Raw genomic sequence first — 288,358 nt, 5'->3', positions numbered from 1 at the left:
GGTTGGCCTCTGCTTCTGTTTGCATTTGGCTACTTCATTTTCTACTCCATGCAGTCTCTCTCCGTGCATGACAGGGTGGCCTTGGACAATCCAGCTTGTCACCCTTACTGTTTGCATGCTAAGTAGAAAATGCAGTCATTCTCCTCCTCCCACTGTGAAGTTCTAGGGAAGAATTCTGATTGACCCAGTTTGGTTGATATGTGCACTGCAGTCAAAAGTAACTACCCAGGCGCATGTGGTCCCACAACTGGCTCAGCCTGAGTCGTATGTTCAAGTGTATGCCTGGGAAGGTAGAGGACAGGGGTGCAATGATCACTATCCATACCAGGAACATGTAAAGAAGAGAAGATCACACCAAAAGGAAAGGAAATATTGTAGCTCCAAAAAAGGAAGGTGGCAAAGATGAATGGGCAGAAATGGGAACTACCACATTCTTCTATGATAACTTAGATACAAGCAGCAATGCCCCCTATGGAATGTGCCAAAAGGGCACACCTCTAAGGGTGGGGGGCAGGGAGGGGCGCAGACACTTCAATCCAGGGCAAGCCTGACTTCGGTCAGTTCTAACAGTTATCCAGACTCCTTGAAATGGTTTCCCCAGGTTGATCTCCACCCACTCCTCAGTAGAATACACAGATCCCCCGGGACAAGTCGTGTGATTATAGTGATATTCTACTGCCTTCTTCTCATTACTCTTCCAGGCTTGGGAGTGACCCTAAGTTGAGTTCACATGCTCCCTTCAGCACTAGCAAAACCACAATATTTACATAAGCCTCATATACATTATGATTAAATTATTATTAATTTTTTTTTTTTTTGTGGTTTTTTTGGCCAGGGCTAGGTTTGAACCCGCCACCTCTGGCATATGGGACCGGCACCCTACTCCTTGAGCCACAGGCATCGCCCTATTATTAATTTTTTTAATTGAATCATAGCTGTGTACATTGATATTATCATGGGGCATCATTCACTAGCTTCACAGACCGTTTGACACACTTTCATCACACTGGTTAACATAGCCTTCCTGGCATTCTCTCAGTTACTGTGCCAAGACACTTACATTCCACATTTACCAAGTTTCACATATACCCTTGTAAGATGCACTACTGGTGTAATCCCACCAATCCCCTTCCCTCTACCCACCTCCCCCCTCCCATATTATGATTAAATTATTAAATGCTTTGTACCAAATACTTTCTAATACCTCCACAGATTATTGTTTCTATAGTGTCATTTTATGTCACCTATTAATAAAAAGAAACACATTCTATTTTCTCTAACTCCCTCCAAATAAACCACAAATTGCAAATCTTGATAGCAGTATATAATCTAACCCCAAAATATTTTTGCAGTCTGGTCTTTTATTCTTTCATTCATGAGTTCCTTTTCATCCAAAATAGACTATCCCTATCCCTCTACTCTATCTCCCTATGCTCTATCTCTCTCCCTACTTGTCACTTTTCTGCCCCTCCTCATTCATTTACTAAATCAACATACATTGATTACTTATTTATGCATCAGATACTATGATAAGTACAATGCAAAGATGAAAACACGAACCCTATCTTCAAAGAGCTCACTCTAACTGTAGAAGGAATGTATATTATAAATAATTATAATTTTCTATAAACTATGTTGTAGGTGATGGATGAAGAGATTGCCAGACCAGCTAACTATATAGACAATGCAGGAAGCTTTCCTTTGAGTCTGATACTTAAGCTAGGACTTGAAAGACAAGTTTCCCAGGTGGAAGAGTAGCAGAGGGATGGAGAAGAACGTATGCAAAAGTCTAGTAATAGGAAGAGAGGTAGTTTGTTAGGAAAACACAAGCTTAGCAAAAGCTTAATTGACATTCCCTAAGACAACACTCAAGATTACACAATGCATTGGTAATGCACTGCATAAATAGGTATATTGGCTGATGAGCACGAAATGCTAAATGCTTATAGCTAATAGATGACTCTCCTGTTTACTCTTGAAATTGTATTGCCATTAGTTGGGTTTTACATTTATTTACCTCTTTTCCTAAATCATTGTACTTGTTATAATTGCATAATTGAATTAAGTGTTATATAAACCATGTTTTCTCAACCTTAATGCCAGTGCCCATTCTGGGCAATTCCTTGTTGGGGTCTATTGTGTGCTGTATAAGACACCTAGCAACATCCCCAGCCTCCCCAGTAGATGCCGGGGGCACCCTCCCCTGAGTTGTGACAACCAAAAATATGTCTCCAGACATTGCATTATTAAATGTTTCCTCAGGTACAACATTGGGCCCGATTATGAAGGGCCATGCACTTCATCTTTTGAGTACACAGTGAGAAATCACTGAATGTTTTTAGTGGTAGAGTAACATATGTGGTAATATATTTCTGAATATATTAGAAAAAGGTGAAACAAGGAGATCTGTTAAGGAGGCAGTTGTTTCAGATCAAGTAAGAAGTAATAGGGAATTGATGAATACAGTGGCGGTATATTCAGAAACAAATTGAAGAGAGATTTTGGGTGCAAACACATGCCTTTCACTCCACTTTTCTTCCTCTCTGTGCTCACCATTATATCCAACTCAACCTCAAGATGCATTTCAAATCTCATGTCCCCACATCAAGCCACTGGAAATGACATGACTTCCTCTGAACCTTGTAACTCATTGTTTGAGATTCTCTGAGGGCTTTTTGTGATATTATTAATTTCATGCCTACATAATAAACTAGATTTTGAATATAGATTATAAAATTCTAAAATACAAGATCATGTTTTGCTCATATATTTTTTCTGCTCAGTACCCAATAATATCAGATGACAAATATTATTTATTGAGTGAATTATGGAACTCTAGCTTAAATTACTTCAATAGATTTATAAGCATCCCTTGAATTTTTTTTAGCTGTAAGCATTGAGGAAGGAGGAGGGTCTGGGCTCAATTTAACCAGCACTGCATTCTTTATTGGTCTGTTTCCCACAGTTCCTATCTACTCACATCACTGGAGGAAGTTCATATTCATTATTCTTATAGCTTTTCTTACAAACTGCTCCTTGGAGAAACTCAGCAAAACAACACCCACATGCCTCCTCACAAAAAAAGAAAAAGTAACAAGACCCTAGATGGTATCAAATTATGTTCAATGATATTGAACTATATAAAACGAGATATGAATGAGTGTTAAGCAAGAACACCCATCTGGATTTTTTTCAAGGCAAATGTTTTTCCTTGCCCATATAAACCACTAAGAACACTAATCACTGTATTCTCTCAACCATATTATTCAGTTGCTCATCAATATCCCATTAGTTTACACTAATAAGTAACAAGAATTATTAATTAAGAATAAAGCTTTATTTGCATATTGGGAAATATTAGAGATGTTTTTCTAATGATAGAGATTGGGACAAATATGTAAAATCAAACTGAACCTCAGCTACATTATATATATGAATTGTCTTACTGTATCAATGGAAATGGTCAATTTCTTAATGTATCTTATGAGTTCCATATTCGACTGACAAAGCAGGAAGCACAAAAAAAGAACAAAAGTCAAACTGATATGTGTATCATGGAGTACTACACAGCCATAAAAAGAATGATGGACTAGTATCTTTTGTAGCAATCTGGATGGAATTGGAAACCATCTTCTATGTGAGTATCACAAGAATGGGGGAAAAAAACACCACATATACCTACTACTAAATTGGAACTGGGCAATAAATACTTGTATGCACAGTAAAAGTAAAACTCAATGGAAATCAAATAGGTGGTAGGGAAGAAAAGGTTAGGGTAAATTCATGCCTAACTGCACATGTTCTGGGTGAAAAACACACTTATAACTTTGTGGTGGCTTAGGCCTATAATTCTAGCACTCTGGGAGGCCAATGCAGGTAGATTACTTGAGCTCAGGAGTTGGAGACCAGCCTGAGCAAGAGTGAGACCCTGTCTCTAAAACTAGCAGGATATTGTGGTGGGCACCTGTAGTCCCAGCTACTTTGGAGGCTATGGAAAGAGGATTGCTTGAGCCCAAGACATAGCCCATGCTGTGAGCTATGATGCCATGACATTGTACCAAGGGTGACAAAGCGAGACTCTGTCATAAATAAATAAATACATAAAATGTACAAGTGCAAATTATGTAAATGTGTGTAGCCCTGTAATACTCTGAAATAAAAAAAAAAACTAATTTCAAAAAGAAACAAATGTCAAAGAAATCAAAGTCTTTACTTATAGATTCTTACAGGAAGGACCATGGAAACAGAGGCAACTCAAATCCGGTGTAGCATAGAGAATAGGGGTGGGTGGCTTTTCTGTTACACCTACTTTAAGCTCCTTTTCCTACTATTTCAATTTATGAAGCATCCTTAGGTTTTTGCATGTGTTTTCCCTGGTCCATACCAGGTAAGCCAGACACCATATCTTGAGATTTTGACAAAATTAATCCTTCTTGCATGATGCTTTTGTGCATGTTGCACAGTATGCCAACAGGACAAGATGATAGTGATGCTGAAAAAGCATTACAATTGAATATTAGGCATGCCATGTTTTTAAAGTCCCTTGACCATTTCCATCAACTTCACTTCTGTCCCCAACCTCCACCTTCCCTTCAGGTTCCTGCTTAGGTTGCTCTGCCTTCACCTTCCTCCTATGTTTCCTTTATGGAAGTCAAAAAAAGAAAAAGAAAAAGTCAGGTTGTCCTCATCAGTTTTTTTTCTTTGTTCCTGCCTTTTCTTTTTTCTTTCTTTCTTTTTTTTTTTTTTTGTTTTGTTTTGTTTTTTGCCGTCTTTGGTCAGGGGCGGGTTTGAACCTGCCACATCCAGTATTGAGGCTGGAGCCCTATTCCTTGAGCCACAGGCACGGCCCTTTCCTGCCTTTTCTTCTAGGCCCCAAGCAAGAACCTCTTTTTCCCACTCTGGAGGGTATTTTCCTAAATACAGATAGATACCTTTGGAAAATAATGTTCTAGTAACAGTTGTTAAGGTAATTATGTTCTTCTTAATCTTCTTTATAATTTAGTAACTAGTACAAAATGCCAAACTACTGAAAATCAAATATAAGAGTTCAGAACTGAGGGGAGAGAAGATTATACCAGTCTGGAAGGCAGGAATCACCAAAAAGAAATCCAAACAAAAAGGGCTCAGAGGAAGGACTTTACCTGATCAGAAAAGTAAAGGAAAAAAAAAAAAGAAAAGTAAAGGAAAGAGCATATGGTTTCAACACGCAAAAAAAGTACGTGAGGTGATGAATATGGTGTTTAGCATCATCCCATAAATATGTGATTAGTATGTCTTAGTAAAAATTAAAAATTAAAAACCTTCATGTTGTACACCATAAATATTTATAATTTTTAAAAATAAAAATGAAAATGTTCAAAAGAAAAGATACAATTTTAAAGATGGAGCAGAATAAAACCAAGAGCCAAAGAATTTAGATATCAATTTGAAAGAATAGTATCTACCTGTCATCATTTAATATTTACTTGGTAACATCAATATCAATAATAACATGTAATAATAAAATAAATACTTAAATTGACTATGTAATAGGTACTAGGTTCGTTTCTAGAGTTACAGAAATGAAGGAAGTACCATATTTCCTTGGTTCTTAGATGATGTTTCTCCTCCAACTTTAACATTTCTGAAATTAGAACTTATCTTAATCTTTCAGCTATATTCTTTTTCAGAAACAAATGTTATTGAATAGTATGCAGAATCATGAAAATATTGTAATTCTCTGCACTCAAAGAGTTTACTTGCAATTTCAAGGACATACCACTGAAAGCAATTGACGGAAAAATAGTATGACAAGAGTTATTTCAGGTAACTATATCTGCAAATGGTAGCTTAAGGTGAGTGGAGCTTAGTGGATGGTAACAATAGAGTTAAGTAGAACAGAAGTTGTAGAAGCCTGGACCCAAACTACAACATAGCAACAGAAGAGCAGAACCGGACATAAAAGATAAATATGTGTTACTTCAAAGAATGAATTAGTAGATATCACTAAATTTTGGATAAATTGAACAAAAAAGTGAGAAAATGTTCAAAAATATTGCCAAGTCTTCAAGCATGGCTGACCAGGAAGGTGATAAATAGTTCATCGAAAACTGCAGAGAATTTGGATTCAGGAGGTAGGACTTTAAGAATGAGTTTTGCTCAGAACTTACTGAATAACCAAATGGATAAATTCAGTAAGTAGTTGATAAAATATAATAGGCAACAAAGATGAAGAAATAAAAAATTTAAAGGTCATGGCTGTCTTTCAAAATTCCTTTTCACATTGCATTATCTTAACATAAAATTCTTTTTTTTTTTTTTTTGTAGAGACAGAGTCTCACTTTACCACCCTCGGTAGAGTGCCATGATGTCACAGGACTCACAGCAACCTCCAGCTCTTGGGCTTCCGCGATTCTCCTGCCTCAGCCTCCCGAGCAGCTGGGACTACAGGCACATATTCCTCCCTCCCTTTACCCTCTCTTTATGGTATATTCCCCCCTCCTTTTCCCCCCTTTTTATTGTATATTCCCCCCCCCCTTCTCAACTTGAATTGAGTTTTTCTCTTATCTGGGCATGTATTAAATTGCCTACTGGCTTCGTATTAGTACTCAGTACATTGGTTACTTACTTTTTCATTCTTGTGACATTTTACTAAGAAGAATGTGTTTCAACTTCAGCCAGGCTAATACAGAAGATGTAAACTCTCCATTGTTTTTAATGGCTGAATACTGTTCCATGGTATACATATACCACAGTTTATTAATCCATTCCTGGGTTGATGGACATTTAGATTATTTCCACATTTTGGCAACTATAAATTGAGCTGCAGTAAACAATCTGAAGCAAATGTCCTTATGATAAAATTATTTCTTTTCTTCTGGGTAGATGCCTAGTAATGAGATTATGGGATCAAATCGGGGGGGGGGGTCTAATTTGAGTTCTTTGAGACTTCTCCATACTACTTCACAAAGAGGCTATATTAGTTTGCAGTCCCACCAACAGTATAAAAGTGTTCCCTTCTCTCCCTATCCACACCAGCATCTGCAACTTTGATGTTAACTTGGTTAACACAAAATTTATAGAAAATCACTGTTACTTCCCTGTCTTAGTATTAAAATGATGTTTCTGGTATACTGCCCAGTTAGAGAAAATGTCTTTTTCCCTTGTAAAGAAAAAAACAAACATGTAACACTTCTGTACAATAGGACCAAATTATAGATAACCTAGTAATAGTAATAATTCACTGAACACTCAAAATGCCAGGCACTGGGATCAGTGTTTGGCAAAGAATGATGAACCAAGCTTTTGCCAAAACCACTGATTGGCACTTAGAAAAAGTAAGCGTTTTTTAAATAGGAGAATTTTATATGCCAAAACCAATGGGGCTAACCATACGCCATTTGTAACCATACACTTAGGCAATTTCATTAGCCTGGCAATAATAAACTGTCAGAAAGAGGTTTCTTTACAAGTGTATTGTAACAGGATAAAAACCATCATCGATCTGTAATACCAACATAACCATTTTTTATCAGGAAATTAATCTCAAAGTAGTAGACAGTTTATCGAAAGAGACCAAGCTAACCAAACTTAATAACTCAAATCCTAACATGAAAAATTGTCTGAATAAAGAGAAGTAAAGCTATTCCTCTACCATTTGGCTCTGCTTCCTAAACCTAATTATAACACTTTGGCTTTGAAATTTTTTGGAAGCCTACAATGTACATATAGATGTGCAAATTCTACCACTCAGCATACACTCATTAGATTAATCTTTTTGATAATTATAGAACCAAGGATTTTGGTAAGAAATGTTGAATAAATGCCAGAGAGAAAGCATGAATTGCCCGTATGGGATATGTTCCATGACACCTGGCCATATCTCTCTAAGTTCATCCCAGTTTGGGGAAGTTGAAGGATGTTCTTTTCCTTAATATTGATTTATTCTAGAACACAATAATTTATGTTATTAAGATAAAAGGAATTGAAATATTGAGGATAAGGCAAGTCCTCCAGTATTTAAACAATAGGACTTAATGTTAATTTACAGGAAATATAAAACTCATTATATCCTACTTCAATGGAGTTATTTTGTTGTTTATTTAGGAAGCAAACGTGCAAATAAGCTCTTTCTTCTTAACCATAGAAATTTATTGTCTCATAGTTCTGGGAGGCTATTAGTCCAGGATGAAGGTATGATCAGGGTTGCTTTCTGGTGAAGCCTCTCTTTCTAACTTGCAGACAGCTGCCTTGTGTGTCCTCACAGAGTGTCTGTTTTCTTCTCATAAACACACCAATACAAAAGAATTAGGGAATCACCCTTACGACTTTATTGAACCTTAATTATCTCCATATAGGTGATCTCCTCTATCTTTAAATACAGTCACACTGGGGGAAGGGTTTTGAGATATGAATTTGAGAGGTAGCAATTCATTTCATAGCAGCCTCCTTCTGCTGCCCATCCTTTCTTGAAATAAATGAAATCTCTTCAATTCAGTTGTTCCGTCTGACCAATTCTTTAATCATTTCCATTATTTATATCCTCTTTATATTACTCTCAACTTCCACATTTTTCACCTGTTGGACTAATACATATAGTCAAAGGCATATATAAAGGGTTTTCACAATACTTTACAGTTTCCAAAGTCCCTGCACACACAGACACACATACACAACATGCTCACATGCACACACATACTTGTCATTAGTTTTACAAAATAGAGCATACTCACCTTAACATTTAAATAAATCCAGGTTCCCATCCCATTTATTGCAAGAATGTTTTCTTTTCTCAGGGTTTCCCTTCTTGTGATTAACTCCAAAAGATGAATTCTTCTGCAATTTAAGAAGTCAAGCACTTGACTTCTTACGTAGAATCCTTGATGAGTCTTTGGATGAGGGCTGTTTTACCAGAAGACCTATGGAAAAAAAAGAAGAAGAATGAAAAAGTCAAGCAACTTAATTACAATCTCCTTAAGGAGTGACAGTAGAAAGTATGTTCAGATAGCTAGGAACTTTCCCTGCTTTCTGATATTGTAGAACAATACTGGTGATTTAGCAATAGATTCTCCAGGTTTGAGGAAGGAGAAGTCTCTGTTGACTATTATGATCAGGTTAATGCTACTATAGATTGGGTATCTCAACAAAGTTAGGAACTTAATAATTCCCACAGACATGTCCCTGATTCTCATCTGTAGTGCCAGGGTGTCTGGACCCAGAGTGGTCTTTACTACACAGGCCCAGTGTCACTCACTCACTCTCACCTCCCTCATCCAATTCTGAAAGTGGAGAAATTCCCACTCCCTTTTGTGTTCCAATGTCTGTCCCATTTCCTGTCTCAAGATGAGTGACGTTCATTTCCTACGAGAACCATACATTCTCAAACTAAAATTCTACTATGGCTAAGGGAAGCATCTATCCTTACTATTTATACTTAAGAAATAAGAAAACTTGGGTTCAAGGAAGTTAAACCACTTGTCCAAGGTCACAATACTGACAGCCTAGCTGGCCTCAAACTCAGGATTTCTGACACCCTCTACACTTTCCTCTCTACCATACTTCCTATCTCTGTTTTCATTGCGGAGTCCTGATGACTATTGATCCTTCTGGTAAAACCTGCCTCTTCTCAACAAAATCTATCTTTTTTCCTGTGATTTTTATCTGAATGTTTCAATAATACCTATTAGTTTGTCAAATGCCTGGTCATTATACCTACGTGGTATTACATTAATAAATGGCTCCTCTGCAAGCAGACACTGTTAATCTTATCTAGGTAAATGGTCAAATTGGAAATTTAAAATAAAAATAAACTTCTTAACAAAAGAAAATTACTTAGCAAGCTAATATGACAGTTTTTAAAACAGCCCACATTCAATGTCATTGAGTACATAGGTCTTCTGGTAAAACAGCCCTCATCCAAAGACTCATCAAGGATTCTACACAGTGAAACATAGAATTTCACTGATCTGAGGTCCATTCTTTTTACCTGTGAAGAGAGAAGATTTTTAATAATACATATTTGATCAGGAAAAGAGCCTACCCAACATTTCATGTAGGCAATATGAAATGTTTCTGCATGTGTTTGTGTTATGTCTCTGATTCGAATGACCCCAGATATCAACCCTAAGGAGTTACATTCCTTGAAGTTACAATAACCATCTTTTCCAAGGGGTCTAAGCAAAAGCATTTCTGATCTGATTTCTGAACTTTAAGTCAAAACACTAAGCAACTTTTGGCAATAACCCTACATGCTTTGGCTACAAATAGTTTTCACACAAATAGTATAAGTAAAAGCAAGTTGGTTAACATTATGATTTAGTCTTAGTAATGATTTATTATAAAAATAAATGGATATCTTCAGTATTTGGCATCTTGTTTGTAGTAAACTCTGGTGAATGTGTAGTCCTTTAATTATTTTGGTCTGTTTCTTCAGAATTCGGCAGAAGTCAGGGGAATAAGTACTTTGGTTTTTTTTTGTTTTTTTTTTTCATTTTTAATCGACTTTCAATAATTATTCCTCCTTTCAGTTGCTTTTAATATGGAAATTTGGAACATTAATGTCCAAAGAGCCACACTGTAAAAAGCACATTAAATACTTGTTTAATGGAAGGGTAGTCCAAACATCCCACCTGGCCAAAGACATCCACTGTCTTTTTATACCCACTCTGATATATTGTAGGTTTTCCCAGAACTTTTCTATGTACTTTTCTAATTTAATTATACAAAATAATATGCAAATGTACATATTGGTAACTTTTTTTTTTTTTTTTGTAGAGACAGAGTCTCACTTTATGGCCCTCGGTAGAGTGCCATGGCATCACACAGCTCACAGCAACCTCCAACTCCTGGGCTTAAGCGATTCTCTTGCCTCAGCCTCCCAAGTAGCTGGGACTACAGGCGCCTGCCACAATGCCCGGCTATTTTTTGGTTGCAGTTCAGCCGGGGTCGGGTTTGAACTGCCACCCTCAGTATATGGGGCCGGCGCCTTACCGACTGAGCCACAGGCGCCGCCCACATATTGGTAACTTTTTATAATTAGTTTAATATTATCCAACTGTTCCCAATAATATCAACTAGTTTATCAAAGTAGCTCTCTATTGCTAGATTAAAATAATTTCATCATGATTTTGTAGATGAAGAAATTGAAGGCTTAGAGAATTTAAGCTATGTGCCACTTGTCTAACATTTAGCAGATTAACTTCTTAATTTGTGTCCAGTTTTCAAAGCTTAATGCTAATTTCATCCACTTTTTTACATGACTTATTTCTTGTTGCAATGGTAGTATTCAGTAAAATATTACAATCTTGTGTCTATATTTTATTTAAGCCTGTGTGTGGTGTCCAGAAAAATCTAAAATATAATTCCAACTTTGAAATATAGGATTCTTCAACTAACAAGGCTAACTAGTCCATAAAAAGTGTATCTATTACCTGATTTAATTCAACTCAACTACATTTGACAGTATTTATTGAATACTTAGTATGTACTGTACTTAGCTCTGTACTAGGTACTGTTACTGTAATGTGAATATTGGAAACACAACGTTTTAAAAATTGAGACAACAGTGCTCGCTTCGGCAGCACATATACTAAAATTGGAACAATACAGAGAAGATTAGCATGGTCCCTGCACAAGGATGACATGCAAATTCATGAAGCGTTCCACATAAATGTAGAATATAAAAGTCTGAACACAATAATTAAGAAAATGCCATGAAAGCTATGTTAACCAATTCAATGAAAATATTTCAAACTGTATATAAAACCAGCACATTGTACCCATGATTGCATTATTGTACACAGTTATGATTTAATAAAAAAAAAAGATGGAGACTTTCTCTTTTACGTTTACATGGATGGAGCTGGAGCATATCCTACTTAGTAAAGCATCTCAAGAATGGAAGAAAAAATATTCAATGTACTTAGTACTATTATGAAACCAATTTACAATTACTCACACTTTCATATGAAGAATAGATTACAACTATGGCCCAAGATGAAGGAGGGAGAAGGGGGGCAGGGGATAGGAGGGGAGAGGTCAGACCAAGGGAGGGTGAAGGATGGGATCACACCTATGGTGCATAATGCAAGGATACATGTCAGATCTATTAGTATAGAGCATAAATGTCTTAACACAATAATTAAGTAAATGAGATGAGGCATATATTAACTATGTGAGGTAAGTGTTCCTAATTCTATATGAAATCAGCACATTGTACCCCATAAATGCGGTAATGTATACATGATCTATGTGTTTATGATTTAATAACAAAATAAAAACTCATTTTATAAAATTGAGACAACATAATTGAATTAGAGTGCCTCTTTTTTTTGAGACAGAGACTCACTGTGTTGCCTGAGCTAAAGTGCTGTGATGTCATAGTTCACAGCAACCTCAAACTCTGGGGCTCATGCCATCCTCCCATTTCAGTCTCTCAAATGGCTGGGACTACAGGTGTACATCATCACTGGCTCTTCTATTTTTAGTAGAGATGGGGTCTCATTCTTGCTCAGGCTGGTCTCAAACTCCTGAGCTCAAGCAATCCACCCACCTCAGCCTCCTAGAGTGACAGGATTACAGGTGTGAGCCACCGCACCCAGCCTGAAATCACATTATGTGGATAATTAATATAATTTAAGAAGACAGCAGAAAAATATCTTCTGACTTCTGTGAAACATCAGACCTCATTAATTCAGAATTCAGTTCTAGAATTGACCAGTGGTTCTATGTGTAACATCTACAAAAAAAAAAAAAAAAGTTTGCTAAGTCCATTAATGGGTACAGAAAAATACCCACCTCATGAAAACATTTTTTAAGCAAACTTATGGTGGTATTGTATGTATGCATGATCTTACACATATGTGGAAGCTAAAAAACTTGATCTCATAAAAGTAGAGAGTAGAATGATGGTTAGCAGAGGCTGGGCTTTTAGTGAGGAGATTGTTGGAGAAATGTTGGTCAAAGGATACAAAATTTCACTTACATATGAGGAATAAGTTCAAGAGGTATTGTAAAACATAGTGATTATTGTTAATACCTTTTTTCTTGATGAATGCTAAGAAAGTGGATATAAAGTGCTATCACCACAAAAATTATAACTATGTGAGATAATGCTTTTGTTTGATTAGCTATGTTTTAATCATTTTATAATGCATATAGACTTCAAAATGTCATGTACATGGCAAATACACATATGTGCAATTTTAAAATGCAATTTAAAACATTTTTAAAAACTAGCTGAAGATAATAGACTTAATTGATGTAACTGAATGTTGTGGGCTTCTATTTTTAGCCACTTGTTTGCTGAGTTTTCACAAAAGAATAGCATTGCCTTCATTTCAAAGTAGCCTATATCAAAGCCTTTTAAACTCTTCCTCTTTGCTCTCTCCTCTTCTCCTTTTCTATCCTCTTCTCATCTTCTGTAGTGCAAAATCATGAGGGCTGATTTTGTTCCTCATACTTACTTACAAACACCATACTCCATATGAGGAATATTTGATTACTTAATTTACTCAACAAATGTACTTTGAGAATGGTTTATTCTGTGAGGCCATGGGGCAATACAAGGAATAGTAGGTGAAACACACACAAAGATAATCTTAATTCTGTTATAAGATATACTTTCTCATTGTCAGAGCAGCCCCCAAATGGAATTGACATCACAGTAAGGAGTCTTCCTTTATGGGATGAGATACTCAATTGTTAGATGGGAATGATGTAAGGAGAACTTCAGAAAAGTATTAATCTAAATGATTCTTGAAGTCAAAAATGTATAACATTCATGAGGATGATGACATGACTGTGAGGTGGGAAAGAAAGGAAAGGGAATAGAGGAATAAGAAATAATTTTATCATTCTTATTAATAAATAATTATACTCTGTGCTAACTGTGGTCTCCAAGAATAATGATGCTGAGAAATGGTGTTGTAGTAGTGAACCAGAATCAAACTTTGTTTAGTTTGAATAATTCTTTTTAAAATATTTGTCTAAGGGGCCAAGCATGGTGGCTCATGCCTATAATCCTAGCACTCTGGGAGGCCGAGATGGAAGGATTACCTAAGGTCAGGAATTTGAGATCAGTCTGAGCAAGAGTGAGACACCATCTTTACTAAAACTAGAAAAATTAGCAAGGTGTGGTGGCAGGCACCTATAGTTCCAGGTACTCAGGAGGCTAAGGCAGGAGGATTGCTTGAGCCCAGGAATTTAAGGCTACAGTGAGATATGATGATGCCATTGCACTCTAGCCAGGACAACAGAACCAGTCTGTCTCAAAAAAAAAAAAAAAAAGTGTTTAATGAATAGGAATTTTATTGCTCTAATTTGTATAATATTGTGGGGAGGGAAGGAAGATGGCAGCTTTCAACAGAGGCTTCTGTCCAGAGAGAGAGATGCTGGACAGAAGTAGACTCAGTGAAGCTAAAGGTAAAGGTGGGACACTGAGCATAGATAGAAAATAGAAAATGCACATCTTCTCTGCTGAGGCATGCTGCGATTCCAAGAAAGAGGATCCAAGAAAACAAATTCCAGGTATAAAACTCATCACCAAGAGGATGAGGGACCCCCACCCCCAGGTGGGAGGCTTGCTGTGAGCTCTCTGCAAGTGAGCAGGGAAAAAAAGACTTCTCATTTTACCCTATGGGAGAGAGCTGCTAAACATCAAGCCTCCTTTTCCAGGGAGGTCCAACTTGTGAGCTTAGGCATCATCCTGCCCAACATAAAATTGAATAATTATTTTCTCCACAGTTCTGGACACCCAGTCCACTTTTCCCCCATTGCCTGGTTGTCTGAAGGTCTACCCGCTGCAGGGCCCACTGTGTTTGGCAATTTCCTAAGAGGCCTGGGCATTGTGTGGGCCACTAGACAGCAGCACAAAAATAGTGACTCATGTGGAAGCAATGGGGTGTGAGGGAGAAAGGGATGCATGAGAGAGAGGGACCCTTGGTGACAGTGTGCAGTAGGCAGAGGCACAGACAGCCCTGTTCTGACTTTGGAGGGTGCACTTTCCTGGTCCCTTTCCTCAATAGAGGGGACAAGGCTCTAGCCCCTTGGGTTTGCCGGTGTCAGTGCATGGCAGACAGAGGCACAGACAATGCCTCTGTTCTGACTTTGGCAGGTGAACTTTCCAGAACCCCTTTCTCACTGGAGGGGACCATGCTCCAGCCCCTCAGGTTTGCAGGACAGAACTGCCTGTGGATTCCCACTGTCTAGCCACTGGAGACCCTCTGAACTCTCCCTGGTGAGCAGTGATTGTACTGCCCAGGAAAATCTAATTAGAACTCTCAAACTGAGCTGTTCACTAGGGGACCATCCAAAGTGCACAGTAGTTATTTTGTAGCAGGAAGGGGATTCTCTTCCTCCAGCTGTTATTGGTGGGGGATGGGACACTACAGTTGCCTGCATCTCTCCCTAGCTGAGATTTCAGCCTAATACCATGACTCATTAGGATTGGGTAGAGGCCGGCTAACTTCAAGACAGAACCAGCTTGAATCATCTCACTAAGCAGGTTCTCAAAGTCTCTGGTTGTAGCTCTAAAAGGACCACTATAAGGCTGTAGGGGAAAAGCCAAAATCACAAGTCCCAGCTCATTGGTAATGAGCTGGTTAGCTCCAGTTCCTGGAGCCCACATCCAATCTCACCCTACCAGTTTTAATTGCCAAATTGCAGAAAATACTCATGGGGCAGGGCCAGCAGAATAACTCTGGCAACATGAATAATCAGAGTAGATCGACTCCCCCAAGGAATGACAAAGGAGATACAACAGAAGGTGCTATTTATAGACAAATGGCTGGATTGTCAGAAATAGAATTCAGAATATGGATGGAAAATAAGGTGAATAGAATGGAGGAAATGATGGAAATAGAAATCCAAAGAATTGTTCAAAAGTTGTCTCAAGAAATTAACAAATTCAAAGACAAAGTCACCAATAATACAGATTTAATAAGAAAAAAATCTAGCAGAGTTCGAAGAAGTGAAAAAGTTATGTGAGGAGTTTGGAAATACAGTAGAGTTCCTCAGTAATAGAGTTGAGCAGGCAGAAGAAAGGATGTCAGAAATTGAAGACAAGTCTTTTGAACAATCCCAAGCATTCAAAGAGGCAGAAAAATGGAAAACAATTCCCTGAGAACATTCCCTGAGAGGGTTGTGGGATCATTGCAAAAGATCAAACATCCGAATTATAGGGATTCCTGAAGAAGAGGATGGTCCTAAAGGCACAAATGCTCTACCCAAGATATTATGGAGAAGAATTTCCCAAGCATTGCAAGAGATAAAGAAATTCAGACAGTAGATAGTTTCAGAACCCTCAATCCAAATAAAGCATCTCCTAGATGCATTGTAATTAACTTTGCTAAAGTTAATTAGGAGAAAATCCTGCAAGCAGCCAGATGTAAGAAAATCATTATCTACAAAGGGAGAAATATTAGGATGATTGCAGATCTTTTAGCCAAAACTTTTCAAGCTAGAAGAGGATAGTCATCGACCTTCAACCTGCTAAAAGAAAACAACTTTTACCCTAGGATTCTGTATTCAGCTAAACTGAGTTTAACTTGTGATGGAGAAATCAAATACTTTACTGACATACACGTGTTGAGGGAATTTGCCATAACCAGACCAGTTCTCCAGGAAATACTCCCACCCATTTTCCACAATGACCAGCATAATGGTCTACCACCAAAGTACACTCACCCAGAATTTACCAAATAAAATCTAAATTTCACAATGGTGAAAAGATTAAAAATATGCACTAAACCTTTGAAAAACATTATGGCCAAAACACTACCATAACTTTCAATTCTCTCAATTAGTGTGAATGGCTCAAAGTCTCCACTAAAGAGGCACAGGTTGGCTGACTGGATACAAAAATTCAGGCCAAGTATCTGTTGCTTACAAAAGACTCACCTTGGGGGAGAGAGACAAGATGCCAGACTGAAGCCAGCTTTCAGCAGAGGCTCCCATCCAGAGGGAACAATAAAGGCCAGAAATAACCCAATAAAGTGGAAGATAGGGAGCTGAGCTGAGAGAGAGGATCAATAGATGTGCATCACCCCTGCTGCGACAAGCTGGGACTCCAAGGAAACAAATTTCAGGTACAAAACCCATCCCAAAGAGGACAGGAATCCTTCCCCTTCTACCCCACAAGAGAGTGGCTTGAGGCAAGTAGAAAACAGAAGACCTTTTGTTTCACCAAAGGGGAGAGACAACTGAGGGCCGGGACTCCTTCTACAGAGAGATACCACTGCAAGCCCAGTGGTATCTACAGAGAGATACCACTGCAAGCCCAATCTCTTGCCTGGGCCAAAAGTTGATCTACTATTCTTCTTACCTTCCTGAACCCCCAATACACACACACCCTCTCCTGGAAATCTGGAAGACTACCCCTGCAAAATCCAGAGTGTTTGGCAGATTTTTGCTAAGGTGGGGCACCTCCTGGGCTGAGGGACACTGGCACTGAAACTAGAACTTTTATAGAGGTGGGGAGTCACAAGGGGAGAGAGACTTGCCCCATGTTAGAAAGAGCATAGCTCGGGTCCAGCACTACCAACCACTGGGGACTGTGGCCCGCCAGCTCCCCAGCTTGGCAGCCCTCTGTGGGCTGCTTGGTTCTTCTCTGGGCCCCTGCAACTGGTGGCAATGGCAATGACTCCCACCTGGCTCCTACAATCTGTGGCCCATGGCTGGCAACTCCCACCCAGCTCCTGTAACTGTGTGGCCCATGGCCAGAGACTCCACCCTCCTGCTGTCTGCCCAGCTCCTGAGACCCACACCGGTGGCACCACCCCCAAAAATGGCAGCACTGCCCCTGACAGTGGTGGCAGCTCAATGGTGCCTCCCACAGGGGTCAAATTGAGCCACCAGTGGACCCCCACTGCCTAGATGCTGAGGACCTTTTGAATGCTCCCACCTAATTTGTGTTTGTGTCCACTGGGACAATCAGTTTGGAACTTTTGACCTTGGCTGATCACCCAGGCATCCACCAAGGTTGTACCCTGGTTGTGTTGTTGTGGGAGTATGGGATTCTCCCCTTCCAGTTGTCACCTGTCGGGGGGGAGGGTCTTAGTTGCTTACATATCTCCACAGCTGATATTTCAGCCCAAAGCCACTTATTCACTAGTTTTGGACAGAGACTAGCTGAATACCAGTCAGTGCTATCTAGCCCCACCGTACCAAGGAGATGCCCAGAGTTTTAGGCAGTAATTCTGAATGAGACCTTGGCAAAGCTCTAAGGGAAAAGCCACAATCACCAGTCCCAGTTCTTTGGTAAAGAGCTGGTTAATGACAACTCCAGGAGCCCTCAATTCAATTTTGCCTTGCCAGCTTCTCTAGACAAATGGTGAAAAATTATCACGGGGTGGAATCAGCAGAAAAATTCTAGCAACATGAATAATCAGAGTAGATTGACTCCCCCAGGGAATGACAAAGGAGACACAACAACAGATCCCATTCATAAACAAATGGCTGAGATATCAGAAATCAAATTCAGAATTTGGATTGCAATAAGATTAACAGAATGGAGGTAAAGATGGAATTAGAAATGCAAGGAACAATTTGTTCTCAAGAAATTGTTGAGACAACTCAAAGTTGTCTCAAGAATTCAATGAATTCAAAGACAAAATGCAAAGATTTTGACACATTGAGGCAAGAACTTGCAACCCTCAAAGATCTGAGAAATACAGTAGAATTCCCTCAGTAACAGAATGGAACAGTCAGAAGAAAGGATCTCTGACATTGAAGACAAAGATTTTGAATGCTCCCAAATGATCAAAGAGGAAGAGAAATGGAGAGCAAAAATGAATCATTCCCTGAGAGAATTGTGGGACCACTCTAAAAGAGCAAACATTCACCTCATAGGAATCCCTGAAGGAGAAAAGGATGGTCTGAAAGGCACATATACTCTACTTCAAACTTGAGGAGAACCTCCCCAGTATGGCAAGAGATACTGAAATTCAGATAGAAGACAGTATCATAACCCCAGCATGACTCAACCCAAATAAATCATCTTCTAGACACATGTAATTAACTTCGCTAAAGTTAACATGAAGGAGAAAATCCTGCAAGCAGCCAGATGTAAGTAAATCATAACCTACAAGGGGAAGAATATTAGAATGACTGCAGATCTTTCTGCTGAAACTTTTCAAGCCAGAAGAGGGTGGTCATCAACCGTCAATCTCCTAAAACAAAACAATTTTCAGCCCAGGATCCTGTATTCAGCTAAATTGAGGAGAAGTTATTTATGACAGTGAAATTAAATACTTTAATCACATACACATATTGAAGAAATTTCTCATAACCAAACCAGCTCTTAAGGATATCCTCAGACCCATCCTCCATAATGACCAGCACAATGCTCTACCACCAAAATAAACTCACTCTGAAATTCTTGACCAAAACCCAATTTCCACAGTGGTGAAAAGATTCAAAATGTCCACTGGACTTTTGAAAAAAATGACACTCAAAATACTACCAGGCTTATCAATACTCTCAATTAATGTGAACAGCTTATACTGTCCTCTTAAGAGGCACATGTTGGCTGAATGGACACAAAAACTCAGGTCAGATATCTGCTGAATACAAGAATCTCATCTTACCTTAAAGGATAAATATAGACTCAGGGTGAAAGGATGGGCATCTTTAATCCAGGAAAATGGAAATCAGAAAAAAGCAGGGGTGGCAATTTTATTTGCACATACACTAGGTCTTAAATCAACAAAAGTAAGGAAAGACAAGGATGGTCACTTCATATTTGTTAAGAGAAACACTCAACATGATTAGAGGTCAATTATTAACATTTATGAACCCAACCAGAATGCTCCTCAATTTATAAGGGAGACCCTAAAAGACATGAGCAATTTAATATCTTCTACCACCATAATAGTTGGAGATTTTAACATCACGTTGGCAGTGTTGGATAAATCTTTCAATAAGAAACTAAGCAAATTAATTTTGGATTTAAACTTCACCATACAAGAATTGAATTTAGCAGACATCTACAGAACATTTTATCCTAACAAAACTTAATACACATTCTTCTCATCAGCCCATGAAACATCCTCCAAAATTGATCACATCTTAGGTTACAAGTTTAACTTCAGCAAATTTAAAAATATAGAAATTATTCCTTGTATTTTCACAGATCATCATGCAATAAAAGTTGAACTCACCAATAATAGGTGTCTGCATACTTATACAAAGACATGGAAACTAAATAACCTTATGCTGAATGATAGCTGGGTTATAGACAAAATTAAGAAGGAAATTGTCAAATTTTTGAAACAAAACAATAATGAAGACACAAATTATCAAAACCTGTGGGACACTGCAAAGGCAGTCCTATGAGGCAAATTTATAATATTGCAAGCCTTCGTCAAGAGAACAGAAAGAGAGAAAGTCAATAACTTAATAGGACATCTTAAGCAACTGGAAAAGGAAAATCTTTCCAACCCCAAACCCAGCAGAAGAAAAGAAATAACTAAAATTAGAGCAGAATTAAATGAAATTGAAAACAAAAGAATTATTCAAAACATCAATGAATCAAAAAGTTGGTTTTTGAAAAATTCAACAAAATTGATAAACCTTTGGCTGACCTAACCAAAAATTGAAAATTAAAGTCCATAGTATCATCAATCAGAAATGACAAAGGCGAAATAACAACAGATACCTCAGAAATTCAAAAACCCCTAATGAATACCACAAAAAAACTTTAATTTCAGAAATAGGAAATTCTGAAACAAATTGACCAATACTTAGAAGCATGCCAACATCCTAGAGTTAATCGTAAAGATTGGAAATGCTGAACAAATCTATATCAAGTATTGAAATAGATTCAACTATACAAAAATCTCCCAAAAAAGAAGAGTCTGGGACCGGATGGCTTCACATCAGAATTCTACCAAATCCTTAAAGAGGAAATAGTACTTATATTACTTAACCTTTTCCAAACATTGAAAAAGACAAAATACTTCCCAACACATTCTATGAAGCAAATATCACCCTGATTCCCAAACCAGGAAAAGACTCAACTAGAAAATAAAACTATAGACAAACATCTTTAATGAACATACATGCAAAAATATTCAATAAGATCCTAGCAAACAGAATCTAGCAACACATCAAACAAATTATACACCATGAATAAGTGGGTTTTATCACAGGGTCTCAAGGTTGGCTCAATATATGTAAATCTATAAATATAATACATCACATAAACAAAATAAAAAACAAAGACCATATTATTCTCTCAATTGATGCAGAAAAAGCTTTTGACAATATCCAGCATGCTTTCATGATCAGAACACTTAAGAAAATAGAAATATTTTTTGAGATTTTTAAAACATGACAATGGAGCTTTAATAGGAATTGCATTAAAATTATATATTGCTTTGGGTAGTATAGACATTTTAACAATGTTGATTCTTCCCAGCCATGAGCATGGCATGTTTTTCCATTTGTTAATATCTTCAGCTATTTCTTTTCTTAAAGTTTCATAGTTATCTTTGTAGAGATCTTTCACATCCTTTGTTAGGTATTCTCCCAAATATTTCATCTTCTTTGGCACTACTGTGAAAGGAATAGAGTCCTTGACTGCTTTTTCGGCTTGGTTATTGTTGGAAAGACATCTGTACCAGAATGTTTATTGCAGCCCAATTCATAATTGCCAAGTCATGGAAGAAGCCCAAGTGCCCATTGACCCATGAATGGACTAGAAAATTGTGGTACGTGTATACCATGTAATATTAGGCAGCCTTAAAGAAAGATGGCGACTTTACCTGTTTCATGTTTACATGGATGGAGCTGGAACATATTCTTCTTAGCAACATATCTCAGGAATGGAAGAAAAAGTATCCAATGTACTCAGCCCTACTATGAAGCTAAATTATAGCTTTCACATGAAGGCTATATAACCCAACTATAGCACAAGACTATGAGGAAAGAGCTAAGAAAGAGGAAGGGAGTGGGGAGGTTAAGGTGGAGGGATGGTAATGGGTGGGGCCACACCTACAGTGCATCTTAGAATGGGTACAGGTGAAACTTACTAAAGGTAGAATACAAATGTCTTCATACAATAACCAATAAAATGCCATGAAGGCTACATTGAACAGTTTGATGAGAATATTTCAGATTGTATATGAAACCAGCACATTGTACCCCTTGATTGCACTAATGTACACAGGTATGATTTAACCACAAAAAAAGAAAGAAAATAGATATATAAGGGACATTTCTTAGACTGATAGAGGCTATCTACAGCAAACCCACAGCCAATATCATTTTGAATGGAGTAAAATTGAAACCATTTCCACTCAGATCAGGAACCAGGCAAGGTTGCACATTGTCTCCACTGCTTTTTAACATTGTAATGAAAGTCTTAGCCATTGCAATCAGGCAAGAGAAGGTGATCAAGTTATACAAATAGAGTCAGAGGAGATCAAACTTTCACTCTTCACAGATGATATGATTTTATACCTGGAAAACCCCAGGGACTCAACCACAAAACTCTTAGAAGTGATCAAAGAATATAGTAATGTCTCAGAATACAAAATTAATACAAATCAGTAGCTTTTATATATACCTATAATATTCAAGCTGAAAAAACAGTCAAGGACTCTATTCCTTTACAGTTGTGCCAAAGAAGATGAAATACTTGGGAATTTACCTAACAAAAGACGTGAAAGATCTCTATAAAGAGAATTATGAAACTCTGAGAAAGAAATAGGTGAAGATGTTAACAAATGGAAAAACATACCATGCTCATGACTGGGAAGAATCAATATTGTTAAAATGTCCATATTACCCAAAGCAATATACAAATTTAAGGCAATCCCTATCAAAGCATCACACTGTCATACTTTGAAGATCTGGAAAAAATATTACTTCATTTTATATGAAACTAAAAAAAAAAAAAAAACCTTGAATAACCAAGACATTACTCAGAAATCAAAACAAAACAGGAGGAATCATGCTACCAGACTTCAAACTATACTATAAATCTATAGTGATCAAAACAGCATGGTACTGGCACAAAAATAGAGAGGTAGATGTGTGGAACAGAATTGTGAACCAAGAGATGAATCCAGACACTTATCATCATTTGGTCTTTGATAAGCCTATCAAAAAAATAATTTGGGGAAAGATTCCCTATTTAACAAATGGTGCTGGGAGAATTAGCTGGCAACTTGTAGAAGACTGAAAGACCCACACCTTTCACCATTAACAAAAACTAACTCTCACTGGATAAAAAATTTAAACTTAAGACATGAAACTATGAAAATTCTTGGAGAGAGTGCAGGAGAAACACTTGAAGAAATTGGCCTGAGAGAATACTTTATAAGGAGGACCCTCATAAAGTGGGGCAATTGAAGCAACACAAAAAATACATTGCTGGAATCTGATCAAACTAAAAAGCTTCTGCACAGTCAAGAAGACAGTAAGTAAAGGAAGCAGAGAGCCTTCAGAATGGGTGAGGATATTTGCAGGTTATGCTTCTGACAAAGGTTTGATAACTAGAATCCACAGAGAACTCAAACTTATTAATAAGATAAGAACAAGTAATTCCATTTCATTGTGGGCAAGGGACTTGAACAGAAGCTTCTCTGAAGATGATAGGAGCATGGCCTGCAGGCACATGAAAAAATGCTCATCATCTTTGATCATCAGAGAAGTGCAAACCAAAACCACTTTGAGATATCATCTAACTCCCGTAAGAATGGCTCACATAACACAACCCCAAAACTGCAGCTGTTGGCTTGGATGTGGAGAAAAGGGAAAACCTGTGTATTGCTGGTGGGAGTACAAGCTAATATGTCCCTTCGGAAAGAAATATGAATAATACTCAGGGATCTAAAAGTAGACCTCCCATTTGATCCTACAATTCCTCTATGAGGTGTATATCCAAAAGACCAAAAATCACTTTATAACAAAGATGTTTGCACCAAATTGCTCATTGCAGCTCAATTCATGAATGACAAGTCATGGAAGAAGTCCAAGTGCCCATCAACCCATGAATGCATTAATAAATTGTGGTATATGTATACCATGGAATATTATGCAGCCTTAAAAAAGATGGAGACTTTACATCTTTTACATTCACTTGGATGGAGCTAAAACATATCCTACTTAGTAAAGCATCTCAAGAATGGAAGAAAAACTATCCAATGTACTCAGTACTATTATGAACCCAATTTACAATCACTCACACTTTCATATGAAGAATAGATCGTAACTATGGCCCAAGATGAAGGAGAGAGGAAGAGGGGGTGGGAGGGGAGGGGAAGGTCAGATCAAGGGAGGGTGAAGGGTGGGATCACACCTATGGTGAATAATGCAAGGGTACATGTTGGATCTATTAGTATAGAGTATAAATGTCTTAACACAATAATTAAGTAAATGAGATGAGGTATATATATTTACTAGTGTGATGTAAGTGTTCCTAATTCTGTATGAAATCAGCACATTGTACCCCATAAATTCATTAATGTATGCATGAAAAAAAAAGTAGCTGAGCAAAAGAATATGTTTTATTAAGGTGAACTGTCATTAGTTGTGCAAGTTGTTACCACAGTAGTCCAATTCTACCTAAGCCACTGGATTTATTTATTTTCTCTTAAAAATACCAGTATAAGGAAAAGATTGAAGTCTCAGATATCTGAACTTGATGATAATTCCCAGTCATGATAAGCTAGGGAAAAAATTGTTTTCATATGTTTCAAATTCTCCTTATCTCACTTCATCGGTGATTGAGTATATTTATGGGGAAGTAGGAAATGCTACATATATGTAGCATAATAATATACATTTTTTGAGCAGCTTCGGAATAGCTTGGGTCCTTCTCCTTCTAATTATACTAAGTCAGCCAAATACTGACATAACTAGCAAAAGAAAATCAGAATAATTAGCAGTCTTTATGATTTATATCTCCTTTGAATGGATGGATATTTGTATTCCAAAAAAGAGTGGGTCTAAAGCTTTCAGTTTTGCTTATACTCTGATTTTGCCTCCTAGATACAATCTCTCTAGCCAGCAATCTCAGCATGTTTGCATCACATTGTGTAAAGAAAACGCCACAACGTGTCCTGAAACAAAAAGCTTTGGACCAAGGTATAAAGCAATTGGATTAGTGCCTGTTCATTCACCTAATGTTGTACCGTTAGCACCACCAGGTGCTCAGCTTCCTCATCTCATCCATAAAATAAAGTAGGACTACATAATTAAAAAAAAAAAAAACTCACCTTACCTCAATGGATAAAAAAAGACTTAGGGTGATAGGATGGACATCTATAATATAGGCAAATGGACATCAGAAAAAAGCAGGAGTTACAATCTTATTTGCAGATACAATAGTATTTAAACTAACAAAGATGAGGGGGGGGAAAGGATGGACACTACATATTTCTCAAGGGAAACACTCAACATGAAGAGATTTCAATAATTAACATTTACGTGCCTTGCCTGAATGCTTCTCCATTTATAAGCAAACCCTAAAGGAAATGAACAATTTGATATCTTCCTGCACTATAATAGTTGGAGATTTTAACACTCCATTGTCAGTTCTGGGTAGATCTTCCAAAAATAAACTAAACAAATAAATAATGGACTTAAACTTGACCCTAGAACAACTAAACTTCACAGACATTTACAGAATATTTCATCCTAATAAAATTGAATGTACATTCTTCTCATCAGCCCACAGATCATCATCCAAAATTGATCATATCTTAGAACACAAGTATAACCTCAATAAATTTTAAAAAATAGGAATTATTCCTTGTATCTTTTTGGACCACCACAGAATAAAAATTGAACTCAACAGCAACTGAAATCTTCATACTCAAACAACATCATGGAAACTAAATAACCTTAGGCTGAATGATACCTTTGTCAAAGACAAGATGAAGAAAGAAATCATCAGATTTTTGGAACAAAATGATAATAAAGACACAAATTATCAAATCCTGTGGGATACACCAAAGGCAGTCCTAAGAGGTAAATTTATAGTATCAGAAGCCTTCATCAAGAAAACAGAAAGAGAGAAAGTCAATAACCTAATGGATTATCTCACGCCACTAGAAAAGGAAGATCAATCCAGTCCCAAACCCAGCAACAAAATTAAAGCAGAATTAAATGAAATTAAAAGCAAAAGAAACATTCAGAAGATCAACAAAACAAAAAGTTGGTTCTTTGAAAATATTAATAAAATTAATAAACCTTTGGCTAGACTAACCAGAAACAGAAAATTAAAATCTCTAATAACATCAGTCAAAAATGATAAAGGGGAAATAACCACAGATACCACAGAAATTCAAAGAAGTCTCAATGAATACTACAAAAACTCTGTTCTCAGAAATATGAAAATGTGGAGGAAATGGACCAATACCTAGAAGGCTGCCATCTTCCTGAACTCAATAAGAAAGAATTAGAAATTTTGAATAAACCTATATTGAGCTCTGAAATTGCATCAATTATACAAAATCTCTCAAAAAAGAAAAGTCCGGAACTGGATGGTTTCAACATCAGAATTCTACCAAACATTTGAAGAGGAACTAGCACCTCTATTACATAATTTTTTTCAAAACACATAAAAGGAAGGAATCCTCCCAACACATTCTATGAAGCAAATATTGCTTTGATCCCCAAACCAGGAAAGGACTCAACAAAGAAAGAATACTATAGACCAATATCATTAATGAATATCGATGCAAAAATATTCAATAAGATCCTAATAAACAGAATTAAATGGTACATCAAAAAACTATACACCACAATCAAGTTGGTTTTATCCCAGGGTTACATGGTTGGTTCAACATACATAAATCTATAAATATAATACACCACATAAATAAACTAAAAAACAAAAACCATGTGATCTCTCAATTGATGCAGAAAAGGCTTTTGATAGTATCCAGCATCCTTTCATGATTAGAATACTTAAGAATATAGGCTTACATGGGACATTTCTTAAACTGATAGAGGCCATCTACAGCAAACCCACAGCCACTATCCTATTGGACAGAGGAAAATTGAAAACATTTCCACTCAAATCTGGAACTAGACAAGGATGCCCATTGTTACCACTGCTATTCAACATAGTACTGGAAATCCTAGCCATAGCAATCAGGCAAGAGAATGAAAGGGATTAAAGGTATTCAAATGGAGTCAGAGGAAGTCAAACTCTCACTCTTCACAAATGACATGATCTTGTACCTGGAAAACCACAGGGACTCAAATTACAAAGTGATCAAGGTATATAGCAGTGTCTTGGGATACAAAATAAATACTTATAAAAAATAAAATAAATACTTATAAATCAGTAAGTGTCATATATACTAACAATAGTCAACTAAAAATGTAGTCAAGGACTCTATTCCTGTTATAGTAGTGCCAAAGAAGATGAAATACCTTGGGGTTTATCTAACAAAGAATGTGAAAGATCTCTATGAAGAGAATTATAAAACCTGAGAATTATGAAACCCTAAGAAGAGAAATAGCAGAAGATATTAGTAAATGGAAAAACATACCATGCTTCTGGCTGGGAAGAATCAACATTGTTAAAATGTCCATACTACCCAAAGCAATCTACAGTTTTAATGCCATCCCTGTCAAGGCACCAATGTCGTAATTTAAAGAACTTGAAAAAATAGTACTTCATTTCATATGGAAGCAGAAAAAAATCTCAAATAGCCAATACATTACTTAGAAATAAAAACAAATCTGGAGGCATCACGTTAACAGACATCAGGTTATACGACAAATGTATAGTGATCAAAACAGCACATGGCTTGGCACCTGTAGCTCAGCGACTAAGGCACCAGCTACATACACCAGAGCTGGTGGGTTCAAACCCAATCTGGGCCTGCCAAACAATAATGAAAACTACAACCAAAAAATATCCAGGCATTGTGGTGGATGCCTGTAGTTCCAGCTACTTGGGAGGCTGAGGTAAGAGAACTGCTTAAGCCCAAGAGTTTGAGGTTGCTGTGAGCTGTGACACCACAGCACTCTACCCAGGGCCACAGCTTGAGACTCTGTCTCAAAAAGAAAAAAGAAAAACCAGCATAAACTGACACAAAAATAGAGATGTAGCTATATGGAATAGAATAGAAAATCTAGAGATGAACCCAGCCACGTATTGTCAGTTGATCTTTGATAAGCTTATAAAGAACATGCATTGGGAAAAAGAATTCCTATTTAATAAATGGTTCTGGGTGAACTGGCTGGCAACTTGTAGAATACTGAAACTGGACCCACACCTCTCACCACTAACAAAAATTGATTCTCACTGGATAAAAATTTAAATTTAAGACTTGAAACCTTAAAAATATTAGAAGAGAGTGCAGAGAAAATGCTTAAAGATATTGTCCTGGCAAGATATTTTATGAGGCAGACCCTCCCCTCCTTGGCAATTGAAGTAACATCAAAATTATATTACTGGAATTCGAACAAGCTAAAAAGCTTCTACACAACTAAGGGCACTGCAAGTAAAGCAAACAGACAGCCTTTGGAATGGGAGATATTTGCAGGTTATGATTCTGACAAAGGTCTGATAACTGGAATCTACAGAGAACTCAAATTAATTAATAAGAAAAGAGCAAACAATCCCATTTCTTTGTGGTCAAGGGACTTAAACAGAAACTTCTCTGAAGATGACAGGCGAATGGGCAATAAAGACATGAAAAATGTTCATCCCTAATGATCAGAGAAATGCAAATCAAAATCACTTTGAGATATCACCTAACTCCAGTAAGATTAGCCCACATCACGTAATCCCAAAATGGCAGATGTTGGCATGGATGTGAAGAGAAGGGAACACTTCTACACTACTGGTGGGATTGCAAACTAATCAGCCCCTTTGGAAAGAAGTATGGAGAATTCTCAAGGAACTAAAAGTTGACCTACCATTTGATCCTGCACTTCCATTAGTAGGTATCTACCCGGATAAACAAAAATCATTTTACAACAAAGACATTTGCACCATAATGTTTATTGAAGCCCAATTCATAATAGCCAAGCCGTAGGAGCAGCCCAAATACCTATCAACCCATGAATGGATTAACAAATTGTGGTATATATATATATATACTATGGAGTATAAAGCCATAAAAAGATGGAGATTTTACATCTTTTATGTTTACCTGGATGAAGCTGGAACACATTCTTCCTTGTAAAGGATCTCAAGAATGGGAAGAGAAATATCCCGTGTACTCAATACCATTATGAAACCAATATATAATCACATACACATTCATATAAATGATAAATCACTAATATAGTCCAGCAAGAAGGAGGGGAGGGGAGGTAGAGAGGAGAGGGAGGGCAAGTGGAGGGAGGAAGGAGAGCATTTGGTGGGATCTTGCCTAATGTGCACAATGCAAGGGTACATTTCAAAACAACTAAGAGTAAAAATGTCTTACCACAAAAAATAAGTAAGGGAGGTGATGGTTATGTAATCAGTTTGATTTAAGCATTCCACATTGTATATCAAATCATCACATTGTACCCCATAAATGTATACAGTTATGATTTCATAAAAACTTAAAGAAAAACATTGAATTTATGCACATGCTTTGGAGCTATCAAGTACAGATGCAAATCACTGCTAAGTGGCCTTATGCAAATTACTTAAATGTTTATATTCTCAGTTTCCTCATCTGCAAAATAGTCATAGTAGGTCATGGTGTCACTGTGATTATTTAATGAGAAGCGTTGAGCACACAGCCTGATATACAGCATGTATAATACTTAGCACCACTTCATAGAAGACACTTCATAAATGGTGTGCATTTTAAATATTTTAAGTTAATAAAAAACTATGTGCCACACATGGATTTCTTTAAGAAGGCTATTTCTTTTTCCTTGATCTTCTTTCATTTGAAAATTCTAATAATGAAATCATGGCTACATGTGGATCTATTTTACTACAATATTTCCATTGCAGAATAAGTCATTTATATGATGTTCTGTGTATTCATTAAGGATGCCTCATTCTTCTAGATTGATCAGTTTTCAAAAGATTTATTAATTTTTTATTTTAAAAAACCTAGAATCCTATTTTCTTCTAAGCAATCTCCATATGTCATTACATCAAAAATGAAATTTCCATAAACTCCAAACTTTTGCATTGCTAGATAGTCAGTAATGAAAAATGGACAATGTGTGTGTGGTTTCCACAACATTTTCATTTGTAATTAGAAAAATTTTAGAAAAAATAATCTTTGGAAAGAGTGCTATCCATTCTGATTATCAAGAAGTATTCCAAATTTACTGTCACTTTTTTTTTCTTCAAATTTAAGTTGATGGTGTTTATGTTTTAGGGCCTAGTTCTTCTCATTTTAGTTATTAAAATAAGATAGACACACATAAATTCAAAGCTTTACTCTTGGGCAAGTGTGAGTGCTACTAATGTCAAGTAACATGGTCCACTTTGTTGGAAGTGGAGGATAATTTATTTTTAGAATTAAAGATTTTTCTCCTGAAGATTTGACTTACATTGGTGGCAACTAGTAAATCCCCTAATGATTTTACTGAAGTGCAGAGACAGGAAGGCCCTGTGTGCCTCTCATTCACCAGCAGACATCCTCCCTTGCCTATCCCTTGATTCACCACTAATTTTTAGCCCAGGCCATTTTTTTTTCATTCCCATAAATCCAAATGACCCATAGACGTTTCCTATGAGATCTCATCTTGACTAATCACCACCTATGACTCAGCCCCCAGGAGTCCCACACAAGCCTGGGTGTGTGGCTAAATGGTTCAATAAATGAGAATTTCTAATGAGAAAACCTTATTAGTGGCAAATGCTCCATTGTAACATGCAGCTTTCACTCTGGGTCAGCAAGACACAAGTGTTTTTATTCATCACATATAAAAATCAGCCTGAATATTTGCAAGACTAGTGGGATAGGCTCCACTGTTTTTTTTTTTTTGCAGTTTCTGGCCAGGGCTGGGTTTGAACCCACCACCTCCCACCCCCTACTCCTTTGAGCCACAGGCACCGCCTCAGGCTCCACTTTTATAGAAATGATTCATATACTTCTGTCATCTTGGGCATGCATGTTACTCATCTGACTTTCTTGGAGCTGTTTCTCTAAATTAGCTCATTCATCAACACAGACATCCAGATCAAGATTTTTGTATTTTTTTAATAGACTTTCACACCTTACTAACAAGTTGGTCAGTGATATCAGCACAATTGACATGTGCCATGCTGGTTTGCACATTGAATAGATGAATCATAAATTTAATTCTCTATTTTTTCCTTTTAAAAAAACCAATAAATTATACCATAAATTTGCAATATATGCAGATTTGTATTGAAAAGTGATGCACATTTGAATTTCCCCAAAAGTATCTAAAAGTAGACACAAAAAATGACTTACTAGCATTGAAATTGTAGTTGACTTACTAGCATTGAATTGTAGCATTGAATTGTAGTTCACCTCAAAGGAACCACTAGAGTCAACTTCTAAACAGGGAATGACAAACTGACATTTACTGCAGTGCGCTCCAAAGCTGTTTCATATGAGAATGGGGTACACTGGCATGTAACATTCTTTTCACAGTTCGTTATATGACTTAAACCATAATAAGAACAAGATGGGATGTACAGCTATTTTGTGAGCAGAAAATTTATTCTCCAGAGGATACAGACTGGTTAGGATTTGTTGCTATTGTTTGGCTTTTTTTATGTAGAGAAAAAATATGATTGGATTCTAGATTGTATTTCTGTGATTGATTCTGTAATATGGTTTTGAGAATATTCCTTATGCTCAAATTAATGAGAAAAAATAGTGAGGCAAATGAGGCAGGCAGTATTCAACTTGCTGACAAAAAGCCTGTTACAAATTAATCCAATATCAGTAGCTCATAATCCTACATCTCTCAAATAAAGTATACTATAATAATAAATTATGATTCTATTTATTTTAAACATAAATACTTAAACTATAAATGAAAAATAATATGAAATGTGTTTTTTGCTCCTGATGTTCATACCACTTCCTCTCTAGAGATTTGCTAAAAAGTTTATCCAGGTAGGGCCAAAGAAAATATCCTAATCTTTTATGGATCTCTTTTTTTTTGTCACCTTAGTTTTTATGTGATCATCTTCTCATAGTAGACTAAAATAGAACAGCACATAACTCTTGTCCTTTTTTTTTCACATGATCAATATTCAGATTTGAAGTAAAAATTTTCTCCTGAAAATGTCCCCTAACTGGTGCAGACACACTGGCATTATGTACTTTCTGTAGCCCTGTTAGACATGTTTCCTGGCAGCAAAAGAGAAGATTTTTCTATTTAAATATTTATTCCTACTTGCATGTAGGTTATAACTGTGTAATAACTGTATTAACTGAGCTAGAAATTCCCACTGGAATGATCCAAGACATAATTTAATATGACTTCATGTATATATTTGACAGTAGCTCTAGTTTTTTTTTTTTATTATTGCCATCTATGTTTAAATAAACCAAATTTATTTCGTCACTTAATGAATGTAATCACAGCAATAAGTTTAAATAAAGTACATGGTAGATTATTCTTGCAAGCATTAATGTGTTTCCACGAGTCCAATCTATTATTATAAAAAAGGAAGGTGGGAGCTAAATGCCATAAAATAAATAGAAATATTCTCAAAGGCATAAAAACATGCATAAGACAGTACTAAATGTTCTTTGTGAGAATCCACCTTAGACCTTAGGTAGGGGAACTATAAAGAACTTCTAAGGTCCCATTCCACTCTAAATTGTACAATTCTTATTTCAGCTTTTAGTCCATTTAAAAAAATCTTGATTCAGCTTTGCCAGTTTCTTAAATTTATTCCCATCTTGCCATCTTCTACAAAGTTCAAAACTGGTTTATGGTCATCCAAAATGTTCTGTCAGAGAAAAGCAATTTCTGAAAAAGTTCCTAGAACCAAGGTCCTTAAAACTATGATTGGTTAATACCCGATAATGTCGACTGAGTTAGACTTCCTACTGTTTTATAAGCCTGAGTGGTACTGATCTGTCTATACTCTGCTCAGAATGACTAACTGATAGACCCTGGGATTGACATCCCCTAAAAAGCACTTTAGACAACAGAAGAACCCTGGTCCCTCTTGCAATCTTCTCACTTCACTCCTATATTAGCTTCTATCTGGTCTTTACCTGAATCCTTTAGCTTCATCTCTACTTCTCAGTACCATGCTTGCCCCTATAACTTGAAAATCGATTTGACTTCTTAAATTTTGCAGTCTTTCTCTGCAAGAGAGAGGAGTCAATTATGCTAACTAATGTTAGTGCTAGTCTGTGGAGCAAACGGATTGGATGAAGACAGACACAGTTTTCATCTTAAGCTATTTCCTCCTTGTCTCTAGAATATATCAACCATGCCTGCATCCCTTCAGACACTGTTTGTTCTGCCTCTATCCTAGTCCATTCACTCCACAGACTAGCACAGACATTAGTTAGCTTGACTGACTCCCCTTCCAGAGGCAGAACAATTCATTCTATTTCACATCTCTTGGTCTGTACAGAAGCTGTCTGTGCAACAGCTTCTTAATCATTTTCTTAACTTAAGGTTGTCTTTTATCAATGCATTTTCTGTAACTTTGCTAGTGCCATCCTAAAACATTTTAACATCTCATTAAAGTCTTTTAGAATTAATTCTTCATGATATAGCATATACAGAAGAACTCCAGAGTTGACCAGCTCCCTGAACTGACCACCTCTTTAAGTTGATCTAATTTTCATAGATGAGACATGTACCACACGCATGTGTCAGTACAGTGGGCCTCGCTCCTTATGTTGACCATCTTCATGTGTTAACTATTTTATTACAGTCCCTTGGGTGGTCAACTTACAGAGGTTCTACTGTAGTTCAAACTCCTAAGCTTATGACTTAACCTTACCCACCCAATTGTTCCCTGAAACTCCTTTCTTCCAGCCACAGCTGTTTCCTTGATGTCTTTAGAACATATCAAACATGGCTGCTTAAAATTCCTCTGAATTTTACCTAGCATTCCAGTCCTCGTTCAAGCTCACCTCCTTCATGAAACTTCTCATGCCTGGTCCACATTATTCTACCCTTACTCAAATACATCTATCAAAGTTTGGAGATTGCAAGAGTAGGTTGTCTGTACTATTCATTGTGCCACTTAACAAAATATAATTACCTTATGTGGTTATATATGGTTATCTAATATATAATGGGTATGTACAGTATTCTCATCACTATATTCCATGAAGACAAGTGCTATATAAATTCTTTAAACCATTTGTAATACTAGCAAACTAATACTTGCTGCAAAAAGAACCCAGTAATTAAAATTACTTTCAGGATTTTTGTTCTAGTTACTACATGGTTGAAGACAAAGAATGCACTCAGTTATCTCGCAAAATGTTTTGTATCCCTGTATAGCCTAAGGTGGCTTTTTATGAGAGCTGTAATTACGATTCTTATTTCCAAACAACCAGATGGACTAATAACTCAAGGCATCTGCTAAATTTCTCACTTTGCATGGTTTTTAATTTCCATGCGTAATTTGTTTTGATTCACACAAATTGCCTTCTTTTAAAGTATTTCTCACTTGAGCTCTGACCAAGAAGAAGAGCGGAATGATTAAGATTTAGGTTTAAATCTTAGCTCTACCAATTATGAGCTGCTTAGTCTTGAGGAAGTAGTTCGAATTCACTCTGATTTGATTTCTTAATCTGTAAAATGGAAATATTAATAATAAGTGAAATACCTTACACGTGTATTAGGTAGTGTTAAGGATGAAGCAGCTTACATTAAGCAGTCCCTACATATAGTAACATAAAATACACATTAGATCTTACTATTATTAATCATTTTTCTATAAGCAAAAAGTCAAACACAAAGAGACAATATATGAGCTATGATACAATTCTTTTTCTAGAACTGACATAGCTGTCTTCAATATTTTTCATAGTCTGATCCCATTTACAATTTTGGAGCAGACTAAAGATAATGAGCCTGATTCTTCCTTTAGACACAGACAGGAAAGGAAATGACTTCCCCTCACCTACGTGATTCTGAAGCACAGAGACAAAGGAAGCCGAGCCAAGATACAAGATGAAAGTGGAGATGGTTTTCTGCCATTCTCTGGAGGTTCTCCTCTCAGAAACGTATTCAAACTTAATCTGTAAAATGGAATATTAATGGTTTACAAACCATTGAGTAAAGCTACAGTATTTCTTATGCTTGCTATTTGATTTGATTTTGCTTTTTTCTAGCTAAACTGACCTGCTGGTTAACCAAATTTAATGAATTTAGCATAACTGACTAGTTGCTTTTGCCCTCAGTTCACTCAGCCATATATTAGGATGGCCATTGGTCAAGATGAAAATGTCTTTTAAAGCCAGTTTTAGCCAATGTTTTAACAATCAACTTATTCTTTATAACTCACCCCCCCAAAAAGAATTAATACTTCAATTTTTTTGAAATTGAATTACATTATTATTAATTACATACAGTAAAAAATACTGATTTGTCATGAAAATGTATATTGTTATCAGTGATAACATTTATCCATATGTATTTTAAGACATAGTGGAAATAAGACAGATAAAAATCTGTATAATACAAATAAAAATCTGAACAATAAATGTAAACACTGATATATTGAGAATGATAAATGCTGAGAAAGTTATTAAAGAAAAAGCTTATTCTAAATACATCCCAACTGGGCCGTTTATCTCACCCATGGCTTCTCTTTAGTATCTTCATCCCTTCCCCATTCTCCCTGAACCACATTTACTTATAGTTACTCACAAATCAGCAGGACTTCATTATTAATAATCAGTTTTACTTAGTCTAAATCAAAAATTTCAATGAACTTTTGGGAAGGACATCAATACCTAAATCCTGCAGTACAATATTTTCCTTTTCAAAATATATCTGAATTATAAGTTTAAGAAAAACTCTTATCAAGTAAGTCTAAAATATTGTATAATTTATACACATTTAGAGATTCTGGAATTGAGTTCACTTCATTTAACATTGACTTTACTAAATACTAAAAGGCCTATTTCTAGTACTAGCTCAGTCACTTGGTCAGCAAGTCGCCTAACCTCTCTGAATCTCATTTGTTTTTTTAAATATGTAAAATAAAATAGCTAAATTAAACAATTTTAAAATTCCCTTCTCAGTTTATTTTTATTTTTGTTTTATTTTATTTTGAGACAGAGTCTCACTCTCTTGCCCAGGCTGGAGTACTGAGGCATCATAGCTCACAGCAACCTCAAACTCCTGGGCTTAAGCAATCTGCTTGCCTCAACCTCCTAAGTAGCTGGGACTAAGAAGTTTGCCACAATGCCCAGCTACTTTTTCTATTAATGGTAGAGAGGGGGCTTCACTCTTGCTCAGGAGGGTCTGGAACTCCTGAGCTCAAGTAATCCACCCGCCTTGGCCTCATAGAGTTCTAAGTGTGCACCACCATGCCAAGCCCGCTTCCAAGTTTATATCCTTATCTTTCTCACGGGATATTTAAAATCTCCAACTCGTATAATAAGTTAGATCACATCTGTAAATTGAGATTGTTTCTCAACTATCATTTTGCCGTTAGCCTGATTGCAGAGTTTGACATGGGAAAAGAAAAATTCCACACAGATATGTTTTACCTGGGTAAACATTGCTCAAAATAAATAACACCTGACATAGCAACTTGAAAATTAAGAATATAATACCAGAATGGATAAATATTGACAAGATGCCATGAGTTCTTCAAAAGAAACTGTTACAAAACCTCACGTACAATTTATCATGTAGCTAAACGTTTATTTTCAATTACATACATTATAATTCAGACTTATTGCTAGGAACAGAAAAGGGGTGAGATTGGTGAGGTCAAGAATAGTAGTTAAGGCAATTCTCACATAGCTGAAATGTAGCCAGGAATATACCAGTGGTTGAGTGTTGTCTAGGAACACTGTGACATAAACTCAGTTGGATCATGGGCTCTGTCGGGAATTAGAGGAGAGCACGTGGCTTTGTTGTCTAATGCTGGAAGGAGTTCCCTGGATATGCTGAAGCAGAGAGTAGTTCCCGTAGAATGTTACTAATGGAAATAAGCAATATTTAAATTTGACAGAAATTGGGCTGCTTAGTGTAAAATCAGTCCATGGACTCAAAGAAAACTAGGCAGTGAATGTGAAGAACCTGAGGAAGTGGAGTGCATTCTGCTTCTTGCTGTTCCTTTCTCTTCTGAGTCCCTTGCCTAGATAAACCCTTGAGTTGTCAGAGTTACCCCCAAATGGTGGCACCATCCTAGAAACAATGGAGCAGCTGTACACCAAACCCGTTTATTCTGCCATTCTGTTTGTCCAAAGAGAATATGGGCAAACAAATCTGGAGAAATGGGGCCCAGCCATCTGTGTTTTAGGAAAGCCTTCCATGTGCCTTTGATCCACCCTAAAGATTGAAAACCACAATACGGAGATTTCACTGGTTCTTCCCCATCCCCACTCCAAGAGTACCAAGGCTTAAAGTCACTAAATACTAGATCCAATTTCTAATTTTAGTTAGTTCTATTTTACTGAATCAGCAAGATCTGACAATTTGATTTTTATCATTAAAATCCTCTAAACTACAACTATCAAAATCTAACCATTCTTTCCACATATCCATTGAATTGAATAGAATATTTCAATAAATATCTATTGACCTTAGCAACCCTTTCTTTCAAACAATCTCTGTTTATAAAGAAAAAGGCAGTATCAATAAATTTACTCTCTCATATTTATTTTAATTCATTTTATTTCATTTATTTGCAGAGATGAGATCATGCCATGCTACCCAGGCCAGTCTAGAACCCCTGGCCTCAAGCAATCCTCCTGCCTGGGCCTACTGAGGTGCTGGGATTATAGTCAAGAGCCATCATGCCCAGCCTCTTTCATATTTAGAAGAGCCCTAATAATGGGTCATTATAGATAAAAAAGGAAGGAAAAACTATGTGTGTTTTCTCCTTTGCTTAGCTAAAAGTAGAAATAACTTTTCAGAAATTATTACTCTCAGACAACCGACAAGAAAGCTATGTACAAAAACAAAGAAAATATTAGTTTTCCCCTATTGCATAAAGATTAAAGAGAATGAAACATTAGTAAGGAGAAGTATAGCTGTAAATAGATTAGCAATGTATTTCTGTCCTATTAACATCCTGGAGGTATGAAGTCTCCAGAGCTTACAGTGCAGTTTCAGGTGTCAGGAACTCAGGCCCTTTCCACTGTTGCCACACCACCTGTGGTTTTCACACTGTGGGAATTATGGCCCCAGATGGCTGCTGGACCATCAGCCACATCTATAGTCTGACCATCAGTTAAGAAGATAAGGGAAAGAGGACGTGTCCCCACTTAGAGAAAACATGCCAGAAACTGCATATGCCATTTCATTATAGATCCCATGACTAGAACTTAGTTATACTGACACATCAAGATGCAGTAGATTTGAGGAAGAAATCCTTTTTTTTTTTTTTATGTTAAATCTTTATTCTAAGCAGCCTGTGTCCAGCTAAAGGGAAGGAAGAAAAGGAAATGGCGATTGCAATTCCACCACAAATGATAACAAATGTTACCCAGTACTGACAAAAGTGTAGGGAAATCGGCTTTAAAAAAATTACTGATATTTTTCTGTTGCAGTTTGGCCGGGGCTGGGTCCGAACCTGCCACCCTCGGCATATGGGGCCGGCGCCCTACAGAAAAATAGCTGGGCGTTGTGGCACGCGCCTGTAGTCCCAGCTGCTCGGGAGGCTGAGGCAAGAGAATCACGTAATCCCAAGAGTTAGAGGTTGCTGTGAGCCGTGTGACGCCACGGCACTCTACCCGAGGGTGGTACAGTAAGACTCTGTCTCTACAAAAAAAAAAAAAGAAAAAAAAATAGCTGATATGCGTGTAAATTGGTAGGGAGTTTCTACAGACAACTTGACAATATGCCTCAAATACTTTAAACAGTCGCTAACCAGTGGATGTCAGGGACTTTTGGGGATTGGTTAGTGACTGTAAACATGATACTTACACTTTAGGTAAGTCATCCTTTAAAATAGAAGATATATCTATCTATCTATGTAGATAGATAGATATATATAAAGGGAATATATATATATATTATTCAGGGTTCAAACAAATACAGAGAAAAAGAGAACCAATAGGAGATATTAATTCATTAAAAATTATTATAAGTAATTGGCTCACACAATTATGGAAGCTGACAAGTCCCAAGGTCTGCAGTCCAAAGGCCTGAGAACGAGGAGAGTTTGTGGTATGAATTCCACTCCAAGTCCTTGTCTGGAGGCAGGGTAAGATCTATGTCCTAGTTGAAAGACAGGGAGGCAGAGAGAGCTAATTCTCTCTTGCTCAGCCTTTTGTTCTCTTAGGCCTTCAGTGTTTAGATAAACTCAGCCACATTGGGGAGGATTGGCCTGCTTTACTCAGTCTACACAGTCAAAGTTAATCCCATCCAGAAACACCCAGAAAAATGTTTAACCAAATATCTGAGCACTCTGTGTCCCAGTCAACACTCCATTCCCCCTCCCTACTGTTCCTGGCAACCACTATTCTGCTTTCTGTCTTTATGAATTTGACTACTCTAGGTAATTCACATAAATGTAATCATGCAATATTCATCTTTTCTTCTGGCTTATTTCACTTAGCATAATGTCTCAAGGTTTATTCATGTTATAACATGTGTAAGAATTTTCTTCTTTTTTAAGGCTAAATAATATTTCATGACACGTGTATATGCTACATTTGGCTTATCTATTCACCCATCAATGGACAGCTGAGTTGCTTCCACTCTTCGGCTATTGTGAATAATGCTGCTGTGAACATCTATACAGACTGTGGTGATTTTAAGACCATAGGTTTTGCTCTTACTACTACTTACTGCTGGGAGTCTATAAAATATAAAATAACGGAAGTTAGATCCTAATTAAATTATTGTATTAAGCATACCATATGTTCATTCTCTGTAATCATCAACCCGAAAGTAGCCATTTGTGGAGGTCTGACCTTGCTCACTCAGGCACATGGGGGCAATCACATCTGGACAGCATTTTATCAGAAATTTGTGTAAAGATGTATATATGTACATTGGATAAAATAAACTTCTACTTATGAAACCTTGTGAAAAGCTTTCTCAGGGAGAGCTACAGCTGATCCTAGAGACCATCTGAGCACAGAGGTCACATAGTATTAGAGCTGAAAGTGATTTTAATAATAAACTGGGACAATAGCTTATTTTAAAGGTAAAGATGCTGAATCTGAAGATATAAAATGAATTTCCCAAAGTCAATATACTTTTCATTAGTTCTGTGACTTCTAAATTATATTTGAATGATTTATACATATGAAAATTGACTATGATAAAGAATCTCTGAAATGCAAGAAACAATCTGAAGTTTATATTTCTGCAGAAACTTCTCATAGATTACAATGATTTCTTTAAAATTTTTAAAACTATTTTAAAATTTAAATATATTAAAATTGATCTTTTTATGTAGCGTTCTTATGTGTTTTAACATGTATATAGATTTGTGACCACCATGAGAACCACAATCAGGATACAGAAATGTTCTCTCACACCCCCAGACCTCTTTCATGCTTGCTCTCATAGTCAAACCACATGCCCATCCCTAGACCCTAATACTCAATGATCTTTTTTATGTCCTTGTAGTTTGCATTTTCCAGAAAGCCACATGAATAAACTCATAAATAAGCAGTATATTGAGACTTCCTTTTCACTCAGCATGACTTTGAGATACATCGTGTTGTCATGGCATTCCTTTTTATGTTGAGGAGTATTGCATTGTATGGAAGTGCCACAGTTCATCTACTCACCTGTTAAAGGGCATCTGGGTTGTTTCCCAGTTTGAAATGTTTATGAATAAAATTGCTATAAATATTTATGCACTGGTTTTTGTGTGAACATAAAACCATTTTTCTATGTTTTTGTGTGAATGTTTTCATTTTTCATATACTTATGAGTGAGAGTCCTACGTCATATAATTAACATATATTTAATTTCTTCCTTTCTTTTTTTTATTGTTGGATTCACTGAGGGTACAAAGAGCCAGTTTATAATAATTGCATTTGTCAGGCAAAGTCCCTCTTATAAATGTGTTCCTCTTATAAATGTGCTCCAAGAGGTGAGTCAAACACCATGATCCCCCATCCCCTCCCTCCTTCCCTCTTTCTGCTCCCCCATTCCCCCACCCACCACCACGTACTAGGTCATCAGTTGTCCTCATTTCAAAATTGAGTACATTGGATTCTTGCTTCTCTATTCTTGTGATGCTTTACTAAGAAGAATGTGTTCCACCTCCATCCAAGTTAGTTCGAAAAATATATAGTCTCCATCTTTTTTTTTTAGGGGCTGAATAATATTTCATGGTATACATATACCACAGCTTGTTAATCCATTCCTGTATTGGTGGACATTTAGGTTGTTTCCACATTTTGGTATTTAGTTTCTTTAAAAAACAAAACTAAGCCAGGCTCAATGGCTCATGCCTGTAATCTCAGCACTGTGGGATTCTGAGGCTGGCAGATTGCCTGAGTTCACAAGTTCAAGACCAGCCTGAGCTAGAGCAAGACCCCATCTCTAAAAATAGCTGGGCATTGTGGCAGGTGCTGGTAGTCCCAGCTATTCAGGAGGTTGAGGCAAGAGAATCGCTTGAGTTCAAGAGTCTGAAGTTGCTGTGAGCTATGATGCCATAGCACTCTATGAGGAGTGACAAAGTGAGACTTTGTCTCAAAAAAAAAAAAACCTACAAACTCTCTTCTAAGGTGGCTATACCATTTTGCATTCCCATCATCATGTATGAACATTCTAGTTGTTCTGCATCCACATTCTAGCACTTGGAATTATCAAGGTTTTCTTTTTAAGCCTTTCTAATAGGTGCACAGTGGCATGGTACAGTATGCCCCAAGAGTTGCTATACGTAGAGAAAATGGGAAATTGTAGTTAATTGTATCTTTATTTATAAAATATTAATTACAAAATTTTACACAGAGATTGCCAACACATGAAGACTATTGTAAATGTTTTGTAAATAAAGGCACATTTAGCTACAATTTCTCATTTTTCCTAAGTATGGTGACTTTGAGGAACACCCTGTGTTGTGGAATTGATTTGGATTATCATGCTAATGATATTGAGCATCTTTCATGTGTTTATTTTCCATCCAAATATCTTCTTTGAGGAAACGTCTATTCAAGTCTTTTGTTCATTTTCTGACTGGGTTGAGTGTTTTCTTATGGTTGAGTTTTGAGAGTTCTTAGTGTATTCTGGATATTTGATGTGTGATACACAAATTGTATCTTGCCTTTTTTAGTTCCTTTTACAGTGTCCTTCAGAAAGCAAAAGTTTTTAATTTTGTGTAGTCCAATTTATCAACATCTTCTTTTAGGGATCATGCATGTGGTACCATATCTAAGAATTGTTAGCCTATCTCAACATCATGACATTTTTCTGTTTTTTCTAAAAGTTTCATAGATTTTTAATGTATATTCAGATATGTAATCCTTTTTGAGTTAATTTTTGTATAAGGTAAGAGATTTAGGCCAAAGTTCAATTCTTTACCTATTAGCTGTGCAATTGTTTCAGCACCAACTGTTGAGTAATGCTCTTAGACCTGCGATAAAGGAAGATGAAAAATAATTAATTAAAAAGGTTATGCTAAAAAAAAAAAAAAGGTTATGCTTACTCCATTGAATTGCCTTTGTACCTTTGTTAAATAAATCAATCAGCCATATTTGTGTGGGTAAAATTCGAGATTCTCTACTCTGTTCCATTTACGATGTGTTTATCCACTTATTAATATGTTTTATTGATTACTGTAACTTTATAGTAGGACTTAATATTGGGTAATATGAGTCTTCTACTTTATTATTCTTTGTGAAATTATTTAAAGTATTCCAGTCTCTTTGATTTTCCATCTAAATTTTAAATCAGTTTGTCTAGATTTACAAAAATTCTGCTAGACGTCTTATTGGAAATACAGGTCAATTTGAGAAGAATGGACATCTTAACTTATTGAGTCTTCCAATCTATGAACACAATACATCTCTCCATTTATTTAGTTTTTAAAAAAAGACTTCATCAGTTTTTTTGGCATATAGATCCTACTTATCTTTTTAGATTTATACCTGGGTAGATCCTTTTCATAGGGCCATTATATTTGGTGTTGCCTTTTAATGTTGGTTGCCAGTTGTTCACTGCTAGGATATAGAAACACATTTGGTATTTTTATGTTGTCTCTATAACCTATAGCCTTTCTAATTTCATTTATTTATCCTAAGAGCTGTTATTATAGTTTTCCTGAGATTTTTTTATATAGACAATCATGTCATCTATAAATAGTCTTCCTACTTCATTTAAAATCTATACGCTTTGTTTCTTATACTTGTCTTATTGCACTCGCTAGAACTTTAAGTACAATGTCAAATAAAGGAGTAGAGATTAAGCATTCTTGCTTTTGTTAAAGAATTCAGTCTTTCACAATTAAGTTAGCTATGTATAAAGAATTCAGTCTTTCACAATTAAGTTAGCTATTTATAAAGAATTCAGTCTTTCACAATTAAGTTAGCCATAGGTGCTTTTTCTGAGGTTAAAAATGTTCTTTTCTAGTCTGAGTGTGCTGAATTTTTATAAAACTCATGAACATTGAATTTAAATTTTTTTAACATAAAACTCACAAACATTGACTTTTTCAAATACTTTTTCTGTATCAATTGATACAGAAAGATATGATCAATTGATATATTAGTCTGTTAATATAATAAAGTACATTTTTTTAACATAAAACTCACAAACATTGACTTTTTCAAATACCTTTTCTGTATAAATTCATACAAAAAGATATGATCAATTGATATATTAGTCTGTTAATATAATAAAGTACATTAATGGATTTTCAAACATTAAGCCAACTGTGCATTCCTGTCATTAACCCCATTTAGTTAGAGGGCATTTATGCCCCTTTTTCACACATTGCTGGATTTGATTCACTAATACTTCATGGAGTATTTTTGTGTATATGTTCATGTGGGATATTGCTCAATTTATTTTTTTCTTGTAATGTCTTTGCCAGATTTTGATATCAGGTTAGTGCTGACCACATAAAATGAGTTGGAAAGTATTCTCAATTCTTCTATTTTTCTGGAAGAGTTTGTGTAGAATTGACATTTATTCTTCTTAACACATTTGGAAGAATTCCAACCATCTGGACGTGGAGAGATTTGTGGGGGGAAGGGGATAGGGCTATTCAAATTATCTATTTCATTTTGAGTGAGTTGTGGTAGGTTGTGCTTTATGAAATTGGCTGATTTCAATTAAGCAGCAAAATTTATGTATGTAGAGTTGTTTGTAATATTTCCTTATTAATCTTTTGGTGTCTGCAGGGTCTGCAGTGATATGCCCTATTTCATTCTTGATCTAGATAATTTGAATTTTCTTTTTTTTGTTTGTTTTTAGTCTTGCAAATGTTTATCAATTTATTGACCTTTTAAAAAAACAGTTCTTTGTTTCATTGATTTCTCTATTGTTTCTCTGTTTTCAAGATAATTGATTTCTGTTCTCATCCTTACTACTTATATGCTCTACTTGTATTAGGGCTGTCTTGCAATTCTTTTTCCACTTTATTAAGATAAGAAGTTAGAAAATTAATTTGAGACTTTTCTTCTTTTCTATGGTAAGCATTTAGTGCTATGAATGTCTCTCTCAGCACTGCTTTAATGAATTCCATACATTTTGATACATTGTATTTTTATTTTCATGGAACTTGTATTTTAAAAATTTCCTTTAAGATATAGCAGTATGATAAACACTAGCTGCTAGGAATGTTTGATTTATACAATAAAAAAATTATTTATGATTTATACAATAAAAAATTATGTAAAACATAATAACAATAATTTATTGGTAATAGGATTATGTTTGCCTTAAAGAATAGTGTAATTGTTTTCATATAAATTGTGGAAATAAAAATGGGGTTTGTAAAACTTAATATTGACCAATATGAAATTGCACTGTTTGGCTTATTTAATACACAAAAACATTACTTTCCTATAAATCACTGGAATGATTTTTGTAATGATATGTATAATTCTTCTTTAATCATTGCTTCTCAATATCCCATTTTTAGGGGTAACAAAAGAAGAAAAAAAATCGAATGTAGATCAGAATCAGCAATATGTATCAGGACCAGATGAGGTCTCGTATGTCCTCTAAGTCTCCTAGATAAGAAAATAAATTATTATTTTTATTTTTTGATATTTTTATCATAAAAGTAAAAGAAAAGTGGGCAACATAAAACTAGCAGGATATTTGATATTGTATTTGAGAAGCTAATGCATTAATATTTGGTTCAATGGAAATAGTTGCAATTCTCAGTGTGTTCTCAAGGCACTCATCAAATATCTTGGCTCTTTAAAAATTTTTTTAATTTTTTAAATTTCAGATTAATATAAGGGTACATATGATTAGGTTACATTGTTGGTGTTTATTAGGTAAAGTCCAACTTGTAGTTGAGCCTTTCACCCGGGAAGTGTGCTGTATATACCTACTTGTACTAGTTAGATGAGAGCTTACCAAATGCCCTCCCTTCTCGCCTCTCCTTTCTCCTTCCTCCCCTCTTTCCTTCTTTCCCTTCCCCCCTTCCTAATTCAATTGTGTTTTTCTCTCCTGTAGGCATGTAGTTGTTCATCCACTAGTTTCATAATAGTGTTGAGTACATCAGATGCTTGCTTATCTATTCTTGTGATACCTTACTTAAGAATACATTCTCTAAATCCATCTAGGTAAATATAAAAGATGTAAAGTCTCCACCTTTCTTTATGGTTGAATAGTATTTCATGGTATACATATACTATAGTTTATTAATCCATCCTTGAATTTATGGGCACTTGGGTTGTTTCTACATCTTGGCAATTGTGAATTGGGCTGGTATAAACATTCTAGTGCAAATGTTCTTATGGTAAAATAATGTTTTTCTCCTGAGTAGATACCTAACGATGGGATTGCAGGATCAAATGGAAGGTCTACTTTTATTCCCTCCCCACAAAATCCTTTACTTTAAGACATGATGGAAAAAAATCTTACAGGTACACACGGAAAAAACAAAAAAATATGGAACGCTTCACAAATTTGCGTGTCATCCTTGCACAGGGGCCATTCTAATCTTCTCAGTATCATTCCAATTTTAGTATATGTGCTGCCGAAGTGAGCACTGGAAGGTCTACTTTTAGGTCTTTGAGGATTCTCCAAACTTCTTTCCAAAAAGGCTGTGTTAGTTTGCAATCTCACCAACAGTGTGTAAGTGTTCCCTTCTCTCAGCATCCATGCCAGCATCTGCAGCTCTGGGATTTTGTGATGTAGCTAGTCTTACTGGAGTTAAGTGATATCTTGGGGTGGTTTTGATTTGCAATTCTCTGATGATTAGGCATGATGAGCATTTTTCTATGTGTTTGTTGGCCAGTTGTCTGTCTTCTTGGGAGGAGGTTTTATTCATGTCTCCTGCCCAATAATAAATAGGATTTTTTTTGCTCTTTTCTTGCTGATTAGTTTCAGTTCTCTGTAGATTCTGGTTATTAGCCCTTTGTTAGATTCATAACATGTGAAAATCTCCCATTGTGAAGAAAATAAATTTTTACCGTCAGGGTAAAGGAAGATGATGCAGTTAGTGAAGACTTTTCAGCAAAAGATGCAGCAGATCGAGTTCAACTTTTCTACTGTGTCCAGAAAGTAAGGATATTGGAATGAGCATGAAAATAATGCCAAGGTCCCAGGTAAAAGCTACTTGCTCCATCTCCAGCTTGAGGTGATAATCTAGTGTATACTAAACAGAATAGCTTACAGAATCAACTAAATGAAAATCTGTTTCTTTAGCCCACAATGTGACATTAGGCAAAAAATTTTAACTTTGTAGAAAAGGAATGTTAATGCCTAACTCAGTGCTGTTGCAGAGATCTAATTATATTATAACACATGTTGAGCGTCTGGCACAAATTAAAGTCTAAGTATATGCTACTTTTTTTTTTTTTCGTTAGTCTCTATGGAAATAACTGCCCTAAAAGGCCTTGGAGTTAGTGGAGTGGTGTATGTCACTGGGCCAGGTGTGAATTTTGACCACAGTGCTGTGTTCAGACCCCGTTAGCCATGTGATCACTGGTAAAATATGTAACCTCTTGATACTTTAGTTTTCTTTTTGTTGTTGTCCTTGTTGTTTTGAGACAAAGTTTCACTCTGTCACTCTGGGTAGAGTGTGCTGTGGTGTCATAGCTCACAGCAACATCAAACTCCTGGGCTCAAGTTATCCTATTGTCTCAGCCTCCCTGAGTAGCTGGTGCCATCATGTCCAGCTAATTTTTCTATTTTTAGAAGAGATAGGGTCTTGCTCTTTCTCAGGCAAGAACTCCTGAGCTCAAGCCATGCACCCTCCTCTGCTTCCCAGAGTGCTAGGATTACAGGCAGGAGACAGCATGGTGGCTAATACTTCAGTTTTCTATGAAAGGATTTAACAATACTGCCTACTTCCTAGGGTTGTTGAGAAGATTAAATGAATCAATTTATGTCATGTACTTAGAACAATGCCTGGCGTGTAGCAAGCACTATATGTGTATATGTGCTATTTTATTAGTAGTATCAAAAAACTAATTAGAAAATTTTATTTTGAAAGGAATGGGACAAGAGGAGAGGGGAGGGGAGGGGAGGGAAGGGAAGGGAAGGGAAATACATTTAAAACATTCTTTTTTCTAAAAAGTTGAGAAGGATAGAAACATTGTGCCAGAGAAAATAGTTGCTTCATGAAATGTCTTTCATAATAAAAGCTTAGGGTATTTTTATTGTTTGGCTTTGAAGAATAAAAAGAGACAAAGAGGAAAGTCCAGAGAAAAAGGCTTTCAAAATCAATGTATGAGAATGTAGGTAAAATGGAGAAAAAAAGAGAAAGAAAAGCTGCTGAGCAGCAGTGTCACAGGCATTGCGGATTCCATTTCAGAGAAGAGAAACTGTGAGTGACAGATAAATCACTTCATTTACTTCTTAGGTCTTTGGAGGTAATCCCTGATGCAAAAGTATCTTTGAGGAGCTCCTTAGGGATTTTTCCCTTAATGGATGGATGTCTTCATAGCACACATTGAAATAATTGATTTTGCTTTTCCTCCTAAATGTATAACCTTGCGGCTTTCTTTTAAATAATTGTTGGCAACTGGCTCTGCATGACAGCTCTGAATACAAATACCACTGATGATGATTAATGGGTTGGGAATGTGAGATGCATTGTACTAAAAGGGTAACACATTATATCTATGCGATTGCTTCATCTCCCTGAGGATAGACAAAGTTCAAGAAATGTGAACATGGATGACTCACAAATCATGCTCTTTGGGGTTACCCAGAATTCATTTCTCTGTTTACACTAACCTTTTTCCCTTCCTCACTTATCACAGGTGCACTTTCTGAACAGGGTGTTCAGCCACTTAACTTTCACACTTTTATTTATTGCACTGTCTTCCCAAAGTCAAGGTACTTATAAAAACACTGAGGTAGAAACTCCTTTCAAATTTAGTTTCCAACATTTTTATCAGAATTCATATTTAGTAGTTCATGTTAGAAGGATACATGATGGGCGGCGCCTGTGGCTCAAGGAGTAGGGCGCCAGTCCCAGATGCCAGAAGTGGTGGGTTCAAACCCAGCCCCGGCCAAAAACCACAAAAAAAAAAAAAAAAAAAGAAGGATACATGACTGGAAGTTTCATTTTAAGTATTATTCTTTCATTTTTTATTGGTAATGTTGCCCATCAGTTTGTGCTGATATGAGTTTTGAGAAGCCTATACTTATTTGATATTTTCTAGTTAAAAGCTGTGTGAGAGGGCTGCACCTGAGATTCAGTGAGTAGGGCGTCAGCCCCGTATACCAACGGTTCAAATCTGGCCCCGACCAAAATGCAACAACAACAACAACAAAAATAGTCAGGCACTGTGGCAGGCACCTGTAGTCCCAGCTTGTCAGGAGGCTGAGGCAAGAGAATCAATTAAGCCCTGGAGTTGGAGGTTGCTGTGAACTGTGTGATGCCACAGCACTCTACCCAGGGTGATAAAGTGAGACTCTGTCTCTACCAAAAAAAAAAAAAGCTGTGTAAGAAAGTGTTTTCTGGCTAAAAACTACTTTTCAAAAGCCAGATGGATTCTTAAAACAGTTTTATGGCAATGGTAGTCCAATTGATATTATTTCTTAACAAATAAGATGTTCAACCGACGGTCATCCAAATGCTTCTTGAAACTTTTATTGCCTAAGAGCTCACTACCTAATAAGTTGGCTCTGGCTATTGTCTTTGAATATTTATTTAGATGGTTTATTTCTGATCTTGAGCTGAAATATTAACCCTGTAACCTCACAGTCCATACCTCTTTCACGTGACGATTCTTGGAATACATATCTGAAAACTAGCATTCCTTTCCCTTCCTGTTGTTTTCTGCTCCTTGTTTGAGCAAATTCAAATCTATTACACCATGCTGAAAGCATCAGCACATAATAAAGAGCATGTACTTTAGAGCCAGTCTACTTGAGTTCAAACCTTAACTCTATCATTTCCTTGCTACGAGGCCTTGGGCAAGTAACTTGATGTTCCAGGGCACCAAGTTCATCATTTATGAAGTAATGAACTAATTTATGTAAACCACATAGAAGAGTGGTTTACATAAATTAGTTTAAGCACTATACAAGTAGTTGAGGGTATTATGTTCAGCTATTTCTCTCAGCATTGTATCATCTGCAGGCTAAAATATGCTTTCTATGCATTAATCCAGGTCACTGCAGAAGTCCATCCAAATAGGATAGCAACAAGGACAGACCCACAGAATTCCTCTCAAGTTTAGTTCCAAGAGTAAGGTAGAAGTTTGCCTAATTTTCTGCCTGGAATGTAGGAAGAAACACCTTCAGAAAGTCATGGGGAGGTCTGAAGAGATAGCCGCACAGATCTAGCCATGAGAAGGCCAGAGATTATCCTCCCGATCCTCCTGAAGCTTCCATAACCTAAAGTGGTAGTGAAACATTTGGAAGTGCCAATGGGCTCTGAGTGGAAAGTGGGATTTAGGAGAGAGTGCACTAGAAAGGAAGATGACGTGCTTATGTGGGGCTCTGCAGTCTGCGCAGAGGGGTACGTATCAGTAAAATCCAGTATCAATAATGCTCAACTAAAATTTGGATTAGGATTTATCTGTGTCCCAGCAGATTGCAGAGTCAGGGACAGAGGGTGAGCTGCATTGCTGACTACACACCATACAACTGTCAGTGCTTCCAGAGCGCTACGATCACCCATGCCAAAGGCCAAGACAGAAGGATCACTTCCGGACCAAAAAACCAGCAAGGGGCACTATAGAAGTTAGAGTATAGACCCTCCAAATTATATTTCTTTTATGCTTCATTTTTTTCTGAACTGTTATGATTCCAAAAAACGTATACGCCTCATAATTAAAAACCTCACACATACATACTCTAATTTCTCCACCCCCATTTCTTTTTATGGTGCTCTTTTAACCCCTTAGCACTATAAAAGGATTCAAGGGAACTCCTACAATTGCATCAGAACTAAAGGCACAAATTATTTAACCACTGTAGATGAGGTAAAGTACACAAATATATCACATGATTGAGTTATGCCAACCTGCTTCAAAGCATTAAACAGTCCCTTTAAGCATTCCCTATGATTCCACTCCTTTTAGTGTAGTGTAAAGCACTGGCTCTCACATTTTGGGGTGTTATTCAAATATACTAGGCTGCAAGTAACAGAAAACCCCGTTTAAACTTATTTGAGTAATAAGAACATTTATTAGTTCACAGGGGAGGAAATCCAGAAGTAAACCAGGCTTCAGGATATTGTTGAACCCTGTGCTCTTCCATTCACAGTGTCAGATTCCTCCTCTCGTGGTTGCAGGCTGATTTCCAGGCTGGGCCACATTCTTCTTCAGACGTGTACTCAGAGAAAGAGCAGCTTTTTTTTCTCTCAACAACAGTGGGGTGGGGAGCTGGGTGATGGGTACAACAGGTTTATTTTTCTATTGTTTCTAAATTTGAATCAGCTACTGCAAAAGAGCATGGGGTTACCCTTAGATCAAGTACAATCTCCAAAGGCTGACATAAATTGCCCCAAATGTATTGCTGCTATACAATGTTAAGAGATGAGTATTGTATTGGCAGAACCAGAACCATAAGAATCAGACATTCTTGTTAAATCTGAAGACAGCAATGGACTCTGTTCCCAGGAAACACAAATACATACCAAATTTTGTTCACAGTTTTGGGGGGTATTAAAAGGAACTCCCAAAGCACACTTATAGCTCCCTGAGCAGTCCATGAACTCAAGGCTATATAAACCCAAGAAGACTATAAACTGATCATGGGGGGCAATCATTCTGACAGTTGCCTCTTTTTCTTCTCACTCTAAGCACAGGAATTGCCACAGGTCTTCTTTTGATCCCCAGAGAAACAAGGGCACCATGTATAAGCCAGGTTGCTCTTTGATCATCACCTGGTATATGAAGCCAGCTGCGGACACTGACACCTCCTCTGGGAGCCCCAGCTTCACCCTTTCTCCTTCCTTCATCACATACTCTTCTGCCAGCTCTCCACACACTCCACAGACCTCCATGTGTGGAGACCCATCCAGTGTTCAGCTCACATGGATTCTTCCATTCTCTTTGCCTTGGGCTCCTTCTTAAAAATTGCTCTCTTAGTTCCTGTACTCTGTATCAAAATATCCCATATTCTAAAGTACAAATTTACTTACTACGGTGTAGGCATGCTAGCATGCATTTTGCCTACATTAAATTGTTAAATCTTGACACTGACTTCATAGGGAAAATATCATTCACCTTGTTCTAGAATGAGGAAGTCACCGTATAGGAAGATTAGTTAGCAAAAGGCAGAACTGGCGTTTGAAACCAGACCTGTCTCCAGATAACAATAGTCTTTCCACAAGGAGTCTGCCACTCCCTAGATTTTCTGGGTTCTCCTTATCTTAGTTCTGCACATTACAAAAAAGACAACTTCTCAAAGAAGTCCTTGTCAATTACCTTTTACCAACTTAAAGACTTCAGATCACACATTTATATAAATCCATGAGGATACTAACTATTGATCCAGAGAGCTCAAGCTTCAATTCATAATTGCTGTATGGCAGGGAAGTATTCCATCCTTATTTTGTAATTGATGATCCCTAAAAAGGGAATTTTTCTTTCATCAATCCCAAAATCTCAATTTTTTTTCTTTTTCTTCACTGTTCCTGGGAAGGTTTTAATTTGACCCAATAATTAGAAATATTTGGTATGTGATTTTTTTTTTTATTGTTGGGGATTCATTGAGGGTACAATAAGCCAGGTTACACTGATTGTAATTGTTAGTCAAAGTCCCTCTTGCAATCATGTCTTGTCCCCATAAACGGTATGTGATTTTTAAGCAAAGGACATAATCATTTTCTACTTTCTTCTTAATTATAACTCTCTCTGAAACAGTCCTTTAGTTTTCCTGATCTTATTCATGTGACCGGTCATCTTCTGCACATTCCAGTCAGGGGAGTGGAATTACGAACAGAAACAATCTTTCTACAATGCTGGGACTGTGAAGACAGACAGAGCTCTTCCTTCTTTCTTTTTTTTTTTTTTTCTCAAACTTTTACTCAAGGTTTTAAGATTTTTTTTTTAAGCTTTTGTTTTTATTTTGTTCTAGTAACATATTTTCATTTTGTATGATGATCCCTTAATAAAATATTTGATAATTTCTTTTTGTTTAAAACTCTGTACATACAGTCACTGGCTATTTTATGCTATTAAATCCCTAAAGTGAGCAAAGCTACAGTATTTAGAAAGCCTGTCTGTTCTTTGGAGCTTTACAAGGAAGTCTTTTGTGCTTTTTGTGGCTTTATTTATAGTTTTTAATCTGAAGTCTTGTTTTACCTTTGCTAGACCTGCAAATAATCAGTGCCTTTATTTTATTTTCTTTATTTCAAATTAGTATGGGGGTACCTATTTTTAGATTACATAGTTCTCACTTCCAGGGTAAAGTTCCAGTAAAAGAGCCTCTCGCCCAGAGGGCACATTATACACCCTCACAATATGCACAGTAAGTGAGATCCCCCTACATGCCCTCCCTCCTCCTGCGAATCCTCCTCCCCCTCCTCTTTTCCTCCTTCCTAGAATTCTTCTTTCAAAGCCACTTGCTTTAAGTGACTATAATCACACTACAGTTCTGTGATGTTTATAACAAAATCAAATACCTCTGTCTCTTTGAGTCAGAAAATATCTTGCTACTTATGACATGTGCATAAACAACACCTAGAAAATTGAATGTGGTACATGTACATAGGGGTGAAATGGCAAACTGAAGTTTGGGTGTCTTTTACAGTCCTGGGACTAGATGCTGATGGAGTGACAAAGAACGTTACAGAGAAAAGGGGGCTTTGTAGATATATCGGAAAGGGCTGGGGTAATATCAAAAGTATTTATTAACTTTTAGGGCACAAAGCATCGGCCAGCTTAGCCCCAGCACAGGCCCTAGGGGCCTCCAGTCATGCCAATTGCCAGTTTAGATGCTAGAGAGTAGAACTAACTAGAGAGTCCTAAAGGAAGTGCCACAGTGGTGAAGACACACTCAGAAGCAGCAAGAGAATGGCTGTTTACTTACTGAATGGAAATATTCCAAAACAATAGCATCTTCCCTTCAACATGCAACTCTACTACATCTCAGTTGCACAAAAGAGAAGGATCAGTGACCAGACACACCCAGGTACCCAGGAGAGTCCCAGGTTATAGCTGTTATTCCAGTATTGTTAGCAATAGTTCTTCTTAGAGAATCATGTTTGCTTTTTTGTATATTAGGATGACCATATATCTTAACATGTCCTTGATTAGATAGTAAGTTATATGGTTACCCTAAGGCAAAATAAGATTCTCTTTGAAGCAACAACTCATAGATAAGGAAACACATTGGCATATAGAAGAAAAAAAATGGTAATACAAAGAAAACTTCCCCCACTAATCCTCCAATAAAGTGTATGCATATATGAATGCCAGTTTTTGGTGTAATCTAGAGTCAAGGACACAGCCAAAAAAGCCCAAGATAATACAGCTGCCAATGAATTCCACTGCCAAGTTTCCAAGAAAAGTAAGAGCCAGAGGAAAGCCAGAGACAGATATAGGGAAGGAAACTTGGCAAAGAGACACCTTCAGTCACAATAAGCAAAATAAAAGACAACTCAGAAGAATGGGCCAGCCCAGGCTGCCTTGTATAGCAGTGGAGCTTGTGCACCATCCAGCAACAACAAGGGTGTCATTCCATAGACTATGACATGAATGCCATTCTTTAGAATTGAGCGGTGCATAGTCGACACAGCACATGTGAGGACCTCAACGGTAGCATTGTTTCAGCTTCTGTGTGCCTCTACATTGACCTAATTTTTGATATACGCTTTTCATTAATTAAATTTCTTTTTTGATTTCTTAGAGTCTATAGGATCATTGAGATGATATGTTCAGAATGTTTATGGGGAATTATATGCAAACATTGTTATAGTATTAATTACTTGGTACCTGTGAAAAAGGGTAATCACCCCGTTCCATTGTCAAAGAAAAAGTATGTCATGGACTACATTATAAAAAGAAGATAAGTGGTGAATAAAGATTCATTAGGGTTTCTCCCACACAGTGGAATAATTCACTAAGTAAACACTCTTATCAATCCATGAGCTTTGTCACTTCCTCTGTATAATATTCTTTTTTGCTTGACAAGGAGAGCAATTAAAGACCATTGCACTTTATGCAGTGGATAAGGATAGTCATAGAGATTGCAATTATTACATTGCCAATAGCATTTAACGTACATTTTTTAAATCCTTAGAAAACTAATATATATTCCATCCAAATGTTCATATATTCCATCCAAATGTTCTCATAGACAGTAGGTACAAATAAAAATTCACATTTACATTAATACCCTCAAATTGCAATGTCATCAAGTTTCTACCTTCATTGTTAGAACTAAAAGGAGAAATAAAATGTTTCTCTTACAAAAGTGTCAGAGGTGACCAAAGTAAAATGTAAATTAGGGGTTCAAAATGATCTAAATGATATTTTGACGGTTGTTAGGGAGCTGAAAAAATTAATATAGTTTTATAGCAGCTAGTAACTCTTATAATCATATTTTGCAAATTCCTACCTTATGCTTCTTGTCCATGTCAGATCCTTCTTTGATGGTGTCCTAACCCTTCAGCTTACTATAATCCTATCCATTTCTCAAGGCCTCTTCCATATGGATATGGGGGAATTTTTCCATATCCTTCTAACAAAATGCAATGTCTCTATCTGTTACATCTACACCTCTTTCACGGTTTATACTAGACTCACTTTGTATTTGTGTGTTTATCTAATCATCTCTAATAATCTTCTTGAGAGCAGAAGCCATTTCTTATTCATATTTATTTCTTACTATAGTATTAAAGAAAGTATGTTAGAAATTACTTAAGATATATTTAATTAAATTACTCACTATAACTCTATACTCAGTATTCATAAAAGGGACTTTTATACTAATTCATAACAAAGTCTTTTCAGTAAAAATTCTTCTTAGAGTCTCCCGGTATCTTCCATAACACTTCTTAGAGTTTCCCACTGTCTCCCATAACAATCACACTTCTTAGAGTCGCCCACTATCTTCCACCAGAAATGTTGGATCCCTGTGGCTCCACAGGCTCTGGGGTTGGATTTTGTGTTCCTGAAGATAATAGTGCACTGTCAAAAGGCCAGATGTGTGTTTCCAGAGCAGAGACAGAAGAGACACAGAGAGGTGAAGATAAGGCATGGCCAAAGCACTTATTAAGCCTACTCTCTGGAGTGAACAAGATTTAGTTGATAACTTCCTCATCTGGAAGCTATCAACAACTGGGTGCTATTGAAAGGTTTGGACCAACTTTCACAGGGGTGAGCTGTAGCTCCCAAGTTCTCTATGTATTTCCAAAATCCAGGAAAATAAATATATCTCTAAGCTGCAGAATTTAGCAACTGTCATGAGGTGAACATTGTGTTGAGGCCCCTCAAGTTACCGATTCTGTCATTCTGTCTCCATACGACTACTAAAAGTTCTGTTGGGTCTTCTATCCTCAGGGTCTCTTCCAGGGGAAATTTGGAAGGAGGAAATCCATTTAAGAAACTATTGCACCATTTAGCAGCTTGGCTGACATGGACCCTCATGTGCCTCCCTGGGGCCCAAGCACTGGCCCATCTAGCAATCTAGGTCTCAAAAAAGCCATGCTACAGCCTCCACAAACAACAGACTAGGGCACTGAGGCACTTTAGGATGTAAATAAATCATATATAGATAATACTACTCAGAACCAAAGCCAAAGCACCCCTCACAAATGAGACCATATATATATATATATATACACACACACATATATATATATATATGTATATATGCAAAAAGGCTTTCCTTATGAAAGTCACTCCTTAAAATTGGAAAAAGCAACCATTATACCATATGGCAGTGGCTCTCAACCTTCCTAATGCTGTGACCCTTTAATACAGTTCATCATGTTGTGGTAACCCCCCAACCATAAAATTATTTTATTGCTACTTCATTATGGTCATTAACTTTATAGTTGGGGGTCACCACAACATGAGGAAGTGTATTAAAGGGTCACGGCATTCGGAAGGTTGAGAATCACTGCCATATGGACAGATACAAATGTGGGGGACACAAAAAAACATGCAAAACATGACACCTCCAAAATAACACAATAATGCTCCAATAACAGACCCCAAAGAAAAGGAAATGCCTCAAAATAAATTCAAAATAATGCTCTTAAGGAAACTCAGTGAGATACAAGAGAATATTGATAGATTGATTCAGTGAAAGCATAAAAACAATTCCCAATCTGAATGAGAAATTTAAAGAGATGGACACTATAAAAAAAGCACCAAACAGACATCTTAGAACTGAAGAATTCAATAAATAAATGAAAAATACAGTCAAGATCAACAATAGACTAGATCAAGTAGAAGAAAGAATTTCTGAAATGGAAGACAGTTCTTTTGAAATAGTCCAGGCAGGCCAAAGATAAACAAAAAAAAGAATAAAAGAGAACGAAGCAAGCTTGTAGGACACACGGGGCACTGTTAAATGAACAAACACAGGTGATCCTTGAATAACACAAGAGCTAGAGTAGTCAAAAATCCACATACAACTTTTGACTCCTTCAAAACTTAAGTACTAACAGCCAACTGTTGACTGAAAGCCTTATTAATAACATAAACAGTTGATTAACACATATTTTGTTTGTTTTATATATTGTATACTTGTATACTATATATATCGTATGCCGTATTCTCATAACAAAGCAAGCTAGAGAAAATAAAATAGTATTAAGAAAATCATAATGAAGAGATAATACATTTATAGTACTATATTATATTTATTTGATACTATAAGTTTACATTGTCTATTTATAAGATAAATCATCTGTGTGAAACATTGGTAACAGCAGGTCCAGACTTCAGTCTGTGGTGAGACTAAGGGTCTTAATAAAGTAGGGTATTTTTTTTCTCTTGTAGCATGAATGGATTGGAAGAATATTATTGTACAACAAGTCTAGGATGCCATAGGGACTTAGGCTCTTTTTCTCTTTCTATTCTGTCATCCTAATCGTATGTCTACTGTTTTTGTGTTAAAAACATGCGGCTTCATCCCACCACAAGCTTGCCCTAGGCAAGAAGAAAAGGGAAGAGCAAAAAGTCAATGCCATGCCAGACTGTCTCTTTTTAAAAAGCTTTCCTACAATCCTACCCGATGGATTCTTATATTTCGTCACCCAGACCTGGGTCTCTTGGCCATCTTTAGCTATTAAAAGACTTTGGACACTTGTATACTTAATTGGTCACATTGCCATCACTAATAATATTAGAATTTTGTCCAAAAGCATGTAGTTGGAAATGATTATTACATAGATAACTAGAAGTGATTGCCATGTGTTGTCATTAACCAGTAACAAAATGTAGAGAAAGAACTTAAGACTGGGAAAGAGAAAGTGTCTATACTAAACATTAATGTATGCTCTTGCCCACTTTTTAAGCTGTTACTGAAAACAGTGCTAACTTCTCAGAGCTAAGTGAGGACATGGCAATGAGACATATGTGTAAACAATGAATCCCTGAGCATATATATCATGACAGAGATTATTGACTTTTGCTCCATGGTGTTTACATCGAGTCAAATGATACCCAGGATAATGATTCCTATGACCAACATTCACTGAGTGATTCTCTACTAGGCACTGCACTAAACCTTTTACATGTGTCTCTAATTTAATTCTTTACAGCTTCATGAACAGATTCTGTTACTAACCCTATTTTATAGATTAAGAAACCACAGCTGTTAAGTAGCAGAGCCTGGAAGTGAACCCAGAATATCCAACTCCAGAGTCTGCATATGTAACCAGAGGAAATGGCAGGATATTTTAAAATTAGGAAAGGAAAATTAAGCATGACTATCCAAGATGCTTCAATAGCCAAGAGTGATGGCCAAGATATCTCCGGGGAGCATAGCCCATGTTCAGGATTAAGGAAGAGAAAGAAAAAACAAGGGTCTTAGGATAGAAGCTGGTGGTAAAGCTTGGAAATACAAGAGTGGTGCTAACTACTTCGAAGTGTAGGTACAACACACAATTCAGGCCTGTAGTCGCAACCCAGCTGAGCCATAGCCTAATCACTGAACCCGTATTCCCATATCTGAGAATAATTACCTCCCAGCGATGCCACGAGATGTGAACAACATATGCATCAAATGCCTGGCAGAGATCAATACTCACTGAAATGAGTCTTCTTCCCATCCTCTTTTGGCCTGGGTTGCTGGGCATGGGAGCAGACCCAGTAACAAACTACATGATTCGTCATTTGGTAAAGAGACTACCTAATCCTGATCACAAACAGCCTTTAGAGTGCACAGGCACTAATTCCTACAATGAAAAGGCAGTACTGACTGTGACAGGCAATGTGCTTGCTTAAGACAAAGGGGCCTATTAAGCCAGCACCATGTCTGACCTGTTGCCGGGGTTTAGACTCTACGTGCAGCCTGGCTTGCTGCCCATTGCTCCATGTAGCTGTGAATCAACATTGTGACAGAGAGGGCACTAGGTCAACTACATTCCATTAATGGATCAAAGGAGAGGGAATATGGAAGATAAACAGTCTAGGATGGACGCAAGCTTAGGTGGCAGAAATAGACACATAGGATTTTGAAATGTAAACCTGAAAAATCTAAAACTCCTAAGGAACTTGCACAGCCTGCTTGTCAAAATTAAATCTCCTAACCAAATGGTTCTCAATATTTTTCCCACCACAACTTAAGGAGGCTACCGGTTTCCAGTGGGGACTTTTGAGACTTGTAAAATCCCCTCCCATCTCAGTAAAGTAGCTCATTTTACTCTATAGTCCACAAACTTTAATGTCATAATTTTTATGAATTTTTAAATCAATCTAGAAAACTGATGACAAAAAATAACTTTGGTGGTGTAGGATGTAAAATTCTGACCTTGCTTGCTTTTTTCCCCCCAAAGACATTTTACATTCTCAAGGTATCTTCAGTGGTAATTCATAATGTATTCTCCTCAATTGTGTTTTCTTACCATTCATTGACTATGTCAAGTCCACAGAAGCAACTTTTTATTTTACTTTTTTTAAGTTTATTTTTTATTATTATTATTATTATTTTATTGTTAAATCATAGCTGTGTACATTAGTGCAATCGCCTGTACCCATTCTAAGATGCACCATAGATGTGGCCCCACGCATTACCCTCCCTCCACCAAAACCTCCCCCCTCCCTTCCCCTTCCTTGGCCTTTTCCCCATAGTCTTGTGCCATAGTTGGGTTATAGTCTTCATGTAAAAGCTATAATTTAGCTTCATAGTAGGGCTGAATACATTGGATACTTTTTCTTCCATTCCTGAGATACTTTGCTAAGAAGAATATGTTCCAGCTCCATCCATGTAAACATGAAAGAGGTAAAGTCTCCATCTTTCTTTAAGGTTGCATAGTATTCCATGGTATACATGTACCACAATTTGAGAAGCAACTTTTTAAAGAAGATATTTAGAGGACACTCATTCTACCTTTCATGAATATCAGCCATTTAGGTTGGGAAACTAAAGGTGGGGTTTATTTCATATGATAGACTGCAACGAGACCACAATTATGGTAGTAATCACAGGACTAGGAAAAAGTCTTGCTAGATAAAGAACTTAAATTCTCTATATGTCTGATACATAGACACAAAAGTTGGGAAATAACTTTGAAAAGAAGATGTATATGGTTACAGATGGGAATTGAGCATAATATTTTAACGTGTCTTCCAATATGGCTTGTTTGTTTCATTTTGTTTTCCATTAGGGTACAGATGGTGTTAAAAATTTTATTCGGGACTGTGTATAACTATAATTCCTCTAAATGTATGGTTGCCATAAGCGTGCATGAATGGCCATATGAATTTGTCTCTTGGAGAGGATTTCAATTTCATTATACGCAGTGTTGCAGTTATTATAATAAAATTGGGGGGTGCTGATCCAGCCTGGCTCTCTGGTGAGGCTATTATTTTGTAGGTGATTTAATGAATTGCATGCATATGTGACTAGTAGTATCTAAAGTGACTATTTTTATGCATAAATACATGTATGATGTGTTAATGAAGTACTGTACTCTCTTAATATTAGTTATTTATTTATTTGGAAATAATAGCAAATGACAAAAAGACTAAAGTGAATCCTTAATTACTTTATGTCTGGTAATTGATTGGGGGGGGGAAGCTTATTTCAAATCAAACAGCTAAACAAATAGATTTTGTCATTAGATGGGGCCCTTAATACCTGGGTGCCTAATAATTGAATCCCAAGCAAATAGGATATCTAGTAATTTTTTTTTTTTACTACATGACTTTTACAAAGTCCATTCTCCAACTCTTCATTTAAGCCAAGTCAAATAATATAAGCAATGTGCCTCCAATATATGAATTATATTTATCCAGAATGAATCTACATGTCTTTAGATCTATATTAATAAAAATAGAACCAAGTGTTGATTTAGAGGAATCACCAGTAAGTGATGCCCAGTATGTGATAAGAAAATAGTTCTTTTTATTCAAAATTCTATAAGCACTAGACATATGTGGTCTTTCAAGATTAAAAGAAAAAATAGCTAGGTGAGGGAAATTATATTCTCCTTTGTTTCTCTCTTAGGAGTTATCTTAGCCTGCAATCAATCCTTCAGAAAAATCTCTCACATCTTCATTTTTGTGCAATATGTTAACTAAGAAAAAAATGATAGTATATATCAGTCAAATGTAATACTTATTAAAACCTGATTATGAATGCAGAAGCTCATGGAAAGTCAGATTAATCTGAATAACATATTATTCCCTTTAGTTCACAGTCTATCATTTTACAAAGCCATGGTTAATAGAATGTCAAAAATAAAAAGTTCTGTTTAAATGAAAATGTATAACATACTCTGCATCTCATTTATATCTTACTGTGTTAAGCAGGTTAACATAGTCTGTGAATGTGATATAAAAAAAGATACTTCTTGGTTTTAAAAACATTAGGTATTCCTTTTAAACACCGAATTTCTGAAGGATTGCTATTATTTAAAATATTAGTTCCTATTTTATTGACTTACTAAGCATAATGAATTTAAAATTTAATAAAAGAATTCAAAAGGAATCCTTTGACAGATGTGATCTACGTGTTTTAAAAATCCCCATTTCTATTTCTATTCTCTTGGTTTTTAGAAAATAAAAAGTACATATGTGTCGTGGCTCATGCCTGTAATCCCAGCTATTTGGGAAGCTGAGGGAGGAAAACTGCTTGAGTTCAGGAGTTTGAGACCAGCCTGAGCAATATAACAAGACCTCATGTAGAAAAATATTTAAAAAAAAAATAATGAGCCAGTGTAGCAGCTCATGCCTGTAGTCCCAGCTACTCCAGGGGCTGAGGTGGGAGGACAAAGGCTGCAGAGAGCTGTCATCATGCCACTTCACTGCAGCCTGAGCAATAGAGAAAAACCCCACCTCAAAGAAAGGAAGGAAGGAAGGAAGGGGTATAATTATTATGCTGTTATTTGCTTATCCTAGTATAATATGTACCATTAGCTTGCTGCAGTCACTTGTCCAAACATTCTGACTTACCTAGAGATGGAAACCTAGTTTCTTGTCAAAAGGGTGGGGAGTGGTGTGGAGGTTTAAGTTTCTCAAAACCTCTGGTTTTAGTAGTCTCCTGATTCCTCTGAATCCTTAATCTCTATTTTCATTTCACTTCCTGAGATGCTGCCTTTCAAGCCTGAAGCTCTCCTCCTCCTGTTCTGCAAAATTCACTCAATCAGGCTGTGACTGTAGTGAACATAATGGAGTGTTTGGGAGGAAGCCAAGGAAGTTCTAATTCAGCATATATAGCAAACAACTTGAAATTATTTATTAGCGCTCTCTATTTTTAAAAGCATCTTTGCATTTAAACCACTGGGAAATCATATTTCTCATCTCTCGGTGGTTCCAGCTTCCCATCAAGTTGCTGACTAGCTTTATCTCCTCTGACTTCCCCACATCTTCCTAATAAGGCTACCCTCCCAGTTCCAAGGTGGTCTCATTTGCTTCTTTCACAGAACAGAACTAGGGCTATTCATCTAGTCCTAGCTTACAAAGGCATTGCTGCAATGGGGTCAGGGGCCCTAAAGGTTACTTCCCAAATCAAAAACATCCTGTAAGGTGCATTCCTGTTCAGCAAAGACAATTATTAATATTTCCCAGAGAACGATTTTGTAATCATCAGTATTTATTTCTTTCCCCTCCTACATTAGGTAGCAATTTGGAAATTAAGTTCTTAGAATACGTCTGTGAGATGAAAGGGAGAAGTGAATAGTGAAAATTTAGAAGCATTATCAAACTTTACACTTATAACAGAATCCAATCATCTGTTATGGGCAAGGAAACTAAGGCCTAGAGAAATTAGGAGCGCTGCTGGAGATTATACAGTACTTTCGAGCAGAAGTGGGATACATAAGGCTGATCCAGGGCTGTTTCCATGATCTCACAAAACTCAGTTTCCCAGAAGCCAAATAGCATTTCGACTCCGTACATTTAATTCTCAACTTTGTTGCCAGCAAATGTCCCACAGGCAAGGACACAGGCATACAGCGGGAGAAGCACGCAGCGACCGCATACCTAAATCTTATTATCTCATACACTCTGGTATGATCTCTAGTCATAATTTAGTGCTATGTTAACCATTTATGTATAATTAATTCTCTAATTTCTAGGCATGATGTTAACGTCATGGCAAGCAGTTTTCACATTCTTTTACTAAAATCCTTTGAATCATCCATCAGAGATAAAATACTACACTGAAGCTTTCTTGTTATGACCCGCAAAAAAAAAGTTAAATTCCTTATGTTCCTAGAAAAAGCAAAGATATGATAAAGACTGGGGCAGGAGATAGAGAGGAAGAAAGAGAAGTGGTTGCAGTAAACGAAGATGCAAATGAAAAATGATCAAAGTTAGTGACGTTGCTGACGTACACCAATGTTAATCTCACAAAAATATTTAACATTATTAGCCACTCGTAAAAATTAAATATCTTCTATAATAAATTAGGTTCCTAGCACCTTTGCTTTAAATCTCTGATAACAAATAGCTTTTTAAAAACATTATAAAAGTTAAGAAACTATGAGTAATAAACCTGAGCGATTTCACCAAAATGACTCACTGAAAGAAGCTTGCAAGATAAAGGGAGAAATGTATCCAAACCACTTCTGCTCTCAGAAAGGAAAAATGTCTCTTCAGAATTTAGACATGTAGTAACAAACGTGGCTGTAAACATTTGCCCAATCAACAAGACACAGAAAATGCTCCTGTGAGAACAGTAACCAGATCTTAGGGCTGTGGTCTTTGAAGTTTGAAACATTTCCCCAGAACTGTCAAAGTCTTCCTTCTCTCCCACCCTACTGGAAGATGACAAAAGTAAATTCTTGTTCATTCTCTCTTTCTGCTATCCTGCCAAAAATATGTACTTACTGATAAAGCCCACCAGTGAGTCATTACATACCATCACCCTAAGTTTTCTAGTATAAATGCCACTTTAAATGAGTCTCTTCTGTTTCATTAATGCTTAATGGACCTTTAAAAACAATGATGGTGCCAAATGATTCTCACCATATCATACTATTAAAATCCAGATGTTTCTGTATAGACAGAAGCAAAGGCACCAGGTTCTCATCCTCTATTCCCATTTCCTTAGTAAGTAGCTGAGCTGGGATTCATATGAAAGCAAAAATAGCAGAGTGTAATCATTCTTTTCATATTTCCCCTTTTCTCTATAGATTAATTCCATTTTATTTATTACTCTACTCTTTATTGATTAAGAGAAAAAGAAAGAAAGAGAAAAAGAGGAGAGGAGAGAAGAAAAGCAGGGGGAGTTCTGGTGGATTAAAATTTAGGTTGAAGATCTATTTTTATTTTTATTTTTTTATTTTTTTTTTGTAGAGACAGAGTCTCACTTTATGGCCCTCCGTAGAGTGCCGTGGCATCACACAGCTCACAGCAACCTCCAACTCCTGGGCTTAAGCGATTCTCTTGCCTCAGCCTCCCGAGTAGCTGGGACTACAGGCGCCCGCCACAACGCCCGGCTATTTTTTGGTTACAGTTCAGCCGAGGCCGGGTTTGAACCCGCCACCCTCGGTATATGGGGCCGGCACCTTACCGACTGAGCCACAGGCGCCGCCCCTCTATTTTTATTTTTAAATATCTGAACATGGAACAAACAATCCTAAATACATTAAAATGATAGACATTTTAATTCCCAGCATTTCATATTTAACTATCTCATGTGATCCTTTCCTGAAGTTCCAGTCTTTCCTAAAGCCTTCATCAAAAGCATTAAGTCATTTATCAGTCAATGAATGGAGTTGAATATGATTGCTACAAGTCCTAGTCCATGTCAAAGAACTCATGTGCAATGAAAATACTGCTGTGGTGGATTCTGTCTGTTGGTCCCTGTACCCAAAGGAATCTCTAATGCTCCTATACTTTTGAGATTCTACAGCAAGGAACTGGGACCTCAGCTTGCCTTGTGGAGGAGGCACTTTAGCTTCTGGAGGCCTCTGGCTGCCTCTTACTTTAAGGGTATGTAGTCTGGGACTGTTCATGGCTCCTCCAAACACATCCACTTTGAGTCTTCTGTAGAATCCCCAGTTCTGTCCCTGGATCATGCATCTGCTTCATGTGGGTAAATGGTCCTAGACAGGTGTTGTTTCCACTACCTCAGAAGATTTCAACCCTCAAATAAATCAAGCCCCAGAGGCAAGAATGATGACAAAGTTGACTAGGGCAGTATTCAGAAAGTAAGAGAAGTAATATGACTAAGAGAATACTCTAACAGTATTCCAGGCCTTGTCCTAGAAATGAATGCCTGTTCTACTTTGGTGTGAGGTCCCACTAGGAAATTTTGGGCATGTCAGAGTAGCCTTATGTCATTGTTTTCACAAGTCAGTACAGTGACAATGATCACTAGGGGCAGCAACAGCACCAACTCTCTCCCACGTCTCTATAGATGCTCTGTAGATGCTGCAATAGAGGACATCACAGATGTTACTAGCCAGAGTTCTAGACCCTGCACTTCCAAAGCAAAACTCAGGAAAATGAAGTATAAAATAACACAGAAACAGTCAAAAGGCATCAGTCACCAACACCTTTTTATTTCCCTGCTTTAAATATAACTCCAGTTTGCTCCCAGTACCCTTTCCTTTCCTGACCACGGACCTCATTCAGAACCTCTTTACCTCCCTGTTTTCCACTTTTAACAATCCTTTAAAATAGTAGATAGTAAGTAAAACAGGAATCAGAAAATGTAAGCACTGCTTCCTCTTGCCTTAGGGGTATGTAGTCTGGATCTTTTCAGGCTGTGCTAACAAATGGTAGCAGTGGCTAATAGCCCAAGTTTGGGCTTGCTCAGAAAGGCTTCCACAACTGTGCTATTTCCCAGGTGAATGCTCTGTTTCTGTCTCAGTAGAATGCCAGAATCAGATTCATAATATCTGGCTCTGTCACCTGTTACATCAATGTCCCTGTGAAAGGAAAAATCAACAAATGAGGGGGTTTGTCTCAGCAACTGTCCACTCCTGGAAATCTTACTTCACAACTGACTGCTTGCCACTTTAGCACATCATGCTTGATATGTTCAATATCGAATTTATAATTTTTATATTCTACTTCCTTATCTAAACAAACTAGTTCCCCTTATAGTCCTTCCTATGTGAAAGACTCTACTGAAAGGTTTAAACTACTGTGCCCAGAGAGGAAGCCACAGTGGAGACGTTCAGGCCAGGTTTATTGAAAGGGAGTGCAAAGATGGTGTCTGCCCTCTGGGGTAATAGAGACCACCTTTATATGGGGATTTGGGGGTGGGTGAATTCCACAGATTACCTATTAGGTTAGGGTCTTTTGGCACTAATTTCTTAGGGATGGGATAGCTAGATCCTTTGTGTTTTTGTCTTAGGGTGAGAGGAGGAGGAGGAAGAGGGGAAAGGCTGCATTAGGCCCCCCAACATCTACCTTCTACCTAAAAACCTGAGATTCTGGGCGGCATCTGTGGCTCAAAGGCGTAAGGCACCTGCCCCATATACCAGAGGTGGAGGGTTCAAACCCAGCCCCGGCCAAAAACTGCAAAACAAACAAACAAACAAAAAAACCTGAGGTTCTTCCTCAATTCATTCTTATTCCCTAAATCTAATCAGTCACTAGATCCACAAATATTTCTCCATTCAGTCCTGGCCTTCCAAGTCCACTGCCAATGCAATTCAGACTAATTGTCACTCCCCTTAAATCCAGATTGGCTGTCCCTGAATTTCAGTCTTGTTCTTACTCCAATGCATTCCTCCTGCCTGAGTTTTCTACAATAAAAACCTGATAATGTCACTCTTTCTTAGAACCTTTTAGTTATTTCTCAATGTTACAAAATCCTGACTCTTGACCTGTCTTAGACATTGCCCTTGCTAACTTTTCCAGAGGAGTCTCCAGTTTCACCTATCAAGTCAGCTGTAGTTGACTTCATTCAGCTCTGTGAACACCATTCATTACCATGTCTGTGACCTAGCCTATTTTGCCTCTGAAACTGAGATCATCTTTTCACTTTTTTCTTTTTAATTTTAGACAGCTGGAGTTTCAAACAGTGTTCTGTTTTTTTTTTTTTTAATTCCTTCTACTTGGTATTGTGACACCAGTTCATACCTCCAACATACCACTGATAATAATGGATTTGATTACATATTCGCCTCCTCCACCAGAATGTAAGCTGGACATGACTAAATTTTGTAAATGCAATACCTACCTTAGGCTTAGAGCACAGTTATGTTTCTTAGGCACTTAATAAATTTGAATACACTTGGTAGAAGGACTTATTGCATGAGAAGTATGCAAGGAAGGTTGAAAAAAATTACCTTCACCTCTCAGATTTTCATTTGAGGATACTAGCCCCTTCTATGTTTTTGAGAATCACATCTATTTATGCTTCCCAGACCCGTAATTTCAGAACTTTAGATCAAAATATTCACCTTTCTGGTACTTATTAGCTGAGTTAGTATCTCAAATTCAATATGTCCAAAATTAACTTAATTTCCCACATAATTTGTTGAACGCTTTCAGTTTATTCTATTTGTTAATGACATTATCATCCTTTGGGGACAGCCTTTAAATATGTCCCTGAGGCAACTTTCTTCTCTCTAAGATAAATCACTGTGTAGTCCTTTGGATTCTCCCTTTCTCAAAACTCGCTTTTGTCACTCTATCAGCTTACAGTCCCCTTCAAATTGTTTGTGACTCTCATTAGCACGCGTTTTTGACTTGCATGTTGTATTTCCATCTCTGTTCAACACTCATACTGCAAGATTTCTGTGGGATGGCTGCAGGTCCTAAGACTCTGAGCTTGGTATTAGCAGATAGCAGGTGCTCTACGCTTTGTAGAAAGGCGCAATGCATGTTAGGATGTTAGGTTTAAATTGCCTTGCGGGCACTGATCTTGTTTTACACTTTACTTCATATAACATAAATAGTATATAGTACAGAACACTGGAAACATAAAACATATATATTGAGACATGGTCTCACTCTGTCACCCACACCGCAGTGCAGTGGTGGGATCATAGCTCACATTGCATGTTATAGTAACTCGGAGTTGCCGCAACATTGGTTGTAGTTTTAATTAAGAAAGAAAAAAAAGCCCTAGACTCAGCTCCCAGTTCTTAGTTCAAACCATCCAGGATCCAGGTTTCCCACCCCTTCCAGTGGCCTGATGTGTCGCGGGGGAGGAGCAATGAGCAAGGCAGGCCTGAGGAGCTAGGAGAACACGGCTGGGGGAAGTCCCGGAAGTCACTGACCGGACCTAGCGGCCTCTCTAGCGGCATGGGTTTAGGCTTCTGTCCCAACAATAACAGGCGCGCGGGCAGTGCCGGGGCGCTGGGGGCCGGAGCTTGGGGGTGGGACCCGGATTGGGGGAGGTGGGTGGGACGCTTCCGAAGGCCGAAGGGGATTGGGGGAGGGCGATAAGGGGCGGGGGAGCTCGGGGAGCGGGTAAGCATGCTGATTGGGTAACGTGGAAGGAGACGGACAGAAGCTGACCGAGAATTGGCCGTGGCGGGCCAGGGGGCGTGGCCAGCACGCGCGAGAAGGAGAGCGAGGGAGCGGGCGGCGAACTCGCTTGCCAGCTAGCCAGAGCCGCGGGCGAGCGCGGGCGAGCGCGGCTAGCGGGACTCCGGGTGAGGAACGCGGCTCAGGAGGCGCGTCTCCCAGCTCTGCCGTGGCCACTCTTTGCGCTAGAGCACCCGGGTTCCTTCCCTCCCCTCCCCTGCTCTCCGGCCTGGGGTCTCGAGGCGGGGAGCGGAGGGAAGGGACGAAAGAGGAGGAGGCGAAAGCGGGGTGAGGGGCGGAGGGGTCCCGGCGCGAGGCGAGGCGCGCGCTGCCTCTCCCTCTCCCTTCGTAGCCGCCGCCGTCTCCCGGGCTGCCGCGGCCCCGGGGCGCCCGCACTATGCAGGCGGACTGCCGGCCGCCGCGATGGCGAGCGGGGCGGTGGTGAGAGACAGGCGCAGCCCGCAGGGTCCCCAAGTCCGGGCCGCGGCTGCCGCCCCCGCGCGGGCCGCGCTCCCCCTCTCCCGCTGCTGCTCCCCGCCTCCCTGCTCCAACTCCTCCTCCATGCCTCTGTTCCTCCTGCTCTTACTTGTCCTGCTGCTGCTGCTCGAGGACGCGGGAGCCCAGCAAGGTGAGTGGTTCTGCTACAGGGAGTGAGCGGCTAGGGAGCTTCCCTCGGGGCGTTGGGTCTCGGCGGTGGAACGAGTCTGTTAGACCCGCAGGGGCGGTGCGGTGCGCTTTCGGGCACGGCCGAGGAGTAAAGATGGACTGTGCCTGTCTGTCCCCCGAGTTGGCGCGGCTTTACTTTTTGGCAAGGGCATCCATTTCTCTGAAAAGAGGAACGTAAGACCTGGTATGAAAGCCTCATTGATGTTAGATCCTTCTGAGGAAAATTTTTGAAGGAAAAAAGAGAACCTTTGGTGATGCGACCCCTAAAGTTAAGCTACTTGGGTGGAGGGACACTATGGGAACGGAAGGACATTTGATAACATCTTAAACCTGTTAAAGGCAAGAAAATTATCATCCTTAGTGAAAGCGAATGGAGTAGATTCCGGTTGTCTGCTGAGTCTTGGGTTCAGAATGTGTTCTTTATATGAGGATAGTGGCAATGTGCTATGTTGCCCAAATGGACAGTTCTGCTTTAAAAGGGTAAATCTTTCCAGAAAGTGACAAAACTTTTTTTCCGTGTAAAATCCTTGAAAAACCTATCCCAGAAACCAGCAAAACTATTTATTGAATAATCATTATAATGGAAAGAGAAGGCAGAGCTGATTTTTCCCCCCTTTTAGCATTATTTTCCGGCAATGTGTCACAATTTTTGAATGAGTTTGGCATCAGTTATTGAACACATTTTCCATTGTATTTCCCATTTGATTGCGGTGAAAAGGATAAGAATTGGATTGTTACTTATTGCTGGAAAGAGTTTTTTTTTTTTCTTCCTTAATTGATCTCTCCCTTTAAGTCCAATTTACTGTTGCTGTCATGATTTTCAGGAAAGTATGCAATTATGGCCATAAGCCTGTCATTAAGAAGATGCTCAAACTTTGACAGGCATGTGTAATCTAAGGAAAAAAATGTGTTTGGTAAACTGACCTCTTTAAATCTAGGCTTATCTCTATACAGAGTAACTCAGAATTTAGATGATTAGCCCTTAGATTTTGGTTAGATCATTTTCTTAAATGAATGATTGAATATCACACTTAAGAGGGTATGAAGTCCTTCCTTTGAAGTTTCAGAGCCCATGCATGTATTCCCCTCTAGGTAGACACTTACTAGCCTTACTTTGTGGCAGACACAGACTAAGTATATTTATGTATATTAATTCATTTAATCCTCACCACAGTCAGCTGAGATAAGTATTGTTATCCTATTCCAAACATTAGGAAACCGAGACACAAATAATATAAAGTACCTTGCTTGGAAAGGTACACGACTAAATGAGTATTCTGTTTTTACTTATTTCTAGACCTAAAAGTGCTTATCTCGTGTTTTAAAAAAATCTTGGAACTCTGAAGAAATCAGTTACATGTTTCCCTCCCAAATGAGATGATCGCCTTGTTTTTAGAATTTCTCAAGGCTAGTCTAATCAGACAGGCAACATTACTTAATTTTTTAAGGTTTAATATCATTTATCAGAGAGTGTGTGTGTGTGTGTATGCTTTTCACAGTGGTGTCATAGACATCAACGTATAGTGACACAAATACAAATGATGCTGGTAATTAAAAAACTTGCTTTCTAGTTGTCTTCTAAATTGATTGGCAAACTTTTGTTAAATTGTTTAATATTTAATCTCTTTGTACCTCAGTTTCCTACATTGTGTATAAGAGAATGCATACCTATCTCATACTTTAATGTAAACAACATGATAGTATGCAAAGGGAAAGCGTAATATAGCATAATAAGGTAACTAATAGCTTATTAAGGTCAATTAAAAGCTAATTTGGTATATATCATCTAAAAACTCAAAAATTATGTGAGATTTGAATTCCCTAAGTATTTTAAAATTGTATGTTTTATCTAAAGGACCCTAATAAAGCTGGTGGTAGAATTCCTTTTAAATTATTTTTACCAGCCTAACAGATGTGTTTCAGGGTTTCCAGGTATTCTCTTACATAACCTGAAAAGAAGTAGAATTTCAAAATGAGAAGTGGTTCTTTAAAACACCTTTAGGATTTTTAATAACGGTGATGTCCACATGTTGTAGTAAGAGGTACAAGGCAGCGTTTTTACAGTATAAGAAGTCTTAGGAAAAAAGACTGAAAAGGAATAATAAAATGTTGACAATTGTTGTCTTTTGGTGATAGAATTGTGGGTAATTTCTTCTTTATTCTTTTCCAAGTTTTCTGCAATTGTCTTATAATCAGAATAAAAATAAATTGAAAATATAGATTTTTTTTCCTCTCAGCTGGCATAGGTAGAGGTGCATTTAATATGTCTTGAGGGAGAACTGTGCTTTAGTGTGTTTTTTTTTTTAATCTTTCTGACATCTGTTTGAAATAACAGAATGTTATCTTCATTCCATCCAATTAATGCCATACTTAGCTATTCCTCAGCAGATTTTCTGCTGACGGTGACTTTTTAAATTTGGCTCAGAATAAAATTTATCATTGGTTTGAAAATTTGTCATCTGTTCACAGAAGAGATGTTTTTTAACCAGTCTTATTTCACTAACAAATTTATAAATACATTCTGTTTATTTATATCTATATATTATGTTGATTTTTTTTAGATATGGCTTTTAAATACATAGTGTTTTAAGTTTGATGTTCTGTTCATTTTCAAAATGTTTCTTTTGTTGAAAAAAAATTTTTTTACTGTAAAATGTGTATCTCTCTAAAAAACTTAACATGGTGAAACTTAACGCCAATCGCGTATTTGCTATTGTAATAAATTTCCTTAATGGGAAATTGATAGTCCACATACTGTGATTGAATTTATGTCTTGGTTTACATTAGGACTGTAGAAATTTGAGTTACCCCATCTCAGGAGCTCAGCTTCCTCATTTATATCATGGAAGGCTTGCCTATATTCTGAGTTAGAATGTAATTTGAATTTGGTAGAATATCAGGGAATTAATTTTAAGCCTGATTTGTTTAGTTCTATTACTATGACATGTTTGTGAAGCTATTGATTTTTGCTTGCTAATTTAATCTGTGAAAAAAATCAGATTGGTTCTTTAAAAGAATGATTCATTTCCACAGTGCTATTTGGAACTAATCTGCGAAAAAAGTTTATTTGCTGTCAAGTAATACCTTTAATTGCTTTTGATGCAGGGAAATATTTTTTAAACAGTATTTGTGTGAATTTTCAGAAATGAAGAATGTATTTCCTTTTGCAAAGAACACTTGTAATTATTTCTATGTCAACATTAAGTTTATTTAGAATTTTCTATTGTCTTTTCTTGGTCTGATAAAACATAAGGGCTATTTTTTGTAGTTTTGTTCAAAGGCAAAAATCAAAGCATCCTTTTCTGCTGTATTTCTGATTAATTTTACACTTTGAAAATTAGAAACATAGCACACATTCCACGTGTGAATGATCAGATTTAAAATCCACATTTTGAAAATGGTAGAGGAAAAATCGACTGTAAAGTTATAGGTTAATGATATTTAGGTGGATTTCCTAATGTTACAAGCAAAAAGAAAACATTGTTTCCTTCTGGAGGTGTTGAATAAATTCCATTTGAACATCTGAGTTTCATTCTAAAAGACAAAAAGCATCTTAAAAAGGGTGACATTGGTGTAAGCAAAAATACCAGTATTGGAATAAAATGATGAATGAATGAACTGGCAAAAGTAAATAATCAGATCATGTATGATGAGAAAAGGCTAGATTTCTTTTTATTCCATATTAACATACCTACATAATCTTACATAGTTGTAATTTTAATAGCGTTGTATTCTATAGACAGCATGGTAAAATTGATTCATAGGTTAAGTTAGTATACATAAACATACTTACAAAACATAGTAAGACATAGTAAGACAAACATTTTAAAAAATGTAAAATTTTATGATCTATATGATTACAACCTAAACATTTTGCATGTTATTTATGTAATTTTTTTTTCACAGTCTGGTCTCTCCCACTCTGACTTAATCTCATGGAACACCCCTCACAATTTATGGTTCAGGTATAAGACTGAGTTACTTTTATTCCTCCAGTATGTGTGTTCATGCTATTTTGTCTTCTTCCCTGTACTGATTGATCTCTTTACATATGCCTTTTCCTCTGCTTGGAATGCCCTTACTTACTTTTTTTGTCTTGGTAAACTTTTAATCGTTCTTCAGAATCCTTCTTGGATATCATTCCTTTATGAAGCGTTTTCTGACTATCCATCCACACTCATCTCCACACTGTATTTTAAGTGTTCCTGTCAGTGGAGAGAGTTTTATTCATTTTCATATTTTTAATGCCATGGTGTCTGTTCAAATTATGTGAAATAAGAACCTCTTTTCTGGAATGAATTTCCTGCCCAGTGCACATTATTTAATGTCAGTCCCCTGGCACCTGCTTGTACTTCACACTTTTGTCCTTTGCCTAATCTCTACTGTTATTGGTCAGTTCAAGAACCTTACTGCCGACTTGCTCAGGGCCTGACCCCAGCCTTGCTCTTCCCAGATGGAAGACCCCTTTGCTGCTCTTCCTTTATTGGAGGGGAATCAAGCTGGAACTATGAATATGGACATTACTATTTCTTAGATAATTCCACTCCCCTCAGATAGGTGTCTTTTAATAACAATGACAATCTAAATAGTCAGCAAGTTGGGGGAACCCCTTTGTGCCTTCTCTTTCAAATTCTGACTTAAGTTGCCGCCACCTCCAGCATTATAAAAGTCCCCCTCCCCCTCCCCCACCCCCACCCAGTTTTACTTCTTTAGCTGCCTGTCTCCTTTCTCCTTGCCAGGTCATGTTCCTGGGGATCATTCAAGTAGCTTTGCTTATCTGGTATGGTAGGAAAGGAATAAGAAATGAAGGCTGGAAGGTGGTAGAGACCATGTTGTGGAGGACTTCCCATTGAAGGGCAGACTGAGGATTTGTAGCTGTGGTATCAGGCGTAACAGCAGCTGCAGGTGCCTCCTCTTTCACCCAGTCCCATTTGTATGTACACCTATGGTGTACTTGTCTCTTCCCAGCCAGGCACCCAGGTCCATCATCTCAACAATCTTCTTTCCCTGGTCCTTGACAATTTCCAAATTTGGGGCTGTGACAGTACCCACTGTCTGCTTTCTCTGGTTCTGGAGAGTTAGTGGAGAAAGTCACGTGGCCATCATTATTAAATCTGCTGCAAATGGAGACAAACTAATCAAATCTCAAAGGCTGATTACTGCTTAGCAGCAGCATTTTGGCCAACTCACTTGGTAGAGCTGAACTCCTGCCCTGTTCCTTCCTCATCCCTGCACATTGTGATTTTGCCTCCTGCCTCACCTTTCCTGCTTCCCGAAACCTTGTCCTCTTATACTTTGTCCAGAACAGACTTCATCAGGGAACGTGAGTTTTGTTTTATTATACTTTACACTTCTGTGATGCTTTTACTCTATCCGGAAACGTGCTCCACATGCCACTGGCTTTTACACATCTCTTTTTTCAATGATTTGCTTTCTAAGTACCTTTTATCTCTGCTTTTTTTAGTGACAAACTTTTAAAAAGTAGACATATGTGCTGTGCATTTTCTTAGTGTCTGCACACAATAGGTATTTGTTAACTGCACTCTAGCCTCAAGTGATCCTTTTGTGTCAGCCTCTTGAGGCGTAACACCTGGCTAGTTTTTCTAATTTTCAGAGAGATAAGAGACAAGGTTTCCTTCTTGTTCAGGTTGGTCTCAAACTCCTGACGCAAGTGGGCCTCCTGGAGTGCTAGGATTACAGATGTGAGCCCCTGCACTGGCCTAAATGATGAGTTTCTTTTTTTAACCCTTGCAATCTTGACTCTGCTCTGCAGAAACTGTCATTTAAACTGTTAGATTTTAGTTTGTTTTAGTTTTTGTTTAGTCTGAAACATCTGGTAGCTTTGTCTTTAGGCTTTGTTTTTTTGTTTTACCTTGTTGGTCTTTGAAAGATTTGAATTTAAATACTAGCTGTCTTGAATTTTGATATCCACCTACCACTCCAAATGTTTTAAAACATAAGAGGACTTATCTCTCTTTTTAGAATGTATTGAAGACTGGGATCAAATTTGGGTAGCCAGTGCATTTTTGTTCAATGGTTCAATATGTGAGTGAAAATTTTATTTCGCTTTTCTCCACTTTATATAGTTAAAATCTCGGTTTTCCAATGTTTGCTTTCTAATGAGACTCACTTTTCCATCCTTCTGCTTTTTATCCCCACCCTAATTGTTGTTCAGGGAAGTTCCTGCCCTGGCTCAGTGAGAGGAGTCTGACCATGCAGTGGAGGAGCGTGACAGTCAGACACGGCTGTTCACAGCTTGTCCTTAGCTGCCCTCTAACCACCCAAACCTTAATAACTGGTTTTGGCTCTTCCCTTTTGACCTTTGCTCTGTCTCTTCAGCTTTCTACCTATTGATAAGTTTGCAGTTTCTCTGATCTCCACCCTGTCGCATCATTTTCAGGTTCTTGGTTTATCTTTCCCTTCCTGACATGCCCTTGTTCCCAGTTACTTTTTGCATACAAGAAGCTAGCTTTTTTTGGTCTGGACGCCAGGCAGACATTCTTCTGCAAGGGTGGAGGAGAGTATTTTAGTTAGGACTCTTGAGATTATAGAGAACAAAAAGCCACCTCTGCTTAAGGTAGAAGAGGAAAGTATTCAGAGGCTTCTGAAGTAACTTACAGAGTCTTTGCTAGAACTAAATTAACCTAAACCAAGGGGAAGGCAGGAATGAAGCTGGACTTGAGGCCCAAGGATCCAACTTCATTTTCTTTTGCCACAGTCTCAGTTTCCTTACATGGAGGAATCATGCTGCTGGCAGTCCCCAAGCCTTGGCAGCTTTAACACTGGAGAGATTCTGGGATTTTTCCCTATTGTATAAGGTCCAGACATTGGAGGAAAGGATGAGTTGGCCTCACATTGGCTCAGTGTGAGTCAGTACCCACCCTTGGGCCAGTCAACTGGGCATGAAGTCATATAAAGACTGTTGGGAAATTGCAGAGCACTTCCCAGAAAAAGGATAAGGTAGGTACTAGATAGAGGCATCCTCTTCAAGAAAAAGGAGTGTTATATTTATAAAGAATATACTGTATTTTAAATAAGTTTTTATTGAACCCTTATAATTACTTTAGAAGACAGGTGGTGTCCATCCTCACCCCTGTACGGATGCATAGGCCCATAGAGACGCAGTGTCCAGGAACTTTAAAGTTTGCATGTCGAGAACTGACTGACTCCTGAGCTGTGTACTTTCTACTGTATCACTTGTCTACCATAATATATGGCTCGTTTTGGTTTATTTCTAAATTGAACAGCATGTAAGAGCCTCATCACATGTTTTATTTCTGATGAGATGTGCCTATAAAGGTGAATATAATACATTGTCTTTCTAACAGAAGTTTGTAGCTTAGTCTGGTAAACTGGCATAAATATGTGTAACTAAGTATATCAAGTATAATAAGGAGATTATTATAATAGAAGTAAGGAGAAAGAGCAGAGTGTCAGAAAGCTTTCACAAAGGAGATAACATTGAGTAGGTATTTGCTGGGTGGGTGAGAGGAGGGACAATGTTCCTGGCAGGGTGGAGCATTGTGTGCAGTGGCACAGAGATGAGTGTGTGGAGAGGAGTCAGGCATAGGTCACCTCCGACGCGAAGAGGTTGTGGGAAAATTCAGGAGATGAGATTGAAAGGGAGTCGGGGTCAGATTATAATGACTACATCCTTGCTGTCAAGTTGGAGCTTCATTGCATCATTAGTGGCAAAGAGTTGAAGACTTAAATAAGGGGCCCACATGGTCCAGTTAGTATTTAAGAAACATTGGCAAAAGGAAAGCAAATACCACATGTTCTCATTTATAAGTGGGAGCTAAACAAGGGGTATCTCAGTATGTGGTCATAAAGTGGCATAAAGGACATTGAAAACTAAGAAGGGGGTAGTGGAGGTAAGGAATAAAAAAATCTACCAAGCGGGTACAATGTACATTTTTTTGGTGGCGGTTACACAAAAAACCCTGACTTCAGCATGATACAGTTTGTTCTTGTAACAAAAAACACTAGTACTCCCTAAATGCATGAGGTGGGGGGCTGGGGGGGAGAAACACTGGTAGGAAGATGGACAGTGAATTAGAGGAAAGATATGAAGTTGGGAAGCCTATTAGAGAACTTTGCAAGGCTTGCCCTTGTTCAAAGGGACTAAATTTAGACATATTAAGGAGGTACAGAGTATAAAAGTTAATGAATGACCCAGTAAATTTGAGAGAGTAAGGGATCAGTTAAATGCCTTTTTCCCCCCCTTTCTGGAATCCTTTTCCCCCTCTCCACTTCTCTCATCCACCTGGACTTCTGCCTAGCTAACTGCTGTTTATCCCACACACACTGTAAAGCACCCATTACTTCCCAGCCATCCTCATCGTGCCTGGAATTCCTTCTCCTTCTGTATCTATCTTCCTATAGAGATAGGGGGCATGCCAGTTATTTTCGCTGTTGTCCCTGACATCTAGTACAGTGCCTATCACGTCGAAGCCATTCATTGAATTCCTTGGACTTGGGGAGTTTGAAATGCCATGGAACTTCTGAGCAGAAGTGCTTAGTAACAGGTTTGAGGATTAGAAGAGATATTGGAGACTTTGGAACTTTGTCCTTTTAGTGTTTAGTGCAGTCAAGAAGTAGGGGAGATTGTCAGGGAAGAATACAAAGAGGAGAAAAGACAGCAGCCAACAGTCAGTAGTAAGAAAGTTACAGTTACATCTGGCAGGTTGTAGTTAGAGAGTTAAAAGAACTAAGATGTGGAAAGAGAGTTTTGAGAAGGAGGGAGGGGAGAGAGGAAGGAAAGAAGGGAAGGAGGGAAGGAAGTGCTAGCAGTGCCAGATGATGTGTATATGGTCACAGGAGATGAGGATGGGAAAGTATCCACTGGCTTTGGCAGCTCAGAAACTGACGGCTTTAGTGAATGGTTTCATCGGATAGGAAGGTCTTTGCATTAATGTCCTAGGGCCGCTGTAACAAATTGCTACAAAATTTTCCTGCAGAAATTCATTGTCTCACAGTTACACCCAGAGCCAGAATTCTGACACTGGTGTCAGCAGGGCCATGATCTCTGCGAAAACTCTAGGGGAGGATTCTTCCTGGTCTCTTTGTAGCTTTTGATGGTTACAGTTCTTGGTGTTCCTTGGCTTCTAGAAGCATCACTCAGTCTCTGCCTCTGTGAATACATGCTGGTCCCCCTTTATCTGTGTCCAAATTTTTCCCCTCTTTTAAGGACACAGCAGTGGATTAGGGTCTACCCTAAATCCAGAATGACCTCATTTTAACTGGATTACATTGATGAAGACTCTGTTTTCAAATAAGGTCACATTCATAGGTCCTAGAAATTAGGATTTAAGGATGGAAGATAAAATTCAACATACAACAGTCTTGAATCTGAACCACAGTACCTTGATGTTAGAATGGGAGGCAAGGAAGTAAGATGTCAAATGTAGACAACCGAAAACGCCTCTTTGTAAACGAAAGGAAAAGTGAGAAATGAAATGGTAGATGGGAGGGTCACAAAGTTGGAAAGAGGTTCTTTTGTGTTAATTGTTGCTGTTATTGTTTAAAATTTCTTAAAGTACAGAGCCTAGGCCCCACTAAAGATCTATCTTATGGGGTATACTTTGCAGAAAGGGCAAAATCATAACTGTCATGCAGGTATAAAATGAACTTTTCAAATATGATGAGATTGCTAGGTTAGATGGGCAAAACTGATCATGGCCCACAGGATCATAAACTGTAACCTTTAGGTTATTTTTTCAACTACCTAGAAATTAATGCATCTCTAATAATGAATAGACTACACTTTAACACACAACCAAGACTGTGACCTTTAATTAATGTTAAATAGCAAGTCGAACTAATTATTTTGCCATATGATTTTCAGATGGCTTTTGCCATGTATGACATTTAAAGGATATGCTGTTCACTATTTTTTAAATCTATTTCCAAATTTCACATAACTTTTTTGATATACTTACTAGAATCTATGGAGGCAAAGATGGGAGCCTGAGAACTTTTAATTTAATAGCCCTTAGCTGATTCTGATGCTGATGGCATTTTGCGAGCCACCAAGGTAAGAGAACTGAGTGGCATTGAGTGCTCCATCTGAGGTTACGCGTTACTTTCGAATGAGGTCTATTCCCTGGGTTTTGGAATTTTTTTCCTCAGTAGTACTCAGCTCCTTGGCGAAGGCAGATTATTTGATCCAGGGAGGAGAGTTTGTCAGACAGATGCTCAAGAAGGACACAGTGAATAGGAAGTGATGGTACCAGGAAAACAGAGAGAGAGATTGTATGTGTGTATATGTGTGTGTGTGTCTGTGTGTGTTGTAGATGAGGTCTGAAGCCAGGATGAACTTAATATGGAGAGAAAAGAGAAATCAAGTTCACAGGAAGTCTGCAGTGGGTGTAAGAGAGCTGAAAATTCAGGGGGCTGTGACTGGAAGAGGGAAACATGAAAGTCTTAAGATTTCCAGTAATGGCAAGAATAAAGTCCAGGTTATGGTCTGAGTGAACCCTAAAGTGCACCGTGGACTCTGGGAGATAATGTTGTGTCAATGCAGGCTCATCAGTTAAAACAAATGAACCACTTTGGTCAGGAGCCTTACTAGTGGAGGAGGCTACGCATGTGGGCGCAAGGATGTATAGTATGACAAGTCTCTGTTCCACTTGGTTTTGCTGTGATTCCAAAACTTCTCAAAAAAATAAAATCAATTAAAAGTGGTAAATTTATTATTCATATTTTATCAGAAAAATATGTAGGGATGGAGAATCACATACCATGTGAGTAGCTGTATTGATTTTAGACAAAACCGACTTAAGAACAAGGAAAATTACCAAGGATAAAGAGGACGTTAAAAAATTAAGTGAAATGAAAGTAGCACCTTGAATTATCTATTTGACATTTGTAGTGATGTAGTGAGGTAAGAAACCTCACTGTTACAGGGCTAATAAAGTATTTCTGGTTAAAAAATTCACAGTGCTAAATAATACATTAAAAACTTTATAGCAGCCAAATAGGATATATTAGTTAACAGTTTTAACTTACTCCTTGAACACTTTCCTATTCCCTAAATACTCCATACTTTCTTTTTTATTTCGATGTAAGATCTCACAGATGTGCTGTAAGATGTGACAGAAGTGACACTTAAAGAAAGTACAGCCAAACTCATCGGAAAAGTTGAACCTTTTGTAGTTTGTAATTATTGTAATGAAAGTCACATTGGTCTATGTTTTTGGCATAGAGGTGTTCTGCATTTGTATTTGTATTTGCTGTTGTTAAAGGAAGTTTTTTCCAAAAAAAAATATATATATATATTATATATACATATATTATATATATATATATTTTTTTTTTTTTTAACAGAATCTTAACTGGGTCGCCCTGGGTAGAGTCCCATGGCATCATCATAGCAGACATCAACCTCAGACTGCTGGGCTTAAGCAGTCTGGACTTAAGCAGTCTTTTTGCCTCAGCCTCCTGTGTAGATGGGACTACAGGCACCTACTATAACACTTGGCTAGTTTTTCTTATTTTCGTAGAGACAGGGTCTTGCTCTTGCTCAGGCTGGTCTCAAACTCCTGAGCTCAAGTATTCCACCCACCTCAGCCTCAGAGAGTGCTAGGATTATGAGCGTGAGCCACCATGCCCAACCTGATAATATATATTATTCATTAGTAGCAATAGGACTGAAATCTGGAAGTAGTGCATGGTTATATGGAATCAGCATCACAAGCACATACTCCAAAACTGCTTTGATTTGGAGTTTAATTAGAATAGTCTAAAATGATTTTCTCTAGGGTAGGTAGTAAAAAAAAATTACTCAGTTCTTTTTCTGGAACAATATCAAAATGTATATCTGGCTTAACATATCTGACCTTACACTCCTTCAGAGGAAGTGAACACATGTTCTAGGAGGAATCCCCTAGATAAATCTACAGGCTAAAAAAGAGCAATAAGCTCAAATTCTAGTGTTTTTTCCTCCACTGAAATAAAATTCAGAAATTACATTAGCAGCTTTCTACTCTTTATGGTCTGTTATAGTCTGTTGGAGACCATCTGGGGAGGAGGAGCTGTCAGTAACCATGGCTGTGATAGAGCAGGAGAAGGAGAAAGGGTCTGTGAAGTTTTTGGTGAAAGTGTATAATTGATTGGTCCTATGGTACTCATTGTGGAAGTTGTGCTCTTTTTGTCAAGTCTGCCTTGTGAATTAATAGTTGATACAGCCTGATCACAAATCACTATTCTTCCCAGTGTGCAAAGCTAATCACAGAATTTGGGGATGATTATTCTTGGTCCTATTAGCTCTCTTTCCCTCTTAATGGTGAGAGTTCCTAATGGAGAAAAAAATTTTTGAAGTCTGTAGACTAGGAAATAGAACTTTTTTCCTCCTTTAATTTAAAGCATTCCATTTACATTTTAGAAAATTGGGCAGTAGGAACATCAAACTCTTTCGTGTAACTGCTGATCTCTGGGAGAAAACTATTCCCAGGGTTGTACCCTTAGTGAGTAGAACAGCATTACCCTATGGGCCAAATGAAACCCAGCCAAGAACTAAAGCAGATCTTTAGTCTGAGATTTCCTAGCCTTGGCTCTACCTCAGTGCTTTTCAACTTCAGTACTGTTCTCATTTAAAGGTCCATCATATTTTGTTCTATAGGCCTGTCTCGTGCACTGTAAGATGTTTTAGCAGCATTTCTGGCCTCTACCCTCTGGATGCCCTAAGCACCTCTCCCCCCTCCTGCTGTGACAACTCAAAATGTCTCCAGATCCTGCCAAATGGGAGATAAACTCACTCCTGTGGGATCCTTTTTTTTTTTCTTTTTTTCCTTCCTCTACTCCCTCCCCCATAAGATGATTTGATGATAAAGATTATTTTTCAGATTTTAGTTTTACTTTTAAATATCTAGTCATTTTAAGTATCTTAATAAAATAGACTTTATTTTTAAAGTCTAAAGATAACCTAGAACGATATTACTAATTTGGGAGTGAAAAGTGTGGACAAGGTCTTTCCTTGATTTGAGAATTCAGTATGACCTTTGGATGCCTACTACAGTGTTTTTCAGACTCCCGGTGGGAACCCATTAGCGGATCATGAAATAGTTTAGTAGGTCAGGAATATGCATCCATGAGTGTACAATGTCACACGGAAAATGTATTTCTTACTTTGGAAAAACAGAAAAATATATGAATATGTTTATGCCCAGCCTTCTCTTTTGAACTGGAATATTTTAAACATACACTCCATAGCAGTAGGTGCTTAGTTAAGCTGTTTATCTAGTCAGGTTAAACTTGTCAAATATTCTTTGAAATATGAAACATCCGAGTTTATTCACTACAGTAGATCGGAGATTTACTTTTAATTTTGGTTCCTGGTTATCATCTTGTTTGTGAGAGAAGGGAGCTCTGAACTCTATCACATATTTTAGAACATTCTTGGCATGTTACTTGCAGACTGTTAAGGCCCTCCCCCTTCACAAGATTCTGAAAAAGGACATCTCTATTTTAATTGTTTTTTTTTATCGGCATGTATGCAAAAGTCCTGTTTTTCATCAGTTAGTATTTTTAACTTTTGGAGAAATTATGCTTTATGGGAGAAAGGGAAACGTTTTGTTTATTTATTGAGAATCAAACATGATCATGAGCATAAGACATCTAAAAATTATTCCTAGCACTCTGTTTTTACTCTTTTTGTAAAATTCATTTTAAAATGACAACCTTAAGCCAAATAATAGCCTATGGAGAGTACCTTTAATGTGACAGTTTGCTATTACAAAGTTGTGGATCCAGCTGTTACTAGGAAATTCTTGACTTGCTGAAATCCATCAACACTTCCGATCATTTAAAAACCTGCCTTAAGAGAGGGAGGTTAGTGTTGCTCCCACCTAATGGGCACAATGTAAGGGTATATGGAATACCTCCTGGGAGTGGGACGCAGCTACAATGGGGATTTTACCTAACAAATGTAAACATTGTAACCTAATTGTTTGTACCCTCATTTTAATCTGAAAATCTTTAAAAATCTACCTTAGTTTCTATTTACTTTGAGTTATTTCTTTTATTCAGTGGCTTTTTTAAAGATTGAAACACTTCCAAGAAGCACATTTTCATCTCTCCAATAATAAGAGAACATTTCAAACTAGTTTCATAATGTTAGAAACTCCTCTTAGGATAGTTTTTTTTTTCTATAAGGAAAAAAATTAATGGTTGTTTACAAGTTATTTTACATTACAGTTCATTTATTTTTCACAGCAGAGTGAAAAACACACTATGTTTTTAATTTAGCTGATACCCAGAGATATTCAAGATATTTTTATGTTAATGTAAGGGGAAATTTGCATTGTTTTGGTGGATTGTGTAATATCCTAAGTATTATATTTGCAAAAGATCAGTGGGTATATTGCACAAAACCCCACATTTATTTCATTCTGCCTTTATATATCTTTATATCATTGCACTCCTATACCTAGCTCTTGTGTATGAATGAAAGCAGTATAAAAGATATCTAAAGTTTACTGTTCATTAAAAACTAAGCTTTGTATGAGAAATATTTGTTTAGGAAGCCATATTTCTGTTATTGACTTTTAAAAGTAGATTATGGAGTGATACTAATATGGATTTGAGAATAAATGTTTATCAGTGAAAGATTTGATTTTTAGTATTATAAGAATGTAGGTACAGAGTTCTTCCTTCACTAAAGTTAATTTTAAGGCTAGTTTGAAATTACAGTTTCATAGGTGAATGTACAGTTTTCTTATTCAATTAGTAAACATTTAGCAACTACTTGCTAGATACTGTGTGAAGTTCTTATTCCTAGGTTTTTAAAATACTTCATCTGTTCTAGTAAATGATAGGAACACTACATTGTCTTAGCAATAATACGTAAATAGATAATTCTGTTGCAGTCATCTGTGTCCATATTGAGATAAGCCCAGCAGTGTCACTTTTAATATAGCTTTTTGTGAAAGTATAGTACTATTCCGAAATGTGATTATAAATAATTCTTTTGAAGGAGAAAAGCTATTATTTTAATAGGATATATTCACCATCCTATTAAAACAGATTCATTTGAATCCCATCATTGCAAAATGCTAAAAAGTACAATTGAAGCAGCAGCTGAAAATTCTAAATTAACATTAATGCTTTTTTCTGGGTGTTCATTAAAAACAATACAAACTTTCATGAAACTATAATAATACTAGAGGAAAGCGCAGGGAAAACTCTTGAAGAAATCATCCTGGGCAAATATTTTATGAGGACCCCCACGCAATTGAAGCAGCATCAAAAATACACCCTTGGGACCTGATCAAAATAAAAAGCTTCTGCACAGCCAAGAGCACAGTAAGTAAAGCAGGCAGACAGCCCTCAGAATGGGAGAAGATTTTTACAGGTTATGTCTCTGATAAAGGTTTAATAACCAAAATCCACAGAGAACTCAAACTTATTAGCAAGAAAAGAACAAGTGATCCCATCTCAGGCTGGGCAAGGGACTTGAAGAGAAACTTCTCTGAAGAAGACAGGTGCACAGCCTACAGACATATGAAAAAATGCTCATCATCCTTAATCATCAGAGAAATGCAAATCAAAACTACTTTAAGATAGCATCTAACTCCAGTAAGATTAGCCTATATCACAAAACCCCAAAACCAGAGATGTTGGTGTGGATGTGGAGAAAAGGGAACACTTCTACACTGCTGGTGGGAATGCAAATTAATACATTGCTTTTGGAAAGATGTTTGGAGAACACTTAGAGATCTAAAAATAGACCTGCCATTCGATCCTACAATTCCTCTACTAGGTGTAAATATCCAGAAAACCAAAAATCACACTGTAACAAAGATATTTGTACCAGAATGTTTATTGCAGCCCAATTCGTAATTGCTAAGTCATGAAAGAAGCCCAAGTGCCCATCGACCCAGGAATGGATCAATAAATTGTGGTATATGTACACCATGGAATATTATGCAGCCTTAAAGAAAGATGGAGACTTTACCTCTTTCATGTTTACATGGATGGAGCTGGAACATATTCTTCTTAGCAAAGTGTCTCAAGAATAGAAGAAAAAGTATCCAATGTACTCAGCGCCACTATGAAACTAATTTATAGCTTTCATATGACCCAATTATAGCCCAAGAATATGGGGAAAGAGGGAATGGGGGGGAGGATGGGTGGAGGGAGGGTAATTTGTGGGACCACATCTACAGTGCATCTTAGGAGGGTACATGTGAAAGTTACTAAATGCAGAATATAAATGTCTTAACACAATAACTAAGAAAATGCCATGAAGGCTATGTTAACCAGTTTGATGAAAATATTTCAACTTGTCTATAAAACCAGCACATTGTACCCCATGACTGCATTAATGTACACAGCTATGATTTAATAAAAAGAAAAAAATAAAATAAACAGTACAAACTTTATAATAAAGGAAAAGATACAAATGTTTTATTTTTACAAACAATAATTAAGTTATCCGAGTTTCTGTATCCAGTTGCTGAAGAAATTTCTGGAGCAAATAATACCGTCAAGACATAAAGGTCATTTTTTCTAATCTTTAATAAGCTGTTAAATTGTTACTTTTTTCTTTGGGGAAGGGACTGCTAAAAGTGTCAAATTTCAATAGAATTTACAATTAAACTTCATTAAATATTCAAGAAGGAAAGCATTATGTCTATAGTATGGTCAGAAATCCGCATAGTCCTTAGTATAGATTAAGTAATTTTTAGAAATTATTCATCATCTCACAAAGATTTTAGGAGTTCATGATATTTATAAATAAATAGATGCTGATCACACATTTTTATATTTTATATTTATGTTTTGAACAATTACTATAAATTGATACTCTTAAACATGGAATTTGATGCTTTGTGTATACTATATTTAACTATTACTAAATTATGTTTACTTTTATTTGTTCAGAGTGGAAAAGAAAATTCTTTGAATGTATAAAATTATATGTGTAATCATTGATTATTTTGACCTAACTTGGTTTCTCTTGGGTCCTGTGAGTAGGTGTACCAGGAACTATGTTATCTGTTTCATCTTGTGTAAAGAAAGTATTGGTGTTATAAAATATCTGATGTCATACATATTTTAAAATCTTCACAAACAATCCTAAATTCTTGGGCTATAAGTTAAAGATGTAAGAACAGTTTATCATTCTTGTAACTTTTTTTACAGGTGACGGATGTGGACACACTGTACTAGGCCCTGAAAGTGGAACCCTTGCGTCCATAAACTACCCGCAGACATATCCCAACAGCACTGTTTGTGAATGGGAGATTCGTGTAAAGGTGGGAGAGAGAATTCGCGTCAAATTTGGTGACTTTGACATTGAAGATTCTGATTCTTGTCATTTTAATTACTTGAGAATTTATAATGGAATTGGAGTCAGCAGAACTGAAATAGGTAGGACATTTTTTGTATATATACTTGTGAATACATCATTGTCCCTCATTTGAAAACTGAAGAAATTTTTGATACTTAACATTGACTTTGTTGCATAAGGTGATATGTGAGAAATTCCTGAAAACGTGGAGATCTCAGATTTGAATCTTCTTTTGAGAAGAGAAGATACTTGTCTGTTTACCTTGTTCATTTACTTTTCTGTGATAATAAGCCTATCTTGGTACCTTTTCCCAAGATGTCACTCTACTAGTTCTAAGGAAGGAAGTTCATTATCTAATTATTTTTCTTTGATTATTTTACTTGAAGTTGAAAAATATGAGTATAATTCATACATAGGAGGTAGTTTAGCATGGTGATTAGGAACATGGGTTTTGGATGCAGATTTCCTAGGATTAAAGCCTTAATCCTAACTTTGCTATTAGCTTGTTGTGGGCCTGACCGCTCTGTATTCTCACTTGTAAAATAAGGAATGAATAGTATATGTAAAGTGCTTGGAATAGTACCTAGTATTTTAAGATATGCTTGGTAAATATTACATGCTATTGTTACTATTCTTGATTAAGAGCAGTGGTTATCAATAATAGCTGTGTTTTAGCCACATAAGGTTAAAAATACATACCTCGTTCCCCTCCTGGGCCAACTGAATCAGAATTGATTGAGTAAGACCTAGGGTTCAGTATTTTAATTGTCAGGAAAATCGTTGCAGTGAAAATTTAAAACCTTTGGCTTAGAGATCAGTTCCTTTCTCTTAAGCAAGAAAGGTGGAAAATTCTGTAAGGTTGTATGGGCGAACTAACATTATAAAATTAAGAGCTCTTGACTTCTGAGTTTATTTGGAAACATCTATTTGTACCAGTGTGTAAAATATCTTTCAGAACTATAATAGTTCTGGGTTCTAGTATTGGGTTCCAGTATAGTATCCTTTAAATATTGTTGCAGTATCCATCCTCGGACATTCTCTTGATCTGTTCCCAAATTCTTCATCTCTTCTTTATTTTTTGGCCTTTTAATCTACCAGAGGAAAAATTCCTGCCCTGTTTTCCTGGTTGCTGATTGATAACCTGTATTGTTTCTTAGTCAATTCTCGATTAGCGGTAGCTTAATCCCCACATGCATAGTTCCATGAGTACATTGTGTTAGATAAAATTTTAGGAACTCAAATCACCCAACGATGTAGAAACAGCTGGACAATAAATGCCTCCTGAGGATGAAGTAGAGAGTAGACTGTACCAACTGAGCACTCTTGAAACAACCGTGAAAAAAGGAGAACCACAATCTGGTCAAGCCTCTAGCATTTTACAGGAAATAAAGGAAATAGAGAAATACATTCCACTGGCTATAAGGACTAAATTAAGAGTATGAGAAATTCTGTAGAACAAATGACCTAGTTTCTTCCACATATATATAGGATTTTAAAAAAAGAAAGATGAGGAGGGGGAAAGAACTGTCCTACTTTGAGATATATCTTCCAGAAGTAGTGTATGGACTTTGGCTCTTGATTTAGGAAAACCAACTGAAAGAAGGTATTTTTAAGGTTGAGAGAGAAATTTTAAGAGGGATTATGCATTCAGCGATAGTAAAGAATGATTATTTTAGATATGGCAGTGTTATAATTGTTTTTTAGGTTCTTATTAAGAGACATTCTGAAGTTCAAATGAAATGTCTAGATTTATTTTTAAGCAGAGTAGAACCTCCATAGTTGACCACCTCCCTACACTGACCACCTCGTTAAGTGGACCTGTGTATAGACTAGACATGTACCACATGTACGTATCAGTAGAATAGTAGGCCTAGTTCCCTTTGCATGTTGCCCAGTTTGTTACATTCCCTTGGGTGGTCAGCTTACAGAGGTCCTGTATTTCAGAGAAAATAATTAGGGGGAGGAATAGGCAAAACTAGAATGGCACACTGGTGAAACTGAGTAATGGGCACGTGGGAATCGTTACACTCTGTTCTTTCTACTTTCATGTAGTTTTGAAAATTTCCATTATGAGAAGTTTCTTAAAAGTCAAGACAATTACATATTTCATGTAAATAAATCGTGGCACTGTTGCTGGAGAGGAAGAGTGACATGGGAAAAATTTTTATGAGGTTCTGGTCACAGCTTCAGGAGTTGCCGAGTCCTTTCTGCAGTCAGTGAACTTACTCAGACTTAAAAAAAAAAAAAGTCATATTTCATACCATTTGAAGATTAAATGAGATAATACATTGTTGTGTTTGGTATATAATGGATATTTAATAAGTTTTGACTGTTCTTCATTTCCATTGTTGTTGTCTTTTCCGTATTCTTTTCATGTGGGTGAATGAAAGCTGCAGAAAGGTCAGGGGGACTGAGTGTGATGGTTCCTGTTGGACAGTTCTGTATATGCTTGGGTCTACCTTTGGACTTTTCTGTTGGATTCCACTTCCACTGGTCTATCTATTCCCATACCAGAATCTTGCAGTTTTGTAAGGGTGTAAAGAGGCTTTCTAGTGTTTTAATGCCTGATAGAGATAGTTTCCCTTCAGAGATGTTCATTTTTAGTGTTTTCTTAATGTTTATTTATCCATCTGAAGTTTAGTATCAACTGGTCTAACTTCATAAAAAAGCTTGTTGGTATTTTTATTGGGACTGTGTTGTTTATAAATTAATTTTATTATAGCAAGTCATACCATGCAAAAACCAGAGCTGTTTTTTTTTGTGTGTGTTTGTTTGTTTGTTTTTTCCTGTTTGTTCAAATCTACTTTTGTTGTCTTTCTGGAGTGTTTTAAACTTATTCCATGTAGGATTTACACATTTTTTGTTAAATTTGTTGCTAAATAAGTTTAGGAACAAGTTTGTCTTCTTCCTTGCTATTATAAGTGAAGATGTTTTTATTTGTTTTTGTTTTGCCACTGTATTCTCTAACTGGTTCCTAATTATATGTAGACTAGATTTCAGTATGTTGAATTTATATTCTATTCTGAGTGTTTTTTTTTTTTAATCGTTTCAATTAGTTTTACCATTTGCTTCCTAGGGAGTTTCAGATACACAATCATCTGCAAATCGAGTTTTACTTCTATTTTTTCAATTCTCTTATTAAATTAATTTGGCTTCTACCTTCAGGACTGCGTTGAACCTCAGTGGAGAGTAGGCATCCTTTCCTGCTTTGTATTCTCTCTGGTGTTTCTCGTGCATCATAAGAACTCTTAATTTTTGCTTTCAAATGTTTTTACAGTGGTGAATATTATCTGCTCTTTTCAGTGTTTACACGACTTTGAGCATTTCTTATAGGGCAAATCTGGCATTAGCAAATTCCTTTTATATTTACTTGTGAGGGATGCTTTTTATTTCATCATCATTTATGAAACTTTGGTGGGATATACAATGCTTGCCTGACAGTTATGCTTGGGGAGGCTAAAAATGGGACCCCAACCCTTCTGGCTTGTAAGGTGTCCGTTGATGTTATTCTGATGGTTTTTTCCTTTTAAGTTTTTTGATGATGCTTTTGTCTCATTATTTGTAGGATTTTCTCCTTCATTTTAACTTTGGCCAGACTGATGACTGTGTGCCTTGCTGATGTCCTGTTTGCAGTGAATCTGCCAGAAGTTTGTTGATTCTTATATCTGGATGTCTGAATCTCTGGCAAGACCAGGGATGTTTCCTCCATTATTCCCTCAAATGGATTTACTGTGCTTTTTGCTTTTTCTTCTTTTCCTTTGGGGATATCCGTGGTTCTTATATTTGGGCGTTTTATACCATCCATATTTCTGGGAGATTTTGATATTTTCTTTGATTCTTTTTTCTTTCTTTTTTTTTTTTTTATTCATTGGGTTAATTTGAAAGCCTATGTTCAGGTTCTGAAATTCTTCTGATTGGTTTAGTTTGTTGACTTTTTACTATGTTCGGTGTTCTCCAACTGACTCATTTCCAGAATTCTTGTTTATTTAATTTTATCTATTTAGTGAATTTTTTATTCATGTCCTGAATTATAATACTACTACTAATAATATTATTAGTATTATTATTTTGGTTTCTTTGTGCTGGTCTTCAACTTTCTTATCAGTCCCATTTGAGCTTACTTGTGACCCATATTTTGAATTCCACATCTGATATTTCAAAATTTCCTTTTGGTTCTATTACTGGACGGCTAATGTTACCTTTAGGGTTCACACCAAGCCTGTTTTTTCATATTGCTAGAGTTGTGTTATGCCAGTTCCTTCTCATCTGGAATCTCTTCCTTTGGCTTCAAACAGATAGCTGCTCTTCTGTGCTGGGAGCTCTGCTGCTCAGTGTAGAGGAGAGAAGGAAAGGTACACTGCCTTTTGGCTCGTGCGGGTAGGTATCCACCGTGGTGTTGCTGTCTGTTTCTTTGGTTGGACTCAGTCCCCTGGGAGAGTGTTCAGGTATTAGCAGTGGTGGACTAGAATAGATAACCCCATTTCCAAGGCCCCTAGATGGCATGCTCAAGGCCTGGGGGGAATAGACCAAGATTGGCCTGGCAGACTTGCCCTTACTCCTCCCTGGGTTTAGGCACTGGCTGTGACAGTGAGGGGTGGAGTGATTTTTTTGTTGCAGAAGAATGCTCACGAGGGAGAAGGATGGGTGCACTGTAAGTCTGAGACACGAGGGGTGAGTTCCTCGTGACAACATTAGTAGAAGCAGGCAGCTGTGAGATGCACAAGTTACTCACATTTCCTTCTCCCGCCAATGGCAATAGTCTCTGTTCTCAGCGTAGGAGCTGGGTCCAGGTTCCCAGATCCTATACTGGACCTGCTTCAGCAGAAATGGTGGAGGCAGCTCAGCCTTCTATGTGCAGGGCTACCAGGCTGGCCATAGGCTGTAGCTTAAATGGTCCAGAGAGGAAGGTGTGGTTGTGGCACTGATTTGCCTCCAGGGAGGGTAGGCCCCCCCAGAAAAGATGGCTATAGGGGAAGATTGCTAGCCCTGCCCTTTCTCAGGACAGGTGGTAGCTTTTGTCCTTGGGGCACAAAGAAGTGCTTGTTGTGCTTTTTAGAGGTAGAGGAGTGAGCCCTAAGCTCCATGGTATACTAGGTATGATAGTCACTCTGTCAGAGGTGGGGCAGCTGGTCTGGAGTATCCCAGTTTAATCATCCCCTGTTGAGTCCCCACCCATCCTATACAGAAGCAGCCTTGGCTGCCTAGCAGCAGTGGATGGGGAAGGGAGGAGGAGAAGGCTCCCCCAGATGGTGGTTAGCTGGTGCTCTTGTCCCCTTTGTCCTAAGTGTCCCGTGGCATGCACATTTCTGTCTGCTGGAAATAGCTTGTCCTGAATGCCCAAACTCTGAGAGATTCACAGTTCCCTAGGGTCCACTGGTCCCCCAATCTGCTGTAGGCTGAGTGGGTGCTGGGGGACATTGGCTGTGGATTCAGGGGTATAAAGAACTTGGGCTGAGATTCACGGTCAGTACAGCTACAGAAACACTGCCCGATTGTGATGGGAGGGAAGCAAGCCACATCCTGCTTGCAGAACCCAAGTGCAGTGAGCAGAGTATTATTGGGGGTGTGCCCCTCCCCTGTAAGCCTAGATGTGGCTATACTGCAGCTTACCCACACCAAAAGCAAAGGCTGCTATGTCTGTAGCATTGGGCGGTTGGAGAGGGAAGGTTCCTGTCTCCATGTCCCTTCTAAGGCTGGCCAGCTTTACATTCCCAACATGGCACCTCAGGCCTATGATTAGAGAGGATGGGGCCTCTTCTAGGCAAACAAAATAGACAAGATGCTGGGTGGAGTGCCGTCCACTCATCTCTCAGTCTTTCTATGGCTTACAGGAGGGTGGTGGGAATTGTCCTAGGGAGCTTGGGCTCCCTTACCTTTCCTCAGCTGGGTAGGGCTGCAGCTACAGCAGCCCATACTCAGCCTGAGGTTGAGATCAGCGCGCTGCCCAGCCTTAGACTCCATACTAACACGCTGGTCTCTGGCTGGGGCCCCTTCTAGGCAGTGTGTGCAATTGTTTGGGATGGGGGATACCATCCACTCATAACTCGGTCCCTCAGCAGCCTATAGCAGGGCAGTGGGAGTTGTCCTAGTGTGTATAGGAGAACTTGGGGTCCTCTCTCCCTTCTTAGCTGGGCAGAGCTGCGCTAGTCAAAATTCAGCCCAAGGGCAGGTCGCCTGATCAGCTTCAAACTCCCAGATACCCTGGGTCTTAGGCCAGAGAGGTCAGGTTCCTTTTCAGGTAGGTTGTGCGAGTAGGTAGGAAACTATGGGGGACATAGTTTGCTCAAGGTTGGGTCCCACAGCAGCCAGCAGCAGGAAAGCCTAGTTTTTCTGCCTCTCCCTAGTTGAGGCAGGGGCTACAGCCACATCCAGCCCAAGGGTGGCACACAACTCAGTATCAAACTCTCAAAATGGCACCTTAGACCTGTAACCGAAAAGGCTGAGGTTGTACCCAGGCAGTCCACGTGGGCAAGACACTGGAAAATGCTGTCTGCCCATGTCTCAGTCTCAGTAGCAGCCCGCAGCCGGGGTGTGCAGGAGCACCTGGGCTCCTTGTCCCTCCTCAGAGCACACAGTGGCTGCAGGCAAACCCACAGTTCCCTGGTGTCTAGGTTCTCAGGTGGCACCTATCTCAGGGGGCTCTCAGATGCCTGTGGGATTGCATTTGAGTTCCCTTTCTGGAGCAGTGTCTTTGTACTATCTCAAAGCAGCTCTCTGTGTTAGGCCAGAGACCTGCGTGGATCAAGGGGGTTCTCTTGTTGCCAAGATTGTAAAAGCTTGTCTTGGAGATTGGAGCTCTGGGGGCTTTTGTTTTATTGTTTCACTGTGTCCAGGAGCTTCTTCCAGCTGTTAGCCAGGTGCTGGCCAGGAGGTTGCCTTGAACCCTCTCCTTATATCTATCAGCAGTTCTCAACCTGTGGGTTGCGACCCCTGTGTAACAATGAAAATACGTCCTGCATATCAGCTGTTTACATTACAATTCACAATAGTAGCAAAATTACAGTTATGAAGTAGCAATGAAAATAATTTTATGGTTAAAGGTCACCATAACACGAGGAACTGTATTAAAGGGTTGCAGCATTAGGAGGCATTAGGAAGGTTGAGAACCACTGTCTTATATACTATTGCTTCCCTTGGGAATCCTAGCATTCTCTCCTAGATCTGTTTGAAATGTAAGGATCTGTTTACTATTCTGGTTCCTGACTATGGAGGAGGCACATACTACCTGCTTAGTTGGCCATCTTGATCCCTCCTTCAAAAAGTTTTATTAAAAAATAGAAACGGGTGGCACCTGTGTCTCAAGGAGTAGGGTGCCAGCCCCATATACCAGGAGTGGTGGGTTCAAGCGCAGCCCTAGCCAAAACTGCAAAAAAAAAAAAAAAAATAGAAACAGGACTGAAGCTCTCTTCTGTCCAAATGTTTGTTGACTTTATAGAAGGTAACTTTTAAAGCCCGCAATTAAAACAGAAGCTCCACAAGAGAGAAGAAAAGCTTAGAAAAGCTTTGGTATTATTACTTGATGTATATTTTGGTTGACCTGGGTGGATATAAACTGGTACAATGACAAAAAACATTTTGGCAGTATGTACTAAAAATTTTACTGTCAGCATCTTTTGGATACTTAAGGATGGTGATAAAAACCTATATCCTCTTTTGTCCAAGTTGTATTTCTGAAAGATAATTTTGGAGGGGGCAACTACCATTATGATCAAAGAAATGCAAAATTTTAAAACTAAGTACGTGCCCTCCCTGAGTTTTGGATTAATAAAAAGTATAAAAATGTTGCTATGCTATATTGATATGGGTGTAGTAAAACTGGCACTTCTTACATCATTGGGGATGCATTGGTATGATTCACTTGGGTAGGAGTCTTGAAATTTATATTAAGAATCACTCCTAAGAAAATACTTCAAAAGACAGAAGTTGTGTTAGGAAGATGTTTATTATAATACTATTCACTATGTAGAAAAAGTAGAATCTAAATTTCCTATAATAAGGAATGGTTAAGTAAATTGAGGTGCATCCACTTATAACCAGTTTCTGGCTACGATTAATTGTGTATGAACATTCTATTACTTGTCTTTTAGTGTATCTAGAAGAGGAATTCCTAAACTATTAGGTTGCATATTTTCAGCTTTAGTAGGTAGGCCACAGTTTTTTGTGGTTTACCTGTTTATACACAACACCAGTATGTGAGAGTCCAGTTCCTGCTCTCTACTTTTGTCTGGGTTAACTGTTTTGGTATGAGTACTGATACCACATGATGCATATTTGCTTTGCATTTCCCTGATGACAGATGAAATTGTGCTCTTTTCATGTTTGTTTGAGTATTTTTGTGAAGTGTCTGTTTAAAGTGTTTCTACATTTTCTTTTTCTGGTGGGAAATATTTTTCTTACTCATGTATAGAAGTTCAGTATATATTCTGGCCATGGGTTCTTTGTAGGTATGCAGTAGAACCTTGATAGTTGACCACCTTCCTACACTGACCACCTCCTTAAGTTGACCTAATTTTCATAGTCTGGACACTCGCCACATGTACGTGTGAGTATAGTAGGCCTAGTTCCCCATCGTGACCAGTTGTTACAGTCCCTTAGGTCACTTTATAGAAGTTCTACTCTATGTCTTACAAATATCTTCTCCCTTTCTATGGACTAACATTTTATACTCTGATCTTTTAACAAATGGACATTAATTTTTATTTAATTTTATAATAGCTCACTTTTATTACCTTTTTTTCTTTTATGGTTAATACTTTTTGCGTTGTGTTTCGGAAATTGTTTTCCATTCCTTGGGTCATGAAGATGTTTTCAGGGTTTAAAGTCTTATTATGTGCTTTTTTTTTCTGATTTATTTTTATTTTTTATTTTTTTTTCTTATTATGCTCTTTTCTGCACATATTATTCTCAGTCCTTTCTGAATTGATTTTTGTTTATGATGTATGAGATAGAAGTCAGAGTGTCAAGGTACATTTCCCCATGTGGTCCTTATTCATTTAAAATATGCCAATACCAGATCTCCTATTTTTTTTTTTTTAAGAGAAATAGCCACCTTCCCTAAAATCAAAATGTACGATGACTTTATGATATTGTAGAAAAACATACTTTTAAGAGCAGTCACTATTACTATCTTTTAGAAGGAAAGACAAATTCATTCTTAGTTATATTATTAAATCCCTTTTTAACCTACGTGTCTGATTTTAAATATACATATATACCCATTTGTCTAATCATTTAAAAAGAAATTCGATCTATATCTTTTTCCTCATTATCCTCTGCAGGTGAGTCTTTGTTGAGATAGCTTAAGATTAAATCCAGCTGCAAACAGCAGCTTATTGTTCAGGAGAAATCATTATGGGAAGACATTTTAGTCATTCAAAAAGACTAAATAAGTCAGGGGGTTAATTTGTACAACTCCACCTTGCTCTGGCCCACCAAACACAAGGTAGTGATCATTGAAGCTTTTTTAAAGAAACTGTACTTGGTAACCGGTCTGTGAAGCTGGTGAATGATGCCCCATGATCATATCAATGTACACAGCTATGATTTAATAAAAAAAAAAAATAAACTGTACTGATGGACATTATTGAATAATAACTTCTACTCTAAATATTCTCCAGGGGCTATTATGGCTTCTTCTGTACATAGTGGCTTCAGCTACATTTGCCCTATCCATCCACACTTAGCTTTTTGAGGGCAAAACTGTTTATCTCATTTCATCACTGAATCCCCAGTCTCTGCCTAGCTTAGTGCCTAGATTTCATTCAATAAATGAATTCCTTTGAGAATTCTAAATTTTGTTTTTGAGACTGGAGATGCTCCTATACTAGATACTAAAAAACAATTCCTAAATCAGTTTGTAAATTAAAAGCAATGCTCTTCAGACTAGCTATATTTTATAGCAGAGATGGGCAGAGTTGTGCTTTCCTTCTAGTGAGTATGAGGTTATTAAGTATGAAACGTCTGATTTCCTTAAGTACTGAGTTGAGCAGTTGGTTTCTCTGACATTTCAATTTGACACTTATTGTTTTTTCTTTTAATTGAGTAGGTACATTTGTATTCTTCAAATGCAGATTTTGGCTTGTAATTATCTTTCAAAGGTTTTTTTAGAGCAATTTTTGTGAAAACATGGATAAGTTAAAAATTCATGTTATTTTTGAATATGAGTTCTGTTGTAGAACCAATGCAGCTCACACAGCCTGAAATATCAACAAAATGTTTGGGAAGGCTATTGCACACTACATTGATGGTTTGAGAAGTTCTGTTCTGGTGATGTTAGTCCTGAAAATGAGCCACACGGGCAACTTGAGACCAAGCTGAATAATGACGAGCTGAAAGCTGTAGCGGAAGTGAATCCTTCTCAGCGGAGGCATGAATTAGCACCAAGGTTTGATGTTGCTATTCTAACAATATTGGACCATTGGAAACAAACTGGCAAGATGAAGAAGCTGGATAATGAATTAAATGAGCATCAGAAGAGAAATTGTCTTAAAGCTTGCTTTTCTTTGCTGTCACGACATAAAGGGGAACATTTTCTACACTGTATTGTTACGTTTGATGAAAAATGGATTCTTTTTGACAATCACAAATGTTCAGCACAATGGCTGGATAAAGATGAAGGGGCAAAACACAGTCCAAAACTTAATATTCACCAGAACAAGCTAATGGTGTCTGTTTGGTAGTTCAGTGCCAGCATTATCCACACAGATTCATGGAACGTGGTCAGTCGATTACAACAGATGTCTACTGCAGCCAATTGAGTGAAATGATGAGGCTTGGGATGAAACAGCTGAGATTGGTCAACAGAGACAGGCCAATCATCTTACAAGACAAAAGTGTCATACAAACAACACTGCTTGAACTACAGAAGTTGGATTTGGAAACTCTCATCTACCATGTTCACCAGACCTTGCACCAGCTCCCTACCATTTCTTTCAGGCTTTGGACCCCTTCTTGCAAAGAAAAATATTCAAATCTCAGCAAGCTGTGGAAAATGCCTTTCACAGTTTCATCACCACTTGCTCTCCAGGCTCCTTTGCTGCTGGCATACACAAGCTACTGCTAAGATGGAAAAACTGTGTGGAAAGTTAAGGCACATACTCTGATTTATTGTACTGCCCCTTGTTTGAGATACAGAAAACTAAACTTTGATTCAAAATAGGACATTTCAGATTTAATGATATAATAACTCCCTACCCTCCATCTCATCTTTCTAAGTTGCAGGTTCCTAAGAGGAAGATTGTTTCATCACACACCTCTCAAGCTTCCTTTTCTCTGAGAACATAAATTGGGTTTCTTAAGTTTTGTAATATTAACTCTACTTCTGGTCTGTCGGAGTCATCATCTCTCCTATCCTTTGAATACAAAATATTTCTCGGTGCATCATCTCTCCTATCTTTTGAATACAGAATATTTCCATTTAACATTTTCCAGAGTTCACTCTTACTCCCATCTATAAAAAGTATAGTTGATGTGGACATAGCAAGAGTAATAAATGTTAAGGTCTGCGAACTCTCTACCTTCCAGTGGATACAAACTTACTGCCAACAGGGGCTAAATAGGTAAAATAAATTGCTGAAATAGACCAGGGATGAGAAGAACAATCGTGACAGCCATGGAAGTAATTGATAACTGAGCTTCAGGATTGGGAACACTGTGGAATGGTGGGGCTGTGGGCAAACTAAAGTGTGACTTTCTTTTTCAAAGGGGACAGTGCTACTTAGGAAAACAATTTGGAAAACTGGCCTACGCTTCCTTTTTTTCTTCTTACGATTTTTCAAGAGAAAGCAGAAATTCAGAATTTATGTGACATTTCCAGATTTTTTAAATGTGAGCACCTAATTGAAGCATTTTTGAAAGAACATATGGCCTTAAACTTTCTGGGCCAAGAGACCAAGTAAAATACTTCTGTGAGCTGATTCAAGTCCTGAGCTCTAGATTCCAACTTCTGCTCTGTATTATCATCAGATTTGATGGTCCCAAAGCAGGATAGTCTTACTATACACCAAGCAGGGGTGTCTAATCTTTCTTTTTTGCTGTTACACATTGGAAGAATAAGAGTTAATTTGGGGCCACACATTAAGACACAAACACTAATGAAAACTGATTAGCAAAAAAAAAGGTCTGTGCATGTTTTGTGACATCCGACACCACAGATAAGCAAAAAAACCATTGTCACAAAATCAGCATCTGGCCCACAGGCTGCAGGTGGACACCCATGTAAATTATCTGGTTGTATTAGTTTCCTTTTGCTTCCTAACAAGTGACCACAAACTTCAGCTTAAAACAACACAGTTATTATCTCAGTTTCTATGGGTCTGAATTCTGAGCAGAATGCTCTACTCATAGTCTCTTTTGGCTGAGATCAAGGTGTCAGCTGGGGATATGTTTCTCATCTGGGGCTAAGTGTTCTCCAGGTTTACTGACTGCTGGCAGAATTCACCTCCTTGCAGTTGTAAAACTGAGGTCCCTTTTTTCTAGGTAACTGTTGGCCAGGAACTGCTCTCAGTTTCTAGAGGCTGCCTGTGATGGCTCTGATAGGCAGTTCACAGCATAGATGTTTGCTTTTTTCTAGGCCAGCTGGCATGTGTCTCTCTAATTTTCAGTTTGGCAACTAATTGAGAAAACTGCTTTTTGTTTATTTATTATTTCAGTTTAATGAGAAAACTCCTTGTAAAGGGCCTACTGATCAGGTCATGGCTATGCAGAAAAGTCTTCCTTTTGCTGTATGTGTAACATACAAGTAATTAAAATTTTAAACAGACATGGAGTCCTGGTAAGAAAATACCCTAGAAATATAAAGAAATCACATATTAGAGGAAAATTTATAAGTAAGCACACACTGGAAAAGTTTAGTTTTATACAAGTTATCAGTTTCTTTTATCTCTAATACTGCTGGGAGAGGAGCAGTAAATTGGTACAGCCCTTCTGAAAAGGAGTTTAGTAGTAATATATTGGAGAGTGAATATGCATGAATAGATGAATAGACACAGGAACAGTACTCGGCTTATGTGTGTGTGTACATGCAGATACACATTTATGTTCAGTGACATAAATGCTATTATTGTTTGCATTTATCAGATGTAGAAAGCTGAGGCATAGAGAGATACCCTTGAAAGTGTTGTGAGTACTTACTGCTGTGTAGTTGGATTATGTAAGGATGAATGCCTTTTTCTGTTTATGTTCTTCTACATTTATATACTGTTTATAGACTTTTAAGCATTTGTAAACAGGGAAAAATGGTAATAAAGCTGCCTCAAAATAAAAACTCCCCTATATTGATGGGAGTAGTACACATTAACATAACTCTTTTGGAAAAAAAACATGACTCTAACTTCATTTCAGAGAATCATTTTAAATATGGAAAAAAATGTACATATGAGTAAGTCTATTCCATCATTATCTAAGATGGGAGAATTGGAAATTTCCACAGTAAAGGAAATAATTGCATAAATTATTCCTTGGATGGAATTATTTTAAGAGATTAATGTTCTAGCCTCTGTCACATTTTCCAGAGACCCTCACCTCCATCTCTGTTGGGATTTTCATGGGTCTTCGGTATTTTTCTCTTCTGAGTCTTCCCTAACTCACTGCTGTTCAGGTTTTCTCTGCATCCAAGCCCTATCCAGCATCCAGGAGATGTTGATGACCCATAAGATAGCTTGTTTTCTGGGCCTATACAGGGAGAAAATTTACTTGAGGTGCTCTCCTTTCTCAAATTATGTCAAGTCAGTCTGAATGAGAGACAGAAAAATTGAACTTAACTTGCCAAACTTTGGACTTTGGGAAAAAGTCTAAAACATGACGATATATAGAATAGAATGCATTTTTTATCTTTGTCATTCTGTTGATGTATAGGCCTGAGATTATCTCAGATAGAGCAAAGTAGTTTTTCTCTTCATCTTGCAATTTCTGACAAAATTATCACTCATGCGTAAATACGTTTCCCTTCTGAGTTTCTTTGTGCCCATTTGGAGACAGGTCCCATACATTCCCGGCCCCAGGCAGCTACTACTCAGCTTTCCCTTTTTTTTTTTCTTTCTGTCTTTCTTCCTTTCCTTCCCTTTCCATTTCCTTTTCCTCTTTCCTTTCCCCTTTCCTTTTTGCCTTTTCTAGAAATATATATAGCTTCTTCCACTTAGCAAAATGTTTTTGAGGTTCATCCATTTTGTTGCATATATCAGTAGTTTGTTCCTTTTTTTTTTTTTTTTTTTTTTGAGACAGTCTCGCTCTGTGGCCCTGGGTAGAGTTCTGTGGCATGATAGCTCACAGCAACCTCAGACTCCTGGGCTCAAGAGATCTTTTGCCTCAGCCTCCCAAGTAGCTGGGACTACAGGTACCTGCTACAAGTAACTCGACTAGTTTTTTCTGTTTTTAGTAGAGTTAGCTTTTTACTCTTGCTCAGGCTGGACTTGAACTCCTAAGCTCAAGCAATCCACCTGCCTCAGCCTCCTGAAGTGTTAGGATTATATTATGAGCCACCATGGCTGGCTTATTCCTTTTTATTGTCGAGTTGTTCCTTTGTATGGACATATACCACATTTTATTTATTCAATAACTAGCTGATGATAATTAGATAATTAGAAGTTGGTTGCTTAGGCTCTATGATAAGTATGTATGTTTTATAGAAACTACTGAACTGTTTTCCAAAAATGTCTGCCATTTTATATTCCTATCAGTAGTATATGAAGGTTCCAATTTGCCTATACTAAAAGTAGTATATAAAGGTTCCAATTTCTCTACATCCTTTCTAATACTTGCTTTATTGTCAGTTTTTTTTAATATTACCATTTATTGGACATATATGTGGGAGTTACTCTGATTTCTCTGGGGCCCATCCAGGGTAAAGCATGGAGGTGGGCCATCCCTGGGGCTCTTTATAAAGAACAAAGTGAAAGTAGCCTGAAGGCAGCCCAGATAGGGTGATGTCTTCAATACTATCCCTGCATAGAGAATGGTCAGGAGGGTGGGTTAAGTCTTTTGAACTCCTGATGAACAGTTAGATTAGGGAAGCTAGTTTGTCTACCTTTCTGACAGGCACTAAACTTGTTTTCTCCTCCCCTTTCAGGATGTGTTATTGCTATCATTGATAATTTATTACCTTATACTCAGCTTTCTTCTTTTTTTTTTTAATTTTTTTATTAGAAACAAAAACCTTGTAAAGGACGAACGAACATAAATACATTCAGAAAAGGAATCAGACAAGTGCTACATCGAAATATTAAGCAATAATAATAATAATGCAAAGAAAGTAACATTCACATTGTCAAATAAGAGTATGTCTATTATAGAATGCTTTGACTCTGAGGTTCAGTATAGAGTCATCAGTTAACTTCTTATTTTTTTTATATCAAAAAATAGACAACCAATATTTATAAATAAAAGTAAAAGATAATTTTAAAAAAGTCTTGTAGACAGTAGAAAAAGAAGAAATACATCAAATTCATTCTACTTGATCTGAGTACCCCTGATATTAAAGTTGGAGAATATATATTATTATAAAGGAGAAATTATAAACATATATCACTTACAAATGAGAACACAATATCCTAAATAACATATTAACATGTTGAGTTAAAAATTAATGCCTTATTCTTTTGCCCATCCTTCCAAGGGACTTGGGATTCCTTTTTTCCTATTTTTGAATTTTAACACCTTTGCTTCTTTTCACAAATACTTTGTTTTAAGAGATCAATAAAAAGTTTCTAAGCAATTAGAGCTCTGTTGCATTGCCTCAATCTGCCACTTGGTGCTTAAGACAATGTAAGCCTCTCCTGGCTTCTCAGACTTTATGCACTAAGTTAGTGTGAAGTTTCCTTCTTTCTTCAGCACTGTCTCTCTTGTCAGCCCCCAGACTGGGTCAGGGTCCTCCCTGGAACCCCTTCACATATATCTCATTGTAGTTTTAATATGCATTTCCCTAATGCTGAATGCTGTTGAGCATCTTTTTATGTGCTTACTTGTGATTGTGTACATTCTGTGTTGGGGTGTCTTATTCAAGTCATTTGCCTTTTTAAAAAAATAGTGATAAGAGTTCTAGTCATTATTTTATGAGTGATATGAGTTCTAGTCATTATTTTATGCTATCATTATATTATGCTGATATATCCAGTTTGGTATATTATTCTGATTCTGTTATGTACATTGCAAATAATATTGACTTCATGAAAGTTATACCAAATATCTGCTTTTCTTTCCTTCCTAGGCAAATACTGTGGTCTGGGGTTGCGAATGAACCATTCAATTGAATCAAAAAGCAATGAAATTACTGTGCTGTTTATGAGTGGAATCCATATCTCTGGACGAGGATTTTTGGCCTCATACTCAGTTCTAGATAAACAAGGTAATTTTCATCTTATGCAATGGTTCCCACTTTTTGCAATTTCCAACAATAAAAATTAAATTTTTTTGAGTACCTGTTATCTGAAATTGAAATAGAGCAGAAAGACTGAACAGTTAATAACACCTATATAAATTTGACAAAATTTGAGCAGTTTCAGAATTCTAAAACTAAAGTGTATTCACTTTTATATAAAGTCCATATATTAATTATATTAATACTTCCCTTTCCTAGAGGAAATGCTGATTTTTCACTTTTATAAAATTAGAACTGGAACTATAATAGCTTTTTTTTTTTTTTTTTTTTTGCAGTTTTTGGCCAGGGCTGAGTTCGAACCCACCACCCCCGGCATATGGGGCCAGCGCCCTACCCCTTTGAGCCACAGGCACCACCCGAACTATAATAGCTTTTTGAAAACTTAAGAATTAGGATGCCCCATGACTATATCAATGTACACAGCTATGATTTAATAAAAAAAAATTAAATTAAAAAATAATAATAAATAAAAAGAGGTACTGGAAAAAAATATAATTAGTGAAATGTATTAAAGCTTTATTGTCATAGTTTACCATTATATGCTGCTGTGTTAAAGACCATATTACCATTCTTTTCAAAGAATATAGTTTCATATCACCAGGCGTACCCTGATTAATGCTGAGATAGTACAAAATAAACAAGGGTTGTTTTCTGACTTGCTAATGTTTAGAGTTTGAAGGAAGAAAAAAACTAAAAGTAATTCTGTTAATTAGAACGAAATTGAAAATTTACCTGAATCTCCAAGGTAAAGTGTAAGACCTGTATGAAATCTCTCACGTATTTTGGCTGCTATGGCCTGTGTTCTTCTAACCTCTGCTATTTGGAATACTCTGGTAAGCAAGTTTAGGAAGTGTTGCTATTATAAGAATATATCAAAACAGTCATTTACATTAGAAAATAGGTAATTATTTTAATATTCAATAATGAATTAATGAAGTTGACCAATTACATTGAAAATTGGCTTTTATTTTGTATTATATAAATGAGAAAATTACCAGGATTTTCTGTGTATGAAGATCTTGGGCACCGAGAATGACTGAGGGCAAACCAAGCTGTTCCTTTTCAGCTGTGGGAAGTTTGAGATAAACACTATGGTAAAAGTTTCACATAGAACGCGATGGGAGAACTGTTCTGTGTAAAGAGGCATCTGCTTTCACTTATTAGTTTATAAGCTATAGAACAAGGTGTGAAGGCTAATAAAATTCCTTGGAATGAGAAAGTGAATTCATGTGGATGGAATAGTGGAAAGAAAAGAACTGGAAACATTATGCTAAACGAGCAATTAGTATTTTTGACAGAGCTGGGAAAACTTAAGTCAATGTGATGTTGTGGGAAGGACACTAGGGAGTGCTGGAATCAAAACCTGTCTCAGCTGCATGCAAGGCGGGTACCGGGTGACCGCTGGCCAGTCAGCGTCACCTCCCTGAGGTGCGTATGGGAGTGAGTTGGTTGTGAGGACCGAATCTAATAATACTTGTGTGGTGCCTGGAGGCACATGGCATAGCGGACACACAGGAGGATGGTTTTTCCCCTTCCATCATTGTCTGTGCACGCTTATATTTCCCTACTACTATCAGATGAGGTGATGATGGATTACCGTTTTTTCAGTTTTACTTCTTAAAAATCTTGGGCTGATAGGCGAAAGGATAGAAAATAATTAATTCGCTTCTTACTGTCCTTCAGTTTCTTAGTATTAAAATAAAGTTAATTTTTTTTATTTTGATTTTATATTTGCTCTATTCTCTCTTCATTCTTTATAGATTTGAACGTTTCTGGAAAATATTCTCTCTTTAAAAAAGGTTCTTACAGGCGGCACCTGTGGCTCAAAGGAGTAGGGCGCCGGCCCCATATGCCGGAGGTGGCGGGTTCAAACCTAGTCCTGGCCAAAAACTGCAAAAAAAAAAAAAAAAAGTTCTTACATTCATTATTTAAATTATGGGGCTTTTTGACCCATGGAAACCTGAATGTCCTGTATTAACGTTACTCTAGAATTGACAGTGATCTCAGGTAACAGAGTCAGTATGTTCTTATAAACCTCTGTTCCAAATTTCAAAAGGCTGTGTCACTATTTCAGATAAATTTTTGCTTCCATGGATAGGTTTTGATATATCTGCCTTAATTAGGAACTTTTTGATAGCAACCCTTTTCAAAATCATAATCATCTTGGGAAATCCTCATTTCACAGCCATCCCCTGAAGTCTTACTTAATTTTGCAGTTGTTTTATGTGAACTAGAGTGAATTGGTTAAACTCTATCCAGGAGAACACTGAGGGCTGGTTGCCTTTGGTAAAGATCCTCAGTGTGTTCCCTCCAGGAAATTTAGCTGCCACATTGAATTCCGTGAGTATTTTCAAGGAGCATAAGTACATGTCGCAGCTTAGAAGTCCAGTTGAAGATAATAGAGTATATGGGAATAAAAAGATTGTGAAAAATCTTGTTTAACAGCTACTTCATTTGTTAACACTCTCATGCAGATTTGTTAATGTTAGAGTACGAGTTATTGGTAGAGTCATGTTTTGGGGTAACAGACTAATTTTAATTACCTTATGCAAGAGCCCCTTGCAAAATTACACAAAAATTTGTAATGCTACTGACATTTTATTCTATAAAGTAGATTTAAAAACATAGCATTTAGGGTGGCGCCTGTGACTCAGTGAGTAGGGTGCCGGCCCCATATACCGAGGGTGGCGGGTTCAAACTCAGCCCCTGCTGAACTGCAACCAAAAAATAGCCTGGCGTTGTGGCGGGCGCCTGTAGTCCCAGCTGCTCGGGTGGCTGAGGCAGGAGAATCGCGGAAGCCCAAGAGCTGGAGGTTGCTGTGAGTCCTGTGAGAGTCATGGCACTCTACTGAGGGCGATAAAGTGAGACTCTGTCTCTACAAAAAAAAAAAAAAAAAAAAATAGCATTTATCATTGGACTTAAAAAGTAAAATGAGTGATGAGTGAACTAATTTCCTGTTTTTGAATCTGTATTCAGTGATGGTCAAGTTTCTAGGAAGAGCTCAACATTTCTAGGACAATTCTAGATGATGAATTTTTTTAGTTGTTCTAGTTATAGAATAATGAAATCTACATTTGCATGTCCTTCGAGGCAGCACTTATTTGCGTTGGGGCGGATGTGTACATGCATGATTGGAAAGTGGTAATCCTGGTTTACTTTTTGGAAAACACTAAATCACTTGAGAGGAAATGGTAAACTTCATTACTCAATTATTCTCAATTATTCTCAATTTCAGCAATTGAGAATTTTGTAAAGGTCAATCTAAAGTTCACCTTCATTTTTTGGAGAAAAACGGTAAATAGTTAAAAATTTGATGTGACATAAAATGACCCAGTGTGTAATAGATTATTAGTGTACTTTCTAAACAACGTATTCATTGCCTGATGCCCCTTGGAAGCTAATGACAATGTGCTTAAGACTTAATGAAAAGCTGAGGCTGTTAACAAGCTGTGGTATATGTATACCATGGAATACTCTTCAGCTATTAAAAAAAATGGAGGCTTTACATCCTTTGTATTAACCAGGATGGAAGTGGAAGACATTATTCTTAGTAAAGCATCACAAGAATGGAGAAGCATGAATCCTATGTACTCAATTTTGATAGGATGACAATTAAGGTTATGGGGGGGGAGGAAAGGCAGAAAGAGGGAGGGAGTGGGGTGGGACCTTGGTGTGTGTCACACTTTATGGGAGCAAGACATGATTGCAAGAGGGACTTTATCTAACAATTGCAATCAGTGTAACCTGGCTTATTGTACCCTCAATGAATCCCCAACAATAAAAAAAAAAAAAAAAGAAAAGCTGAGGCTGGAAAATATTCCCATTTAACAGGGTTATTTTTGCTATATGATGGATTATTTTCAGAATTAACACCAATAGTATAATAATTTTCTGATTGCAACATTTTTTGACAGTATTTTTGGCAAGTATTTTCTATTTCTTCCATCTTACATCAGATTACACTAATTTATAAATGAAACATAGGACTGAATGGAGAATTCCTTTTTTAATAGAGTCCAAATTTCTGTAACTGGTAATTTTTTTTCTTCATGGAATGTCTTTGGTTTTGAAAATAAAGTATGAATTTCTTAGTCTGCTGCCTGAATAACTATATGGTAATTTCATAAAATACCTTTTGTTCTCAGTAGTACACTTAGCTAGATTTCTATTTGTAATATTTCTTTTGTGTTCTAAGTTTTTGTTATTTTATTTGGCAAACATTTAAAAATGCGTATACCATTAAACTAATCTTAGTAATATTTTATTGATCTTAGTAAGCATCTTTTTTACATTGGTCTCTTTAGATATGCCCTTATTTACACACATGTGAAGGAGTTTTGGTGTGAGGAACACAAAGGCTTGACACAGAGTCTATGCCAGGGGACTGAGGAGCTCAGGGAAGAGTCCTCTCAAGCAAACCTCGGGTCCATCTATTATTTATTTATTATCATAAAACAGGAAGAAGTGTTTATCAGACACCAGCAGTGATAAGGGAGGATGTGGAGAAGATTATATAGAATGATCTCCACCTTTCTTTTTACGAAATCTCTGACCTTGAGTGCAATCTTTGCCTCTACCTTCAAGAGACCTTTGGAAGTGAGAGAATCTTTATTGCCACACCACACATGGACATTCTCTCTTGGAGGTCAGTTTTCTGTCCACCTGCATGTACACAACTAACACACCATTCTCGTGACTCTTCGGTCTCTCAAAGCAGAAAGCAAGTCTTTGCTCCAGGTCAGGAAACAATAGTCCCTACACAAAGTGAATATATGTAATGTTTGTGTGTTTCATATAATTAACATACAGAAAAATATTTGTATTTGTGCCAGTTTGTCAAACAAAGGTGCTAATGAGCAAAGTGTTGCCAATTTTGTAGAGAAAGAGAATTTAAAACAGAATTAGTCATTAGTCTGTTAAGCTGGTGTTAACTGAAAGAGGCAATTCGACTTCTAGGATAGCTTATTCTAAGCCTGTATATGAACAACCTGAAGAGCACCTTAATGATTTTAGTGTTTTCTTTGACTTTCATTCTTTTAGTACATCAGGAGTGCTATGAAGGGACAACATGATGTGTTTATGCTTTCTTGGCTTTATCCTTCACCACTGATCAATACTAATGTGTTTGATAGTGTCCTAGAAACTATGTAGATCACTATGTAGTTATTTTTTATTATATGTGAATTTAGTTATAGAAAGCATTTGAATTGAGATAGTTAACAATATGTAGCTTATAACCTATCTGACCACTTGGTTTGTTGTTTAGGCAACTGAGCCATGCCTGTATCACCCTTAAGAAGGCCTTAGTTATTTTCATCTAAGAAAATTTTCCCTGAGCTTGTACTGTGGACTCTGTTTCCATAGATGCCATTGTAGTATTTCTTAGAGAAATATAAGATTTGTAAAAAGAGAGATAGTATAGTATTTGGTACTTAATAAATGTTAGTTAACTCTGAATCACAATAAATTATGTGGTGCTATGTATGTAAATCTCTTTGAACAAAAATGCAGACAGCAGAAGTCAATACCAAATTCCTAGCATTGGAAATAAGGAATTAGTCCTAAGATTACATAATAATACAATTGAGAAAAATTAGCAGCAAGAACAGGCTTGTCCTACAGCCAGCAACACGTGAACAAAGTAGTTGTCCACCTATTTACAAGGCAAGGTTACTGACAAGGTGTGAATTACAAAAGCAGGACTACATGTTCCTAAAGGTTCTGGAAAATTGGGTACCTAAAGAAAAGTAGGGCAAATAAAGGAGAGAATTACAGTATACATTTTCTGGAGTCCTTTTGGGTTAGATTATACTGTTGAGACTAATGACACAGTAAGTGCTTCCTCTCTTCTGGGTCACACAAGGAAAAGGGAGAATGTCTGGCTTCCTCAGCAGGACCCCTGAGGGCATTCTGCTCACTACTACCCTCACTCGGAAGCATTTGTGTAGTAACATGTATGGTACAGTCTTCTGTATGTGTTCAGTGTTGCCTGACTTCTCTCTTTCTTTCCCCTTTCATTCTGGCCTTACTTGCCCCTTTCATTCGCCATGCACATTCCCACCCAGGGCCTTTCTTTGATGCCCACTGTCTGTTTTCAGATCCACATAGCTCACACCTCACTCACTCCCTTACTGATTTTAGAGTTTTATTCAAATGCCACCTTTACTGTGAGGTCTAACTCGACCACTTCACTTAAAATTGCCACTCCCTAGCCTTTCTGACTTTCTTACTCTCTGAATTTTCTAAAGCACTCATTATCTTCTAATGCACTACATATGGTTGTTAACTAATACTACGTATTATCTGTTTTCTCTTACTCTGCATTGGAGCACCTTCCTCATATGCAGTTTTTACCTGGTTCTTTGTTTTGTCTCTGGTGCCCTAGAATAACACCTAGTCATAATTGATGTTTACTAAATATTTGCTAACTGAATAAATGAATGAACTGCCTGCCTGGCTTTATCTCATGCATCAATGCAGATATGTAGCATATGAAAGTAAATTGTTATTCCTTCCAGGATAACTTCTTTTTATTTTTAAAATTTTTATAGCAGTTTTATTGACATATAATGCATGCACCATACAGTTCTTCTAAAGTATATAATTTATTAATTTTCCCATATAGTGGGAGTCATGCAATCATCACTGCAGTCTATTTTAGAACATTTTCATCACCCCCCCCCAAAAAAAACTCTACAGTTACTCCACATTTCTCAACTCCTGATCTCCGCCAGTCCTAGGTGACCACTAGTCTACTTTTTATCTGTATAGATTTGCCTATTCTGTACATTTCATATGAGTAGTTCACGTAGCATCTGGTACGTTGTGACTGGCTTCTTTCACTTAGCATGTTTTCAGATTTCATCCATGTTGTAGCACATTATCAGTACTTCATCTTTTTTATGGCCAAATAATACACCAGCACATGAATATACCACATTTTGTGTATCCATTCATCAACTCACAGACATTTGTGTACACGTTTGTATAAATGTTTGTGGGAGGTATGTTCTCAATTCTTTTGGATATAACCTAATAACAGAATGTCTGGTTCATCTGCTAATACTGTATTTAACTTTTTAAGAAACTACCACACAGTTTTTCAAAACAGCTGGACCATTTTACAATTCCACTAGCAGTGTATGAGGGTTTCAGATTCCCCGTAGCCTTGGCAATGCTTGCACCGATGTTTTTGATTCTCATAACCCTAGTGGGTGTACAGTGGTATCTCATTGTGATTTTGGTCTGCATTTCTCTGATGGATAAATGATGTTGAGCATCGTTTTATGTGTTCATTGGCCATTTATATATCTTCTTTGTCAGATCTTTTGCCCATTTTTTAGTTTGTATGTCTTTTTAATGTCATATAATGTTCTTTATGAGGATACTAGAGCCTTATGGAATATATGATTTGAAAATATTTTCTCCCATTCTGTGGCCTTTCTTTTTCGTTTTTTTTTTTTAACTTGAAAATTAAATTATTTTGTCTTTTGTTTATGGAGATATAATTCACACACCACAAAATACTCCCTTAGTTATACAATTCAGTAGTTTTCAGTATATTTACTGAAAAATTGTGATGATAGTAGTCAGCACTGCTGTCATGGAACCTGTTGTCATTTCCCTCCCCCCCCCCCCCCCCGCCACCCGCTGCCAACCCAGCAACCACAACTTGACTTTCTGTCTCTGTGGATTTGCCTGTTCTGGACATTTCACATACATGGAATCAAGTTTGTAGTCTTTTGCGTCTGGCTGCTTTCACTTAGCATAATGTTTTCAAGGTTTCGCCATGTTGTTGCATGTGTAATTACTTCATTCCTGTTTCTTTCTTTTTTTAATTTCAAAATATTATGAAGCAGAAATGTTTTGGCTATATGAATTATTTTTGTACAGTTTGAGTCAAAGTTATAAGGATGCCCCTTACCCATAGCGACTTTTTTTTTTAATTTAAATAATAATTTTATTTTTTTCCTTTATTTTCACATATACATGTGTTCATTAGGCTTCCACCTTTTGCCTTCACAAATTTTAAAAGGCTTAAAATTAACAACAATAACAATGTTTAAGATAGGGACCAGAAACAAAAACCTCGCAAAGAAAGAACGAAGAGAAATACATTCAGAAAAGAAATCAGGTGATTGCTGCAAAGAAGTATTAAGCAATAATAATAATAGTAATCCAAAGAAAGTAACATTCACATTGTCAAATAAGAGTATGTCTATCATAAAATGCTTTGACTCTGAGGTTCAGTATAGAGTCATCAATTAACTACTTCTTATTTTTTCCCCAAAGTATCAAAGAGAATAGACAACTAATATTTATAAATAAAGATAATTTCGAAAAATAGATCATGCCAAATCTTATAGACAATAGAAAAAGAAGAAATACTTCAAAATCATTCTACTTAATCTGGATACACCTGATATTAAAATTAGAAAAAATATATTATTATAAAGGGGAAATTACAAACATAATTCACTTATAAATGAGGATGCAGTATCCTGTATCCTAAACAACATATTAACAAGTTGAAGTAAAAATTAATGTTTAAGTAATGTACTTTAATTAAAATCAAATCCAGTTTACGTGAGAATTAGTCACTATTTTTTTTCTTTTCCTTATCCATTACCCATAGTGATTTTATTAAAAGTTTAATTGCATATATGTACATACCTGTTGCCTTTATAAAGACAGATTAGAATCTTAGCCAATGTTCATCATTAAAGGAAATACTAAATTTCCAAGAGAAGTTAGTGAAAATAATATTAATGTACCAGTAATTAACTTTGAATTTATACGGTACTTGAAAATAAATTTATTGCCCTTTTAAAGTTTCAAAAACAGAACATTTTCCATTATGACTTCTCTGCACTTGACTTTCCTATAACTGTAAAAAGAATGCTTCACTTACCTGACATTAGCAGTGATCCCCATGTTTCATATAAATGAATTTTCAAGGTGACTCAAGGGCCAACACTTTTATGGTAATTATATCACCACTTTTCTTCCCTTATTAAATAGATTACTGAAAGTGATTTTTAATCCTTTTTAGGGTCATCATGATTGAATGTATTTTCAGCTTAGCCCCACCCTTCATACTTCAGCTCTTTAAATTACTATTACTGTTAATTACTATTGCAGTTAATTTAATGAATCTTTGTCATTTAGTTAATGACTCCTACCAGTCATTTCCCTCATGATGTTATCTTCATTCATTTATACAAATACTTATTGGACACTCAACTGCATGCCAGTCACTGTTCTAGGCACCAGTGATGCAGTACTCATAGGCAAGCAAGTTACTGGTTACCTAATCATTTTGTAACTTTCAAATTGCAGAGTGCACCAGAAAGAAATAGTTACAAAGCACCCAGCTAGATAAAGGTGAATCTTTAGGAGGTTTTTTGCTGTATATACTTTTATAAAATGTCGTGATATAATATACATATAAATGGTTATTATTTATAAGTGTAGTTCTGTGGTATTAAGTGTATTTCACACTGCCATTGTAATGGCTACCACTAGTCCATCTCCAGAACTTTTTCATTACCTACTGAAACCATACCCAAAAAACACTAACTCCCTTTAGCTACCTCGATATGTTCATTTTGTTTTCCCTAATTAGTAATAGGAGGTATACTCTATATTCTATATCTGGATCCTCACCCTGTGTCTATGCTCTCACATCTGAAGAGAGAGTAGGATAGTCATTTTGAAATAATTTTGTGGTGTAAATAATTTAGAGCATGTAAGCTTGAAAATTTTAAATTTTTATTTTAAAAAATGATCTTTTTCTCTCTTAAGTACTGTTGGTGGGAATATAAATTGGCAAAGCTTTGTATTCCATTTATTTGTGAGTGAGTCTGATTTTTGCAAACTACTTAGACCTTTTTTCCTTTTCTTTTTTTGTTGACATGTGGTTTCACTCTGTTGGCCAAGGCTAGCAGTGGTATCCTCATAGCTCACTGCAGCCTCCAACTGCTGGGCTCAAGTGATCCTTCTACCTCAGCTCCCGAGTAGCTAGAGCTATAAGGCCCACACTATCATGCCCAGCTAATTTTTGTGTTTCTTGGAGAGACAGGGTCTCACTCTTGCTCAGGCTAATCTCAAGCTCCTAGCCTCCATCAGTCCTTCCCTCTTGGCCTCCCAAAGCTCTGGGATTACTGGCATGAGACACTGTACGTGGCAGCCCTTTTTCTTGATAGTGTCCTTTGAAATACAGTTTTTAATTTTGATAAACTTCAATTTATCTACTTGTAGTTTTTTTCTTAATACCTTTGATGTCATATTTAAGAAACTACTACAGGGCTTGGCACCTGTAGCTCACTGGTTAGGGTGCTGGCACGTCTGAACCTGGCCCAGGCCTGCTAAACAACAATGACAACTACACAAAAAAACAGCTGGGCATGTTGGCGGCACCTATAGTCCCAGCTACTTGGATGGCTGAGGCAGGAGAATCACTTAAGCCCAAGAGCTTGAGGTTGCTGTGAGCTGTGATGCTACGGCACTCTACTGAGGGCACCATAGTGAGACTCTGTCTCAAAAAAAAAAAAAGAAAGAAAGAAACAACTATGGGTAGTAGTACTGATTTACCCAAATAATACCTTCTAAAAGTTTATAGTTTTAGCTCTTAAGTTTAGATACAGTTTGAGTTAATTTTTTTATGTAGTGTAAGGTAAGGGTTCAATTTCATTCATTTGCCTGAAGATATCCACTTGTCTCAGCATCATTTGTTAAAAGACTATTCTTTCCCTCCATTGAATTGTCTTGGCACATTTGTTGAAAATCAGTTGTGTTTATTTCTTGACTCTCAGTTGTTCTATTTCATTGATTATAACTTCTTATACATTGGTATGAGAAGTGTCTAAGAGAGATGGCTTCTTTTGAGCTGTTTTCATTTTGCCCAGGCTGAGTTCTAATATATGTTTGGAGCATAGTAGTAATGGCAGTTTTCTGGAAGGCTGTTTATTGGGATAAAATTCTCAAGGGAGACACATTGTAAAGCTGATTAATTCCCTGCTTAATTTGGTGGGTTTTTTCTTTTCTTTTCTTTTCTCTTCTGCCTTTATGATGTTCATAAACCTTAAAACCTCAAAGCATGCATTCATGAATTTCTTTCTTTGTCTTGAGTCTTCTTGGCTCTCCTTGTAGCTGTCATTCTGAATTCTTAATTTCTTCCTAAAGAGCTCTTTTGAGCCCCCATAGAATTTGAGAGCAAGGTCAGTGAGTTGCACATTTGCATGGCATAATGTGAAGTTTCAGCACTGAGTGGACTTATAACTAAGGCCCTGTTCTGATCTAATATATCCATAGTTGACCAGTTTTCTGGCATGGGGCCTGCAGGTAATGGGGCCAGCTAGCAGTCATCTTAGGGTTTGAAAGCCATATGGGACCACACACTACCTTTCCATCCCAGGCTGTTAATCTTAGAAGTTCAATTTGTAATCTCAGAAGTTGGAAATTCTTTGGGTGGAGCAGGAAAGTGGAAAATCGATTCTAAATGATGCTGTGCAAAGATTGACAGGAATAACCAGACTATAGTAATTCAGTTTATCCCCTTTTCCCAGTTGGTCAGCTAGGTGGTAGTGAATCTCTATTCAGACATGTATCCTCTTAAACTTTTAAAACTTAATCATCGTTTAAATGCCTATGGTGTATAGATACTAATCTCTACAGTTGTTCCTAAAATACCACTTTCCTGTTAGTATAACACAATTATTATTCTTACTTTCAAGACATATTTCATTTGGATAATAAACATAAAACTTATTCATAATTGTAAAGTAGAGTGATTATTCTGTGCTTGTGGTGATAGCAATTAATAAATATTTACTTGTCATTAATTGTCCTCATTTTAAAATTGAGTACATAGGATTCATGCTTCTCCATTCTTGTGATGCTTTACTAAGAATAATGTCTTCCACTTCCGTCCAAGTTAATACAAAGGATGTAAAGTCTCCATTTTTTTTTAATGGCTGACTAGTATTCCATGGTGTACATACACCACAGCTTGTTAATCCATTCCTGTGTTGGTGGGCATTTAAGCTGTTTCCACATTTTGGCAATTGTAAATTGAGCTGCAATAAACAGTCTAGTGCAAGTGTCCTTATGATAAAAGGATTTTTTTCCTTCTGGGTAGATGCCCAGTAATGGGATTGCAGGATCAAATGGGAGGTCTAGCTTGAGTGCTTTGAGATTTCTCCATACTTCCTTCCAAAAAGGTTGTACTAGTTTGCAGTCCCACCAGCAATGTAAAGGTGTTCCCTTCTCTCCACATCCACGCCACCATCTGCAGTTTTGAGATTTTGTGATGTGGGCCATTCTCACTGGGGTTAGATAATGACAAGGTCATGGTGGGGGTGGGGGAAGGGGAGAGCAGAGAGAGAAAGAAGGAGGGAGGGGTGGAGAAAGGGAGAGGAGAGAGAGGGAAGGAGGGAGGGGGTGGGGCCTTGGTGTGTGCCACACCTTTTGGGGGCAAAACACGATTGCAACAGGGACTTTGCCTAACAAATGCGATCAGTGTAATCTGGTTTATTGTACCCTCAATGAATCCCCAACAATAAAAATAAATATTTACATACCATCAGTGATTTTGGCAGTATGCTGTCTGCTATCACCATTGGTATATTGGCCACCCTTGACACACATTCTTTAGCCAAACATTTATATGTGAAATCACTTATTTTTGTGGTTGTCTTCAGTTGTCTTCCAGGTTTTCCTCTTTAAAGGTTAGTAAATAATTGGACTTAGCCAGACATGCTAACAATCAGAAACTTGTATTCATCCACTAATTAAGTGTTCATTGAAAGCCTCCTATATACCACACACTGTGATTGCTGCTGGCAATACAAAGGTGAGGACAAACAGCCTTCCTCTCTGTTCAGGTCTAGGCATTATAGAATTGATGTTGTTTGAAGCTATATGATTACATCATCCAGTTGGTCTTACATAACACATAGTATTGTGAGAACAAATAATAGTCACCTGTTCATTAAAACACACAAAACTTAAGCACCTACTGTGTGCTAAAAAGTGGTTTGACTTGCAAAGGTGATGGACAGCTTCTGTGAGGAGTGACAGGTAGGATTAGGTCTTTGAGAAGAGTCATCTAGGCTAAGGGAGGGTGGGAAAGCCTTCCAGGCCAAGAGAGTAGCCTGTGCCGGGAGAGACCACAAGCAGGCTAGAGCGGTGAGAAGCCCTGTAGGTACACAGGAGCCTGGAGGGGTAGAAAGGGCCAGCCACTTAAAGACCCTGTGGACTTCATTGAGGGCTTAGCTCATCTCAAGAGTATCATGGAAGTTTGTGTGTGTGTGTATGTGCAGTTTTTGGCCGGGGTTGGGTTTGAACCCACCACCTCCGGCATATGGGGCCGGAGCCTTCCTCCTTTGAGCCATAGGTACCGCACACATGGAATTTTTTTTGACCAAAAGCCACCTTTTACATGGCCTGTCAACTAGGTCTTAATTAAAAGCAGATTCACTCTTATTCAGACTTACTGATTTCTAGGTAGAAAATGTTAACATTTAAAAGTTTGTTTTCTTCAGAGTAGTGCTTTTCCAAATTCAGTGTGCTTAAGGTATTACCTGGAAGACTTGTTAAAACATATTTTTGGGGCCCCCCACCACTATAAATCTGGACAGGGTACAAGGATTTGAATTTCTGCCAAGATCTCAGAAGATGCTGATGCTGCTAATCTGGTCTGTGGACCAGATTCTGAATAGTAGTTAGTTAGAGTGACAAAATTCACTCACTGTTTTTGGTCATTGTTTTCTTTGTATAAGTAACCAAGAAATATTTTTTTTCTTTGTGTTTTGGAAGCTGCATTTTACACAAGCCACTTAAGGCTATAATTTTTACTTATCTGTACATGTTCTATATTTATGCTGTGTGACTTCATGAGGTGATATGCTAGCAAACAGTATTGGGTACACATAGCTCCAGAAATCAAGAAACTTAAAATCAGAAAGAAATAGTGATTAATAAGAATTTGTAAAGTTTTTAGTACCACCTTGATAAACTGTTGAGATGTGGAAAATTAGAACAACACAATTTGGGGTCAAAGTGGCTCACATCTGTAATTCCAGCACTTTGGGAGGCTAATGCTGGAGGATCCTTAAGACCAGGAGTTTGAGACCTTCCTGGGCAAAATAGCAAGAACCTGTCTCTACCCAAAAGAAGAAAAAATTAGCTGGATATAGTGGCCACACCTGTAGTCCCAGCTACTCAGAAGGCTGAGGTGGAAGGATCACTTGAGCCCATTGTGATCAGGAATCTTGCCACTGTGTTCCCAACTATCAGAACAAAACTCTGTCTCTAAAAAAAAATAATAAAAATAAATTTTTAAAAAGAGAACAATACAATTTGAGATTCTGAAAGAGTAAGTCTGTGTATTAACTACATCAGTTTTTTATTTTATTTATTTATTTTTTTTTTTTAGATCTGATTACTTGTTTGGACACTGCATCCAATTTTGTGGAACCTGAGTTCAGGTATGAACATGTGTGTGCCTTTTTTCTTCCTTAAATGTTACTCTTCTTTCACTCTGCATCCCCATTTCGTAAACATGTAAAATTAATGCATATGATAAGATACATAATTTTTGTTCTAAGTCCTCAGTAAATTAATGCTTATGTAAAGCCACTGAGTGCTACTTTTAAATTTTGCTTTCACTGGGCAGTGCCTATGACTCAGTGAGTAGGGTGTTGGCCCCATATACCGAGGGTGGCAGGTCCAAAACCCGGTCCCGGCCAAACTGCAACAAAAAAATAGCTGGGCATTGTGGTGAGTGCCTGTAGCCCCAGCTACTTGAGAGGCTGAGTCAAGAGAATCGCCTAAGCCCAAGAGTTGGAGGTTACTGTGAGCTGTGATGTCATTGCACTCTCATTGTAGCATTAACATATTCTCCAAGATGAAAGTATAATTCTAGTATGTTTTAAAAGTAGAACTATAATTGCTTTTCAAAATCTGGTAAAACTTCTAATAAAAATAGAAAGGCTATAAATCCTTTCTCAAAAAAGAGGACAGTTTTGGCTTTTATGGAATTCTTCAGTTTTTTACCAAAGTAGCATTTCTGCTCCTGTTTGTCTGCATTGTGCCTTTGTCTCTTGCCTGGATTAGAATTAGCTTCTAATTGATTTCCCATTCTAACATTTTCTTCTTTATTCTGTCATTCACACTGCTGTCAAGTTCTTTTCTAAAATACATATCTGATCATTTCCCTGCTTAAAAATCTTGAGAAACTCCTTACTATGATTAAAAAGTTGTCCAGATTCCTTGGCCTAGTCTCCAGGGTCCTTCAAAAATACTCCACGGGCTATTTTCCATTCTCACCTTGTTTTCCCCATGCTAAAACTGCTCTGCATTGTTTAGTCTGAGATCTCAGAACTTTTACCTAGAATTGCTTTATTCCTCTCTGCTTAGCAAAATAAGTCTCATCTTTTAAGACCCAACCCACTAAACTCCCAATTCATTTACACTTCTTCCCTAAGAACCTTAGATTTTGTCTCTAAGATGGTTCTCTCTGTGTGTGAAGAGCACCCTCTTCAGCATTTGAGGGGGATTCTGGTCAGGTGGGGTAACCTTGGCTCAGGGGTATGGTAAACAGCTCTGCCCTCACTCCACCCTCCAGCTCCAGCGTCACCATCCAAATCCAGGCTCCTGTCACCCCCCTCCAGGGCTGCCACACCGTTCCTGACAGTGTCCCAGCTTCCATTCGTGATTCCTTACAATCTCTTCCCTTTAAAAACTATTAATTAGATTATGTATATAAGCTGTCAAGAAACCTTTACTGTCTCCCTGTTTTGGGTTAGGAATATATTCCAGACATTTCACCTCATAGCCCACAAGGCCTTGGCATGAGCTCGCCCCTGGCTTTCTGTACAGCTGAGCTTACCTTTCTTGTTGTGTTCGGCTTGCACTACCATCCTCACTCCCACACACTTCCCAGGCCTCCTGCCTCGTGGGCGTGCTCGTCCTTCTGATTGTGTGCACTTCCTACCTCTTTCCCATCTGTGAGCTCTCTGCTGAGACTTTACTTCCTCGGAGCTTGCTCCCTGAGTGACAGCACAGACTCTGGGACCCATCTGCCACCTGTCTGCTATGTAGCCTAGGTGTACATTTTCTCAGTTCTTTATCTATGAAAGGAGGACAGTAATAGTACCTTTCATGTAGGGTTCTTGCAGGGATTACCTGAAGGACTTTGGATGCTGTTTGGTAATTTTCTAAGTTTACTGAGTAATGATTCTACTTGTATTAAGTTAGGTTTCTCCCAGTTATTTCAGGGTGCCTTTTCTCCATAGCAGAATCAAAATCTAGTTCTTTATTTAAGTATTGGTTTAGTCTTCGTCCACCATTGGAATGTAAACTCAGTGAGGACAGGAGCCATATTTGGTTGACCTTTGTAAGCCCAGTACCTAGCATAGCCCAACATTGAATAGACAACATAACAGAAACATGTTGAGTGGATTGGGTGAGTGAATGGATAAATGAATGAAAATGCAGCTTAAATTTGATCAATAGATGGTTGGCAAAATATTTTATGGTTTATTCACAAAATAGGTTATAATATAGCTATTAAATATGATGAATTGGTCTTATAGTAGAAATGTTTTTTCTACTAGTGTTTACCATTCATTATAAAGTAAAACAATCAAAATAATATGTAGGCGGCACCCGTAGCTCAGTGGGTAGGGTGCCGGCCACATGCACCAAGGCTGGTGGGTTTTAACTGGCCTGGGACAGCTAAAAACAATATGTAGAATGGGAGATAAATTTCATAAATATGTGAATAAAGACATGTTACACTATGTAAATATATGGCTAGGAGGAGATCTAAAAGGGCTTTTTAGAAATGGTAGGTCTTTCAGAGTGATGAGATGATGATATTTACATTGAACGAAAAAACGTATATGTGATATTGGCGGGGAGGGGGGGCTGTTCCCCCCACCCAAGAAAGCATAGCATTATATAACATTTTACTTGTTTTCATTTTTTAGTAAGTACTGCCCAGCTGGTTGTCTGCTCCCTTTTGGTGAGATATCTGGAACAATTCCTCATGGATATAGAGATGTAAGTTAGATATAGACTTATTTTAAAGTTGTGATATAACTTTATTTTTTTGAGAACTCCAGAATAGCTAGACATATATCTAATATAATCTTTATCTTTCTGTTTTTCAGAAAGCAATTCTTATTAGTAATATATAACGTTTTATTCAATTTTTTTTCTGCTAAAAAACAATTGCATTACAGTACCAGTAATCTATATTTATGAGAAAACTGCCCAGGTCAACTGATTGCTTAAGGAAGTAGAACTGTCTTGTTTATGAATTACTGAGAAAAAATTTAAAACTAATCTTTTCTTTTTCCCTCCCTTAAGTCTTCGCCATTGTGCATGGCTGGTGTGCATGCAGGAGTAGTGTCAAACATTTTGGGTGGCCAAATCAGTGTTGTTATTAGTAAAGGTATCCCATACTATGAAAGTTCTTTGGCTAACAACATCACATCTGTGGTGTAAGTATACACGTGCTACTTTATGTATATGTATATACGCTATTTATAATGAACATGCTGAGTAGGGGTGGGCTAGAGACTACATAGATCTCAGCAATGTCACTGGCAGTGTGTTCATGAAATAACAGTGAGGCAATAAACACATCTGTGTGTGCTTGGCATCTGAGGACTTTGAGAGTACAGGCAATGTTATACTACCTTAGCTTGTCCTTCAAAAAGGTAGTCATTTGGAAGAGAAGAGTGATTTACTTTGTATTTCTGTCTTTCCTAAGTGTAGAAAATAGAAAAAGTCTAGAATGTAAGAGTCTAGAAGTTTGTTACCAAATCCTTACTGTTTTAAAGATCAGAAGACATAACTACTTTGCTCCTTATAGCCCATGTGATCTAAGATGCATTGAGTGTAATTACAATACTCTGAATATAAAATAAAAGTTGATGTAAAACATTTTGTCATAAGTATTATTATGAATCTTCCTCTCATTCCAAGAGAATATTATAAGAATATGTATTCATGGTATCTATAATGCCCTGTTTTACAAAATATACACCTGGCATCAAAAGCAGAAGCTGAAACATTATATATAAATGCAGCATTAGCAATCTGTTTTCATAAATCTTGCCTCTTAGATATGCTCACTCCTGCAGATAGTACTAAGCCTTATTGAACCAGCTTCTCTTCAGAGTTCCTAGGCCAATTTACATTCAGAAGACAAGAGGATGATCTATACTCAGGGCAGTATAGAGCAGGAGTCAGCAAACATTCTGTAAAGATTGAGCTAGCAAATATCTTGGGCTTTTCGGGCCACATGTCTCTGTTGCTAATTCTTTGTTTTGTTTTAATTACCGCTCTTTACCATGTAAAAATCATTTTTAGCTTGCTGGCCATACAAAACAGGCTATGAATGGACTATCATTCATCCCAGATGTCTTTTGATGATTAATATATAGAGTTCCATTTCTTTCCCCTGCTCTTCCTTAGAATGAATTTTTTTCTATGTGAATTCTTTCTTTCATACTTAAAAAAAACCTGGGTAGGTTGCATCCTCTCATACTAATTTGATTGGTGTGCTGATGGCAGGAGTGTACACTGATGATTTTATTTCTCCCAGTTCCTTGGAATTGTTTGACCTGCTTCATGGTAAACTATCCACTTGTCTCAACCCCTCCATGCTCGTCAGCTCACCCTTTCTGCCCATTCTGCCCAATGTCACGTTGTATTCCAATACAAAAGTTGTTCTTAGACATGTTGATTTCCTCTAAAAAAGTGCAGTCTTGGGCGGTACCTGTGGCTTAAAGGAGTAGGGCACCGGCCTCATATGCTAGAGGTGGTGGGTTCAAACCCAGCCCCCGCCAAAAAGTGCAGTCTTTCTATTAATAGCCAGCTTTTCTTCTGTAAGCAGGGGCTTAATTCTCTGAAAATTATACCTGTTAGTATACTTTTACCAAAAGTAGTTCCCTTAGACCAGTTCTGAGAATCAATTTCTTTGATGAAATAGTGAGAGATTGACAATGAACAATGAGTTAAAAAATTATGAAAAAGAAATAAGTATTAAAAGTTTATATGGGCACACTTGTACAATCATGTACAGAACTAGATACTTGTGGAGAAAATTGTTTATGCTGATTTCTGAAGTTATCCTACTTAGATAACTTCCTTAATCTAGGAACAATATCAGTTGTCAAATTTGTAGCCATCAAATCTTCTTAGTTCTTTAAACCGCTTTAAACAGTGAGGAGAAAAATCCAAATCAAAAGAAAAACTTTAACTGAGATTAATATGAAAAGTCATGTTGTGTATGTGAATATCACCAAAAAAACCTTTCTTTCTTTCAGGGGCCACTTATCTACAAGTCTTTTTACATTTAAGACAAGTGGTAAGCCTTTCATGGACTTTATGACTTTATTTTTTATATAATAGCTAGTATTTTTTGAACATTGTATGTTAGGCACTGTGTCATTTGCTGTTTTTTTTTTTTTTTTTTACTTTCTTACGTAGTTGTCATAATAACACTGTGAGATAAGGTACAATTATTATTGTACCTAATAATACAATGAATAAAAGAAACTGAAGGTTTTATATTAATAGGGAAATGATCATGTAAGCAAGGAAGCTGCCTTAGAAAAATGACTTTTGACCTTGTCTAAAGAAGTAATTAATTATTCAATCAGCAGGTATTTAGTGAGCACCACCTTTTATTTGGCATGCACTGTTGTGGTGCTAGTGATGTATCAGTGAGTAAAAAAAATACTCTTGGCTTCCTAGAGGTTATATTCTGGTAGAGACTGACAATAAATGATGAATAAATAAATTATTGTTCATAATATACCGTTTATGATAAAAGATGTAGAAAAATAAGGCAAGGAAAGAGGACAGGAAATGCAGAAGGATTGGTTTGAAGTTTTAAGTAGAGTCAGGGAAGGCCTCATAGAGATTGTGACGTGAGACCAAAAATCTGAAAGAAGTAAAGGAATGAGTTGTCCACTTCCCTGAGGAGTGTCCGGGGAAGAGCCTAGTGTATTTCCGTTAGGCTAGCAGTTATTGCTTGTGAATGAATATGTTTGTAGGTTTCCTAACGCTGCACAAAGACATGCCCAAGAAACACTTGCCAATTTTGAGATTTCTCTGTTATGGTGTATTATTAACACAGTTTATGTTACTTAGAGGTATTATAGAAAGTTTGCAGTGAGCAGGTCTATATAGATTTTAAATTTATATTTAGAAATTTACTTTCTCTGTTTCAGGTTGTTACGGAACCCTGGGAATGGAATCTGGCGTGATTGCCGATCCTCAGATAACAGCATCATCTGTGCTAGAGTGGACTGACCACACAGGGCAAGAGAACAGTTGGAAACCTGAGAAAGCTAGACTGAAAAAACCTGGGCCTCCTTGGGCTGCTCTCGCCACGGATGAGTATCAGTGGTTACAAGTAGATCTGAATAAGGAAAAGAAGATAACAGGTTAAAAGATAGAATTTTCTTGAATAATATTCTTTCATTTGGAAAACTGGTGACATTTTTACCATAAAAAATTAGGTCACTGAAAATTTAATTATTTTCAATAAAGTTTTCATTACTGGTGTTAATATTATTGGAGATAGTTTTATAAAGCATGATAGAGAGTTGATTGATATTTAATTAATAGCTTTTCTTTTTCATTGCAGTAAGACTTTTAATTAATAAACTGATCTTCAGACATCTGAAATAACCATCTCTTATAGCCATTAAGAGGAATTCATGTTAAAGGAACTCATTTTAAGAATAATAATTTTCCACATGTGCCGAGTATAAATGTAGAGAAATTTAGTAAATGGTCAGAATCATTGGTTGAGATTGGTTTAGATAACTTTCTCAAAAGATTTATTTTGCTTTGGTATTGTAAAAAATACCATTAATCAACTTTAATCTGTTTGTTCCCAGGAATTCGTGCTTTTTTGTTTGTTTGTTTTTGTTTGTTTTGGAGGCAGGGTTTTGCTCTGTTGCCTAGGCTGGAGTGCCAGGGTTATGGTCATAGCTCACTACAGCCTCAAACACCTGGGCTCACGTGATTCTACTATGTTAGCCTTCTGAGTAGCCTACCATACGTTCCACCACATCCAGCAAATTTTTGAAAACAATTTTTTGTAGACACAGGGTCTTAATATGTTGCCCAGACTAGTCTTGAACTCCTGACTCAGGTGTTCCTTTTGCCTTGGCCTCCCAAAGTGCTGAATTATAGTCATAGGTTACTATGCTCAGCCCCAGGCAGTCTTTCTTACTCAGTAGTTGAAATATATTCTACAATGATGAGAACACAAACTGCCAAAATAGAATAGTTTTTCCTTAGGTGTGCCCATAATTTCTCCTGTCTGTACAGGGGAACAAAGCCAAGGATTTACTATTATAATGAAAACCTGCACTTAGATATGGAAGTGAGCCATACACAGAAATGTTTGAACAGCACATACCAGGTGCTTATGCTTTGATACTGAACAAACTTGGGGATTCAGACTAATTCCATTAGTGTACTAATGAAAGTAACTCTTCATTCCCCAGGCATTGTAACCACTGGATCCACCATTGTGGAACACAATTACTATGTGTCTGCCTACAAAATTCTGTACAGTGATGATGGACAGAAATGGACCGTGTACAGAGAGCCTGGTGTGGAACAGGAGAAGGTAAAATAATTACCAAAGTATTTTTAAAAACATGTTTGCCAAAAGTCACGGAAATTCTGTATAGAAGAGACGCAAAAGGTAAATATCATTTCATCTTACAGCGCCCTCTCATGGTTATTCTAGGTAATGTTAGCTATTGGCCTTACTCTTAACTATGGTTAGAAAATTCTTAGTGGTTCTTAGGTCCCTTTTTGGTGATTTTAAGGGTATGTGCTTCCCTGACTTTTGTTACTTCATTTTTAACTGAATTGTTTAGGGCAAGTTAATAAGAAAGTCACAAATGGAACTTTTAATTTCTTATCTTTAAAAAGCTTTCTTTGTAGTTCACCAAATGATGAAGAGCCTTTGTTCTCAGATTTCCACTCTGTAGGCAAGAGGTAAAAAAGACAAAAAAGCTGAAACTATAATACTTTTTTTTTTATCATTTACTTTAAGCAGTTTGATTATGATGCAGATTTGTATAGTTTTCTTTATGTTTTTTCTGCTTGGGATTCTTTGAGCTTTTTGGATCTGTAGGTTGTGATTTACATCAATTTTAGAAAATTATAGTTTATTTTTTCTTCAAATATTTCCTCTCTCAATTCTATGTTTGTGAATGATGACCTTCAAAGATACCTTACACTTCACTGGTGCTCTGTTCAGGTTTTTGTTTTTTTTTTTTTTTTCAAAAACTCTTTCTTAGTTTGGCAAAGTTATTTTGTCTTCAAGTTCCCTAATATTTTGTTCTGTGGTGTCTAATCTGCTAATCATATCTATTATATGTTTTCCATGCCTCTTCTTCACAGGCTCATGCTCTTCTTAATCTCTGAAATGTATGGATCTTACAATAACTCTTCTAATGTCCTTATCTACTGATTTTATCATACATGTCCTATCTGGGTCTGTTTATGTTGATTGACATTATGGATCATATTTTATATGCCTGGTGATTTTTTTTTATTGGATGCCAGACATTGTGAATTTTACGTTATTTGACACTGGATTTATTATTATTATTCCCTTAAATGTTTTTGAGTTTTACTCTGGATGCCGTTAAGCTACTTGGAGACAGTTGGATCTTGTCAAGTCTTGCTTTTAGGCTTTGTTAGGCTGGGCCTTTAGCTTTCTAATTTTTTAGCACTACTGAGACAATACTGAACCCAGGGTCTCATTGTTATGAGGTTTGTCCCTTCTGTCTGTTGGCAGTGTGAGGCGTTCCTGAGAACTGACTCCTTCCTGTGGTTCTTTCACTGATCATAGGTCAGTTCTTCATGCAGCTAAAGATTTCAGAGAAAACCCCTTACCCATCCTCGAAGTCTCTGTATCTCTGTCTCAGTCTGTCTCTTTCCTCTACCTCTGTAGTTCTCTTCTAAACTCTGCCCGTCCAATTCTAGCTGTCTTCTGGTCTCTCAGTCTTCAAGTTCTGTCTCCTTGACTCAGTGAGACCACCAGGCTCTGCTTGGAATCTTTCTTCCTGCACTATGGCCTGGAAACTTGATCTAGATAGTACTGGGGCAATCAATAACAGAGCTCATATCATGTGTTTCCCTTCTGTCAGTGACTATTGCCCTTTGCTGCCTATTGTCCTGAATATATCCAGTTTTTAAGATACTTAAGGCTGAAGTTTAAGTCTAGTCCCTGTTACTGTTACAGACAGAAGTGCCCTCACATTAAATTATATGTAGTCCCTCATGTCTGTCCGTCTGTTCCCTTATCTACCCCCGACTCAAGGATCATTGTTCTATTCATTTTCACACCTTTTCAAAACCTGCACATGTGCATGAGCACATAGCAGTGGCATCGGGTTATTTTCAGAAAATGGAATATATATATATGTACACACATACATTTGCATGTTTATATATGGTTTTTATAATGTTTCACTTTATAATATTATGCCTTTTTTAAAATAAGAGATGGGGTCTTGCTCTGTTGCCCAGGCTGGAATACAGTAATATGATCATAGCTCACTGTAACTTCCTGGCCTCAAGCAGTCCTCCAGCCTTAGTCCTCCAAGTAGCTGGGACTACAGGCATATACCGCCATATTCAGTTAATTTTTTAAAGTTTTTCGTACAGGGCAGTGCCTATAGTTCAATGGGTAGGGTGCTGGCCACATACACCAAGGCCGGTGGGTTCGAACCTGCCCTGGGCCAGCTAAAAAAAACAACAGTGACAACAGCAATAACAACAACACAAAAATAGCCGGGCATTTTGGTGGGCGTCTGTTGTCCCAACTATTTGGGAGGCTGAGGCGAGAGAATCCTTAAGCCTAAGAGTTTGAGGTTGCTGTGAGCTGTGATGCCACAGCATTCTACCCAGGGCAACAGCTTGAGAATCTGTCTCCAAAAAAAAAAAAGTTTTCTTTGTATAGACAGTCTTTACTAAGTTGCACAGGCTGATCTGGAACTCCTGGCCTCAGGCAATCCTCCTGACTCCATCTCTCAAAATATTGGAATAACAGGCACGAGCCACTGTACCCAGCCTATCATGCCACGTTTATGTGTGATAATACCACAGGATTTAAGGTCTTGAGGTCAGGACTTGCACTTCCACTTTCATTTTATCCTCATGACACCGAGCAAATCTTTCTAAACATAGAGAGTCTCAATAAATGGTCATAAGTTGACAGTAGTGAATCTTTTTTACTCAATTTTAATGAAAATTGAAATAGTAACAGTTTTTATGTCCTAAAATGATGTTTCATAATTGTCCCTTTTCCACTTATATAAGAAGACTGCGAAGAATCAGCTTCATTTTATTTCACAGTAATATCTGTGGAAGTCATGGAAGCTTGCTAGTGTGGAGATTATTGTAACTTCAAACCTTTCAGAAAAGTAAAAGATGTTAAAATATCTTTAGAGGTTCTTATGTCATGTGAATTAGCCAAGAAGAAATAACCACAATATTTGGAAATAACTTAATTGAGAAGTTAAACATTTACTTTACTCTGACCTTAGCTAATAAAAAAGAAAATCACTTTGATTTCACTTGGTGTTCACTTTTTAATGTTGTTTTAAAACTACCTACTTGATTTAGCTTAGGGAAAAGGCAGGGCTCTTCTTAGCTTACTGGAGCACTATAGGTAAGTCAGAAGACCCAACCAGTTACTGCCCTATCATTGACTAGCTGTGCAGTCCACTAAATTCTCTCTGTCCTGGTTTCCTGTGCCCTGCCTGTCACACAGGGTTGTCATAAAGAACGTTAGAGTTAATTATGTGAAAATACTTTCTAAGTAATTCAGAGGTGTTCCAGTGTAAGATACTGTTCTTATTTACTTGAAATACTTGAGAGAGCAAGAGTGACTGAAAATTGTATTTTCACCTAAGGGTTACTTATATATTTGTTGTTGTTAAGTTATGATTATTAGATTAGCCATAGAAAAGTGTTACAAAGTCACTTTCCTGGTTCAGATAGCAACAAGGAATGAAAACTGTGATTTAAATATGGGAACTATCTTTATGCGGTTTATCCAGTAGGTGGAAGTATGTCTCTGTTATGTGTTCCTTAGTTGATGTTCATTTTCAGCCTACTTAAGAGAAAAGTTGTCAAAAGCACACAAGAACAAAATATTTCCTCAAAGGCTTCATTTGATCTGTTTTACTTTGAAAATAAAATTAATATATTTAAACTGTAACTCAATAAACTCACTGGATTTGAAACCTTTTCCTCAAATTGCCAAGTTAGCTCTCTTGTTAAATTCTCAAATCATTTTGGAATTGATTTCGTCTTAGATATTTTCATAAATTTTGACAAAGAATGTGCAGCTTCTTAATACTTTTTCTAAATTATGATTATTTTCTTAGAAATTACTTCTTACTGTCATGCTTTGCGATGTCATTTAAGCCCCGGAGGAAAAACAAAACATGGAGCAGTTTAACCCTGACTTCTGTTAAAGTACCAATTTTTTTGTTGTTTTTTAAAAGATATTTCAAGGAAACAAAGATTATCATCAAGATGTGCGTAATAACTTTTTGCCACCAATTATCGCACGTTTTATTAGAGTGAACCCTACTCAATGGCAACAGAAAATTGCCATGAAAGTGGAGCTGCTGGGATGTCAGTTTATTCCTAAAGGTAAAGAGACAATGGGTTTAACTCATGTTATTTTCACTGGATTGTTAATTTAAAAGGGTTTTGCTGATGAGTTTTTGTATTTAAACTCTTCATTATAACATCTTCTTAAAGGAATTTTTAAAAATATAAATAGTTACCCTATTAAAAAGAGACAAAGCAGAATAGTTTCCAAAATTACAAGTGGAAGAAGAAATAGAATTGTTCATGAGGTACTGTAGTAAAATCACTTGCCAAATTTACTTAGTCCTAATAATTTTAAATGAGGTCTTATGTTTTATGATATTTGTGTAACATAAGCACCGAAGATATAAAGAAAATTAAAAGTGGAAATAATTTCTCTCAACTTATTTATTGCTGTATCTCCCCAGCCTGTCACAGTGCCTGACATGTAATTGGCCCTCCATAGCTGAATTGAATAAACAATATATCAAATTGTGAGGACACTTTTATGACTTTGGAGTTGAATGTCATTTTTCTCCCTGTTATGCTCCTTCCTAAGAAGATTGTTTTTAGATGATTTTAATTATTTTAAAACTGAGCAATCCTTGTATATTTGTGCATCTAATATAGAATATAATATTTATCCTTCTAATATAGTTCCCTCTAAGATTTAAAATTATAGAATTCTGAAGAATTACATACTTTTGGAAATGTTGAAAATATTTTATATTACTATTTTTAACTCTTTTAAAAGTCAAAATGTATAAATCTAACTATTTTTCAAGGTCGTCCTCCAAAACTTACACAACCTCCACCTCCTCGGTATAGCAATGACCTCAAAAACACAACAGACCCTCCAAAAATAGCCAAAGGTATGCCTGTTTTTAATGTGAGAATTTGATATTCCCTGGATTTGTGCTACAACTTTCCATACATATATTAAATGCATTATAAAATAACTTTACCAAGTTGGTTTAGATGTAAAAGTAAAGTTTTTAAAACTTTTTTTAAGGTCGTGGCCCAAAATTTACTCAACCGCTTCAGCCTCGCAGTAGAAATGAATTTCCTGCACAGACAGAACAAACAACTGCTACTCCAGAAATCAAAAATACTACCGTAACTCCAAATGTAACCAAAGGTATGCAGAAGTAAAAATGAAAATCTATGACACAGTAGTGCTTTGTTTTGTTTTTAACTAAAGTTTTCATGGGCATTCCAACTTAAATCCTCAGTTTCTTTTCCTCCAATATATTTTTTAGGTATAGCAAGATAAAATTGATTTCCTACCATAGGTAAAAGACTACAGTGTTGATCTAAGTTCTGTTCTCTGGGCCCTGTAGGATTGTTCTTTAAATGTTTAGAAATAGTTACTGTGTTGTAGGCCTCCTCTTGTGACTTTTTTTCTTCTTACAGCCAAACACATTAAGTCTCAGGCTTAAAAATACAGTATTTCTAGAAATTTTTAGAAATATAATGACTAAAATCGTAGCAGCAAACTTGTTTTTTTCTCCTGATACTATATTAATTTGAGAGGGAACGTCTCTTTGTAGAGAGGGAACGTGATGGCAAAAGGAAAAAAACAAAAACAAATTGTCGTGGAAGCTAATAGTTTTTTTCAAAATATTCTGAGTTAACATATTCACAAAAAAGAACTTAGGTCTTTGTTTTTAAATTAATACAGTTATATTTTTCTCAGATTGTAAATATAATGTATTGGAATTTACGTTCAAACTTTCAGTGATAAATAAGGTATTAAAATACATAAAACATAGTTACGATACATAAAAGGTAGTAGTAGTTTTATTAGTTGAAAGGAATTTCAGTTGAATTAAAAAAAATGTCAGTGTCATAGTAGAGTAAGTGTCAGTGCTGGCAGATAGAAAAAGCAGACTCATTTTCAGGAAAGTGCAGAGGCAAGGTGTCTTACCCGGAAGATTTCTATCCGGAGTAACTTGTCTACATAGAACTTTAATCATTCTCTTTGGGGGTGAAAATTTGTCTGGATTCGTATAACTTTCTCTACCTTTCCACATGTCAATTTCTTTCCTATCTGCTGAAGTATTTACACAAAGGCCAATTTCTTTCTCATGTTGTGAGTAAAGCTAGAGAGACGCAGGAGTTCTCAGAGATAAAAGAGCAGCATCTCCCAGAGGTTACACTTATTAGAAGGCTTGTCTTTAGGCGGAACTCCAAACCACATGCCTGGATGGAAGAACAGACATCTGAAAGTATTGCTCATCTTAAAAGTCTGATTATAGAATCTCAAACCCTCAAAGCTAAAAGTGTCCTAGAACTTTTGGATCTCCGTCAGCTTAAAAAGAATATCAAAGAATGAGCTGGTCTTCTCAATTGCAGACCTCCTGTCTCCTTATCTTTGGGATGCTAGCTTGTAGCCTTTATTTTATGAACCTATACAAATGTTTTAAGCCCTCTGATTAAATCACACTGCATCCATCTAAGCTTGGTTATTCTGTCCATCTTCACTTTTCTGAATTCTGAGTGCTTTCTAGCATAAATCATGATTTCCGTTGTACGCTCTTCTCCATTTTTATACACAGGCTGAGAGTGATTTCATGGAGAAACGCATGTCGTGGTCAGATTTGTGACCCCCTACAGCTTCCAGATCCTCCCTCGGTGGGACCCTTGGCACCGGCTGGTGATCTTTCTGAATGTCCCTCGTGAGGTTTTCTGTCCTCAGTGATAGCATTTTTTAGTATTCCATTTTTTTCAAACCCTTGACCCAACTATCTTCACTCATTCTCAATTATCTCTCCAACTTTTCAAAGTAGGAGCCATTGGAAGGAATCTCCCCTTTTTTGGTGCCTATAGCTTTACGTATATCCTTTGTTCACTGTAGTGAATAGGGGCTTCCTATGCTGCCCAAGGCTGATCACTTTGCCTGTGCCTTGGTCCCTATTCATCAACTTCCCAGAAACCTGGTGTGGTTGAATTATCCTCTTCCTCGCCTCCATCACTAGCCTCTTTTTTTTTTGGATACAATTATAAGGAGTAAAGATGGTGCAGGTGAGACTCATCTCAGTATCTGGTTCTTGGACTCAAATAAATATCAGCAGTTGCACTGTTATCATCCTTGTGGCTAGTATGAGATTGAGGGAGAAAGGAAGAAACTAATACCCCAAATGACCTCTGCCAGACCATTTTCTATATCTGACCTGTCCATATACACATTTTCAATCAGCTTTCTACACTTAGCACCACATTGTTACCTTCTCCTATCTGCAGATATTTTGTTATTGCCTTGTGATACCATTTTCAGTTGCTGAGTTATATTCTACTAGAAGGAGGATGCCATGATTTATTTCTTCTCTCTTTTGGGGGCATTTGGGTTATCTCTAATTTTTCACTCTTACGCAGAAATAGGAGTAAATGTCTTTTAAGATGCATCTTTGAAGGTCTTAATTTTCCCAAGAATAAATTCTAGAGATGAAATTTTCTTGTAATTTTTTTTTTTTTTTTTTCAGTTTCTGGCCAGGGCCAGATTTGAACTCACCACCTCTAGTATATGGGGCCAGTGCCCTACTCCTTTGAGCCACAGGCACCTCCCACTTATAATATTTTTTAAACATATTACCTCCAAATGCCAGTCAGAAATATAGTACCAATTTATATTTTCATGAAAAAAATAAAACTTTTCTGGCATCCTCTTCAACAATTAATTGTCATTCTTTTAAATGTTTGCCATTTAATAAGCAAAAATGGTATCTTGATCTTGTTTTAACTTCTATTTCTTTGGTTACTAATGAGGCAAACGTGTTTAGTGGCTAGTTGTGTTTTTTAATGTATTAATGGTTCACCTCTACTGAGTTTTCTGTTATAATGCTAGGTTTTGATTTGTATAGTCCTATAATACAATTATTTATATTAACCTTTATTATATATGCAGAAAATATATTTTCCCAACTTATTATTTGTCTTTCTTTTTCTGGGGGGGGTGATTTAAAAACTTACGAAAATTTCAAACATATACAAAAGTGGAATGAATAGTGTGATGAGCTTTCATGTATCCATGAAAGCTCTGGCAGTTACCAGCATATGCTCAGTCTGTATAAATAATGCATATGTTATTTTCTGAAATAGAAAAATATTGAATGATGATGGCATTAACTCTTTGAATCTTTTCCCTGATGACGTCCGCCTTAGTGTTAATGTGGCTCTTTGGTTTTGTTTTCATAACTTCAGATGTAGCGCTGGCCGCAGTCCTCGTCCCTGTGCTAGTCATGGTCCTCACAACTCTCATTCTCATATCAGTGTGCGCTTGGCATTGGAGAAGCAGGTTGGTATATAGCTAGTTTGCCTAACTGCTCCATAAAACAATTTATGACATAGGCACTCAGTAATATTTACTGAAAGAATGACATTGTCATTCCTTTCTCCAAAGTATTTAGCAGGGTTGGCTGACAAAAATAAAGAACTATGTAATATGGTTTTGATGAGTTACTTATGAACTGATGAGGAGAATCATGAGAATTACCTGAAGTTTTTCTTTAGGAAAGGGGAATGCTCAATTTTGGCAGGTTTCACCTTAAAGGAGTTGAGGTTGACTGATTGGAGGAAGGTTATCTTAGTCTATTCAGGTTACAAGAAGAAAATACCAAAAATTGGTTGGTCTGTAAACAGTAGAAGTTGATTTCTCATTGTTCTGGAGGCTGAGAAGCCCAAGATCAAAGCACAGGTGGATTTGATGACTGATGAGGGCCTGCTTTCTATTTCATGGTGCCTCGTCCTCACATGGTGGAAGAGGCAAACAGTCTCCTTCCAGGCCTCTTTGCCACATATAAGGGCACTCATCCCATTCAGAAGGCTGTGCCTTCATGATCTAATCACTTCAAAGGCCCCACTTCCTAATAGCATCACCTTGGGTATTAGGATTTCAGTGTATGAAATTTGGAGAAACAGAAACATTCAAACTATTGCAGTAGAGATTGGACCAGCCTGGAGAGAATGGCTTGAGTAAAGGCCAGAGCTACGGAGTATGTGTAGCATGGAACAGTCCTGAGAGGTAACCATTGGAATGTCGTCTGGGCCTGGATCAAGGTGGGCTTTCTGGGAGAGATAAATTTAGGTTTTATCCTATAGATAGGGAATCACCGAGTGTTAAGTACATGAGTGGTATTATTAGATGATTATAGGAGAATGGTAGGAATTTTGAAGGGTGGATTGAAGAGGAGAGAGGTAGAAAGAGGCAATGAGATGAGTCAGGAAGCCATGGAGGCCAGGCAGGCACGTTACAGTGATTCTAGGGAAGGGAGAAGAGATGGGGGGGTGTTTCCCTCTGCCATCAGTAGGATGCATGACTAGTCTAAGGAAGAAAGAGGGATCCAGGGTGTTGTGAAGTTTCTGGTTTGTACAGTTAAATCAGTAGAGATGTCCTGAGTTGAGATAAGTGAGCAGGAAGGACAGGTTTGGTGGAGAAAAAGCAACTGATTTCATTTGTTCAGCCATTTGACAAGTATTTGAATATTTCGCTCCTACCCTGTGCCAAGTATTGAGCCGTGTCCTGGTGAGTTCAGTGATGAACCCCAAAGCTTACAGATCAGGAAAGTGACCACAAAATGTGTGCCAAGGGAGAAAGTTGGAGGATCCGAGACTCATGGTGTTGGGAAGGCTGTCTGAGCAGACCCAGCGAGTCAAGCGTTGAGGCCAGCAGGGAGGAGAAGAGGGTGGGCTTAGGGAAGTCCAGAGAGAGCAGTGCGTGAGGCATTCAGTGTAATGATGAGACCCACAGCAACAATAGAAAATTATAGAAAATTAAATGCTGCGTACAGGCATTATTCTAAATTCATGTGCTAATTCATTTAGTCCTCAAAACAGCCTAGGAAGCAAGTACTGTAATAAATGCAAAAGAAGAAAGTGAGACATAGCCTAATTAACTTGGTCCAAGTCACCAGGCTAGGACCTGGCAGAGGGGAGTTTTAGACCAGGTTTCGGGCTCCTGCTGCTATCCACTGCTGCCTCTCAATGTATCATGAACAAACAAATACAGTGTAACCCATTGTGGTTGAAGCACAGGGTGAAAGGATAAGGACTGGGAGGAGAGCTATTGAGGGGGCAAGGGTCAGGGCATGAGGTCAGTCAATATGGATGATGTGGAAGGGACCCTGTGGGTATTCAGACTCCCAAGAGGCAATTGGATATGTGCCTAGTGTTCAGGACACAAGATCTGAGCTGGAGAAATGAGGTTACTGTTAATACTAAGAATAGACTAGAAATTGTTGATGAGTGGCTTCATAGCAAGGAGTAAAGGAGCAGATGACATTGAGAGACTGTGGAAACTAGGAGGAGAGTAATAATAAAAAACAGCTGCCACTTATTAAATCCTTAGCCCATGGCAAGCACTGTATGTGTAATGATTAAGCAACCTGAAGTTTTGTCACTTGAAGTTAAGTATATAAAATCCTTTATAGTATAATCCTTGACTGATATTCATACAGTTAAATTTATTGTCCTAGCCATATAGGGCATCTAAATTCCATGCAGAAAAGATTATTTATTTATTTATTTTTAGAGAAAGGGTCTCACTCTGTTGCCTAGGTTGGAGTACAGTGGTGTGATCATAACTCACTGTAACCTCTTATTCCTGGGCTCAGGGATCCTCCTGCCTCAGCCTCCGAAAATGCTGGGATTATAAGCAGGAGCTCAGGAGTCAGAAGATAATTTTTTTAATCTTATGATAATTAGAAGAACCAACATATTTTATTACTGCTTTTCCATTCAAGTTTTTGATTAGCAGATTCAACAACGACCTTCTCTTCCTCAATTTTTTTAGTATACTTTACTTCAAAATAATGAAATAATATAAATATAGCCAGACTTTCAAACGAGGAAGCGTCTAACACAGTGATAAAAACATAATCTTATACTGAAGCAGACTGTTTCCTGGTAGGAAAAGTCCATGGTGTGGGCTCTTTATAAAAGCTACATTTGTGATCTCAAGCAAATCATATTCTGTGACACCTTGTTCTCATTGTAGAATAATGTCTGCTTTTTTTTTTTTTAGCTTGCAAAGCACTAATTTTAATTAAATTAGATTTACACCCTCAAATCAGAAAATGTTCTTTTGTTTGCTTGTTTGTTTTTCTTTTGGCAAATAATAATTTATAATGGATGAAAAGGAGATTTCTCCTAGGGCAGATGAGTCAGATTTCTGGAGAGAATGTTCTTCGCTGGAGACATGGCTCTCATCTACCCAGAGACTGCAGTGACTTGCTGGTCTGGAAGCTCGTGTTCCCTTCCCTCTGCCACTTGTCACTGTTAGTGGTAGATTAATCCTGGGGTGATTACCCACGGGTGATTGGGGGAATCAGGTCTGTGCAATTAAGGATATAAGACACATTAGACTTCTCTGGAGCAAAGGTTTATAGAAGAGAGGAAAGAAAAAAGAACAATGCTGAATAGAAAACCAAAAGTTACTTTTTAGGGGTATGAATTTTGTAAATTAATTTTCAAAATTTGTATTTGAAACCAATAGACCTATCATGATTTGCCCATAATAAGCCACATACCAGGGCTCATTTTTTGGTTTGTTTCAATTTTTTCATCTACAGATTTGGCTTTTTTAGTTTCTTTTATCCCTTTTGTGGAGGGACTAGGTGAGTAACAAGGTAAACCTATGTCAGAAGATAATTTAATTCATTGAGAGTTGAGAATTTATAACCCTCAGCAGTGGCAATTTTGAAAGTCAAATGAAATGGAGGGGCTCCCTTGGTAGATCAGCAAGTAAAGTGTGTTCTCTTGACTAATTATTAACTTTGGTGCTTGTTCTGCACTTTCAGAGATTTCTTACCAATGAATTAACTTTACTTGCTATTTTTCTATTTTTTTCCAGAAAGAAAAAAACCGAAGGCACCTATGACTTACCGTACTGGGACCGGGCAGGTAACCCATGTGATCTTTGTATGTGATTTCTGTCAGAGCAAATTTCTTCCCTTGCAGGTGGCAGTAGTGAAAGAGGAGAGTTGTTCTCAGGCCCACGTGAATCCCCAACACTTGTTAGAAAAGTGGCATTACGTTCTGTTCTCACGATTTTTACCTTCCCTTACTACAAAACCTCTTCTAGTTAATAAGTAATGCAATAGAAAGTGCAAATTTCTCATAACACAAGCTCTGTTCTTTCTCTTGTGGACTTCTCTGGTTTATCCTACGTGTCTGTTTCTCCTGAGGAGACCAGCTTTCTGTGTGGCCTGTGTGAACACTGAGCAGGAAACAGCTGTGGCCCCAGTAACATGGGGTGTGTGTGTCCTCTGCCATGCTGAGTTGTCATCTCTGAATTGGTTTAAATGACACCGGAGGCCACCTAATGGTCTCCCACTTCCTAGTTCTCACTACCAGTGACTCTTAGGAGCCAGGGAGAGTTTCTTGCTCAGACCAGGGCAGAAGAGGGCAGTGGTGAGGGCAGATCACCCTGTCCCAAGGTAGATCTTGAAATGTATTTTTTGAGAAAAACTTATAAAAACCACTGCAACAAGAGACACTGTGTCTGACTGCACTATCCTATATAATACCAATGATTTGCTTCCGCATATGCTTTCAATAGAGGTTTCTACCATATTCTGCTTTGCCCAGGATATTCTTCTACCAAAGCAGAAAGTCAGCTTGAATATGAAGTCTAGTTTGTAGAGCTGTTTGCTATAGAAATGACTTAAATGCAACAACGTTTCTCCTTTAATACTATCATTTGAGACATTTTTATGTAATGGTCTCTTTGGCTTGCAATCACAATGAAGGTTGGTGGAAAGGAATGAAGCAGTTTTTCCCAGCCAAATCAGTGGAACATGAGGAAACCCCAGTTCGCTACAGCAGTAGTGAAGTTAATCACTTGAGTCCAAGAGAAGTCACTACAGTGTTGCAAACTGACTCTGCAGGTAAATGTTTCAGACTTAGGTTACCCGCTAAAGGGAGAAACTGCATGCTGTAAAGTGCTTCAGAGATGACAGTTATCTTTGATCTTTTTCATATATAAGAGATGACCTGTTTTCTAAAGGTAGAACCACTTTTTAAAAAGATGACCTCGAAGGCCAGGTGTGGTGGCTCACGCCTATAATCCTAGCATTTTGGGAGACTGAAGTGGGAGGATCACATGAGACCAGGAGTTCCAGACCAGCCTGAGCAAGACTGAGACCCCGTCTCTACAAAAAATAGAAAAATTAGCCATGTGCAGTGATGCATGGCTATAGTTTCAGCTTCTGGGGAGGCTAAGGCAGGGGACTCATTTGAGCCCACCAGTTTGAGGTTGTAATGAGCTATGATGGATACCTTGTACTCTAGCAGGGGCAACAGAGACCCTGTCTCAAAAAATAAAGAAAAAAAGAACAGAGCTTGAGAGTCATTTCTGTGTCTTGGATATTCCTTCCATAAAATTGGGGCATTCATTTTTAAAGACACTGGGCATTTTGTATGTTGACTGAGGTTTTGTTTTGGTTTGGGGAGAGGGTACCAGGAAGATGAGAGCAGGGAAAGGAGTAGAGAGCCTTGTGGTACTTGTCCTGTTAGGCTAGTACTTACTCATTTTAAACATTTCCTAATATTTGAAAAAGAAAATCTCTGACTTCTGGGTATTTCTTTTCCAATGAAATAACCATAAATCTAAGGAACATGTACAAACATTTTTTATGTAAAATTACACAAATAGGCTTTCTGGCATATAAACTTATTACTATGAGATACTAGATAACATCTTTGATATTTATTTTTGAAGTTGGTTCTTACAAGAAGAAAATCCATAGGTTGGAGTTGATAGCAACAAAGTCCCAAAATGAAGTGTTTGCTTTTAGTATAATCTGTAGCTGGCACCTTAAATTATACAATCCCTGTGTTAGTAAAATAACTTTTCTGTTGTGTTTTGTGATGTCCACAGAGTATGCACAACCCCTTGTGGGAGGAATTGTTGGTACACTTCATCAGAGATCTACCTTTAAACCAGAAGAAGGAAAAGAAGCAGGCTACGCAGACCTAGATCCTTATAACTCACCGGTGCAGGAAGTTTATCATGCCTACGCTGAACCACTCCCCATTTCTGGGCCTGAGTATGCAACCCCAATTATCATGGACATGTCAGGGCACCCCACAGCTTCAGTTGGTCTGCCCTCCACATCCACTTTCAAAGCTACAGGGAACCAACCTCCCCCTTTGATGGGAACTTACAACACACTCCTCTCCAGGACTGACAGCTGCTCCTCAGCCCGGGCCCAGTATGATACCCCAAAAGGTGGGAAACCAGGTCCACCTGCCCCAGATGAGTTGGTGTACCAGGTGCCACAGAGCACGCAGGAAGCACTAGGAGCAGGAAGGGATGGGGAGTGTGATGTTTTTAAGTAAATCCTTTGAAGGTGATGCTGCTTGTCACAAAGCATCGTTTTAAAGCACATGGCCTTTTTTTAATTATTAGTGGTAGTTAATATATAGAATGTATTACATATCTGTCACTGAAGTGGTTGGGGAAAATGTGGTGACCAAGGTACAGGAAACTACTAATATTGCTTTAAAGGTATTAGTTACTGTGGCCCAGTTACTTGCCTGTTAAATTTCAAACATCCTATTTGTTACTACTGTAAAAAACATGATTTTTAATACAAAAAAAAAAAAAAACCTCCCTATAATGCACTTCAAAGAAATTAAAAATCACTGAGTATTTATTACCAATGCTGCAGGTACATTAATGAACTCAAGAGATGGCTCTCTAAGCCTGACTGGCAATAACGCATGGTACTGTTCTTGAAATATCTGATGGCTTGAAATTTTACTGTCTTTGTGAAAGGTGGGTACTATCATGATTGCTTTGTCTTCTATTCCTATATTCCTTCCTGATTTTTTAAAATAAGGAGTGTTATAAGCACTAATTATAAAGCAAGTTTAGATTACAGCCTTATACCCTTATCCATCTTTCCTTAGGAAGATTTATAGCTGAGAAAACTCTGACTTATAATGAACAGAGTGATTGTTCACTTTTTGACACTTCTAAGAGCTTTTACATTTCAGGGTACATGACCTGGTCTCATCCCTGTTTGTTTTGCCCTGGACCTTTGGTGGCCTGCCCCATTCTTGTGTTTATAAAATGCTGAGTTTCAGTGTCATGAATCCAAATCCTTTAATGTCTGTACTCTATACAGAAACAGGAACAACTTTACAATTTAAAAAGCTTAAAAGGAGATTTCCCCTACCCCAACTTTATTGGCAGTGGGATTTTTCCTAGGAGAGTTGTGAAAAGTCAAAGGCTTCTAAGTGAATGCTGTAAAAATGACTCACCTGTATTTATCACAGTTTAAAGCAAAATCATTCCTTCAGAAGTAATGTAAATTACCTTAAAAATCAAAAAAAGGTAACCCGAATTTATCTTTTTTTGTTTTTATACACACAAACACATATAAATTTTTCTTTAGTTTCAAGATATTTTATTACTTTCTAGACAAATAATTTTTTAGTTTCCCACAGTAAACCATTACACAGAATACAAACCTAACATATATTCTTCAGGACTGTGTGAGTGTGCCCTTTGAGTGGTAAGCAACATTAGTAGTCCTTTATGTCAGCCCTAAGGAACAGACATTATAACTTTCTTGCAAATGAATATCAATGCCTTGTTTTTGATACTTCTGACAACTTCCTTGTCATCACTTGTTCATGACCTGTCCAGAACTAGTTTTAGGTAGAGTAAAATAGAAATCATTTGTAATTTATTAGCATATAGTATAAAAAACATTTGTAAGTCTTTAGACTGTCAAGTGACATGAAAAGTTCACATTTTGATATGTTATGATAAAAACAAACATACTTTTCCATCAAGTTCCAGTCACTTCTGTTGGCCTTCGCCACCAGATTATGATGTTGACAGAATTCACTAAATTTGAGTAAATATGAACAGTATTCATTTTGCTTACTTCCACAAATATATCGGTATTCTAAAACATTGCTTCAATAAGAGAACCACTTATTTCTGCAGCCTTCTTGCCCTGTCCTTGTATGATTTTGATGGTTTTATTTTCATTTGCTTTTCCTTTTCCAGACAAACTTTGAGGCACAGTATCATTCACTGAAAAGCCAATACATAATTTTGTTTCAAGATATTGAAACAAAAAGCACAGATACTAATTAGACTTTTATTAAAACATATATGAATGTGTAAAGCACATGCACTAATAAGTCATCCCCTTTCAGGTGGGAAGAGAGTAAACCAGTTGCTTTATTTTTTTTATTCATTCTTAGTACACAGAGGATATACTTTTCTTCGAGTCACATGCCTGTTTGAAGCTTTAAAAGAGATGTTTTCAATAAGTGTTCTTTTTCTCAAAGAAGTTTGCTGTTTTTGTGTAATTGTGTGTACCGGATTGTTTTCTCTGGAGTTACACTTTTTGTTTGTTTGTTGAGAGGCAAGTGTTTTCTGAAATGTTATATATTTTAAGTTTCAATTCATACTGCTACACTGTGCTGTCCTTAAACTACCAATGAGTTTTATAAAAATCTAGTAGTAAACGTTGTATATTTTTCTTTCCAGATGAAGAGCTGAGCCTGATTCAAATGGTTTTTCTGGTTTGTACGTTTTTTTTGTTTGTTTTTTAGTTTGTTTTCATATTAGAGGTCTTCTAATTTGTTTTTGTTTTTTACTATAATTCTATGTCTGATATATATACAACTTTGGAGACAATCAAGTAACAACCGAAAATGTGAAAGTAACCATTTTTCACAGAATTCCCTTGAATGTTTATTCTTTGCTTGAAGCATTTAAAACATAAAGTCACTGGTTTATTGGATTAATTTTTTTTCTGTTATTGCAGTTATAGAAATAGAACCAGACGAGGCAAGTGTGGACATTATACGGTTCATAAAATTACACTGACTTGGCTGTTACTTGATCTTAGGAACCAGTGTAGTTAAAGATAAGATATTGTGAATTCTGATTTATATTTTATTAGACGCTGTAAATCTAGATGGATCCTGTTGTATGTGCCGGGGCTAGTCCGGTTATTTAAGTTCACATTTCATTATTTGCACTTTGCATTGAACAATGGGTTTATTTGCTGATGGTTTGAGTAGAGAATTTGTACAGAAATTAAAATGATGATGTTATGTATTCACTTGCCTCTCCCCTCTTCCCCCACCACCTTGGGAGTGGGAAGCAGACGCTCATCTAAATAAGAATATGGCCACAAAACTGTGGAAGGTAATAAAGCTTGAACTTCTTTGACTTGGCTTTACATTGTTACTTGGAGAACAAAAGGGCTATAGAAACATCATGTCAGATGGGACAGTTAGAAGAAGCCCGAAAATGTGGGATGTTGAAAGCTTTTCATACCATCTTAAGAGAGCTCAGTGAAGCTCTCTGTACAAATGTAATTATTACTTAATTAGCTCTGGCTTTTGGTTCTGAACTTGAAGTCCCTAAACTGCAAAATCTAATATGAGAATTAGATAGTTATTAAAGTACTTCTTATGTCAACTGTGGCACCAATTCTCATTTATTCCAACTTGTGACTAATTCCTTTTCCTTTTTATTTGTTTGGCACTGGGAAAAGTGGAAACAAAACATGTATTGAAATACATATTGGAAATAAAAATGGCTTCAACGTCACTGATAATTCTTCCAGAATGTACTTTTCTTACCTCGTCATGTACTGTAGTCACTCAGTATTTGTATATGTTGCTAGAGTTTAGATTGTATAAATAGTGAGATTTTAATGTGTTAATGTGTTTTTAATAAATTGTATATATGTCTTGCTCAGATTATTTGGCTTAAATAAAACAAACCTGAGGTTTGTAGCTTTTTCTCATACTACACAAAATGCCATATTCCTCAATTTTAACATCACCCAAATTTTGTGGCTAATATTATGGTATTTCCAACAACATTCAAAACTGCCACTATTGATTTTTCACTTTTTCTGTGGCCAGTACCATTCTTTTTGAAGCCTGATTTGCATCAAACTGAACGTCAGCGGCCAAGCTGCAGTCTGTGGCTGTGTGTGGTGTGAATACGTATGGATTCTAGCCTGGAACCTGCCTTTTCTGCATCAAAGTTATTAGAAGAATCCAGTGAAACTGTAGCACTGTGCAAACATACTCTGGCATTAGCAGAACACAGTCCATAATTAACGTCTGATCTGGGTTAAGTTGACTACTAGTGTTCTCCTCTTACACTGCTTCCAAGTATTTTATCTTTATTAATTTTTTTTTTTTTTTTTGCAGTTTTTGGCCAGAACCGGGTTTGAACCCACCACCTCCGGCATAGGGGGCTGGCGCCCTACCCCTTTGAGCCACAGGCGCCGCCCCCAAGTATTTTATTTATTTCTGTTTCTCAGCCTGATCTAGTATTTCTCCCTTTATACACTCTCTTTAGAGAGGTAGGTTGGTTGTCAGGAACACCTGTGTTTCCCAGTGACTATTTGTGGTGACTTCAACTTAACCTCTTCTGACATCTTTTACCTCCATCCTTCTTAAAACTTCAACTGTTCTCTTCCTTTTTCCTTCCTCTCTTCCCTCACACCTACAAATTGCCTTTGATTGTACTCATTAAAATGTGGGAAGGGACACTCACATTTGTGGGGCTGGCTTGCTTCATCCCATCTGGTGTGCTCTAGGTAGCCAGCAAAGCTTTCCACTTGAAGATCAGCTTTAATCATGTAAACATGGAGATTTTTCATGAAAATATCACTTATATCCAAAAAACAGTTTAATTATTTTGAAAGGTTTACTTGCTCTGTTGTTGTCTTTGCCTTTACTTAATTTACTTCAAGTAGAAAGCCTTTAAAATTTAATGAATAAATTAAGCCAGACAAAATATATTCAAGAATTTTGTCCTTCTTGAGTTTCCCCAGCTCAGCTTCTTTGGATATAAACTGTTATATTTAAAATAATGCAAAACCACCAGACTTCGGTTTTTTTAAGTATTTACTCATCCAGAATTTTATGTTTAGCCTATTTTTTTTTACCTTACCAAAAAAAAAAAAAAAAAAGAAGAAAAACACCATCTTCATTCTACTAAATTACTCATAATCATGATTTAGCTTATTGTGGGGGGAACAAAGCTTAATTAACCAGTATGAACTTAGATTTCCATAGCAAAGTGGTCCCTGTTTACCACATGAAGGCACAACCACGTGCCATTCCCACCAGCTGGGTTTACAGTAGCCAAATATACTTCTCAAAATGTCATTTTGTAGTTTAGAAATCATGAAATTGTGGTAAACTAAATTCCCTTACTCATTAGGAAGTCACATTCCTTCAAAAGTCTAAGATGAATGAACTATACAAAGGTGTTTTAAAACACCCAGAAAACTAGCTTATTTTAAAAAAACAATGCAATCAAAACTTATTTCCCTGATAACTAAACATTTCTTAGTTTTTATAAGTTAAATATATAGTATTCACAGAAGTTAAGCTGGTGGTTATAAATCACCAGGCAGCAAAAGACTTGTAATATACATAATTATATGACGCGTGCCTCCAACATATTTAAAAATATAAACTAAAAATTACAGTATAAAAATAAAACTAATACTGTAAGCATCATCTTCTGAGTGTGTGGGATCAATCTTGAGTCAAGTTGATTACAAAGTTTTTTTCTAGAATGTCCTTCAAAAAGAGCTGCTCTGCAGTCACATTATGGTATGCATTCTAAAAAGAAAGAAAAAGGAGGTTATCTGTCCTACTCTCAAAATATTAGCAGCAAGAGAATATTCTGTATATACAAAGTTGTAAATAAAAAACAGGAATGTCAATTAACAAGACACATGCACTTTTAACTTTTGTTACCTTTCTACCTTTTTCCTTGCTCATCATTGTATAAGAACTTTCCCTGGGCAGCGCCTGTGGCTCAGTCGGTAAGGCGCCGGCCCCATATACCGAGGGTGGCGGGTTCAAACCCGGCCCCAGCTGAACTGCAACCAAAAAATAGCCGGGCATTGTGGCGGGCGCCTGTAGTCCCAGCTACTCGGGAAGCTGAGGCAGGAGAATCGCTTAAGCCCAGGAGTTGGAGGTTGCTGTGAGCTGTGTGAGGCCACGGCACTCTACTGAGGGCCATAAAGTGAGACTCTCTCTCTACAAAAAAAAAAAGAACTTTCCCTAAAGCCCACTTTTTCCACTTAAACTCTCAAATAGGAGGTTCCTTCGGATCAACCCCTAGCATTCTGAATCATAGTGTAAATCTAGAGACCAAAACTTTTAAGTCCAAACACGTTCTCTTTATGAAAGCAGCACCTGGAGCTCATTTTTTTTTTTAATCCACCTGGAGATAAAGTATGATGCATGGTTCAGTTTAAGATGTGTTTTTTAAAAAATTATTCTGTTCTGTAGATAGATATTCTGATTTTCCTAGGGAAGTTGTTCTGTTCTTTAGGTTACTCTGAAATGACATAAATGCTATAGGAAAGATTAAGCTGGCTTCTCTCCATCCGTAATCTAAATGCTCCAGGCACCTAATTCTTGAACTATTCAAGTGTTTGTCTTGTCTCACATCGTGGGTGCAGGGAGTAAGGGTGGGGGACAGTATCGGGATGACTTAGGGGACTGATTTCATGAAATACAGCCATATATGTACTTTACATCAAATAATTCATATTTTAAGATTAAAAGTGTTAAGGTCAGGCACAGTGGCTCACACCTGTAATCCTAACACTCTGGGAGGGTGAGGGGCATGGATTGCTTGAGCTCAGGAGTTCAAGGCCAGCCTGAGCAAAAGCCAGACCCTGTGAAGTGAAGTGGCAGGTGCTTGTAGTCTCAGCTACAAGGAGGCAAGAGAATCACTTGAGCCCAAGAGTGAGGTTGCTGGTCAGGGGTCCTCAAACTACGGCCCGCAGGCCACATGAGGCGGTGTGATTGTGTTTGTTCCCGTTTTGTTTTTTTACTTCAAAATAAGATATGTGCAGTGTGCATAGGAATTTGTTCATAGTTTTGTTTTTTTTTAAACTATAGTCCGGCCCTCTAACGGTCTGAGGGATAGTGAACTGACCCCACGTTTAAAAAGTTTGAGGACCTCTGTGCCATGGCACTCTACCCTGGAGATTAGAGTGAGACTCTTATCTCAAAAAAAAAAAAAAAAAGGGTGCACAGATTTTAATCCACCACATGTGATACAGTATAAGTCTAAGAAAAATAGAAAACTCCCTCCCAATTAAAAAAATCCTCAGAATCAACTCTACCACTATTGATCTCTCCCCTTTCAAGAGAAGCATGATCTAATACAACCTCTTTGACCATGAAGGTTCTTTTATGGGGTTAAAATATTCTAGAGACTATCTCATCTACTTAATTGGACAAAAAAATTATCGTGACCACAGCAATGCTGTGTAATATCTCAAACACAAACACAGCAGGTTGTCTATACTCTTATAGAACATCTAAAGTAAGGGTTGGTCCCTATGTGGGTTTTGTTTTGTTTTGCTTTTAGTTTTTTTGTTTGTTTGTTTGTTTTTTCTTGAGACAGAGTCTCTGCTGCCCAGGCTAGAGTGCTGTGGCATCAGCCTAGCTCACAGTTACCTCAAACTCCTGGATTCAAGGGATCCTCCTGCCTCAACCTCTGTGGGTTTGATGACCCTTGGCAATAACGAGGTTCTCCCAAGGGTCTGCAATTCCCACAAATTGGGAATTGCTGCTATAGGTAAAATGATCTTGATTTGAGTCCTAGTTTCAACCCTTGGTCAAGCCCTCAACCTCTCAGAACCTCTCAGGAAAATGAGAAGGTGAGAAGAGAAAATGAGTTGTCCAATGCTCAGGATCAAAGATTATATCCAAGTACATTACCTTATTCATCAAAGACATGGTGGCATTCCCATAGTAGTGCAAAGGACTCTTGAGGTCAGAAAAGTTGTACTTAAACCCAGCTAGGTGAACTTCGTGACATATGTGAAATGCCAGTGTGATGGCAATGATTCCTGTCGTTGGGTGTTTGGGTTTCTGGTGGGGGGGAAATGAAAGTTTTTTAAAAATCCAAAGGAGCTATTTGTTTCCAAAGCATATTTGGTTGGCCTAATTTTATAAAATTAGAGATTTCTGAAAACTTCATCAGGAGAGAAATATTTAATTAAACCACCATGTTCTGAGGCTCAAGCCCCAAACACTATACATATATACCCCACCTCTGAAAAGAATATAAATGGCCAGCCCCTCACTAACATACAATATTTCACCCCATCTCTCTTCTCAACAATTTTGCTTCCATGCTTATCTACTGTCTTCTCTCATCATCTGTATTTCCTTCTATTAAGTCAATTCTCTTCAGCATACAAACATATCATCTAAAAAAATGAATGAAACAAACTTTGCTTGATCCTGTGTCGTCTCCCAATAATTGGTCCATTCCTCTGATCCCTGTTCTAGCAAAGCTCCATTAAAGATTTGTCTGCTTCTTCATGTCCCATGTTCTCTTTCACTCCCATTCGGCAGGCTTTCTTCCTCTTCCTTGTCAGTATTGCCAATGTGACCTCCATGATCCCAAACCAGGGTTTGGTATTTGGGCTTAACCTCTGCACAGCATCTGACATGGTTGGCCTTTCTTGAAATACAGCAGAGTCCTCATCTGGCTTCTAGGACATCATGTCCTAGCGGGACTAGTATAATCTAGTTACAACTATTTCTACTATCTCTAACTATGATCAGAGTTTTCCTATGCTTTGGGAATGAAAGAGATTATTTTTTTAAAGGGATACATCTCATCATACCTTATTTAGGAAAATAGGAGTTGAAAAGTCGCAAAACACAATGAGAAGCTGTCTTTTACTCTCAAAATTACTGAAGTCCAGTTTAAACTTCAAATATGTATGCTTTTTGACTAGAGAATTCCACTTCCAGGAATCTATCCTACAGTAATCAAGTGTGCAGTAATCAAGTGTCCTGTAAGTTCATATACTATTACATTATTTATAGAGGGGAAAAAAGTTGTATACATCCAAATGTCTGTAAATATGGGAATAATAGAGGGGAAAAAGAAAACAGAACAATATGGTATAATTATAATTATATTGAACAAACAAAAAGCGTATGTGTATGTGTTCATTAATACATGGAAGAACATAAAAGGTGGAAAAGATTGAGAGATGACATGGGTTACTATAGAGAGAAGAGATGAATAATTTACTTTTTTTGTTTTTATTCCTTTGTAAGCTATTTGATTTTAAGAATGTAACACCCCAGAATTTCTTAATCACTGTTTTTTTTTGTTTGTTTGTTTTTTTGCAGTTTTTGACTGGGGCTGGGTTTGAACCAACTGCCTCCAGTATATGGGGCTAGCACCCCACTCCTTTGAGCCACAGGTGCCACCCCTCTTAATCACGTTTTTTATCATGGTAAAGAAAAGATGCACAATGTATATATTTTTTGGATTTTCCCTGCTTTACAAAGAGGGAAACACATCATTTCAGCTGAGGTATTATTACGTTAAACAGTTACTCAAGCTTCAAATGAAAAATACCTCTCTGTCACTGTATGGGGTCTAGAAAGGATTGTTTTCTAGGGAATGTAGACAAGCAGGGCTACTACAATCAAAGTCAATAAGATTTCATTCAATTAAATAATTTGGAGTTTCAAGAACTTTCAATATCAATGTAACTACCATTACTTGAGAATTTAGTGCCTCGTTAACTTGAGAATGTTTCCCTCTGTCCACAGAAATATTTCTAGACTACCTTATTGTCCTTCTGCACCTTTCTTCTGGCTTTCTTAGGATATTTTTATCTAAATGCTTTGGACAGTTCTTTTTACTGAAAAGCCATACACTTGTCCTGAAGCCAGTCCTGCTCCTGGGAGCACAAGCCTACCCTTCAGCCCACCCAGTATGACTCATTGTCACAGAACACTGAAGATGAAGTTAGGAGGAGTCACCTACTTGGACATCACAAAGAAACCCCAGGAAGGCCCTGTAAAAGCAGGAAAACACCCTCCATTTAAGATTCTTTTCCTTGCAACCTGAAAAACTTTTAACAGTAAATACCCACAGATAATTAATTTTACTAACTCAGAGGTGGCCATGAGCCATGGTTCTCATAGAGTTTCAAAGAATTCCCATGACCATCCATCCTACTTCAGCCAGAGCTTTAGTTTGAAACAATGCCAACATATACACATACCTGATTTTTGGGAAACACTTTTGGAAAATGAAGCAGTTCATAGGCTGCTGTCCTAATAATGAAAGGATCTAGTATTCTGATTTGATAAGGTTTATAGATCAGGTTTAAGGCCGGTTTCTTCCAAAAACCATTGGTGTTCTGAAATAAAGTAACATAGAACATTATGGTTGTCTTTATTTTTAAGGAAAAAAACAAGGTAATCTGAAGAGAGTTCAATTTTGCCTACTTACTATTTTGTCACCAACCAACAATTCCAGCAGCCACCTTAAATCATGTGTCTTAAAAGCAGTAAGAATAGCCGTTGTATTAGGATCGTTGTGAATGGGATCTGAAAAAACAGATTCTGGATAAAAAAGTCGGAAGGTTGTCCTTCTTCCAACTTCCTCTTCATGTCCTAAAACAGGACCATTATTCATTCTGTGGGTAATGAAACACACAAGATTTCCATTACAAATCTCAGAGGCTTCAGGGTTGGACAAACACCAGCCATTTATCCTGTGCTCTGAAGCCACAAGACAATTCATAGGTCTTTTATACCTAATGGCCAAGGAGATAATTCCTTTTTAGGAAATAGCTACTTGATCAAAGGCAGAAGCATTCATTTGTATTTGAAAATTAATTGTGGAGTCAATGGTAATTTAGTCTCACTACCACGAAAACTGAAGAAATGGGAACACAGAACCACAAAATACCAGACTTAATAGAGATCTTAGAAGACAACTATACAACCTCCCTTGGATTTATAGAAAAGGACTCTGGGGTCCATAGAGCTAGAGTTACTTGCCCAAGGTCACACAGTCATGTAGGACATGGATGTGTATCCACGTGACTAACAGGGAAGAAAAATTTAAGTTGGTTTGAAGACTCATCAAAATTGTTCTGCTGTATAATAAAGCAGCAATATAAAATTGCTGTATTACAGTCAAGCACAACCAAATAAATATCTATGGCTGGAGTGAATTGAAGAACCACAAAGGATCTACTGTTGGTTTTGTGTATGCTCAAAGCCAAGGTTAGACATGCACTATTTATGCACACAGTATGAAGGCATGCAAATAAAAAGAGGAAGGCTTTGTTTCCAAAACAGTGTTCCCTAGGAGGATAAGTACTGTTTTACCCTTTGCCACTAACTCTGTGTAATATAAGATGGTCTTAGTAACACTTAAAATGACTTTCAAAATGTTGTACCGATGGTGTTTTCTCACATAGTCTTCTTGTGGTTTTAAATGACCAAATGTAAACAAACCGTAATTGCTTAAAAATTGTTTTCTGAGTACATTATGACAGCTTCCTTAAAATAGATAATAAACAGAAAACAAGATGATCTTTCTATGTAGAAACCCTAGGCAGCTTATAAGCCAGCAAAACACCCAACACTGCCAGGTCATCCCAATGCCTTGCCCCAGTGTGCTAGCTTTCCCATTCTTCAAGAGACTAATCACAACTACTCCTAACACACCCAATAATGACCTTACCAAAACTTTTCTCTGAGAAAATAGAGATAGAAAAGGCTCAGTGAGTAGGGCGCCAGCCCCATATGCTGAGGGTGGCGGGTTCAAACCCAGCCCCGGCCAAACTGCAACCAAAAAAAAAAAACAGCCGGGCGTTGTGGCGGGCGCCTGTAGTCCCAGCTGCTCGGGAGGCTGAGGCAAGAGAATCGCATAAGCCCAAGAGTTAAGAGGTTGCTGTGAGCCGTGTGACGCCACGGCACTCTACCCGAGGGCGGTACAGTGAGACTCTGTCTCTACAAAAAAAAAAAGAAAGAAAGGTCCTTGGTTTTCCGCTGCAACAGCTAAGGAACTCTTCTTTTTTTTTCCTCTTAACAATTTTTCATTAAATCATAACTGTGTACCTTAATGCATTTATGGGGTACAATGTGCTGATTTTATATACAATTTGGAATGCTTATATCAAACTGGTTAACAGAGCCTTCACCTCACTTAATTATTGTGTTAAGACATTTATACTCTACTCTTAATAGATTTGACATGTACCCTTGCAATATACACTATAGGTGAGGTCCTGCCGATTACCCTTCTCCGCCGATCCTCCCCCCTCCCCTCTCCTCACCCTCCTTTTCCCTCCTTCATCCTGGGCTATAATTGTGTTTTATCTTTCATATGAAAGTGCGGATGATTATATATTGATTTCATAATAGTACTGAGTACATTGGGAACTCTTGGTAGTTATAACTGTAATCCTGGCCCTCTTTTCCATTACAAAAGATTAATCACACTGTGCTCTGGAGCCCTGGACCCGTACCCAGCTCTTTTACGACCCAGCTTTCTTTTTCTACTCATTTCCTTCGGTTTACTGATATGCTCTAGCATCTCTTATCTGTACAAAAGAAAAGAAAAAACTCTCTCTTGATTGCATAACCATCTCCAGCTACCAGTCATTTCTCTATTCCCCTTCAGAGCAAAATTGTTAAAGGAGTGGCCTGTACTGGTTTCTCTCCTTCCTCATTTGTCACCCCCTCTTTAACCCATTCTAGATGGTTTCTTGCCACATAATGCCATTAAGGCTGCTTTTCTCAGGTTGCCAGTCCAATGGGCACCTCCTGGTCTTTATTGTGCATGACCTATCATCAGCACTGGGACATGGCTGATCCCTGCCTCTATCGTGAACTTCTTTGCACTCTTGACTTCTGGGATCACTTTCTCTTGATTTTCTTCCTACCTCACTAGTGGATCCTCTCCATCCCTTTTACACATTCCTCCTTCTGTGCTCAATTTCTAAGTGTTGAGTGCTCCGAAGCTCAATCCCTGGTCCACTTCTCTCTCTTAGTGTCTCCCTGGTAAATCTTAACCAGCCTATGGATTAAATACAGTTTATAGGCTACTTACTGTGAAGATTTTAACCTGTCTATCCAACTCCCAGTGTAAACCTATATGTATCTCAAATCTAACATGTTCATACAGAAATCTTGTTTCTCCTCTAATCTGCTCCTACCTCAGTCTTTCCCAAATCAATAAATGATACCACTCTCCAGCCAGTCTCTCATGCTGAAAATAGAGTAAGAGGTATCTTTCGTTCCTTTATTCGCATTTCTCCCCACATCTAACATAATAACAAATCCTGGTAAGTCTGCATCTAAAGCATATCTCCAATCTGCCCACTTATCTCTTTCTCTCCCATAACAATTGTGTTCCAAACCACGATCATCTCCTACCTGAATACAGCAACCTAACTGGCCATCCCCTTTCCACCCTTGTCTCTGACATTCTATCCACATGTTTCTCTTGGTTAAAAACCTTCAAAGGTTTCCTCTTTTCCGCTTAAAATCCAAGCTTCTAATCCTAGCTTATGAAGAAGCCCTACACAGCCTGCTCTTTGCTCATCTCTTCAGCTTCCAATTGTACCACTCTCCCCAGCCTGCTACTCCCCAGCCTGCTACCCTCCAGCCTCATGGGATCATTTTGTTTTGGTCAAGTTTTTATGCTGCTCAAACTCAGGATCATATCCTTCTGAGGACCGGCGAGAAACATTCTCTCTGCCTAGACTGCTCTTCCACAATCTTCATATGGCTGCTACTGTATAATCACTTAGGCCTAGTTTTAATGTCTCTTCAGAGTGGTCAGCCATTCTAAAGGAGCCTCTCAATCAGATCCTGTCATGTCATTTTTTGTCCATAAGGCATTTTAAAAATTACTGTTTTCCTCCCTTCATTAGAATATAAACTCCATACCATATAAAATAGTGTTTTTACCCACTGCTATTGCCCCATGGCTAGAAATGTGCCTGGTATGTGAAGGAGCCTTAATAAATATTTGCTAAGTAAGTGAAATTTAGGCTTACCTTTAGCCAACAACTGAAAAAGAAGGTTGTGTAATCAAATACATAAAAACTTTGATGCAACTCCCCTAGTTGTAGTAAAGTAGGAAATCATATTATTCTGAAACAATTCTAGATCGGCAAATAGGAAACATTTACCTTATTATTACATCATAGGAATCGATTTTTTCTCCTAATGTCTTATTCTTCAGAACTCCTCCATTACCAACCACCACACATTTCTTGCATGGCACACTGTGGGACAGATAGGTAAGTGAGAAGTTGAGCCATCTTTTATAAAGCTGGGTGATCTCTACAACTATTTATATGTTCAGGAACTGAATGCCAAATTCACTTGTTGCACAAATAGAAAAAGAACCAATTGTGACTTATAGGTCTAAAGATGTATTAAGAGTTATAAGATTCAATAAATAACATCCTACAGGAAGAATGTATCATAATTGTCAGCAACTATTAACTCTTACCAGCATATACACATTCTCTCATTTGGTTGTCTTAACCACCCCTTAAGATAAGTGAGACTGGTATCCTCATTACACAAATGAGAAAACGGGTTCAGAAAACTGTTATGTAACATTTCAAAGTCGTACTCCAAACTAGCATTTTGATCCAGACCTTTAGACTACAAAACACCCTTCCACAGAGGACTCTGCATGAGTGCTTTACTTTACATCCATATACATCTTTTGCCAGCATTAACCATTCCTCTCAGATTTTATCTCTGGCATTCTGTTGCCTAAATGTGGAGACAGACAGTTGGGAATCTGGCAGGAAGAGTGTTCTGTACCCTATCCATATGCACTTCAATCTCCTAAACATGAACTGGTCCTTAGAGCTTAACCAACACAAACTAAAAGTTCACTCCATGTTCCCAGCAAAGACTGTTAAAGGAGGACATAAAGGGAGACTTCTGTTGCCAGCTGGGATCAGCCTAGAACCATGGATTGTACACCACTGGCTGTCGACAAACATGGCCCTGACATTCTATGCACATGTTTCTCTTGCTTAAAAACCTTCAAAGGGGGCAGCACCTGTGGCTCAAGGAGTAGGGTGCTGGCCCCATATACCAGACGTGGCGGGTTCAAACCTGGCCCTGGCCAAAAAAAAAAAAGCCTTCAAAGGTTTCTGTACTCAACTTCTAAGTGTTGAGTGCTCCAAGGCTTGACATAGCCATGGAGCTAACATAGCCTTCACCTCACTTACTTAATTATTGTGTTAAGATATTTATACTCTACTCTGCTCTTTATACTATACTCTATTAAGTGGGGTAGATTTCTGTTCTTCTTATTGAATAGAACTTTATGACTTTGTTTTACCTCTTATGGTGACTCCCAGCTCTTGCCACCACCCAATCAAGCCTATAGAAGTGACAAAACAGACCAGGTCCTTCCCCTCTGGGGAACAAAACTACAGAATGGAAGGCTGTTTATGCTGTCCTTCCAGGGCCCTCATGACATCAAAAGTCTAAAGAGAAAATGGTTTCTCAAAGAACTGTGAAATCAGCAGGCCCATGGAACTCAATACCTCCAGGCTTTTAGTAAATTAGTGAGTAGAAAAACTGTATAAATGCTATAGAATATTTAAACATAGAGAATGCAGGAATACAGGAACTATTTAAAAAGAGCCTTGTCAGGTTAAGAAGAGACAATGTCAACATTCATACATGCATAATTTCACCTTTTCTTAGTAAAATTGTATAGCTTATTTAATTATTTCATAAGTTTTAACTCTTCAACATTTCAAAAATACTTTTTAACACATTTTACCTGGGGATTTTATCCCTGCAAATATTAAAGAGTCATGTCTAGATCAGTGTCTGTGACATCAGATAAGAACAGCTGCACAGGCTGGTGGGATTGGAAACAGGGGGATAGGATTGTCCAGGAGATGCTCCTTAATGCATATATTGCATGTCACAGCGTGTTTTACAGGTATTTGTTTAAATCTATTTGTACTAAACTAAGAAAATAACATTATCTCTAGATTCTTTAAGCAAATTTGACTTCAATCCATATTCCAGGGAGCCAATTTTATCAAAGTCTCTTTGTTCAGGGGCCATGTAGCATGGCTAATATGGGAGCCCCAGTGAATATTTAAAACCTTTCCTCTCAAGGTATGTCCATTATCTTCACCAGACCCAGCCCAGAAATGCTCTACAGCCCTCATAGTTTGCTTGGCCTTCACATAACTGTACCAATTTAATTCAGATCTGCGGCAAACCTCCTAAAGCTGGGTTCATCTCCCACTGGGAATACTAAGCAAGGCTGGGCACTGGAAAGCAAGGATAAGAACAGATAGGACTGAAGTAACAGCTGCTGCCATGAGATGGCCTGCATGGGAGTGGACGAAGAATATCTATACATGGTGCCTAGTCTAACCCTCCCCTTCTGATGAAAGCTGAAGTCCACTTCCTTATCCAGGGAAAGGCTGAGTTTTCCTGATTCCAGGTACCCCAGTGGCTCCAGCATCCATCCTGACCTGGGTTCCCCAGACTGCCTGACTCCAACTACACCAAACATGCAGGGGCAAGGGCCATAAGTACAGGCCATCAGCATATCCTCCTCCCACCCCAGATTTTTATCCTCAACAAAAGACTTCTGATCTACAAGCCAAACCTCTGATGTTGACACCTGAAAGAGGTAACTTAGTTCAGTCCTAGACACAGCTAGTTCTATGATGTTACACAATAAACTATCAAGTTGCACCTTATTGTTCACAGACATTTCCTCTCTCTCAGACTGGTTTACAGATAGTCATCAAGCCCAGATGTTGTGTACCTCAAAAAGAAATCATGGAAGAGCATCTACCAACTGTCATACCACAGAGACCACATCACCAATCCCCACTCAGGTTCAAGTTCCTGGCCTCTTCCCACTGACCCAACTGGCCCTTTCAGCCAAAAGAAAAGGGGAGTTGCAGGCAGATCTCTTCTGCAGGATGCTCAAGAATTAGCTACCAAGAGAGAGTTATTCCTTGTGCTCAGTCTCTCCTATTTACGGTCCCAGAAGGTTCAACGACTTGGAAAGAAATCATATAGACACTTCCTCAATCAAGAGAACTCCTATTCCAAAACTCATTATGATTCAGGTCACCATACTTTCATTTTCCCTTTCTTTATTTTCTTTCCTCTCTCCTTCCCTCCCCCTCGCTCTCCCTTTTTCCTTTTTTAAAAAATCTATTTGAGGTAGGAACCTGTGGCTCAGTGAGTAGGGAGGTAGGCCCCACGTATCGAGGGTGGTGGGTTCAAACCTGGCTGTGGCCAAACTGCAACAAAAAAAATAGCCGGGCATTGTGGTGGGTGCCTGTAGTCCCAGCTACTTAGGAGGTTGAGGCAAGAGAATTGCCTAGGCCCAAGAGCTGGAGGGTGCTGTGAGCTGTGATGCCACAGCACTCTACCAAGGGCGACAAAATGAGACTCTGTCTCTTAAAAAATAAATAAATAAATAAAAAATTTTAAATCTATTTGAGAGAATTACTGTGGAAAACTTCCCAAGTATTGCCAGAGAGCCAGTTATCCAGATACAAGATGGTCAATGAATGCTGGCAAGATTCATAGCAAATGGGACATCTCCAAAATAGACATTATTCAACCTGGGCAAAGTCAAAGTGAAAGAGAAAATTCTACAAGCAGTTAGACATAAGCAACCCATCAAGGTAACAGAAAACTGGAAACCTTACAAGCCTGAGGGAGTCCCATCTTCAGCTTTCTTAAACAAAAAACAAGTGGAAACCTTACAAACCTGAGGCAGTGGGCTCCCATTTTCAGCTTTCTTAAACAAAAAACACCACCAACTAAGTTTCACATTTGATAGAGAAATTAAGTCTTTTCAGACACACAAATGCTGAAGGAATTCACCAAGTCCAGACCAGCCCCACAATAGTACTCAGACCTGCACTATACATACATTAACATTAGATACCTACCTATGTAAAAAAGGCCAAAAGCTAAAAGTCAGAGCACAGTCACCACAAGAGGTAAAACAAAGCCATAAAGTTCTATTCAATAGGAAGAACAGAAATCTACCCCACTTATCAGTTCTTTCAATAAATGTGAATGGCTTGAATTCTCCACTCAAGAGACACAGGAAGGATGAATGGATAAAAAACTACAAGCCAACAAATTGCTGTCTCCAGAAAACACATCTAACCCACAAAGTAAGAAATAGAAACTAATATTTCATGCAAATGGAAATCAAAAGAAGCTGTTGTAATAGTTCTTATATAAGCTAACACAGACTTCAAATCAATAAAAGTAAAGGAAAACAAACAGGAACAATTTAACGAGAAGATGTAACAACTCAGTTTGTGCACCTAACACAGGTGTACCCAGATTCATAAAGCACATCCTACTTGATCTAAACAAAATAACAAACAGCAGCACCTTAATTATTGGGGATTTCAACACCCCTCTAACATAACAGGACAGATCCTCCAAGCAGAAAATAAACAATGAAACAGTGGACTTATAGAACTCTAGAACAAATGGGCCTAACAGACATTTACAGAACATTCTACCCCCAAACCACCAAATATATGTTCCTCTCATCAGCTCATGGAACATTCTTGAAGACTGATCACATCCTAGGCCACAAAACATGTCTCAACAAATTAAAAAAAAATAGAAATTATACCATGAATCTTCTAGAACACAATAGAATAAAATTAGAAATCAATTCTAATGGAAACACTCATCTACACAAAGTCATGGAAACTAAATAACCTACTGCTGAATGACAGTTATGTCAAGGAGGAAATTAAGATGGAAAACAAAAGATTCTTTGAACTAAATGATAAAAGGGACACAAATTATCAAAATCTGTGAGATTCAGCTAAAGCTGTCCTGACAGGAAAGTTCATAGCTATAAATGCCTACTCCTAAAAGACAGAAGATCACAAATCAACAATCTAATGAATCGTCTCAAGGAAGTGGAAAAGAAAGAATAAACCAATCCCCAAAAAGCAGAGGAAGAGAAATAACAAAGATTAGAGCATAACTAAATGAAAATGATAACACAAGAATTATATAAAAGATTAATGAAATAAAAAATTAGTTTTTTGAAAAGATAAATAAAATTAGCAGACTCCTTGCTAGATTAACCAGAAGCAGAAGAGCAAGATCTCTAATAATATTAGCTCAATCAAAAATTTAAGAAAAAATCATAGCCAATACCATGGAAATACAAAATATCACCTCTGAATATTATAAAAACTCTATGCATGTAGGGCAGCGCCTGTGGCTCAGTGAGTAGGTCACGGACCCCATATACAAGGGTGGCAGTTCGAACCCGGCCCAGCCAAACTGCAACAAAAAATAGCCAGGTGTTGTGGCAGGCACCTGTAGTCCCAGCTACTCAGGAGGCTGAGGCAAGAGAATTGCCTAAGCCCAAAAGCTGGAGGTTGCTGTAAGCTGTGATGTCACAGCACTCTACTGAGGGTGACAAAATGAGACTCTGTCTCTAAAAAAAACAAAACTAAACTATGCACATAAACTTGGAACTTGGAGGAAATGGACAAATTCCTAGAAACACATAGCGTCCCTAGACTCAGTCAAGAAGAAATAGATTTCCTGAACAGAACAGTATCAAATACTGAAATCCAAGCAGCAATAAAAAAAATCTTCCAACAAAAAAAGTTGCAGACCAGATGATTTTACATCTGCATTTTACCAGACCTATAAAAATCTGGTACCTATCCTGCAGAAATTATTCCATAATATTGAAAAGGAAGAAATCCTTCCCAACATGTTTTATAAAGCCAATATGACCTTGATACCAAAGCCAGGAAAGGACTTAACAACAACAACAAAAAAAACAACTACAAACCAATATCCCTTATGAAATAGCCATAAAAATTATCAGTAAAATCCTAGCAAACCAAATTCAGCTGCACATCAAAAAAATAATTCACCATGACCAAGTGGGCTTCATCCCAGAGATGCAAGGATTGTTCAACACATGCAAAATGTAATTCACCATAAAATAGAAGACTATATGATCCTCTCAATAGATGAATAAAAAGAATTTAACAAAATTCAGAATATTTATAATAACAACACTTAACAAAATTGGCTTAGATAGGACTTACCTCAAAATTATAAAAGCCATACACAACAAACCCACAGCCAACACCATACTAAACAGTGAAAAATTGATAGCATTCCCACTTAGAACTGGAACAAGACAAGGTTGTCCACCACTACCACCACTTCTATTCAACATAGTGCAGGAAGTCCTAGCCAGAGCAATCAGACAAAGGATGGAAATCAAAGGCATACAGATGGGGAAATAAGAAGTCAAACTATCACTCGTTGCTGACAATATGATTTTGTATCTAGAAAATGCCAAAGATTTAACCAAGAGACTCTTGGAATTGATAAATAAGTTCAGCAAAGTCTCAGGTTACAAAATTAATATACACAAATCATATTGTGTGGCTTTCATATACACCAAGAACAGGCAAGTTGCACACCAAATCAAAGACTCAAGACCCTACACAATAGCAACAAAAAAAGAAAAATAAAATTCCCAGCAATATATTTAACCAAGCAGATAAAAGACCTCTACAGAAATAACAATGAGTTTGTGAGGAAGGAAATTGCAGAGACATAAACATATAGAAAAATATGTCATTCTCATAGATTGGCAGAGTCAACATTGTTAAAATTTCTATACAAAGCAATCTACAGATTCAATGCAATCCCCATTAAAATACTAATGTCATTTTTTGTAGATCTAGGAAAAATAATTCTGTACTTCATATGGAGCCAGAAATTACTCCATATAGTCAAAGAAAACTTACACAAAAAGGACAAATAGAAAGGCATCACTTACTAGACTTCAAGCTATACTACAAGGCTGTAGTAACCAAAGCAGCATGGTACTTACACAAGGACAGAGACATACCAATGGATCAGAATAGAGAGCTTAGATATAAAACCATCCTCACATTGTCATCTGATCTTTGACAAAGATGACAAAAATATACACAGGGAAACAACATCCCTATTCAATAAATGATGTTGAGAAAATTGGATAGCCACATGTAGAAGACCCAAATAGGATACACATCTCTCACCAGTCACAAAAATTAACTCATAATGGATAACCAACCTAAACCTAACACATGAAACTATAATAATTGCAGAAGAAAAAACTCTTATAGACATCAGCCTAGGCAAAGAACTTATGCAGAAGATCCCCAGAAGCAATCACAACAACAACAAAAATAAATAAATGGGACTTGATCAAATTAAAAAGCTTCCACACAGCCAAGGAAACCATCAGTAGAGCAAATAAACAACCTACAGAATGGGAGAAAATATTTTCATGCTATACATCTAATAACCAGAATCTATAAAGATCTCAAGTAAATCAGCAAGGAAAAAAAAACTCCATTAAAAAGTGGGCAAGACATGAATAGAAACTTTTCAAAAGAAAATAGATTAATGGCAAACAAACATGAAAAAATGCTCAGCATCTCTAATCATCAGCAAAATGCAAATCAAAACCACGATGAGATATCATCTAATGCCAGTGAGAATGGCTTTTATCAGAAAGCTTCAAAATAAGCAATATTGGTATGGATGCAGAGAGATAAGACCACTCACACATACACTGTTGGTAGAACTGCAGACTACTACAACCTCTGTGGAAAGTAGTATGGAGATACCTCAAAGAACTGAAAGTATATCTACCATTCAATCCAGGGATCCCACTACTGGGTATTTACCCAATGGAAAAAAAGACATCCACACTTGAATGTTTACAGCAGCACAATTTACAATTGCAAAGATGTGGAAACAATCCAAGTGCCCATCAATAAATGAACAGATTAATCAAATGTGGTATATGTGTACCATGGAGTACTAGTCATCCATAATAAATGGGGAACTAATACTTTTTGTAACAACCTGGATGGAACTAGAGATCACTTTTGTAAGTGAAGTATCTCAAGAATGGAAAAATAAACACCATCTATACTCACTATTAAATTAGAACTAATCAACACTTATGTGCACATACGAAAATAATACTCATCAAAAATAGAGTGGGTGGAATGGGGAGGAGGGGCTGGGTAAATTCACATCTAGCAGGTACAATGCACACTATCCAGGTGATGGGCACATTTATAACTTGGACTCAAACAACACAAAAGCAATTCATTACCCAAAATGTTTGTGCCCCTATGATATTCTGAAATACTTCTTTAAAAGAAAGTAAAATATATATATATCAAAACAAATAAACCCCTCCTCTCCAAAAAAGAGGAAATTCACTTCTATTTTCTTTTCTGTAAGCTTTACAGGGAACAGACAGAAGTGGGGAAGGGCCTTTACTATAGAAAAAGCTTGACAATGCCTTTGAAAAGAAACCTTGTTAATGTAATTCCACTTTTCCTCCTTGTGAAGGATAATGCAAAGATCCACACACTTTCTGAGAATAACATATAACTCTAAACGCTCTTTTTAGGGTGTCCCTAGGACTACTCTGGCAGTAACATCTTATCTACAACTCATACTCACAGTTCCAGCATGGCTCTGGGAAATATGGAATGGTACAGATAATCCACCTGAACAACATTCCTCAAAACACATTGCTTCCCTCTCTCCCCAGCAGGCACCCCATACCATGAAAAGAGTGATTCATTTTCTCCTTGGCTTCATCCTCCTGGACTAGGCTCCTGGCTTCCTCTGCCTTCTTAGGTTTGAAATAATGACTTTCAGTGTCTTTTGGGTGACTGTATGATTTAATCATGTTTAATTAGCACAACTTCCATGCATAAATAGCTGCAGTGAGCTGTGAGTCCTTAAAGGAAAGGATGGTATCATTTATATCTCTGTATTTTCCTGTCTCAAACACTTCCTTATCCACAGGCTTTGCATTTTAGAAATCAGTTTGATTGTTACATTAAGTGTGTGGAGGTCATTTTCCTACTTTGTGTTTGGAGAAGCAGGTACCTGTTACTCCTTCCCCCACCTTGGAAACAAGTAGGGAAATGCACATGCCTTAAACTACTCACCCAGAAAATGAAATACTTCCAGAATGCCTGAATCTGTTAATGAAAAATCTGGAAAGCTGCAGAAACCGTAGTGGTAAGAGATTACATTTCCCCCAGGTGATAGGCATGTTTCTTATAAAGTCAGGCAAAGTCAGAAGAGTTATTACCATATATGGAGAGAAATGTCAACACAACCAGTATAGAGAAAGTAAACCTGAGTTGCCCATTTTTCATAATTTGTGGTATGTGCTTCTTTCCTGAGTGATTTTTTTTATTAAGTCTAAGTCTTTTGTACATAGATCATAAATACATTTATGCCCATTTCAGTGTGTTGATTATTTGTACAAATTGGAGTGCTTACATCATACTAATCAGCATAGCTTTCATCTCATTACCCAATTATAGCATTAGGACATTTGTGCTCTACACATGATAGAACCAACTTGTACTTGCAATGTGCTCCATAGTTGTGGTCCCCCTACTATCGCCTACTATCCCTCTCACTCCCTCCCCATCCCTCTCCTTCCCTCCTTCATCCTAGGCTAAAGTTGTGTTTCATTTTTCATATGCAAGTGTGAGTGATTATAAATTGGTTTCACAGTAGTACTGAGTACATTAGATACTTTTTTTCCATTCCTGAGATACTTTACTAAGAAGAATATTTTCCAGCTCCATCCATGTAAACATAAAGGAGGTAAAGTCTCCGTTTTTTTTACTGCTGCATAATATTCCATGGTATACATATACCACAATTTATTAATCCATTCATGGATCACTGGTTAAAGGACTTAAACTTAAGACATGAAACCATAAATATTCTTAGAGAGAGTGCAGGGGAAACGCTTGAGAAAATTAGCCTGGGAGAATACTTCATGAGGAAGACACCCCGTGCAATTGAAGCAACATCAAAAATACATTACTGGGATCTGATCAAATTAAAAAGCTTCTGTACTACCAAGAACACACTAAGTAAAGCAAGTAGACAGCCCTCAGAATGGGAGAGGATTTTTGCAAGTTATGCTACCGACAAAGGTCTAATAACCAGAATCCACAGAGAACTCAAACTTATTACTAAGCAAAAAACAAGTGATCCCATTTCATTGTGGGCAAGAGCATGAACAGAAGCTTCTCTGAAGAAGACAGGTGAACGGCCTACAGACACAACAAAAAATGCTCATCACCTTTAATCATCAGAGAAATGCAAACCAAAGCTACTCTGAGATACCATCTAACTCCAGTAAGAGTAGCCCACATCACAAAATCCCAAAACAACAGATGTTGGTGTAGAGGTGGAGAAAAGGGAACACTTCTGCACTGCTGGTGGGAATGCAAGCTAGTACGTTCCTTTTGGAAGGAAGTTTGGGCAACACTCAGGGATCTAAATGTAGACCTGCCATTTGATCCTGCAATTCCTCTTCTAGGTGTATATCCAAAGGACCAAAAATCATTTGGCAATAAAGATATTTGCACCAGATTGTTCATTGCAGCTCAATTCATTATTGCCAAGTCATGGAAGAAGCCCAAGTGCCCATAGACTCATGAATGGATTAATAGTCTTTTTTTTTTTGAGACAGAGTCTCACTATGTCACCCTGGATAGAATGCTGTGGTGTCACAGATCACAACCTCAAACTTTTGGCTTTAAGCGAGTCTCTTGTCTCAGCCTTCCAAGTAACTGGGACTATAGGCTCCCACCACAACGCCCAGCTATTTTTTTGTTGTAGCTGTCATTGTTGTTTGGCAGGCCCGTGCTGGGTTTGAACCGGCCAGCTCTGGTGTATGTAGCTGGAGCCCTAGCTGCTGAGCTACAGGCGCTGAGCTGTTTCCTGAGTGATTTTTGACATTTTTTCCCTTGCACAGAATCATGTACATGAAAAGACATCACTCCACCTTCAGTGTAATAGTCTATGGCAGATGCTCTTGGTCATATTCCCCATGACCATGACCCCATGTGCCTTGCTAGCAGGGCCCTGTTTTTGTAAGCCTATAAATGAGTTCATTTCTTCTGCCAATGTTTGGTATAGAGATAGCCATAGGACCCATCTCCGGCCAGTAAGATCTGAGACAAGTCTGTTAGATGCTTTTGGAGAAGACATTGCCCCAGCAAAAGAATGGTGTGAGCAGAACATTTCTTTTTACCCACCTCTTCCTTTCTGCTTAGACATTGACATGTGATGACAAAAAGTTAGAGCAGCTGTAACTCAGAGGAAAAGAGCTATAAAAAAAACTACCCCGGAGCGTTAACATCACTGAGCCACTCCAAATAGACGTGCAAGTTGTACATTGGCCAGTGTCAGGGAGAACCACTTGGATAACTGCGTGTATGAACTGGCACTCCCCGTGGGTGTGCAGTCAGGGGTCTATGCAGCCGTAAATGGCCCACCCTGCAAACTAGAACCACAGGTCTGCACACCAGAAATAACGTATCTACGCAATCTTAGAGATAATAAATGTTCACTTAGTTTAAATCACTCTTAATCAGGAGACTATTACTTGTAGCAAGAAAATCCTAAGTCATTGTGCAAGGGACATGGGTAGAGAACGCTGACTGCTAGTTCTGGCTGCCCACATGTCACTTCTCTGAACTTGCTTTAACAACCTGACCCTCTGATCTCAATTGGCCCTTTTTGTGATATAAGAGAATCACTAGGTTCATGAACGTTTGTATTTTCTGTTTAGATGTGACCATTTTCTCTGGTACAGGAATCAGCATTTCTATATCTTTACCCGACATCTAACCACAGAAGATGCTAGAAAACAGGTAGTAGAAGCTGCCCCTATGTCTTCACCATACACGGTTCGCTCTGTTGATACAGAATCACAACTTCCCCTCACCCTCAAGTGTTCCTCCTGGTTGAAAATGCTGCAATGAAACTCAGTAAATGTGGAATATAACTGTCTTAACACAATAACTAAGAACATGCCAGGGAGGCTTTGTCAACCAGTGTGATGAAAATGCGTCAAACTGTGCATAAAACCAGTATATGGTGCCCCATGATCGCATTAATGTACACAGCTATGATTTAATAATAAAAAAAAAAAAGAAAAAAGAAAAAAATGCTGCAATGGCTAGGTACAGTGACTCACACTTATAACCCAGCACTTGGTAAGGCTGAGGTGAGGGGATCACTGGAGGCCAGGAGTTTGAAACCAGGCTGGGCAACAGAGCAAGAACCTGTCTCTAAAAAAAAAAAAAAAAAGAAAAATTAGCTGGGCATAGGGGCATGTGTAGGAATGCAAAGCTGCAGTCAACTGTGATTGCCATCACTATCCTCCAGCCCAAGCAACAGAGGGAGACCTTGTTTCAAAAAAAGAAAAAGAAAGCTGAAGTGTAAAGAAGCCATGCAAAACAGGATGTCTAGAGTACAGATGCAGATGTTGATATTTCTTAATGAGTTAGGACACTCTTTATAATAAATATACCCCTAATGTCTAAGTCCTCTTTCTTAAAGTTTTTTAAGGACATGCTCCCACCCTGGCTGGTGGTTAATCTAACCCAGCGATACTGATGCTGACATAATGGATTCTGCTTGAGAGAGCAACCACGCAGCTTGTACAAATCGCCATCCATTTAGCAGGCAACTGCCTGAACACAGGTGCTCTGGTTAGGTAAGATATTTATGTGTAGTTACTGTATAACCACCCAAGCTGTGGGACTAAAGCACTCTTCATGGCATCTGGCATGCTTTCAGCATACAACGGTGGTGGTTGGGGATGGCGGGATTGTTTCTGCACTTAAAGTGCAAGCTAAGGCTTTGTGGTCTAGGGTTTCTGCTACTTCTGGCTGTGGGAGGATACACACATACTAAGGAAAACTCAGCAATCCTCAGGACCAGGGCGTAGGCTGGTGCTAAGGAGCTACATGAACAACAAGGAAGAATTAGGACCTTGGAATAGGGGCACATTTTAAGTTTTCTTTTCTGTGACACACTCTTTTCAAATATCCTCAATCTTCTATGAAGTTTGTGAAGCATGGTCATCTTGCATTGGCTGTGCTTTAGAGAACGAAGAGAGGACCCCGAGTCCATGAGAAATCCACAGCAGCAGCATGCAGAAGAGTTTCCCCGAGCTCAGCTGTTATAGTGCGGCGTTACCTTACTGACCGCCAAGCCCGGAAAGTGACCAGGCACAAAAACAGATGTGGACTAGAGAAGTGATGGAGAATACTGATAAAAACAGCTAGTTGTCTCTCTTTCTCTTCTTTCCTTTCTTTCTCTCTCTCTTTTCTTTCCTCCTCTCTCTTTCTCTTCCTCCTCCATCCCTCTCTCTCTTCCTTTATTTATTTTTTGATAATGGAACTCGAAAAAATATGGAATGCTTCACGAATTTGCGCATCATCCTTGCACAGGGGCCATGCCAATCTTCTCTGTATCATTCCAGTTTTAGTATATGTGCTGCTGAAGCGACTACTTTTTTTTTTTTTTTTAGAGACAGAGTCCCACTTTTGTCACCCTGAGTAGAGTGCCATGGTGTCACAGCTCACAGCAACCTGCAGCTCTTTGCCTTAGGCGATTCTCTTGCCTCAGCCTCCCGAGTAGCTGGGACTACAGGTGCCTGCCACAACACCCCGGCTATTTTTTTTGGTTGCGGTTTGGCCAGGGCCAGGTTCAAACCCGCCACTCTTGGTATTTGGGGCTGGTGCCCTACTCACTGAGCCACAGGCGCCACCCTGTTTTTTTTTTTTTTTTTGACAGAGTCTTGCTCTATCATGTTGGGTAAACGCTATGGCATCATAGCTCACGGCACCCTCACACTCTTGGGCTCAAGTGATCTTCTTGCCTCAGCCTCCCAACTAGCTGGGACTATGGGTGCCTGCCATAATGCCCAGCTAGCTTTCCTATTTTTAGTAGAGACTGGGTCTCACTTTGCTTAGGCTCCTTTTGAACTCCTGAGCTTAAGGTGATCCACCTGCCTTGGCCTTCCAGAATGAGAGGATTATAGGGTGAGCCATTGCACCCAGTCCATAGTTGTCTTTCAATAAGTGTGTTTCCTTTGTCCCTTAAAATTAGAATCATTGTTTGAAAGGTGAGCACACAGTCGCCTGGAATACAGGCTACATTTTCCTTCCAGCTAGGGGTGCCCTTGTCACTGAGTCATGTCCAGTGGAACGTACTCAAAGGTTGTTAGCAAATGTCTGACAACCAGTCCTGGGGGAGAAGGGGGAGAGTGTGAAGGAGGGGAGCCCTGATTTGCAGTGTTGCCAGTTCGCATGGTATAAATACTTTTGCCATGGCTAATTTCAAGTTTCTACTTTGATAGCACTGAATATGGAAGTGAATATGAAGAGTTGCAGCTCTTACAAGTGTTACTAACTGGGTCTAGCACATCATTGGATGTAATGAAGAGGAGGCCTGTCCTAAGGGTTGGGGTGTGCCCTTTGCCTGTTCCTCCTCACTGCCATCAGGAATGCAGATGTGACCGGTGCAACTCCAGCTTCATACTGGACTATGAGGAGGGAGTTATGTTTTGAGGAATGGCAGAGTCAACTGTGAGGAAAAGGAAAACTTTTATCAGATATTTTGAGTTTTCCCCTTCACAGTGAAATCTATACCAACTGATGGCCTCGCGCATGCTATCTAAGATATCTGAAAAAAATTAAGACTTATATCTAGTAGAATCTTAACGATTCAGATTTAAACAGTGTTGGGTCCCACCTGGGGTGCCACTTGTCAGGGCCTGGGAATGCTGTGTCTCCAGCCCCAACCCAGGGCCTTGTCGGAGCTGGGACACAAGGTTTCTGGCCCCGGCCCGCTCAACTGTCTGGACACAGGCCACTGCGCCAGCTTACTTGAGGTAGGTCTCATTCTGGTCTCGGGTGCCGAAGCACCTCAGAAGTTACAGTCAATATTAGTAGGGGCGAGCATCTCTGCAGCAATCTCAGCAGCAGTCTGTCTGTCTTAGATTTGAGCAGCAGCTGCTCCTGACGTTATTATAGAAATGATACACCACAGGTGTGGAGACTGCTATGCAATGATGTCAGTGTTCTCCTCACGTGCTCTTATGTGCTCTCATGCTGTTTAACAAGAGACCCATGATGTTAAATGATGTTAAATCCCTTCCCCAATCCCTTATCGCCAAGGTAATTCTTACTGGTGTCTCCTACAAATCAGCAATATCAACAGCAATAAAATGTCTGAACACTTCTGGAACGTTCGAAGAAGATAGAAAGAGAACAAAAGGTAGGGAAAAGATCTGTGCTTGGCTGCTGCACTCCAAAATATGCCAGGCATCTTCCAAAAGACTAAGCAAAGAGCAAGGCCAGCAGCTATATAAATATCAGTGAAGACGACAGAAAAGGGGAAAAAGGAACTTGAAAGAGGCTGGTCTCACCCCCTCCCTCTCTGACCAGTCAACAGAGAGGAAGCCAGCCTACTCCAGCAGGGCTCCCTCCTGGGACATGTGGAGCCTGCTTCAACTCCACAGGCTTAGGAAGACTCTCCCACTAAAGACAGATTTACTTTCTTTCTTTTTTGTTTTTTGGAGACAGGGTCTGAGTATGTTGCCTAGGCTAGGGTGCTGTGGCACCAGCATAGCTCATAGTAACCTCAAGTAATCCTCCTGCCTCAGCCACCTGAGTAACTGGGACTATAGGTTTGTGCCACCAAGCCCAGCTATTGTTTCTATATTTTGTACAGATGGGGGTCTCGCTCTATTGCCCGAGATGGTCTCAAACTCTTGGCCTCAAGTAATCCTCCTGTCTCAGCCTCCCAAAACACTGGGATTACAGGTGTTAGTCGCCAAGCCCGGCCTCAGGTGTGTTTTTTTCTTTGTGCTGTGTAACAGGCACTAGACAAATGTAGAATGATTTATTTAAAATATAGGTTAAATTCACACATGGATCCCTCCCAAAAGTTAAGTGCTATGCAAATAGAAGATAATAGTATAATAAATATAGTCTTATCTAGCTTCAAAATACTCTTTCTGAAATCTCCAGGGAACAGGTTTGCTCAAGTCAAGCAAGCAGTTCAGCAATATTGACAGAACATCTGTGATGCCACAAAACATGCACACTGCACTGACTGTGGGCTCTTGCAGGGACGGCCGCCATTCACTCTGTATCTGAAGAGTCTCTGGCTGTACGTTCCCTCCCCATCGCACTCCTCTGACTCTTGGCAACTTCAAAATAAAGAACTCTGTGTAGTCAGCATGATTTTCAATCCATCCTCACCAACCACACCTCACTTCTCTCCCGATATAAATAATACCAAGAAATAGACATAGGTTGATGGTGGGGAGTGGGGGTGCTCTTGATGACAAAGGGGGCAAAAGGCAGAGGACAGCAAGACGAAAGCAGCAAGAAGAGGAGGAAATAGGCTGGCTGAGGCACACACAAACGAACACCTGTGGAGAAGGGGTTTTCAAAGCACCTAAATTAAGCACAGCCTCGCTCTTCAGTAAAACTAGGCAAGACAAAACTTCTGATCACATACCCTCAAGAATCCTGACAGTAGCTCGCATTCAGAGGGCCAAGAATCCTTATAAATATTTGCAGATCCTTGCTGCAAATACTTAAGGAATAGCCATTATCACTCTTTACCCAGGTATCCTGGCACTAGAGTTAGAACTATCTGGGTTTCCCAGCTGTCACAAATCGTATACATGTCCCCAGCCTCACTCTCCCCACTTACAAAATCAGAGAACACTGACGCAAAGCATGTGCGCGAGAAGTCTGCCCAGAAATACATCCTACAAATAAGAGCTACATGGAATTTTAGGTTGGAAACAAATACAATTGCCGTTGATATGCATGAAACTGACAATCAGTTCGGTTGACAGCATAGTCTCAAATTATACAAACTGAAACGAACCAACACATATTATAAAATCCACACTTCAACAATCTAGGTCTCCAACACAGAAAAGTAAGATAAACTCAGACAAAATCTAACACTGCTTCTACAGCTCCACTCCGCAAACTCTGTTTCTGCTTTCACACCTCTGTTCACTACCCCCAACTTCTGGATCCCACAAGGAGCAAGAGAGGAAATTCTGTGATTTTCCTTTTAAATAGAGGCCTGACATCTGTGGACCACCTATATCACCACGCTGGCCCACCGGCCAACTTCTAAAGTGTAGTTTAAAATTTTGTGAAGTTAAGTCTACTTCTGTAAAATAAGCCTAACTGCCAAGAGGTCTATCTTTGGCAATTTAACTTCTCCAGGGTCAACTTGCCAACAAAATTTTCTAAGAACTAAATTACCTTTGTAGTCAGAAAATAACTACCTTAGAAAGTTGTTGGCTTCCTTGAAAATATAATCCTGATTTTAGAAAGGAAGAGTGCTGCTTCCAATAGCTAATATTCAACCTCCTTAAAAATGAAACAGAAAGCATCTTCATGAGTAGTTAAGAGGATGTCTGAGAAAAGTTGGGACAGTCCAGGAAGGAAGGCTGTGAGTTGATTAACAGGGTGTGTATGAATTAATTCTTAAGTAGGACAACTTAAAAAAGGTGACTGTGGGTTAAAAATGTCCTGTCTTGGGACCAGCACTGGATCATCTTCAAGACTGCAAACTTCTGAGCTAACCAGTTATGCAGCTTCTAAGTAAATTGTGGAGTTTGTTTACTTTAAGCATCAAAGAAATAACTAGTAGAAGATTCAGTTACATGCAAATATTTTTTTTTTTTTTTTTGTGGTTTTTGGCTGGGGCTGGCTTTGAACCCGCCACCTCCGGCATATGGGATCGGCGCCCTACTCCTTAAGCCACAGGTGCCGCCAAGTTACATGCAAACATTATGAAAATTTCCTGTAAAAACATTTTACATTTCTTGGGATATATATTTTGAGCCACCTTAGCTAAAGCTAAGCTAAGCTAAATGTAAGCAAGGAAATCAACTCACTTGTCAAACTCATCAAAGAGATCACAGCTCTGCAGTTTTGAAAGAGCAAGTCGAAAATATTCCGCTAGAAAACAAATGGAATATTATGAATAAAGGATAACATGGCTTTTTAGGTACATAGTAAGCCACCTTGCTCCCCCCCCCACACACACACACACAAACCCATTTCCAGCTAGTATGGCCACATGTGATTTATCCTGAAAAAGTAATGATATTCTGTGAAAAAGTAATGACACTTGTATACTGCCTTAAAAAGTTGAAAATTTGTTGTTGTTGTTGTTTTGTAGATATAGAGTCTCACTTTATCGCCCTTGGTAGAGTGCCCTGGCATCACATAGCTCACAGTAACCTCCAACTCCTGGACTTAGGCAATTCTCTTGCCTCAGCCTCCCAAGTAGCTGGGACTACAGGCGCCCACCACAATGCCCAGCAATTTTTTTGTTGCAATATGGCCAGGGCCGGGTTTGAACCCGCCACCCTCAGTATATGGGGCCAGTGCCAAACCCACTGAGCCACAGGTGCTGCCCTGGAAATTCGTATTTTAAAGTTCAATACCTTTCATCCCATCCCAAAGAAGCAATCAGCCAGCACTACTCAATAAGCAATTTAAAATGACAAGTGCTCTAAGGACACTTTCTAAAAACTATAGAAGAAAAATAAGATGCTTAATCTGAAAACCATCATTAAAGAGTTATCCAAAAATTAGCAATATCAGATGATTCTGAAACTGACATTAGAAGAGAAAAATCAATAGTAAATTCCAGTCAATTGTAGGCCTGTCACCTCTTGGGTTTTTAAGGTCTCTCAAAAATCTAGAACTTAAAGCTATATAAGGCCAATCACTTATCTATAAGAAGGGAAAGTGTTTCATCATCAGAAGATGGAATAATCTCTCTAAAATTTAACAAAAATAAAATAGCCACTGATTCAATTAAAAGCTTGCTTAAGGAGCTAAAACTTGGGGATGAAATGAAATAGAACTCAGAGGTACGAAGGTAAAATGGGGAGACAGGAAATAAGTTAATCCTCAGGGTTGTCCAAAGCTAATTATAAATAGGAATGAGGTAAGGCACCAGAAATCACATGAACCACATGGTGTCAGAACAAACGTAAAAAGCAGTTTCTCAACAACTAAAGCAAATCTGCTTTTTTTATCCTTTGCTTCTACACTGCCTCAAAAGGGTTAGAGATTTATATTTTAAAAGTCAGTTCCTTTTATCTCATCCCAATACTATATCCCTTAGGAATCATTAGGAAGCAGAAATATTAAAAGGCTTAAAAATCCTATAAACATGCTGTTCTCATCAAACACCACTCAAATTTAACAGGGCAGGGTAAAAATAATACTACTGACCTGATGTTCTTGTCCCATAGGGCAAATCAAACTTATCGCTACCATACAAGGAAGCAATCTTTTTAAAGTCAGCTGCACACAAAAAAGGGTGGAACTGATGAAACCTGGAAGGAAAGGATAGAGAATAATTTTGTCAAATTCTTATTATATTTGTAGACTTTAAAAATCACAACTGAAAATAACCATAATATATAATGTATATTGTTATACTGACTATATGAAAATGTACTATTTTTACATTAAAAATAATTTTAAACAGTATTTGAATGTTATATAAAATGGGATATAGGATGGACTTATACAACTGGACTGGAAACACTTTCCAAGCACTGGAACAAAATATGCTATAGCTCAGGGGATAAAGACAAAATTTAAAACCCAACCAACACCAAGTGATAAAATGATGGCCACATATAGGAAGAAAGCAATATAAGTATTGATGCTAAGCCATTTCTAAACTTAAAAGTACCCCATGTATGAAGTTGTATCAGCTATGATGAATATCTTGTCTGGGGTCGCTGGCTCATAAATCCAAAAGCTGAAATCCACATGTAAGCCTAATTCTAAGAAGGAAATGTCCTCTTTGTAATAGCTCTAGCTTCCAGAGCAAAGCTTCTCCAAATTGCTACTGGTTTTTCTGTATTTCTGAGAAAATATCCTCAAGCATATTTTAGGGTGCTCCCCTCAGAGAATATTGTTAAATGACAAATGCAAACCTACTTGTCACTTAGACTACAAACTCATATACCCGCTGAGCAATCTCTATATTTTAGCCCTTTTGAGTTTTCCTAGCCTACAATCCACATGCGGTTTATAAAAACAATTTTGTGAGTCATGATCAGCATATTTTAAAAAAGTGAATAGAATAGAACACTTGGAGCAATAAGGGTAAAAATCCTTTCCTTTTTCTTGGATTTTAAATACCTGTTTATCCTAGGTCCCAAAGTTAAATGTGTTTTTTACTATGAGTCATGGTCAAAAATAGTTCACAACTGCTCTCCCAGCTTTGCAGTGCTCCTAACAGAACACACACCCAGGGATAGACTATAATCAGCATAACATACTTATAATCTATGTTAAAAAGTTTGTATATGTACAGTTTTCCAGAGAGCTGATTGACTCTAAAGAGATGTATAATTCCACTGGGTTAGGAACCAGTAATGGAAAGGTACAGTAATATAATAAAAGAAAAAAGAAAATGTAAATAACGCTTAATAGACAAAATGCTGACCAGGGTGCCTATTTTTATACCATTAAAGATGCCTAGAACAGACTGTCATTTATTGCCCGTAAGTTAGAAGCATTCTGGCCAGCAATCTGTGCAAAGTTGAAGTGACACAGGAAAAGAACATTTGTAGTGGCAGAGTAACTTCTCTGCAAGTCCAGACCACCGCAGAGAACGATCAGCATTTTTATTCTATATAGATTCATCCTTATGGTATTCTACATAGTTCATCAAAAGTTACCTCTTTCATGTTTATATGGATGGAGCTGGAACATATTCTTCTTAGTAAAGTATCTCAAGAATGGAAGAAAAACTATCCAATGTACTCAGCCCTACTATGAAACTAATTTATAGCTTCCATATGAAGGCTATAACCCAGTTATAACCTAAGAATATGGGGAAAGGGGAGAGGGAGGGGAGGGAGGGTGATTGGTGGGATTACCCCTGCAGTGCATCTTACAAGGGTACATGTGAAACTTAGTAAATGTAGAATATAAATGTCTTAACACAATAACTAAGAAAATGCCAGGAAGGCTGTGTTAACCAGTGTGATGGAAGTATGTCAAATGGTCTATAAAACCAGTGTATGGTGCCCCATGATCGCATTAATGTACACAGCTATGATTTAATTAAAAAAGAAAAAAGTTAGTAAAAGTCAGGGAAGATTTCTAATCACAAAGTTTAACCTAGAGGCAGGGGAGAAGAAACCACAAAATAATAAGGGTGAAAAGTAACACGGGAACAACAAATGGTAAGAACAAAACCCTGAAGAACAGTTCACTTTTTTATGATCAAACACAAATAGACCTGTCTAGCCTCACCTGTGTGAAAAGAATACTGGTTTGATTGAGTTCTTCAAAGCCTTTTCTTAAAATACATGCAGAGCTCTGACTAAAAGCACAAAAAGAGACAGGATATTCAAGCTCATCCTTAAATATGGGGTGTTCACTTAATACTGCTAAGATTGTATAAAAATGGTAAACAAGTATGGAAAGTGATTACAAACACATATTGAACATTTTGTACGCCATGTTTTTTTTTTTTCCTTTTGTATATTTTTACCTCAGCAAAGAGGCAAAAGCTGGCTTTGATAAACAAGGCTGGATCTTGTTTCTCCGTTTCATTTCCACAGGTGGTACCCTATGAGACAAAAATAGTGTCAGTTAGAAACAGAACTGGGCAGCCTGCCCAAAGGGAAGCAAATGCCCTGGGAAACCGCTAGTGCCACCACTGAGAGGCTTCTCAGGCAGCAAATAAAAATCCTCCCCAAAGCCCCCGAGGTTTGACAGTACCTTCTCCAAGTCCTGCACACACTTGAGGGTTTGGAGAGATGAGGTGGAAAAGGCTGTGGTGATTAGCAACCAGAAGTAACTCAAGAGCAGTGATTCCAAGGACCTCAGAGAAGGGCCAGGATTATTACACTGCAGAAGCCACAGCCAGGCTCGCTTTCAGAAGCCCCAGAAAATATGAGAAACCAAACTCATCCCAAGTGCACACGGCCATCGAGGTCCTCCATGCCACCCCTGGGAACATATACCAGTAGTAAGCACCACAGACACACCTGACCACAGCAGGGTCCATAGACTCTTGATTCGTGAGCCCAGGGACTCCACAAATGACACTATTTAGAGCTGTATCTAGCTCTCCTCTATTCTTGGCACAGGTTAGGCCCTTGTGTGTTTCCTGAATGGAGTACTTGTCTCCACAATTTAAAAGGGTATTGTGAAACATGACAGAGCACAACAGGGAAAACAAATGAGGGGCAGGGGACAGGGTCCAGACTTAGCCAGAAAAGAGGAAAACTGAGTAATACTAAAGAACTTCCTAATGATCATAAATTCTGTAAAGATTAGTATAAAAAGAAAACTCATCAATTTTCTTCTATAAATAGCAGAATTCACACAGATAGAAACAGCCTAAACCCTTCAGAGATAGACACAATTTTCAATTTGGGGGATACAAAAACCCCACAGTTAAAGCTGCTAGGTTTCTCAACTATCAGGCTAGTAAAGACCTCATGTGGGAAAACTTCTTTTGTGAATACCATTAATGGCAATGATCCTTTGCTTTATAGCTAAGGAAGACCCATAAAAATGGTAGACTAGCATGTCAGACCATAAAAGCTGAATTATATTTGGAGAACAATGTGAGGTATAAGATATTGTTTGATGTTTAAGGTCATAAACATAGAAAACAAACTATTTTAGGACATTGTAAAGACAACGTTTAGGTGGCTTTTTTCTTTTTCTTTTTTGAGACAGAACCTCAAGCTCCCACCCTGGGTAGAGTGCCATGGCATCACAGCTCACAGCAACCTCCAATTCCTGGGCTTAAGCGATTCTCTTACCTCAGCCTCCCTAGTAGCTGGGACTACAGGTGCCTGCCACAATGCCTGGCTATTTTTTGGTTGGAGTTGTCATTGTTGTTTGGCGGGCTCAGGCTGGATTCAAACCCACCAGCTCTGGTGTATGTGGCTGGCACCTTAGCCACTTGAGCTACAGGCATTGAGTCAGGATGGCTTTTTTAAAAAAACAATTAGTAGTCAAACAATTTTTATGAAAGCAAATTCATTGCACAAACATTCATCTGAGGTCATTCCCTATGATACCTGCTATGACAGAAGTAATGTGATAGCTTAGGTCACCACTTAAAGCCAGATTACAAAAGACTAGCAGAATGTGGACCCCTTGCATGATCAGTTTTATTATTTTCCCTGTGACACATGATAGGATTTGGAGGACAGTAGCAATCTGCTAAGCTTTCTGCTTTCTCTTTGGTTTTTGTCTTCACCTACTGTGGGACAGAGAACGTGGCAGAGATGGAGGGACAGATCCCCGCAGTATTGTCCTCATTTCGTGTATAATCAGACTTCAAAATTCTCTAGCCTCATAGGTCCAAGGCCTAAAACTTAAGAACCAAATCCAGCCTGCTGGCACTGGGCATTTTTCCAGTGACCATTTGGCTAACTTCCCTTTACAATCAACAAGTAATGAAATTAAAAAAAGAATCATCATTTTTAAAAATCTAATAAGCACAAGCTAGAAACATGATCTAAGATCTACTACTGAAACACTGGCAAAAATACTGATTCTTTGTGTAGGACAGGAAGTTGTCATGTGGTTACTACACGTTCAGAATTTAAAGGTCATCAAAACGTTTTTTTTTCTTGGCCAAAGGACTGGCAATGGGGAGAAGGGTTAAAAAACTTACTATTGAGGCTTTCTCTGCAGCAAAACTATCTTTGCTCCTTCTAAATTTTACATGTGACATTTTAAGTCAAAGCTATTTCAAAAGATACATATACTCCATCTCATCATTCATCAGATATTTTTAAACAAAGGAAATCAGGTGTAGTGTCTATATATTTTATCAACAATCTCTTGTGCATGTACTTTAAATTCTAAAAGTCAAGTATCACTAAATCCGAGAATTACTCCATTAACCTAAGGAGAACTATTCTATAAAGAATGTTATGTCCCAAAGATTGTCAACACCACAGCTGTACTGCAGAGTCAATAAAAAGTAGGCTTTGCTTATGTTTTTAGATTATTAGAGATACAATCTTTGTATTGTAGGATATTGGGATATAAACCGAATTTATAAAGGAAAACTAGAAAATGTTACAGGTTTCTATCTCTTTTTTTTATTCAACCTTCTAATATTATTTGTGAGTTTGTGTAAAACATTAGCTTGAGAGTTATTTTTAAATAGCAAAACAAAACCTACCAATAGACATTTGCTCCCCATAATATACAGTGCAGCACATAGTAGAGGAAGACAGCACTCAGGAATATGGCCACGAGGTACCCTCTCATGGCTGGCCCACCTGAAAAACAAGGAGTGAAGTTCAAAGCAAAGGCAAAATGGTTATGCGGATGGATGTTCACAACTCAAATGTAAGCATTAGTGAATAAACATATAGAGAAGGAAAAACAGGGAAAAAAAGATACAAGCCCTTAGTTTAAAAAATACTAAGTGTGCTAAAAAGACAATTTTTTTTTCTGTCTCTCTTCTTATCAATCTGTACAACACGAGGCAATTTAGGCCAAAAAACAGTTTCATGGTTTCAAAGCTGGGGGCTTCCCTACCACTTTCTCATACTAGGTAAGAAAGAAAACAATTCCTTCGGAACAAAATTTTAATGCAATTTTTTTTTTTTTTTTTTTTGTAGAGACAGAGTCTCACTTTACCGTCCTCAGTAGAGTGCCATGACGTCAAAGGACTCACAGCAACCTCCAATTCCTGGGCTTACGTGATTCTCTTGCCTCAGCCTCCCGAGTAGCTGGGACTACAGGCGCCCGCCACAACGCCCAGCTATTTTTTTTGTTGTTGCAATTTGGCCAGGGCTGGGTTTGAACCTGCCACCCTCAGTATATGGGGCCGGTGCCCTACTCACTGAGCCATAGGCGCCGCCCTGGAACAAAATTTTATATGTCTATTCCAGATCCCAAACTTTTTTCAGAAATATTAAAAAGTATCTTTCTTCCTCTCAATAGAAAGTAAACATATTCCTTAAAGTGTAACTAAAGAATTTCATATCTTGGTTCTTGAAATGACTTCTAAACGTTATGCATTATAATTTTTAACACATCCTTTTTCGAACTTTGAAAAACCGAGAAAAAGAGTACTGAAAAATATTTCCCACATTGTCAATTTTGATTTTTCAACATCATAGCACAGGTACATTCAGATAATTACTTCTTGTATTAACCTGATAGTATTGTTTATTGCACATTTGCAGACAGACAAAAACCTGAACCCAATCCTCTAGAATGCAAATGCAAAAAAAAGAGTCTGTATAGAATATATATTTTTTAAACCTCTAAAACATGTTTGTTTAGTTTTCTCTTTGCTTCAAAGACAAAAATGAAAAGTTCCCACTTTCATATGTAATTAAATGAAAAAGACAAATTTAATATACAGCTTTATCATACATCTTCTATTTCAAAGCATGTGACTTTAAAGAGGTATATTATTTTTCTGGTTCATCTAAACAACTGCATGTCCCACTCCTCTCGCTCCTGTCCATATCTATTAACCTTAGTCAGGGGGGATGAGCATAGAACACATTAATCTGGTTGGAAACCTTTCCAAGTACTCTAACACTGCCTCCCTTTTAATGGTAAAAAAGTCCAAATAGAAATCTGAAACTACTCTCTTGCCTTCCTAAGTAGAATATACTAAACATAATTTAAGTTTTATTGATAGACTGGGGAAATTTTAACATATATCCTAACTGGCTGGGCTTTCTTAGAATTGAGACCTTTTGCAGCTCAGGAGTCTCTGGGCTATTTGGTGAAGTCCTAAACTGTAGTGATTATCTGGTTAAGATTGCTTCTGGACTGCTGGCAGCTGTTGCTTCTCACTGCTATTAAGAAAGCCACCACCCCCCACATGCAACTATTGTAAATAGAAATGAAGACTATGTCAGGAGAAAGCAAATAAACAAGTTAAATGAGCAACTTTTATTTACACATATTTCTAATCCCTGGGAAGAGTCAACACTGATTAGAAATCAGAAGACATGATTCACAGCCCAAGTCCACATAAGGCTTTGGGAGCCTCAGGTAAATCAGTTTACCTCTTCTGACCTGAATGTCCTCAAGTGAGATCACACCACCTCCCTTTTTGGGTTGTTAGACTGTCTGGAAGGCAATTTACCACAGGCCAAAATAATCACCAAACATCTTGCTTAAATGGTCAAATTAAACACTTAAGACTTCACTAAGCATAACATCATTTATGCAAATATCCAACAAGGATACCACTTATACCAATATCAGCAAATTTAAAAACATACATAGTATGTTTACATCTAAGATAAGACAGTGTATGGAGGTCTATAGAAAAAAATTCAGTATTTACCATTCAATTTGCTTATCTATCCCTCAAAATATACTCTTTGAGCTGCATATGTATTGTTTCACAGACTATGGAGGTGTGGGTTAACACAATTTTTGTTATTGTTTTGTTGTTTTTCACTTAACATGTGATTTAACTGAAAACAAAGAAGTGTTTTCTCTTCAGAAAGTAAACCGAATCCACTCTTGTACAGCCATTGCACACATCGCTGAAAAACAAAGAAGCTTAGCAACTCTCTTCAATTTCACAGGCAATTCAAAGATCCAATACGCAAGTTGCAAAGCAGACTGAGGCCAGACAGTGTATCACTGTGATAAACACGTATGGTTCCTCTCCTTGCCCGCAGGAAAAAGCTTCCATCACAAATAATCGAATTTTCTAATTATAATTCTATAAATGGAAGGATCATTTTGCTTCAAGCAAATGCGTTCAAAGAAACATCAGTTAAAATTACATGTAGGGTACCTGCTTTTAAAAAGACACAAGGTCTGACCGGGTGTGGTAGCTCATGCCAGTAATCCTAGCACTCTGTGAGGCTGAGACGGTTGGATTGTCTGAGCTCATGAGTTCGAGACCAGCCTGAGCCAGAGCAAGACCTCGTCTCTAAAAATAGCTGGGCATTGAGGTGGGTGCCTGTAGTCCCAGCTACTTGAGAGGCTGAGACAAGAGAATCACTTAAGCCCAAGAGTTTGAGGTTGCTGTGAGCTGTGACGCCACAGCACTCTACTAAGCGCAACATAGTGAGACTCCATCTCAAAAAACGAAAAAAGAAGAAAAGAAAAGAAAAAAGACATAAGGTTCTTCAATATAGCTTCAATTACCAACATGAACATGTTTCAAGTTCTTGATGTCAAAATCAAACATGACTGATGGAAGATGCCTCTAAAATAAGAATCCTTTACAAAGTTCCAGTCACAAAACAATCTAAAGTACATAAAGGTCAGCGAGGGATAGAAGGATCAATAGCAGAGAACAAATGTCCATTTCTTCTCATACTATGTATAAATAATCTACACATGCCAAACTAAGCTCAATCTTGATAACAGCATTTCCTTCTCTTTAATAATAAAAGTATATTTTATTTGGGTGGAGATCTAAAGTTTGTAATAAAAGGTTGTATGTCCATCAATTCATTCAAGGTGCAAAATAAGCTTGTTGTACAAGTTTTTGTTCTCTTGGTGAGTGAGGAAACTGAAGGATTCTAAGGTTGAGTTTTCTCGGGTCACACAGTTCAAGGGAAACAGAAACAGATGCATGGTCTCACCACTTCCCTCTCAGGGTTCTTTTCCTGGTGTCATCCTGTCTTTCAAGATAAAAGGCATGAGGGGAACCCAAAAAAGAGAATTCTAATCTAAAACTTCTTCATAGTGTCTTTTGCCGTCTTGAGTCCTGGAAGGGTAAATTAGGATTTTGGTGAAGGGCAGGGAGGCTCTAGGGCAGGTACAACACCAGTTGGGGCTTGTTAACATGCACATACCACAGTCTCTACTTGATCTGAGTCTCTGGGGCTCAAGAATATAAGTGTGTACAAATTTATTTGATTCTTATGCACACTAAATTTTGATAATCACTACTCTAGGATGTGCAACAGAGCCACGAGGGAAAAAAATTATTAGTGGATTTGCTGAAATACAGATACCATAACAAACGTGACAGCAATTATCCCAATGAGAACAGGTCCTGTCTGTCTTCTCTATCTTATCATTTCTAATACTTCTAACAACCTCTGGCACGTAGGAGATGCTAAATCAATAGCTGTTGAGTATAGTTTCAGATCTCATAACTAGATGCTTTGTACTAATTTTTTTTACCCTAAATGCCTAGCACATGACAAATGCTCAGTGGATAATGGCTGATAATCATTAAGAGGTCTGAGTGCTCTGCCCGTGTGCCAAGTCACGTAACAAATGCTTTTGGTATATGGTATATGTCATCCTGACAATCACGCTTGAAGGACAGAGTAAACTCACAATTTCCATTTTTCTGATGAGGAAACAAAGTCAGAAAAGCAGTAATTTTCCTGACCTGACAAATAGCAGAACCAGGTCTCAAAGCTGAATCTATCAAGCCAGAGCCCATGCATAATATGACCTCCCCCAGATGTGAGGTTTCACAAACGAGCACAGGCCCACGCTTATCGATACCATGCGAAACCTTACAGAGCGTTTCTCCAATTTGTCAATCCCATCAGCTCCTTATGCAGGGTCAATTCTAGGAACTGATGAAATGAAGAGAAAGTTTATAGTCTTTTTGATTCAAACTCTGTTGAGATAAAAGCCTATTACTCCCAACCCTGTTCTTCCCAATGCTGTTCCTCCCAGCCATACTAGTATTATTTATAAAAACAAACCCTATGGAAACATGTACATCCATTTAGCAAGCTTATTTTGCACCTAAAATGAATTGATGGACATATAATCTTTTATACAAACTTTATATCTCCAGATTTATTTTTTAGACTCTCCTAATGCTTTCTCAAACCAAAGGGAGCTTGCTTTTCCAACCAGCTAGGAAGAAAACATGTTCAGCGACAATTCTGGAAATACTATTCTACTCATTAGATACAAAAACCCTATGGGTATCTCAACCAATATTGTACAACACCAGTGAAAAAGCCCCGTGGTGTTCACTTTTCCAGATGCTGAACACAAAGAGACCCCACATGCCTGGCTCCTCTGTTCCCCATTTGTCTTGAGTTGGCTGCAGGCTCAGCTACCCAAACACTAGGACTGATGCTAGCCCAAGGAAAGGAAGCCCCAGGAGCTCTCGAGGAGCAGCTCACCCATTGGATCAGGCCCTATGGATCCCTTGGTTACCTTGGACATTTCATGCACTGGACCAGAGCCCTTGCTGCTGGGACCTTAAGTTATAGCCTAGCTTTCTAATGTCTGCTGTCTTCTCTCTCTTAGCCACCCCAGCAACTCTGTAGCCAAACTTTTACCTTTTTTAGTCCCTAAAATCCTAAACTATGCTCCCCATTGACTCTGTGGAGAGGCCTTTTGCTCCCTTCTTCCAGTGACCGATGTCCTACTCTTTCAGCAACCACATCTCCTCTCACACTCAGCATGCTGCCGTCCAGTACTCTATGCAAATTAGAGAACACCTGCGCTGTGTCCACACAGCCTGTGGGTGCCTAATGTCTAACATCTTAGCAGCAGCTAGACTTCAACATGACTTCCCGACTAGCCAGGTGGCTTTGTGCATAGCTCACCTCCATACCCTTCCAGGTGTTCCTCCTGGCGCCTGTGTCCGTTCAGCCCTTGGCCAGCCCCTGCTTCATCCATGTCTCCGCCAGCCCTCAGCTCACAGGGACACACACTCGAGACTGTGAAATACAGCCAAGAGATCTCATATCTGCCTTCCTTCCTCTTTGTCCTTATTGCTCCATTTGCAATTATTATCTGCGACCATATGCCCATGCGCACTAACTCAGAACAACTACCTCCCAGCTCTCGCCACCCATGAATGCCTAGGTCTTCTGGTCTGGTCTCGCAGGTGCCATAATCCTAAGCCTCCCAGACCTAGCCCATTGCCAAACATGCCAAGCCTTAATGGAGATACACAGGGACACATGCAACAGACGCAAAGGCCTCAGTGCTCTTCACCCCACCTGCTGCCCCTCGTTTAAGTTTAGTCCTTAATCTAATTAGATAGTCTGGGTGTGTGGGGGCAGCTTCATTTACAGACTGAGGTTATTGGGCACTTACCAGATGCCCAGCATAGAACTAGGCCCTTTTCCACTTAATGACGTAATCAGGGATACTATCTCCTCCATGCTAGAAATGTTTAATACCGAGGGCAGTAGCCAGAATTCAAACTGAGATCTGCCTAATTTCAAAGCCCACACTTTTAAATTGTGCTGAATGAACAACTCAAATTACTGTATTTTTAACTATAACAGTGTGAATTAATATGTTCACTTAACAATACCTTTTTTAAATGAAACAAGAGAGTAAGACCCATTAAATGTACACATTTAAAAGTATATTTACTTACAACATTATAACATTAAAAACTATTTGTCTCACAATTAAAGAGATAAATGTTAAAGAATCAGTATTCTGGTTGATGGGATTTTCTGCTTGAAAGACTGAAAAATTCTCAATAGGCCATAATTAAAGATAAAAAAGGCTAGCACATCCAGATTTAAACATTATTATACAATATTACATGTGAAGAGGCCAAATTTAAATCTGAATTTATGAACTACAGTTATTTAGTACAAATTAAGACAAGAACTCTGACATAACTGAGTAAATTAATAGAAAACTATAATTTGATTTATTCTCCCTTCCCCCCAAAAACCCAGATTTGTACAGTTTCAACAAATTGGATCAACTATACAAATCCTGACAGATTTCTAAGGGTATAACTGTTTCTTTTTTGCATGTCAGAAGGAGAACATAAATAACTTTCTTTCCCTTACTCCCCCAATTCTTCTACTAAGGCAATGATATGAAGCTGGTTCCTACATATACACATACACTTCTCAGTTTCTCGAAAAAGCCAGTGCTTTTGCTAAGATCTTTTCACTTAGTAAAATCTAAGCCCTCATTATCAAAGCAGATTACCAAATCTCCCCTGAAAATGGGATGTGCTCATCGCAAAGAATATAAAAAGGACAGAAATGACTATTCAGCAGAATTTCGCTTTTTAATAGCACAGCCGGACACACTAAAATCATTCAGCTAAAAGCAACTGAACTGCATACTAAAAATAAATGAACTGGAGTTCCTGTTTTCAAGATCTCTCCCTGTAGACTAAGCTCCATTGCAAATACACAAGGAAGCTTTTATGGGAATTTCTTATGTTCCTACTATTTTTTCATATTTTCTTCCGGGGCCTCTTTCTTCTCTCACAATGAAAATGTTCTCTACTTCTTTATATCAACATCCGACTGATATTAATCTCCAAGAAGAATTCCATATTGTTAACAGGTGATGACTGTGGTTGATTTTTTTTTTTTTTTTTTTTTTGGCCGGGGCAGGGTTTGAACCTGCCACCTCCGGCATATGGGACGGGCGCCCTACTGCTTGAGCCACAGGCGCTGCCCGACTGTGGTTGATTTTTAAAATTAGCTTTATTGAGATATTTTTGTGCAATCGAATTCACCATGTTTAAATCTACTATTAGATGAATTTTGGAAAATGTATAAAATTAGGTAACCACCACCAAAGACATGATATTAACATTTCCATCAAGCCCCAAAGTGCCTTAATTCCTCTTTACAGTAAATTCCTTTTGCCTACTTCCTGGCACCTAGCAAACTAATCTATCACTATAGTTTTGCTTTCTCTAAAGTTTTGTATAAATGGAATCATACAGTCTATATCTTATTTCTGGTAACTTCGGTGAACATATTGCTTTTAGAAAAAAACTGTCCCAACTGTTGCTCCTACTGGGAATTCATTCTTTCTTATTGCTAAGTAGTTATTACAAGAACTACTACAACACTGCTTGTTTATCAACTCACCAAATAATACACATTTCTTTGCCATTTTTGGTTATTATAAATAAAGCTGTGTTGAACATTCAAGTACAACTCTTTGAATGGATATACATTTTCAGGGGTCACACAGTAAATATATATTTAAGCTTATGTGAAAACTTTATATAGTGCATACCGATGCCTACCAGTTTTGAATAACACATTTACTTCAATCTCTCAGTGTAAAAGGAAAAAGTCCCTACCTATAGCAATTCAAATTACTGATGCTGACAAGGTAAGAGCCTCTTAATCAAGCATTTCATAACGCAGATGTATTTTTTTTTTTTTTTTGTGGTTTTTGGCCGGGGCTGGGTTTGAACCTGCCACCTCCGGCATATGGGACTGGCGCCCTACTCCTTGAGCCACAGGCGCCGCCCTACGCAGATGTATTTTACTTAAGGATATGAGGAATATTGCTTACAGTGTGGTGAGGGAACTAAGTTATACTATTCCTAAATTATTTTGATTATCTGTTGTAAGAAGTAAAGCAGAATATTTTAGACCCCTGCTACTCCAAGTGTGGTGCCCGGATCAACAGTATCAGCATCACTTGAGAATCTGGAAGAAATGCAGAATCTCATCCCCGCTCTTTGATCCGCCGAGTCAGGACCTGCATGTTGGCAAGAGCCCCAGGTGACCCGTGCGTTTGAGAATTGCTGCTGGAGAAGGTCAGGGAAAAGAGGAAGTGCATCCAACTGACAGGATCGGGGCTTCACAGAAAACGTAGCTCTTCAGCTCCATCTTTTAAAAGTCTTTGGAGTTTGACCTTTTGAATTTTCAATCAACAGAATTTTCTCTGAAGAATCTGGTCAGACATGCTTTGAAAGTAAGAGCAATTTCCTTTACCATCCTAGGGAACATTTATGGTACTCTGTAAATTCCCTGGACCTGTCCCTCCTGTGTTATATTCAGTCATATTCTTCCATCTATTTCCGGCATCACTATGATATTACTGCCATTTGTGAGAGAAAATAAGCAGGACTACTCCGTTCAGATTGCACCTATGGGACACAGACTTCATTCTGCATCTCTTTCAGATTCACCTACAAGTGCCAATCAAATCACCAGTCAACTGATTACAATATTTCCAATTATTGGAATTCATAACATGGGCCCACGAACTGCAGACCTGAGAGCAGGAAAGACCACAAGAGTTGAGGACATTCAGACAGAGAAAGGTCTTAGGTGCCATATTACAGGGGAGGCAGCCAGGATTTAGAAAAGTTAAAGCATTTGTCAAAAGTGATCTTTCCAGGTGGCGCCTGTGGCTCAAAGGAGTAGGGGGGCAGCCCCATATACCAGAGTGGAGGGTTCAAACCCAGCCCTGGCCAAAAACTGCAAAAAAAGAAAAAAACAAAAAGTGATCTTTCCAATAAGCAGAGTTTGTGGCACAGGAGAACATTTTTCCCTGGGTTCCACTCCAGCAAAACTGCTATCTCATTGTGGGTGCACAGTCATATTTACTTACTCAATGAGTAAGCAAACGAGTCAATAAGGAACTGAATTAATTAATATCTCTACCCACCCCCCACCTACACACACACACACACACACACACACGTCTTTGTTCTGTTCTAATGCTTTCTGATATGTATGGTTTTCAATTCTGAACCACCTCCCCGTGGGGGGCACCAAACTGGTCTGGGCCTCACACTGCTAACTTCTCTGCCTGTGCTTCTGGACTTCCTCTTCCTGCTCTGCCCACCTCAATACAGGTGTTCTCAAGCTGTTTATCTTAATCCTGTTTCCTAAACCCCTGTTCTCATTACTTCTCCACCTTAACTATTGGCAATGATCTATAATCTTTCTTCCCTTTAAACCAAACCATGTGCTTTACCTGGTATAAAATCTTCAAAGTGCAGCTCTCATCTTGTCACTTAGCCTAGCCTTTAAGACTTCTATAGTTTTGTCCTCCCACCTCACTTTCCATCATCTTCGTCATGCAATTTCTTCTTTGTAGGTAACAGCACAATTAGGTATTAAGATTGCTTCCTTTGCAACCAGACACCCCTGAGTTTGAGCCTCAGCACTTCCTCTAATTGTGTCACCAGGTGAATTTGCTTTACTTCTTTATACTTCAGTCTCCTCAGCTAAAAAATGGGAAATATTATAACAATACTACCTATAAGGAGCTACTATTATCTGAAGCACTTAGATAAGTATCTGACATACAGTAAGGTAATCTTGTTTTAGTTCTTCCTTTAAAAATAATAAAGCAGCTGGGCTTGGTGGCTCATGCCTGGAATCCTAGCACTCTAGGAAGCCAAGGCGGGAGGGTCCCTTGAGCTCATGAGTTCAAGACCAGCAAGAGCAAGAGTGAGACCTGTCTCTACTAAAAATAGATAAATTAGTGAGGCATAGTGGTGCAGCCTCAGGAGGCTGAGGCAAGAGGATGGCTTGAGCCCAAGTTGAGGTTGCCATGAGCTATGATGCCACAGCACTCTATGCAGGGCAACCAAGTGAGACTGTCTCCAAAAAAAAAAAAAAAAATCAATCTCTGCTTGACTTATTAAATACTACAATTAAAAACAATAAAATTAACAAAGCATTATCTGGCCACATACCAAGCTAAAAAACTAGCTTCATAATATCCTGGGTAAAGATCCAGCATAAAGAACTCATGATATCATGTGCTAATAATAGCCTCAAAAAATTAAGTTTATATTATTGTGCTAGCTATTTTTGCTGCACATTCATTTTAAAATTTTAATATATCTATAACAGGAAGCCTTACTCATCTGCTTCTGAATATAAAATGAAAGGATTTCAATATAGTAGTAATTCACTGGCAAAACTCATCTTGGAATTAGAGCCTATTCTGGTTATATAAACCACACCTTTTTATGATTCTCATGATAAAATTGCTCTTAGTATAAATAAACAACAAACAGAAAATCCACATTTGTAATCTTCCATCTTCTTGATGCCAGAAAGTGTAAATATTAACAGGAAAGTTAGCACTACATATAGTGTATGTCTTGAAGGAAAAAACATTAAGAACTCTATAAAAAAATCAGAGCTGACAAATAGGTTTCACCTTACACTCTCATATGAACCCATTATGATATTGAGAAGGATTCAGAATTGTGCCCTAGGCTTAGAAGCAAACAAAGTAGTGACTCAACAGTGTCTAAAACGGTAAGTTGTAAAACTGGAATTTGTGTTAGCCCTAAGCTAGAGAACGAAGGCAGAAGAATAAACATGTGTAACAGATGGCAATAAAATGGGTCAAAATTTTCTAAACATGTCTGTGATATCACTGGTCTAAATGGGTTAGATGTACAATTCTTTTAATCCTCAAAACTACCCTTTAAGAAAGGTGTTATTGTCGTCCCTATGTAAAGATAAAGATCCTAACGTACACAGAAGTTATAACTTTTAAGTGGCAGAGCTGGGACGCAAACCCAGGCACACACCAGAATCCATGTTCAGTAGGTTACTCTCAAAATGCTTTTATCTTCTTGATGCCAGAAAGTGTAAAGATTGACAGGAAAGGTAGCCCTGCAAATCACCAAGGCGATTACAGCCCACACTACATTAAATTAAGATGTGCTGGCAATAAGAAGCATGAAGATCTAACTTAGGCTCGTGCTACTCCAGAGTTCTGTAAGTGCAGTGATTCAGGACCAAGCTGATCAAGGGCACAGTCCTGAATCATCTTCGTATGAACAAGCAAGAGCTCATGAAATTCCCTAGGACTAAATCACAAAACCATTGTGAATGTACTTATTTGCCAGTACCACTAAAGCATAATGTTCTCAGTCAGTAACTGTCTTTCACAAAAAGATCCCCAAACAAGACTATAATGTAAAAAATTTGCTAATGGAATAATTATTCTTTGATGAACTATAATGAATCAGAAAGACCACATAACTTGGTGGATAAAACACATGGCTAATTCTGGGTGGGTAGATGAGCTCCAGAGCTTTCTCAAAACAGTTTTACATTGGTGTCAAATATTTCTGCATGGGGTTCCATGAATAGTAAAGAGAATAAGCAAAAATAATTGCAAGGTACTTTAGTGAAATTATTATTAATTGTTGCATTTAAAGACAGAGAAGGGACTAGAATTAACTTTACTGAGAAAACAAGGTCCAAAGAGGTCAAGCCCTTTACCCAAGGTTACACAACTTGTTCTTATGGTAGCACAACTTCTAGAGTATTTGTGATGAATGTAATTTTCTGATTTTAATTCAAGATTTTTCTTACTTTCCTTTTATATTTTGGCTTAGAACAGTCCCAATGAAGGCCCATTTAGATTGAGAATAAAAATAGTATTTAAAACCTCCATAGTCAACTTTGGGATATGCTGGAAAGTCACTAGTTATATTAACAGCCTCACGGATGTTCTGGCTACCTGAAAAACTAGTAAGAGAGAAAATAACAAGAAGGTGTATTCACAGAAGGAGAGGGAATTTTAATATCACCTACTGGAGATCAAAACATTGTATAAGAACATTTCAAGTGTTCGAACTTACATTTAAGGAATATGGGACAATGGTCTCCTTTGCTTACCTGCACTTTTAGGAATCTGTTCCCCAAAGGCCCTCTGTTCCTGAAGGTAGAGAGTGTGGTGAGCAGGGACTAGTAAGTTGAAGGCTCAGGAAACTGCTAAATTTGTGGGGCTTCTCTGCCAGAAATTATCCAAGACCAAGGGTTGTGAAGCTTCTTCACTGGCAAGTACTGAAATAAAACATAAAGATAGCGTACTTCTAAGAATGGCTCAGCTACCCAAGAAAAATTAAAGCCATTGAAAAAACAGTAGTCAATGAAAATATTATTTTAGTATTCTGATCTCCTAAAACCTCACTTTTTAAAAAAAATGCTTTACCGGATGATGGAATTGGCAAACACAAAAACAAAGCAAGACAACAACTCTAACAGCAAACCCAGCAGCCCATATTATATTACTGTCATTCACGACTAGTTTTCCAAAGAAAATAATAGCATATCCAGCTCAATTAACCTAAGAAAACTGGTAAAAAAAGAATGATCTGTCTTATTTTTCAGCTTCTCTCCACAGCACACACAGCTTTGTTGTTACGCGCAGAGGGGAGAGCAGGACCTACCGCTCTGAAAACCATCAAAAGAAGGGAGCAGAGGGAGAAAGAAGACTGGGGAGGAGGTTGAGAAGAATAAAAATATCTGTAAGAAAGTGAGGAAAAAGGAAGTGTGGGTGAATTATTGAGAAGAGCAACTAAGTTAAGAATATGCTGTGGACTACTTCCTCAAAAAAAATTGAAAAAAAAATTGAAAAAAAAGTCTCAAACTGCCTCTGCTGCTACGGCTTTCCTTACACAAGACTAACCTTGACGCACACACATGCACCCCAAACACTGCATGGCTTGAAGAGGCTCAAATATGCTATTCTGATATTTTGACTACTTAAAGACACTTGAAAAACAGCAGGTGCAAGAAGATCACTTTGACTATTGTGCTTTTTTCTCTTTTTTGAAAACAATTCTTTTTATTTTTGCATATTTCAATGTCAAGAATAAATTTATATAACTTTTTGATTCACAGTTTTTGATTTCAATAATATGGAATTTTATACTTAGACATTTCTTTTTATTCGCCTGTCGTGTTTCCATTTTGTATATCGTCTTTTGAAAAAAGCTTCAGACATTTTTAAGAAATGTTTATTTTGCAATAATTATGCATATTTTTGATTGCATAAGCCCTGACTGAAATATTTAAATTTTTTCTTATAATAACTTTCGATTCTTGAGTTCTAATTATTAATTCATCTCTCAGTTTGCAGTAATATCTTTGTATAAACTTCAGATTAACATAGGGGTATAAACGGCTAGGTTACGTTGTTTGCGTGTGCTAGGTAAAGTCCAAGTTGTAGTTAAGCCCTTCGCCCAGGAGGTGTGGCATATACCCACACATTGTACCCGTGTTGCCCCATATCTTAAAAGCAAAAATGAAATTCCCATATGAAAGATAATCTCCTTATACCAGAAAAAAGGCAACATCTTTAGCTTCAAGGACAAGAAGTTGAGACAGACCTTGTTAGGATAACTTTTAAGGCTCCCCATATAATTTAGTCACATTATCACAGTTCACTCTTCTTTGTTCAACCCAACATACAGGGTGGACATAAAGTTCATATGCAATTTAAAATAGTAGTAAATTGCACACAAACTTTATGGACACCTTGTACAAGTACAGACATACCTAAGAGAAAGCCTGGGTTCAGTTCCAAAGCACTACAACAAATCAAATATCATAATAAAGCAAGCATGCAAATTTTTTAGTTTTCCTGTGCAAGTAAAAGTTATGTTTACACTATACGGTAGTCTGTTAAGTGTGCGATGACATTGTCTAAAAAACAATAGACATACCTTAGTTAAATAAAACTATGTTGCTAAAAAATGCTAACAATCTCTGAGCCTTCAGCAACTTGCGAACTTTTTGCCTCAATATTGATGACCGCTTACTCATCAGGTTCCTGAAGGTTGCAGTGGCCAGGGCAATTTTTTAAAAAAAGACAATAATGAAGTCTGCCACATCAATTAACTTGGCCTTTCATGAAAGATTTCTCTGCAGCATGTGATGCTATTTGATAGCAATTTACCCACAGTAGACCTTTTCTCAAAATTAGAGCCAATCCTTTCAAATTGTGCTGTTGCTTTACCAACTACATTTATGTAATAGTCTAAATCCTTTGTTGTGACTGGGTGTTGTGGCTCACGCCTATAACCCTAGCACTCTTGGGGGTGAGGAGGGTGGAATTGCTTAAGCTCAGGAGTTCAAGACCAGCTTGAGCACGAGGGAGACCCTGTCTCTGCTAAAAAGAACAGAAAAACTAGCTGGGCATTGTAGCTGGTGTCTGTAGTCCCAGGGAGGCTGAGGCAAGAGGATTAATTGTTCAAGCCCAAGAGTTTGAGGTTGCTGTGAGCCATGATGCCATAGCACTCTACCCAGAGCGAAAGAGTGAGACTCAAAAAAAGTGAATAAATAAAATAAAAAATAAAAATAAATCCTTTGCTGTCATTTCCACAATGTTCACAGTATCTTCACCAAGAGTAGATTCCATTCCAAGAAACCACTTTCTTTGCTCATCCAGAAGAGGCAAATCCTCGTTCATTACAGCTTTATCATGAGATAGTAGCAATTCAGTCCCATCTTCGTGCTCCACTTCTAACTTTAGTTCTTTTGCTGTTTCTACCACACCCACAGTTCCTTCTTCCACTTAAGTCTTGAACATTTCAACGTCATCCATGAAGTCTGGCAATCAACTTCTCCCAAACTCCTCTTTTTAACGTGGGTATTTTAACCTCCTCCCACAAATCACGAATGTTCTTAATGGCATGTAGAATGGCAAATCCTTTCCAGGTTTTCAGTTTACTTTGCCAAGATCCACCAGAAGAATCATTAACTATGGCAGCTATAGCCGTACGAAATATATTTCTTAAATAAGAAGACTTGAAAGTTGAAATTAGTCTTTGATTCATGGGCTGCAGAATGAATGTTATGTTAGCAGGCATGAAAACATCACCATAGGAGCTTATGAGAAACTAGGTACTTTGTCAGTGGCCGGCACTATTCTGAAAGAATTCTTTTCTTTTTTTTTTTTCTGTAAGAAGTATGTCTCAACAACAGGCATAAAATATTCAGTAAACCATGCTATAAACAAAGGTGTTATCATCCAGGCTTTGTTCTGTTTATAGAGCATAGGCAGAGTAAATTTAGCACAATTCTTAGGGGTTTTTAAGATTTTTGTAATGATAAATGAGCATTGGCTTTCACTTAAAGTCAGCAAGTCCCTTAGTTCCTAACAAGTTGACATGTCTTTAATGCTTTGAAGCCCAGCATTGACTTATCCTTTCTCACCATTAAAGTCCTGGATGGAATCTTCTTACAATAGAAGGCTATTTTGTCCACATGAAAATATGTTGTTTAGTATAACCCCCTTCATCAGTTATCTCAGCTCCATCTTCTTCTTGATGCATTCTCCATCAGTAGGGCTGCTTCACTTTGCACCATTACAGAGATGGCCTAATTTCTCAAACGTCAGGAACAAACTTCTGCTAGCTTCCAACTTTTCTTCTACAGCTTCTCTCAGCCTTCATAGAATTGAACAGAGTTAGGGTCTTGCTCTCTATCAGTTTTTGGTTTAAAAGAATATTGTGGCTGGTTTGATCTTCTATCCAGAACACTAAAACATTCTCCATATCGGCAATAAGTGCATTTTACTTTCTAATCATTTGGAACAATTTCAAAGGTCTTCTCCAACCCTGATTTGGGGGCAGATAGTTGAGACTTTAAGTGGCTATTAGCAGAGGTTTTTGAGTCCACATGTCCAAATTTCCAAAAAATATACTGTATCCTATACCCCTAAGAGGACAGCAACAAGTAATTTTGAACCTTAAACAGGTGTTTCATTTCCATAAAAAAAAAAAAAGAAACAGGGCTATTATTCTGAGCTTAGAAATTAACTGAAATCAATTAACTGGGTAATAGGAGGAATGGCCTGGTAAAGGGGTGAAAGTGTTTTCTGTCTGTTTAAAACCCCTCCCACTCTTCTTGGGAATTAAAACCTGTATCCCTGCTCCTGGCCATTGGTCAAGAAGGGCAGGGGAGCGTCTTTTGTTCTTTGTGCCACAGGAGATACCCCAAGGAAATTGTCCAGAGGAGGTTACAAGATTTCCTTAGCCCAAAATGAGATTAAACAGAGTTCATGTGATTGCCCTGGCCAAATATAGAATTATTCAAAAGTATCCCCTATAAAAAAAAATTATCCCCTATAAAACCTCTGTATTTCTGCTCAAAAGGAGGACATTGGTATTTTCAGACCAGAAACTACCTTCTCATTTGCTGGCTAATTAATAATTTCCTCTTTCTTTCTCCTCAAATCACTTGTCCTCATTCCTCAGTTGTAGCCCCTTAAAAAAGTGCTGAGCTTTCAGTAACAGAATTTGGTGTCCCTGAGGGGACCCCACACACGCCAACAGAGTGACCCTGCAAGTGCTAGAAGAGGTGGGAAGCAGCCCTAGTCAAGCCATTAGAAGGAGAATCACCTTTTCAGGTAAGAGAGTGAGAGGTCATCCTAGCAGCTGCTGGAGTCTATTTAGCTCCAGAAAACTCCTGTCTCTCTTACCTGAATTAGACATGGCTCTGAACAGCTTTAATTTTGTTGAGAAGGAAATGGATCTGGAAGTGTTCAGAAAACCTCAGCCATTTCTGTGAGTGAGTTCCCCAGCATGCATGCTGAGGTTTTGAATCTTCTAGCCCTGTGGCAGAGAATTTATTTGGAGGTACCATTTGGGGCAGAAGTCACAAGGTTAAGTGGAATTAGGAAACCTGGTTTGAATTCAGAGTTCATTTGTAGTTCCCAGAGAAGGAGAGGCCTACACCATGATATAGGGAGGGTTTTGAGCCTTGTAGCCCTGTGGCAAAGCATTTGAGGCACTGTTTGAGGTACCATTTGGGATGGTGTTTGTCCCTTTGGATTCCCATTTGATTGATAGCCCATGGCATTTTAGATTGTATTGGGAATTCTCTATATTTCTTGTGTTTGATTACTTGTGAGTTTTCATACCTACTATATCTATAGATTATTGTGATACCAATTGTCTGGAGTGTGAGGAACAGTGGTAACTGGTGGTCCTTGGTTTATTCTGAGCTGGTGGTTCTTTTCTCAGGAATTTGTTGTATGGGTCATAATTTTGATTTCAAAGCTCTTTCTAAAGGGTCTTCTCCATTGCCTCTTCCTCCTAAAATTAATTTCAATCAGTCTTATGTGCTTTTGTAAAAGAGGAAAGCAAACTCTCGTTTGTAGATAAATAAGAGCCTGAGTTACATGTAAGAGGGTGGGAACGACTCAGTGATGAAACACTGTGGAGTTCCTCCACCCCACAATATAAACACCCCAGCCTGGCTATTTTTTTTTTAAAGAAGAATGGGAGAAACCCTTTAAAAATAAGGAAATACGAAGAGACCAACCCCTTTGGGCCCTGCAGTTGGTTTAAGGAGCCTCTACTTGCAAGTATTTGTATAAACAGGAAGCCTCAAAGGCATGCCAAGTTTTCTAGGATGGCCAGGTCTTGTGCACAAGGTTTTATTGAAGGCCAAATTACATTAAGAAAAATTCAGCACTCGAATGGTTGACCTGCCACTACAGAGTTAAAATGTTGACTCTGAAGTTCTGGGCTTCAGATAAACTCATTGTTTATGGCATACAGAATGATTTGCGGGCTGGCACATGTGGCCCACCACGGAGCAGGGCACAGCAAGGGGGAAGGAATGCCCACCACCACTGGCATCTTGGCACCATGGGAGGGGGCCAGGGAGGGCATTGCCCGAATTAATTGTTCAATCTCACACTCACTAGGTTATGACTTGGGATTGGGAATAGTCTCTCCTTACCCAGCAGGGAGCTAAATTTGGCCACAAGGCACCCATAACTGGGGTAAGGCAACCAGCATGAGTCCCTTGTAGTTGGTTAATATGGCCTTTAAAGTAGACTAAGCTCTCTATGCCAGCTGAGGATCTTTTGATAGTCATAAAGAAAGACCATTGTACCTGTGGGGTACAATCAGTGTGCTTTTTAGAAAAGGACATTAGAAAAAACCCTGCCCCAAATTACAAAAGGCTCTGGGTAACAAGACACTCTCAGGAAAGCAAATGGTTCCTTTACATCCAGGACTCAGATGATGAAGGAAGGGTCCTAGGGCCCCCACACCCACCCCACTAGTAGCTCCAACCCCAATATCCCCTTAGATGCCCCAAGGGCAAAGTGTCAGTGGGGACATGATTAGTGGACCTTTGTGAATAAGGGGGGCCCGGGGCTCCATGCTTCCCCACTGAAACCCCAGATGCAAATTGGCAGTGGGGATTCAATCGGTGCTAACACACATGGGCAGAAGCAGTTTGGAGAAAGCAGGGCCACCTACCTTCCCACCGTGGCCCAGGCCCTGGGACCAACCACCCACAGGCAGCTTTGTAGGTGGCAGCTGAGAACTCCCAGCAGTGGGCCCAGGGCCAGGACCAGGACAAGCAGTGGGGAGCACCGGGAGCTATTCTAAAAGCAGCAGAAGCTCACCTCTGAGGCCACTGCTAAGCTCCTGCTGGATGGGTGCCTGGGCCTAGTGAAGTGTGCGGGGGGGGTGGGGTGGGGGGGGTGTGTGTGACTGACGTCGTGGAGCAGTTCACTTTAAAGTTAAGGCCTCATGAGACCTGCACTTTGTTGCTGCATTTGCAAGAAGAAATCTACCAAAAGTGAGTAAGCCCTACAGGCCAACAGACCCCCAGAATGTGCAGAAAGAATTTAAAGTTTCCATAACAATGTGTGCAGATTTGTGTAGGATTTACATGCCATTAATGACCTTGTACAAATGATTATGAATGGTGGTCATATTTGAATGGCAGGATCCTGGGACTAGGGTGGCCTCTTGGTACTTCTGAACTATGTTGCCTCAGGGGTTTAAAAGGGCTCTCCAGCCCTGCAGTTTAACTGGCAGCTTGTGGAAGCTGCAACTGGACAGATTTGGAAACAGCAGGTTACTTACTTGGGATTTCAAATTAGCAAAGGAACCAGCAGCCTAATTTTAGACTGAAAGCAAGTCATCTTGAATCCTAAGGTGCCCAGAAATAAAAGGCAACTGCACAGGTTCCTAAAAATGGCAGGGTTCAATCGCGTCTGGATCCCAACGTTTGGACTAACAGCAAAGACTTCAGAGGGGGCCCCTGAAAATACAGATGTGGGGCCCCTGACCTGAACCCCAGAGGTCAAAATGCCTTTGAAAACAGAAGCAGAGTCTTATGACTGCCCCACTTAGTGGTTGCCTTAATAAAGATGTGGGAGGATATGTCACCGTAAGTGGCATACTTGTCAAACCCAGTGAACAATATTGTGAGAAGATGGCCTCCGAGCCCTGGGGCTGCAGCAGCCACTTGTGAGTTGAATCTTAACCTCGCCATCCTTTTACCAGCTGAAAGAAAATGAGCCTTTGCAGCATGACTGTTTAGACTGGGTTCTGCAGACCTTCTGTTCTAGCAGGATGGATGTGTCCTATCAGCCAATGCCTGTGCCAAACTGGGATCTTTTCACAGGTGGGAGCAATCTTATGGACAATGAAGGGCTGGGTGGATATACAGAGACAATGGCAGTTGCACTGCCACCTGGGACTTCAGCCCAGAAAGCTGAACTGATTGCATTAACCAGAACTCTTCAGGAAAAAAGGCTGGGTAGAGGCTTGTCCTACCGGAAGGGAGAGAGTCTGAAGTTACCAGCATCCTTCTGATGGGACTTGTTCAGAGATGGGCTCTTCCCAGGAGCTGCTGGCACGGGAGAGGGCCTTTGCTGAGTTCCCGAATACATATGCCAGCATGGAGTAGGAACAGGATTCAGAGGACACTGGGATGATGGACTTTAGTCCAGGGAAAAAGACCAAGCTGATGGAGAATGGCATGCTGGGGATGAACACTACTGGCAGACAGCTGCAGAAACAGCTCCACAGGTCAAGGCATCCCCATGTTTGGCTTCTTCATAGTGGCATTCATCAGGGGAATCTTTGCTTTCCGCTATCTGCAACTGTATCTACTGCACAATGTCCTGTGGTCGTCCATGAGCTTCTTCAAGTGGACCCCCCCAGTGGGAACTAGGTGAACTATTTCTCCAAGGCCAGATACCGTGAACTCAATGATCCTTCAGGTCATCAAGACATACACAGGCTCCTTTCTCCCACACAGAGTGATAACGGACCCTTTACATATCAGAGGTAACTCAGCAAGTAAGCAAAGCCTTACATCTAGAATGGAAATTGCATGCATCCTGGAATTGATGCAGGAAACCTACCTAAAGTGGAATAAGGTGTTCTACTTGTCCTGCCCCGGATATGGGCAGGACCTAGAGGCAGGCTTAAGGTGAGCCCCTTAGAAATAGTTTATGAGAGACCCCTCATAGCACTCTGAGGTGCCCACTCCAGTTAGAAGCAGAGGAATGAAAGGGACCCTATGAAGTGTCTCTGATAAGACATACCTCATTGAAATTGTCAGAAGTAAAAATCTTGGGTCCAACCTACCAGAGTAAAGAGGTGTCCCACAGAACAGGTGGACCCAGGCGCAAGTGGATAGGCCAGTCTCTAAACGATATAAAATATGTTTAAGGGGAGGGAAAAAGGAAAATGTTGATATTTTTTGCTAACCTTCCTTTTTACACAGCCTTGTATCTGACATTATGAGCAAAGGACCCACTTACTAGTCTTACTAGTGTCTTAGATACCAATGGTAAAAGAGAAAACAACCTCTTATAAGGTTTCTTCCCCTAGTTTGCCTTGTCATCCTGTCAATCCTCACAGTAGTATCTGTTGTGCATGCGCGGTCTTGCCTCCTAATCTATTGTATTCTTTATACAAACCTTCCATCAAAAACATCAGCCCAATTCAGCAGGAAGCAGTTTGACGACCGTGTTGTCCCTCCTCCCATAGATACTGACAGTGGGCAGTATGTAACAGGAGGAATGGCCTGAAAAAAGGGTAAAAATGTTTTCTGTCTGTCTAAAACCCCTTCCACCCCTTTGGGGAATTAAAACTGCATTCCTGCCTCAAGCCAGTGTTCAGGAGGGGTAGGAGAGTGTTCTTAGTTCTTTTATTATAGGAGACTCCTCAAAGGAATTGTCCAGGCAGAAATAAGGAGATCGTCTTAGCCAAAGATGGGATTAATCAAAACCCTCCCCTCCAAAATCTCTGTATTTCTACTCAGAAGGTACACATTGGTACTTTAAGACTGGAGTCTGCCAACCTTCTCATTTATTGGCAAATTAACTTCTCTTCCTTCTCCTCAAACCACTTGTCCTCATTTTCCTGATGTGGACTTGAAGACAAGTGCTGAACTTTCAGAAACAAATGTGCTCCAATGAATGAATGAATTTATTATTTCAGTGTACTACGATTAATGGAAATATAGGATTCAAGAAAACATGGCTGTTAATAGGTTTTCCCCAGAGATTTCTCTTAAAAAAGTCAGCACTTTTAACTTCTTTCAAGAACTTCTTTTGCATGTGCAACTTGGTTAAAATGTTTGAGGCAAAAGGCCTGGTTTTTGTTCTACCTCAGCTTTTGACATGACTTTCTCATTACACTTACTCATTTCTAGCTTCTGATTTAAAGTGAGAGATGTGAAACTCTTCTTTTCCTTGAACACTTTGATTTCATTGTAGGGTTGAATGGCCCAATTTCAATAATGTTGTTTCTCGTTATAGAGAGGCCCAAGGAAAGGGGGAATGGCTAGCCACTGTATAGGCGGAAAGCCTATAAAGAAGCCTTTAAATGGTTCCATTTTGTGAAGGCAAGTTTGAAGTCTTTTGTGAGTTAGAAAGGAAAAAACCCCTGGATAGAACGCCATGTGTGGTTAAAGGCCTGATCATGTAGAAGTTATTAAAGGCCTGGCTTCGTGGGGGCAGGCCTGCAGGCAGTTACCTGTATATCTCAGGAATTTCCAGACTACTGCCTAAAGATGAATGACTGCCTCCAGATGGTCTACTGAAGGTCAAGCATTCAAACAGCGTATTTCCCCAGAACCTTGTTTTGTGGTTTTATTTTTGATTACTTAGCATCAGAATAGTTTTAGATAATGTTAGTGAAGTGGTTATCAGTTAATCCGTAAGCACCAGGCAGTAAGAGGCCCAGGGCTAAGGTTTAAGTCATATGTTTATTGATTAAGTTATATGCCTACATAAGCTTTGGTGGAAGAAATAAAGTCTCTGTTTGCCTGAGCGAGCTTTCAGCCTTCCTTATTCCCTGACATTTCATCGCAGGCTTAATCTCTGCAGCACGGCCCATGCAAGAAACATTCACACAACACCAGTGGAGCAGTTGGAACACACACGTTTATCAATTAAGTTTGCTGTCCTACATGGGTGTGGTTCATGGTGCCATGAAATAATTACAATAGCAAAAATCAAAGATCACTGATCAAAGATCACCACTACAGATATAATAACAATGAAAAATTTGAAATGTTGTGAGAATTGCCAAAACGTTACAAAGAGACATGAAGTGAGCATGCTGGAAAATGGCAGTGATAGGCCTTGCTGGACACACGGTTGCCACAAACCTTCAGTGTGTAGAAAACAAAATGTGAAGCGCAACAAAGCTAAGCACAATAAAACAGGGTATGCCTGTAACTGGCTCTAATGCTTTTTTTGAGTCATTATCTTCTGATGTGGGCTCCTGTGGCATATAAAACTTATAATAAAACTTATAATGTATGCCTTTCTTCTGATTTTTTGTTTGTGTATGTATTTTTGAGAGACAGGGTCTCACTCTGTCCCCCGGGCTAGAATGCAGTAGTGTGGTGGCAACATCAATAGCTCACTGCAACCTCAAGCTCCTGGGCTCAAGCAATCCTCCTGCCTCAGTCTCCCTAACAGCTAAGTCTACAGACACCTGGGTGGGTTTACACACCTAACAAATTTTTCTACTTTTTGTGGAGACAGGGTCTCACTCTTGCTCTGCTGTTCTCAAACTCCTAGTCTCCAGCAATCCTCCTGCCTTGGCCTCCCAAAGTGCCAGGATTTAGAGGTGTGAGCCACCATGCCTGGCCTTTCCCATGTCAATCTATCTTCTGTCAATACAATTCTTAGACCCATCCTGGGACCAAAAGAGGATGGAGTGGAGTTTTTTCCTACCCTTACACTCTGTGGTATTAGTAGAAACTATTTGTTATTTAAAAATATTCTCAGAAAGAAAATTTTAAATGATGAATCTTTCATTTTAGCAGCCACTTATAAACTATACATTCCTTCAGTAGGGAAGTAATTTGATTATTGTGAAAATCATATAGTAACTTGAAAAAATCAATTTTGTCACATAAAAGATTGTTTTATTTGTTTACCACTAAGATTGTTTCTGTGTGTTTTATGTATATGAGCATGTGTGCACTGTGTGACATTAAGTCCTCAATGTGTGTTATCATTCTTGGAAACTGCAACTTTAAGCAAAATGATGTACAAAGAAAACGAATTTTTTTTCTCATCAACATTATAACAAAATGATATTTAATGACATTATTTGAGGACCTGCTGTAGGTCATTTTGGTTAAAATCAACAGTTCCCAAAACTGAAAAGCATTAGAGAAAAAAATCAGTTGATGTTCTGAGTCGTAGATGTCAGGGCATTTTTTCCCTTAAAGTACATACATTTTAAAATTTGCAAAGAAACAGGAAGCACTTATTTTCCTATATCTCTTTGTAAATTTCATTTTGACATGCCAGCTAAGTAGTTGACTCATTTAGAAATTAGAAAATAAGTCAGCAGTGCTGTTCAAAGGCTACTATTATAACAGAGAAGTCTTCACCAAGAGATGGAAGTTTAGAGATGAACCTAAAGACATTATGGATCATATTGTACCCTCAATGAATCCCCAACAATAAAAAAAAATAAATTAATTAAAAAAAAAAAAGAAATTATGGATCATGACAAATTTGTACCATAGAATTATTTTCCCAAAATATACAGAAAGAACAGTTCTTTGGTTTCTATCACCACTATTACTTGCTACCAATAAAAGATCAATCACAATTTTAAAGTTAGAAGAGTCCTTTAAGATAATTGAGTCTGAATAGCAAGCAATGCCATGCCAGGAACAGCTGGGGGGATGGGGATTTAGTTACACCAGGAGAAGCTTAAATCAAGGGAGGAAACAAGATAGTCCAGTCTCATGTTTGAGGAGCCTTCATGAAGAAGAGGAATTGCCCTGTTTCTGACGGCTACTGGACAGTTAAGCCAAGGCCAGGGAATGCAAAATTCAAGGAGTTAGGTTTGAGCTCAGTACTAAAAAGAACATGTTAATATTTAGAATGTCTAAAAATAACATAGGTTGCATTGCTGGGTAGTGGCTCACTCGTTAGCAAAGATATTTTATTCTAAGGACCACTTGTTAGGGAGTGCAGGGTAGAGCTTAACACATTTTAGTATATCCATCGGCATCACCGGAACATCTTGTTACGATGCTGATTCTGATTCAGCGGGTCTGGGGCAAGACCTGATTATCCATTCACATTTCCAGCAAGCTCCCCAGTGATACCAGTGCAGCTAGTCTGTGGCCCAATGCTTTCAGTGGTGAGAATGTAGGGTTACTTAATCCAGTTTCCCAAAGGGTGGTCATTGCACAGAGTCTTCAACTACTGATTTCGAAAGTCTTCTCCAGCCCTGATTTTGGGGCAGCCCATTCATAAGTAGGTTAAGTTGTTATTTTCAGAGTTCTGTGACTACACACATGCAAATTCGAATATACATCCTCTATCCCCAAGGTCACAGCAATAATTACTTCCACAATTCTGAAGAAAGAAATGTTTCACTTTCATAAAAGAAAAAAAAAGTGCTCTTATTCTGAGCTTAAAACCAAATAAGCCAAATACACTCTGATAAATGAGTAAATTTATTGGTTCAGTATTCTACAGTTAATGGAAATGTAGGATTCGGGAAAACATGGCTCTGAATAATTTTTCCCAGAAATTTCTCTTAAAAAATCATGCCTCTGGGCAGCGCCTGTGGCTCAAGGAGTAGGGCGCCGGGTCCCATATGCCGGAGGTGGCGGGTTCAAACCTATCTCCGGCCAAAAACCACAAAAAAAAAAAAAAATCATGCCTCTAAATGGGGTGGGAAAGTCTCCTAAGGGCTCTCATTTCCCAAACACCTACACAAATCATAAGCATTCCTTCAACACTTTGAAAACCCCTATATCTTGCTTGGTCATATTTTTCTCTGCTGCACAGTTTAATAAATTCGAGCTTTCAATTGGTATAAATTCTATGCAGTGCCTCTTCTAGAAAAATGTGTTGATATATGAATACGAAGCCCTTCCTCAAAATTGAAAGCATTTCTTATGTTTCTCTCCCAGAGTAAATAAACCTAACAGGGAAACATTTCCTCCCTCCCCTCTGACTCTAAAAGTCCTCCTTTTCATTCTAATCTCCTGATGGGAAGGCACGGTGGTTCAGCCTGCAATCCAAGGAGGCCAATGGAAGATGATTGTTTAGAAGTCAGAAGTTCAAGACCAGCCTGAGCAAGTGTGAGACCTGGTCTCTATGAAAAATAGAAAAAATTAGCTGGGTGCAGTGGCAGGTGCCTGCCTGTAGTCCCACTAATCTGGAGGTCAAGGCAGGAGGATTACTTCAGCCCAGGAGCCTGAGGATGCAGTGACCTATGATCACATCACTGCATTCTACCCAAGGTGAGAGCATACATCAACTTTTAATATTCTCATTTTGGAAACTGTCCTGCTTTCCACAGCAAATGAAAATATATGACAATTCTTATACCACTATCCATCAGATGATCTCCTAAAGCCAAATATGAATACAAATACCAGATGAATCTTAACTTAGAGACCTTATAATTCATTAGTACAAATATACCAATGCATACGGTGTATATAAATACATTGTGTGTGTGTATGTAAAATCATACAATACAAACTTCCTAAAACCAGCAGGTTAATCCTTCAGCCAAAGAGCATTTCAAATTCATTTCTTGATAAAATTAACTCAATGTTTTCACTTTCCAGAGAAAGTGTTGATTTATTCAGTGAAGAATTTCCCAATCTATGCCAGATTGTTCCAGGAACTGAGGATCCAGCAGTGAAAAAAGAAAAACAGTTTACAACCTACGGAGAGAGGCAGACATCAACAAGCAGTTTATAAGTGATTATCCGATTACAATCATGGGGAGCGAGGAACTGACCTAGGTAGGGAAGGACAGGAAGAGTCTCTGAAAGATAAAATGTAGTTAACCAGATGAAAGACCATTCCAGGCAGAGGCGACAGCAGCATTTGGAAAGACTCTGAGTTGAGAATGAAATGGTATACTGAAAGATCTAAGGCTGCTGATAGGTAGGGGTGGTGATGAAAATAAAAGCTGATCCCTACATTCCAGGCTTCATGTGCACAAACTGGTATAATCCCCATGACAGCACTGAGAAGGGCGCTATTATTCTCATTTCATAGATAAGGACACTGAGGTCTAGAGAAGTTAAAAGACCCACCCAAGGTCTCAAGATAAAGATTATCAAGACTGGTTTGGGCATAGGCAGTTTGCTGCTGGGATCTTCCTTCCTCATCTCTAGGCTACCACAGCTTCCCAGGAGCAGAAGCAACTTCGAGCTTTTCTCATGCTCAAAATTCATTTTCTTACTTTTCATTTTTTCACAGAATGACCTGGTGAAATAGTAGATGTATGAAACAATACCTTCAGTCTCATTCCCAGAATCTTGATAAGGTATGGTTCCTAGATGGAATCTACTTCATTAAAAAATTTTACAAAAAGGTGTTAACATTAAGTCCAAATACTAATTTAGTATATGCCCACAAGCCCATTAACCACAATAACCATATCTTCTCAGGGTCATTTTAAACTACATTTCTGATCCCTTTCCTATCCTTTCCTATCCCTTTCCTTCTCCCAGTGACAACCAGTATCATGAATTTGATGGATACCAGTCTACTTTTCATTCACGCACATATACAAACACATACAGTCATAAACAATATGTGGTATATGATGTTGTTTTAAGTAATGTTTAACATTTATATAACGAATACATAATATTTTGAAATTCATGTTTTTCACTCCATTCCTTTCGGTTTTGACATGCCTCCATTTGCTTCATAAAGGTCTAGTTCATTCTTTTTGAATACCGTAGAGTATTCCATCAACAAACTATATCACAAAGTTATCCATTTTCTGGAGTAGACATTATGATTGTTCTAAGAAAAGTATTTATCTAAATGTCATTTTCAAGCCAAATATCTTCTGCCAACCCTACAAATTGCTAGAAATACTTCAAAATTATAAATTCATGTTTAAATAGTTTTTTTCCCTAAAGCATAAACCTTTAGTAGTTCAAGTCATATAAAAATACTTAAATTATTACAATACTATTAATCTCAGAAAATGGAAACTAAACAGTATCTTATTTTATTTTATTTACTTATTTTTTGAGACAGCGTCTCATTCTGTTGCCCTAGATAGAATGCCGTATCATCAACCTAGCTCACAGCAACCTCAAACTTGGGCTCAAGCCTTCCAAGCAACTGAGATTATGGGTCCCCTGCCACAACACCTGGCTAGTTTTCTATTTTTACTAGAAATGGGGGTCTTGCTCTTGCTCAGGGTGGTCTTGAACCCCTGAGCTCAAGCAATCCACCCACCTTGGCCTCCCAGACTGCTAGGGTTACAGGTGCGAGCCACTGTGCCTGAAAATAAACTTCTAGTGAATGTGAATCTATAATAATCCTGTTGAAAATCAAATGCATTGAAAAGAAAGTAGATGCAGAAAATAGTCTTACAACCACTTTCTCTTCCTCATAACCACACACTGCCTGGGCAGAAAAATAAGTGCTCTGGAGAATGTAGATAAACAAACCAAAGGTCCTGTGGAATGATTTATTCTCTGTTCTGGCCAGACAATAATCTAAAGCACAGTCTGACAGAAAGGTTACTAATTTTTTTGTTTTAGAATAAAGGAATTATGAAGTGCCTACTGTGTGCCAAAGACAACGTTTGATAAAGTGGACAGTTAAACAGAGCAATAAAATATTTAGTACTTGATCTTGAAGTGGTTAGAACAATAAATGGTGTGACCATAAACAATGATATGTTTATATTAATGGCTATTTTTAGCTCAAGGACATTGTAACAAGGTTTATTATCAAATGTAAACTAAAGTCAACTTTACAAATAACTCATCTATGGGATTCCTAGATCTTTAACATTATTTCCTAGAAAGAACTATCTGACAAAACCTTAAAAGGTAGATCTTCAAAATATGTATAATTAATTTACTAATGATTGCATTCTTCACAGTATAAAACAATACAGTCTAGAAAATACAAAAGGAAAGTTGAAGATGGGCTTTTCTTTTCTGGGGGAGAAGGGAGAAGAAAAGCTTCTTCTAGCAGAAGTGTACAGCACTCCGAAAAAGGTAAATAAAAAACAAATCTGAGTTCCCAATGAAAGGAGTCATTCAAAGGACACTGGGGTCACAATGAAGTCTGAATGATTTTGGCATTCACAAATCAGAACATATTTTAGTATATTCCACAAGTCAAGATGATATATCTGCTAGATCCCTGGCTCAGCTTAAGAAATCCCTCTGGGCTTAGGAAAACCATCCCAAGGCTTCCAGAGGCAGGCCTGAATTCATCCCACCAGTAGCTGAGTGAGAAAACTGGCTAAGCAGATGGAGCAGCTCCATCCTATGTCCGTCCGTCTGTCCATCCATCCAAACATCCACGCATCCCAGATTTTTATTACCCATCTATTGTGTGCCATGGAATCTCAGGGTCCCAGGACTGTGTGAGCTGAGAGAGCACATACATCCTGAAGGTAAACCCCCGTAGCTACATTTTAAACACAGACAATTGAACATAACAAACATAACCTCTTGCCCCACCCCTGACCTCTTAACTATAGGTTCAAAGTGAACTATCTTATAATTTTTCAATTATATAAAGTGTGTATTATACAGAATATATAATTAGCCAAAAACTCTCTCCCCAAAGGGCAAAATGCTTCCTAAGTATAAATAGCCAAAAGCACAAGTTAAAAGAAGTTTAAGCAGAATAAGAAATGGCAACTAGACCAGAAACCAAAACTAAGACTATTTAAAACTTCTAAAAGTTTCTTCTGTTTGTGATTTTTTAAAATGTCCTCAAGACTTTTCTATGGTTATGAGCAGGAATCTGTGGCTTCTGAACAAAAAGGAAGGGGCAGTCGAGGAATCTAGGCAGTCCAGGCTGGGGACGTTCAACCAAAAGACAGTCTGTGCTAAGATTTAAAATAAATGCCACCAGTAGAGTCCCTAGGTCCCAAAGCAAAGGTACAAATGGAGAACCCAGGAACTGCCCTGAGTCTGTGGAGTTACCCTGGGAATTTCCTAACAGGGCTGTCCTGTGATTCCCCTGCCTCCAGAAACTCAGGCTGAAATAAAAATAGATAGTTGTAAGGCAGTCTAAAGCAAATCCTTTGCTAAAGAAGGCATATCCTGTGGTTTAATATGCTCTGCGTAGTTCCTCGTTACTAACTAAACCCTAATTGTTGGGCACCTTTTCGATCTGAAAACTTTTTATTTTCTCAGATAAGAATGGATCATTGACATGCCTAAATAGAGCAAAAGGAAGCCTTTATTTACAACATGCTACATTATTTGAAAAATAGAGAATTCCTGTAAAAAATAAAGTGTACTGATTTATCATTATTATTTTTTAATCAAAGATGACTCTGGACCAGAGGAGCTAGGGAAAACTGCACCAGAGTTCTGTCCCCAGTCTGGGGCTGAAGGGTGTAGTAGATACCAGCAGGAACCCAGATGAGGTACAAAAGGGAGGATCTGCAAGGCTTATTCTGGGGGCGTCTAAAAACCAAACCAATTCCATCTGAAAGTGCTAGTGAAAAGCAGAGTGAAACGAAGAAAAGCCACATAATATTACAGTAATGCATCCTCTGTCTTCCTCTGGGGCACATCACAGACAGGGCAAGGGTGAAGTTTAAAGAGGAACAGCCTGGACAGGCTACAGCCACCACTAAACTGAGCAATTCCAGGACCAGGGGCCAAGCAGGATCGGAGACTTCAGAGAAGTGGGTACCAGTCCCACCCCTCTGTAATAGGGTCCTAGGACTGTCGGAACAAAGCACCAAAAACTAGGTGGCTTAAAACTACAGAAATGTATTGTCTCACAGTTCCAGCCGCCAGAAGTCAAGGTGTTGGCAGGGCCATGCTTCCTCTCAGAACTGCAGGGAAGAACCTCCCTGGCCTCTTCCCAGCAGTGAGTGGTTTGCCAGCAATCGCAGCTTGTGGATGCATCACTGTAATTCTGTCCTCACATGTACGCCAGTGAGGTGACCTCATTTAATTTACCACATCAGCCATGACCCTATTTCCAAATCAGGTCACAATCTGAGGTGCTGTGGATTAGGACTTCAACGTACAAATGAACCTCTAAACCCTCTTTGGGGCACCCAGTGCTTCACCTCAATCAGAGGGACCCTGATGTTCCCGAGCCACCAGAATACCTGGGGGCCAATTAATGTTAAAGTGAAATAGAAAAAAATTAACTTATGGTGGCAAAAGTCAGAATAGTGGTTACATGTGAGGCGAGTATTAGTGCCTGAGTGAGAGGCACCTGGTGCCCTCCTGGAGAGCCAGTAATGCCTTATTTCTTCATCTGGAGGCAGCTTATCTGGTTGTGTTCACTGTGAGGAAATTTACTGAGCTACACCTACATGGTTTGTGCACTCCGCTCTCTGTCTATTTCCATAAAAACTTGACTTTAAAATACATTAGAGAAGATGAAGCTGTCCAAGAAATAGGGGTCTTGGCAGCCCAGGTAGAACCTCAGAGGGGGGTAATCTCTGGGAGAAATGGCACAGCCTGGAGCTGGCAGCTCAGCCCCACTGGCTTAGACACTTGAGCTGCGAGTTCACCTGTAAGGAGCAACTCCTAGGAAGCTGGTATTTGGATGAAAATACCAAAGTAATTCATTTATAAAAAGAAAAATGTAAGTGCCAAGGAGTCTGTATACCTAAACCAACAGATCAGTAACTTCTACAGGCAAATCCACAAGTAATAATTAAAAAGTTGTTTGGTAAGCACAGACTCATAGCAAGGCTCCGTTCTCCCCGCGCAGTGCTGCGAATATGCGGAGACATTCCACTCTGCCCTCTGTTTTTCCAGCCTCCTTGCAGACCTCTCCTCCACATTCCACTTTGAGGCTAAGGACAGTTCAAGTAAGTTCCAGTGTTTTTTCTCTCACATCTAATTCTTCTCTGGGAATTTAAACTGTTGGAATTAGAGTGTTTGGGGTCTTAATGCTTAATTTCCAAGGAAGAGAAAACACCACCAAAAGGCCGAGTTAAAAGCTCCTGAGCAACACTCAGACTTAGTAGAAAAATAGAAAACATATTTCTGAAGTAAAAACATAATATTTTTTAGAATTAAATATTAACATCAGATATTACATAAGCTGTGAATAACATATTGATATATCAGATCAGTGGAGGGAAGAGGGGAAAGAAGCCAAAACTTAACTGCAGTGTCAACAAAGAAATACAAATAGAATATCAATTGTGGAAAATGAGAAGCACTTGTATGAAATGTATAAGGGAGATACTGAAAGTTTCAAGGACACTGGATGTCTCTATCCTGGCAAAAGTCCATCTCCACTTATACAGAAGTCACAAATTGACATTTCACATGACTACCCTTTAAATGCTCATGTTATTAAAAACAAGTGCTCTATCAATTATGTGTTACCTTAACTAATGTTTTCATCATTTTCTTAGGAAAACAGTAATTGGAAGAGATGTATCACATGCCATGTGTAAACGCCAAACCCAACTTGAGAAGCAACATGCAGAATTTACCTGTTTATTTATTTATTTATTTATTTATTTTGCAGTTTTTTGGCCCGGGCTGGGTTTGAACCCGCCACCTCCAGCATATGGGGCCGGCGCCCTACCCCTTTGAGCCACAGGCACCGCCCAGAATTTACCTGTTTAAACTGTCTGTACAGACCTACCTCCGTCAGTGCACAGGGTTATAGGAAGACATAAATAGAGAGGGTGCAAAAAAATGTATACACATTTTAAGAAAGGAAAGCCTTTATTAAATTTATAATACTCTGCAGTTAAATAAATTGCTCAGCATGACTTGTACTCATCGTTTGGTATAGGTACATATTTAGTATTATAATTTTAATATAGTTTTCTCCTTTCTTAACCTGTGCATACATTTTTTTGCCCCCCTCTGGATATAAAAGTCTGATCCAGCTGACTCTTAATGAACTCACTGGCCTCATAACCTAAAATGCCGGACTTTGAATGTTGTGTTCTAATAACACCAAACTTTGCACAGTTCTCAATCCCTACTTGACACTCTTTCATCCCTCAGCGACTCTGTGCTGTTTCTGATGCCTGGAATGCTCTCCCTCCTCACACTCACTAGCACGCTCCCCGCTATAAATTAGAATCATCCGTTGGGATACTACTGTTTAAGGAATACTTCCCTTTCCACCTCCACCCTGTATTTGGGTAAGGATAGTGAGGAGACTAAGAAAGCAAGCATATGTAAAGATGTTTCAAAAATTGGGATAACTACAACGAGCCTATCTTTTAAACCATTAAAAAGAAAAAAAAAACTCAGACTAAACAATGTTAAACTTTTAAATGAACACTTAGAGAAAATAGCTTTTGTTCCCTATCCCTAGCTATTTTGAACATTTCACAGCTCTATTCAACCAACAGAGATATTCCTTCGCAACTCCAGTAAAAGCATGTGCACACACACACACACCTTACATCCCTTGCTATGCGTGCCCATAGACCTCTTTATAATAGCACAGTGCCTGGAACATGATAGGTACCTAAATACTTGTTGCTGTTCATCGAAAAATGATTAAAGAAATATAACAACATTGATAGATTCATATATTCCAAATGAAAGTCAGGTGCTAAGAGGAAACAAACTTAAGAAAAAAATCAGAGCTTTATAAAACTGATCAGAAAGCCTTTCTAGGGGAAGTTAATTTTTAACTATCTGAGGAAAAATAAAATTGTCATAATGGCTATAGGAATAGTGTCATAATGTCATGGCAGATAACGTTGATCGAATGTTTTATATTTGGCAGAAACTATGCTGAACTATTCATATGTGTTTACTTTTTATTATCATAATAACTATGATGTGGATATTATTTCAAATTTAAAGATAAGGAAAGTGAGGCTCAGAGAAGTTGGGCAACTTGATCAAAGTCATGCCATGATAAGTGATAAGCCATGAAGTTGGAAACAGAACATGGGCAACCTGGCTGAGGTGGGAGAGGTGGAGGGGAAGGAAAAAGGTACTGAGTGTCTCGGAACAGCCCAGACCAAAGCCGTGGGATGCCTGCATGGCTACGGGTCAAATGGGAGAGTAAACAAAAGTCAGAAACATGCAATGGTAGAAAACTTCAGAGACCATTACGAGAAATCCTCTGTATTTTTGAGCTGAAAAATTTTTTTCATAATAAAAACCATGCCTCAGGAATGTTATTATGAAAGGTATATATCCAGGAATATTGGTGGTTGTAGGTACAGAGCTCAGGTATATGATCTTCTTTAAAAACGTTATTATTTTATTTTATGATTCAAAAAGAAGAGCCCTATCTACTAAACTTGTAAAAACAATTTTTGGCAATAGGTAGGCCAGATTTGTCTGCAAAAAAAATTCAGTGCATGGAAAACATTTATAAGTACTTCATGATCAGAAAGCATACACATACCTCCTAACATCCTGTTTATCAAAAATCCGAACTTTATTTATTTTATTTTACTTTATTTTTTGAGACAGAGTCTCACTCTTTCACCCTGGGTAGAGTGCCATAGTGTTATAGCTCACAGCAACCTTCAATTCTTGGGCTCAGGCAATCCTCTTGCCTCAGCCTCAAGTAGCTGGGACTACAAGTGCCTGCCACATTGCCGAGCTAGTTTTTCCATTTTTAGTAGAGACGAAGTCTCACTCTTGCTCAGGCTGGTCTTGAACTCCTGAGCTCAGGCAATCCACCATCCTCGGCCTCCCAGGGTGCTAGGAATACAGTGTGAGCCACCCATGCCTAGCCAAAAATATAATTATTTATTATTTACTTGTTGTAAAGCAGCGAAAAATTAGCTAAATCACTTTTTCGTTTATCTGAAATACTGGCTACAAGTATCAGAAGTATTTTGACAGCAGTGTCTTTTCTTAGCTCACAGAATCATTTACATTTACAGCGGAAAGCTCCTTTAACTATCAAGCTCTATCAATTAAATAAAATTAAATTAATTTCTGTTGCTGAAAGGCAGCTAAAAATCCATTCATGCCCTACATGAAGGCCTGCATTATCATCTCACTGCTCTTGTCCAAATGTAACTGGAAAACTCATTTTCTAATTGTTAAATACAGTCAATTATCCATGAGGAGTGAGGGAATTAAAACAAAAATAAAATCTACGTCTTTTTATTCTTTGGCTTTATGCTGACCATGGAAAATGAACACATTCCTAATCTCTGCTTTTCCTACCCCTTAATACATTAAGAACTCTTACATATTAAAGTATTACACAAGATTTTAACAGAAGCATTTGAAACTTCTATGGATCTGGCCTAAATTTTAGCAATAGAATATTTCCCAAGATGAAAATTCCACCAAGAGTTCAGAAGCAGTGGGCTGATACTTCTGAGAAGTAAAATCTGATGAGACAGGAAGGGGACTCCACAGAACCAGCCCAGAGAAAAGGCTGTGTTTATAAAGCATCATGTTCTTATGGAACGGGAGGAAACAAATCTAAAAGGTAGGGCCTTTCCTGCAAAATCTTTAAATGTGAATACACTTCTTTTTAAATGTGAACCAAGAGGATGCCTTCTGAAGACATTCTTTGTTACAATGAATCTCTGACACCCTGAGTCTGAGCTGGAGCCTGCAGCTGAGCCCCTCTCGTGGGCCAGTGCCTGCCTCTCCCCCATCTGCTGAGCTTCTCCTGACTCCCTCCAATTCTGGCAATCTTGATGTGAGAGTATTTTTATTCCCCATGGCATTCGTTTGTGTTTTAAACTAGGTTAAGTGATACCTAATAGAAATCTAAGAAACGTCATAACAAGCAGTTGGAACTTAAACAATGAAATTTTGGCCTACTACAGTGCTTAAAAATAAATTCATGAAATCACCAACATAAAGATGTTGTACTGTTAAAGAGGGAAATAATTTTGTTATTCACATTCTTGCCACACTTATTCTTTTCAGTAATGTAACAAATAACCTCACAAGCCCCACCTAAATTATCATTAATTAGGAACTAGGAAATTTTACTACAAGTTTACCACACAGGAAAAAAAGGTGAGAATATCCATCTGGTGACATTTATTTATTTTTTTTTTTTTGGCCGGGGCTGGGTTTGAAACCGCCACCTCCAGCATATGGGACCAGCGCCCTACTCCTTGAGCCACAGGCGCCGCCCCCATCTGGTGACATTTATATACCAATCTCTTTTTTTTGTCAGCATAAGTATACTACAATAGTATTTTATAAAAAAACTTTTCTGAACCAAAAGTGTTTTCATTAATATTGGAGACACAAATCCACAGGGATGAATTCATTTTTTGCCTGTTTTCTCCAATGGATAAAGTTTTTTTTTTTTGAATTTTGGCCAGGGCTGGGTTTGAACCTGCCACCTCCGGCATATGGGGCCAGCACTCCACTCCTTTGAGCCACAGGTGCCACCCAGATGAAGTTTTTTGAGATGACAAATTGGTAATAATAATTATTAAGATAAATCATGATCAATGTAAAAATGTTACAACTGGGCTAAAATACAAACCCCAACTGAGGATAGTTCAATTTACAACTACCATTGTTTTTCACTTTCAGTACAGTAGTCAATAAATTATAGAAGATATTGAACATTTTATTATAAAACAGGCTATGGGTTAGATAATTTTACCCATCTGTAGGCTCATATAAGTTCAGAGCATGCTTAACATAGGCTAAGCTATGCTATGATGTTCAATGAGCTAGGCAGATTAAATGCATTTTAGACTTAATGATATTTTCAATTTACAATGGGTTTATCAAGATGTAATCTGAATGGGAGGAACATCTGTATTAACTTTGAAAGTCAATCAACGGAGACCGATGAAGTAATCTGACAAATGTGTGCTGAATTCATAAAAGGCTGGACGCTGTGCCAGGTGCAGAGGGCATGCAGGTGAATAAGACAAGGCTCCACCACTGCCTTCTCAAACAGAAATATGGTTCAGATTTTTTGGCACTACATTAAAAAAAAAAAAAAGCTGAAATTTACTTGTTAGGTAAGTATGTAAGTTAACGAATGAGCAAAAAACAAACAAACAAACACAAATGAGCTAAAGAATCTCAAAAATAATTTTCTCTAAAAATTGTGCTAAGCCTCCCCAGAAAGTAACATACTGGTCATGATGAGACATCCTGAAATTGAAGGATAGCTGATAAAATCCTGGGATCTTCTGTTCACTTCTAATAAACCAGCACTACTAGTTTAACAGTAATAATAAATCAAGATAATTTTAGTGCTACTCTAAGACTGCCAAGATCATATGTGAAGACCAATGGAAATTCTCAGGCATAGTATATATTTCTGTGACAAATATTATAAGAGTCTTGTACATTTCCACTGAAACTGTACTTTAAAGACAGCATGAACCTCCCAAGACAGATTGCATAGGCAGCAGTCCAGGAGAAAAGAAGCAGGAATTCAGGAAAAGGCAAGGCCTTTGGGTTATTCAAAATACTGCCTCTTGCAACAATAACTGTCTTGCAAAAGACATAAGTTTCATTTGATTTGACTAGATAATTAATTTAATTTTTAGTACGTAGTTTCAGATGTCAATATCAAAGATTACTTAGAAACACTAGATATTCAGTTTGAAGAGCAGTCGACTAGCAGGTTTAGTCGTAAGAACTTTGTGCCTGAAGGTGAAACTACCTGAGTATATGAGTATATTTCAGAGGATAAGAGGAGAACTGTGTAAGTTTCTCTGAGCCCTGCCTGTGTGTACGAATATACCTATGTCCGGGCCTACATAAAGGAGATGAAATCAGTGATGGACAATTAATGGGGAGAAGTAAAGCCAACGTCGAAAGTGGACATTTGTGTGTGTAAGAGAGAGAGAGATAGAGCACGTGTGTGTGCAAGACAGGAAAACCCACTGCTTAATGGGTGAAAATGTAGTCCCTAATCAAAAATCTTCAGAGGCATCCATTCTAATTCAAATATAATTCAAGGAATCAGTGCTACTGTAATCCTAGCACTGTGGGAGGCCAAGGTGGGCAGAATGCTTGAGCTCAGAAGTTCGAGACCAGCCTGAACAAGAGCAAGACCCTGTCTCTACTAAAAATAAAAAAATTAGCCAGGCATGGTGGCAGAAGCTTGTAGTCCCAGCTGCTAAGGAGGATAAGGCAGGAGGATCCCCTGAGCCCAGGAGTTTGAAGTTGCTGTGAGCCAGGCTGAGGCCAGGGCACTCTCTATCCTGGGCAATAGAGTGAGACTACATCTCAAACTTCTTCAGAGGCTTCACAGGCCTTCAAAGGCTTCACAAAATCTGCCTTCTATCTCCCTTGGTGACTGAATCTCCTTCCCCTCACCCCCTCTCACACTTTCCTTGAACTGCAGGTTGTCCCAACCACTCTCTTCTCACACTGCTCTTCTGTTTCTCAAACACCTCTAATTCATTTATGCCCAAGACCTTTACAGTTGCCTCTGCCTGGAAGGCTCCTCCTTCTGCTCTTCACCTGACAGGCTCCATCTCAGCTCAAATATCACCTCCACCGAGAAGCTTCCCAACTGCTCCAAAGTTGCTTCCTCTATCCCGTCTCTATCACTCTCCTATGTTGTATTGTCTTTTTAACACTCATTCTATCTGACATATGCTTTGTCATTTATTTATATCTTGTTTATTAACTGTTTCCCACAGCAACATAAGCTCTATAAGAGCAGGGGATTTGTCCGTCTTGTACAACACTGTACTGCTGCCTCCTGAGAACATCTCTTATTACATGGTGGATGCTTAGTAAATACTGGCTGACCATGAAGAAAGTCTCACTTTATGGATGACCATGCAGAAATATCCACTGTAAACCACTCTCTGCTCCCTTGTTTCCCCCAGCTCCCAGCAGTGACCATGCCCCGCAGCCAGACCAACCCCAGGGCTGCTTTCGTGCTTTCACAACTGCAGAGCAGCCCACCACCTTTGGAGAGAACCCCAGCCTCTTGGTCTTATTCTTAGCACCACCTAAAGATCTTTCTATTCCAAATTAGATAAAAAGTAAATAAATGTTTAAAGAACCCTTCAAAGCCCAGCATTAGATGCTACTGAACAAAATGATGCCATCTGCACACTTCATCTTGCACTAAGTGTATAAGAGAAGGAGGGGGAGAGAATAGAGGGCAAGAGAACCTTTTCACTCAGCTCTTCAGTGTTTATGATAAGAAAATGTACTAGCAGCTGGGTGCTTTTCTTCCCCTCTATCCCACTAGTCCAGGAAGAGGAAAGCCCCAGTCAGATACTGAAAAGTTATGGCAGTAAAAGGTAAGATGGCCATTCCCTTGGATAACCATAAGTTTTCCAGGAAAAAGAAATACGGACTTGGGGAAGAAAGCCTAACCGCACGTTCCTTATTCTCCTTCGCCCTCATAACCTGACTGCCAAAGCTCAGTCTTTCCGAGCCCAGCCACAGAGCAGTCAAGTTCCTTACCACATTTGAGACAGTACAGTTGATTGACCATCAGGAGAAAGAACCACTACCCCACAATAGTGAGGGGACTGAGTTTCTAAGTCGTTGATATAGAACCATGACGCGTTTCCTACTCAAATCTTACAATGCTTACATTTCATTACAGGCATCGAGCTCACTCCAAAGCAAACACAATTTTTAACCCAAAGGGTTAACTTGAAAACCGTCATGTGTACTATTATTCACTGAGGCTGGGACAAGCGGGACAGAGGTTCATTTCAACTGTAAGGGTTGGAATGTTACCCTGGGAAGACTTCTTCCAGGCAAGATACAGCTGATCCTTTAAGGGTGAGTAGAAAATATTTTCAGAAAGAAACTAACTTTTGGAATACAGCCTAGTGGAGATAGCATAAGCTCCTGGATGTGACAAGACACAGCACACCTAAATGGCATATCAAAGATGTAAACTGCCAAGTACACCTGTAATCTCAACACTATGGGAGGCTAAGACAGGAGATTGCTAGAGGCCAGGAGTTCAACACCAGCCGGGGCATTGTAACAAGTCTCTTTCTCTACAAAAAATTTAAAAATTAGTGGAGTGTGTTGGCATGTACCTGTAGTCTCAGCTACTCAGGAGGCCAAGGCAGGAAGATCTCTTGAGCCCAGGATTTCAAGGTTATAATGAGCAATGATTACACTATTGCACATCAGCCCAGTCAACGTAGTGAAGATCCTATCTCCAGAAATGTTTTTTCAATTTTAATTAAAAAGAGAAAGAGAGAGATGTGCAGAAGATAGAAAGTACCTGAAGTCTGAAATTGGCAAAAGGAAAATGGGACAAAATGCGTAGACATTCAAGAAGCCCAGACTGAGGGGTAATTGGAAAGATATATTCACACCAAGGTATATATACATTAAGTGTGTGCAACAGCCAAGGAGAGAGAAATACACAAGAAATAAAAGGATCTGTGCAGAATGTGTAAGAAGGAAGCTTCCTCAAGTGGAGCAAGGCAGAGGTAGCAACTTAACATAAGCCATTGTAACTAAACCTGAGGCAGTCTTGGTTTCTGTCTCATACGGTTGTTAGGAAGTTTACATAAAATAGTATACAAAAACACACCATAGATCAGAGTGGGTGAGTGCCACAAGTGAGCTCTACGCTTCCCTCACCTCCTCAATAAACATCACCTAGAAAGCATGTTGCACAGATCTCTGGTCCCCAAGCCCTGGATGGAGTCATAATTTCCGTGGCAGCCATCTGGTCGTCTGCACAGTTAGCAGATGATGCTTATCAGGGAAAAGTAGGAAATAGGGCATTATTCTCTTCTCCTCCCATAAGGTTCCAACACAAATGTCTCCAACAGAACAAAATGGCTGTGAAATCCAGTTCTCTGCCACTGAGTTCTGGATAATTTGATCAAAGCCAGGCTGATGTCTTTTTTTTTCATACCAAAAATTTTGTCTATTGAACTATTTGAACAGACTGATGTCTTTCAATGGCATTCTTCTGTCAATTTTGTCTATTCTTTTCTGAGCCTCAAATATTTCTATTGATTTGGCACATAAGAACAAATTGAATATCTCCAACAAATCCTACTAAAATCAAGTGAAAACTGTGGTCGCATTTTATCACCTCATTAAAACAAGATACAGTACAATCTGGGATTGCGGCATTCAGGGACTACAGCGTATGGTAAAAAAGAAAGTTATGCAGAGCAAGGAATGAGCATTCCCCCGCACACTCTACCATTGGGAACAGTGTGGGAAACCAGACCAGGGTAACCCTTTCTGGAAAAGTTCTCTCCCTACAAACCAATATTGCCATTATCTAAAGTGCGTCCGAAGCCGTTAGCTTCATTCAAACTCAGCAAACTAAACCACAATCTTAGGGTGTCTCTTTTGCAGATCTTGCTATGAAAAGCCGTTCTTGGTGAGAGGAAAAAGGAAGCAACCCAAACCAACTGACACCGTCAAATCACCGTGCTTGCCCACGGAAAATAACCTGGCAGCCTGACCACATTTCTGCAAATATTTAACATCTTCCCGTAACTAAAAATACAGTTTCACGGTCTGCAGCTAGGTGAGAAAGATTAGAAACCGCAAACTCCGATCCTCAGGCTAGTGTACCGAAGAGGCCAGCGGAAACACCAAGAGCGGTCACGGCCGGAAGGTCGGCGTGGACCGACCACACCAGACCAGGATTCCTGACCCTCTACCTAATCACAGCGCCCTGGCGGTCCCCTAAACGCCGGTGTGACGCGGGTGGCTTCTTATACTCTGATCCTCAACTGTGTTTCCCATCCCCACCCCCACAAACTGTTTTCAAACATTACCTTTGAACAGCGGCTTCCTCTCCCCAGCCTGTTCCTCTCCGCCCTCCCTTGCCGCCCCACTGAAAAGCCTAAAAGAGCATTTGGGGAGGGTTGTTTGGGTTTCTGGAACAGATTTTCTTTTAAGGCAAAATAGCAGCACATGACAAGGGGGCTTGAGATTGCTGGTAGGTCCGGAGCTAGCGGCGGCAAAAGGACAAGTTTTTTCTTCTTTATCCTGAAAATTAACGGCAGCCCAAACACTGCAATTTTCTCACCGCCTAACCCCCGCCCCCAAAATGCCTCGGTGCTTGCTTTGTTAGGTCTAGTTCTGTAGTGGAAAGAAAGGTTTCTCGAAAAAACTTTCTAAGGTAAAGGACCAGAACCTTCCAGACCCCTCGCCCCTCCTCGGGTATAGACCGTTGTACAAGACAACAATAGTGAGACAGGAACTGGTCACCCCCTGGGTTTCCCAGGCGCACGCCCTCGCCTGCGATTAGAGAAGAAAGGGTCGCGGAGCTCCTACAGTCCCCGTGAGCTCCAGGACCCCCGGGGCACTGTCCCAGCCCTGGTCTCAGCGCACCCCAACTAGCTCGCGGCTCCCAGCGCCCGGTGGCCTCATTTCACCGCCGCCCGCCACAGACCTGGGTGCTGGCAGGGAATGTGGAGGGACAGTCCGCGCACCGCGTCTCAACCCCCAACGCTCAGCCACAGAGGGTCTGGGCAGCACAGAGCTCAGGCGGCCCGGAGCCTGGTCAGGAACGCGTCCCCGCGACTCCATTCTCCCCAACCCGAGCTGTGCAGACCCGCAGCCAAGCCAGCCCGGAGAGTTACCCGCCGAGGCCCAGGCACGACGACCGCAGAGGCGCGCTGGGCTCCGCAGCCAGGGCCCGCTGCTCTCCGCCCGCCCGCGCCGCTCACTCCAGCTGGCTGCTGCCTCTTCGGTAGCGGCTGCTGCCTCTTCGGCGGCGACTGCCGCATCGGGCCGCCGAAGCCCACGACTAGCAGAAACTGGAGGAAGGTGGCGCGGGTCAGGCCCGATTCCTTCCCCCTGGACCTCGGCAGGGGAGCGGAGGGAGGCGTAGCGCCACCCGGAGTCCGAGGCACCCTCCAAGACGGCGCGCCGCCCGCTGCGCCCTGGTCCGGATCCCGGGCGGCTGCGCCCAGCGCCTCCCGAGCCGCCAGAAGCTCCTCCTGCCTGGTGACTGGCGCCAGTTGCGCGGTGGCCACAGGCGCCCCCAAACTCTCGGAGGAAGGTGCTACTGTGGAGGGATGCTGCGGAACCCAGGGCGGCGAGGCGGGAGCTCAGCCGATCCCCTACCTTCGGGCGGGGCGGACGCCAACGGCGCGCCCTTGCCTGGCGTCCGGGACAGGAAAATCACCGCGAAGGGAGGGCCGGGCAAAGGCAGCGGGTGGCTTCAGGACAAGGTAGGAGGATCGATTCCACAGCCAAGAAGACACTCCCATTCCGCCCTGGTTTGTTTGGAAAGCAGCAGGAGTGAAAAGTGAGGGGCGGCCGGCTACTCCCTTCCCGCTCGAGAGGCGGGCAGTGGAAGTAAACAGAGGCTTGGAGCCGCGAGGACTGCGGTGACACGCGGTGCAGCAGGCAGCTTGGTCCCTAGCAGAGGGGGAGGAGTGTTCAGAGAGCTCCCGAATTACCACCCGGCTCTCTGTCTTGTTAAGGACAAACGTGTTAGTGCTTTTGAAGAAGATATTACCTTAGGAAGAAAAACGAAGGTAGGATGTGCTCTTTTGTTTTCCTTTTATTGTTAATGTAACTGTAGGGAGAAGCCTACGATAATAATGTCCTCATACCTGGATGACTCCGAATGCAATCAGTGTTTGTCAAATAATTCACTGTCTAGCAACATTCAATTGGGGGCTCCAGCCTTTGGCCAACTGAGCAGCATAATCACGTGTGATCAAATGACTCCAGAGAGAAAACCTGTGGGCTAGCTTGGGTGTAATTCAAGGCTGGCGATGTGTCATACACTAGAACAAAGTTCTTGGTCTGTGATGTATTTGTCTTCATTGGAACAGTCCTACGAGGTAGCTCTTGTTGTTTTCCCAGCTTGCTAATCAAAAAACTGAAAAGGCTGACATAATTCCTATCCTTTGCCCTCTCTACAACTCACCTTTGAGAACACAGATTTTTTTTGTAATTTTAAATGTGACTTTTGGGACATCAGGGTAGTGAAAAAGTTTTAGAGATTTTGTCTTCCTGGCTAATTTGTCTTGAGGTTTACTTTGCTTTTGTGTTTTTCTCCTGAGTGCCTCATTATCTTTCTCTTGTTCCTGACCTTCAAAAATTCAACCTGTATTTCACCTTATCCACTCTGACCTTCCTAGATGTTTTAAATCCGCTAAGTGATGTGCGAAGGAGAGAGGCCATGTGCTGTTCTTAGATGACAATCTTGCTTCATATTCAGTAGTGGCCAGTTATGGGAACTGTTCACCTTCCCCTTCCCCCTCTTCCCTGGGCCTGTTGTGTGACCTTGGGGAAGTTAGTGGCTTAGTGTGCTTCCTTTTTGTTACTGTAAAGTGAGACAGTGCAACCTATTTTAAGAGAATGTCAAAAGAATTAAAACGGATGATGATATAAGGAATACTTGGCTCAATGCTTGCCACAAAAATCCTCAAATCAAGAAGTAATAAAATGTAGATAACTATCAGTCATTGTCCAACGTGAGTCAGCTACATCTGTGTATCATAACTGTTCCTCTCACCCATCCTGTAAGCCAGAATCATCTCATGATAGAAGCAAAGAAACAGAGTCAAGAGATTGAGGAAAGTGCCCAAGACCATACTGGCAGTATTGAAGCAGTGATTCAAGTGAAAGTATCTGGGACCAAAATCCATTTTCCTTCCAGGGTATCAATACTAAGTAACTCTCTGTGGTGGGGGCTTCTGCACTATTTATCTCTGTGGTCCCCAACACTCAGGCTGCAGACTGGTACCCGTCAGTGAGGAACAAGGCCTGTGAGGAACAAGGGCTGCACAGCATCTCTGCCTGAGCTTGGTCTCCTGTTCCCGTCCCACCCCCTAAAACCCTAACCCACCCCCACATCCCACCCCTTCTGCAGAAAAAATTGTCTTTCATGAAACCCAATCCCTGGTGCCAAAAAGGTTGGGGACTGCTGACTTAACACTAATTTTTAAGAACTAAGGATATATTATTGTATGGGCATATGATTGCTACTATATAAATATTTCAAATTCTTGTGGAAGCTGATAAAAGTATTAAACAAGGTGATTGAATTAAAGGTTTTTAGCGCTCTCTAAATTAGTATTTTTGATAATTGTTTTGGGCAAGATGTTTTTACAAGGTAAGTATATTTAACTCAGCCTTTTCGTAGAGGATTTATCCTAATAAGATGGGAGAAGACCCAGGAAGGAAGATAAGACTCTTGCAGTGGGCAAGGCTTTTCAAATGACCTGGAAGTCATGATATTTAGACAGTGTACACACAGGCTAGCCCTGTTTGCTAAGTCTCCTTTTCAGTCATGGGCAGTGCAATCTCTTCGAAATAAAATGATTATTGAGTCATGGGATATGGCCTCGGCACAGCCAGTGACAGAAGCCAAGTTCCCCACACTACCCTTTGGTGCCATTCAGCACTTGTAGCCTCACTTGGAATCAGTCCAAATAAAGGAGTATTTCTTCCTCATCCCCAGTGGACAGCCTGCCTTCTAAATTCCCAAGACGTGTTCCAAGTACAGCGTTTACTGGGATGATTTAGGGTAAGAACGTCTACTCTTTGACGGGCAGACCTACTCATAAAGACGTGCTTCTCACATTCCTCTTAGTAAAATATCACAAGAATGGAAAAGCAAGTATCCATGTACTCAATACTAATATGAAGCCAGTAGACGATCTAATACATGCTCACATAAGAGAAAAACTCAGTTCAAACTCAGGGAAGAAGGGAGGAGAGAAGGGGTTGGTGTGCTCCCACTTAATGGGCACAATGTAAGGGTAAATGGCACAACTCTTGAGTGTAGGGCACAACTACAAGAGGGACACTACCTGACAAATGCAAACATTGTAACCTAGTTGTTTGTATCCTCACATTAACCTGAAATTAAAAGAAAAGGAACATCACAAATGTCCACCAACAAAATACATAAATAAAAGATGTGCTTCTCAGCAAGACAATCATATCAGATAGTTAGTGAAACTCAGCACTGGAGATAACCTTAAGTGACAAGAGGCCACTTTCTTACAATATTCTCTTATAAGTTAATAATAAAAAAGAAGTTTCATTTTTAAAGAACATTTCTCAAAGGTTCAGTTGTTCATTTTTAATCACTATTTGCCTCAAGACTGAACTTAACCAAGCTAATCCTTTTTCCAAATCAAGGTAAAGATTCTGCCATATCAGTCTTCTGGCTGTGTTGGGGTGTTATCTCCTGTGAGCAACTGTTTAAAGAACATGTGCATCTCGGCAAATAAATGCCGCAATGCCTATGCAGTTTAAATCCTGACTTAGAGTGGAAAAACTATTACATTAACAAAAAGCAGTTTAGTTCCTTTAAGCAGAGCCCTACTTCTCCAACATCTCTACTTCAGAGCATTGAGTCAGATATATTATTTGCATATGTAAATATCCATTGTGATGATTTCCCAACTATTGATATTGTACAAAAAAGGAAGTCATGTCTGTAGAAGAAGCCTTTTTCCAACTTCATAAATCACAGTGATAAACTACCAGTCCTGTCAGGGCCTCAGATTTCTTAGAAGCTCTGAGTCCCAGGAACTGTTTTTACTCTCCTTCCACAGGCTGGAGGATGAGGGGAGGTGGGACTGGGGAGGAGCTCATTCCGAGCCCTGGAACATGTGTAACATCTGTATGGTACAGGAACAACTGCAATGGAAACCAGAATTAAGACAACTGGCAGAAAACAGTGGCAACATACTATATTTTTTAAAGAAGGCTGTCTATTCAGAATATATAAAAGACTCCTATGGATCAGTAAGAGAAATAATCTGTTTTAAAATGGAAAACAGAACAGCATCAACTATACAAAATCTCCCTAAAAAGAAAAGCCCAGGACCAGATGGCTTTATGTCAGAATTCTACCAAACCTTTAAAGAAGAACTAGTACCTATATTACTAAACATCTTCCAAAATATAGGAAAAGAAGGAATATTACCTAACATTCTACGAAGCAAACGTCACCTTGATCCCCAAAAAGGGAAAGACCCAACAAGAAAAGAAAATTATAGACCAATATCACTAATGAATATTGATGCTAAAATACTCAATAAGATCCTAACAAACAGAATCCAACAACACATCAAAAAAATTATACACAACGACCACGTGGGATTTATCCCAGGTTCTCAAGGCTGGTTCAATATACGTAAATCTATAAATGTAATTCAGCACATAAACAAACTAAAAAATAAGGACCATATGATTCTTTCAATTGATGCAGAAAAAGCTTTTGATAATATCCAGCATCCCTTAATGATCAGAACACTTAAGAAAACTGGTATAGAAAGGACATTTCTTAAACTAATAGAGGCCATCTACAGCAAACCTACAGCCAATATCGTATTGAATGGAGTTAAATTGAAATCATTTCCACTTAGATCAGGAACCAGGCAAGGTTGCCCATTGTCTCCATTGCTCTTTAACATTGTAATGGAAGTTTTAGCCATTGCAATTAGGGAAGAAAAGGTGATCAAGGGTATCCACATAGGGTCAGAAGAGATCAAACTTTCACTCTTCGCATAGGATATGATCGTATATCTGGAAAACACTAGGGATTCTACTACAAAACTTTTAGAAGTGATCAAGGAATACAGCAATGTCTCAAGCTACAAAATCAATGCCCATAAATCTGTAGCCTTTATATATTCCAACAATAACCAAGCCGAAAAAACAGTCAAGGACTCTATTCCTTTCACAGTAGTGCCAGGAAGATGAAATATTTGGGAGTATACCTAATAAAGGATGTGAAAGATCTCTACAAAAAGAACTATGAAACTTTAAGAAAAGAAATAGCTGAAGATGTTAACAAATGGAAAAACATACCATGCTCATGGCTGGGAAGAATCAACATTGTTAAAATGTCCATACTACCCAAAGCAATATATAATTTTAATGCAATTCCTATTAAAGCTCCATTGTCATATTTTAAAGATCTCGAAAAAATAATACTTCGTTTTATATGGAATCAGAAAAAAACCCGAATAGTCAAAACATTACTCAGCAATAAAAACACAGCAGGAGGGATCACGCTACCAGACCTGAGGCTGTACTATAAATCCATAGTGATCAAAACAACATGGTATTGGCACAAAAACAGAGAAGTAGATGTCTGGAACAGAATAGAGAACTAAGAGATGAATCCAGCTACTTACCATTATTTGATCTTTGACAAGCCAATTAAAAACATTCAGTGTGGAAAAGATTCCCTATTTAACAAATGGTGCTGGGTAAACTGGCTGGCAACCTGTAGAAGATTGAAACTAAACCCACACGATTTAAACTTAAGACATGAAACTATACAAATACTTGAAGAAAGTGAAGGGAAAACTCTTGAAGGAATCGGCCTGTGCGAATATTTTATGAGGAGGACTCCCAGGCAATTGAAGCAGGATCAAAAATACACTACTGGGACCTGATCAAACTAAAAATCTTCTGCATAGCCAAGAACATTGTAAGTAAAACAAGCAGACAGCCCTCAGAATGGGAGAAAATATTTGCAGGTTACACCTCCGATAAAGGTCTAATAACCAGAATCCACAGAGAACTCAAACATATTAGCAAGAAAAGAATATGTGATCCCATCTCAGGGTGGGCAATGGACTTGAAGAGAAACTTCTCTAAAGAAGACAGATGCACGATCTACAAACACATGAAAAAACGCTCATCATCCTTAATCATCAGAGAAATGCAAATCAAAACTACTTTGAGATATCACCTCAAGTAAGAGTAGCCCACATAACAAAATCCCCAAACCAGAGATGTTGACATGGATGTGGAGAAAAGGGCACACTTCTACACTGCTGGTGGGAATGCACACTAATACATTCCTTCTGTAAGGATGTTTGGAGAATACTTAGAGACCTAAAAATAGACCTGCCATTCGATCCTATAATTCCTTTACTAGGTTTATATGCCCAGAAGACCAAAAATCACAACATAACAAAGACATCTGAACCAGAATGTTTATTGCAGCCCGATTCATAATTGCTAAGTCATGGAAGAAGCCCAAGTGCCCGTGGACACACGAATGGACTAGCAAATTGTGGTACATGTATACCACGGAATATTATGCAGCCTTAAAGAAAGATGGAGACTTTACCTCTTTCATGTTTACATGGATGGAGCTGGAACATATTCTTCTTAGCAAAGTATCTCCGGAATGGAAGAAAAAATATCCAATGTACTCAGCCCTACTATGAAGCTAAATTATAGCTTTCACATGAAGGGTATAACCCAACTATAGCACAAGACTATGAGGAAAGGGCCAAGGAAGGGGAAGGGAGGGGGGAGGTCAGGGTGGAGGGAGAGTAATGGGTGGGGCCACACCTACGGTGCATCTTAGAATGGGTACAGGCAAAACTTAACTAAAGGCAGAATACAAATGTCTACATCCAATAACTGAGAAAATGCCATGAAGGCTACATTGAACAGTTTGATGAGAATATTTCAGATTGTATATGAAACCAGCACATTGTACCCCTTGATTGCACTAATGTACACAGCTATGATTTAACAATAAAAAAAAGAATATTTTATGAATAAAGGTCCATGTAGCTACAATTTCCCATTTTCCCTATGCATGACCATTTCAGAGGTAACTGTTGGGACACCCTGCAGAATGTGACAAGCTTCCCAGACGCCCTCTTCATGCCCTTTTCCAGTCACCATCCTTTTATATCATGAATCCTAAAACAATAAATTAATTTGTCTGGATGTGACTATACAAAATGTGTTCTCCTGTGTCAAGCTACTTATAGTCAACATTATGTTTGCATAATTTATCGATGGGAGCAGTAATTTATTATCATGACACTTCTAATATACAGAAATATAGATGTGAGATGTACATAGAATACACTAGATTCTGACATATAAAATATCACAATTATCTATCCTACTGCTAAAGAATATTTGTCTTGTTTTTAGTTTGAGGTGATTGTGTACAATGCTGCTATCAATACTTGGTTCAAATATAGATGTGAGATGTACATAGAATACACTAGATTCTGACATATAAAATATCACAATTATCTATCCTACTGCTAAAGAATATTTGTCTTGTTTTTAGTTTGAGGTGATTGTGTACAATGCTGCTATCAATACTTGGTTCAAATCTTTTGGTGCCCATATGTTTCATTACTATTGTGGAATAATAAGTGTGTAATTGCTGGGTCATATTTGCTATGCTTAATTTTAGGAGTTATTGCCAGTCTTTCAAATGCTATCTCCTATCAGTTGGGAATGTGAGAGTTCCAATTGTGCTACACATATGTACTGCTGACACTATCTTCAGGATTTGATGTTAAATTTCAGTGGATTTTGATGATTATACAGTGGTATATCATTGTGATTTTAATATTCATTTCACTGAGTCATTTTTTTGTGTTTACTCGCCCCTTGTAAATTGTCTCAGGAAATACCTGTTCATGTATTTTTCCCATTTAAAAAACTGGATTGTCTGTCTTTTTGTTATTATTTTGCAGCACTGTGTATGTATTTTTATTGTTAAATGTAAACATGTATAGCTTTTCATATCATTCTTTTAATTCTTTTTGGTGATCAGAAATTTCTCTGTAAATTCATGAAGACTGGATAAGTGAACTACATCAAAACAATACCATTTATAAATTGTATCAAAACATAAGCTACTTAGGAATGAGTCTAATGAAAGCTATAAAAGTCCTATTCTCAGAAATTGATAAGGCATTATTGAAAGAAATTTTAAAAGATCTAAATAAATGGAAGGATATGCCATGGCCATAGAATGGAAGCCTCGGTGTTGTTAAAGTAGTCAATTGCCCCCAACTGACACACAGATTCAATGCAATCTAAATTTTAAGATAAGTAAGTTTTACATGTGAAATTAAAATCAACTGACTTTAAAACTGTCGTGGAAATATGAACAGCCAAGAATACCCAGGGTCATCTAGAAGAATTGAAGTTGAAACTGTATATCAAAACTTATTAGAAAGCTAAAGTATTTAAGACAATACAGTATTGGCATAAGGACAGGCAAATATAGTAGTGGAATAAAATAGTGAGTTCAGAAATGATGCCACATAGATAGTCATTCTTATTTATGACAAGTCGGCACTGCAGAGCATCTGGGAAAGAAATGTCTTTTCAATAAATGGTGCTGGGTCAACTTGCTGTCCAAATGGGTACATTCTGTTCTGAATTCTCCTTTATTGCTATTTAACTGTGTATTTTAGCAGTCTTTCCATAATACCATGTGTAAATTTAACTCACTTTAAATAGCTGCATAATAGGCCTGGTATAAATATATCTCAATTTATTCAGCCATTCTTGTCTTGATGGATACTTAGCTTTTTTCCAGTTTATTTCTGTGGATGCTCATAGACATATATCTATAGTATAACACCATAGAAATAGAATGCTGAATCAAAGGGTGTCTATATTTAAAGTTGTTGACACATTTCTCCCCACAAAGGCCACCGCTAAGTATGCTCTTACCAAGAGCTTATGCAGGTGCCCAGAATGTAACATAAGCGACAGGTGTCCCATATTTGTTCCACTTTTACTGTTCATAACTCACAAAGGACTTCATAACAAATTTAATTACATTAACTGCCAAAAAGTTGGAAGGAAAGTAAGGCCGCCTCTGCAGAGGTTCAAGTAAGAGCTGACTGAGCAAACAGGATGCTCGTGATCTGCAGGCAAAAGTGGTCTTAGAATAGGAACAGTAAAAGCTCAGAAACATCCTTCTAGAAAAGAAGGAGCAGGTCCCAGGACCAGTGTCAGATTTGGGCTCTGTGGAGAAGGCAAACTCAAGAGGCAGTGTGCTGACTGGGGGTAAAGTCTTCTCAACTCCCACGCTGATTAAATTACACCCAATTGCCAAAGACTGATTAAATTGTCACGTCATCAAGGAATTCTGTAGTATTGACTATTTTGTGGTATTTAAATAAGTGGATCATCTGCTGGGATACAGAAAACTCATTAAAGCTTTTCACTGGAAAAAAAAATGGAAAACAGGCCATAAACAAGCAATCCACAGAAGAAATAATAATGTTCTCAAGCGTGTACAAAATGTCAGTGTCTTTTTAATATAATAACAATATTTAAGAAAAAGTAAACAAAAATGAGAAACGATTGGCCCAAACGAAAAAGATCAGTGAATTCCAGTTTTGTCAAAAAGTGTCAGATAACTATTTATGGAAGTGTAGAATGGTACTTCTTTTTTAGAGGGTAATTTGGTGATTGCTATTGAACTTACAAGGCTCTTTAGGATTTGAATTTCAAAATCCTAATTAAAGTTCCCTAACTTTCTTAGAAGATTTTTTGGCCTCAAGTCAACAAGCCACCTATCAGAGAGGGGAGAGGGAAAGGGATGTAAGATCACTTCACTGGCTCATAGCTACTCTGGTTACACCAGGAGGAATTCTTTTAGTTGCTGAGAAGCTTCCTACACACTCAGAGAAAGGAGGTATTACACCCTTCCCACCTGTCTGTGAAGCCTTTCTCTTTATTTCTACTTCAGAATTGTGACAGATCATTCTGTCAGAGTTGACAGGTAACTTTAGCCATTTGCTTGGTCCATTAATTATGCTTACTATTCTTAGTTTAAACCTTTGTCTGTCATCGTAGGTGGTGTACAGAGTCTGGCTCTCTTCGTGTGGGTGTTTATAAAAACATTTCTGAATGTTTGGTTTTCACTGTAAGCACCTGTTGACTTTGTAACTAAAATTTTTTTTCAAAACATTCTATACTTTAGGGATTTTTATATGCAATTGCTTACAGACATACCACATTGAGTTTTACTTGTCGGGGAAGTGGGAGTGTCAGTTGTTTTTCCAATGAGTCATTACCAAGGCTGCTGTTGTAAAGGTGTCTATGCACTGTTAGCATAGTGATGGTTATGGGACATTCATTATTCTCAGCCTCAGAATTACAAGAACTCATCTACTCCCAAAATTGCAAGGAATTCTCATATCATCATGAGGATACTTATAAGATAGTAGCTTTTCAACACACTGATGGCATACAAAGTTGGTGCTAGAGGCCTATACACACTCTGGTTTTGAAGATAACCAGAGGGGTACCAAAGAAGATGGGGGAAAACAGAAGGGCAAGGTGAGAGTTACATTTACTACATAACTTCCAGATGCTGGGTAGTTTCTTATAGATTATATTGTTTTGGTTTGACTTGTTTTGTTCGAGATAGTCTCATTTTGTTCTCTGGAACTAGAGTGCAGTGCCACCATCGTAGCTCACTGCAACCTCAAACTTCTGGATTTAAGCAGTCCTCCTGCCTCAGCTACTAAGTAGCTGGGATTATAGGTGCTTGCCACCATGGCACCAACGTAGTTTTATTATTATTATTGTAGCAATGGGGTCTCATCTTTTTGCTCATTTTGGTCTCTTGCTCAAACTCATGGCCTCAAGCAATCCTCCCACCTCAGCTTTCTGAATGCTGGGATTACAGGCATGAGCCATGTAATCCCAGAGAAGTTGCATGATTTGTCCAAGGTTCCAGAGCTAATATGTTTCAAAACTGAGATCTGAGCCCAGATTAACCTCCAAAACCCTCTTTTGATATCCATGACATAGTTAGTGCCTTTCTATTCAAGATACGAATAATACGAGAAAAAGTAATGGCTGTTATTATGAGTGTGACATTTAAGGAAAACACTCGTGACCATGGTAAATTGAATGAAAATCCTGGGAAGCCTTAATTAGCCCTTTGTGAATGGGTATCAAACTGTCAACTAAAATGAGATTGTACCACTTCCCAGTTCCCACTGTTCCAGTTCTGGTTCCTCAAAACTAGAATGTTTTTTCCAGGGTTGAGCAGAATGTGGATTACTAAAACCTTTCTGCAAGACCCTTGTCGTGAGTCCTCCTAGCCAATCAGGACTTTTTCACACCTGAACTCCCTTCTCTTTAGAGATGAGTAAGAATCTGTAGGACCCACAGGGTCTATTTCTGGGGAGAGGGGTGACAGGTAAGAGGTGGTAGTGCCCTGACAGTGTGAATGGAAAAAGCAACTATTATTTTTACTCTATTTTTTTCAATAAATTGCTTCACAAGGGAAAGATCCTATTTTTAAGGTAACTATAGTGGTAGAAGTGGCAGTTATAATGGTGTTAGGCTTATCACAGGGGAAAGAAGTTTAGCAGCTCCTTAGGAGTAGGCAAATCCAGTACTTCAGTTCTTCCCTTCTACTCTTTACTAGGAACTCTTTATCATACTGTAAGACCTTATAATATAAGAGAACCAGTATCAGTATTAAAGAGCCTTGAATACAAGGAACTACTTGCAATGGACCTAATGTGTTTCCCTAAAATTCGTATGTTGAAATCCTAACCCTGCCATGTGATGGTATTAGAAAGTGGAAACTTTAGGAAGTAATTAGGCCATGGGTGTAGATCCTTCATGAATAGGCTCATTGTCCTTATAAAAGGGAACTCAGAGGTCTCTTTCTAACCCTCTTTCTACCATGTGAGGATATAACAAGAAGACAGAAGAGAACCCTCACCAGAGTTCAGCCATGCTGGCACCCTGATCTCCCACTTTCAGCCTTCAGAACTAAGAAATAAACATCTATTTAGAAGCCACCCAGTCTCTAGTATTTAATACTTCGTTATAGCAGCCCAGACTCACTAAGACACTCCTTGTGAACATCTGAAGTAGAAGTTTTAAACTAGTACTGTTTTACTACAATTTTTGTTTGTTTTTATTGTATCTTCATATAAACATTTTGTTTCCTATACTCGAAATGCCATATTGATGACAAATCATATACATTAATGGCAATGCCTATGAGTTGTGATGAGTATGTTTACCGCATGGTGATATATTGACTACATAGACAGCTATCTGCAGCACTTCAAAAGCAGTAAATACTGATAACCTCAACCATCATCATCATCCTGTTATTATCCCATAAAAGGCAGGATCTTCTAATTCTCTGCCTACGGGACTAAAAAGAAATATGTATAATTTTGGTTTTGCTTAGAGAAAGAGATAGAAGCAGGTGGAATTTAACTGTATGCCACTTGTCAATTAATGCATTTTACCCAAATCAAATATAGTCCTAGACTTTGGATTCCCAAAATTTTGTGTAACTGATAAAAGTTTTTATTGGCTATACACTATGAAATGGAATATTTTGAATCTTCCTGGACCCATTAGAGCTAATAGTCCTACCACTGAGAATCTTTCAAGTAGACAAAATTCTAATCCATAGGTTAGTAAGCAATAAAATACCAATGCTAAATATTTGGAAGTTGTCCCTAAATTTTACTTAGCCCTGGGATAATGCATAAGTTCATTTGAACATAACTTCAGAAAATGTGCATGTCCTTTTTTCAGTTTAGTACCCCTCTCTCCTAACACGTCTGTATCTGAGATCTCTCAGGGGTTCTGACCACCCTTCACAGAGAGACTAGCTCTGACTACTTTCTTAAGTCTTAGCCTTGTACCTCCAACTGCTTGCTGAGCATTCAGTTCCATGTGTATTTATCGGCACCCACTGCAGGCAATGTACTGTAAGAAAGCAGAGTCAACACATTCACAACCAAACTCTTTAGTCTTCTAGACCACGCAGCTTTTCAATTTACTTATTTTTGTTAGTGACAATGCTTTTTTCTCCCATCTCCCCACTTGTGAAACCTCGTGTCATCTTAACATGTCCTTATTTTTCCCCATGTTACTTAAACTTTCTTCCTTCATGTCATTAACACACTCTGTATGCAATGAATGATTACATACCTCTTTATTACATGCTTTTTCTTTGCCAGGTACTGTTTGAGGTACTACGAGTGCAGTTGGCCATTGGGAAGCAACAGAAATTCTTGACCTTCTGGAACTTACAACCTGATGATGAAGGGTATCCAGAAAGTCCTCAGTGGTCATCTTGTTGATCCCTACCTCTCCATTTCACCTGTGCTTCCCCTGTCACATGTTTATCCCATCCCTGGGTCACCCCACCCGAGGTCTCATCACCTAGAACTGTGCTTTGCGTGATAATATCCTAGGGACCCACAAGCACAGTTTTATTTCTCAGTCTTGGGCTAATCTCCAAAGTCTTTCTCTGTTTAGGTTTCTTTTCTCTTTCTTTCTAGAAAAAACTTGCCTCTCCCACCATACCACCTTCACTCTCCAAAAGCAAAGCACAATAGTGAACTCTGTCTTCTCTGACTCAGTCCGTCTAGGATTTTATAACAAAATCAGCACAAAGCTAATTGTTCTCTAGATATCTTGTAACTTTTGTTTTTTATTCTGTAACAACAACAAAAAAAAATACTGAGCCAATAGAATCGAAAGCATAGTTATCTTTCTAAAAAGGAACAGGATAGATATTTACAGCTGGGGCATAGGAGGGAACATAAAGAGATTTCAGACAAATTCTTATTAACAGTCAGCTAGTAACACAAGGCAGAATATGGCAGCCACAAGTAAATGAAAGAGCTCCACAGACAAGAGGTTAGGTAAAGCAAAAAGGAAAGTCTGTTGAATGCTGAAGCGAGGCTTTGCATTCATTCTCACGGTTAACAGTAATAAACTTTGGTAGCTAGATATTATAGAGATAATATAAAGAGAGAAAAACCAGTCCAGAATAGAATAAAACTCAAATATAGGTCTGGATTGGTCCAAAGCCGTGGCACAGACATTCATTTGCTGAGTCAGAGGATGAGGGATCTAATGCTTTTGTTAGGAAATCCTTCAACTGCCTCTGACATACAAAGAAAATTGTAACTGAAAAGAACAGCTATAACTTAATTGCCAAGTTTCAAATTTTGATGAAATTTTAATAAAAAGTGAAACATTTATGTCATTAGTATTTAAAAAAAATTTTTCAGACTAACATTTGAATTTTCAATTACATTAACATTTCTTTCTTTCTCTCTCTCTCCTCCCTTCTTCCTCTCCTGTAGAAATTGTGGTCTTCTTTCCATCCTTAAAAATAAAGATCCAAAAAAAATAAATAAATAAAGATCCATCTGGGAATGTACTATTGAGTGAAAAACAGGGTTTGATGCAATGCCCTGTGGATTTTACTAGTTCTTCTCTTTGTAAATGTCATTTCAATGCTTGCTTTTGAAATCAAGTTGCCTTCCTCAGTTGTGTCCTATTGATAGATGCTAATCTGAGTTCTAAGAACAAAGGATTTTTTTTTTTTTTTGCAGTTTTTGGCCTGGGCCAGGCTTGAACCTGCCACCCCTGGTATATGGGAGCAGCACCCTACTGGCACTGAGCCACAGGCACTGCCCCCAGAACAAAGGATTTCTAAGCAAGCAAAATTGAATTCGAATTGCTCCCCCAAGACCATACACAATACATATTAGCATGATAAAAGATTATATAAAGACAGCAATAAAGAAAGGTGTTTAACTTTGTTTAAAGGTTAAGCAAATCTAAAGAAAACTTGTTTTGTGGGGACTCTGTTAGTCGGTATTCTATCATAATGTATCCGTCTGTATCTATAAAAGCCATTTAAAAGAAGACAACAACAACAACAACAACAACAAAAAAAAAAAACCTAAATTCCTACAGAGTTAGTTCTCTACATATCCAGTTAGAAAACCAAAGACTGGATCCTTTCAAGAAATCTACTATGACTATGAAAGATTGGAAAAGCATGTCACTTTTAAAATTTCAGATTAATATGAGGGTACAAATGACTAGGTTACATCGTTTGCATTTGTCAGGCAAAGTCCAAGTTGTGGTTTAGCCATTCAGCCAGGCGGTGTGCCACCTATCCTTTCATTGTGCCCATTAGGTGGGAGCACACTGATCCTCTTGACCCCTTCTGTCTTTCCCCACCTCTTTCCAATTTAATTGTTTTTCTCTTGTGTGGGCATGTAGTTGTTCATCTATTGGCTTTGTATTAGTATTGAATACATTGGATTCTTGCTCCCCCATTCTTAGGATACTTTACTAAGGAGACTGTTCTTCAACTCTATCCTGGTTAATACAAAGGATGTAAAGTCTTCATCTTTTATGGCTGAATAGTACTCCATCCATAGTTTATCCACTCATGAGTTTATGGGCCTTGGGATGATCCCACTTCTTGGTGATTGTGAATTGAGCTGTGATAAGCATTCTGGTGCACATATCCTTATAGTGAAATGATTTTTTTTTCCTTCTGAGTAGATACCTAGTGATGAGATTGGAGTATTAAAGCAAGGTTTACTTTTAGCTCTTTGAGAATTCTCCATCCTTCTTTCCAGAGAGACTATATTGTTTGCAATCCCACCAACAGCGTAAATGTGTTCCCTTCTTCCTATATCCACACCAGCATCTTCAACTTTGGGACTTTGTGATATGGGCTATTCTCACTGGGATTAGGTGATATCTCGGAGTGGCTTTCATTTGCATTTCTCTGATGATTAGAGACAATGAGCATTTTTCTTTGTGTTTCTTATCCATTCATCTGTCTTCTTCAGAGAAGGTTCTGTTCAGGTCTCTTGCCTGATAATGGAATTGTTTGCTCTTTTTTTGTTGATTAACTTGAGTTCTCTATAGATTCTGGTTGTCAGTCCTTTGTCAGATTTGTAGCATGCAATTATCTTTTCCCATTCTGAAGGTTGTCCGTTTGCCTTGATTGTTGTATCCTTAGCTGTGTAGAAGCTTTTTAGTTTAATTAAGTCCCATTTAGAAATATATTTAGAAGAAAATTGCATGGCAAACTTGCAGTAACAGGTTTACTACAAGTAAACGCATTACTGTATTGTTCTTGGAATCATGTATTATCAGCATTTCCTATTATTTTATAGTGTAAGTACAGTAGAACTTCCATGGTTGACCACCTCCTTATTGACCACCTCCTTAAGTTGACCTAATTTTCATAGACCAGACATATACCACATATACATATCAGTACAGTAGACCTAGTTCCTTATGTTGACCACCTCCATATGTTGACCAGTTTGTTACAGTCCCCTAGGGGGTCAATGTACAGAGGTTCTACTCTACTTAATATGACTAGTCATTATTTTATGCTCTGTGTTTCAGTTCAGACATGATAAAATAGATGCTGGCCCAAATTCACGTTAATGTCTGAAACGATTTTCTATGGTTTTGCCAGCTGGCTTTCCTTCATTTCTACAGAAGTATGTTGTGCAATCTAAATTATCTAACACCAAATACATTTGCAAAGACTTAATGCAACAAAAATTTCTTTGGCACCAGGCCATGCCTACTTATTTTCAGAAAAACTTTATATTATATCAGAATGTAAACTGAATATGGTAATGGAATTTGATTTGTACATCATGATTTAATTCATTTGTTCATTTACATGTTAATGAGAACCCATTATATGTCTAGCATAGTGGCATTCTAGACATTAGACAAACAAGAGTTCTAGATATTGGAGCTGCTCCCTTGAGAGGTGGTGTGGAGGAAATAAGCATTCAGAATACAGTATTAGAGACCGTACATGTGTCATGTGTTGGGCTAGGTCCACAGAATACAGTGGTGAACAGACATGTACTACTTGATGATGCTGGCAGACTAGCAGACAATGTCTTAGCCTATTTGGGCTGCCATAACAGAGTAAAGCAAACATTTACTTATAAATAACAAACATTTATTTCTCATAGTTCTAGAGATTGAGAAGTTCAAGATCAATATGCCAGTACATTTATTGTCTGGCAAAGGCTCATTTCCTTCTAGACAGCACCTTTGGTGTCTTCACATGGTAGGGGGGCCAAGGCAGCTCTCTGGGGCCTCTTTTATAAGGGAACTAATCCAGATTATGAGAGTACTGTCCTCATGACCCAATTGCCTCCTAAAGGCCTCACCTCTTAATAGTATTGCATTGGGGATTGGGTACCAACCCATGAACTTTGGGTGGAATATAGACATTCAAACCACAGCAGACATGTAAAGCAATACTATTTATCATAGTATGGTAACTATTAGACATAAATAGAATGTCGTAAAAACAAGAGGAAATAACTGGGCGGCGCCTGTGGCTCAGCGGGTAGGGAGCCGGCCCCACATGCCGAGGGTGGTGGGTTCAAACCCGGCCCCGGCCAAACTGCAACAACAACAAAAAAATAGCCGGGTGTTGTGGCGGGCGCCTGTAATCCCAGCTACTTGGGAGGCTGAGGCAAGAGAATCGCCTAAGCCTAGGAGTTGGAGGTTGCTGTGAGCTGTGTGACGCCACGGCACTCTACCAAGGGCGATAAAGTGAGACTCTGTCTCTACAAAAAAAAAAAAAAAAAAAAAAAAAAGAGGAAATAACTTCCTAAGAGCATCAGGAAATATGGAATTGATGATTTGCTTTATGCAGAAAATAATCTTTTTTTTCTTAAGGATTTTTCTTTACTTGCATTGTCATGTCTTTTTTTGCTTAAAATAAATCATGCATGTACTCAGATTTTTATAGAAGAAAATTCTACCCAAGGATTCTGAACCACTGAATTCTAAAATGACTTTGCTAAAAGGGAGTTTAATGCTCTGACACTCTGACCCAGATCACCTTAGATCACCTAAGATAGCCCCAGCCCTCCAACAAATTGCTGGCTTCTACCCCAGGGTTTCTGATTCTGCAAGTTTAGGGTGTGGCCTAAGGTTTTTTTTTTTTTTTTTTTTTGTGTGTTTAGTTTTCTTTTTTTTTTTTTTTTTTTTATTGTTGGGGATTCATTGAGGGTACAAAAAGCCAGGTTACACTGATTGCAATTGTTAGGTAAAGTCCCTCTTGCAATCATGTCTTGCCCCCATAAAGTGTGACACACACCAAGGCCCCACCCACCTCCCTCCTTCCCTCTTTCTGTTTCCCCCCCCATAACCATAATTGTCATTAATTGACCTCATATCAAAATTGAGTACATAGGATTCATGCTTCTCCATTCTTGTGATGCTTTACTAAGAATAATATCTTCCACGTCCATCCAGGTTAATACGAAGGATGTAAAGTCTCCATTTTTTTTAATGGCTGAATAGTATTCCATGGTATACATATACCACAGCTTGTTAATCCATTCCTGGGTTGGTGGGCATTTAGGCTGTTTCCACATTTTGGCGACTGTAAATTGAGCTGCAATAAACAGTCTAGTACAAGTGTCCTTATGATAAAAGGATTTCTTTCCTTCTGGGTAGATGCCCAGTAATGGGATTGCAGGATCAAATGGGAGGTCTAGCTTGAGTGCTTTGAGGATTCTCCATACTTCCTTCCAGAAAGGTTGTACTAGTTTGCAGTCCCACCAGCAGTGTAAAAGTGTTCCCTTCTCTCCACATCCACGCCAGCATCTGCAGTTTTGAGATTTTGTGATGTGGGCCATTCTCACTGGGGTTAGATGATATCTCAGGGTTGTTTTGATTTGCATTTCTCTAATATATAGAGATGATGAACATTTTTTCATGTGTTTGTTAGCCATTCGTCTGTCCTCTTTAGAGAAAGTTCTATTCATGTCTCTTGCCCATTGATATAAGGGATTGTTGGCTTTTTTCATGTGGATTAATTTGAGTTCTCTATAGATCCTAGTTATCAAGCTTTTGTCTGATTGAAAATATGCAAATATCCTTTCCCATTGTGTAGGTTGTCTCTTTGCTTTGGTTATTGTCTCCTTAGCTGTACAGAAGCTTTTCAGTTTAATGAAGTCCCATTTGTTTATTTTTGTTGTTGTTGCAATTGCCATGGCAGTCTTCTTCATGAAGTCTTTCCCCAGGCCAATATCTTCCAGTGTTTTTCCTATGCTTTCTTGGAGGGTTTTTATTGTTTCATGCCTTACGTTTAAGTCCTTTATCCATCTTGAATCAATTTTTGTGAGTGGGGAAAGGTGTGGGTCCAGTTTCAGTCTTTTACATGTAGACATCCAGTTCTCCCAACACCATTTATTGAATAGGGAGTCTTTCCCCCAAGGTATGTTCTTGTTTGGTTTATCAAAGATTAGGTGGTTGTAAGATGTTAGTTTCATTTCTTGGTGTTCCATTCGATTCCAAGTGTCTATGTCTCTGTTTTTGTGCCAGTACCATGCTGTCTTGAGCACTATGGCTTTGTAGTACAGACTAAAATCTGGTATGCTGATGCCCCCAGCTTTATTTTTATTACTAAGAACTGCCTTAGCTATACGGGGTTTTTTCCAGTTCCATACAAAACGCAGAATCATTTTTTCCAAATCTTGAAAGTATGATGTTGGTATTTTGATAGGAATGGCATTGAATAGGTAGATTGCTTTGGGAAGTATGGACATTTTAACAATGTTGATTCTTCCCATCCATGAGCATGGTATGTTCTTCCATTTGTTAATATCCTCTGCTATTTCCTTTCTGAGGATTTCATAGTTTTCTTTATACAGGTCCTTCACCTCCTTCGTTAGGTATATTCCTAGGTATTTGATTTTCTTTGAGACTATGGTGAAGGGAGTTGTGTCCTTAATTAGCTTCTCATCTTGACTGTTATTGGTGTACACAAAGGCTACTGACTTGTGGACATTGATTTTATATCCTGAAACATTACTGTATTTTTTGATGACTTCTAGGAGTCTTGTGGTTGAGTCTTTGGGGTTCTCTAAGTATAAGATCATGTCGTCAGCAAAGAGGGAGAGTTTGACCTCCTCTGCTCCCATTTGGATTCCCTTTATTTCCTTGTCTTGCCTAATTGTATTGGCTAGAACTTCCAGCACTATGTTGAATAGTAAAGGTGACAGAGGACAACCTTGTCTGGTTCCAGTTCTAAGAGGAAAAGCTTTCAGTTTTACTCCATTCAGTAAAATATTGGCTGTGGGTTTGTCATAGATAGCTTCAATCAGTTTTAGAAATGTGCCACCTATGCCTATACTCTTCAGAGTTCTAATTAGAAAAGGATGCTGGATTTTATCAAATGCTTTTTCTGCATCTATTGAGAGGATCATGTGATCTTTATTTTTGCCTCTGTTAATATGGTGGATAACGTTTATAGACTTGCGTATGTTAAACCAGCCTTGCATCCCTGGGATGAAGCCTACTTGATCATGATGAATGACTTTTTTGATGATAAGCTGTAATCTATTGGCTAGGATTTTGTTGAGAATTTTTGCGTCTATGTTCATGAGTGAGATTGGTCTGAAATTCTCCTTTTTGTTTGGGTCTTTTCCTGGTTTTGGTATCAGGGTGATGTTTGCTTCATAGAATGTGTTGGGGAAGATTCCTTCTTCCTCAATTTTTTGGAATAATTTCTGCAGTACAGGAATAAGCTCTTCCTTGAAGGTTTGATAGAATTCTGGAGTGAAGCCATCTGGACCAGGGCATTTTTTGGTTGGAAGATTTTTTATTGTTTCTTTGATCTCAGTGCTTGAAATTGGTCTGTTCAGGAGCTCTATTTCTTCCTGGCTGAGTCTAGGGAGAGGGTGTGATTCCAAATATTGATCCATTTCTTTCACATTGTCAAATTTCTGGGCATAGAGTTTCTGGTAGTATTCAGAGATGATCTCTTGTATCTCTGTGGGATCAGTTGTTATTTCCCCTTTATCATTTCTGATTGAGGTTACTAGAGATTTTACTTTTCTATTCCTTGTTAGTCTGGCCAATGGTTTATCTATTTTATTTATTTTTTCAAAAAACCAACTCCTTGTTTCATTAATTTTCTGAATGATTCTTTTGTTTTCAATTTCATTGATCTCTGATTTGATTTTGGATATTTCTTTTCTTCTACTGAGTTTAGGCTTAGATTGTTCTTCTTTTTCCAATTCCATAAGATCTCTTGTGAGATTGTTGATGTGCTCTCTTTCAGTTTTTCGAATGTAGGCATCTAAAGCGATGAATTTTCCTCTCAAAACTGCTTTTGCAGTATCCCAGAGGTTTTGGTAGCTTGTGTCTTCATTGTTGTTATGCTCAAGGAAGTTAATGATTTCCTGTTTTATTTCTTCCTTCACCCATCTGTTATTCAACAGAAGATTGTTTAATTTCCATGCCTTTGGGTGGGGTCGAGCATTTTTGTTAGAGTTGAGTTCCACCTTTAGTGCCTTATGGTCTGAGAAGATACAAGGTAAAATTTCAATTCTTTTGATTCTGTTGATATTTGTTTTGTGTCCCAGGATATGATCAATTTTGGAGAATGTTCCATGGGGTGATGAGAAGAATGTATATTCTTTATCTTTGGGGTGGAGTGTTCTATATGCGTCTATCAAGCACAGTTGTTCTAGAGTCTCATTTAAGTCTTTTATATCCTTGTTTAATTTCTGTTTAGAGGATCTGTCCAGCTCTGTAAGAGGAGTGTCAAAGTCCCCTGTTATGATGGTATTATCAGATATCATATTGCTCAGACTGAGTAAGGTCTGCTTCAAGAATCTGGGAGCATTTAAATTGGGTGCATAAATATTTAGAATTGAAATGTCTTCTTGTTGTATTTTTCCCTTGACCAATATAAAGTGACCATCTTTGTCTTTTTTGACTTTAGTTGCTTTAAATCCACATGTGTCTGAAAATAAGATTGCAACTCCTCTTTTCTTCTGAATTCCATTTGCCTGAAAAATTGTCTTCCAACCCTTGACTCGGAGCTTTAATTTGTCTTTTGAAGCCAGGTGTGTTTCTTGCAGACAGCAAATGGATGGCTTGTGTTTTTTAATCCAGTCAACCAATCTATGTCTCTTCAGTGGGGAATTCAAGCCATTAACATTTATTGAGATAATTGACAAGTGTGGTAGTATTCTATTCATCTTATTTTGTGAGAGTCCATTGCTTAGTTTTATCTTTTGCATCAGTGTGGAGGTTAGGTTCTGTCCTTTAATTTCTGAGTTCTTACTTTGCTGCTGATCCATTGTGGTGGTCAGTGTGCAGAACAGGTTGAAGTATTTCCTGTAGAGCTGGTCTTGTTGTGGTGAATTTCCTCAATGTTTGTATATCCGTAAATGATTTGATTTCTCCATCAATTTTGAAGCTTAGCTTAGCAGGGTACAGAATTCTGGGCTGAAAATTGTTCTGTTTAAGTAGATTAAAGGTAGATGACCATTGTCTTCTTGCTTGGAAAGTTTCATTAGAGAAGTCTGCGGTCACTCTGATGGATTTGCCCCTGTAGGTCAACTGGCGCTTACTCCTGGCAGCTTGCAGAATCATTTCTTTGGTCTTGACTTTGGAGAGGTTCATCACAATGTGTCTTGGAGAAGCTCGGTTAGAGTTGAGGCGACCTGGGGTCCGATATCCCTCTGAAAGCAGTGTGTCAGAATCTTTGGTGATATTTGGGAAATTTTCTTTTATAATATTCTCTAGTATGGCTTCCATTCCTCTGGGGCATTCTTCTTCCCCTTCTGGAATTCCTATAACTCGTATGTTGGAACGCTTCATAAAGTCCCATAATTCTGACAGTGAACGTTCTGCTTTCTCGCTCTTCTTTTCTGCCTTTTTTACTATCTGAGTTATCTCAAAAACTTTGTCTTCTACCTCTGAAAGTCTTTCTTCTGCATGGTCTAACCTGTTGCTGATACTTTCCATTGCATCTTTAAGTTCCCTGATTGACTGTTTCATTTCCTTCAGCTCTGCTATATCCTTTTTATATTCTTCATATCGTTCATCTCTTATTTGATTCTGTTTTTGAATTTCCTTTTGGTTATTTTCCACTTTATTAACAGTTTCCTTCATTGTTTCCATCATTTCCTTCATTGTTTTCAACATGTGTATTCTAAATTCCCTTTCTGTCATTCCTAACATTTCTGTATAGGTGGAATCCTCTGCAGTAGCTACCTCATGGTCCCTTGGCGGGGTATTTCTGGACTGGTTCTTCATGTTGCCTGGAGTTTTCTGCTGATTCTTCCTCATGGGTGATTTCTTTTATCTGTTTACTTGCCCTAATTTTCCTTTCAATTCCTCTTGCTCTTTAAGTTCTTGTGCCTGTGGAAGTTGCGGGCGGGTTTAGGCGGATTGAACACACACGACCATTTGCCGGTTTTCCACTGTTTTAGTCCTCCTCTTGGGGTCCAGAAGTCTCTCGCTGACTCCCTGTATCCTCTCAGGGGTGATGATAGGCAGATCCCACCAGCCAGAGATGCCTGGAGTCCTATATCCCCAGACTCACGGTGCCCAGATGCAAGGAAGCTGTTACTCGGCTGCCATCTTGCTCCTCCCCCCGGCCTAAGGTTTTTTTAAAAAAACTTTTAATAGACTCTCAGACATTGCTGATGCTTTTTTAGGGGCCATACTTTAAGAAACATGTGCCAGCAGGGTTGTCCAAACTTTTGGCTTCTCCGCACTGCATTGGAAGAAGAGTTGTCTTGGGTCACACATTAAAAACACTCACACTAAGGAAAGCTGATGAGAAGGAACAAAAAAAAAAAAGAAAGTCCTGCGTAATTTTTGCAATATACACCACCACAGATAAGCAAAAAGTGTCCTTGCTTAATTGGCATACAGCCCATGGACCAGAGGTTGGATACCCCTGTTAGGGGATCAAATGTACCAATTGACCTAGTTAAAATTGTATTACGGGACTGTGCTATGAATAATGTCTCTATTTCACAGGAGGAATAACAAGACCAGGTTATTTATAAAATACAAAGTTGTAAGTAGGTAGACAAAACTAACTACAATAATAAATATTTTATGTACTCAGTGTAATTGTCCAATTAAAGCCTGAAGCCTGATTGTCAGAATTCAAAATGCTTTGACATTGAGATGCTTTATGATTTGACTTGAAATCACTTTTTTCTCTTAATAGATGTTTTACAAATTTAGATTCTAAAAAGTTGTGGCCATTTCTGTAATAAATAACATCATGTAGACTTCATGATGAGAAGGCAGTGCAAAGAATAAAGGAAATTTGTTATTTATTACGAATTGGCCTCCAGGCCATTGTGGCCTTTAATCTTAAGAGACAAACTTCATTCAAAGCAGCCTCAATGAAAGCCAATGACAGGGACGGGGGTGGTGGTGACAAACAATCCAGAAGTGTTTGGCAACATAAGGGACAGATGCCAACTAAGAGACTTTAAAGAAGAAAGCCAGAGTGAACATGGAGACAATTTATGTTTTCAGATTAACTTACTTGTAGCATGAAATCATAGTGTAGTCAGTATCAAGAGGACTACACCGATACAGGCTGTTATTAAAAGAAACATTTTAACCAGGGCAAAAAAAGTATCTATACTATAATATTCTCCTGCTGCTGCAACAAAGTATCTTTTAAACAACACAAATTAATGTTCTTAAAGTTCTGGAGATCCGAAGTCTGAACTCAAGGTATCAGCACAGCTTGGTTCTTTCTGGAGGCCCTGAGGTGGCAATTTTTCTTTGCCTTTTCCATCTTCTAGAGGCCACTTCCATTCCTCAGCTCCATCATCCCTCCTTCCATCGAAAAGGCAAGTAGCATAGAGTCTTCAAATCTCTTTCAACCCCCATCTCCCTTATCACACCTGCTTCTCTGACTGTCATGTAAGGCCTCTTCTGATAAGGCCCTTGTGATTACATTGGGCCCACCCAGATAATCTGCAATAATCTCATCTCAAGAGCCTTAATTTAATAACGTCTGAAAAATTTCCTATATAAGATAACGTGCTCAAAGGTTCTAGGGATTAGGATATATAGACATCTTGGGGTCGGGGAGGCATTATTTTCCACATGTGCAATTTATTTTGCTGTAGTCCCAAAACTTGGAGTAATAAAATTGATTATCTATGTTATATAGAAGAGAATGAATTCATTCCTGCATTCACTTAATGAACATTTTGTGAAGTTTTCACTGTGTACTGCCTATGGGACAAGGAGAGCTCTGGAGATGTGGATAAGACTGTGAAGAAGCCAGAGAGTGTATACTAATGAGCCAGGACTCGTTAGTGATCCCGGTCCCCCCATTTAAACACTTCATGACCTAAGCAAATTGCTCATCTCTCTCTACCTCAGTGTTGTCATCTATCAAGTTGAGATCATTTCTTTTTTTTTTTTTTTTTGAGATAGAGTCTCATTCAGTCACCCTTGGTAGAGTGCTATGATATCATAGATCATAGCAACCTCAAACTCTTTGGACTCAAGAGATCCTCTTGCCACAGCCTCCCAGGTAGCTGGGACTATGGGGGCCCACCACAATGCTCAACTTTTTTTTTTTTTTTGTGGTTTTTTTTGGCCGGGGCTGGGTTTGAACCCGCCACCTCCGGCATATGGGACCGGCGCCCTACTCACTGAGCCACAGGCGCCGCCCAATGCTCAACTATTTTTAGAGATGGGGTCTTGCTCTTGCTCAGGCTGGTCTCAAACTCCTGAGCTCAAGCAATCCACACTTGAGCTGCCTTGGCCTCCCAGAGTGCAGGGATTATAGGCATGAACCACTGTGCCATTTATCTGAACTTCAAGTTGAGATAAAATTAATACCTGTTTCATATGGTTCTTGAAACCATAGACTCTTGATAACATTTTTGATAGACTGGAACATGGAGCTCAATGAATATGGGCAGGGAGGAAGGGGGAGACAGAGGACTTCAGACAGAACACGGAGTACTTACTGGCCATGGGGGATTTGCAAAGGCTCTCCAGAGCTGAGTCTTGAAAGTTCAGTTTCATAGAATTAGTTAGGAGTTAAATAGAAATGAGACATAAGCATAGAGAAGACAGCTCTGAATTTGGAAATCATAAGGAATGAAAGGCTGAGGGGACTAGAAGGAAAAACCTAGGAGTCACGGGAGAGCTATATTTGAATACTATGCTCAGACAATTGGTGCAGCAAAAGGAAATTAGACTTATTTTACATCTACCTAGAAAAAGACTCAAGTCCAAGTAGAAATGAATAAAAACAACCTTAATCTCAATGTTTGAAATAACTTGTCAATAATAATGATTTCCTTAATTTTGTTTTTGAGGACAATATAAACCCTCTCTGTACACCACTGACTATCAAAACACACTGCCCCTTCATGGGGTGTCTAACTTACATCTTGTGGTCCCCCTCTAATCTTTGTCAACATGAGCTCAAGTATTTTCATAAATCAGTGGACCAAAAACTTCAAAAGAGGCTGGGCTTTTCTCCAGCCCTCAGGGTGTAAATCAAGATTAGTTTCAGCCAACCATGGTAACCTTTATCTTTGTTATGGATTAGGTTAGGGGTGGCCATGTGACAAAATTCTTGTCAATGAGATAAGAGAGAAAAGTCTTTGCAAAAGTTTCCTTTGTCTCTTAAACAGCTTCTTGGGGAAGGTGGGTGTTCTCTCTTCTCATCCAGTTGTGAGACATCCTTGGATGAGGCTGTGATGTGTGACAATGGTGGCATCCATCCTGAAATAGTCAAGGTTCATAGGCAAGTGAGGATGGTGGGGCAAGAAGACAGCAAGGAACTGAATGCTTGATGAAGTCGAAGAGATGCGAACTATCCAACCTGGAACCATAATAAAATATGTTGCTTATATTAACAATATGTGTCAATTCAAAATCATGTATATTCAAATATATCCAATGTTAAAGTCAGTCATACTTCTTTTTTCTTCTTACAGCCTGAAAAGTATCCTGCATATACAACTGGCAACATAAGACCTTGCCAATCCAAGCTCTCCTCAGAAAATAACTGTGGACTCTCTATGCTCTTATCAAGATGTTAACTTTCAGAACTAATTATGAATGAAGATTACTGCCTGATGTTCAGGTGAGAGATTCTGTTAGATAGAATTTTTGGTTCATATTTTTCTCTTGAAGAAAAAGAGGGAAAATACTATCTTTGGCTCAAACTGTATTATTAAAGGACTATGTTTTTATTCATCCATTACAAATGAATAACACAAGATGTCTAGTAATAGAATAATTTGCCTATATTTACATTATAACTACCTTTCAGAATTAATTCCTACATAATTTTCTACTCTCTAACATTTCTACAACTCCAAGATTCTATGATATAAAAATTTCTAACTATCACACTAAACTCTTAATATGTATTGATTAGCTGGGATTTTTTGCTACTGCAAAAATTCAATGAAGACATAGGAAAATGTGTCAACAAAACAACAAATTAATGCAGGCTGCAGCAAAGATTATTTTGAAAACTCTCTTCCTTGTGTAGAAGAGAGAGAGCTGTTCTCTTTTTTTGGACTGTATTTCCCTAAATACCTTCACAATCTCCTTAAGCCTCTCATTCCTCCATCTCATCCTCTTTTTAAATGAAGATGAGTTGAAACAGTTTTCTGGCCCAGTTAAGATTCTGGAAAGGGACAACTTCTCAGAGATAACAGTGAAATGTTTGTTCTCACATTAATTCTCTTTAAGGAATTTATAGGATCTAGGCCTGTATTTACATCTGACGGAAGTAGTTTCGTGTTTTTTTTTTTTTTTTTTTTGGCCGGGGCTGGGTTTGAACCCACCACCTCCGGCATATGGGACCGGCGCCCTACCCACTGAGTCACAGGCGCCGCCCGACAGAAGTAGTTTCATTCAGAGTCATATGCTTACCAGAATGTGTTGAGAGCACCAGCAAAGGACAATACATTTACAAGGATTCCTTTTAAAGACTGGAGAGATTGGCAAGTGACATTCTTGTCACAAAAGTAAATACATAAATAAATAAAGGAATAAAAATAAAAACTAGGGACAGCAAGAAAATTTGATCTGTCATCCCTCAGTCTAGGAAAGAATTATCAAGTCAAATTTATTACTAATAACAAAACCTGAAATGATAGAAAAAGAAGTATTGCTTCTTCTAGGCCCCCTTCCAGTTAGAAGGTGATGGTTTCCAGAAGTCTGCAGCTATGTTTCAATGATGTATATGGAGGTTATAGAACTAAACTGTATTAAGTATATGTTGTTATTTTCTGTATTTATTATTATTTTTCTTTTTGAGACAGAGTCTCACTCTATTGCCCTTGGTAGAGTGCAGTGGCATCTCAGCTCATAGCAACCTCAAACTCTTGGGCTTAAGCAATTCTCTTGCCTCAGCCTCCCAAGGGGCTGGGATCACAGACACTCGCCACACACCTGACTTTTTTTTATTGTAGTTGCCATTGTTGTTTGGCAGCCCTAGTGTAGGTGGCTGGTGCCCTACTGCTGAGCTACAGGCACTGAGCTTTTTTTTTTTTAGTGAGACAGAGTCTCACTTTGACACCCTTGGTAGAGTGTCATGGCATCGTAGCTCACAGCAACCTCAAACTCCTGGGCTGAAGTGATCCTCTTGCTTCAGCCTCCCAAGTAGCTGGGAGGCCACAACGCTGAGCCGTTTTTAGGGATTGTGGTCTCCATCTTGCTCAGGCTGGTCTTGAACTCCTGAGCTCAAGAAATCCACCCATCTCTACCTCCCAGAGTGCTGGGATTATAGGCATCAGTCACCGGGCCTGGCTATTGTCTATATTTTTGATGCTCTGGTCTTGCTGACTGGGAAGAGACTGCTCTTCCCATGGTTAGCTAATTTCCAGAGATAGACCTTTTTTTTAGATGCACACTGCCCAGTCCAGAGCCCACACTGCCTCCTTCTACCTCCTCTACAGGACTCTTACACTCCAGGCCAATATTCTATTGCCTTGGTCTTTGGCTTTCCAAAATGACCCCCTCCCCTAAGTTCTTTTTTGTTTGTTATGTTTTTTCCCCCCAATACCTCACACTTTCAGAGTCAAGCCTAATAAGCATAATCTTCTTGCTTAACTAACTTCCCCAGAAGACTTCCTGATGATTCATTATCCGTTACCAACAGCTGAGTCTTGAATCAGACCACCTGCAGAACCATAACTTCAGACTCATGCAACCTGATTTGCATCCCACAACCTGATGTCAAAGCCCTTACTCTTAGTCAGTCATGGAGATGGAGTTGATAAATAGCTCTTATTTCCCAGGTGACATCAATAGCAATAAAACTTTTTCCTTCCTGGCATTAACTCCTCATCTCAGTAACTGGCTTTCTGTGCAGTGAGTAAGCAGACATAGGCTTGACCCCTTTGGGGTTTGGTAAAAACCTGGTCACCTCAGAGCAAGCTGCAAGTCAACTCAGGACAGCTCCTATACCCCAGAACTCACAGAAATTACTCAAACTAGCCAATTCTAAGCTCATCTACCTGCTTGGAAACCACAAAAAAGGCTCTTGGCTCCTTTTCCTCCTGGTTCCTTTGCTTCCTAACTGTCCCTGGTGAGTTTCCCCTTGTGGGCCTTCATGGCATGCCTCTTATTCTAGGGATCTGCAAATGTGTAAACTTCTTTCATCCAAGCATCTTGGCACACACCTGTAATCCCACCACTTTGGGAGGCCAAGGTAGAAGGATTGCTTGAGGCTGGAGGTCAAGACCAGCCTGAGCAACATAGCAAGATCCCATCTCTACAACAACAACAACAAAAAATGAGCTAGTGTAGTGGCCTGTACCTATAGTCCCAAGGACTCAGAAGGCTGAGGCAGGAGGATCACTTGAGCTCAGGAGTTTGAGGTTATAGTGACCTAGTGACCTCTGGTAGCAACCACTGTAATCCTCCAGCCTCGGTGACAAAGCCAGATCCTGTCTCTAAAAAAAAAAAAAAGAATAATTTCTTTCTTCTTGACAATCATTTCCATGCCTGCATAACTTATACCTAATTAAAACAAATCCTGGGTCCATTTTAAAACATAAACTCAACTGTGGGATCTGCTCTGCAGAACCAAAGAAAGAATGGCTCCTGCAGCCCTCCTGGTGGGAAGTGGTCTGGCCAGAGCCTGCAAAGGAGAAGGGGCACAGCAGATGAGGAAGCACGGCAGGAAGCAGGAGCTTGGTCACGCATCATGCAGGGCCTGCAAGACAAGGGGGAGGAGTTTGAATTCTAAATGTGAAAGGAAGTAAGTAGAAGATTTTTTTCCCCAAGGGAGTCTTACCCTGTTGCCTCAGGCCAGGGTGCTATGACCTCAGCCCAACCCACAGCAGCCTCAAACTCCTGGGTATAAGTGATCCTCTTGCCTCAGCCTCCCGAGTAGCTGGACCCACAGGCACCCACCACAACACCCAGCTCATTTTTCTATTTTTAGTAGAGATGAGGTCTTGCTCTTGCTCAGGCTGGTCTCAAACTCCTGAGCTCAAAGAATCCACCCACCTTGGTCTCCCAGAGTGCTAGGATTATAGGCATGAGTCACAGTGCCCAGCTGTAACTAGAAGATTTTAAACAAGGAGTGACACAATCTGACATATTCTTAAAAGATTATTCTGGGGGTTATGTGGAGAAGAATTATAATGAAGCAAAATGGATGCAGAAAACTCAGTCAGGAAATGACTGCAGGACTTGAGGCAAGAGGCGATGGCACTGGGAGCATGGCGGTCGCTGTGTGGCAGCTCTGTGCCTTCTAAATTTATCCTAAATAATACAGGAAGTCAAAAGCTAGTCTAGGGGGGTGCTGGTAGCTCAATGGTTAGGGCACCAGCCACATGCTCCTGGGCTGGTGAGTTTGAACCCGGCCTGGGCCTTCTAAAACAAAACAACAACAACAAAAAAAATAGCAGGGCATTGTGGCAGGCACCTGTATTCCCAGCTACTTGGGAGGCCGAGGCAAGAGAATTGCTTGAGCCCAAGCATTTGAGGCTGCTGTGACCTCTGACACCATGGCACTCTTCTGAGGATGACAAAGTGAGACTCTGTCTCAATAAAAACAAAAAATAATAAAAATCAATCAAAAGTAAATAACAAATGCTAGTCTAATACAAGACAAGCTCTTGCCCCTTCAGAAAAGTAAGTCGGACTTCGAGAAGTATAGATTATGTCACATTTCTTCTTTGCCACAATGATGAGTTGCTTTAATCAGGCAAAGAAAAGCTTCGGGTAGCAGTTCTAATCCTCAAGGTCACAATGTGTCTTTAAAGTTCAAAGAATTGTTTATTGGTTAGGTATTCCACATCCTACAGGTTCTCATTTAATTCCCATGCTTCATAAGTAAGAGGAATGAAGTGAGCTTCAGCATGGTGCAGTTAAGCCAACCATGTCCAAGTTCAACCTCTGGAGAACAGATTCTTTAATGTTCAAGAGCGTACTTGTATGAAGAGGACATACTCATTGAGCTTTACTTAATGCTCAATTTGATAATTTAGTATTCCTAGTAATATTTTGAAATTCAGGAAAGGAAGAATTTTTTTTTAAAAATTATCAGTTAAAAAAAAATCAAAATAAAGATTGGGTGTGGTGGCTCATGCCTGTAATCACAGCACTTAGGAGGCTGAGGCAGGTGGGTTGCCTGAGCTTACAGGTTTGAGTCCAACCTGAGCCAGAGTGAGACCCTCTCTCTAAAAAAAAAAAAAAAAAAATAGCCAAGTGTTGTGGCAGGCACCTGTAGTCCCAGCTACTTGGGAGGCTGAGGCAAGAGGATCATTTGAACCCAAGAGTTTGAGGTTGCTGTGAGCTAGGATGCTATAGCACTCTATGAAGAGTGCCCAAGTGAGACTGTGTCTCAAAAAAAGAAGTAAAATGATAAAAATAAAAACAACAATAAATTATCAGTTCAGTGTTCTTTCTCTTCTTTTTTGTGCTTTTGTTTATCACCTCAAGATGAAATTGGGTAATAACTGGGCACCAGCCACATGCTCCAATTTATTTTCAAAATGTTTGGAAAACAAAGATATTGATAAACAGATACTATGCAGCATGCCAGATCAAAAACTTCAGAGACTCAAAGTCCCAAAATATTATGAAGCCCGTGTACCATATATAATTCTATGCAAAGATAATACAGTAGAACCTCCATAGTTGACCCCCTCCTTAAGTTGATCTAATTTTCATAGAACAGAATATAGTTCCTTATGTTGACCAGTTTGTTACAATCCCTTGTGTGGTCAACTTACAGAAGTTCTACGAATTTGTAATGTGAGAGGGAAGGAGAACGAGCAAGATCCTGACATTTTTCAGATGACTTTTGTAGTTTAAAAATAATTATTTGCCAACTTCCTCAAAACATGTTTGGTGCCTCTTTTTTGGTGTGGTACCCTACTGTGCTGATCACTGTGCTTTCTGTTGGATGGAGAAATAAGGGTATATGACAGAAAATGAGTGATGGACTTCCTTATTAGGTCATCAGAAAGGCTTATCTCACAAGGGAACTTTAAGTAGAGACCCAAATGGTCTGGAAAACCTAGCTGTGTAAAGATAAGTGGAAGGAGCAATTCAGGAAAAAGAAATAGCATCGTGGGCATCGAGGAGGTCCTCATCTGGGCAGGGTCACAGACTAAGAACAGCTAATTTTAACACAAAATGGGTTCCTGCTGTATCAGGCATGAGAAGCGAGTGCTCTGAGAACCCAGCTGAAGGAGTGATTCATCAGAACAGGGAAGTGAGAGAGGGCTGTGCCAAGCAGAATAAGCAGATTATAGAGTAGCATCGTGAGACACCTTGCTTTCTCAGAGACATCTGTCAAGAAAAGATTATTGGGCTCCACTGCACCTTTACTCAATCAAAATCTCTGAGCTGGCTACCTGGAAATCTATGTTTGTAACCAAGTATCCTTGTGATGTGAAGACATTTTAGAATCCTCTGGTTTAGAGAATAGGTCTTGAAGTCAGAAAAATGACTTGGACACAGGGCTAGGTCTCACTTTCCAGTGAAACGAGGACAATAAATATAATCTTCCTCAGTGGGTGATACTATGAGGATGAAATGGGGACATATCTGTAAAACTTTACCTATTATGGCTATTATACCATGTTTAAGAAAAGTAGAGCTTTGATCGTAACTGAGTAAAGTACTGGACACGCTATCTCAGAGCTCACTGAACATTTCTCAAAATCTTGCCTTGTAATCATTGCAAGGTTACAGCTGTCGGAATAAGCTAGAGGGACAAGGAAAGCATCATCCATGCCTGGGAGAAAGCCAGTTTCCACTGGGGCAAGAGGACAGTGAACAGCTGTGGTTTGAATGTTTGTGTGAAACAGCTAGCTTAGCCTCCTCTTTGTTTTTCTTTTCTTTTCTTTTCTTTCCTCCTTTAAAATGCAGGGTGGCTCATGCCTGTAATCCTAGCATTTTGGGAGGGCAAGGCAGAAGAATTACTTGAGGCTAGAAGTTTGAGAGCAGCCGGAACAACAAGTGAGACCCTATCTCTACAAAAAATGAAAAAATTAGCTGGGCATGGTGTTTAAAGACTTCCCCTCTCTAGACCTATTCCTAGCCCTTGGCTAAATTGAAAGAAAGTCATCTTGGGCAGAATTTGGCAGAGAAAAACCAGGACTAGAAAATAATGTGTTGACTCAAATCCTTTCTATAGTCTGGCCTGAAAGGTGCTGGCAAGCTCCCACCTTCCAGCTGGTCTGACGAGCGCTGAGGAGGGAGAAAGGCACCGATACAAAATTGTTCATCTCATCTTTATCCACAAACCAATATATGATCAAACAAAGTCATTTAATCAAACTTGAGATTAGCACCGAAAGAGTTATTTCCAAAAAATAGTCTACCAGAGTCAATGTTAGCTGTGGCTGTATAAGAAAAAACTAACCCTCTAGTCTCTGATTATCTTCAGATATATATGAGATGTTGGAAATTCTTTTTTGGACAAATTTTTTCTTTCTTGTTTTTTTCTTTTACTTTCTTTCTTTCTTTTTTTTTTTTTTTTTTTTTTTTCTTTCGAGGCTGAGTCTCACTTTGATGCCCTTGGTAGAGTGCCATGGCCATAGCTCACAGTAACCTCAAACTCTTGGGCTCAAAGAATCCTCTTGCCTCAGCCTCATGAGTAGCTGGGAATACGGGTGCCCACCACAATGCCCGCCTAGTTTTTAGAGATGGGGTCTCCCTCTTGCTCAGACTGATCTTTAACTCCTGAACTCAAGCAACCCACCCCTCTTGGTCTGCCAGGGTGCTAGGAGTACAGGCATTAGCCACCACACCTCACCTGGACTGAATGTTTTAGGCCTTACCTTCCTCTGTTGTAGTCCTGCTAGAATACCAAATTAGGTTCCCCACACTGGGTGAGAATGGTTGGTCAGTTTCAGATGACAGCAGGAAGGTGTGTAAGGAGCCATTCACACACAGCATCCTGACTTGCAGACACAGTGAGGGCAAGAGGAAGAGGAGAATCAGCCAGGCCCAGGCCCAGACTCTTGCTGCACTTGGTACTATCCCGTTTTCCCGAAAATAAGACATCCTCCGAAAATAAGACCTACTTACAGGAAAGATAAGACATCCCCTGAAAATAAGACCTAGCACATCTTTGGGAGCACACCTTAAAATAAGACACTGTCTTATTTTCAGGGAAACAGAGTAGCTGGGTCCTAGAGCAAGATGCTTTCCCTGTTAGACTTTCCTTGTCTAATCTGGTAGCCTGCAACAAATGGCAAGAGTGACGTGAAATCAGGGACTTGTTAGTCCAAGTTTGTGGGGATAAAGCCATGAAGAAAACGGCAGTATACAAATGGATTAAATGTTTTTCTCAGGGGAGAGAAAGTATCACTGATGAAGAGAAGTCAGGGTGACCAGTAACAAGCAGAACTGACGAAATCATTGCAGAAATTCATTGAGTTGTGCATCTAAATCATTGGCTGACTGTGAGAAGAACAGCAGACCAAGTAAACATCTATAGAGAAACACCTACGACAATCTTAACTGAAAATTTTGGAACAACTCATGTCTCTTGTATTATGATGATGCACCAGCTGACACGGCACTGTCTGTGAGGGAGTTTTTAGCCAGTAAATAAATAACTGTATTGGAACCCCCCTACTCACCTGATATGGCCCTTTGACTTTTTTTTTTTTTGAGACAGTGTCTCACTGTGACGCCCTTGGCAAAGTGTTGTGATGTCATAGCTCACAGTAACCTCAAATTCCTGGGCTCAAGCAATCCTCTTGCCTCAGCCTCCCAAGTAGCTAGGACTATAGGCACCCACCACAAGGCCCAGCTATTTTTTAGAGATGGGGTCTTTCTCTTGCTCAGGCTGGTCTTGAACATCTGACCTCAAGCAATCCACCTACCTCGCCTCCCAGAGTGCTGGGATTACACGCATAAGCCCCAATGGCCTGGCCTCCTGATAACTTTTTTCTTTACCTGAAAATAAAGGAAACATTGAAAGGAAGACATTTTATGACATTTAGAAAATCAAGGGTGATATGATAACAACTCGGTTGGTCATTCTAGAAAAAGAGTTCCAAAATTGCTTTGAAGGGTGAACTAGGTGCATAGCTTCCCCAGGGGAGTACATCAAAGGTGACCACACTGACACTCACCAGTGAGGGGGTGTGCAGCACTTTTTCTAGGATGAGTTTGCAGACTTAATTGTAAGACCTCATACAATTTATACTAAGGAGAAGGCGTCACTATAAAAAAAAAACAAAGTTACAATTGAATGTTAAATGATATAAACTATGCACAGCACAAAAACAGCTGCGGGATATATGTTGGAACCTGGAATATGCAGAGAAAGAAGGACTTATGGGCTAAGACCCACATTGGGAGAAGACAGTAACGGGCAACGGGAAGAATAAATAAGCTGTTTGGCTTGAGAAATGGTTTAAAGGCAATCTAGTGATTTTGTTTTCTAGGTTTCTGATTCAGGCTCTTCTTTCTTTTCTCCATGGTATCTGTGAGCTGGGAAGACGAGCTACTCAAAGATCAAGGTATTCACCTCTTAAAGCCCCTGTGATCTGCACATTGCAGCCTTGGCCTGGATTGTCCTTATCTTGTTTTTCTCTGGTGGATTATTTACTTCTATTGACTTATCTTTCAAGGCCCAAAGAGCATTTTACCTATTCTGAGATGAATTTTTCAAGTATGACGAGTCCCTCCCTTGCTGTGCTCCTATGACACAATGTTCACCTTCAAGAAAGAATTATCTATTTTGTGCTCTCAGTGCATCATGTTCATCTTTGCATGCCCAGTTTCTGCAAGACTCCTGGTATGAAGAAATGTGCTTGTTGAGTGAATAAATTAGCAGTGTTGTCATTCACAAGGCAAACTTTGCATCTCCTAATTGCTTATTCCATTCAATTTAACAATGTCTTTTATAGATTCTGAGTGAATTGGGATACTCCTGTTTGTCCTATCATTAGAAAACATTTGAGGAAAGTATTATTTTCTACATCCATGTTTTTTTCTGAGACCAATTTCTCAGAGAAATTAACATCTATTTCTTCCTTTTTGCCTATGGTCTTTTAGCAATCTGCTTATATGCTAGCACTATCATTTTAGACACCAAAACAACTAGTATTTTAAGTGTCAAGATATAGTGTGATTTAAGGGTAAACAGGAAGGCTGCACCCCGAACTCTCCTCCTATACATTTTCTGAAGTGTATTAATTCATTACTAATGATGCATTCTTTTAGGTAAAGATTTCTCAATTTTGGCACTATTGACACTTTGGGCTAAATGTTGTGGAGAGCTTGTTCTGTATATTATAGGATAGAGGATCCTTTCTCTGTACCTATTAGATGCCAGGAATGTACCCCTTTCAGTTGTGACAACCCCAAATATCCCCAGATATTGCTAAATACACTCTGGAGAATGAAATTCTCCCCAGATAAGAACTTCAGGTTTAGATTCAAGACTATCTCACTTATAAACACACATACACTCTTCATTATTTTATCCTTCCATTTCTTTCTCTTCTCTTCCTCTTTCTCCTTCTTTTTCATTAATTTCCACCACCACCACCCCCATCTCTTTTTCTGAGTAGTAGTGTATTTGTCTTTTCTTGCAATCAGGAGAGAGAGAAAATTCCAACTCTAAAAAAAGATACTGTAAGTGTACGCATTTCAACTACAGTAAAGATAGTATTTCTATGGACACCACTGAAAGGCAAATGCCATCATAATTTCTTATTCATCATTTGCAACCTTTCTTAGGAAAAACACGAGTTTACTGTTTTTCCAGGAAATGTAACCCACAAAGCCATTATTTTTCACTAAAATTTAGAGTAAGCAATCATCCCAAGTTGACAAAGACTGAAGGCTCTCAGGCATTCAGTGCTAACATTAGGGAAGTGTTGGAAAAATGGAGATGAATTAGACACTCTAAACTTGTTGTATAACCCTTGTAACCTTTGATCTATATGGTCCAGTCTATGTAGACAGTCTCATTCATAGAAGCCAGGACCAAATGACCATTAGTAATAAAAATGGGATTACATTCCGATTTTTGTGTTTTTTAAAAAAAACTATCTAAGTTGGGAAGCACCTGTGCTCTGTGGGTAGGACACCAGCCCCATATACCGAGGGTGGCCAGCTAAAACAGCAGTGGCACCTGCAACAAAAAATAGCCAGGTGTTGTGTTGGGCACCTGTAGTCCCAGCTGCTCAGGAGGCTAAGGTAGGAGAATCGCTTGAGCCCAGGAGTTGGAGGTTGTTGTGAGCTGTGATGCCATGCACTCTACCAAGGGTGACAGAGTGAGACTCTGTCTCAAAACAAACAACAACAAAAAATTATCGGGCAGCACCTGTGGCTCAGTTGGTAAAGGCGCTGGCCCCATATACTGAGGGTGGCAGGTTCAAACCTGGCCCCAGCCGAACTGCAACAAAAAAATAGCTGGGCATTGTGGCGGGCGCCTGTAGTCCCAGCTACTCTGGAGGCTGAGGCAAGAGAATCGCCTAAGCCCAGGAGTTGGAGGTTGCTGTGAGCTGTTATGCCATGGCCCTCTACCGAGGGCAATAAAGTGAAACTCTGTCTCTACAAAAAAAAAAAAAAAATTGTCCAAGTTGGCAGGGTTTGATCACTCACACTTGTAATCCCAGCACTTTGGAGGGCCAAGGTGGAAGGATCACTTGAGGACAGGAGTTTAAGACCAGCCTGAGCACACTGTGAGACTTTATCTCTACAAAATAAATAAATACATACATAAAAAATAAAATTATCTGAGTATGATGGCCCATGCCTGTAGTCCCAGCTACTAGGGAAGCTGAGACAGGAGGATCACTTGAGCCTAAGAATTGGAGACTGCAGTGAGCTATGATTGCACCACTGCACTTCAGCCTGGATGACAGAGAAAGACTTTGTCTCCAAACAAACAAACAAAAAAATTAAAGTCAATTCTTTACCAATCTTCCAGCAACAAATCTGTTACTTTTTTCTTCCTTTTCCTCAATTATCTTCTGCCCACCCTACTCCAACACCTTTCACTTGCCCCAAATTTCCAAAATTCTCTTATCTGTTCATTTTGAAGATTAACTTAACCTTTTTCCTTCCTCCTCCACCTCCCAGGTTCCATCTTCACAGCTGCCTTCCAACATGAATGTATGGAATTGATTTGTCAGCGACATAGAAACTTATCTGTGGGTCCATGGATGGGAACTGAGAAGAAAAGCTCAGTCATCGGAATCATTATTCTCTTCTGTAGGGAGAAGAAAGTCCCAAGATAATGTAGCATCATATTATAAATGTATTAGTTTATGAGCTCCTTCCCAATAAGACTAGCTGAAGTCTGGAAGGAGGAAAATGAGAAGTCTTAACAGTTGAGTTCTGATGAGGTTGGAGGTCGAGTGTCTGCGGCAGGGACATGAAGTTGTCAGTGCCCAGTGTTCATTCCTGAGTTCTCAGTAATGGGCAGAGGAAAAGGATAAGGGCAAGTTGCTGTTTGACAGCATGGGAGTAAGCTGAGGTTTTGTTCTGTTTGTAATACCTTTATCTTCAGTTCCTTTCTCCCCTCCATGTTGAGCCATTTTCAACCTAACTACTATTTGGCCAACTAATTTGCTTTGTCTTCCACGTTTTGATGTCAGTATACCTAACACTGCAAAAATCTTTTCTTTGGCCGAAGTGTTCCGAAGCATAAGATATAAAACATTTTTATACTTAGAAAGAGAATATTAAACCATGAAGTCACTACTGTGATATCCAATGCCCATACATGTAAAATGAAAACACTTCTTATGAGTGGAAGTAGTAGCACTTTTAGAAAAAGACACAGAAGGAATCCTGGGTTCTTTCACTCTGTGAACTTCGGTGGCCCCCTACATTTCCTACGTGTAATAACCCTCTTAACTTATAGATTGCATGTTATGGAATTGAAATTATTTCCTGGGGCTGGGCGTGGTGGCTCAGGCCTGTAATCACAGCTCTCTGGGAGGCCGAGGTGGGTGGATCACTTGAGCTGAGAAGTTCAAGACCAGCCTGAGCAAGAATAAGATCCCATCTCTACTAAAAAATAGAAAAACTGAGGCAAGAGGATTGCTTGAGTCCAAAAACTTGAGGTTGCTGTGAGCTACAATGCCACAACACTCTTATGAGCGCACCAGAGTGAAATTCTGTCTCAAAAAAAAAGAAAAGAAAGAAAAGAAGGAAAGAAAAATTATTTCCTTCACTAGCAAAAATAATTTCTTCCATTTGGGGCATGAGATCAAAGCTCCTGAAAGATCAGGAATGAGCTCATTGCAGACAAGGGCATCTATTTCTGTTCATAAGATTCTGAAGTCTGCAGAATGACTGGAGATATTTTCATGCTTCAGGCATAGTGACTCAGCTCTTCCTTTTCCAGTAAATATAATTGTTAATGAACCTTGCCCCACCTTTCCCAGGGGCAGATGATGCTTTTCATTTTATTAAATTCAACAAGTAAGGGTTTGTGTTGGTTGAACTCTTGAATACGGTGGATATGTTTGTGTGTGCTTCGTCTTAACATTTATTATAGACATTATTCTATTATCTTCATAACCATAATTTCCCCCAATAATTCTGCATTGACAATGTTCTGAAAATATGGTACCCCTTTGAGTTCTATTAACTTTTCTATTGCTTTTTAAACAAATTATCACCAACTTAGTGAGTAAGAACAACACAAATTTATAATCTTGTGGTTCTGGTGGTCAGAAGTCTGGGTTCAAATCAAAGTGTTAGTTCCACGGCATGGATTCTGGAGGTTGTGTGGAAGACTGTTTCCTTGCCTTTTCTGGCTTCTAGAAGACACAGGCATTACTTGGCTCCTGGCTGTTCCCTCCAAAGTCAGCATCACATCCTCAAATCCCTCTCCGACTCTGACCTTCTGCCTCTGTCTTCTACATTTTATAGAACCCTTCTGCTTACACTGAATCTGCTGAATGATTCAAGATATTCTATTTATCTTGATATCAGCTGGTTAGCCATCATCATTTCATCTACAGTCTTAGTTCTCCTTTGCCCTGTGACACCATAGTCACAGGTTCTAAGAATTAAGACCATAGACATCTTTGGGGACCATTATTTACCTTCCACAGGGTCCCAGCTTATGTAAGGAGTGGTCCTACTACTCTTCCAACTTTGGTGCTTTCTGGCTGATCAAAATTGAGAAGTCATGAAAGTAGAACTCAAAGTCACGGGGTCAGGGGAGGCTAGGAAGGGGTTCTCAATGTGTCCTCAGGGAAACGCTGCCTTTGTTTCTTGCTTACCTCATAGATTTCCCACTTTTGCTTTGATTTTGGCTTTTATGGCTACCTTAGTTTCATTGCCATATCAGAGAAACCTTAAATATGTGTCATACTTTTTTTCATAAGTCTTAAGTTGTTTTTATTGATTGAGACATTTAAGATAGCGAATGTCCCACTGTGCCAGAGATTCTACAGTTGTTATTAGAAAATGTAAGTTTGGTCTGGCATAATAATAATTTATCTCCATTTCCTGCTGGTATGATATCAAAACTGCAAACTCTTATGTAAGTAGCTATTCCTTTTTCCTTCCTTACTCTGTTTCAGACTTGCAAATTTATAATGAAAGAAGGGGACACTTTTTGCTTCATTTCTCTTCTCTGCCTCCCAGCTTCCTCTTGTATAAGCAGCTGTTACTCTGAACTCATCCTCATCAAGTGTAAAAAGAAGAGAGAGAGTGTGTGTATACTATTTTCTCCAGACTATTGTCTATGTAGAAAATCTTCAGATATCCACAGATTAATTATTATAATTAATAAGAGCCATTTGTACTTTGATATACCTACAATAGTCAGTTGAGAAAGTATAATTTTAAAAATCTAATTTATATTAATGACAACAATATAGTGTACTTACAAATAAATAAATCTAAAAGAGATGTACACAATGTCTATGTAGGACATTATGCAAAACTATTAGTAGAAACCAAAGAATACTTAAATAATGGAGAGATGTTTACAAATAGAGTTGATTAAAAAATGTCAATTATATTAAATCTGTAGATTTAATATAATTTCAATGAAAATTCCAACAGTGTGGGGTTTTTTGGTTTGTTTCTATTGTACTTGATAAGCTCATTCAAAATTTATAGAGTTGGGGTGGTGCCTATAGCTCAGTGGGTAGGGCTTGGCCAAATACACCAAGGCTTGCAGGTCCAAACTTGGCCAGGCCAGCTAAAACAACAATGACAACTGCAAAAAAGAAAAAAAAAAAAATAGCGGAGCATTGTGGTGGGCACCTGTAGTCCCAGCTACTTGGGAGTCTTGAGGCAAGAGAATCACTTAAGCCCAAGAGTTTGAGGTTGTTGTGAGCTGTGACGCCATGGCACTTTACCCAGGGCAACAGCTTGAGACTCAGTCTCAAAAAAGAAAAAAAAAAGAAATTTAAAGAGGGCAGCGCCTGTGGCTCAAGGAGTAGGGCGCTGGCCCTATATACCGGGGTGGGGTGGGGGGTGGGAGGGGGGTGGGGGTAGGTTCAAGCCTGACCCTGGCCAAAAACTGCAAAAAAAAAAAATTCATAGAGTTGAACAAAAGACCAAAAATAACCAAGATTCTTCTGAAGAAGAAAAAAAAAATTGTGTGTTGGGGATGGGGGGTAGGTGGGAGATTTTCCTCATTTGATAGCAATCTACATTGAATAACAGTGTTGAACTGGTGTAGGCATAGATGAATAGACAACCTCAACTTATTTGCTTAAAAGAACAACCATTCGTTTATTCACAATTTTTAAGCCAACAATTTGAGCTAGGATCAATTGGGTAATTTTCTCAACTGGCTCATTTAGCTCAGAGTATCTCTGAGCAGCTAAAAATCAGTCTGACAGCTCTGAGAGTTGATCAGCTAAAGGTGAGGGTAACAAGGTGACTGAGCCACATATCTCTCACCATCCAGCAGGTAGCTCTAAATATTCACATGGTAGTGGTTGACATGTCCAGAGAGAATAAAAGGCCTGAAATTCTAGGCCTAGAATTCTGCTGCATGTTAATTCTGCTGCATATCACTGGTGAAATAAGTCACGAGATCGGCCTGTATTCAAGGACAACATCTCTTGACGGAGAAAGCTACATAGCGTAATTCATTTTTGCAGTCTACTGTAGTCTATCTTTTGGCCACAATAATTACCAGTCCTTTTGCTTTTAAGATCCCCAAGAGTCTCATCTAATAATGGTATGTTAGTCTGGGATCTTATAATCAAATCAGTGTCTTCATGTTTTCTCTTTTTTTTTTATTTTGAGACAGAGTTTCACTATGTTACCCTTGGTAGAGTGCTCTGGCATTACAGCTCACAGCAACTTCAAATTCTTGGGCTTAAGCCATTGTCTTGCCTCAGCCTCCCGAGTAGCTGGCACTACAGTCGCCTGTCACAATGCCCGGCTATTTTTTTGTTGTTGCAGTTGTCATTGTTGTTTAGCTGGCCCAGGCCAGGTTTGAACCTGCCAGGCTTGGTAGATATGACTGGTGCTATAACCACTGTGCTACGGGCATGGGGTCCATATTTGCTCATCTTGTTCTTCTAGAGGCCTGTGCACTAAAAACACTATCTGTCCCCAGGTGCTCCATATTCATGTATAATGAAGAGGCATAGATAGGATTCTTCAGAGCATTTTTTTTTTCCAGTCTCACTCTTTCACCCTGGGTAGAATGTTGTGGTAGAATGTCAAGCCCTCAAATTATTGGGCTTGAGCAATCTTCTTGCCTCAGCCTCCTGAGTAGCTGGCTAGTTTTTTATATTTTTAGTAGAGATAGGGTCTTACTCTTGCTCAGGCTGGTCTGGAACTCCTGAACTCAAGTGAGCCACCCACCTCGGCCTCCCAGAGTGCTAGGATAATAGGTGTGAGCCACTGTGCCTAGCCAAGGATTCTTGAAATAGATATTCCCATCAGAGAAAAAGGAAAGAATGTGAGACACAGATCAGCCACTTGTCTATAACAATCCTGAAACTCTAGTATCTGTCTGTTCAAGGTCTTTGCATTATGGGGCAGGAATTGTCCTTGATTAGGCTGGTTTCAAATCCTCATTCCCTTGTTCTCTAAGGCCCTAAACTCCACCTTCTGAATTCTTGCCTTTGTTTTCTGAGATGTTCCTTTTCCAGAAAAAAAAAACTCATATTTATAGCTGAACATCTTTCTCTGATCCTTCCTACTGTTAGGATGTAAGGGTTACAAAGGCTACTTAATAATTTGAGCAATCTCAGTCTTGAAATCTAAGTATATGACGTTTTATCAGTACAACTGTCTTAAAACATTGTGATTTTCCTATGAATATAAGTTGTGTCTATTTGGTTTAAGAAAAGTCACACCCACAATTCTTTTGAGATAGAATTTTATTGGCTGGCTCTGGGACAACATACTTAAGATTCTTATACTTACCTTTTTAGTTGAGAGTGTCTGCTAGATACTACCTTAAGTCTTTCAAATGTCTTAATGAAGTTTAAATAGCCACATCTTGATATGATTTTTGGCCTCTTTCCCTTTGAGGATTTCTACTGGCTAAAGAGATTAAATAGTAATCTGGTGTAATGTGTTGCTTAAAAAACAGAGAAAGAGATTAGGGATGAGATAGTTTTATTTTTTACACCACGAAGTGCTACCTAGCTCCGTATGTTACCTCTAAATTCTTTTCCTTAGCTTTTTTTAGCTGTAGGAAACCACATGTTCAGCATTTTGCCTGAAAATCATCTTCCATGGACCATGAATTCATTAGAAACTTTTTTTAACCTTCTAAGTACCACTGGCAAGTATTTTGCTGATTGTTTTTAGCTACATGACATGTATTGCTACTTTTCTGGCCTGCTATAACAATTTCCTCATTGTTTCTCTGATAGTTTACTCACCCTTTTCCCAACATTTGCTACCAGGGTTCTTAATTTTTCTTTTTTCCAGTCTTTGCTTAATTCACAAACCCAAAGCCACATGTTTTGGGTGTTATTACAAGACCCACCCACTTTTAGGTACTAATTTCTCTCAGTTTTTATTGTGTAACCAACCACTCCAGCATTTAGTGGCTTAAAATAACAATCATTAACTTATCCACTCCTGATTCTCTGGGTTGATATTTTGGGCGAGACTCAGCTGTAAAGTCCTTCTAGTGGACTCACATGGACTTACTTATGCTTTCTGGTCAGCTGGCAGTCAATAGCTTCACGTGAGCTTGTCTAGCTAATCTAGCAGCCTCATCCTGGCTCATTTACATGGAACTGGCTGCAGGGTTCCCAAGAGTTGCAAGGAAGAAAGCCCAATATAAATCACTTTTCAAGTCTCTACTTGTGTAGTTTTTACTACAAAGAGCAAGGCTAGCAACTGAATAAATATTAGTGAAGAAGGCAGAAAAAGGGGGAAAGGAATTTAAAGGGGCTGATCTCACTCCTCTCCACCTTAGCCCCTCCCTTCTGACCGACAGACCCCTGACAAAAAGAAACTCAGCCTCCTGAGAGGTGTGAAGCCAGCTCCAACTCCACAGGCCAGGGGCTCAGGGGGACTCTCTCACCAAGGGCATCTATCCCACCCCACCCCCTCCTTCCTCTGTTGCCAGGGCTGTAGTGCAGTGTCATCATAACAGCTCACTGCAACCTCAAACTTATGGGCTCAACTGATCCTCCCATCTTGGCCTCCCCAAGTGCTGCATGCCACCTTACCCAGCCTAAAATAGTAGCTTTTAATATTTATTTTTATATTAATTATACACTATAATGATAGTGCATATAAACAGATACTTCAAATTATATATATATATATATATTTTTTTTTTTTTTGAGACAGACTCTCACTATGTTGCCCTCAGTAGCATGCCATGGCATCACAGCTCACAGCAACCTCAAACTCTTGGACTTAAGAGAGTCTCTTGCCTCGGCTTTCCAAGTAGCTAGGACTATGGGCACCTACCATAACGCCCGGCTATTTTTTGGTTGTAATTGGCCTAGGATGTATTCGAACCTGCCAGCTCTGGTGTATATGGCTGGCACCCTAGCCGCTGAACTACAAGCGCTGAGCCTCAAATAATATTTTAGATAATTTGTACCATGTCTGATAAGAGCTTGTGCTAGGAATAGCACTAGCGCTGCAGTTTACTTATTACTCAAGGCATTATTAGCATCTCCAATTCTTTGCTGGAATGTGCTTTTCACTCACCTGTTCATTTTGTGAGTAATAGGTTAAAATCAGAACTGGAGTGTGTAAATCCACCTAACCACACACGTGGTCTGCAATATGTAGCAAACCAGTTAGCAACGGTGCCATTGCCACCCGCTTGTCATTGTGTACCTTTCACTTGTACCTTAGGTTCTCTTCCACATGGCATGTGACAGTGATTGGTAGACAATCACAAGAACAGTGTCAATATGAATATTTTAATTTAAATAAAATATATTCTGGGCGGCACCTGTAGCTCAGTGGGTAGGGTGCCGGTCCCATATACTGAGGGTGGCAGGTTCGAACCCGGCCCCAGCCAAACTGCAACAAAAAATAGCCAGGTGATGTGGTGGGCACCTGTAGTCCCAGCTGCTCGGGAGGCTGAGGCAAGAGAATCGCCTAAGCCCAGGAGTTGGAGTTGCTGTGAGCTGTGTGACACCACGGCATCCTACCAAGGGCAACAAAGTAAAACTCTGTCTCAATAAATAAATAAATAAAATATATTCTAATGTGGTGTATTCTACTTGCATCATCATGGACTGTCTGGTGTTCCCTCTGGAGAATGTTTGCACTAGTGCTTTAGATAATTTCTCATCACCAAGGCTACCCATAACATTTTGGGAGAAATCATACCACTTTATTTAAATTGTTTGTGTATAATTTTGGGGAGTTGCTGGAGGTCTGCTAATCCTCTCTTTAGAAAGCAAAGAAGTCTGCCTGTCTTATCTAGTTTGCCCTATTTCCAGTTCTGGCTTAGGAAGAATGTAGACCTACTTCTAAGTCCCTATGGATGGATGGATGATAGCTATTAATAGAGTCAGAGAGCAAGATTTAAATAATTCATGTGCAGGAATGTGTCATTTTATTTGAAAAATCTCAAATAATTGGATTTTGGTTTTGTTTGTCCTCAAGTTTTAGAAGAAAGTGGTGAATAACATGAAAAGCTAAGTCAGAATTTATTCATGAAACCAAATTCCTAGTTATATCTAATGGTCAGTTCAGAATTTGACTCAAAGTTTTCTGTATGTTTAGCCCTTGAACAGGTTTCAAAAGTTCTTATTCATGATCCTGTACACACACCCACATACATATATCTATACACACACACATACACACATATGTATACCCATACATAGACACATATATATACCTACCCTCACACATATACATATACCATACACACACGTATGTGCACATACACATCCTGTTGGTTAGTTAGAGAACTCAGATAAATATTTTACATATACACACACTTACATTGTTATTTTTAGTATACATCTATTTGATAAGATATCTGATTCTTTGGTAAGAAGAATACTATTATATATGTAATATATATATATAATTTGTATACAAACATACATATGACATTTATAAGAAAAAGAAGTAGATTAATTTAGCTTAAGGAGAGATTTATGGCAATGTATTGACATTTCAAAAAAAGTGTGGCTTAACAGAATATTCCATTCTTTAATTATATTAACTAAAGATTCTACTATGTTTGCTCAAGATTCAGCAATATTTATGAAATTCTGCTTTGGGAACACACATGTAGGTTTTGAGTCTGACTGCCTGTTAGAATTCTAGTTCACTTACTGGTGCTGTGACCTTGGGGAGATGACTTCATCTCTCTCATCCCACTTTTCTCGTCTGCAAGATGAGGGCATTTACACCTGCCCCACAGGATGGCTGTGAGGACACGATGAGTTAATCACGAACTATTTTGAACAGTGTCTGGTACATAGTAAGCATAGTACTTACAAGTCTTTCTATTCTCTTCTTTAATTTTGAACTTACATGGTTCTTATCCAGAGGATAATTGTTGTCTTTTTGTCACACATTACCTCTTTTCATTCTTAAGAGGAAAGGCATCATAACCCCTTAAGGCATAGCAAGAGCATTGTCCAGAGACATGGAAAAATGGTTCCTATAGAGATAGCGTCCTGAATTTGTATTACGTGGCCCAAAAGGAAAATGACTCATAAGTCATAAGAAAATACTTTTAAGAATGCAAATATTTTTCATCAACTGCTTTGAAGGTAAGAGAAGTCTGATACTTTTTTTTTCCCTATATGATATCAATCCCATGAGGGTCAAAGAGTTCCAAAGGGGAATTTGCAGTTTAAAAAAATTGTTATTTTTAGTATACATGTATTTGATAAGATATCTGATTCTTTGGTAAGTCATAGGAGAAAGCTTGGAAATGTCTTATCTCATAAGTTTCTGATGGAATCTTTTATTGACTGTGAATAGCATGGAAAAATTTAGGTATATAAAATAGCAGGGTTGGAAGCGGTGGCTCACACCTGTAATCCCAGCATTTTGGAAGACCAAGATAGGAAGGTCACTTGAGGCTAGCCTGAGGAAAAAAAGTGGACCCTCTCAACAAAAATAGTAAAAATTAGCCAGGCATGGTGGCATATACCTATAGTCCCTGCTACTCAGAAGGGTGGGGCTGGAGGATTGCTTGAGCCCAGGAGTTTGAGGTTGCCGTGAGCTGTAATGAATCCACTCTACTCTAGCCTGGGTGACAAAGAGAGACCTGTCTCAAAAAATGAAGAAAAAAAGAGAATGCTGGGTGGGAAGAAAGGAAGGAAGGAAGGGAGAAAAGAAAGCAAAGAAAGAAAAAAGAAGAAAAGAAAGACAAAATACTTTTACAATCGTCACAATAGGCACAAGGTTGGAGCAAAGTTCAAAGTGTTACGGATGTATAAGGAACATTAAAGGAATAGTTCACTCTGCATGGACTGTTTTTTTTTTTTTTTTTTTTTGAGTTTCACTTTGTCACCCTCTAGTAGAGGGCTATGGCATGATAGCTCACAGCAACCTCAGATTCTTAGGCTCAAGTGATCCCTTTGCCTCAGCCTCCCTAGTAGCTGGGACTACAGGCTCCAGCTACAATGCCCAGCTATTTTTAGAGCTGAGGTCTCACTCTAGCTCAAGGTGGTCTTGAACCTGTGAGCTCAGGCAATCCACATGCCTCGATCTCCCAAAGTGCTAGGATTACAGGCATGAGCCACCTCGCCCAGCCTTCTGCATGGACTTTTTAAAGTTATTTTTTTCTAATTTTTGAAAGACAGTTTGGGCTTTTGCTTAGGAGATTAGTAGGATTTTGTCTAGAAGACCCCTAAAAAATGTCAAGTATGCCTATTAGTCTACTTTTAATATGGAAAAGTATGTTAATATTTTTATATATAATTAACCTGAAACTAGACTTCCTTCCCATTCTACAGAGTATCTAGAAGATGCTAAATGAGGAAAGACCTACCTGATAGAAAATCTCATTCCATTGTCTTCTTTTTTCTTATTTAATTGTAATTAAATAAGCTGAACCACACATTACCCAATTGATTACTTAATAAACACTCTTGAGTTGTTCTTTTATTGTTCCATGTGACTTAATGTTATATACCCAACTTGATTATAAGTTCTTTCAGAGTAGTGATAATTTTGGAATACTTCAAAGCATTTGTTGGTACATTTGTTAACAAACCCAAAGAAAATATATATTCTTTTGGGCTAATGAGGGACAGCAAGAGGAAAAAGGGAACTAATATTTCTACTCAGTCACTCCATGCCTCACACTTCATGGGATAACTTAACACTCTGTCATTAACGCTAACAACTCTCTAAGGTAGTCAGTAGCACCTTCAATTCAGTGATAAGGAAATTCAGTGATGTTTAAAGAATTTTTTTATTTTTTGGAAACAGAGTCTTACTCTGTCACCTTCAGTGGAGTGCCATGGCATCATCATAGCTCACAGCAACCTCAAACTCTTGGGCGCAAGTGATCCTCTTGCCACAGCCTTCCAAGTAGTTGGGACTACAGGGTCCCATCACAACTCCTGGCTGTTTTTTAGAGATAGGATCTCGGTCTTGCTCAGGCTGGTCTTAAACTCCTGAGCTCAAGCTATCCTCCTGCCTGGGCCTCCCAGAGTGCTAGGATTATAGTCATGAGCCACCACACTCAGCTAGAAGTTTAAAGAAATTAACCAATTCATTCAATATCATTCTCCTAGGACATGCAGGAGCCAAAATGAAAATAAGATCTGTAACTCTTCAGTCTATTCTTTGTGTATACATTTATAAATGTCATATATTTTATAAATTTATGTGCTACAAGTTCGGGGTCTATTTAAGACATGAGAAAGATGAGTAAATGTAGACGTACTTACATATTATTAATGAGGTGCTAAGTGAGGATAATAGTAATTTAGAATGAAAAAAAGTAAAACACTTCTTTCTTGTAAGTCACAAAAATAAAACTACAGCAAATTTATGGATTTCCCTACTCTCTCCCAAAAGCTATATCCGGATGGACCAAAGAAATAATCATGAAGCCTAACCGAGACACTACTTTGGTGTGGCCAGACAATCTGGGGAGAATTTTCCTTTTCACTGGCTCCAATAACTGTGGCGGAGGACAAAGAAAAGAGGCTCGGAGGCTCTGTGAACATTTTCTGCTCTCAAAGGGACTTTGATTTCCCATCTGCCAGACTGTCAACACTTTTCTGTGTCTGACCTCAACAAGGAAAGCCACCAGCATCATTTCCTACTTGGCTCTGTTGTGTCAAGTTCAGAGGGAGCCTGTTTCTGTCACCTTTCTCCCAGAAACACCCATGCCACTGGCAGGAATGACATGGGGGAGGAGACACAAGAAGTGGAACTGGTCACTGACAGGAGATGTCCTGTCAGGAAAGCCTTTTGGAGCATGTCCAAAAAGGGGATGGGAAAATAAGTGAGCCTGGCCCTAAAGTGCCTGAAACTATTCAGGGAATGTAACCAAGTGCCCAAGTCCATCGTTAGGGAGGAGAAAAGGAAGTGTCCTCCCAGCAGGGAGAGTGTAGTGATGCAATGTGACAGCATTTTGGCTTAGTCTCTGCTATCTTTGCGACTGCCCAGAAACATTTGCTTTGTACTGTTTTTCACTTTGTTCTAGAATTCATTCTGTCATAGCAGAAATGACAATGATGACAGACTGTCGCCCTTTCCCTTCTGTTGCCCTAAACATACATTTTTTCTTCTTGCCTTCCTGCTTCCCCCTCTCTTATTTTTCCCTTTTATTCATGCTTTCCATTTAACTGCTGACACCTGCAGATACTGTATGACCTCCTTGATGCTTTTTAGAACAAAAAGACTTTGACTGTCATCTATTTGAAGATATGGGCTGACTGACCACAAGAAATACCACAAGAAGTATATACATATATATAAAATAGAGTTTTCTACAGGCTAATGACATTTGTTTTACTACATGAGAGTCAAATTAGGAGATTTTTATAGTGGGGTACTGTGAGAAACTGAACTTAATCTAATCTTACTGTGGCATGTTAAAGAATATGAGTCATAGTATGTCCTAGATACAGGGCTGGGCAACTGTAGGAAGTGCTGATAAGGAATTATGAAGAACAAAATTTCAGAGTGAGCCTGATCAAGAATGACGGAAAACTGGATGTCTGAATAAGCTGAACATAGCTACTGATGCAAATTGAATAACTGTTGACTATTTACGAAAATTGCATTGATGGACTGCAGTTTTAATTCCATATAAATTGCTCTGAATAGCCATGACAGCTTTATAGCCACCTGCTGGCTACCTGCAAGAATTCAGGCTTTTTCTTTGGTTTGGTTTTGCTCAGTAATAAACTTAACTAATTCTACTTTTACAATATGAAGTCGTCTATTCCTTTGAGTTTCAATTTCTTTTTTTTTGCCCCTCATGATGTCAAATCAAATACATATGATTATGAATGTTGACTTGAAAATCAGTTGTGTTTGAACTCAGATTTCCTGTTCTGCAACTTACCAGCAGGAATACCAGGTAAGTTTTAAGCTTTCTGAATTTCTGTTTTCTCATTTTTTTAAGTCAGAATGACAATAGGTACCTTGCAAGATTGTTTTAAGGGTTAGAGGTAGTTGTGTAAAACCTCTAATATCTATTTTTTAGTACCCAGGTATTCTATAAATGAAAAGAATGCTGTTTATTACAAATGAAGTACATCATTGTGGTTTCTTTTGTATGGAATACCTATTACCATTTAAAATGAAGTTTCAAAAGACTTGCTATGGAACAAATGTTTATGGTATAATATTAAAAGTATAAATACATGTTACAAAGTCTGCTATATTTAGAGCCCTAGACATTGTCCTATTTACATGTTGTGTCTTGAACAGAGGGAATCATCTCACAAGCCTGAGGGTGCCAAGCTGGGTAGGCAGAGTGGCTCACTTCCTGATAAAATTATTGAGCTGCTCTAACAAATCTGGAATTGTTTTGCTCCAGACTTCTTAGTTGTAAAGTAATAGACTCCTATTTTTAAGCCACTTTTAGCAGTACATTTTGTTACATGAAGCTGAATGCCCACTGATTGAAAATATAGCTTCCGTAACATTTAGTTTTTAAGTTTTTTTTCTTAAGTTTTCCGCTTTTCAAAATTTCCAAACCTTTAAATTGGGAAAAGTTATCTTAAATAGAGTTTTTGAATCTTAACATAGTAAAAATTATTGGCATGATTGGACCTTACTTGAAGTATTGTTTCCAAAAACTTTGGAGTAATGATTTCTTCTCTTCCCTCCATACCCTCTGACTCCCCATAGTGACTCACCTAAAACTCCCTATGAAAGGTCTACACAAGGGCAATACTTAATTGTGTGCCAGCCACAGTGGTTGCTGCCATGCAAATCAGTGCCTTTCAGTCATTTCAACTTAGATTGAATTGTTGACTGTGACTTTATTTTTATTTTTATTTTATTTTATTTTATTTTTGGAGACAGAGTCTCGCTTTGTCCCCCTTGGTAGAATGTTGTGGTGTCATAACTCACAGCAACTCAGCAACTTCAAACTCTTGGGCTCAAGAGATTCTCTTGCCTTAGCCTCCCGAATAGCTGGGACTACACGCGCCCATCATAACTCCCGGCTATTTTTAGAGATAGGGTCTCACTCTGGCTCAGGCTGGTCTCCAACCTGTGAGCTTAGGCAATCCACCCGCCTCAGCCTGCCAGTGTTCTAGGATTACAGGACTGAGCCACCATGCCTGGCCTTTATTTTTATTTTTTAAGACAGAATCTCACTATGTCTCCCTAAAATCATAGCTTTCAGCAACTTCAAACTCCTAGGCTCAAGCAATCTTCTTGCCTCAGCTTCCCAAGTAGCTGGGACTACAGGTACCGACTAAATACTTGACTAATTTTTCTGTTTTTAGTACAGCAACGGGTCTCTCTCTGTCAGGTTTGTCTAGAACTCATGAGCTTAAGCAATCCACTGGCCTTAGCCTCCCAGAGTGCTAGGTTCATAGGCGTGAGCCAGGGCATCCAGCCAGACTGTGGTATGTTTTACACAAAAATATTACAAAATAACAAAGATGAATAGCATTCACTAACTTGGCACTGACAGATGGCTATTTTGTTTTGTTTTCCTCAGTGTGATCCTTTATCATTAATGTTGCTCCTGTGATTTATGGCAGAAGTAAAAATCAAGGACCATTATAGACATGTGAATGTTTTTTCAAACAAAGGTATTAGGAACTTTAAATGTCACTTATTTTGAAGTTTGTTATGACCTAATTCTTTCTTTTTTCTTTTTTTTTTTTTAATTAAATCATAGCTGTGTACATTAATGCAATCATGGAGCACCATACACTGGTTCTATAGACCGTTTGACACATTTTCATCACACTGGTTAACATGGCCTTCCTGGCATTTTCTTAGTTATTGTGTTAAGACATTTACATTCTACATTTACTAAGTTTCACATATACCCTTGTAAGATGCACTGTAGGTGTAATCCCACCAATCACCCTCCCTCTGCCCACCTCCTTCCTCCCTCCCCTCCCTTTCCCCCTTCCCCCATTCTTGGGTTATAATTGGGCTATAGCTTTCATGTGAAAGCCATAAATTAGTTTCATAGTAGGGCTGAGTACATTGGATACTTTTTCTTCCGTTCTTGAGATACTTTACTAAGAAGAATAGGTTCCAGCTCCATCCATGTAAACATGAAAGAGGTAAAGTCTCCATCTTTCTTTAAGGCTGCATAATATTCCATGGTGTATATATACCACAATTTATTAATCCATTCGTGGATCAATGGGCACTTGGGCTTTTTCCATGACTTAGCAATTATGAATTGGGCTGCAATAAACATTCTAGTACAAATATCTTTGTTATGATTTGGTTTTTGGTCTTTTGGGTATATGCCTAGGAGAGGAATAATAGGATTGAATGGCAGGTCTATTTTTAGATTTCTAAGTGTTCTCCAAACATCTTTCCAAAAGGAATGTATTAATTTGCATTCCCACCAGCAGTGTAGAAGAGTTCCCTTTTCTCCACATCCACGCCAACATCTCTGGTCTTGGGATTTTATGATATAGGCTAATCTTACTGGAGTTAGATGATATCTCAAAGTAGTTTTGATTTGCATTTCTCTGATGATTAAAGATGATGAGCATTTTTTTATATGTCTGTAGGCCGCACACCTGTCTTCTTCAGAGAAGTTTCTCTTCAAGTCCCTTGCCCAACCTGCGATTGGATCATTTGTTCTTTTCTTGCTTATATGTTTGAGTTCTCTGTGGATTCTGGTTATTAAACCTTTGTCAGAGACATAACCTGCAAATATCTTCTCCCATTCTGAGGGCTGTTTGCTTGCTTTACTTACTGTGTTCTTGGCTGTGCAGAAGATTTTTAGTTTGATCAGGTTCCAGTAGTATATTTTTGAAGCTGCTTCAATTGCCCGGGGGGGTCCTCCTCATAAAATACTCACCCAGACCGATTTCTTCAAGGGTTTTCCCTGCACTCTCTTCTGGTATTTTTATAGTTTCGTGTCTTAAGTTTAAATCTTTAATCCAGTGAGAGTCTATCTTAGTTAATGGTGTAAGGTGTGGGTCCAGTTTCAGTCTTCTACAGGTTGCCAGCCAGTTCACCCAGCACCATTTGTTAAATAGGGAATCTTTTCCCCACTAAGTGTTTTTAATTGGCTTGTCAAAGATCAGATAACGGTAAGTAGCTAGATTCATCTCTTGGTTCTCTATTCTGTTCCAGATATCTACTTCTCTGTTTTTGTGCCAGTACCATGCTGTTTTGATCGCTATAAATTTGTAATATAGTCTGAGGTATGACCTAATTCTTAATCACAGAAGAGCTCTTCACCTTTTTAAAAAATAAGCTATATAGTCATAAAATCTTTGCAATCATATTGCTTCATGTTACAGATTAGAAAACTAACACCCAGAGAATTTAGGAGCTTGGGTTGAGTGCACAGCTGACAAGACTTAACCACGCTACTAACCCCAAACCATTAACCAAACATTGAGTGAAATATAAACTTCTGCAAAAGCCACTTGTTCTGTTTAACTTTTGGTGGGAAAATTTTTCTTGTTAAATGATGGCAACATAGGTTTCAGTTATTTATAGTGACAATATTAAAATTCTGGGCAAATGAGTTTTATGTGTTTTAAAAAAGTGTTTTGTGATTTTCTTTTATACTTTAGAAAGATTATATATGATAAATTTATAGATATAATGTCTTGAAGTTCATGACATTATGAATTGGAAAATATGAATGTGGTATTAATATTAGACCCAGGCATTCCTCTTCATAATAGGTTATTCTGGGCCTTATTAAACCTGTTTGATTCATAGAATGATGAAAAATAATAAGAAGAAATTAGACATCAGACAAGTGTCAGATATTCTGTCCATTTATGTTATAGTCTGGGAGGGTCTGAGGTATAGAGTAGCAACATCAGACACCCAAGAAGACAAATCAGGCCAACAGGAGACCTAAAGAGAATTGGACTTCCCAGGACATATCTCATTAAAGAAAAGGAACACATAGTCTTGGGGAAATCACTTAAAGTGGTATTTAGGACTTGGCACCCGTAGCACAGTGGTTATGTTGCCAGCCACATACACGAAGGTGGGCGGGTTCAAACCCGGCCTAGGCCAGCTGAACAACAATGACAACTGCAACAAAAAATAGTCAGGTGTTGTGGTGGATGCCTGTAGTCTCAGCTACTTGGAGGGTGAGGCAAAAGAATTGCTTAAGCCTAAGAGTTTGAGGTTTATGTGAGCTGTGACATCACAGCACTCTACGGAGGGTGACAAAGTGAGACTCTGTCTCAAAAAAAAGGTGGTGCTTAGTTTCCTCATTTGTTAAACAGGGACAATAAAATACCAGCCTCAGAGAGTTACTCTAAAAATAAAATGAGACAGTTGTTAAAAAAACACGTAGGGAAATGCTTGGCACATGTAGGTAACATTAATTTGTCTTTGCAGTTGTCACCCTTCAATTGTCACTTTCAGTTTATTTTCCCTTTTTCTATTTCCTCCAATTAAGTTTTATATCCTTTTGCAACTTTTTTTTTCTCATTTTCTTCCCTACCACAAATTGCATATATTTATGGTGTACAGCATAATGTCTTGAAATATATATACACTGTAAAATGGCCAAATCAAGCTCCTTAACGTGTGTCACCGATTCTAGGGGGTGAGAATACTTAGTCATTTTCATAGTACATTGTTATTATCTATAGTCATCAGATTGGACAATTAATATCTTGAACTTACATCTCCTAACTGAAATTTTGCATCATATGACCAACATCTATCCAATTCTCTACTCCTGACTCCACCCCTGGTAACCCCAAAATTAGCTTCCATCCACAGTCCTAATATAATCAGTTAATATTTTGTTATATATTCTCATACATGTGCATATGTTTTTAGACATATATATATACAGTTGAGTTCATATTGCATAGCTTTTTATTCCTACATATAACATTTGCTAATTTTATGATAAAATATTTCTCTCAAATGTGATCTATAGTTTAGATCCTAGGAGCCTAGGAGGGATCCACATCCTTTACTGAAGGATCCTCTTCTCTTTGGAAAGGTCATCATGTCCCATTGGCCACACATCTTCAAATTAGAGGGGTGAAGATGACCAGTGGTGATGATAAAATGACTCATAGGGAGGAAACAGATTAAGCCCATTATCTTAACATCTGTTTGTGGTGAACTTACTGTTATTATTATTATTTATTTTTTGCAGTTTTTGGCCGGGGCTGGGTTTGAACCCGCCACCTCTGGCATATGGGTCCGGCCCTACTCCTTTGACCCACAGGTGCCCCCACAGGTGCCAGCTGAACTTACTGTTATTTCTGAGGAAATCAGTGAAACATCTTTGGATTACCATGAACTTTATTATTAAGCAGATCAAAATTTTCTGAAGGTTGATACCTATACTAAGAGAGGCATCACAGATGGCAGGAGAAGGTAACAAGTGGAAGAGATGACCTGCATTTAGAGCTCCTAAAAGATTTCCTTACATTGATACTTTCTGCTTTATATTATATAAAAATATAGAACATGCACAATGATAAAATTCTATAAAGAGTTTTCATAAAGAACTATTATCTTTGGCCTAACCTGGGAAAGGATAAGAATTGCAGGGTTCTAAACTAATATTTTGGAATAGGGAAATTTGGAAAATTCTTGCAACATATGTCATAGGTAGCTAAATCACAGACCATAGGTTAGACTGCAGGTAAGTTTATAGTTAAGGAAAGGAAGAAGAGATGATCATATGAGTTGCAGCAATCAGGATTAAACACAAAATAAACATATAACGAACTGTTTGTGAACCCTTTGCCTTGGGATGATGCAATGGGTAAATTTTGCACCCTTTTCTCTGTGGTCCCACACCCATGATTAGTGTTTTAGTCACAGTGGAAATTACCATGAGATGAGTAATACCATGAATGGTTAATCTGAGGAAATCAAGAGCAACTAGACGTTGAAAACAGCAATTAAACTTATCTGAGAAGTCAGTATATAAGTGAAGGGAGATTTACTGCTTCAGGAGAATCTGATATCTTGATGTGCTACAAATTTCACTGTGAGGCTAAGGTCAACTAGTTTTCAGCTATTACACATTAGTGGCATGTGGGGTTATCACTTTATATCACTTAATAAGATCTTTAAAAGATAGCAGTATTTTTTTTCTTTCTTTTTTTTTTTTTTTTTATTGGCCAGGGCTGGGTTTGAACCCACCACCTCTGGCATATGGGACCAGCACCCTACTCTTTGAGCCACAGGCACCACCCAGTATTTTTTTTCTTTTCCTACAATATGTACTAGTTTTTGGTTGTAACTCAAATATGTGCCCTCAAAAATTACAAAGGCTGGCATCAAATCAACTACATTCCTGATTGAGTTAAAATTAATCTTGGTCTTACCTAACTGATAAAAATGAATTCTCTCCGGATGATAATATTGACGAGAATCTTAAAATTATCTCTACAATTTATCATATAGTCTATCTGGCTGTCAATAAAAAACTACTAGGCATATCAGGAGATAAGACCATAGGACTAAAAATAGCTTATAGAAATACAGTCACTGCAGATCCAAATATTGCAATTATTATACATGGACTTTTTTGTTTTTAATTGAGTCTCACTTTGTCACCCAGGGTGGAGTCCAGTAGCCTGATCACAGCTCCTAATAACCTCAAATTCCTAGACTTAAGCAACCTTCCTGCCTTAGCCTCCTGAGCAGCTGTGATTATAAACACATGTCACCATGCCTGGCTAATTAAAAAAAATTTCTTTTTCTTTTTGTAGACACAGGGTTTTTCTATGTTAGCCAGGCTGTTTTGAAACTCCTAGCCTCAAGTGATTCTCCTACCTCATCTTGCCAAAATGCTGGGATTATAGGCATGAGTCACTGTACCTAGCAACATACATGAACTTTAAAATAACTGATATTAATTATGTTCCAGAAATCAGAAGACAAAGTAGAAAATCTCAGCATAAAACTGGGAAAAATCTAAAAATGTTTTAAAGGAAAATTCTAGAATTGAAAAAATATAATACCTAACTTAAAAATTTAATAGAAGCTCAATACATTTCTCAAATAATTGCTCCTAAAATACCTCAATATACAGCTACTTACAGAAGAATTTTAACAAATAATGATTATTTGCCCTACCATAAAAAATGGAATGGCCATTTGACATTTAGAATCGAAAATGGAAAGTTCTTTTGACCCCCTCTTGCCTACTTTTGGGATTGCATTTTTATTAATACTTTATTTTCCTTCGGGGGACTCAGCCAGTTTTCCTGACTTTGGGTGACAGAGACTTGGAAAATTATTGTGTAACTTAATAAATCAAAGTAAAAAACATTTTAATAGAAGTAGATTAGAAGCAATCAATGAAAGCATTACTAAGTTGGAAAATAGACAGGAGAAAATATCCAGTACAAAGCACAGAGAGAAAAAGGAATGAAAACTACGAAAATATTTGTTTAAAAAAGATAGAAAATAGTGAAAATATTTAATATATATGTAGTGGAAATCCTCAAAGGAAGAAGAGGTGGAAGAAGGGAAGAGGAAACGAAAGAAAAGATGAATAGACAAAACAGGGACAAAATCTGAAGAAATGAAAGAATTTTATAAAATATCGGAACATAATTTCAGGCTCGGCACCCGTAGCACAGTGGTTACAGTGCCAGCCACATACATTGAGGCTGGCAGGCTCAAAACCAGCCTGGGCCAGCTAAACAACAATGACAACTGTAACAAAAAATAGCCAGGTGTTGTGGTGGGCACCTGTGGTCCCAGCTACTTGGGAGGCTGAGGCAAGAGAATTGCTTGGGCCCAAGAGTCTGAGGTTGCTGTGAGCTGTGACTTTACAGCACTCTAACCCAGGGCAACAGAGTGAAACTCTGTCTCAAAAGAAAAAAACAAAACATAATTTCAGTTAGCTGTAAACTCTATGCATATTAAATACAGAAGAAACAACATATAGGTGTATCACACCAACATTGGTAAAAATTAGACACAAAGAGAAAATATTAACACAAACTAGAAGAAAAAACTTTATGACCTTCAAATTGGAACAAAAAGCCTGACGCTTGCATTCTCAACAAAAGAAAATGAGCCACAAATAGCAAAATGGCACATAATGTCAGAGCTAACAGAAAACATAGCTGAGATTCTAAAGTGAAAGAGAAATGAAGATGTTTTTAGATGAAATAAACTGAGAGAATGATTTACTAAGATTCACATGAAAGAAATACTAATGGGAGTTCTTTAGTCAGAAGCAAATATTTTCAGATAAAAAAATCACAAAGCAATACGATGAAATGAAGAACAGAAAGGATAAATGCATGAGTAAATCTAATAAATATGGAATATATAAAACAATAATAATATACAGAGGGTTTTAAATATATGCAGAAGCATAATCCATGACAAAAAAGGGGGGGAATCCTGTTAAAGTGTTCAATGAATGCTACAGCCTTTGGGAAGTGATACAAGTACTGCTCCATGTTAGACTTTAACAAGCCAAGGATGAATGTAGAGGTCTCTAGAGTAACAATTAAAATAGTAAAAAAATGCATAGTAAGGACAGACTTCATGGCTTATGCCTGTAATCCCAGTACTTTTGGAGGCCAAGGTAGGAGGATCACTTGAGAGTAGGAGTTAAGATCAGCCTAGGCAATACAGCGAGACCCTGTCTCTCTAAAAAATAAAAACAAAATAGCTGGGTGTGGTGGTGTGTGCTTATCATCCTATCTACTTGGGAGGCTGAGATAGGAAGATGGGTTGAGCCCAGAATTTGAGGTTAGAGTGAGCTGCGATTGGGCCACTGCACCCCAGCCTGGGTAACAGTGAGACCCTGTCTCTAAAAAAATTTTTGTAAAATGCATAACAGCTAATAGAGGTGAAATACATAAAAATAAAATGTTGAATTAATTCAAAGACTGTAAGTGGGAGGAACAGAGGAAGGAATAAAGGCAGGGAAAGAAAAGAAGAGAAAGATACACATACATAGAATCAAACACTAAACTTAAACTTCTAGGTATCATATTAGGAGACTAAATACTCTGATTAAAAGACAATAATTGTAAGATCTGATAATAAAAATACTAAACTGTAAGGGACATCTTTTACATATAAGAACGCACAAAGATAAAAAGTAAAGGGATGGAAACATAACTATGCAGACACTAAATAAAACAGAGTTAGGCTGGCCTGCACAGTGGCTCATGCCTATAATCCCAGAACTTTGGGAGGCTGAAGCAGAAGTTTGAGACTGGAGGCTGGGGGGACATAGCACAACCCCATCTCTACAGAAAAATTAAAACAACATTAGCCAGGCATGGTGGCATACACCTGTAGTACCAGCTACCCGGGAAACCGAGGCAAGAGGTTTGCTTGAGGCCAGGTTTAAGGTTGCTGTGAGCTATGTTGATCTTACTGCACTCTAGCTCAGGCAATAGAGAAAGACTGTCTCAAAAACAAAAACAAAACAAAGTTGCTACACTCATATCAGATAATGTAAAATAATGTAAAAATATTTACTTGGAGATAAAAAAAGGAGATATCAAATGATAAAAAATTAATTCAGGAAGAAGATAAATATTCTAAATAATAACATTAACAAAAAAAATCTTCAAAATATTTATAGCAAAACCATACTAAACTAAAAGGACAAAGAAGGATATTGTGGTGGAAAATTCTAACACAAATGTCTTAATAACGGATGGCTCATTAAAGAACAAAAATCAGGGCGGCGCCTGTGGCTCAGTTGGTAGGGCGCCGGCCCCATATGCCGAGGGTGGCGGGTTCAAACCCGGCCCTGGCCAAACTGCAACAACAACAAAAAAAAATAGCCGGGCATTGTGGCGGGCGCCTGTAGTCCCAGCTGCTCCGGAGGCTGAGGCAAGGGAATCCCTTAAGCCCAGGAGTTGGAGGTTGCTGTGAGCTGTGTGAGGCCACGGCACTCTACCGAGGGCCATAAAGTGAAACTCTGTCTCTACAAACAAACAACAAAAAAAAAAGAACAAAAATCAGTAGACGTTTAAAAGATACACAGAATAAAATTTACCTAACTGGCATATATAAAACATGTGACCAGTGACAATTGAATACACATTATTTTCCCATGTACATAGAACATTTACTAAAATTGACAATATTATGGACCTCAAATTAAATTTTAACAAATTCCAACAAACCGAAATTATACACAGCGCATTCTCTGACCACAAATTAATTCAGCAAGAAACCAATAACCAACAGATAATTGGGGTTTAAAAAAAGTCTCAGTCCTTACCTAACTCAATGAATAAAAATTAACTCAAAGACTGACACACATCTAAAAGTAAAAGAAAAATGTATAAATCTTCCACAGAAAATATAGGACCTTTGTTATACAAAATTTTCTTAAAAGAACATGAAATAGATTAGGTATAAAATAAATATAAATTATGAATTGGACTTCATTTGTATTTTGTTTGTCTTTTAAAGAGTTGAAGTTCCTTCTCATACCTATAATCCCAGCACTTTGGGAGGCTGATGCAGGAGGATCACTTCAGACCAGGAGTTCTGGTGAGGTAGAACTCTCGAGGTTGCAGTGAGGTATGATCAAGCTGCTGCACTCCAGTCTGGGTGACAGAGCAAGATCCTGTATCTAAAATAAAAGAAAATAACATAAAAATAACAGTTTTTGCAACTGTCATTTCTAAAATAAAAGAAAATAACATAAAAATAACAGTTTTTACAACTGAGTAATAAGAGAAAAAAAGAACAAACACCCCAATTTTAAAATATATGCACAATATTTGAACTGACACTTCACAGAGAAAGATACAGAAATGACCAACAAGTATTTGCAAAATGCTTATCATCATTAGTCACTAGAAAAAATATAAATTAAAACAGAATAATACACTACCACAAAACTATTAGAATGACTAAAATTAGAAAGCTTGACAAATACCATGCATGTGAGAATGTGAAGCAGATGGAACTCTCAGATACTGGGAATAAAAAATGGTGCAATCAATTTGAAAAAGGGCTTGATAGTTACTTATTAAATACCATGTCACCCAGTAATTTTGCAATAACCAGAGAAATGGAAACAAATGTGCACAAGAAACAATATGTAAATATACATTCACATATGCTCATATGAGCTTCATTTAAAACAGCCCCAAAGGGCCAGGCTTGGTAGCTCACACCTGTAATCCTAGCACTCTGGGAAGCCGAGGCAGGTGGATTGCTTGAGTTTAGGAGTTCAAGACCAGCCTGAGCAAAAGTGAGACACTGTCTGTGCTAAACATAGAAAAAACTAGTGAGGCATTCTGGTGGGCTCCTGTAGTCTCAGCTACTTAAGAGGCTGAGGCAAGAGGATCTCTTGAGCCCAAGAGTTTGAGATAATTGCTGTGAGTTATGATGACACCATGACGCTCTACCCAGGGTGATAGAGTGACACTCTGTCTCAAAATAAATAAATAAAAATAAAATAAAAGAGCTCCAAGTCAGAAAAATCCAAATGCTCATGGATTAATTAAATAATTAATTGTGAATGAATTTATTAATCATGATATATAGATAGAATGGAATATTTCTCAGGTATAAGTGGAAACTATCTTTTGATACATTCAACAAAAATAGATGAACCTCAAAAATATATGTTGACAAAATAAGCCAGACAACAACAGATAACATTTTGTATGATTCCATTTATATGAGATTCTGAAGTAGGCAAATCTTAATCTATAGTGGTGAAAACAACAGTATTTGCCTGGGATCAGAGGGATGGGAAGCTGACTGCAAAGGGGAGTAAAAGAGCATTTTGGGAAGGACAGCAATCTACAATATCTTCAATTTGTTGGTGGTTACTCAGGGACATACATGTGTCAAAACATATTGAACTATGTACTAAAAATAAGTATATATTTGTTATATTTAAACCATGTCTCAGTCAAGTTGATTTAGAAAAGAGACTTAAGGGGTGGTGCCTGTGGCTCAAAGGAGTAAGGTGCCAGCCCCATATGCTGGAAGTGTCAGGTTCAAACCTAGCCCCGGCCAAAAAAAAAAAAAAAAAAACAAGAAAAGAGACTTAAAAGAAATAAAGTGAGCTGGGCGTTGTGGCGGGCGCCTGTAGTCCCAGCTACTCGGGAGGCTGAGGCAAGAGAATCGCCTAAGCCTAGGAGTTGAAGGTTGCTGTGTGCTGTGTGAAGCCACGGTACTCTACCCGAGGGCCATAAAGTGAGACTCTGTCTCTACAAAAAAAAAAAAAGAAGAAAGAAAGTAGAAAATTTCCAAGTGTTAAGCAATATAATTCTAAATAATACATATGTGAAGAAGCACAATAACATTTAAAAATATTTAAATTGAATGGTAGTGAAAATACATATACAAAGAACATAACTTGTTAATTGGACAAAAGTCATACTTAGAAGGGAAATTTATAGCGTCAAGTGCAAGCAATAAAAATATCTATAAATTATCTAAACACCCATCTCAAGAAGTTAAAAAAAGAACTGCAAATTAAGCCCCTTGAAACTAGAGGAAGAAAATAACCAAGATAAAAGGAGAAATGAATTAAACATAAAGCAAATTTGTAATAAGGGGGAGAAATAAACTCAAAGCTTCTTTAAAAAGAATAATAATAATGATAAATTCCCAGTGGGACTGATTCAGAAAAAAAGGAAAAAGTCATAGATTATATTAGTGAAGAAAAAGAAGACATCACTCTAAATTCTGTTTCTATTAGAAACATCATAAGAGGATATTTAAAATAACATTATGCCAAAAAATTTAAGAATTTGAATGGAATAGGAAAATTCCAAGAAAATAAAAACTGATCAAAATGCATACAATACAAAATAGAAAGTACAAATAATACTATATCAATTTGAGAAGTTAAAGCTTTGAATCTTTAATTAAAACTACTGCAAACTAAATGTTTTTCCTGTATAAATAGAATTCTAGTCCTGTATGACTTCATTTGAATTTCTTCTAAGTAATTTAAGGAAGATACAGGACTGTTCTTATATACCACTCTTCTAGAGAATAAAAAAGAGATGATGCTTTCCACCTCATAAGACCAGCACAACATTAATACCAAATTGAAGATAGCTACTTGGAATACTCTCTGGAAGCATCTACTAAAGGATATATTGATAATATGGCACAGTCAAGCGATAGAAAAACTCTTCAGCAACGAACATGAACAAACTCTTTGTTTAATGCAAAGTGGACTGAACTTACCAACGTAAGTAGAAGAAGCCGGATACAAAGTGACGGCGCCTGTGGCTCAGTGAGCAGGGTGCCAGCCCCATATACCGAGGGTGGCGGGTTCAAACCCGGCCCCGGCCAAACTGCAACAAAAAAATAGCTGGGCGTTGTGGCGGGCGCCTGTAGTCCCAGCTACTTGGGAGGCTGAGGCAAGAGAATTGCTTAAGCCCAGGAGTTGGAGGTTTCTGTGAGCTGTGTGAGGCCATGGCACTCTACCGAGGGCCATAAGGTGAGACTCTGTCTCTACAAAAAAAAAAAAAAATCAGGCAAAGTTAAATGATGTTTAGAAGTTTGGAGAGTGGTTGCATCAGGGGAGGAGGTAGAGGACAGAGGAGGAGCTTCCCCGACAGTGGTTATGCTCTAGTGCTTGACACATGGTGGTAACAAGGGGTATGTTTATGTAAGTTCTATGTTTATGATGTTCTTTTCTGTATATGTCAATAACGTCTGTTAAAAAAAGTCAAGGAGATCAAAAGGACCCAATTCTGTCTATCATAGAAGATAAAAATAAGCATTTCTTGAAGGCTCTATGCCCTTAAGTACTCATTTATTTTCTTTTCCACCACCACCTGATGAAAAGTATACTTAATATCTTTATTTTCCATAAAAATGCCACCTGAAAGAGAGAGCATGCAACTTGGCCAAGGTGTCAAAGCTTGTTTTTCTGTCTCCAAAGCTTTTTGTTTTCTGTACTGTACTTACATTGTCTCTTGTGGTTTGCTTCACAGTTCACAAATTTCCTATCCAGACAATATCCCATTTAAATAATGTAGATGGTTGAATCAAATCATGTAAACTCCAAAGAAAGGTAATTCATCTTTTTTTAAATTTGTATTTTTTTTCCAGATAATCCCTTGAGAATGCAACTTCTTAAGGAAGTACAGAAGCTAATAGAACTGCTCAATAAGAAGCCTGGGAATCTTTGCTGCAAATTGAATACAGCTGAAATGGAAAGTAACCATGCACTCTAAGTAAAGAATATATAACATTATTTTTTCCACATCAGATCAGTCTTGTATCTCCCCTCTCCTTCCCAATACCCATCAAAACTGGAGGAAAATTCTAGCTATACCCCCTGGGAAATCTAACTTTATCTTAGGATTCTACAGGAATATAGAATTTATTCTTAGGGTTTATTGCTAATTTGAGGATGGTCCTCTGATCTTGACTCTATCTTTACTACAATCAAAATATTCATTGTCCAAGATGAACAATATGTTCCACACCACACTTCACAGTCAGAAACCCCAGTGTAGCATGAAACCACTCCTCATCCTCAAGTCCAGGCCTCTCTTTTCTCCTCAATCGCAGGAACTCTGACCTTTGCACACATCAGCACCTAGACACCATTCTAGGTTTTTGAAAACAGTGCATTTAATTTTTTTTTTTTCTGGTAAAAGTAAAGCTCATGCTTTCAATATTCAAAACCTTGCCAACCTTCTTTAGAACATAGAAAAAAAGTGTTTCTGAGCCCACATCTAAGGGGAAAACATATACACACATATACATACGCACAGTCGCAGGAATGCTGTTGAAAAGACTCTGAGGGATTTGTGATCAAAATAACTTTGGGAAAAATCTAGGGAGTGTTTGGCACACAGTTCAAGCAGGTGTTTATATGTACAGGCACGGAAATTTCCAGCAAATAGATTTGTGGGGATCCTGCCAAGGCAGTAGAAGTTTAACTCTTTATTCTGTAATTAGGCTGGTGTGGCTGAGTTATTCCCACAAAGAAAATACCACCCTTTTTAATTTTCCAAAAGCCATGAATGGGAAAAAGTAGAACCATGTACATGGGATGGGGTGGCACTTTGGTGAGACAGGGCATCTGTGTTACAGGAAGATGAGTGGGAAAGACACTGAAGCTAGAGACCAGCTGTGTGGACAGGCACAGGTGTGCAGAAAGAGGGCATGGAAGGGGACATGGCTGTTGTGGTGCTACCACCCAGAGTCCCAGGAAAACAGGATGGGGGTGGTGCTGAAATAATTCCTTAATTGTAGCTCATGCCCTTAATTAGTTTTCTCACGGTTGGTGTGGTCTGAGAAACAAGGCTTCTATGTATGTAGGTCCATGCTAATATAATAGGACTAATAATTAGAGTACTTACTCCAGTGAATGAGCCTCACCAACATTCCAGATACTGTGCTAAGTGTTTCACATTCATCATGTCAGTCACCACCCTGAAAGTAAGCAGCATTAACCCTATTTTACAGATGAGATAACTGGGGGAAGTAAGCCTCAGAATAGACAACAACAAATAGCAGAGATGAGATTCAAATCCAAGTCTGAATCCAAAGCCAGTGTATTTGGTGTTTAGTGTTATTCCACATTTATTCTTTCTTTTTTCTTTACTTTTATTTTCTTCTTTTTTTTTTGAGAGAGTGTCACTATGTCGCCTTCGATAGTGTTGTGGCATCACGGCTCACAGCAACCTCCAACTCCTGGGCTTACGAGATTCTCTTGCCTCAGCCTCCCAAGTAGCTGGGACTACAGGGGCCCACCACAATGCCCGGCTATTTTGTTGTTGTTGTTGCAGTCCTCATTATTGTTTTAGCTGTCCTGGCTGGGTTCAAACCCACCAGCTGGTGCCATAGCTACTAAGCTACAGGCACCACCATCCACATTTATTCTTAAGAATAAATATAATTTTATCATATTATTCCCTTCTTCCTACCAAAGAAGAATGTCCTGGGTGGTGCCTGTGGCTCAGTGGGTAGGGTGCCAGCCCCATATACTGAGGGTGGTGGGTTCAGACCCGGCGCTGGCCAAACTGCAACAAAAAAATAGCCGGGCATTGTGGTGGGCGGCTGTAGTCCCAGCTACTTGGGAGGCTGAGGCAAGAGAATTGCTTAAGCCCTGGAGTTGGAGGTTGCTGTGAGCTGTGATGCCACAGCACTCTACCGAGGGCAACAAAGTGAGACTCTGTCTCTACAAAAAAAAAACAAAGGAGAATGTTCTAGAGAAGTGTTTTTCAACCTTTTTTTTTTTTTTTTAATCTCACGGCACTCTTGAACCTATAGTTAAGCTTCCACAGTACATTTAAATTATGTTGATTTAAAAAACAGTAAGAAAAAAAGAGAGAGTATACTTACTGTGCTTTGAACTTCTTTTGAAAACAATTTAATAAATAATCTTTGGAATTTCACTGCTCTAGGCACTGTAGGTGCTGGAACTGACATTAGAGATGATGGATTTAAACTTGCTAGGATCAACTGGAAGAGAATACAAACCTTATGTAAGCTGGGAAACAAGGAGATAATTTACTGCCAGCAATGGACTCAAATTTTTTAAAAATCTTGTTCCACTGGACATCTATCTGGATATTAGATCCAAATAGGTTATTTGGAATTATGTTCATTGCATGGATATAGTTCCAGCAATTTTCATTATCTTTTTTTTTTTTGAGATAGTCTCACTATGTCACCCTTGGTAGAGTGCCATGGCATCACAGCTCACAGCAACCTCAAACTCTTGGGCTTAAGCGATTCTCTTGCCTCAGCCTCCCAAGTAGCTGGGACTGCACGCACCTGCCATAATGCCCGCTATTTTCTTGTTGCAGATCTCATTGTTGGTTTAGCTGGCCCAGGCTGGGTTCGAACCCGCCAGCCTCGGTCAGTGTGTGTGGCCAGGGCCCTACTCACTGAGCTATGGGCATTGCCCTTCATTATCTTTTAAACAACCTAAAATGTGACTCCTTTGTCTTTGTTACAGGAAATAAGATCTACTGACCTCTTGCCTCATCTTAAAAAAAAAAAAGTTAAAGTAATTATAAAAATGAACCCTCTAGCGTTTTCAGTCAGCTGTGGTGAGAAGTTGTCTGATGCGATGCTCCCTTTACAAAGCTTTGTGCTTGGGATATAAACAGATGTCTCTTCTAAAATGTGAGAGGAGAATATAACTATAAACAACAGCAATGAAGACAAAAATGTTGCCCAGTGGGCCAAGATCACAAAAGAAGATTTTAAAAATGACAACAGCCACACTAAGATGATAAACACCAGGTTGACAAACTATGACTACCGATCAAGGCAGGAAAAGAACCTGCTGGAATAATATCTACTTCCTCTCAGTGGCCTTCTCACAGGTGAGTTCCATGGACCCAACCTTCTGCTGTTGCCTCCATGACCTTGTGCTGTTGCCTCAACCCAGATGCCCTAAGAACATCTGAACTTGTCTTTACAGCACACCCCACCCCACACCGTGTACCCTGCACAAAGCCACTCACTACAGGGCAAGCAATTACTGGATAGTGCCAAGTTTTCTCAGTTGCAAACTCAGTTACCGAGAGAAGGAAAGATATCACCACATACAGAATCAGCCACCAGCAGACCACAACACAACTTGAAATAGCAGGATGGAATTCAGAAGTTATGCATGAATCCTGATTTTGCTCAGGATGACAATGTGCCCGGCCTGAAGAGATGATTCATGGTCTTTCAAAACCGGTCCGGACAATTCCATCCTCTTTCTTTGCATAGTCTTTTTCCCAGCTGCCTTTGCAGCTAGGAGCGTCCATGGATATATGTTGCATTTTTTGCCAGTGAGATGCAAGATGAAGTCTGCAAGGAGGCTTCTGGAGAGTGTTTGTTTTCTTGCTACATTGTAAAGTAGTGGCCGATTCAGCTCTTTCTGTCTTGAATTTGCATGTGACGCTTGGAACTACAGCAGCTATCTTGCAAACCTGAGGTGACAGGATGAGGATGACAAGCCACTATGCAAAATGAAAAGACAGAGTGTGAGTTCTAAAGACATCATAGCTGGAAGACCAGTCCTGATATGGACTGTCCCCAAGTTTCTTATTAACAGTAAATGTCTTTATGACTTAAACTACAGGTAGAGGAAGGTTTCTGCTACTTGCAGCCAAATCTACCTTAATGGATACAGTGAATAATCTTTTACAACTTAAAATAGTGTATAATAAATCAATTCTGTTGGTTCAAAATGTTAAAAAAAGAAAAATGAACCTTCTATAAATGTACTTAAAACCATTAGATAGTATACTTTAAATAGATGAATTTTACGATATGGAAATTATATTTCACTAAGCTGTAAAATAAAAGTCTTTTCATACTGAAAGAAGTATTTATATGTCTACATGTCTTCTTCAGTTGCACGCACTGGTTTACCTGACCACAATCACTTCATGTTTGTTGTACTTCACATAGTTTTGCTTTCACTCTTCTACATATTTGTGTTATTAATGGTTGCATGGATTCCTTCATATCGCTGGTCA

At 38.4% G+C, this 288,358-nt stretch overlaps 2 protein-coding genes, 1 long non-coding RNA gene and 3 other non-coding genes across 16 annotated transcripts; 3 read left to right on the top strand and 3 right to left on the bottom strand.

The window, feature by feature from the left end:
• The first annotated feature begins 11,542 nt into the window (after positions 1–11,542).
• Positions 11,543–11,649, top strand: LOC128568206 (U6 spliceosomal RNA). Its single transcript, XR_008375029.1, has one exon. It is a non-coding gene; the product is annotated as a U6 spliceosomal RNA (small nuclear RNA).
• Positions 11,650–46,080: 34,431 nt separating this feature from the next.
• Positions 46,081–46,187, bottom strand: LOC128568205 (U6 spliceosomal RNA). The gene has a single exon (XR_008375028.1). It is a non-coding gene; the product is annotated as a U6 spliceosomal RNA (small nuclear RNA).
• A 22,545-nt stretch (positions 46,188–68,732) lies between these two features.
• Positions 68,733–142,442, top strand: DCBLD2 (discoidin, CUB and LCCL domain containing 2). 6 transcript variants are annotated; one of them, XM_053565751.1, is made up of 18 exons: positions 68,734–69,291; positions 86,475–86,702; positions 102,824–102,961; positions 117,432–117,483; positions 119,989–120,061; positions 120,371–120,504; positions 122,338–122,378; positions 123,247–123,462; positions 124,537–124,661; positions 128,566–128,716; positions 129,442–129,528; positions 129,669–129,794; positions 132,857–132,950; positions 136,503–136,552; positions 137,401–137,538; positions 138,531–138,881; positions 139,324–139,430; positions 141,165–142,442. In XM_053565751.1, exons 1-17 carry the CDS (start codon positions 69,087–69,089, stop codon positions 139,389–139,391), a joined length of 2,277 nt encoding a protein of 758 aa, XP_053421726.1. In that variant the 5' UTR covers positions 68,734–69,086; the 3' UTR covers positions 139,392–139,430; positions 141,165–142,442. The 6 variants fall into 6 exon arrangements, with proteins under 6 accessions (XP_053421727.1, XP_053421726.1, XP_053421725.1 ...); XM_053565750.1 differs by lacking the exons at positions 139,324–139,430; positions 141,165–142,442 and having other exon boundaries at positions 68,735–69,291; positions 138,531–139,042; XM_053565754.1 differs by lacking the exons at positions 139,324–139,430; positions 141,165–142,442 and having other exon boundaries at positions 69,155–69,291; positions 86,475–86,587; positions 138,531–139,042.
• A 1,536-nt stretch (positions 142,443–143,978) lies between these two features.
• ST3GAL6 (ST3 beta-galactoside alpha-2,3-sialyltransferase 6) lies at positions 143,979–219,280 on the bottom strand. Of its 5 annotated transcripts, none has more exons than XM_053565760.1 (11): positions 219,141–219,280; positions 188,799–188,966; positions 176,660–176,759; positions 173,996–174,073; positions 171,709–171,812; positions 170,355–170,418; positions 152,659–152,754; positions 148,956–149,142; positions 148,726–148,863; positions 146,405–146,557; positions 143,979–144,280 (listed from the first exon to the last, which is right to left on the bottom strand). In XM_053565760.1, exons 3-11 carry the CDS (start codon positions 176,746–176,748, stop codon positions 144,194–144,196), a joined length of 996 nt encoding a protein of 331 aa, XP_053421735.1. In that variant the 5' UTR covers positions 176,749–176,759; positions 188,799–188,966; positions 219,141–219,280; the 3' UTR covers positions 143,979–144,193. The 5 variants fall into 5 exon arrangements, with proteins under 5 accessions (XP_053421735.1, XP_053421736.1, XP_053421737.1 ...); XM_053565761.1 differs by lacking the exon at positions 219,141–219,280 and adding an exon at positions 218,654–218,793; XM_053565762.1 differs by lacking the exon at positions 219,141–219,280 and adding an exon at positions 218,464–218,627.
• On the bottom strand, positions 165,820–165,926 carry LOC128568222 (U6 spliceosomal RNA). The gene has a single exon (XR_008375044.1). It is a non-coding gene; the product is annotated as a U6 spliceosomal RNA (small nuclear RNA).
• A 213-nt stretch (positions 219,281–219,493) lies between the features above and the next one.
• On the top strand, positions 219,494–269,705 carry LOC128568093 (uncharacterized). 2 transcript variants are annotated; one of them, XR_008374976.1, is made up of 4 exons: positions 219,494–219,556; positions 245,396–245,544; positions 254,342–254,416; positions 268,338–269,705. It is a non-coding gene; the product is annotated as an uncharacterized LOC128568093 (long non-coding RNA). The 2 variants fall into 2 exon arrangements; XR_008374975.1 differs by lacking the exon at positions 254,342–254,416.
• The last annotated feature ends 18,653 nt before the right edge of the window (positions 269,706–288,358 follow it).

Source organism: Nycticebus coucang, chromosome 16 (assembly GCF_027406575.1).
Source record: "Nycticebus coucang isolate mNycCou1 chromosome 16, mNycCou1.pri, whole genome shotgun sequence".
NCBI classification, from domain to species: domain Eukaryota; kingdom Metazoa; phylum Chordata; class Mammalia; order Primates; family Lorisidae; genus Nycticebus; species Nycticebus coucang.
Note: the sequence above shows the minus strand (reverse complement) of the source record. Positions and strands in the feature narration are given on the sequence as shown.

Excerpts from the sequence above, each read along its gene's own strand:
- DCBLD2 (XM_053565750.1), top strand. The coding sequence starts at position 69,087 with ATGGCGAGCGGGGCGGTGGTGAGAGACAGGCGCAGCCCGCAGGGTCCC. Across the intron at positions 124,662-128,565 it reads CTGGTGTGGAACAGGAGAAG|ATATTTCAAGGAAACAAAGA; the intron begins GTAAAATAATTA and ends GTTTTTTAAAAG. Across the intron at positions 128,717-129,441 it reads ATGTCAGTTTATTCCTAAAG|GTCGTCCTCCAAAACTTACA; the intron begins GTAAAGAGACAA and ends CTATTTTTCAAG.
- ST3GAL6 (XM_053565760.1), bottom strand. The coding sequence starts at position 176,748 with ATGAGAGGGTACCTCGTGGCCATATTCCTGAGTGCTGTCTTCCTCTAC. Across the intron at positions 174,074-176,659 it reads TGGGGAGCAAATGTCTATTG|GGTACCACCTGTGGAAATGA; the intron begins GTAGGTTTTGTT and ends TTTGTCTCATAG. Across the intron at positions 144,281-146,404 it reads CCATGTCTTTGATGAATAAG|AATGCATACCATAATGTGAC; the intron begins GTAATGTACTTG and ends CTTTCTTTTTAG.